General features: G+C 42.6%; 1 protein-coding gene and 1 long non-coding RNA gene across 2 annotated transcripts; one reads left to right on the top strand and one right to left on the bottom strand.

Annotated features, from left to right (window-relative positions):
• The first annotated feature begins 20696 nt into the window (after positions 1-20696).
• Positions 20697-35750, top strand: LOC149455495 (uncharacterized). Its single transcript, XR_016314041.1, has 5 exons — positions 20697-20756; positions 33113-33323; positions 33436-33497; positions 33781-33839; positions 35536-35750. It is a non-coding gene; the product is annotated as an uncharacterized LOC149455495 (long non-coding RNA).
• Positions 35751-82457: 46707 nt separating this feature from the next.
• Positions 82458-279166, bottom strand: ANKRD31 (ankyrin repeat domain 31). The gene is made up of 16 exons (XM_089686185.1): positions 279014-279166; positions 278207-278771; positions 242108-242239; positions 240038-240180; positions 237395-237548; positions 235851-235889; positions 212320-212437; positions 204900-205512; positions 193892-193973; positions 191609-191705; positions 182239-183205; positions 161925-162065; positions 145898-145994; positions 145585-145616; positions 142822-142891; positions 82458-82981 (listed from the first exon to the last, which is right to left on the bottom strand). Exons 1-16 carry the CDS (start codon positions 279164-279166, stop codon positions 82839-82841), a joined length of 3546 nt encoding a protein of 1181 aa, XP_089542311.1. The 3' UTR covers positions 82458-82838.
• Between the last annotated feature and the right edge of the window lie 9192 nt (positions 279167-288358).

Here is a 288358-nt window from a genome sequence, read left to right as displayed (position 1 = left end):
GGCTGTTCACATGCCCCGATCACAATGTTCTGCTTCGTGGCCACTGCATTTGTGCTGAGTTTGACACGCTGGAAGCAATAGAAGGTACTTTTTTTAATACATACTTGAAGGGCTGTGGATAAGGGGATACCACCAGTCCTCTTGTACAGGGCCCAGGCCAGCAGCGGGGCCCAGGCAGCTGGGTGAATCGGATGTGGGCAAGGAGGGTGATCGGCATGGTGGGAGTGCAATTACTGGAACCGATCCCCTGTGTATCTCTCTCTGCAGCAGCTGTAAGCTGGCTTCTCCTCTCCCTCCCATTGGCTTTCAGCTGCTGCAGAGAGAGCCATATAGGGGGTTGGTTCCAGTAATTGCCCCCCTGTCGCACTGTATTACCCTCCCTGTGTACCATACGTTTCCCCATGCTGCTCAGGCCCCTTGTGTGAAGGATGTGTGAACCCCCCCCCCCCACCCCACAGTACTGCCACCTATCCTCCCCTCCTTCCCAGGATGGAGAGTGGCGAAAGGGCTGGCAAATATATCACATTTTACCAGACCCTTTCTTTCCTGGATGAACACAATGAGTGCTCGGTATCGATCACTCGCTGTGTTCATTCATAACTGAAGCATAGTACACTGTGGTTTGTTTTTTAACGGGGGGGGGGCGGTCAGGTTTGCTGTGTGGGGCCCCATGGTTTCTAACAGCAGCCATGCCTACTTTTTATTTTTTACCTGAATTTATTTTCATTTTAACTGCCATATCTAGTGCTGAGAATTTTCAAGATAGTGAAGGTGAAATAATAGTCCTTTGAGTTCTAAAAGTTTAAGAATAACAGAATGGACACATTTGTCATCAAAATTTGGCTTGTAAACAGCAAACCAAAATCGGATGTGACAAAATCCTTGTTGCTTTCAGTTTCTTATATCACGGGGGTGATGTAAAAAAAAAAAACCTCTCTAGCAATACACACCAAACTGAGCATGTGCCTGTGACCACAGGTTCAGTCTGTATCAGGTGGAGATTTCAACAAGAGGAGGGGCAGAGAAGAAAGGATAAAACATAATTTTTACACAATGCAGAGGATTAACCCCTTAGGTTCCACAGTGAGTATAACAAGCATGATTTACTGCATATACAGAATGATTGTACAGTTGTGGGTTTAGGAACGCTTTAATATTTAACTGAAAAAGTCTTTTGAGCACAAATAACTTTCTAATAGTTATTTGGCAGTGTTGAAAGTACATTTAGATGCAACATACAACAGCTGGGAAACCTGCAGGAAAGTACTCATGGGGGAGTCAATGACAATTGTATAAATATTTACATCTTTTTAGTCTTTGAATTTTTGGAACTTGATAAATTAATATTTTTTCAGCTTTGGTATTCGGAAAAAGTATTGAGTGGTCTGTTTTTTTAATGTCATTACTACCTTACTGTTTCATTTACTGGAAATGACCTTTTATCAGTTCATAAAACTGGTAATTATAATACATTTTCTGTACTCAAACGCTAATTACCACTCAAATTAATAATAATTTAAAAATCCCTGGCTGCCACATTAAATAGTGTCAATTCTCCCTGGTACACACATGAAAATTAAAAATGATAAATGCAGCACTCTCATTAATTAACCACTTGCCTACTGGGCACTATTACCCCCTTCCTGCCCAGACCAATTTTCAGCTTTCAGCGCTCTCATACTTTGAATGACAATTGCGCGGTCATGCAACACTGTACCCAAACTAATTTTTTATAATTATTTTTGAGACAAATAGAGTTTTCTTTTGGTGGTATTTGATCACAACTGGGTTTTTTTTTTTTTTGTGAAACAAACTAAAAAAGACCAGAAATTTTGAAAAAATAAAGTTTTTCTTAGTTTCTGTTATAAAGTTTTGTAAATAAGTAATTTTTCTCCTTCACTGATGGGCACTGGTAGGCTGCACTGATGGGCACTGATGAGGCTGCACTGATAGGCGACACTCACGGGCACTGTTAGTCAGCACTGATGGGCACTTGGTAGGCGGCACTGATGGGTGGCACTGATTGGCACTGTTAGGCAGCACTGATGGGCATTGATATACGGCACTGATGGGCACTGATAGGTGGCACTGATGGGCACTGTTAGGTGGCATTGATGGGGAGCACTGATGGGCACTGATAAGCGGCACTGATGTACACTGTTAGGCAGCACTGATGGGCATTGATAGGTGGCACTGATGGGCATTGATAGGCGGCACTGATGGGCACTGATAGGCAGCACTGATGGGCACTGTTAGGTGGCACTGATGGGCGGCACTGATGGGCACTGATTAAACTGATGTGCACTGATTGTCAGCACAGTTGGGCACTATTGGCCTAACTGATGAGGCTACACTGATCACCAGGACACTGATGATCAATGCCCTGATGATCAGTGTAGATGTCCCCCTGTGAAATGCTGCTTACCGGCTCTCCTATCTTTACCCGCTGTCAGCATGAGGAGAGGACTGGCGATAACTGGTATTTGCTATTTACCCGGTGATCAGCTGTGATTGGACACAGCTGGTCACATGGTAAAGGTGGCTGTGATTGGCCTGATCCTTAGTCATGCGATCAGCTGTGTCCGAAGGACACAGCAAACACAGATCACGCACAGTGCGCCCCACAAGATGTGTGGTTCTGGGAGGACATCCATGGACACCCTCTGAGAACTAGCCGACCGCACTGTAGCCATCTTTTGGCTATAGCACGGTCGGGAACTAGTTAATTAAGCAAATTTCCAAACACCAAATTGTGACTTCCAGTATAATATACCATCCAGGATTAGGCAACCTTTTAAGTGTAATATGCTGAAAACTCTGTGTAAGAAATTGAAAGATTTGCAAGTTATACTTTATAAAATAAAAAAATGAATATTTAGTAAGTAAATTGTGGTGCTGTAAACTGGATTCTGCAATAACAACCCCCAATATTGACATGAGTGGGAGTAATAAAAAACCCCAGCATTGGTGTCAGTGACTACAACAGCACCCCCCAGAAATGGTGTTAATGTGTACAAAAATAACCCCTAACACTGGTGTCAGTGGGTGCAATAATCCCCATCAGCATTGATGTCAGTGACTATAATAATAAACCTCCTAACTTTAAACGTTCATAAGTAGGGACATCCCAGGTAAAGGCTACTGAAACCTGCGCGACGGACTGCATTAGAAAGTGGGTGTGGCTATATAGGGTTAAATATTGAGCATTGTTTAAAGCAGTACCGTTAAATAGATTCTTAGTCTACACACAGTGCACACTGTACACATTTGCCACGGTCCTTGTACTACTACTAGGCACTCTGGTTAGGAGAAGGTAACATATAGCACAGCGAAAAATACCCTGCAGTGTGTGGTCAGCTGGAGAAAGAAAAAATGCCATGCTGTTGGTGGTCAGTGGGAAGGAAAAACCTGGCATTGTAGGTCAGTGGGGAAAATGCCCTGTGTCATTGACCAGTGAGAGAAAACAGCCTAACATCATTGGTCAGTTGGAGAAAACTGTCATGCGTCAATGGTCAGTAGGAGAAAACAGCCCGGCGTTGTAGGTCGGTGGGTTAAAAATAAAATGTGTCATTGGTCGGTGGAAGAAGTGCTTCAATGTTAGGGGGAGGAAAAATTACACTGGCATTAGTGGGAGTAAAATGCAGAATGCATGTAATGTCCTTGTATTTTCCTTGCTTTACATAATAAAGATATACAGGATTAATTAAAAAGAATGAAAAGTGCAAGCGCCAAAGAGTGCAGGGGTCAGTAGTATCTAAGCTAGAGTGCAAGAGCCAGTTGTATGTAATGCAGAGTACATGGGTCAGTAGTATGTAGAGCAGTGCACAGGGGTGCGTAGTGTTAAAGCAGAACTCCAGCTTTTGGTACACTTTACTATGCTGGCCCAAATGAACAATGTCTCTCATTAACATGTGAGGCCACTGGATGTGTTGTATAAACTGTATGTAGCTGAGGCTACATACAGCATACAGCACTGTGTTCCGGTGAGAGCTGAGACCTTCCTTTCTCAGAGCCGGAACACAATAGAGTCAGTAATATATAGAGCACAGTACAGGGGTTAGTAGTATGTAGAGCACAGTACAAGGGTCAGTAGTATGTAGAACACAGTACAGGGGTCAGTAGTATGTACACCCTGTTCCAAATTATTATGCAAATGATATTTTTCTCATTTCCCTAAATAATTGATGTAAATAACAGTCAGCATAATTCTCATGTTATCAACTATTAAGAGTACAATTCAAATTTTATTGAACAAACCTCCTAATGGTAACAGTATTTTTTTTTAACCATAAAAAACTTACAATGCACTGTTCCAAATTATTCCGCACAGTAAGTTTCAAAACACTTTATAGGTTGTAAAGAACTGAAAATTGTCATTTGTTGTGTTTGCAGCATATTTACTGAAATCAAAAGCTATTTCAATCAAACTTTTAACGACATTTTAACTTTTTAAACATTTTAACAGGTCACGTTACATTTTAACATAGGGCCCCTTATTTGATAGCAGCTTCACAAGTCTTGCATCCATTGAACTTGTGAGTTTCTGGACAGTTTTTGCTTGAATTTGTTTGCAAGATGTCAGAATAGCCTCCCAGAGCTGCTGTTTGGATGTAAACTGCCTCCCACCCTCATGATCTTTTGCTTGAGGATGCTCCAAAGGTTCTCAATAAGATTGAGGTCAGGGGAGGATGGAGGCCACACCATGACTTTCTCTCCTTTTATCCCCATAACAGCCATTGATGCAGAGGTATTATTTGCAGCATGAGATGGTGCATTGTCATGCATGAAGATGATTTTATTACAGAAAGCATAGTTCTTCCTTCTGTACCAGGGAAGAAAGTGGTCGGTCATAAACTCCACATACTTTGCAGAGGTCATCTTTACACCTTCGGGGCTTCCTAAAGGGGCCGACCAGCTCTATTCCCATGATTCCAGCCCGAAATATGACTCCACCACTGCATTGCTGACGTCGCAGCCTTGTTGGAACAGGGTGGCCGTCCACCAACCATCCACTACTCTATCCATCTGGACCATCCAAGGTTGCACGGCACTCATCAGTGAACAGAACTGTTTGAAATTTAGTCTTCATGTATTTTTCTGCCCAATGCAGCCATTTTTGCTTGTGAGCATTTGCAAGACTCTGGAGGGCTCTACACCTTGATGTCCGTGGGACTCCAGAGGCACCAGCAGCTTCAAATATCTGTTTGCTGCTATGTAATGGTATTTTAACAGCTGCTCTCTTGATCCGATGCATGGATCTGGCAGAAATCTTCCTCAATGTGCCTTTATCTGCACGAACCCATCTGTGCTCTGAATCAGCCACAAATCTCTTAATAGTGCGATGATCACGCTTAAGTTTTCGTAAAATATCTAATGTTTTCATACCTCGTCCAAGGCATTGAACTATTTCACTCTTTTCGGCAGCAGAGAGATCCTTTTTTTTCCCCATATTGCTTGAAAATGGTGCTCTGCTTAATAATGTGGAACACCTTCCTTTAGTAGTTTTTCCTTAAATTGGGCTCACCGGCCAATCTAATTATTACAGGTGTCCGAGATTGTTTTCAGTGATCAAAAGAGCCCTGACACACAATGCCATCCATGAGTTAAACTGAAAAACAAAATATTTAATTTTTGTGACACTTAAATAGAATTTGCATAATAATTTGGAACACGGTGCAGAGCACAGTACAGAGGTTAGTAGTATGTAGAGCAAGATCCAAGAGGGTCCCCAAGGGTCACATGGTTGCAGCGTAGCCAACCATAACACCATTTCCCTTGGACTTCCTGTCCAGATTGTGGTACCACTTGGGTTGAGTGCCACCTACAATGGAGAAAACAGACTGCACCTGCCTACAGCCAAGAGGAGGAAGATTATGGCTGTGTAGTAATGTTCCGTCTCCTGCATCTTGCAGGACAAGCCACGGCGAACCAACAATGTGGGACAGTGTGCAAAATCCTGGGACTGTTCTGGGACACCTGGCAACTAGGCATCTTAATATGAAAAGTTTACAAGAACCTTAGTTTGATATCTTACTTTTTTCACTGCCCTCATAGCAGATGATAATCTAGTCTCTCACATTTGAATGGCTAGTCTGTAGGATACCCATGATATGTCCTGGTTAAATGACTCATTTAATGTGGTTTAAAATTTTAGCAAAAGTTCTAATAGATTAAATATAGTGTGACAGTGTGGTGATCTGTTACGACTGCATTCTCAACAAGGCAGGTTGAGGGGCTCCAGGGTGCTTGTTTAAGTTGGAGGAAACTGTATTTTCAGTTTCCTCGGTTCTTTGTAAAACTCTGTTTGGGACCTGGAGCCTGGAGATTTCACAGTGATCTTGGTGGAGGAAATCTCCAATCCTGGGACCAGGTTTTGAGAATGGCCAAGAGACTGATTGTACATATGTGTGTGGGTCTCTTCTAGCGTCAGGACCAGAGTTCTGGGCTCCACCATCCTGAGGAGTCCATGTTTGTGCAAGGGAGCAGCCACAAGCATGCATAGTGGCACGGTGTAGTCTGACAGAGCAGACAGAGGGCCTAAGCCTGTGGGCTAGAGAGGCAGGAATGCTGTGAAAGAGCTAACCAAAGTACAGCATTTGTATGTGAATGGTCAAGAGGACCGAGGCATAAAGCCTGAGCAGCGATGCTGCAAAAGAGAGCCAGGATGCTGAATCTTTTTCTTTTGCATTGATGGTGGATACCCCTGCATGGGAAACATACATTTTATGGACATTTTTTGTTTTCTTTAATAAAAGTGGGCCAACAAGCCTTTAAACAATAATTTCTGGCGTGGACTCTACTCACTGATAACCACTACCCTGAGCTAAATAACCACCAAATATTACAATAGATATGCATCCCTTAGTAGGTAATTAACAGTTGGGCTTCATACCAAATTGATGGGTAGGTGACAATATTAGGTAGTTCGGTATAAACCAAAGAAAATGCTGGACACAGACAATGTCTTCACAGGCAAAACTTTAATAAACCGACCAGTTTCAGCATATGGTCCCACCCCCAGGACTACCCCTCTGTAGCAATCGTGCACACAGAGATGGACGCGGTCATCCATTTTGCTCCAAACCCTCCATCTTGTATTTCTCTCTCCCTCTTCCCTCATCCCCCTCTCTCTCTGTTGAGTGACACGTGGTCCCTGGATGCTGAGTTCAAAAAGGCATCAAGGCCCAGCGGGGGAGTCTGCGAGTCTCTGCTTGGAAAAGGATCGTAAAACCATAAGCCAGTCCCTCGCTGAGCTTCAAAGACATGCCAGATAAGCCATGAACCAGACATCACATTCAACATCCACTTTCCCCTATGATTAGATATCTTGGAATATGAAAGACTTATATAAAAACCAGGCATATATTCAGACCGGTCACTTTAATACAAGTCGTCTGATATATTACACTCCCTAGCTGACACAAACAGGAGAGCAGAAAATGATATCTCCTTAACCATCCAGGCAGGTATGTCATATTTCATATCTAGATGTTCAGCAGATGATTCTGTATATTAATCTACCCGTGGATAGAATGGTACATGTACCTAGGTAAAGTTATTGACCATAGTATAATTTGTGAGGGATTTGGTCATAGCCTGAGATCCCCGCCTACAACACCCCTCCCCAAATGAGGCGACTGGTTCTCTGCTTTAAGGAGACACCCTCCTGAGTTCCTAGAAAAAGGCTGTTATGCTCGGAGCTAGCTTTGGGAGATAAGGCAGTTGAAGATTCTCCTTTTTAACATCGGGACTAACTTTGGGAGATAAGGCACCCTTTTGGCTCAGGAAACTTGATCTGCTTAAACCAGGACTTTTGGCAAGTACTTTATCCCTCTAAACTTCTTTCTGTTATCTCTTTGCTGTGTTATTGCTCTCTGTATATTTATATATATATATATATATATTGGCTACATCTTTTTCTCTAAATATTTTTATTGCACCCTTTTGACCTTTTAGTAATAAATCTTACTTTCTGAAAGTGTTGAACTGTTTCTAAAGCTCTTTAATGCAAACTAAGAACCCCTGTCTCTGAAGAGTGCTACTGTGTGTTTTAAACGACTGCATACATCTGTCTGCGGTGACATTGTGTATACAAACGATTATTCGAACATCATAGTGTTATTGCTGATATTGCCAAGTTTCCGCTTTCTCTGTACAAAAAGGAGGTGGTGGCAGTGTGAAGGGTTAATTGTGTAATTAACCTGACCCAGTAACAATCGCTCCCAGGCTGCAAATACACAGATTGTGGTCCATTAGCTGGAAAATCTTTGTGCAGAGTACAGCTGGGCGTGGCATTGTTACGCACGTGACAGCACGGTTTTAGATTGGCTAGTCCTTCGGTCACGAGTTTGTTGAGAACGGCTGGGGTTTGACGCCGTGATCGTCACACCCTCTAGAATGTTTCATCTGATGAGTTCAATCACAGAACATAACTCTTCATCCTCTATTATAGGGGAAACCCTTGGAAGAAATATCAGATCTCCTGGCTAGGTTGTATAGCTGTCCTGAAAATTATATTACTTCCAAAACTGTTGTATCTATTTAGAGTCCTCCCTAGACCTTTCCCAAGTCATGGCATGTTTGCCTTAATGCCTCTTCTTGAAGTATATTGAACACAACTTGAGACCAAGGGTCTCCAAAACCTAAAAATAGGTGTGACTTGGATGTATAAGTTATACACTATTATTGAGCTGCTTAAATTTGCCCCCTAACTGCTTATCATGCAGTTTCCAGCACACCACTATGGGTTATTCTGGAGGCCTATAGAGCAGACAACATGTTATGAACATCTCCATCACTCCATTACAAAACAATAACATCAACCCTGTTATGAGGTGGAGGATAGATTCAAGTATTTAGGAGAGTTGTTCTTTCTTTACTTTCCTCTTGTGTTTCTATGTGTTTTTTTCTTCTGCTGATTGTGATTTGGAGACTATCTTGCTTCAGGGTCTTCACCTCTATCTCTGCTCTTAGGTACCCCTTTTCTCCAATTAACCCTTTCCCTTTTCACTATTACTGTTCTTAACCACTTTTTTTCTTTCTCTCAATGCTGCATATTGTTTAACCAGACATGTTTACAGAGTTCAATTCTAATCTTATATTGTTACTGGAAGTCTGGGTGTGAAATATAAACAAAGGTGCTCCTCTTTGATTCACTTAAAGTGGTTCTAAAGGCAGAAGGTTTTTACCTTCGTGCATTCTATGAATGAAGGTAAAAAAATTTCTAAGTGCACCTCAACCAAAAGGTTTTTTACCTTCATGCATAGAATGCATGAAGGTAAAAACCTTCTGCCTTTAGAACCACTTTAAGTGAATCAAAGAGGAGCACTTTTGTTTATATATCTCAGCTCCCCTAATACTTACTTCACACCAATCTTGCTCCAGTGATGTGCATGAGAGCTGGGTGTCTCCCAGGTCTCACTGTCCTCATTGGCTCACACAGCAGCGGGAGCCTTTAATGCAAATTATAAATTCGAAATTTATAAATGCAAATTTAGCAGAGACTTATGAGTTCCAGTCTGTCCCCCAATGCATGTCACAGTTGGTCAGTGAGGTCACTTCCTTTCTTTAAACTACCAATCGTGATGCACAGGAAGTATTGGAATGGAGTTAGACTTTCTTTGCGTAAGCTGAGATTTGCACAAGAGAGCTTCCATGGTTCTGGGGTTCACTGAACACTCCAGCTACCATTTGAAAATATGTCTGCCACAAAGCTTTGCTGTTAGTTCCATTAGTGTATGTGCACAACAGGTTTACTTTAAAAGTATCCACTTAAAGACCAATCATTTTCTGAGACATTTTGTTTACAAGTTTAAATCCTGTATTTTTTGCTAGAAAATTACTTATCCAGTTCCCAACTGCGCTATAGCCGAAGGAAGACTACAGCGTGGTGGTCTAGTTCTGGGACAACGTCCATGGGTGAAATTCTAGAACACACCTCCCTGCGCACCCCCAGCGGCACGCACCTGGCACCGCCGGTGATCGCTGCGTCCTACGAACACATCTGATCATGTGATATGGTAAAGGTCAATCACGGCGGCCTTTTACCACATGATCAGCTGTGTCCAATGACATAGCAGATCACCGGGTAAATACAGTTGCCGGTTATTGCCTGCACTTTCCTCACACTGTCATAGAGTGAGGAAAGTACTGCTGATAACCAGCAATTGTCAGCAAAGGGATCGACACTGATCATCAGGGCACTGATGATCAGTGCCCAGCAGTGCCGTCCACCTGTGCCACCCACCTGTGCCCATCAGTGCCGCCCACCTGTGCCACCCACCTGTACCCAGCAGTGCCACCCACCTGTGCCCAGCAGTGCCACCCACCTTTTCCACCTACCTGTGCCCTGCAGTGTCACCCACCTGTGCCCATCAGTACCACTCATCAGTGCTGCCCATCAGTGCTACCCATCAGTGCTGCCCAGCAGTGCTACCCATCAGTGCCGCCCATCAGTGCTGCCATCAGTGCCACCTATCAGTGCAGCATCATCAGTGCCAGCTCATCAGTGCCGCCTATCAATGCCGCCTATCAGTGCCTCCTATCAGTGCCCATCAGTGCTACCTATCCGTGCCACCTCATCAGTGTCCATCAATGCTGTCTATCAGCGCAGCCTCATCAACGCACATCATTTATGGAGAAAAATTACCTGTTTGCAAAATTTTATAATAGAAACAAAGAAAAACTTTTTTTTTCAATTTTTTTGCTCTTTTTTGTTTATAGTGCAAAAAATAAAACACCCGGTGGTGATTAAATACCATCAAAAGAAAGCTCTATTTATGTGAAAAAAATCATAAAAATTTAATAAGGGTACAGTGTTGCATGACCTCGCAACTGTCATTCAAAGTGCAACAGTGCTGAAAGCTGAAAATTGGCCTGGGCAGGAAGGGGGTAGAAGTGCCCAGTAGGTAAGTGGTTAAAACCCCCAAACATTATATATTTATTTTAGCAAAGACTGTAGAGAATGAAATGGCAATCATTGCAATTTTTTATATGACATGGTATTTGTGCAGCATTTTTTTAAATGCAATGTTTTGGAAAAAATACACTTTAGTGAAGTAAAAAACCCCCCACAATATATACCCCAATTTGTGCTTGTGGAATGACAACAAACTACGGTACTTAAAAATCTACATAGGTGACACTTTAAAAATGTTTACATGTTACCTGTTTAGAGTTACAGAGTAGGTCTAGTGCTAGAATTATTGCTCTCACTCTAATGTTCATGGCGATACCTTACATGTGTGCTGCGAACACCGTTTACATGTATGCACGATTTGCGTATGAGTTCGCTTCTGCATGCAAGCACGGAGGGATGGGAGTGCTTTAAAAAAAAAATTCTTATTTATTTAATTTTTTTCTTTTACATCGTTCCTTTATTTATTTATTGGATCACTTTTTTTCCAATTACAAGGAATGTAAGCCCCCGCAACATCTCCAAGATACGCCCGTTCTTAACCTCGGAAGCTACTAATGCAGGCCGTAGACGGGTCAAAAATCGTCCGAATTAAAAAAAAAAAACAATGAAAAATCGGTAGTTCGATCAGCCGACGTTACCACCAACGTTAAAAAAAATCGTCCGATTTTCAACCCGTTTATGGCCGGCATTAACCCCATAACTTCTGTCCCTTGCAGAGACAGGGGAGCACACCATACAATGTGACAGCAATACAAATACGTTATTTGGATTACAATGTTTTTATTTGGATACAAATGGATACATTTGTTGCAACCGCAAGACTTTTTCATATAAAATATAATAGTGGACTTCTTTTTATTAAGTGTTCTTGCATGGCAAGACCACTTACTGTTATCTCACATATATATTCTTAATATTATAGCCAAATTTACCACCCTAACTCCTCCCACAGTTTTTACACTACATAGACAGTAATATACGGAAATGTGCGGATTGTTCCCGATTGGTGTGCTATTACTTTGTGGAATGTTTCGCCAAATGGTTCACGAATATCGACATTTTTGTTGTGAAATTGGTCCCATAGGAATGAATGGCGGAATGATAAAAACTAGAGTGGGAGCTGACAAAAGCTAGAGTGTGAGCTGAAAAATCAGGACATGATTTCTAAACTGCCATCATTCCCTCATTTTCAAGCTCACTTACACAAATCTTATATCAAAAGGTTCAGCTATCCCTGCTGCCACTAAAAATGTCCACGGTTAAGCCAAAGTCCTGATAGTTTTCCCAATATGACATTTGTTTGCAACTCACGCCGCCCATTGACATTCATTGAAACTCCACTCTAGCCACCTCAAATTTGAAGGGCAATTTCTAAACTGCAACTGTGCCTTCATTTTTAATATTTCAGAGACATACTATGCATCAAAATGTAGGTCTGGGTCTTGTGATTCTCACAATATAAAGCTCTTCGGTGTAGGATTTATAATTTTTAAACTACAACCGTTTGAAGATGGCAACTGCCAGTGAAGTGAGCAAGTTGGAGCAGTTTGTTTTTAACTGCTCTTCTCTGCCCTTGCTGTAGAGTGAGTTGCCGTAGGAACCCAGGTGTGTGAGCAGGCAGCAGAGTGACAAAAGCTAGAGTGTGAGCTGAAAAATCAGGACATGATTTCTAAACTGCCACCACTCCCTCATTTTCAAGCCCAACCAACACAAATCTTATATCAAAAACGTTCAGCTATCCCTCCTGCCACTAAAAATGTCCACGGCTAAGCCATAGTCCTGATAGTTGTCACAATATGACCATTTGTTTGCAACTCACGCCGCCCATTGACATTCATTGAAACTGCACTCTAAAGCTCTTCACTGTAGGATTTATAGTTTTTAAAACTACGACCATTTGAAGACGCCGGTAAAGTGAGCAATTTGGAGCATTTTTTTTTAACCGCTCTTATCTGCTCTATTTGAAATCTAATTTTGAATTTGTGACAGTTTGGCCAACTACTGGTTAAAGGTTTGGAAATAAGTTTTCTACAGTAGAGAGTATTTGAGGTGATAATGCTGCTAATGTTTTTATAAATGTATGTTTTAATGTAACTGTGAAGCACTTTGGACAACAACATTGCAATTAAATGTGCTATATAAATAATTAAAAGTTGAAATGCATTTCTCACTCTATCAAGCTTGCAATGTGCACTTTTTAAATTTGATCAATCAATTGGTTAGTGTAATGTTTACTATCTTTACTCACTCCAAACACTCCACACAGTTACTCTGCCCACTCCATAAAGTTACTCTGCCCAGTCCAACCTTTCACAGTTACTCCAGCCACTCCAACCACACAACAGTTACTCAAGCCACTCCACCCAGTTACTCCGCCCACTCCAGTTGTAGACTACTGGTGGAGGCAAGAACACTTCACACAATTTCCCCAGAAATTGTAGCTTTTCTAGTTATTATTATTATTATTGCTGCCACCAATGTCTTTCCAGCATGACCGATAAAAAGAAACGAGAAGATCCATGAAAAACGGTCAACGGCATTGCCCCACCAACGGCGTGAATATCGGCCGATTTATCGTGCGGACGAAAATTTGGCAGATAAACGACCCGTCTATGGCCTGCAATACTAGCCATTCCATATCTGCCACCCCTCTCTGCCAATCCCTCCACTAGCTTCCCATTGCCGAACAGATAAAATACAAAACATTAACAATAACATATAAAGCCATTTAGAACTCTGCCCCAAATTACATCACCAATCTTGTCTCCAAATATCACCCAAACCGTACTCTCCTCGTACGACCTCCTGCTCTTTAGCTCCCTTGTCTCCTCCTCCCATGCGCATCTCCAGGACTTCTCCAGAGCCTCCCCCATCCTCTGGAACTCTCTACCCAAATCTATCAGACTATCGCCTACTCTGCCCACTTTTAGGCGATCTCTGAAAACCTTCTCTTCAGGGAAACCTCCTACCAGTCCATCCCCCAGTTATTATACAAAAGGTTATTACCTTTTATACCACCAGCCCCTCCCTCTTAGATTGTAAGCTCCGAGGAGCAGGGCCCTCCTAACCCTCTTGTATTGAACTGTATTGTTGCTGTATTGTCTCCCTTTATATTGTAAAGCGCTGAGCAAACTGTTGCCGCTATACAAATCCTGTATAATAATAATAAACATCCCTTCTAATAGATATATGCATGACAGGTCCTCTTTAAGGAAAGATCTGGGGTCAAAAGACCTCAAATCTCTCCTTTACCTTTAAAAGCAAAAGATTCAAAACAAAAAAATGTAACTATTGCTTTAAAAAGGAAAAAAAAATAGTTTACATCCACCGCCTGCCGGATTTGACGTCATAACGTCACTCCAATCCTCCATCATGATAGAGACAATCAAAGACCATAGAGTCTCCATCTTCAGCCGACCGCACCATCTGATCATTTCTCGGGCGTGTTGGTTTTAATGTTAAGTCCGAGAAACACCAGTGAGCTGCAGGAGAGGGGAGACATCCCCTCCTGCTGCTACAGAAAGCATTCCAGTGTCTGAAGAGCCGCTAGGAACACTTTCAATAGAAAGCTGGCAGTCACCTGAAAAAAAAAAAAAACCGGGGTTATGGCTGATTTCTTGAGCCATAACCCTGGTAAACCACTTGAAAACCGCAATGTTTATATACGCATTGCGGTCTTCAAGTGAATATACAACATACCACATGTCTGTTAAATTGTAGTGTCATTACAGGTCCAGGAATAGCTTTGGGTGTGTCCAATATGTTGTTGTCACTATGTATGCAGCAACAGTTTAACGGAATATGTATTATATTGTACTGTCACTCTATGTCAGGAAAAGTTTAGTTGAAAAAATAACAAGAGTAACTGTAAAGAAATCTGTTATGCTTCTACCCCATGAGGTATGAGCAGGGCTTTTTTTCAGCCAGAACGCAGGGGAACACAGTTCCGGCACCTTTAGCACTGAATGTATGTGATGGTTAAGGGTGCTGGGGTGTGCTGGAGGATCTATTAATTCTGGCTGCTGGGAGATCTATTATTCATGGGGATCTATTTTTGCAGGGAGGTTTATTGTTGCTGCTGGGGGATATATTTTTGCAGGGAGGACTGTTGTTGCTGGAGGGGGATTTATTGTTGCTGAGGGGTTAATTGTTACTGGGATGGATCTACTGTTGAGGGAGAGGTCTATTGTTCCTGTTTTCTGGAGGGTCTATTGGTGCTGTTTGCAGGGAGATCTGTTGTTGCTGCTGGGGTCTATTGTTGCTGATGGGTATTTTAATTGCAAGTGATCCATTGTGGCTGTATCTATTGTCACTTAAGGGAGAGGTGGAGTAGAGGTGGGTAGAGGGTGGATCCAAGCAATGGTGCTTGGAGGTGGGTAAAAGGCAGAGATAAGGGATGACTGAGAAAGGATGAGTTCCAACATCTATTCTCTGAGAAAATAAGTCCTGGGTAGGAGGTAGTACAAGCTTAAACTATATGCAAACCCAATAACGTAAACTAAAGGCAAAACTTTTTTTGCCTACTGTGGCCCATAAGAAAGATTTCCCTTCACTTCCTGTCCCATAGTGACAAAAAGTGAGAGAAAAGTAACAGAATCCTTGGTTGTCACCAGAGTCACCAGAACTAGTGCCACATTGGCAAATTTCCCCTCTATTAGTGTTCTGGGAAGAACCCATAATTTGGGATTTTCTTTTACTTTCACTGTCAATGATGACAGTAAACATGACAAATAAAAACCTGACAGATGTTTTAATCTGTCTCTGCTCTGCTATCCAAAACTAAAAGTTTTGCCTTTAGTTATATTTTGACATATAAGCTTTAAAATTTTAATTTTGTTTGAAAAGTAATTTTCAATATTTGTATATCTTCAGCTTTCATTATAATATAATTTTGTCCAGAAGGTCCTTGTTCAGGTAGTTCCTGTTATACTGTGACAACGTTCCCGGACATATGTCACGTAGCCAGGGGCGGACTGTCAACTCATGGAGCCCCCGGGCAATAGGGGATCATGGGGCCCCTGTGTCCTTGCCCACGCTCAAAAAAGCCTATAAAAAAGGTACCAGGGGCATTTCATGGGGCCCCCTACTGACCCCGGGCCCCCGGGCAGTGCCCGAGTGCTCGAATGGTCAGTCCACCCCTGAACGTAGCCATTGCTGGAGTGCATGTAGACAGGAAGTGCCTGCTCTCTGATAGAGACCCCAGTGTTTACTCCACATTTTATGTGCCATTCATAGAATGTAGAGTGCATTGTGCATTCTTCATTGTTTCTAGAGAGCTTTCTATATAACCTTGCTATGAATACTCCTTGATTAGAAGAGAGGCAAGTCACTCAATTCTGAAAGGTCACGTGCCCAGTTTTTTTCCACATTCGAGTTATTTAAATGGGATTTAAGAATCCCAAAGCACGGGAATCATGGAACACATTTGTAGCACACACTGCTGAGCTTTATAAATGTGCAGCTTTTAATTCCTGTATGGCCACAATAAGGCCAAATGTTGCTTTATAATCAACACTAAATTACACTGATCTTCTTTAATCAGTATATGTACAGGAAAAGCTTAGCTGAAAAATAATGATAGTAATTTTAAACACAGCTGTTATACTTCTTTTCTGTGAGATATGAGGACATACTGTACATGCAATAGAGCAGTAATACTGGGGAAATAATGAATAAATGCAATGGACAATGGATGGAGCAATCTACTGGGGGCAGTTATGAATACATGCAATGGAGGTGCAGTCTACTGGGGGCAGTAATGAATGAATGTAATGATCAATAGATGGAGAAGTCTACTCTCTGGGGAAGTTATGAATGTATGCAATGGAACACTGACTACTGGGGCAATAATGAATGAATGCAATGGCGCAGTCTACTGGGGGCAATATGGATGAATGCAATGGAGCAGTCTACTGGGGGCAATATGGTTGAATGCAAAGGAGCAGTCTACTGGGGGCTATATGGATGAATGCAATGGCGCAGTCTACTGGGGGCAATATGGATGAATGCAATGGAGCAGTCTACTGGGAGCTATATGGATGAATGCAGTGGAGCAGTCTGTTCTCTGGGGAAGTTATGAATATATGCAATGGAACACTGACTACTGGGGCAATAACGAATGAATGCAATGGCGCAGTCTACTGGGGGCAATATGGATGAATGCAATGGAGCAGTCTACTGGGGGCAATATGGATGAATGCAATGGAGCAGTCTACTGGGGGCAATATGGATGAATGCATTGGAGCAGTCTACTGGGGCAATATGGATGAATGCAATGGAGCAGTCTCAGGCACAAAATTTTTTTGTTAAATACGGTATATTCCTCAACAACCACAATAGATATAAATCAACTTTGTGTATGCTAATTACCTTTGCAAACCCAATTATTACCTTGTAAAAGTAGCAGTGATATCATCATTGTGCTGTAAATAGCCTGTACAGAGAGCAGAGCTGTGGGACAGACCCAGCAGGCCCATTTTCCATAGGCTGTCTGCATCAAACTAAATGGGACAGATACAAAACCAGTCACCCAGCAAAATGAGAGAGTGTATGACACCCAATACTGATCATACTTCCTAATCTAATTACTGACCTATTTCTCTCCTTAATTTGTACTTAGAAAATTACCCAAATTTTTATTTAATAGATTGAATAAAAATATATATTCACTAATAGGTAAAGAACAGTCAAATAGATAGGCAGTGACAATACCAGGTGGTTACTTCTTATTTATTTCTCTAAGTCCAGAATATAACCAATCTTCACTTGATATTTTGATACACTGCCATAACTCTACCTTTTGCCATTAATAGATAAATGGAGTTCTAGTCTCTTTTTTGCAAATAGGTAACAGCAATCTACCAACCACCCCATAGACTTTGTGTTGTACCCTTTCCCATCAAAAGATAAGTAGAGCTAGAGCTTCCCTTTTTCCCCTTTGCTATTTGCATTAGCAAACTCCTAGCCCCTCCTTTCTTCTTTCTACTTCAGATACACAAGGTTTAAAGGTTGCCGACTATGAGCACTAAGCCTATTTGCCAATTATGTGATTCTAACATTTCCAAAATCCCAAATCTATTCACAATTTGTCAAGTAAAAAATAAAATGGCTTATTAAGTAAACAAGAAGAAGGCCACCATGGTGAGTAACTCTATGAGCAAAGTCTGGAAGTGGGCACCATGGATAACTCATTATTATCCAAATTAATTATTGCTAAATATAGAACAATTTTGCTGGCTTCCGTGTGTTTTTTTTTCCTGGTTGTGATTTGAGGGGCTACCACGCTCCATAGACACAGACAGTGTGGTTTGGCCCCACCCCTGGTCCCTCCTCACAGCATTTGATTGACAGCAGCAGACACCAATGGCCCCTGCTGTTGCCAAAGTCCCTGTAAAAAGAGGAAGAGAGGAGGAAAGATTGCAGACAAGCACAGTGCTGGATCCCTGACAGGCTTAGGTAAGTGTTTAGAGGATGGGGGGAATAGTTATTGGGGTGTTTTTTACCTTATTGCATTCCCTGCAAAACACCTGGTCTTTAGATCCACTTTAAATGATATGCAAACCCAAAGTGGTAGTAAACTCTTCTTTAATAATTTTACCTACAGGTAAGCTTATAATAAAGCATAGCTGTAGATAGAATGAATATCTCCTAACGTGAATGTGCTGTTCCTTCCGAGCACTCTGCCATGGCCCGGGACCTCATCGCAGCTTGGGCAGGCAGAGCTCACGAACCCAGAAGGAAGACTGGGTGCAGATGGACACCCCGGGGAGCCGTGACAGCGCTCTGCTGCAGGGCTTCGTTTCAAGGTAAGTCCTTCATAATGTGCTAGTATGCAATGCATGCTAGCACATTATCCCTTTACTTTGCAGGGTTTTTTTTTTTTTAAATGTGGTTTACTACCACTTTAAAGCTCAAATAAGCTTTAAAATGTTAATTTAGTTTTAAAAGTAATTTTCAATATTTTTATATCTACAGCTTTCATTATTATATAAACTGTCTTGAAGGTCCTTGTTCAGATGCTCCCTGAGATATGCTATGTAGCCATCATTGGAGTGCCTTTAGACAGAAAGTGCGAGCTCTCTCATATACAACTTCACATTTCACTATGTTTTCTGTGAAACACATATAGAATGTACAGGGCAGTGTGCCTCCTACATTTTTTCTGCATAACTGTGTGATTGAAAAAGAGGGCGGTCCCTCAATTTTGAGCCGTCAGATGAAATTTTTTTCCGAAATGAATCATTCAGATGGTGCTTCAGAGTACTGAAGTATGTGAAATATGAAATGTGTAGGTTTTTTTCCAGCGGAATGGACGCAGTAAAGCCAGGTTCACACTTGTGCACAAGTTTAAATGGGCTGCTGTGCCCACAAAAAAGGCGGGGAAAAAAGTCCCTGACCTTTCTAAAAACTGCATGGAACCACATGGTGCTGCATCGCCATGCAGCTTCATGCTCATGAAAACATGGCCTTTTTGCCGATGTGTGGGGATGCAGTTAAAGATGAATGGCACCCTCGCCTGTCTGCTAAACAGCAGAAAGTCCTGCCTGCAGGTCGGGAACATGCAAGATTATGCACAAGTTCTCGGCCCGCACACGTGAATCAAAGCTAAGGCCAGAACGCAGCTTTATAACCTGAAAACAAAAATTTCATTTATCTCCTTTAACCCCTTCACGCCTAAGGGTAAAACAAATCTTAAAGCCTAATCACAATTCGACAACTTGTACATCCAGGTGGATTATACCTTGTTTTTTTTCAGAACAAATTGAGCTTTCATATGGTGGTAAATGATAATGGATATCTCCACATTTGTTTTTATTATCTAGGGAAAACTGGCCCAAAATAGTAAAAAAAAACATTTTTTTAAATTTTGTTGTATTTTTCTTCCATAACCTTCCAACAAAGAACAACCCAAAATAAATTCTCCTGCTCCTCCTGATCGCAGCGATACCACATACTGTATGTGTATGTTAGTTGTTTGCATCCGTAGTATGGCCCAGAAACAATAGTGCACTGATACTAATTTAAAATTTTTTTAAGAACTGACCCTGACCCTTGACCTTTAACCCTGACCTTGACCCAAACACTAATCCTGGCAGAGACCTAGATCAAACCTTCATCTAGGTATTTTTATTTATTTATTTTTTTGTATTTATTTACAAACATTTTTTTTTTAGTTCTCTGAAAGGACAGAGAGAGATACAATGTATCTCTCTCCTCCATTCAGAGAGAGATAACAAGGAGGGCGGGCTTCACAGTGACTGATCACTGTGATAGCCAATCAGAGGCTTTCATAATGATCATGTGACCCAGAATCAGGAGTTCCGCATCGCGGTCATTAGAACAAAACCAGGGGCTCTCTCTGACACCTTAGTCTTTGAGGGTGCGCTCCCAGCACTAGTACAGGTATGCAAATTAGCGGCTCCACTGAAAAAAGCCCAGTGGGGCCGCTAATTTGAGTAAGCTCGGAGCCAAGGGGTTAAGAAGTATATGCTGTTATGTTTTCTTTCTGTAAGGCAGCCCTTTTCAACCAGGGTGCCTTCAGCAGGGGTGCGTTGGCAAAATTGCCCCAAAATTGTATATAATCCAGCGGGTGGATCAAGCTTGCCTTTTAGTTACACAACACCAAAGGTTTTCATTGTGCACCAATACAACCTTTTAGCTGCCAGTGTCCTCACAACCAATGATGTAATCAGCTGATAAGGAGGACATTGAACGCCTGCACAACATCCTTGTTTGCCCCTCTCTGTCAGTACTTATTGTGATCACATTAGCAGAGAGAGGGAGAGAAACTGAGGAAACAGAGAAACACTGGAATACTAATCAGTACCAGTGTGCAAAGGTATGTCTACTTTGGAAGAATAAATCACCCCCAATGCTGGGTGCCCTATGTGTGTGGATGTTGCTGTGTTATGTAAGACCCGGGGCTCTTTTTCAGCAGGGACGTGGGGGAATACAGTTCTGGCACCTCCAGTACTGAATATATATAATGACAAGGGGTGCTGGAAGGTCTATTGATGCTGGCTGCTGGGGGATATATTATCACTGGAGGGGATCTGTTTCTTCATGGTGGTCTATTTTTGCTGGGGAGGTCTATTGCTGCTGGTGGGGGATCTATTGTTGCTGGCTGCTGCTGGGAGATCTGTTGTTGCCGCTGGGATGTATTGTTGCTGGGGTGGTATTTTGTTGCTTGAGGGTGTCTGATGCTGTTGGCTGCAGGGGATCTATTTTACTTCTTTTCCTGTTAACATTAACAAATTTCATATAAATTACCTAGCACCACGAAATGATACTTGGCTGTGTAGTTTCTATAAGGAGCGGTACTGGGAGGTGGGTAGGGGGACTGTATTCGGAGGTGGGTAGAGGGGGCAGAGGCAAGAAGTGATTCAGAAAGGGGGAGTTCCTGCACCTATTCTCTGGGGAAAAAAACTCTGGTAAAACCATTAGTTTATTTTCTCACATTTTAAAATGGAGTGCATTGCATAATTTTAAACGGTGTCACAAATGAAAAACAAAAGGTTGAGAAACACTGCTGTAAGGCATGAGGAAGTTTACAATAACTTTTATGTAATAAATTCCAAAGTAGTTACAAAGGATATAGATGCACTTTGTCTGAACTAAATGCTTTTGCAGAGTCATTTATTACCTTGTAAATTCTTCTGACGGTGTTATTTGTATTACACTGTAGAGAACAGCATATACTGCTGTGATTTATAAATGTGAATTTTTTTATTCTCTAAAGTAGTGGTATAACCAGGGTAAGGCCATAACGCTGCTTTATAACTGTGCATTTAAATATCATTCATCAGTGTATATATACAGGAAAAGCACAACAAATATAACTGTAAGCTCCATGCACACTAGCATTTTTAAGCTTCTAGAAGCTGTTATTAGCATTTTTTCTGCTCCTAGAAGCTAAATAGTGTTATCCTATGTGTCAATGAACACTACTTTAGGCTATTAGCATTTTTTGAGCGTCAGTGTCCAAGAGCAGAAAAAAAATCGTTTTTGAAGAGTTTATTCGAGCATTTTTCGAACAGAAAAAATACTAAAAGCTCCTAATTGCAACTAAAATGCTCCTAACAGATTTTTTCCTCTCCGTGTACTGTAAAAACGCTAATAAAATGCTTACGCTCCTAAACACTTCTGAATGCTACTAAAATGCTACTAAAAATGCTATTACCAGAGTTTTTATAGCATTTTTGAGCTTAAAAAAACCCACTAATGTGCATGGAGCCTTTCTGTGAAATGTGAAGAAGTACAAGCACAAAAACTTTTGTTTAAACCTTTGTGGACCAAGGGACGTATTTGTCCCATGTTTTTAATTGCCTGTATCATCTGATTAGGAACTTAAAATACTTTTTTTTTTTGGTTTGAGTCAAACTATTATTTCTTATCAACAAATGGATCTAACTTTTTGGCAATTATTTCATGAAATGGCTTAGTTACAGCAACTGAAGTGTACGAACTTTAAAAATAAAAAATTGATTCTTTTTGCGTTCCGTAATCTTATGGTCCTCAAAGGGTTAAGTTTATTCCTCAATGGCCACAAAGGATATATATCCACTTTGTTTGCAACAAATGCCTTTGCAAACCCAGATATTACCTTGTAAATGTGTGTGTGTTGGGGGGGAGGGGGGGGGACTTTGCTGATCCATCAGACTCTGCAGAAAACTGCACAAGGAAACTGGAAATAAGACCAATGACCCTGCACAAGGAGAGAGAGCAACAGTGATTGGTCTTTAGTACAGCAAGCTTCTGCTCAAAAACAACATTTCAAATTGGATTACTGCACAGATCAAAGCACACTAAGATTCTAGTAAGAATACACATCTCTGTAATTTGTCTTTATTCGCTACTTGTTTGCTGTTTGAGCTTTGTAGAATAATTTAATTCCTTTGGTTCAAAGTCCTCCTCTGTCATAAAACTTAATAGCTCTTTTGCACTGTATGTGACCTGCAAAAACAAACAATATTTGCTTATCCTGATATCAGAGTGGAACTACAGGCACAGTAAAACATTATATACTGTATAGAATGCAGTCTGTCAATTATTTTTTTTCTGAGTCTCCCTATCTCCTGTTGATCCAGCCAGGAAGTGTGTTATTCTTCAATTTTATTAGCAAACAAAGTTATCCAGCAAAAGTGGCAGTTAGAGGGATGAGACAAAGATTTAACGCTGACAATAATGCTTATAATGGTCAGCTTTTATTCATTTAGTTAAAGTCTTTATTCTAAAAAGAAGAAAAAAAAAGACCTGTTTCTGTGACTGCTTAAAAAGAATTATCAGGAGTTCAGCTTACATTCATGTGTAAAGTCCATCTAAATCTACTAGTCCGTTTAACACTACCTACTAATTGATAATGTTGCTGTCCAATGGTGGCTGATATGTTGCTCCTCCGTAAATACACTGAAAGAGTGAGTGTAGCCAGCTTAAGGCAAGAAGTATGTCACTGGCCAGTCACCAGGCGAAAATTAAACAAATACAGAAAAAACGAATGTAGCCAAACCATCTAGAAACTGGTAAGCTGCAATATAAAACATTTTTTGTTTTGGGGTTTATATACACTTGAATCAGTTTCAAAACCTGTGGACCTTTGGCATTTGAAACCAATTTGGTCTGTCAGATTGGGGAATGTCTTTCCTAGTTTTCATAAATCTGTTTAGGGTTTGCTGAGCTACAGAAGTGGAAATTACAAAAAGAAGCTTCTTTAAAGTATATTTCTGGGAATCTAATTGTAGGCAGGTTGCCTACAGAAGTTGGGTAGCAGTGGCTGACCAAGACAGAGGAGGGTGTTAAATGGTTCTGCTCTGTTTCCTCGGCTTTTGGGATCCAGCCTTCCCACCCTATGATACATAAAAAAGTGGGGAAAGTTGGGTACCTGGGCATTTGGTCTCGGACCTGCCTGGTAAGGATGATGTGATACCATTTTACGGAGGGGGACTGCTGGGCACTGTAGTCTGCTCAAAGTCACCAGCTTATCAGAAAACGCCCACACTATGGACTCTCACCTGTACAAGGTATGCCTGGGCAGCCACAAATCAGAATAGTTAGTGAGGGACGCTTTTGTACTGAACTGTAATTTGCACTGAACTAGAACACAACAGAGATTTTCAGTAAAGTTCGTTAATTGTTTTTGGAGCCTGGTCTGAAGTTATATACAAAGGGCAGCTAAATGAATTTGTGTCAATTAACGCACACACAGGGTATGAAGCAAGTCTGTTACAAGGGATTAACTCAGAACCAAGAGTAAAAGAGAGCATAATTGCCATAGATAACCAAGGACTGGTGTAAAGTGTTCCAGCAGCCTGTTGTGAAGCGTAGTACCCAGGCAAGGTGACATGTCCACCAGTAGCAAGGGAGCCAATGATCCTCCCTTCCCAGAGGTCGATTTTTCATAGCAACCTGGATGGAATCAGCGTTATGGAGACCCACAGCCTACCTGCATGGTACAGAAGAGAACGTAAGAAGTAACAAATACTGTAGCTGCTGGCTTTTAATATAGGGACACTTACCTGTCCCAGTGGTCCAGCGATTTCTTCATCCGAGCCGATTCTTCCATTGGCTTCGGGTGCTGGCGCCACCATCTTTAGTAAGGGAGACCGGAAGTGAAGCCTTGTGGCTTCACAGCCAGTTTCCTATTTTGCATGCAAAAAGCGCACTGCACTTTGTGAATGGGCTGCAGTCTTGTGGAACCTGTGAAGTGTTAGGAGGGGGGCCGAACTTCCAGCTCAGTTCGCTATCTTACCTGGAAGTTTGAGTACGTACCTGTCAAAACCAGGTAACGGCTCCCCCCCCCTCCCAATAAAAAGTGCCAAATGTGGCAGAGGAGGGGGGGGGAGGTAGACAACCGGAACTTCCCCATTTGGGTGGAGTTCCATTTTAAGTAAGAGCATGCATGACATCTGCACTATGTGCTTGGCAGGACCCCATTCTGTCACTGGGAGTGAGGTGGCAGAGGTATGCTGGACACGAGGGGTGGGCATGGGCTCAACAGTATCCCTCCTAAATGCAACATATACAAAGAGGTGCGTAGTGACACGAGATGCAGCACTTCACAGAAGAACTCTGTACAACTCTTAAAGTTGATTTTACCTGAACATGGCCTCCTCCCAGTCCTGGGCATTAGTGAGTGCGTGCACACACAGAAAGGTACTTCATGTGCAAGGTGAGTGACCTCCCCCACTGGGATGCTCCCGCTCCACTCCACCCACATAATGACAGTTGTAGGCATCCATTATTGTACACAGTCATTTTTAATGGTTTCTAATAGCAGAGCTGGTCAGGTTTCTGATTAAATTGACAATGTTTGTGTATTGTTCTAAAGTTGGAGGAATGTTATTTTTCAACGTACCTGGTATCCCAAACCAGTCAACTAGTCAACCAGCCCACCCTGTTTGATTATTAAAACTGAAATGGGAGTTGTATTTAGACCATCTCTAACACTGAAAGCCATGACATGCCAATGAGGATATTTGTCACAACTGCTTCTAATTTTTTTGTCTCTAATTTTAATATAAATGGTCTTATGTATCCAGATGTTGACCGCCCACAGAACATATACTGCAGAAAGGCAGCTACAGGTACATCGCTTAGCACATGCACACTAGTCCTTACCACACTACACAGTGGTTTGCAGCTCCTGGTACCCGGCCGCTTTCATCAGCTGGGGAATCATGTGAATGTTATGCAATCACATGATCACAATGTCAGCAAAGCTGTTATGAATTAATTTGTTCAAAACAGCTGTGATTCCTATAATGATACTGTGATTGGCTCACAGCTATCACATGGTACCTGGGCCAATCACAGCACCCTAAATCATGTGATTAGCTGTAGGCAATCACATATAACTAGTAATCACAGCTGTCCTGAATATAACCCATTTATGACAGTGCAAAACAATGTAACAGCAAATCAAACAAAATCCCTGATCATGCTCAATATGGTGACACTGAACTACTTTGATGAAAAAATAGAAAAATGTTTAAAAAAAGGAAAAAAAAAGTTAAAGTTAAAACATTGAATAGAAAATTATTTTTTTTCCTTTTAACATATGGTCACCAGTCAGTGTCCCTGATCACCAAAAACTTACAACTTCAAAAAAATTGCCATCCCTCCTACTAAATAATTCAGACTGTCTACTTTCCAAACATGGGTCATTTGGGGGGTATTTGTACTTTCCTTATAGTGTTACTAAACCCAGGACCCTGCATTCCTTCTGTCTGGTCTCCCACAGTTCACAGAATGTGGAAATGCAATTATTTTAGTAACTATATAACTACTAAATACCTTTTCTCATCAGCAGTTAGAGCAGTCTTGTGACTTCTATGAGTGTTCAGCAGACCACTGGTTAAGGTTGTAGGAGGAGTTTTCTTTCTGCTCTAGGATGCAGAACCTCTGACCTCTGTCTGGACAGTGCTGATTGGTCCTGTGCTGATCACATGCGCTCTCCCTAGGAAAAATAAAAAACCTCTCTGCATATGCTGAGTTTGATGTGTATTGCTAGAGTTTCTCCACACCATATATCTTATCAGGAGATAGGAGAGGGGCCTTGGAAGAAGGGGAGGATCAGAGAAGACAGGATCAAACAGCATTTTTACACAATGCAGAGGATTAACCCCTTTGGTTCCACAATAAGTATAACAAGCATGCTTTACCACATATACAGACTGATTTTGCTGTTGTGGGTTTAGTAACACTTTAAGAGGGCCTCAAGAAATGACATTGGCCATCAGTACATCAGAACTGATCAATTTTCAAATGTACTGTATATACCAGTGGTCTCCAAACTGCAGCCCAGGGGCCAGATGTGGCCCTTTGCTCGCCTTTATCTGGCCCTTGGGGCACTTCTTCTCCCACAGATACAAGACACTATATCTTCCACTGACACCAACAATGGGGCAAAATTCCTGCTACTGACATCAACAATGAGGCACTATTTCACCTACTGAAAATATTTTTTTTTTTTTGAAATTTTCAGTCTTTTCTTTGCTATAGCAAAAAATTTAAAAATGATGGGACACTATTCTTTAAACTGACACCAACGATGGGACACTATTCCTCCCACTATTACCAAGCATAGGACACTATTCCTCCCAATGACACCAATAATGGGGCATTATTTTTTCCACTGACACCAATGATGGGGCACCATTGCTCCCACTTATACCAGTGATGGGGCACCATTGCTCCCAATTATGCCAGTGATAAGGCACTATTTCTCCCACTGACACCAATGATGGGACAGTATACCTCTCACTGACACCAATGATGGGACACAATTCCTCCCACTGACACCAACAATGGAGCACTATTCCTCCCACTGATACCAATGACGGGGTACTATTTCTCCCACTGCCACCAGTGATGCGGCACTGTTCCTCCCAACGATACCAATAATAAGGCACTATTCCTCCAACAACACCAATGATGAGGCACTATTGTTCCCACTGACACCAATGATGGGGCACTATTCCTCCCACTGAAACCAATGGTGAGGCACTATTGTTCCCACTGACACCAATGATGGAGCACTATTGCTTCCACTACTACCAAGCATAGGACATTATTCCTCCCACTGACACCAGTGATGGGGCACTATTCCTCCCACTGGCACCAATGGTAGGGCACCATTCCTCCCACTGACACCAGTGATGGGGCACTATTTCTCCCACTGACACCAATGATGATGGAGTGCTTTTCCTCCCCCTATACCAAAGAAGCCCTGTTTACTCCCACTGATACCAGGACAATTTCTACTTCCACTGGACAAAGTCCGGCCCCCATAAAATCTGAAGGACAGTAAACTGGCCCTTTGTTTAGAAAGTTTGGGGACCCCTGGTATATACCATAGTTTGTAGACACTATAATTTTCACACAAACCAATTAAAATACACTTATTGGGATTGTTTTTTTTTTTTTTACTACAGACATGTAGCAGAATACATTTTGGCCTAAATTTATGAAGAAATTAGATTTTTAATTGGATACGTTTTATAACAGAAAGCAGAAAATATAAAAATTTTTTAGAAATTTTCAGTCTTTTTTCTTTGCTATAGCAAATCAAAAAATCATCAAATCAAATACCACCAAAAGAAAGCTCTGTTTGTGTGAAAAAAAATTATAAGAATTTCATTTCAGTGTTGCATAACCCCACAACTGAAAGGTAAAGTAGCACAGTGCTGAAGAGCAAAAAAAATGACCTGGTCATAATGGGGATAAACCCTTTCGGAGTTCAAGTGGATATCATCATAATTTTTCCAATAATTTTAGTTGTGCCCCACCCTCATTCTGACTCTAAGCACCATGTAGTAACTGCTAATACTTTTGTTAGCCATAAATTCCTATTTTTATAGGCTATGTTGCTAATCTGTGTTACTGAAAGTCTTAACTTTTCCAACTTCATAATTAAGCCTCACTTTCTCAAGTTAAAGCGGAGTTCCACTCACACTGTCAAAAAATAAAAGTCAGCAGCTACAAAAACTGTAGCAGCTAACTTTTAAAAAACAGCCACTTATTTGTCTCTCGGTCCCGCGGTGTGTGTCCCGCAGCCTGTTTCACCGGCCGTCCTGTATTCCAGGAGGCCGGCATCTTCAGTGTGGGCACCCAGCTGTGACAGCTTGCAGCTTCACAGACGGGTACCCACTGCGCATGCGCGAGCAGCGCTGCGCTTCATGAATGATCCTGTAGTCTTCTGGGACCTGTCACATGTCCCAAAAGACTACAGGGAGGGAGGGAGGACACCTTCCGCTTCCGATCGCCTAGGCGATCAGACTGGAAGCGGGAGCGGGTACCTGTCAAATTCGGGTACCCGCTCCCCCCCCAATAGTGCCAATCCTTAATGGGGAGCGGTCCTTAAAGCGGAACTTCCCCTTTTGGGTGGACCTCCGCTTTAAGCCCATAGCATCAGCCAAGCAACCCCCCCGTGCAATGAGGACATCCCTATGGGCCATCAGTCTAGGGTGAGAGAATGAAAACAATAGTGTAGCAGGTGCCTTTGGGTAAAATGGCTACTTTTACTTTACTAAGGACAGCCTAAATGAGTATCAGAGTAATTGTCAGGGTTAACACAGAACTTGGAGCAAAGCAAACATCTTTGATATGTAAACAATATATTTATTTATATAAAGCAGACCCAAGCTGTGGGAAAAAATGTTTGGTACAACACAATAACCATATCAACCTTTGAGAACTACAAAAGATAAATGAAATATACAGAGCTTTTTGAGGCTGATTTATTAGTAGGTGTACATATTTAATGTTTTTTTAAAAATTAACTTCTATTTTTTTTTATAAGCTGTCCAAAGTGAACAGAGCTTCACTTGGGTAGATGAAAATTGTATGCGCTTCCTAAATCATCCAATTGTTTCTAGCACCTGCTGCAAAAATCACTGTTGAAAGTTGACAGTCATTTACAGAGCTGAGATTATACTGGCTTTAAACTATAGTCTCAGACTAATCGCCATAATTGCTGGAGCTCTGGCTTTTCAGCTGCAACTTCCACCTTGCTATTGGCATGTTGACAGCAGAGTAAGCAGAACTGTATGGATGTTGCTGGAGAAAGGTAGTTATTATGTTCACTCTCCAAAGGCAGTATATAGAGGACCCAAGGGGAGGGGGTTGTACTCATTTCTCCTTATTTCATAAGAAATGAAAGTGGGTAATGGATTGCCTGCAGACTGCTCCACTGACTGTTCCTGCTTTTCTGCTTCAGAATTTATATATGGACCAGGTTCCTTGCCCAAATGTTACAAGATTTATCTACCGTAATTGAGTGTATCATGTGGATACTCTAGGCAAATGGCTAAATACACATAAAATACATATATAAGAGCTAATTTACTTGCCAAAGCATTTGTAATTTTGTTCAGGATTTTCACAGTCCTTCAAGACAGAACAGTCAGGTTACTGAAGGATGAAACATATCAGGAGCCTCTTTCTTTCACAATTACCACCATTTGTGGTTACACGGATCCACTGTATTTATCCCATAGTGGGATCACTGGCATTGTTTAGATTCACAAATCATTTTCAGCATATACATGTGTTTACCTTTTTGATTTCCCTTTTCCTTTTTTTTTTTTTCCCTCATGTTTAACACAAGGAGTGGTTTCACTGATTCACTTTGATTTTTATCCCCTAGTGGGATCACTATTATTTCTTTCAACCTGCTTATCCAGGGCATGTAAAGTTTACATGCGTTTATGTCACTTTATTTATTCACTGGTGTTGCCGTTCAGGAGCTCATTCGGCATCACGGCATTCAATATATGTGTATAATTATTGTGTATGTATGTGTGGAATATTTTGTTTATGTACTCACTTAGTAGAGATGGTGTAGAGGTATATTTTGGGGTATATGTCATATTTTGATTTAATTGATTTATAAGGGGTTCTTGTTTACCCATTCACTGAATATCACGTATTGGGGTTCACATATAGGTTATTAGCACAGCACCACAATTTACAATATCAGGAGAGACTGTAGGATTTTATTATGAAGAGCCGTGAGGAAGGAAGAAAAAGAAGATATGTGACCGAACCCTTTAAATATATTAAAGGATAAGTTCACCTTTGGAACATATAACATATTCCACCCGTTTTTAGGGTGGAACATGTAACATGTACCCATAGCCGCAGCAGCGCCCACCGCCCCCCCTCCCTCTGACAGTACTATCTATCAGACTTGCTCCGCCCACATGGCCACATCACTCGTCCAGAGTTCTGTGATTGAGTGCCTACAAGTCCCGGCAGCCTTAGCGTCTGTGGGCTTATAATTTTCTGTGGAGTGCCGTGGTAGTTCATTGAAGCTTCCTGTCAGAATATCTGCTTGGTCATACATCCTGTTCAGCTAGCAGATATTCTGACAGGTCTGCAGGAGACCTGCATGGCATCAGCCATCTACTGATCACTGGTGCAATGTTTTGCAGGCTCCTTTGGACAAAAATAATAAATGCAAAAAAATGTGCATTTATTATTTTTGTCCAAAAGGTGAACTTATCCTTTAAGCCTGGGTTCACAATGATGTGGTACGGAATTTGCAGAGTTTTCTGTGCGAATTCCACACCGCATCACAATTGCACCCCATTCATGCGAACAACACTCTGAAATCTGTCCACAAAACGCGGTGCGATGTGTAGAATCACATCGCATGGGTGTGAATACCCATGCGATCCGATTCTAGTGCGGACCAAAAAAAGGGTCCTGCACCTCTTTGGTGCAGAATGTGGTGCAATTTAAGCCATACAAAATGTATGTCTCCAATCGCACCGCACACAAGTCGCATGTGATTTGCACAGGAATGGGGTGCGGTTACTGTGTGAATCACATGCAATATACCATACTGCATATGTGTGAACCCGGCCTAAGGGTCCAAATAAGGTTCAGAAGGGCAGTATTTTCAATATGAAGCTGAGATCAAGAACACAGGGACATGACCTCAAACTAGCACGAGGAAAAGAAAAAAATGACCTTACAAAGTTATATTTTATTTGGCCTTGTTCAAGCCTTTGTGTTTTATGTGCGCTTTAGATGTGGTGCGTTAAAAACATCCTTTGATGTGCTTTCATTAAAATGCATGCTATATAAAGTTCAATGGCAATGCACCAAAACAAGTCTAAAATGTACCTAAAGTGCACCGCACAGATGTAAACTGGGTCTAAAAGTGGTAGTAAACTTTTTTTTTATACTTTTACCTACAGGTAAGCTTATAATAAAGTTTACCTGTAGGTAAAATGAATATCTCTTAAACGTGCACCATTTAGGAGATATTATCTCTTTTTGAGAGTTGACGTCATCGTAGCTCAGCTATTCAGACGGCCAGAGTTCATTAACCCAGAAGGAAGACTGGGTGAAGATGGAAGCCTCTGCAGCGGTGACAGAGCACTGCTGGAGGGCTTCATTTTAAGGTAAGTCCTTCATAATGTGTTAGCATGCGATGCACACTAGCACATTATGACATTACCGTGCAGGGGATCTTTTTATTTTTAGCTGCAGTTTACTAACACTTTAAAGAGTAGTTTGGAACAGACTTCCAGCAGAGGAAGTAAGTCTCCAAACAGTTAGTGATTTGAAATATCATTTATAATACATAATTAAAGAAAAGGGGGGAGGCAGACTTGATGGACTACATTTGTTCTTTTTATACTGTCACTCTTCTATGTTTTTGTTTCTAGGTTCTTACTGCAGTTAAACAATACAATTTGAGTACTGTTCATTTTGCAAGGGAATTTTCCCCAGAGCTTAGTAACTGTGGTGACACTTCACTTTGTAAAGAATACCCAATCATGTGCAGGGCAAAATTTAAAAAAAAAACATAATTTTTGCATGCATATGATTGGATGAAAGAAGTCAGCAAAACTTCCCCTCCTTCACCAAATTCTGGGGAAAATTCCTTTGCATAGTGAACAGTCTATTTGCCTTTGGTAAATCAACTCCAATGTGATCGGACAATGAAGGCGCAGCAATAGATTGGTGAGGTTATCTTACCTTCTATTTCCATGTGTCAGCATGTTCCCTATCATCCCATACCACAGGCAGAAAAAAGGGTGTTAGGCATGGACCTACCAGTCACCATGAACTAAAGACTGGTTTACAATTCTGTGTTATTTGGCTACTGTGTTCTTTGACTGCTGTGTTCCACTCTCCTGCAGGTTGCATGCAACATTTGGACCATGCTACCCCATTAAAATAAAAAAAGTAACACTGCCAAAATATTGCCATTACAGCATTGATATTATATTGATGAATGCAATGGTCAATGGATGGAGCAGTCTCTGGGAGCTAAATCAATGCAACAGTCAATGGATGGAGCAGTCTATGGGCCAAATGAAAATACATGCAATGGAGCAGTACTACTGGGGAAATAATGAATGAATGCAATGGTCAATGGATGGAGCCATCTACTCTCTGGGGAAGTTATGAATATATGCAATAGAGCACTGACTACTGGAGTAATAATGAAAGAATGCAATGGTCAATGGATGGAGCACTCTACTCTCTGTGGAAGTTATGAATATATGCAATGGAGCACTGACTACTGGGGGCAATAATGAATGAATGCAATGGAGCAATCTACTGGGGGCAATATGGATGAATGCACTGGAGCAGTCTCTGGTGGCAATGACTGCTATAGAGCACCAACAGCTATGCTATCATGTTTGTTTTTTTTCTCCTTCTCTCTTTTTGTGCGATTAGGTTTTTCTGGAGTCTGAATTCACAATCACGCCATTGCTATTGACCTGCCCGTTTCACCACTGCCACCAATGCCTTGCGTGCTTGCTGCTGCCCTTCTTGAATTAAGTGAACTGTGCCAAACACAAGGTCAGCTGTCTGCCCACAAGCACAAGTACAGCCTACCTGCTGCAACTCCATTCCCTTTAGCTTCATTATACCGCTATATCATACAGTAAGCAAAAAAACAATTTGTTGCAGTGTGTTTAAGAAATTATCAGCTATAGTCTCATGTTTGTATTTTTCCTTCTCCCTTTTTGTGCCATTGGGTTCTCCTGGACTCACAGTCACCCCACTACTATTGACCAGCCACTGGCACTGCCTCTACCCTCCAGCTCCCTCTGATTAGGTATGTCAGTTTTGGAAACTAGTTTTTTTTGGGTGTCTACTTTGCTTATATGTGTTGGGGAACAGGGGCGGACTGACCATTCGAGCACCCGAGGGCCCGGGGTCAGTAGGGGGCCCCATGAAATGCCCCTGGTACCTTTTTTATAGGCTTTTTTGAATGTGGGCAAGGACACAGGGGCCCCATGATCCCCTATTGCCCGGGGGCCCCATGAGTTGTCAGTCCGCCCCTGTTGGGGAATGTAAATGAGGTCACAGTGGTCTGATTATTTTTTATTCTGCCATAGAAAACAGTCAACAATTTACTGAGAAGCCAGCTGTATGGCTCTACAGCCACCACCACCAGGTTAGACAACCTGATCATCTAAAAAATAAGTTTAATACTAATACACCACACACATCCTGTCTATGCAGCTTACTTTATAAGACAATGGGCAACACAAAAAAACATGATTTCTAATTGCAGCTAATGTGTTTTCATAACATTTTTCACTGAGGTCGAAAACATCAGCTTTCATTAACACCTATAACTTTCCTTCCTTTTGTCAGGGCTGGTTTGGCCTTAGCTTACCCACAGATGTGTGAAAAGATTTTTAAATGGCTGTTTGATTTCAGTTTTACACATTTAACAGCTGCTGTTGATAATACAAAACAGTTTACAGTGTATGTTTTAGATTACACTGTGTGCAGTGCAGTTCAACTTTACAACTGGAATCTATAGAAGGGGCACCTCCTCCTGCCAAAAGACTTAAGAAATGTAGGCATTGTTTCTTTTCAGGCTAACAGATCTTCTGTTCAAATACTGGTTATCAGCAGATGAATCAAAACAAAATGCAAAGTGTCTGTGGAGCAAAAAATTGTTCAGCATAGCACATGGTAGAGTTTGTGATGTCATGCTACAATTTACAAATACAATTTTATTGGTGTAGCTAGGCAACCCAAACATTGAGACCCAACCCAAAGATTCAGAAGTATTGGCCCATAAAAGAAATTTATTGTACAAAACATTTGCCACTATCTTTGTTAGATGATCTTACTGATAGCATGGCTGACTGGCTTCCAGACTCCAAATTACAAATTTTAAAATAGCAAAATCCCTCAGTTGTAAGTGTACCAAAGGGTACATGCTAATCAAATACGTCATTGCCAAGTGCAATAAAGGCATTGCGCCAAAAACTTGCCTGTTGTCACTCTTCATTACTGATGGATGAAATTACAGACATATCAACAATCAATAAATTAGCCTTGGTGGTCATTTATTTTGATGAAGATGGATGCTAATAAAACCCAGTATCAGTTCTACTGCCTTGTTGATCTCACTGTAGCTACTGCTGATGCTATTTTTGTGTAGATTAAACAATGTTTTCAGGAAGATGGTATCCCCTGAAAAATGTTATGGCACTTGGTACACTTGGTAAGAAACTCTGTACTATCCCACTTCAAAGCAGAGCAACCTTTCATTTTCCACATTCATTGTACCTGCCATATTGCTGCCTTGTGTGATGTAGATGCCTGTAAAGCTATACCCAAAACTGCTGAGTAACTTTGCAGATACATGCATAATCAGTTTGCATATAGCTGCAAACCTTTACAGTTGTATCACCAATTTCAGTGGTTTGTTGAGGCAGAATGTCTAAGGATCTTACAGCTTTGTTCTACTAGTAGCTTTCTATACTTGACTGTGTCAACGCTATTCTGAATCAATTTGATGCACTGTTAAAGCAGAACTTCACTCTCTCAATCAACATTGACTATTTTTCGTTCAATAATTTTATTGATGTTCACAATGTATACAAAAAGAAAAACAGCAAAGGACAGTGTACAAAAGAGTGTACAAAAAGTTGTGAAGATCGCTTACATCAGGATAGATGAAGTAAAATTATGATCATTCAAAGAATACAGATTGGGATGCTTTGGAGATGTGTAAAACAGCAGGCAACATTGACTATTTTTAATTCTTATGTTGCTAGCATTAGTAACTAGATAAGAAGGTACTGTATATTATATTTACTTGTTTTAAACTTTTTTTTACATTTCTTCAGTTACTTCCTGGTTTCCACCTTGCCACTGAATAGGAGTAATGTGACATGATCTTGTTGCACGACTGACGCATTTGCTCCAAAATGTGACCTTTAATGTTTAAACTGTGGTTATTAGACAGGAACTCCAACCCTTAGAGAGAAATCTCTGAGTAGATTCTTAGTTACTGTAGCTTTATCTGCCTTGTTTTTTTTTGTAGTCTTCAACCCAAACCAAACACATACAGTCATGGCCGAAATTGTTGGCACCCTTGATATTTTTCCTGAAAATCAAGTATTTCACACAAAAAAGGTATTGCATTAACACATGTTTTGCTATACACATGTTTATTCCCTTTGTATGTATTGGAACAAATATAAAACAGAGGCAGAAAAGCAAATATGACATAATGTCACACAAAACCCCAAAAATGGGCTGGACAAAAGTATTGGCACCCTTAACTTAATATTTGGTTGCACACCCTTTGGAAAACATAACTGAAATCAGTCGCTTCCTATAACCATCAATAAGCTTCTGACACCTCTCACCCGGAATTTTGGACCACTCTTCCTTTGCAAACAGCTCCAGGTCTCTCTTATTGGAAGGACACCTTTTCCCAACAGCAATTTTAAGATCTCTCCACAGGTGTTCAATGGGATTTAGATCTGGGCTCATTGCTGGCCACTTCAGAACTCTCCAGCGCTTCTTTGCCATCCATTTCTGAGTGCTTTTTGACGTATGTTTGGGGTCATTGTCCTGCTGGAAGACCCAGGATCTTGGACGCAAACCCAGCTTTCTGACACTGGGCCCTACAGTGCGACCCAAAATCCTTTGGTAATCCTCAGATTTCATGATGCCTTGCACACAGTCAAGGCACCCAGTGCCAGAGGCAGCAAAACAACCCCAAAACATCATTGAACCTCCACCATATTTTACCGTAGGTACTGTGTTTTGTTCTTTGTAGGCCTCATTCCGTTTTCGGTAAACAGTAGAATGATGTGCTTTACCGAAAAGCTCTATCTTGGTCTCATCTGTCCACAAGACGTTTTCCCAGAAGGCTTTTGGCTTACTCAAGTACATTTTGGCAAACTGTAGTCTTGCTTTTTTATGTCTCTGTGTCAGCAGTGGGGTCCTCCTGGGTCTCCTGCCATAGCGTTTCATTTCATTTAAATGTCGACGGATAGTTCGCGCTGACACTGATGCTCCCTGAGCCTGCAGGACAGCTTGAATGTCTTTGGAACATGTTTGGGGCTGCTTATCCACCATCCGGACTATTCTGCGTTGCAATCTTTCATCAATTTTCCTCATCCGTCCACGACCAGGGAGATTAGCTACAGTGCCATGGGTTGCAAACTTCTTGATAATGTTGCGCACTGTGGACAAAGGCAAATCTAGTTCTCTGGAGATGGACTTGTAACCTTGAGATTGTTGATATTTTGCCACAATTTTGGTTCTCAGGTCCTCAGACAGTTCTCGTCTCCTCTTTCTGTTGTCCATGCTTAGTGTGGCACAGACAGACACACAATGCAAAGGTTAAGTGAACGTCTCTCCTTTTTATCTGCTTTCAGGTGTGATTTCTATATTGCCCACACCTGTTACTTGCCCCAGGTGAGTTTACAGGAGCATCACATGCTTGTAACATTCTTATTTATCCGCAGTTGTGAAAGGGTGCCAATACTTTTGTCCAGCCCATTTTTGGAGGTTTGTGTGACATTATGTCGAATTTGCTTTCTTTCCTCCCTTTTTTTGTTTTGTCCCAATACACACAAAGGGAATAAACATGTGTATAGCAAAACATGTGTTAATGCAATACGTTTCGTGAGAAATACATGATTTCCTGGAGAAATATCAAGGGTGCCAACAATTTCGGCCATGACTGTATCTACCATTCAAAATAAAATATATATTTTTGTCTTAAAAATGATATACTGTATGTATTCTGTAAGCAGAGGACCTGTAAAATAAAAAGTTGGTAGTTGAATTTTTTTATGTTGTCCAATATTTGATAACCATAATTGTACATAGGCAGAGCATTGGAAATATTTCCAACTTATCAGTTTAGAGTTAACTGTTATTATGGCCCTCCAAGGAAGGATTCACTTGTAGGCAGTTGGTATCTGAAAGGTTGGCCATAACATCTCAGACAAATGAGGTGACTGCTCCATGTCTATTGCAATCCTTATCAATATCAGTCAAGGGGATGGGGGGGCCAAAGGGGCTACCTTGCCAAAGGCCCCATTCTGCCTTTTTATCCACTTTGCTTTTGTAATATTTTGTTTCTTTTTTTGAATAAAACTGTCCCAGTACCTATTGATGATCAGAATAATATCTCCAAATTTCTGTGTTTTTGTAACATTAGATTACATTTTGTTACATTTTGTTTTTGTTTTTTCTCTCATCTCCAACTTCTAACATTCTGCTAAAACATTGTAATAGTACTGCTCGGACCTTGAAGAAGGGGACATACCCCGAAAGCTTGTCCTCAAAATTGTATGTTAGTGCAAATAAAAAAAGTATCACGGAGAGTACACAATTGTTTCTGTCGCAAGTGCACTAATACGGCTACAATCACCTGTTACATTAGAGGGAAAGACATCAATAAAAGTTAAATTGTGGGAGCAATATCAATATAATGAATTCATATATTTCGAGGCCTTCATTAATTAACCAGTCTGTAAAACAAGACAAATTATCAAAAGGAAGTGCATAGTGGTTTTCTACAGATATATTTATGCTATTTAAACATGTGAATAATTTCCTGCAGATTGATATTTTTTGATGATGTTGGATGTCTTATTGGTCGGCAGATAATGTGTATATGCAAGCTATTGTTTCATGTTTTTGAGCCCCATTCATGTTTTATATATAGTAAATGTTAGTACATGCTTCACAAGGTCACTGCACTCTGAGTTCTCAGCTTTGTTTGCTACATCAGATCACTCTATCAGTCACAAGAGCAGTATGCTATGTCATGGGAAAGCAGAAGAATTTTGTCTGTTTAACTTGGAAACACAAGAACTTGGACTAATTGGATCGTGCCTGACAGTCATGTGATTTTTACAAACAGATTTTGTTTTAGATATTATTTTACTACATATTTCTTGGTACGCTTCTTCCTGGAACACCACTGTGTGGGTCTTTAGGCATCTCTGGGCCTAAACTCCATTGTCCAGTGGTAAATCCTGACCTGAAAAATAAAAAGGTAAGAACGAAAAACAAAATAAATAATAAGCAAAAGAAAGAGAAAACATAATGCTTGTATACTTGCCTATATCAGCCTTCAGCATTTGCTCTCTGGCCTGCGATCAGGTAGCATATCATAGCAAACAGGCAAACCTGCATGAAAATCCATGTAAATCCACTCTCAAGGGAGACAGCAACATAAATATTAGTGAAACCAACACTTGTGTTAAAGCAAGATGATAACAGTCCAGTGGCAGATAGGACTAGCAGTTCATTCATTCTTTCACAAATGTCTTTGAATGAATGATGTGGCTGTCTGGGCAGAGCCCCGCACAACCGCGCCAAATTAAACAATGACAGTTGCTGCAGGGGAGAAGAACCCCACATGCTGTCATAGAGGGCAGTGCTCTGGAGGTGAGATGGGTTTACTTAGCAACTTAGTTACTAAAGCTTAAGTTAGCTTGTAAATCTGTTTTACATTATTAATGGGAATTATTGCTGATTTCATGATTTATTGATATGCACATGAATCAGGGGAATTTTATGTAACAGAGCTCTGCATAGGTTGTATACAAGTTTATAAATCTTTTGGATTGTTATTCTACAGTCCAGAGGTGACGAATAACCAAACAGAGACATCCATGCATCCTTGAGTAAAGTAGTTTTCTGGACTGCATTGATAAACCTAATTACATTAATTAGTTAGTTACATTATCCAAGAAATGTGAGGCATGGGGAGAATTGCATAGACCACTTGTCAACTTAACCCCCTCCAGTTTACTCTTGTGGCAACTTTTAAGATACGCATCAGGGACCCCAATTTAGTGAAAAAAAATCAAATGCATACTGTGCTCTGTGTAGTATCCAAAAATGGGTTTCCTTGCAAGACTCATTTACAATACAGTTCTGGACTTGTAGATAGCCCTGCAGTATTTGATCAAACATCTTCTGCTTGTCTTGAGGAGTGGGTATAGAGAAGTAATGGATTAGGTGCATTTGCACCTTAATTTATTGAGAATGTGGGTATTTTGGAAATAGGAGCACATTTCACTCTTCCAATAGCCCATTAGTTAAGAGTACTAATAAAAGTGGGTCAGGGGTATGTATTGAGTACATAACTCTAGTGTACATACCTAGTAGAGGAACCTGAAGGGATGAGGACTGCCTCTCATGCACCTTTGGCTCATGGCCCTTGGTAAAGTGAACATGTGGTGCGAGGGCACAAAATGTCACAAGTGCCCTGTAGTCAGCAGCTGGTATGGGTACATAGACTGAACTTCAGCGGAGTCAGGCTGGTCAGTAGGCAGAAAGTCAGCAGAGACGGGCCAGGCACCAGGCAGACGATCAGCAGAGACTAACTGGGCATCCGGCAGGTGATCAGCGGAGACTGGTTGGGCAGCAGGTAGGTGATCAGCAAAGTCAGGCAAGCTGGGTTGTAAACTGATGATCGCATAATCAGATATAGAGTTGGAATTTAGGCCAGAGTTGGTAACAGGTCAGAAACAGAAGGAGCAGGCAAAAGTGTGGTCCAAGTGCAAGCCAGGATCAGTACAGGTGGATACCAGGAATAGACAAGGCAGGCTGGGTCAATAATTGGGATGTGGGAATTAAGGAGTTTCTCACTATGCTAATGTTTGCAGACATATAGGAATAGACATCAAATTTCTCTCTGGTTTCATTCCAGGCAACCGTTTCATTTCTGAATAGGGAATTGGTTCTAGGATGGGAAGAGAGTTTGGATATCCTAGTGTGGAGGACTGATATATTTACATGTTAAAGCGGACGTTTAACACTAACTATTCCTAAAAAATTTCCCCTCCCCCCTGTTGCTTCGTATTCTGCCTACCCTATGTAAAAAAAAATCTGCATACTTACCTTTGTTCAGTCCGCTCCGGTCCAGTCACATGATCCCATGGCTCTGAGTCCCCTGTTTCAGGTAGTGGCGGCTATAGAGAAAGGAAAGAGCGCTGACAAAGGCTGGGCTATAGAGCCTATGGGTGACATCACCGTTCCCAAAATTCCACAGGATCCTGTAACTGGACTGGAACAAACTTAGAAAAGGTAAGTATACAGATCTTTTTTACAGAGGGTAGGCAGGATAGTTAGCAGAAGGGGGGAGGGGAAATTCTTAAGAATAGTTAGTATTAGGCAGGAACTCCACATGAAAGATTGTTTGGGATTTTATTTATAGGGTTTACATATTCTTTAATCTCAGATTAGTGTACATGTTAATTGGTTAACTCTCCTGGACTATACATATAAGATAAATATTACATTTGAAAGTAACAATACATTAACATGTACCTGTATTAAATTGTGAACAATAAAATTACCAATTCATTTCCCAAGAAATTAAATTTGGTTCAATTTGTTCACATATATCAAAGTAAAAGCAAGATGAAAAGAAATTTGTTTCCCTTTGTACTTCTTTAGCTGATACTCAGAAATTAGCTGAAGAAGAGAAGAGTTACGTGAAGGCAGACTTGAAGATGGAGCTGTAGGTGCTTGTTAAAATACCTGGAGCTGATGCTGATGGCTTACAGCGTAAGCCTGGAACTATGATGACTCAATTGATGAAGTCAGAGCTGGCAGACATGGAATAGTACCAACATTTCAACGCAATCTTACAATAAATAGACAGGTAACATTTAGCAACAAAGTATATCGCCATCAATAAGCACAGGTGACAAGAGAAAACTGGCATCAACTACCAGGAAGGTAGTAGGGTAAACAACTAAAAATGGGTTTCTCAAAACTCCAACACCAATTTCAGTGTAGTAAACCCACAAGAGAGAATAAAGAAAAACAAATATTCACTCCAAAACATTAAATACATTAATTACCCTTAAAGCTGAGCTCCAGTAAAATATAAAAACATGCATTATGCAGATCTGTAGTCATTAATACATCATTAATGTATTTCTTAAATGCTAACAGGGTAAGCATCTTAATTTGGTCTGGTACAGGGGCAGACTGACCATTTGGAAACTCAGGCACTGCCCGAGGGCCCGGGGTCAGTAGGGGGCCCCATGAGATGCCCCTGGTACCTTTTTCATAGGCTTTTTTGAGTTTGTGCAAGGACACAGGGGCCCCATGATCCCCTATTGCCCGGGGGCCCCATGAGTTGTAGGTCTGCCCCTGGTCTGGTATCAACCTTTTTTAGTTCCTGTACAGCAGGGCTGGAGTGTCAGAAAAATCAGTACGAGGAGCCAATCAGTTAATGTGTCGACAAGAAATACACTGACAGGAGGTGAGAACAGAGTGACATAGAGATAAGCACATTACAGTGCTTCATCTGTTTTCAGTCTCCAATCAGTTTCGCCTGTTCAGGACGACCTGGGCTCTGAGAAAACAACTTGAATTGGCCATCAAGCAAAAGCATATCTAGTGACAGAAAGAAGTACTGCTTTCTGTAATCTTTAGATTGAAGGTAAGTTTTGCCGAAAAGTACATTTTGTTTTATTTGTCTTTTAATAAGCTAAATCCTCTTTGGTATTTTTGGGTGGAGCTCTGCTAATTGCATAAACCTTTTATAAAGCTACTTACTAAAAATCAACTAAGTAGATTATATAGACATTTTGGGTTATTATTCAAAAAGATTGATACTTGCTCATGTAGCACCCTCCTGGTCAGGTGCTAGGATTTGTACACTTAGAATAGTATAGCTGTGTTTCTCTGCTTACCAGAGAGGCTTTCAGGTAAATTCAGTGTGGTATTCTGCTTAATAGAATGCTGTACTTGTTTAGTCAGGTCAGCTCATGATGTTCTGGTGCTGTTGAGTTCTGCAGGCCTTCAGGAAGCTATGAGAGCCTTCCGAAACCAGGGAGGGAACTAGGAAAATGAGCAGCATGAATGTAGATACAGCCCTGGCCAATTGCGGTGGGGGGGCAGTCTCATTGCATTCTGGGAGTGATATTTATGTTCTGTGAGCACACAGTTGAGTGTCTTTCCCTGGAGTGGATTGCACCAAGCCAGGCGGGAGGCAGGCTGCCTTACCTGGCACTTGTTGCCATGCAGCCTCAGGTGGGTCAACCTGAGGTGAAGAACAAAAGACAGAGCGCACCAACCTTGCGCATTACCTCAATAAACAGTTTATTGATTTAGGAGATATACTCACAAACATTTTTCGAAGGGGGATCCCTTCTTTATCAGAGAATCCCCCTTCAAAACGCGTCAGTATCACTCTGAGAATCTCCCCTTCTGATGGGATGCGCACATGTCTCCTTATCGTGGGGTTCGATTTTGAACTTTACATGCTTGTTTTACTACTATGTTTGTGAGTATATCTCCTAAATCAATAAATCAAATAACTGTTTACTGAGGTAATGCGCAATGTTGGTGCGCTCTGTCTTTTGTTCTTCACTACAGTTTGTATCGAGCTTCCCCAGCTTTTTGTTTGAGCTGCACAGCTTTTGATCGGAACCTGGACGAATCTCCATACTCCATCGGCCTCCTACGGATCCGGGTCCCTGAGCGCAGGAGGTGTTGCATTTGAGGTCAACCTGCGGGCTTGAATTTGGAGAGAGTGATCCTGGTTCTACAGTACGCTGACTGAGGGGAGCTGTCTGCCAGAGATCTGTCTGGTATTACTGGAGAGAGAGTCTCTTGGAAGATTGGAAGGTAGCAACCATTCTGTGAGTACAGACACTGAGAGATCTTGGGGACTCTGAGTGCTTTGCTACCCCTCTGGTGCCTGTCTGTCAGTTGTCTGTCATAACTGGGTTGTATCTGAGGAACTCAGCCCTGTAAATACTACTACTGCAAAAAAGGGACTTTGCTCACTCCTAAACTACTTGTTGCTACACTTTAAAGAGAAATCTGCTATCTGCTTTCAGTCAGGACTTCAATAGTGCTCAACTAAGAGATTAGCTAGATATCCTCAGTGTGAATAGTTCTTATTTTGCAGTATCCTACTAAATCTCCTATCCCTATCCTCAGTTCTACAATAAAACTCCAAAAACAATTATCCTCTAGACTGGTCACTGAAGACAACACGCATAAGTCTGTGACTGTATTTGGCTGAAGAAATACACTGTGCCTTGCTGCGGGGCGAAGTAAGGGGAAACCGGGGTAGACATACAAGCAACCCTTGCGAGGGTAGCGCTGCACTCATACAAAATTATTACAGCTTTGTGTTACCACAGTACACAAACATAACTCCCAATTTGCTGAGATGGGAAAGAGGGATACAATGTAGCACAAAGTATGCAAAGGCCACATTGCTACTATGCCCCAGATTTCATGGATCATGAAGAATAATATGCAAAAAATGGTTGGGTAAACAGATTTCACCACTACTTTTAATACCAGCTTTTCATAATAACAAATGCAATGATTTAGATGCTGTGTGAAATTTTTATTTACATACTGTAGCTAAATTGTACTTTTTTAACAGAGGTCTATAGATCGGGCCAAAAAAGAGGGACAACTAGGGAGTACTGAGGGACAGAAGAACTAAAGAGAGACTGACTCTCCAAAGTAGGGACAGTTGGGAGCTATGCACAAATTAGAATCAGTAATGGTGTGATACTTACCAGTGACAGAACACACACAACTGATGTGGTAAGGGTAGTTACAAGTTTATGGTATCAACCCAAAAACTCTCACTTCTACTATGACACATGCATTCTGGGATAGACTTAGGATACTAGCACTGTGCAATGTAACAAAGATCTAATTGTCTCATTGTGCTTAACCTAGTCCTTTAAGTTGGAGTTCTGATGCATTGTGGATTTTGAGAAACTTATATAAAGAAGATTTCAGGTATTATCAGGGGTGTGGAAATTTTTTTAAAAACTACTTGTCCAGGGACAAAATCAGGGCCCCAATCTACTTGTCCCTCATGACAATCTACTTGTCCAGATAAAAAAAACAAACAAAAAAAACAAAACCGTATTTAAATTGGAGGTGATTTTAGCAATGTCTGGGGCGACAGGGCAGTGAAGGGGTTAACTGGGGGGGGGGCGATCAAGGGGTTAAACGGGATTACTGGTGTACTGGCGGGCAAACTGGCGCTATCTGGGAGGGGCACTAACTCTATCGGAAGTCGCCAGCGACACTGATACAGTGATCAGTAAAAATTGGTTCACTGATCAGTGACACTGGTGACAGGGCAGTGAAGGGGTTAACTGGAGGGGGGGGCGATCAAGGGGTTAAACGGGATTACTGGTGTACTGGCGGGCAATCTGGCGCTATCTGGGAGGGGCGCTAACTCTATCGGAAGTCGCCAGCGACACTGATACAGTGATCAGTAAAAATTGGTTCACTGATCAGTGACACTGGTGACAGGGCAGTGCAGGGGTTAACTGGGGGGGGCGATCAAGGGGTTAAACGGGAGTACTGGTGTACTGCCGGGCAAACTGGCGCTATCTGGGAGGGGCGCTAACTCTATCGGAAGTCGCCAGCGACACTGATACAGTGATCAGTAAAAATTGGTTCACTGATCAGTGACACTGGGTGGCAGGGCAGTGAAGGGTTTAACTGGAGGGGGGGGGCGATCAAGGGGTTAAACGGGATTACTGGTGTACTGGCGGGCAATCTGGCTCTATCTGGGAGGGGCGCTAACTCTATCGGAAGTCGCCAGCGACACTGATACAGTGATCAGTAAAAATTGGTTCACTGATCAGTGACACTGGTGACAGGGCAGTGCAGGGGTTAACTGGGGGGGGGGGCGATCAAGGGGTTAAACGGGATTACTGGTGTACGGCCAGGCAAACTGGCGCTATCTGGGAGGGGCACTAACTCTATCGGAAGTCGCCAGCGACACTGATACAGTGATCAGTAAAAATTGGTTCACTGATCAGTGACACTGGTGACAGGGCAGTGAAGGGTTTAACTGGAGGGGGGGGGGGGCGATCAAGGGGTTAAACGGGATTACTGGTGTACTGGCGGGCAATCTGGCTCTATCTGGGAGGGGCGCTAACTCTATCGGAAGTCGCCAGCGACACTGATACAGTGATCAGTAAAAATTGGTTCACTGATCAGTGACACTGGTGACAGGGCAGTGCAGGGGTTAACTGGGGGGGGGGGGGCGATCAGAGGGTTAAATGTGTCCTAGAGTGTTCTAACTGTAGTGTAGTGCTTGTGTACTCACTTTTTGGATGTCTTCTTCTCTGTCTGGAACGGAATGTGTCCAGGCAGAGAAGAATGACATCATATCCTGCCCTGTGTGTATGTCAACACAGGACAGGATAGGACAGGGACCGATCATGTGATTTCAGCCAGAAATCACTGGCTGAAATCTAATGATTGATCCCTCCTGGATCAAATCGTGTCACCCGCGGGTCGGCGGGAGCGCGCGCGCGCGCCCCCTGCCGGCGAAAGTGTCGGGAGCGCGGAACCTGTTTTTAAACGTGGTTTTGCGCTCCACTGCCGCCCTGCACACGTATATACACAGTGGCAGGGCGGCAAGCGGTTAAGAAACAGAAGATGCTATTACATAAATCCTCAAAGACCAAAAAATTGTGTAGTCCAAACCCTATAAGTCCAAAAATAAAAAAATTGTCAATCAAATTTTTCTTAAATAATGTCGTGTTTAAAGAAATCCTTCCGAAACTTGCTTCAGTAATAAACCTCAAAAAAAGAAAATATTGACATAGTGCATTATATTTTTTATAATCAAATAAATTATAGTGACCTCATTCAGGTGAATACCAAAATCACATTAATACCCAATAAATGTGTATATAGTGAAAAAACACTGTGAATCAAACAAAAAAATCACTGTGAATGTGAGTCACTCTTCAGTGCTCTTATTCAAAAAACACTGTGACACTTCTACGTGCAGTAAGGAATGCATACCCTTACCCACATTCCAAAAACAAAACGCTTTGTAATCCTTCTAAAAGATAGGTGGGAAACAATCCTCTTAGAGATCTCTACCCAAATTGTATTGCCTTCATACTGTCATCAGAATCCAAAAAGTCTTGAGACTCCATATATCACCATCATTTCACAAACTTGAAAACCGCTTAAAAGTACCCATTTGTAGTCTTACTGTCAACCAAGAAGTATCCAGGGGAAATTAGATGATCTTTCCCACATCCAAGATGGCCGCCGGTCAACTTCCGGTTATCGTGTGCGCGTTGAGGTCACTTCTCCTTGACGCGTTTCGTCATCGACTTAATCATAAGGGATTCAGACGTCAAGCAGGACAGTCCCATTTATAGCTCTCTCCCACAAAGCTCCATAACAGATGCCGCCATGTTGAAGAAGGGAATAATGCCCTCACTTCCTATTGCTGCTCACATCGTACCACAACGGAAGATTTACATGCCAAAACTACATACGGTACTACCGTAATTGCACAAATATAAAAACACATACATCTTGTCACTCTCTTAAACATAAATTAGATCTATGCATACATTATTACAAAAAGAATTATTTTAAAATAACTAACCTATATATATTCTATCTGTAATTATAAAAACATAATATACAGGGAGGAATTCATTCTTATAACAGGAATAATATTGCATACTACTTATTTCTTTTATAACCCTCCTCCACAAAACACCGCAGCACATGTTACCATGTTTGAGAAGGGAATAATGCACTCACTTGCTATTATTACTCCCATAGTGATGTAATACAAGATACTCATATCACTACTAAATATAATCATATCATAATTATACTCAATATATAAAACTACACTACATAAATAGCCTGCACATAAAATCTAATCTATACACACATAATCAAACTAGTTTAGATATCTATCCTATACTTATTTGAATTATATGATATTCAAGGAGGAATACATTATTATAACCGGGATTTAATAATTTCATAATTATATATTATTCATATATCCTATATATATTAAATATTAAGAAATATTTGTAGAGGAAATCTAATCTTTAATTTAAAATTATAATCAATTATTAAAATATACCCCATAAATAAAATATAATTTATAAAATATAATATACAATATATCTCATATTTATTCCCAATTATTTAATTACATTTTGATCATATACATTAATAATATTTTTTATATATATCATCTTGTTTCAATTAATCCCACATAAATTCTTAAAATATTAAATTAAATTAAAATAAAATAATTTAAAATTAGAATATAAATTTCAAATTTTACTTACCCCACCCCATAATCATAAATATAATTAAAAGTTACAAACAAAACAATTCAAGTCCAAATCTACATTTAAACCTCTTGGTTTTAGTGTTTGTAGCTCAAGTATCCAAAAAGTTTCATTCCTCGAAATAGCTTTAATTCTATCCCCTCCTCTCCAATGTGCATCTACCCTGTCAATACCACTAAATTTTAAACAACTCGGGTCACAATTGTGACAATCCCTAAAATGTCTAGAAAGACAGTGGTCCTTTTTTCCTTTTTTGATATTTGTGACATGTTCATTTAATCTTTTATATAGTGGTCTCTTAGTTCTACCCACATACTGGTGCTGACATGGGCATTCTAATAAATAAGTGACATAGGGGGTAGTACAGGTAATAAAATTCTTAATACTATAATTAACACCTGTGCTACATGATACAAAATTTGAAAACACCCTTGTCCTGGTGTTAGTAACTTTACACATAACACATTTTTTGCAGGGGTAAAAGCCAATAAAACCAAACATATGTTTTTTCTTATGTTTTGGAGGAGAAATTACATTCTTAACTAAAACATCCCTCACATTTTTGGTTTTCCTATAAATAAATGTGCGTTTTATCGGGATTTCGGGTCCTAAGACATAATCTTTTTTTAATAGAGGCCAATATTTATAAAAAATGGATTCCACTTCCTTATATTGGTTATTATATCCTGAAATGAATGTGTATTCTACCCTATTATTACAATTCTTCTTTTTAGATACAGGTTTGAGTTTCTTATTTCCCATATAATTCCTACTTACTTCAAACCTTGTTTTTTCCAGCACCATCTCTTTGAGACATCCAAGGTCTAAAAGACCCTGCATGTCTCCCCTCTGTTCCACTGGGGATTGCTCTTTCCCGGGCATTGCATTACAATCTCTCAATGGGGACCTGAAAGTGACATAAACTCACTCCCGGGTCAGCACAAGAAGGGGAGGGAAGTGGACTTGTCCGCTCTTCTCCCTCCCCTCTAGCCGACAGCGAGCCAGGCCTGCAGATGGGTAAGCGGAGCCCGGGAGACCTCACGCCGTGCGCACAGAGAGGCTAGCACTGTGTGGAAGCAATCGACGACAGCGCTACCGCCAATTGCTTCACCTGACAGGTGAGCCCTGCTGCTTGCCCGCAGGTAGAAAGAAACTACCTGCCCGGCACCCGGAACTACATGTCCCGGTCACCAGGCGATAGGAATCCAGCATCCCTGATCATGTTAATAAAAAAATAAACTATTTGAATGAGTAAATGTATACAGGTGCTGGCTATATCATTATGTCATTCAAGGATATTTACAGATGAGACTATGGGTAATCCTTTTTTCTCCTAGTACCCAGTACTGGGACTGCTTCATCACTTCGTGTTAGCAGAGCGGATTCAGTTTTTCTGACAGCAGAGCATCTTGGGACCTGTAGTCCTATAGCCAACGCATCCTGTATTCCTGAGTGCTGATTGAACTACAACTACCAGAAAGCTGGGGAACAAGAAGAAGGCTGGGAAATCAGATATATTTTACAGCAAGGAACTGGCTTGCTCTTTTGGTATGAGATTCAGAGCTAAACAGAGGGGGGCTTCCGTTCTCCTCCAGAGACAGAATACTGGCTTACTGCTGTGGGACTCTGCACACTAGTTCAGCACAACAGTGATGCCAATTGCCACACCGGGATCGCATCAGATTCTCTGTAGAGGGACTGTCACTGCCCGGTCTTCACAAAGACATCTCCGCTCGCTGCACTGACAGACCGTCAGACGGTAACTCTGTACTTCCCTGCAAACAGCCAAGAGTCTGTGCAACTCTAGTTCCTAGAAGACCGTGCTATGCTATCCATAGGATTGGTGAGCAGCTGGATGCCCAACCTCTTTCTGTCATCACTTTAGAAACACTGCATGCAGACCCCTTTACACCTCAATTACTAGGAGATTTTGCTTTGAGCAGTACCATGTCTTATCTGTTTAACTTCATTAACCACTGGGTGCAAGGCAGTTCTCTCGTTCTGGGAGGATGTCATATGACGCCCTCCCACTCTAACCACGCATGCGCGGCTCCGGGAGCGTGTGGCGATTGGTTGTGCCTGTGTTCCTCGGACACAGCTGATCACCGATCAACGGAAAGAGCTGAAGATGTTGGCTCGGTCATGTGATCAGCTGTGTCCAATCACAGCTGTTTGCATGTAAATAAGGAAATGCCGGTTATTGGCATTTCTCTCCTCACGAGCTGTCATGTTGACAGCTCGTGAAGAGAGGAGAGACGGTAATCAGCGTTCCTCAGAGGGGACATGTACACTGATCATCAGGGCACTGATGATCAGTGTGCCCTGATGATCAGTGTAGCCCCAGCAGTGCCACCTGTCAGTGTCCATCAATGCCACCTGCCAGTGCCCATCAGTGCCTCATCAATGCCACATATCAGCACCTACCAGTGCACATCAATGCCACATATCAGTGCCCAACTGAGCTGCCTTTCAGTGTCACCTGTCAGTGCCACCTATCAATGCCAGTCAGTGCCACCTATCAGTGCTTCCAGTCAGTGCTGCCTATCAGTGCCAGTTAGTGCCGCCTATCAGTGCCTGTCAGTGCTGCCTATCAGTGTCACCTAACAGTGCCAGTCAGTGCCACCTAACAGTGCCAGTCAGTACACCCTATCAGTGCCAGTCATTGCCGCCTATCAGTGCCATATATGAGTGCTGCCTTTCAGTGCCCGTCAGTGATGCCTGTCAATGCCCATCAGTGCCAACTACCAGTGCCTCCTCATCAGTTCCCATCAGTGCAGCCTATCAGTGCCCATTGGTGCAGCCTCATTAGCGCACATGAGTGAAGGAGAAAAATCACTTATTTACAAAATTTTATAACAACAAATAAGAAAAAAACTTTTTTTTTCAAAAAGTTCAGTTGTTTTTGCTTTGTTTAGCAAAAAGTAAAAAACCCAGAGGTGATTAAATACAGCCAAAAGAAAGCTCTATCTGTCTCAAAAAAATTGATAAAAATTTCATATGGGTACAGTGTTGCATGACCGTGCACATGTCATTCAAAGTGCGACAGCGCTGAAAGCTAAAAATTGGCCTGGGCAGGCAGGGGGTATAAGTGCCCTGTAGGCAAGTGGTTAAATTACCAGTATCCACTAATGCTTATGGACCCCCACTATTGCTAGCAGAAAGCAGTGGATACCACCATATCAGGAACTTTAAGCATTGCAGGGCTCAAGTTGCAATCTCTGGTAAAAAGATCTCTTTTCTTCTAAGGACATTATTATTCCGTTTTTGGTATTTATATTATTTATGCCAGAGTGAAAACAGACTATGCCAGACTTACGCCTTTTCTTCTCCCTCTTGCTACTGGTGTTGCTGTTGCTGGCAATTAAATAGTTGAAGCTTACTACTCATGACTGTATAACCTGTTAAACGTTGTCAATTTATTATTCCTATTACCAGTGTTCTGCTTGTATGCATTAACTGGGGTTGTGTATCCTAAATCCATTATTCCTGCAGCCTACCCTTTTGAACAAATGTAATTTAGAGGTATTACTAAAGAATTGTGTCTCTTGCATTTTTATTCTATACTGTTGAAATATGTCTGAACCCAGAGTGTCAGAGGTGACGGGAGGCTTGCAAGGTCAGGGCAACCACTGGGGACAAGCATTATCAAGCGGCCCCTGTGGGGGTAGGGCTACATAAATACCTGGGTTTTCCACTTGTGTTTGTAGTTTAGGAGCATTAGGTAACAGATAAGGGATTTTTTTCGATAGCATCAGTTTGAGATCATCTTCAGCTACTTAATGGATCATTAAGATTTATTGGACAGTGCACGTGACCTGTTTCAAGCGGGGCTTTGCAAATCCTATCTAATCCAAACAAATCACATCTTGAATAGGCCATAATGAAATCTGTAAGCTACTAATGCTACCTAGCATTATTCTAGCAGTAAACATGGATGTCAGAATGTTTACTCAGTTTAGTGTAATCCAATAGTAGGATGTGCTTCCTGAAACCTATATAACATCCTCTTTTTCTGTTTCCTGCAACTCTGATCTTTTTCAGACGTCCAAATGCAAGGTAAAACTATAATGCAAAGAAGCGGCCATATCTGAACATGGTCCAGAAACGTCTTCACTGAGCCAAAGCTCATTTAACCACTTGCTGCCTGCCCGCAATGTACTGCGGATGGGCGACAGCTACAAGCAAAGTGACATACGGGTACGTATCTCTGGCTGTACAAACATGGGTCCCCACCAGGAACTGCTGTGTCCATGGGACACAGCGGAATTAAGATCCCAGTGAATGGAACCCAGTGATCACAATGTTGGCAAAGTTGTTATGAATCAATCTGATTCATAACAGCTTTGCTTCTCTTCCTGGTGAGCTGTGATTGGCTCACAGCTCTCACATGATACATGGGGCTAATCACAGCACCCTGTACCATGTGACCAGCTCTAGCCAATCACAGATCACTATCATATTGCACCGTCATGAACTTAACTCATTCATGACAGTTCAAAGCAGGCTTTGCAGTGCAGAGCAATGATCTTCATTGCTCATGCAATGCAAAGTGTAAAAAAAAAAATCTTTGATCACCCCCCAAAGTAGTACAATGTTTCTATACTAACATTGCACTACTTTGATAAAAGTATATAATTTAAAAAAAATAATAAAAAATAAATAAAACAAAATAAAAAGTACTGTATTGAGAGTTTTTTAAAAAAACATTTTTTAAGGGTTTTTTTAACCACTTGCCGACCACCTGTCTGCCTGAGCAAAGCAACCTTACGTTGCTTTCTATTTTGGATTATGAACGTGCCTGCTCCCCCCGCTGCCCCCCTGTCAGTCCAGGAAAAGAAGAGAGAACACCGCACTGAGTAAAAGCACTACATTTTACACGCACACTTTAGATAGCACATTTAACCCTTTGAGCACCCCACTTAACCCTTTGATCACCCCGTCACCCAGCCAGTGCCATTGATACAGTGTCAGTATATAGAATTTTTCACTGTTCACTGTATTACTGCCTTTAGCGAGATCAGATAACGTCAGTGTCTGTAAGCTCCCCTCCCAGCCAGGATCAGCTAGCGTTAGATTGCCCGCACACTATCGCACTCACGCTATAGGTTGCTGATCACTGCCGTTATTGGTATAGTGTTTGTACGGATAAATATATTGATCACGAACAAAACTATACTAGTGCCTCCTTTGTATAGTGTCTCCAAAAACGCAGTGTTAGCAGGGTCAGCTCCGTTCACTGCCAGCACTAGCATTTATCCCCTCCACTGTTTTTCATGGAAGATTTGTACAATTGATGTTCCCCTCCCTCCTAGATTGTAAGCTCAAAAGAGCAGGGCCCTCAATCCCCTCATGTTTTGCATTGTATTGGTATTGTTCTGTCACATGTTCTGTCCCCCTTTGTAATGTACAGCGCTGAGCGAACTATTGGCGCTTTATAAATACTGTATAATAATAATAATAATAATTGATTGTGGACCAAAGCAATTTATATGCACAACAATACATCTATGCTCACCCAAATTCAGCTCTTAGCAGACAATTTGCATGGAAACCTGTCATGGCTTCTGAATTCAAACCTTTTTTGGGCCTAACCCTCAACATGGGCATTACAAAAAAGAATGAATTGCGGTCATATTGGTCCACAGACTTGATTCATCATATGCCCATGTTCTCTGCTGTTATATATATGCCCAACAAGAACCAGCGACATACTAGTACGTCACTGAACTTTGAGTGGTTATACCAGGATGATTCCTGCAGCTACAGGCATCATTCTAGTATCATCTTTTTCAGCTGGTGTTCAGCTTTCATGTTAAAGCAATCCTAGCAGCTCATTAGCTGCTGGACCATTTTTAGAAGCCGTGAAAATGGACGTCTCTAGAGTCTAATAAACCCCAGATTTCTCAGAAAAGAATACCTCTCATTGCCTATTACTATCACATGGGATATTTAAATTCCCTGTGATAACAATAAAAGTGATCAAAAAAAAGAAAGGGATAGTGTAAAAAAAAAAAAAATCTGAATTTTAAATAAAAAAAAAAAAATCACCCCCCACCCCCCTTCCCATGCTCATGCACAAAGGCAAATGCAAATGTCGGTCCCCTGTCGGTATGTGAACAGAGATTGCACCATGCGTGTGAGGTATCACCAAGAACGTCAGATTGAGGGCAGTAATTCTAGCACTAGACCTCCTTTGTAAATATAAAGTGGTGACCGGTAAAGGCTTTTAAAGCATCACCTATTGATATTACAAATTTAGATAGTTTGTTGCCGTTGCACGGGCATGTGCAATTTTAAAGCATGTCATGTTTGGTATCTATTTATTTATTTTAACATCATATTTTATATTTTATCAAACAATTGGGCAATATATTGTGTTTTTGTGCTTTAGGATTTAAATAAGTGTATTTTTTAAAGAAAATAGCATTTGAAAAATCATCAAAAGGGGTCATTTGGGGGGGTGTTTGTACTATCCTGGCATTTTAGGGCTTCCGAAACAGTGATAGGTAGTGAGGAAGTGATATGAGGAAATACTGTATGCCCTTTGAAAGCCTGAAAGTGGTCATTGGATTTTGGGGGCCTGTATGTGGATAGGCTGCCAAAAAGTCTCTCACATGTGGTATCCCCATACTCGGGAGAAGTAGTAGAATATGTTTTAGGGTGTCATTCCACACATATCCATGAGCAATATATCATGTAAGTCACAACTTTGTGTAAAAAAAAAAAAAAAATGATGTAATTTTTTAGAAATTTGTGGCAAAAAAAATCTTCCATGGACTCAACATGCTTGGGGCCTTCCAGCTTGTTATTAGTCCTCAATTCAAAAGCTTACATGTCTGATGGTATGGGAAAGCACTAGTGCGTATGGATTGGGCAACTTGCACATGTATAAAGGCACCATCAATGCTGAAAGATTTATCCAGGTCTTAGAGCAGCATTGTTCCCCTCCAGGTGACGTCTTTCATATTTCAGCAAAGTAATGCTAATCTGCATACTGCATCTATGACAACAGCATGGCTTTGGAGTAGAATAGTCCGGGTGTTTAACTAGTCTGCCTGCAGTCCAGACCTTTCACTAGTTGAAAATATTATGCGCTTCTTGAAACAAAAAATATGACATACCTTAGATTGTATGCCCCTTGAGGGTTAGGGACTGATCTGAATGTACAATATATATGTAAAGTGCTCCGTAAATTGACGGCGCTATATAAATACCTGAAATAAATAAATGACAAAGACCCAGGACTGTTGAGCAGTTAGAATCCTATATCCGACAAAAATGGGGCAACATTCCTCTCCAATAGCTCCAGCAACTGGTCGCCTCATTTCCCAGACCTTTATAGAGTGTTGTTAAAAGAAGAGGGGATTCTACACCATGGTAAACTTGGCCCTGTCCCAACTTTTTTGAGACATGTTTCTGCTGTCAATTTCAAAATTACCTTATTATTTTCTTAAAATGGAGTGTAGCATTACCCCTGAAGGGGCTGCTTGACACTTTGGGTTCCCTGTTCTAAACCTTGAGCCAAAGAACAACCTCAGCCCCTCTGACAAACCTGGTTGGATGAAAGGCATTACAAGCCCTTATAAGAACAAGAGTATAGGTGACTTTGAGTTGCCTGTGAATTAGTAGCAGGAAAAAGCCACAAGACGGGTAGTAGTAAGGTACGAGATAGAATAGATTTTGGTTTGAGCAAAAATGAGCATACAGAAGGTAGGTTCACACACAGTCTGCTAGACAGTATAATCACTTTACCAAGGTACGTTGTAACTTAGAATAGAGTTCTGTACCACTAGACTGGAATCAACTCATAAGTCAGCAAAGTTAGCAATAAGCAGTGCATATAAACATAAGAATACTGGTGCTAGGATCTGGTGCAATGTCCACTGAGAGCTACCTTTTTCAAATAAACATTTGGAAAAGGTCATTGTGTAGCAAATATAAAGGGGCAGTCTTTAGCCTGCTTGGTAGTGTTGGGGCCTAGCTGTACCATTGATACACAATAGACAGTCCCAGTCAAATCAGCAGGCAGCAATGAGGCTACTAGGCAACTGTGTGATCAGTTCCCAAAGGGCTCAGTCTCCGGATGTAGTCACATCAGCAGCTGCACACATCACAGGAGCCCTTGGCGGCAGCACCGGGGGGAAGAAGAGGAGAGCGGGGGGCAGGGAGGAACACAGTCTGTCCTTGCACAGTGTCTGTACTGCAGCTCCCTGCTACGGGTACATTTTTGCACTTTAAAGCAGAGCTCCAGTCATATTTTCATTTTCCCATGCAGGGGGGCAGTGCCCTCACTGCATAGGTTAACTGCTTGTTTTGTCTAGGGGCTCAGGAAAAAACTATACTATACCCCATTCTACAATCCTCCTGAAAACCTCACTTCCCCCATCCAGCAGTGGACTGTTCCTGCTGTCCTCACATGCAGAGCTGGTCTATGGGCATGATGACGTCAGGAACAGCCTATTCACAAGACCGCTAGTGTGTGGGGGAGCAGGAACAGCTGGAACTGGTCTTGCACTCAGAGGATTGGCAGCTTAGGTAAGTATATCTCCGCTTACTGATTCCCTAGACAAAAACAAGCATTTAACCCATGCAGTGCAGGCATTTTTGTCGATAATTTTTCTTTAAACATTTGATGTTTCAATTCATTGCATTCTGTTTTTATTTAGATTTTACTCAGGATCCCAACTGTTTTGCAATTTGGGTTTTACAAACAATAACACTGTCAAGTGTACCTACAACTGTTATTGTTTACTAAATACGTTTTATTTATACAATAATGGCCCTTAATTTAATTGACTCTGTCACCACAGTTATACTTTTATTCAAACATACTCAGCTGTCCTGCTCACTAAAGCTGACTGTACATTGCTTTGTTTTCTTCATTCAGTCAGCCGCCTGAACAAAAAAAAAAAAAATTGATTTCCCCATCCACACTAGAGTGAAAACCCTAATCCACACATTCAAGGTGGATATAGAAATCTTCCCCACTGTGTCATTGTATTCTGATAGCGGGACACCCCTGCAGTCAGAATACACTGATTGGCTGCATGCAGTGATCGAGCGGAAAGATACCAACAAGTCCTTTCATGAAAAGTCAAGGGATAGATCAATTTTTCATGAATGGGTACAGCCAAACATGGGTCGGGATTCAGATGATTCCTACTGAAATGGCCACATTTTGATCTATGTATGCCCAGCTTAAAGCCTAGTACACAGGATGAGAAAATTGGACAAAAAATACTACTTTCAGAGCGATCGTCCAATAATCTGATCGTTAGTACACAGCTTTCGAGAGCATGACAGTTCATGAAAAATTATACAAAGGGACAAGCACAAAACTTTTTCTCATACGATACCAGAACAAACGATTTCTGGTTAATCAATAGTATTCATCTGTAAAAAAAATTCTAGTGACCAAGACTGCACATGCTCAGAAACTAAAGAATACATTACAATACAATACATTACATCACATCAATTTTCATAACTTTAGTAGCCTATTCATTTCAATATGAGGCTAGCATGCAAGAAAAAGGACAATCATTTGTCTGATATTCTCATCCTGTGCACGTGGCTTAAGCTTACACCTTTTAAAGGCGTTATCTTTGAAATTAACTTGAAACTTTGCTTGCAAAGGTGTGATCACTGTTTCCAGTACTCCTCCCTTTGAATTTACACATTAGATCAATAAAGGGAACTATTACAGAGATAATGCTGTATAACCTGTTTATATATGTTTCACAATGTTCTACAACCAGCCACTGGCTCTTTGGTTGATGAAATTTTGCTGTTGACAGTATTACTATGGTTGAATGACCAGTTAAAGTAGAAATATGGCTAAAGGTCTTTTGGCCCTAGTTTTGTGGGTCACGGGTGCACTTAGCTTTGCACTGCTGTGACTCGTATTCACCCAACAGCAACCTAAAGTCCACTGTTGGCTGACAGCAGTCACCCAAACCAGACTATGCACTGCTGAAAGCCTGAGACAGTAGTTCTTGCCCCTCCACAACACAACACTAAAGTGAGCACTGGAGGAGAAGAGCAGAGTGACGGTGATTGACAGTCATCTGCTCTCTGCTCACTGAAGACCAAGAACTGGGTAATCAGCAGTCTTTCATTGCTCGGTTCTCAGTCTTAGAGGGGCAGGGGATAGATGCAGCATCAGATCAATGCTGCATCCATCTAGGTGAGTATGATTGTTTTTTTTTTATCCTGCACTTCTCTTTTAAGACCATTCTCGCTTGTAATTTCATGCAGCTGAATACTATTTTGTCATGCCATATCTTTTCCATAGGAACATAATGAGGTGGATATTGCCCATGAAACATCACGGCTAGGGTTTCCACCTCATCCCTTTAAAACTAAACACATATTAATTACACAGGTTCTAAGCCTAATTTATTGCAGATAAGACACTAAGTCCCCAGTCACACTAGACGTGAATTGGCATGCGATTTGCATGCCATGCGACTTGCAAATTGCATGCCAAATTGACGCCATTGTCCACAATTAGAGCGGTCATATTGGAGAGGTTTTGACTTGGTCGGAGCCACACTGATTTCTAAAGTACTACTTTTGGTGTGATTTCTGTGTCAGATGTCTTTCAAATCGCACCTGAAATCGGCATGTCACCCGACTTTGATATCAAAAAAGGTTTGTGACCGGGGTGTAAGTGAGTTTAATCACCACTGTAATCAGCTACAGAACCTGTGTCATTAATATGTGTTCGGTTTTAAAGGGATGAGGCGGCAACCCTAATCACGGCTCTGTACTTGTAATGAACTAATGTGTGTTAAGACACATTTACATGCCAGCTAATGTGATAATAAACTCTGGTATGAAAAAAAAAAAAATCAAGTACGTATTCTTAACTGAAAAAGTACATTCTATTGTTCTCAGCCTCCTCCAAATCTTCTAATTCCTTTTTATTGCTGCTGTGATCTAACTTCCTGTTAGAGGGTGGCTACATTTGTTCCCCATAGTCCCATTGTATGTAGGAACGTAGCCACCCTCTCCTGCTCAGTACTGAGATGGACTATGGGCTATGGGATTTGTAGTGTGCATAGAGAAGAAGAGCAAATAACTTCAACTAAGGTGTGCTGCTCATTCTAACTAATGCAGTGACGGAGAAAAAGAAGGTTCGGGAGCTCACAAAGGACATTACAAGAAGGCAGATAAACACAGGAGGAAACATTTTCATGAAAAATAGATTACATGGCCATTAAATAGTTGATGTGTATGGATTGTTTTTGAAGAATAGGTGGTATAATGGCCACAATGACCCTGGAAGCTTGCTCCTATTAGGGCACATTCAGATCAGCAGCGTTTGGTTGCATTGCCCAACTTAGTCCCAACAGAAAAAGAAAATAGTCTTATTTCCTATGGTTTCAGTTCAGTTCAATTCACTGTGTTGGTGTACGCAGAATAAAAAATAGAGTGCATTATGCTCACATTTAATGTGTGTGCAATATACTGTATATTGTATGCTATATTAACCCGGCCGAATGCAAATGTGCGGCCTCCCAGCGTCTGGCCTAGACACCGAGAGTCTGCACATTTGCGTTCTATTAAAAAAGGACATATGTGCCGAGAGCGTGCGCCCTGCGCGCTCCCAGCACACATGTCCGGTACTCATGGAAAGGTCCCGATCTCCTCTTTTGATCGGGACCTTTCCCGATCATGTGACCTCCTTGACGAAGCGTCACGGCGGTCACATGACCCTAAACCCCGCCCCACTTCCCGGCTTCTGAAACTCTTAAAGGGCCGGGAGGCGCCGGCGTGAAGGGGTTAAATTTATATACTGGATTTTATACAATATGCAGCATTGGTCTCCTTTCTTCTTTGTGCATGATACTTTTGAGATTGTGGACCTGATGACCATTTCTCTGGTAGTGTTCCTTACCTGATGCATGCTGAATACAGCTCTTGTCCTGCCCGCATACTGTTGTAATTGTGACATCATGCTTAATATGACTAGTCTATCATTTGAGAGTCGTATTTCTCTGTTAGCCCCGGTTCACACCAGTGCGCCTTTGACAGTACCAAATCGCATGACAAGTCGCACTCTACTGTCGGTAATGGAACCGTTCAAATTGATTTTGAAAATAATTCTTGCACTATTTTCAATGATTTCAGGTGCAATGGGCATTGACATCTGTGCATGAAGTTGCACAGATGTCAAGCAAGTTGCATATAAAATTGCACTGGGTCTGCTGCTTTGAAAACGCACTACTTCAAGTGAAGTAACACAATTTTAATGGTACATTTGATGAGAACTGGGGCTTAAGCCTCTGCTGTGTTTCTTTGGCGGTGGCGATTCTTGTGAAGTGGGAATCACACTATTTGTACTTTTGAATGTAAGTTTGAAGAGATTCACAATGAGTGGACTTTGATCATTAATATTTGTTGCACATTTCGGTTTCTTTATAATTTGATAAAACGAAGTTCCAGTTGAATTTAAAAAAATTAAAAGTCAGCAGCTACAAAAACTGTAGTTGCTGGCTTTTAAAATACAGACACTCACCTGTCCCTCGATCTAGCAGTGTCCTCACCATGGCTAGTTTCACTGGCCATCTTCTCTCCCCGGCGCTGGCATCTTCAGTGTGGGCATCCGGCTGTGACAGCTTGCAGCTTCACAGCCGGGTGCCCACTGCACATGAGCGAGCGAATGGTCCCGTAGTCTTCTGGGACCTTTCATGTATTCCAGAAGACTATGGGGAGGGAGGGGGGAAGACAACTTCTGATCGCCTTAGGCGTTCGCAGCGGAAGTGGGAGCAGGTACCTATCAAATTCAGGTACCTGCTCTCCCCCCCCCTACTCCCCAAAGGTGCCAATCCATAACGGGGAGCAGGGGACAAAGGCTCAAAGTGGAACTTCCCCTGTTGGGTGGAGCTCCACTATAAGTAATATACTGTACACAAATGACATATTTCTGCTATTGGTGATTAAGCGTGGCACATTTTGGAATGCTAGAATACTACACACCTCCATTGTGCAAAATATTGAATATTTAATTTTGTGCATTATTTATCTGGTGCAGATCATGCAATTCGTTGGCTCACGCCACACTTTGGGATTTTTTTTTACAGTTGGCAAACTAGTCACATCTTACTGTTCAAACCCTTCAACTTGAATAAGTTCCATAGATCAGTGTCCCATGTGGCAAATATTTGGCACACAATCAAGTTTATTTGGACTAGTGAGTGAGCTTTGTCACCCTCACTACCCGACAGGTAATATGTTACTGGCAGGATCACCAGGTGAAGATAAAGGAAACAAGCCTGAGAAAAAGGAGAACCAATTCAGCACGTCAAAGGGCTGGTAAGCTGCAACATATTGCATTTTTTGGTTTTGTTTTAGATATATGTAGCACTACCCCTTCAGGGGTCGCGGAGTAATTTTTGGGTTCCCTGTCTTGCCTGACCCTACTCTGGAAGCCAACCCCTGCTGACACCACTTTAAACCTCCAGTCAGAGGAACCATCTGGCTGCTACCACAAAGTAGGCTCACAGACAGTTTAGAGTGAATTGATATCTTGATTGTATTGAGATCAAATTTAATCACAGTAAAACAACAGACGTTTGTGCATGAAATAATAGCTATCACATGGAGTAATTTCAAGCAAAAGTCAAACACAGCAAAGTCTCAATTAGTTATGGACATCCTGCAATTCAGGATTTAGCCAGTAACCCCAGCCATGAGATGTCTTTCTCCTTTGAGCAGAAAAATACTACCAAGCAGAGTGGCTAGCTCACTTTGGGCGCTCAGAAGCCGGTGATAGGGTTAAATTCTGAGGCTAAGAGAAAAAACTCTTTAAGTAAGTAGGTCACTGTCCCTTTAAACTGCAGTATAAGATCTTCTGTGCACTCCATGGGGCCCGAGTTGGTGCACTTTAAGAATTCAAATCCCTCTGGAAGCAAAGCTTCCTTGTGGATAAAAGCTGCCCCTTTAAGTTGTACAGTTGTGACCAAAATTATTCAACCCCCAATGCTGTAAAGGGGTTTAGGGACTATAGTGTACATTTGGAATTGTATTCAGAATCAAATCCTACAAGGACGTTGTAACTACCCAAATGCAACTAAAATGACATCAATTGTTTATGTAATACAGTAGTAAATGGTTCTTATGTGGTTTCTTCATTGCCACAATTATTCAACCCCTTAAAGACTACCACTCTGAAGAACAGAGGTTCATACAGGTGCTTTCCATCAGGTATTGAAAACACCTGTGGATGTCACCGAGCAGCAATCAAGCATAATAAGCACCAATTAGGCAGCTTTAAAATGACTGTGATACTCAGCTCCTTCTAGACATTTACTGGTGTGGTTACAAACATGGTGAAGGCAAGAGAATGGTCCAGGAAGACAAGAGAAGAGGTGATTTCTCTTCACAGGAAGGGCAATGGCTATAAGAAGATTGCAAAGATGTTAAACATACCAAGAGACACCTTAGGAAGCATCATTCGCAAATTCAAGGCAAAGGGCACTGTTGAAACGCTACCTGGTCGTGGCAGAAAGAAGATGCTGACTTCGACTGCTGTGCGCTACCTGAAGCGTAGAGTGGAGAGAAGTCCCCGTGTGACTGCTGAGGAACTGAGAAAAGATTTGTCAGATGTGGGTACAGAAGTTTCAGCCCAGACAATAAGACGCACACTGCGTAATGAAGGCCTCCGTGCCAGAACTCCCAGGCGTACCCCCTTGCTGTCTCCAAAGAATAAGAAGAGTCGACTGCAGTATGCCAAAAGCCATGTGGACAAACCACAAAAGTTGTGGGATAGTGTTCTGTGGACTGATGAAACAAAATTAGAACTGTTTGGGCCCATGGATCAACGCTATGTTTGGAGGAGGAAGAACAAGGCCTATGATGAAAAGAACACCTTGCCTACTGTGAAGCATGGTGGAGGGTCAATCATGCTTTGGGGCTGTTTTGCTTCTGCAGGTACAGGGAAGCTTCAGCGTGTGCAAGGTACCATGAATTCTCTTCAGTACCAGGAGATATTGGATGGAAACGTGATGCAGTCCGTCACACACCTGAGGCTTGGGAGACGTTGGACCTTTCAACAGGACAATGATCCCAAGCATACCTCCAAGTCCACTAGAGCATGGTTGCAGAGGAAAGGCTGGAACATTTTGGAGTGGCCATCGCAGTCACCAGACTTAAATCCGATTGAGAACCTCTGGTGGGACTTAAAGAAAGCAGTTGCAGTGCGCAAGCCTAAGAATGTGACTGAACTGGAGGCCTTTGCCCATGAAGAATGGGCGAAGATACCCGTAGATCGCTGCAAGACACTTGTGTCAAGCTATGCTTCACGTTTAAAAGCTGTTATAACTGTAAAAGGATGCTGTACTAAGTACTAAGATTGAATGTCACTTGGGGGTTGAATAAAACTGATAATGCTGTGAGCACAGAAAAGACATTTGTGGTTATTTCATTATAACTGTTATGTTATATTTGTCTGACCTACAAGTGCCTCTTTAATGTAAATGTAAGCAAGATGACTGAATGATCAAAAGCAATGTCAAACTGGCCAAAACACTCAATTTCAGTGGGGGTTGAATAATTTTGGTCACAACTGTAGGTAGCCTGGACAGTACCCCTTTAACACACACGGTGAGATGTACATCTACACAGGGATTAAAGAATATGCAGAATTTCTTTTCGTAGGGATTACTTTCTCTTTCTCTTGTGATCCCAGTAGTTCTTTGGTGAATGTGGGCTGACTGCAGGGGAAGCAATGATGTGGCTTATATGTATAACTTGTGAACAGTGTCAGTTAAACTAGGCAGAAAGCAGCAGACTTAAATAATGTCATAGGCAAATAGAATGGCTTGAGAGCGGAACACTCTCACCCGATCCATGGCACTGGTCAGGTAGCTGATGGTCTCTCTGTAGATGGGAGCCCCCCAGTGTTCCTGCGGTTCCTCTTTCAGAGATCACTCTGGACTGCAGCACTCTGTACCACTGGCCTGCTCACAGGGCTGTCCGCCAGGTTTGTTAGTGGTGTCAGCGTTTAGCAATTCCTGCTTTCTCCTCCACTCTTGGGGGCCTGGCCAGGTGCGGCTGGACCGCCAGTGTCCCGCACAGCCTTCTCCCCACAACTGCTCTCCACCTCTCCCCATGCATTTCCTACTCTCTGGTTCCCGGGCTTCTGTATTTATATGCCCCAATTAGATAACTCTTCTGGGAAATGTAGTTAACCTATTGGCGCTGGCACCTCCTGGCCTTTTAAGAGGTTTGTGATGCTGGGACGTGGGGCAGGGTTTAGAGCCATGTGACCTCCGTGATTGGCTGTCACATGATCGGAGAGCTCCAGACAGCAAGTAGTGATCGGGACCTTTCCATGAGGTGGCGGTAAATGTGCTGGGAAAGCGCAGGGCATGCTCTCTCAGCACATCTGTTGGCTACACTGGGTACACAAATATACAACCACTCGGTGCTAAGGCCCAGCTGCTGAGAGGCCACATATCTGCATGCACTCGGCACCAAGGAGTTAAACAAGGAAGTCCTTCTATCAGCCTACAAGTCCAATAAAGTCTGTATGACTGAGCTGCAGAACACTGCCATCTTGTGCCCATTTAACATCCTGCAAAGTGTTACATACATACTAAGGGGGATTGTATAGAGTCACATGACAGGAGGTTAAAACCAACCAGAAACAGCATATAACAACCTTAACAACCTTAGACCCATCTCCTTGTTGCCCTTCACTTCCAAGCTCCTTGAGCGCCTGGTCTACAATCGCCTAAGCGCCCACCTCACTGATAACAACCTCCTTGACCCCCTACAGCCTGGCTTCCGCCCCCTGCACTCCACCGAAACCGCCCTACTTAAAATCACCAATGACCTGCTAACTGCCAAAGCCAATGGCCACTATTCTATCCTCCTGCTCCTCGACCTCTCCGCGGCCTTCGACACTGTTGACCACCCTCTCCTCCTCCTTGCCAAACTGCACTCCCTTGGCATCAAGGACGCTGCTCTCTCCTGGGTCGCCTCCTACCTTTCCCAATGCTCCTTCAGCGTCACCTACAACACTGCCACCTCCCCCTCCCTCCCCCTCTCTGTCGGGGTCCCCAAAGGCTCTGTCCTCGGGCCCCTCCTCTTCTCCATCTATACCTCCTACCTTGGCAAACTTATTCACTCCCACGGCTTCAATTACCACCTCTATGCTGACGACACCCAAATTTACCTCTCCACCCCCCTCCTCACCCCCTCACTCTGTGCCCGCATCGCCCACCTCCTAAACGACATATCAGACTGGATGTCGCTCCATTTCCTCAAACTTAACCTATCCAAAACCGAGCTCCTGGTGTTCCCCCCACCCCGTGCCCCCCCCCATCCTCTCCATCACTACTAACAACGCCACCATCTCTCCCACCCCACACGCCAAAGTCCTGGGTGTCACCCTGGACTCCCACCTCTCCTTCCTACCCCACATCCAACTGCTATCTAGATCTTGCAGACTCCACCTCCGCAACATCTCCAAGATACGCACATTCCTCACCCCAGACACCACCAAACAACTCGTACACTCCCTCATCATCTCACGCCTGGACTATTGCAACTCCCTTCTCACTGGCCTACCCAAACGAACGCTATCCCCACTCCAGTCGATCCTAAACTCAGCGGCCAGACTCATCCACCTCACCAAGCGCTCCACATCTGCCTCCCCCCTTTGCCAATCCCTTCATTGGCTCCCGATTGCCCAACGCATCAAGTTCAAGCTGCTAACCCTGACCTACAAGGCCATTCACAATGCCGCCCCGAACTACATAACTGACCTGATACCCAGATACTACCCTACCCGTGCCCTCCGCTCCTCACAGGACCTCCTGCTCTCTAGCTCCCTGGTCTCCTCCTCCCATGCCCGATTGCAGGACTTCTCCAGGACTTCCCCCATCCTCTGGAACTCCCTACCCCAATCCATCAGACTGTCACCTACCCTCCTCACCTTCAGGCGCACCCTAAAAACCCTCCTCTTCAGGGAAGCCTACCCCAACCTCACCTAACACCCGACCTCACCTAACAACTAACCTCCTGCGCTCCACCCACCACTCCATCCCTCAGCCATCTCCTCCTGTGCCACCTTCCCCTCCCTCCTAGATTGTAAGCTAGAAAGAGCAGGGCCCTCGAACCCCTCGTGTAGTGTATTGTTACTGTCTTGTCTCATGTTATGTCCCCCTTGCTACTGTACAGCGCTGAGCATACCCTTTGGCGCTATATAAATACTGTATAATAATAATATAGTGAAACCAGCTGCATAGATTATCTAAAACATATGTAGAGTTTCTAAATTTGGTACCATTGCAATGCTTCCTGGATTACACTAGTGGTGTAAGGAATAGCTCTACTGGTTTCCTTGAAAGCAACAGTACGTTCATATAGCACTTCTGTCTTCATTCATGAATTTCTGGCAATGCTATACTAGGTTAGAAGGTGTCAAAATTCATATTTTGCTACTGATCTAGGAACGTGCCAGCAAACTGCTGAAGCTAGTTCCACCTACTACACTTCTAATCAAGAATCGCTACTGTTTACTGCTAGGTCTCATTCACACAGGGCATACATAACTGTACGCCCATGAAGAGCCTTCTTTACCCACCAGGGATGTCCAGGTGTTCTGTGCATCCCCATGTAGGCAATCCAATTGCTGTCAATTGGGATGCAGTAGCTACACAAACACGATACCAATATGACATGAGTATGGGTGCGGGTGCACAGCTCCAAATGCATTCCTGCCCCAAAATTTGTGAAATGTTGCTACATAATAAATGTATATTTAAACTCAATAGCAAAAATGTTTTTATATATTTTAGCTTATTGATCCTAAGGTGTGGTTGCTGCATTTCTTTTCTTTTCCAGGCTTCTTTCACTTTTATTTACACCTAGTGATTCTGCCAGTAACAAACTTTCTATCCTAGGGTGACAATGCCCACTGCACTGTATACAGTATATGCAATATTGTCACCCTAGGACGTGACTAGGCACTCCTGTATCTAACATATACTCTGTCCTCTCCAGCTTGTAACTGCTGTTCTCATGAAATACTGAAGGAGATTTGGTGATGTCACTACTATGCAGCTCTCTGTTCTCTTTGCTTGAGAGTAAGCTGTAACTGAGGACCTGCGGTACAAGAACTTCTGTGTTTCAATAATCCTGTGGATCTGTGTTTTCTCCAACTGAATAGGCAATACCTTGCCTTTTTTGGGACAAGTCTTCCACAGTACAAACCCTCTTTTATTTGCCCTGATCTGTGACACTTCTGTTGAGAATTGGAAGTTATTATATGCAAATCGTGGCTTTATACAGTGCCTTGAAAAAGTATTCATACCCCTTGAAATGTTCCACATTTTGTCATGTTACAACCAAAAACGTAAATGTATTGGGATTTTATGTGATAGACCAACAAAAAGTGGCACATAATTGTGAAGTTGAAAGGAAAATGATAAATGGTTTTCAAAATTTTTTACAAATAAATATCTGAAAAGTGTGGCGTGCTTTTGTATTCAGCCCCCTTTACGCTGATACCCCTAAATAAAATATAGTGAACCCAGTTGCCTTTAGAAGTCACCTATTTAGTAAATAGAGTCCACCTGTGTGTAATTTAATCTCAATATAAACACAGCTGTTCTGTGAAGCCCTCAGAGGTTTGTTAGAGAACATTAGTGAACAAACAGCATCTTGAAGCCCACAGAACACCCCAACTGGTCAGGGATAAAGTTGTCAATAAGTTTAAAGCAGGGTAAGGTTATAGAGAAAAATATCCCAAGCTTTAAACATCTCACAGAGCACTGTTCAATCCATAATTTGAAAATGGAAAGAGTATGGCACAACTGCAAACCTGCCAAGACATGGCTGTCCACCTAAACTGACAGGCCAGGAAAGGAGAGCATTAATCAGAGAAGCAGCCAAGAGACCCATGAAGGAGCTGCAGAGATCCACAGCTCAGGTGGGAGAATCTGTCCACAGGACAACTATTAGTCATGCACTCCACAAATCTGGCCTTTATGGAAGAGTGGCAAGAAGAAAGCCATTGTTGAAAGAAAGCCATAAGAAGTTCAGTTTGTAATACGCCAGAAGCCATGTGGGGGACACAGCAAACATGTGGAAGAAGGTGCTCTGGTCAGATGAGACCAAAATTGAACTTTTTGGCCTAAAAGCAAAACGCTATGTGTGGTGGAAAACTAACACTGCACATCACCCTGAACACACTATCCCCACCGTGAAACATAGTGGTGGCAGCATCACGTTGTGGGGATGCTTTTCTTCAACAGGGACAGGGAAGCTGGTCAGAGTTGATGGGAAGATGGATGGAGCCAAATGCAGAGCAATCTTAGAAGAAAACCTGTTAGAATCTACAAAAGAATTGAGACTTGGGCGGAGGTTCACCTTCCAGCAGGACAATGACCCTAAACATACAGCCAGAGCTACAATGGAATGGTTTAGATCAAAGCATATTCATGTGTTAGGAAGGCCCAGTCAAAGTCCAAACCTCAATCCAATTGAGAATCTGTGGCAAGACTTGGAAATTGCTGTTCATAGATGCTCTCCATCCAATCCGACAAAGCTTGAGCTATTTTGCAAAGAAGAATGGGCAAAAAGTGCACTCTCTAGATGTGCAAAGCTGGTAGAGACATCCTCAAACAGACGTGCAGCTGTAATTGCAGGGAAAGGTGCTTCTACAAAGTATTGACTCAGGGGGGCTGAATACAAATGCATGCCACAAGTTTCAGAAATTTGTAAAAAATTTTGAATGCCATTTATCATTTTCCTTCCACTTCACAATTATGTTTCACTTTGTGTTGGTCTATCACATCAAATCCCAATAAAATACATTTACGTTTTTGGTTGTAACATGACAAAATGTGGAAAATTTCAAGGGGTATGAATACTTTTCCAAGGCACAGTAGCAAATTTACTAAGTAGCCTGGCTGCTCCTTCCACTCTAGTGTGGTATTGAAGTGCTTATGTCCATTCATAATCAAGAGGCTATTTGTAGTAGTGTAATATCAGTGATGGCTGGCTGAGTGACATCCAGTGATCTTGTTTTGCAATTTATGGGTTTTGAATGTCAGATTTGGACGATATGTTTAACAATTCTGTTCACTTCAGCAAAGTATTTTAGCTATTGCAAGTATGTACATTTAGGGGGTTGAACCTAATGCTGGGAGCTGAGATCTGTGCCTTGCTGTTTCCATCTGTGCGTACTGCCTGTGTATTCAGCAGTGAAGGCTGGCTCTGCCTAGCCAATCCCTTGCTTGATTGGCGTTGTATTCTGACTAAGAAGAGTCTTTATGTAAGTATATTTTGTGCAGATTTAAGCAGGGATTGGCTACATCAGAAAGACTGTTCAGCACCCTGTGCTGTTCACTCTGAATCCTGTCTCTCAATTTCTCACTCACGGGATTTGTGTGAGTAAGCTATTGAGTGACAGGATGGGCACAGGCAGCCACAGACAGCCCAGTTTGCTGTGCATCCGCTCCCAGCCACAGAGTCCAGGCTGGGCAGCAGGTGGAGGCAGAGCCTCCAACATTCAGCATTGATTACATGGAAAGGCTCAGGTGACAGCCCAGCTGAACCTAAAGTTGGCAGGTGGGACAGAAGATGCCAGATGCCAGCCAGACCAGTGCTTGCTCACCCTGAGCCCCGCTGCTAGTCCTAAGTTATCCGTGTGCAGACCACTTCCTTACTTGCACCTGACCTGAGCACTGCTGGCCTGCCACATCCCATAGATCAGGGGTCTCCAAACAAAGGGCCAGTTTATTGTGCTTCAGACTTTGTGGGGGCCAGACTGTGCCCAGTGGGAGTAGAAAATGCTGTGGCATCAATGGCAACAAACCATCATTGTATCAGTGGGAGGAATAGTGCCCCATCATTGGTGTCAGTGGTAGGAAAATGCCCCATCATTGGTATCAGTGGGAAGTATAGTGCCCCATTGATGGGGTCAGGGGTAGGAATAGTGCCCAACTGTTGATATCAGTGACAGGAATTATGCCCCAATGTTGGTGTCAGTGGGAGGAAGTGTTCCCCAAGTGCTGGATAAAGGCAAGCAAAGGGCCACATCTGGCCCCCGGGCCGCAGTTTGGAGACCACTGCCCTAGATCATTGGAATTACAGAGCTGGCACTGATAGGGTCCCTGGGCAGTGCCCAGGGGTGCCCACTCAGTAAGATTGTCCTGGCACTTGGTGTTGAAGATTATTTTCCTGCATTATCATGTGGTGGAGGAACTTTAAAAACTATACACCATTAGATGTTTTTTAAAGAAGCACATATTAATTTAATCAGTTTGGTGGATGAAATTTAAGGACTATACATCTTTGGACATTTGTTGTACATACATATATTTTTTTGTGTGCGCATGTTATGTTTACACTTTTTGTAGATTCTTTATACATGTTTTTTTATCCGTGCTGTATTTTTGTTTTATGTGTATCTTTTAGGTTTAATTTACAGTGGATATAAAAAGTCTACACACCCCTGTTAAATTGTCAGCTTTCTGTGATGGAAAAAAACAAAGATAAATAATTTCAAAACTTTTTCCACCTTTATTGTGACCTATAAACTGTACAACTCAATTGAAAAACAAACTGAAATCTTTAAGAGGTGGGAATAAACATAAAAAACTAAAATAATGTGGTTGCATAAGTGTGCACACTCTCTTATAACTGGAGATGTAGCTGTGTTCAGAATTAAGCAATCACATTCAAAATCATGTTAAATAGGAGTCACTACACATCTGCCATCATTTAAAGTGCCTCTGATTAACCCCAAATAAAGTTCAGCTGTTCTAGTAGGTCTTTCCTGACATTTTCTTAGTCGCATCCTACAGCAAAAGCCATGGTCCGCAGAGAGCTTCCAAAGCATCAAAGGGATCTGATTGTTAAAAGGTATCAGTCAGGAGAAGGGTACAAAAGAATTTCTAAGGCATTAGATATACCATGGAACACAGTGAATACAGTCATCATCAAGTGGAGAAAATATGGCGCAACAGTGACATTACCAAGAACTGGACATCCCTCAAAAATTGTTGAAAAGACAATAAGAAAACTGGTCTGGGATGCCTACAGCAACATTAATCGCTTCCTGTCTGCCCTATAACAGAAGTACTACTACAGGGAGGCACGGATGCACAAAAATCAAGTATATCACGCCATTCGTGGCCGCGGCTGACAATGACCGGGTGATTACTCGCGGCGCCTGGTGATTGCCGAGCATCTCCGATGGGGGGGAGAACTGTTTGTAAACAAAACAGTTCTCTCCCCTATCAGCTCCCTCACACAGCCATGCAAAGCAATGTGCTTACAGTGAAGCACACAGACACAGCCCCCTAGTAAAACACACACAGTTAACCCTTTGATCGCCCCACATGTTAACCCCTTCATGCCCAGTGCCATTAGTACAGTGTCAGTGCTGTTTATTAGCACTGATCACTGTATTGGTGTCACTGGGGATGTCAGTGACACCAAGTCAGTTCCCCCCAATGTCAGAATGCCCACCGCAGTTCTGCAATCCTGCTATAAGTCGCTGATGGCCGCCATTACTAGTAAAAATAAAAAATCACAGTATATATACTGCCATTTGTAAACGCTATAACTTTCACGTAAAACGATTCATTTACACGTATTGGGATTTTTTTTTAGCAAAGACATGTAGCAGAATACATTTTGGCCTAAATTTATGACTAACTTTGATAAATTTTTTTTACTGGACATGTTTATTAGCAAAAAGTAAAAAATATTGTTTTTTTCTAAAAATTGTCGGTATTTATTTTTTATAGCGCAAAAAATTAAAAATGCACAGGCGATCAAATACTATCAAAAGAAAGCTCTAGTCGTGGGGAAAAAAAAGACGTAAATTTCATTTGGGTGCAGCGTTGCATGACCACATAATTGTCAGTTAAAGTAATGCAGCACTGTAATGCAAAAAATGGCCTGGTCAAGAAGGGGGTTAAATCCTCTGGAGGGCAAGTGGTTAAAGGAGCTGCAGGAATATCTGGCAAGTACTGGATGTGTGGTACATGTGGCAACAATCTCCCATATTCTTCATATGTCTGGGCTATGGGGTAGAGTGCCAAGACGGAAGCCTTTTCCTACAAAGAAAAACATCCAAGCCCGGCTAAATTTTGCAGAAACACATCTGAAGTCTTCCAAAAGCATGTGGGAAAATATGTTATGGTTTCATGAAATTAAGGTTGAACTTTCTGGCCACAATTCCAAAAGATATGTTTGGCGCAAAAAACAACACTGCACATCACCAAAAGGACACCATACCCACAGTGAAGCATGGTGGTGGCAGCATCATGAATTGTTTTTCTTCAGCTGCAACTGGGGCCTTAGTCAAGGTAGAGAGAATTATAAACAATTCCAAATACCAGTCAACATTGCCACAAAACCTTCAGGTTTCTGCTAGAAAAGTGAACATGAAGAGGAACTTCATCTTTCAGCATGACAACGACTGAAAACATACATCCAAATCAACAAAGGAATGGCTTCACCAGAAGAAGATTAAAGTTTTGGAATGGCCCAGCCAGAGCCCAGACCTGGAAAATCTGTGGGGTGATCTGAAGAGGGCTTTGCACAGGAGATGCCCTCGCAATCTGACAGATTTGGAGTGTTTTTGCAAGAAAAAGTGGGCAAGATGTGCCATGCTGATAGACTCATACCTAAAAAGACTGAGTGCTGTAATAAAATCAAGGTGCTTCAACAAAGTATTAGATTAAGGGCAGGGGCGGACTGACAACTCATGGGGCCCCCGGGCAATAGGGGATCATGGGGCCCCTGTGTCCTTGCCCAAACTCAAAAAAGCCTATGAAAAAGGTACCAGGGGCATCTCATGGGGCCCCCTACTGACCCCGGGCCCTCAGGCAGTGCCTGAGTTTCCAAATGGTCAGTCCGCCCCTGAATAAGAGTGTGCACACTTATGCAACCATATTATTTCAGTTTTTACTTCCCTCCACCTAAAAGATTGAGTTGTACAAATTATAGGTTGCACTTTAGGTAGAAAAAGTCCTGAAATGATTTATCTTTTGCCTCATTTTTTTTACATCACAGAAACCTGACATTTTAACAGGGGTGTGTAGACTTTTTAGATCCACTGTGTGTATATATATATATATATATATATATATATATATATATATATATATAGTTGCTGTCTTACACAAAGCCCCAGATTACTGAAATTGTAAGTATAAATGCATTTGGCCAAGAAAATTATGTAAGCCTTTCACTGCCTAGGTATCTGATCTCTTTACTAGAGATGTGCATGATAGAAAAATTTGTTTAGTATTGGCTTTGTTTGTTAGGTTAATCATTTTGTTTTGGAAGTCATTTTATAGATTTGGATTTGTTTCGTATATTCATTACTTTCCAATTCGAAATTTGAATTCGACATTCGAATTTGACTTTTGAGATTCAAATTTCAGAGGACTGCTATATTTGTTCTATTTTAGTCTCTTTTTTATTTTCTTTTTTAGTCTACTCTATTCTGTTCTTTTCTATTCTATTCTGTTATTCTATTATATTCTGTTTTATTCTATTATTTTCTATTCTATTCTATTCCTTTTTATTAAGGCTATTCTGTTTTATTCTATTTATTTCTATTATATTTCTTTTTCTATTCTATTTTATTCTATTCTGTTTTATTCTATTTTCTATTTGTTTTATTCTATTCCCTTATGTTCTATTCTATTTTGTTCTAATCTATTCTATTTTATCTTATTTTATTCTCTTCAGCACCCAAAATAGGCATCATCAGTTTATTCCACTTTTGTACCTTACTGTATTTATTGCAATATGTTTCCATTTCAAATTCAAATTAATTTTCGAATTCAGATAATCGGTTTTATTATAATTTATTTGGGATTCTTTAAAATTCATTACTGTTGTGATTTGGAAGTTTGAATACATCCAAATCTCTGAATAACACAAATTTTGTCCGAATTTCAATTTTGTAACGAAACAAATCACACATGTCTACTCTTTACAAAAGATGAAATTTAAATTTATGGGACAGATCACTATTAGGCCCCCTGCACACTGGGCGTTTAGCCCCAGCACATGGAGTTCAAGCGTTTAGCTGCAGGCGGAGGGTACAGATGTCCTGTTCAGCCCTGCTTCCAGCCTGAACAGGGCCCTTCACCCAAGGGCACCCCAGCCTCTTTTCATAAACAACGACAGACATATGACATATCTACACCAGTCCTAGGCAATGTCATCCATCCATAATCCACAAGGTAGGAAGGCTGACATATTTCAGGGGACATGCCTGCTTCCTCAGAGCTAAACATTTGTCCAAAAGGATATGCATCATTGCACATTTTGCATTAAGAGAGGAAGATTTAAACACTCCTGTGTGCTTAAATACTAATTGTGAGATCTGATGGATGGCTATGAATTCCATAGTTTTCTGCCAAGGTATCAAATGTTCTTATCAGCAGAATATACTATCACACCTTGCTAGTTTACACACTGAATGTGAAAGGCGAGTGCTGTTCCTGCATGTCAAAGCCATTCTATTAAAATACTGCTCAGGAAACACATACAGTTGCAAGAAAAAGTATGTGAACCCCTTGGGATTACGAGGAGTTTTGCATGAATTGGGCATAAAATGTGCTCTGAACGTCATCTAAGTCACAACAATAGAAGAACACAGTCTGCTGAACATAATACTACACAAACATTAGATGTTGCCATGGTTTAATTGCACATAACATGTAAACATTCACAGTGCAGGGAGGAAAAAGTATGTGAGGCCCTAGCTTAATGACTTCTCCCAGAGCTAATTGGAGCCAGGAGTGAGCCAACCTTGACTCCAATCAGTGTGATGATATTGGATGTGTTGCTGACAGCTATCCTGCCCTTACAAAACACACACCTGTTTTGGGTTTACTGGTTTCAAGAAGCACTGTCTGATGTGAACCATGCCTCGCAGAAAAGAGCTCTCAGAAGACCTACGATCAAGAATTGTTGACTTGCATGAAGCTGGAAAGGGTTACAAATGTATCTCCAAAAGCCTTGATGTGCATGTGCCCACGGTAAGACAGACTGTCTACAAATGGAGAAAGTTTAGCACTGTTGCTACTCTCCCTAGGTGTGGTCGTCCTGTAAAAATGACTGCAAGAGCACAGCGCAGAATGCTGCATGAGGTAAAGAAGAATTCCAGAGTGTCAGCTAAAGACCTACAGAAATCTCTGGCACATGCTAACATTTTTGTTGACACATCTACAATAAGGAAAACATTAAACAAGAATGCAGTACATGGGAGGACACCACGGAGGAAGCCATTGCTGTCCAAAAACAATATTGCAGCACGTTTGAAGTTTGCAAAAGAGCACCTGGATGTTCCACAGCACTAATGGCAAAATATACTGTGGACAGATGAAACCAAGATTGAGTTGTTTGGGAAGAACACACAACACTATGTGTGGAGAAAAAAAGGCACAGCACACCAACATCAAAACCTCATCCCCACTGTAAAACATGGCGGAGGGAGCATCATGGTTTGGGGCTGCTTTGCTGCCTCAGGGCCTGGATGGATTGTTGTCATTGATGGGAAAATAAATTCCAGAGTTTATCAAGACATTTTGCAGGAAAACGTACGACCATCTGTCCGTCAACTGAAGCTCCGCAGAGGATGGGTGATGCAACAGGACAATGACCCAAAGCATACAAGTAATTCAACAAAACAATGGCTGCAACAGCACAGAATATGCCTTCTGGAGTGGCCCAGTCAGAGTCCTGACCTCAGTTTGGTTGAGGTTATTGCTGCCAAAGGAGGGTCAACCAGTTATTAAGTCCAAAGGTTCACATACTTTTTCCTCCCTGCACTGTGAATGTTTACATGTTATGTGCAATTAAACCATGGCAACATCTAATGTTTGTGTAGTATTATGTTCAGCAGACTGTGTTCTTCTATTGCTGTGACTTAGATGACGTTCAGAGCACATTTTATGCCCAATTCATGCAAAACTCCACGTAATCCCAAGGGGTTCACATACTTTTTCTTGCAACTGTATACCATGAAAAGAGTTTACTTCTCAGTGAGTTTCTTAATTTCTCCGTCAATCTCCTTTCCCTTTTACATCAGTGTAAGATTTTTTTGTAAACACCAGGATATACAACACACTCTAACCAGTTAAAATGTGTTAAATTGTATAGTGAAATTAATTGTAAAGGCCTAAAGAAGTAATCTAAGGAATTCTGAAAGTATGCATCTTAAATAAGTAAAGTTAACGACCAATGGGTATCACTCACCATTTACAAAAAAGTAGTAAATGCAAGCAACATTGCTCTTACAATGCGCATTTACTACTTATTTGCATTGAAGCTTGCAGAGCACCTGCAATCACTGTGTTGTGAGTGCAATGGACAGGCTCTTCCATGGTTTACCCTCTCAAGGTACAGGCTTAATGGAAGCATGGCTTGAACTACAAAGCAGGGAGAGGAAGATGGAATCTCTGACGTGCTCTGCATAGTCCCTCTACCACAGTAGCAGATGGGACTTTTAGTCAATGTTTGCAAACAATTCCGTACCTGAATGGAAATCTGTTCGGGTGAAGCCACAATGCCAACTACATCTCTGTACGGATGTGCGGTTACATGCATACAGTGGAGCATTTGTCAGCCTGTCATTGATTTGTACTAGCTGCTGCCTGCAACTCCATGAAAACTGCCGTGACTCCTGGTTGCAGAAATACACTACTTTTTGAAACTTTACGGCTGTGTGAATGAGGTACAGGGGTTGGACAAAGAAATGGAAACACTACATGATTTGCAAGTGTGAAAGTGACCACATGTTTAGCATTGAAAGTGGAAGTGGTGTAACATTCTTTTGCGTCCACTGTGTGATGAGACACCTAGCTAACAGGTGGGAAGCCTCACTGTCGTCATTCACTGCGTGCACTTCTAGTATTAGACAATCATGTCAGAGGTTACTGATCTTCAAAGAGGGCAAATTGTTGCTGCTCGCTTAGCTAGTGCCTCTGTGAGTAAAGTTAGCAATTTATTTGCTGTCTCACAAGGTACAGAATCAAAGGTGATGACAGCATATCCAGTTTCCAGGGAAACATTTTCTGATAAGCGTTAGCGTGGTAGACATGGTCAACTGACCGAAAGAGACAAAAGGACATTGCAGAGCTCAATCACAGTCTTCCAAAGCCTGTGTTCACAAAAACTGTGCGGAGGGAACTCCATAAGCAAAACATTCACAGGTGAGCTGTAATTGCCAAACCACTAGTGACTGATATTAATACTTAGAAGAGGAGACAGTGGTGCAACACCCATAAATCGTCGACTATCGATCAATGGAAGACTGTAATATGGGCCGATGAATCGAGCTGCACACTGTTCCCAATTACCAGATGTGTTTACATGTGGCAAACACTGTCCCAAGCTTATGACCAGCACTGAATTCTGCCAACAGTAAAACATGGTGGTGGCGCAATCATAGTTTGGGCAGCTATTTCTTGGTATTCTGCAGGCTCCATCATCACCTTAAAAAGGTAAGAGTCACTGCCAATGACTATGTACACCCCATGGTGCAGACATTGTTTTTCAAAGAAAGCACCATTTACTAAGACGATTATACTCCAATTCACACAGCCGATGTTGTCAAATTGTGGTTTGTTGAGTATGCAGATGAAGTCTTGCACCTTCCTTGGGTACTACAGTCACCAGACCTCAATATCATAGAGCCACTATGGTCAATTTTTGAGAACAAGGTATTTTCTACCTCCAGCATCTCTGCGAGGACTGGAACGATTTTGTATGAAGAGTGGTATCAGATTCCTATATCCACTGTCCAAGACTTGTATTTGTCAATTCCCAGGGGAATTCAGGCCGTCTTGGAAGGCGGTCCAACACCATATTAGGTAACGATTTTGTTCTTTTACCTGGTATTTCCATTATTTTGTCCAACCCCTGTACATTAACTCAACTCTAAGTGCAAAGCGTTGGCACTTGCTGTAACACACAATGCATTGAAGTAAAATGTACACCTGCATCTTGCTCTTAGCGAGATATTTCAGGTCCTGAATTGTATTACTCAGTATAATTTCTGGCATAGACCTTTCTACAAGGTCTAGACTTGGTTGGTGGTGACAGCCCTTTGACAACCTTGAGGAAGGTTCTCTGGCCTCGCCTGGTACTCGTTCGGGCCCTGGCAGACTCACCGGCTGGAGAAGGATTATGTTATGTCAAGTGTAAATTCTCCATTAGAATTTAATACAAAAATAGCAGCGCATGTGTCTAATATAAAACTAAAGTGCTAAAGAATCAACATAAATGTATAAATCAATCAATCAATAAATAATACAATCAAAAAACTATTTTTAGTTTTTTGATTGTATTATTTATTGATTTACACATTTATATTGATTCTTTAGCAATTTAGTTTTATATTGAACATATGTGCTGCTATTTTTGTAATAAATTATATTTGAGGGGATGTTATATTCATTCACCTTCTAAGCAGCAGGATTATTAGGAGTGGATTGGTATCACATTATTGAGAACATATTGAGTTGGATTCACGTATACACTGCTTTGAGGCAGCTAATGTTGTCATTGTTTTGTGGTGATTATATTTTATATTGTGTTTGTGCAGTGGTTTTGGGTATATGTGTATTCTCCGTTGTTTGCACAATTTTTTCAATAAAAATTTTGTGGAAAAAAAAATGTACGCCTGCATAATACATTGCTCAAAAAAATTAAAGGAACACTTTGAAAACACATTAGTTCTCAATGGGGAAAAATATGCTAGATATCTATAGCGATATGGACTGGGTAATGTGTTAGGAAGGTAAGGATGCCCCATTGTTTGATGGAAATGAAAAATATCAACCTACAGAGGACTGAATTCAAAGACACCCCGAAAATCAAAGTGAAAAAATTATGCAGCAGGCTAGTCTATTTTGCTGAAACTTCATTGCAGCAACTCAAAATGGTACTCAGTAGTTTGTATGGCCCCCCCATGTGCTTGTATGCATGCCTGACAATGTCAGGGCATGCTCCCAATGAGACGATGGATGGTGCCCTAGGGTATTTCCTCCCAGATCTGGACCAAGGCATCACTAAGCTCCTGGACAGTCTAAGGTGCAACCTGGCAGCATCACATGGACCGAAACATGATATCCCAGAGGTGTTTTATTGGATTTAGGTCAGACGAGCTCGGGGGTCATTCAATGGCATCAATTCCTTCATCCTCCAAGAACTGCCTGCATACTCTCGCCACATGAGGCCAGGCATTGTCGTGCACCAGGAGGAACCCAGGACCCACTGCACCAGCGTAGGGTCTGACAATGGGTCCAAGGATTTCATCACGATACCTTATGGTAGTCAGGGTGCCATTGTCTAACCTGTAGAGGTCTGTGCATCCCTCCATGGATATGCCTCCCCAGACCATCACTAACCCACCACCAAAACGGTCATGCTGAACGATGTTGCAGGCAGCATAATGTTCTCTTTGGCTTCTCCAGACCCTTTCACGTCTGTCACATGTGCTCAGGGTGAACCTGCTCTCATCTGTGAAAAGCACAGGGCACCACTTACAGACCTGCCAATTCTGGTGTTCACTGGCAAATGCCAATCAAGCTCTATGGTGCTGGACAGTGAGCACAGGACCCACTAGAGCACGTTGGGCCCTCAGACCACCCTCATGAAGTCTGTTTCTGATTGTTTGGTCAGAGACATTCACACCAGTGGCCTGCTGAAGGTAATTTTGTAGGGCTCTGGCAGTGCTCATCCTGTTTCTTCTTGCACAAACGAGCAGATGGCGGTCCTCCTGTTGGGTTAAGGACCTTCTACAGCACTGTCCAGCTCTCCTAGGGTAATTGCTTATCTCCCGGAATCTCCTCCATCCTCTTGAGACTGTCCTGGGAGACACAGCAAACCTTCTGGCAATGGCACATATTGGTGTGCAATCCTGGAGGAGTTGGACTGCCTGTGCAACCTCTGTAGGATCCAGGTATCGCCTCATGCTACCAGTAGTGACACTGATCCTAGCCAAATGAAAAACTAGTGAAAAACAGTCAGAAACGATAAGTAGGGAAAAAATGTCAGTGGCCTCCATCTGTAAAACCATTCCTGTTTTGGGGGCCATCTCATTGTTGCCCATCTAGTGCACCTGTTGTTAATTTTATAACACCAAATCAGCTGAAACTAATTAATAACCCAAGGAGTTTAATTGACTTGATGCTATACTCTGAATAAAAAGTATTCCTTTAATTCTTTTGAGCATTGTATAATCGTAAAACACACCCCTACATGGCACTACAAATCAAAAGTTATCACAAAGCATAGGTGTGAAGTCACACTCCACATTTTTAGCAATAAGTTCCTTATTTACAGATTTGCCATTTTAAAATTCCCTAATATGTGTTCTTTATTAAATATATTTAGTAGGAATCATGTAAGTTATGTTGTGTTTGTGTGCAATAAAGCTTTTAGTGCATTGTTATAGAAAACATTGTCTTGATTATCAATACTGCCACAACTATCCTGGGACCTATAACTCTCGGCTCACACTATTGCAGGCCGTGTGGCATGTGTTTGCTCTGGCACGGCAGCCCATTCCCACAGGAAAAAGGTGCAAGCATCTTTCTGGAAACACAGCCACATGCGGTTTCCCTGCGGTTCTCGCACCTGCAATCACGCTGTGGGCTGAGATGTATGGGGGTGCCATTCAGAATGAATGGCAGCCCTGAGCATCTCGCAAGAGCAGTGCGATTCAGCTGCAAGTGGTTGTGGATGCGGGAACAGGTGCAATTCCTGCACTCGCAACCAGCCTGCAGGATAGTGTGAACCAAGTGTAAAATCATTTGCACCATCTTTTTATTCTATCAGTCCTGTGCTTTCAGAAAATGGTTTGGGGGGGGTCTTTTACAAACTCTGAAAGATGTAAGTAAAAATGATTTTTAAAAAAGTGAAAAATTGCCCAGCAGCAGAAGGGTTAAACTCTAAACTTTCAAAGTGTCAAAAAGATAAAATGCAAAACTTCAGCACAGACACACCTAAGTAATATATTCCAGAACATTTGGATTACTTATGTAATTATAGCATTTATACGGTTTCATTGTGCTGTTATCTTGCATCCTGGATAATTATGGTGCATTCACTTTGCATACAAAAATCAATTACGTGCATACAGTAAACAAGGGCTAAAATTAAGGCCCTAATGGTGATTACCGTTGGGTGGGGAACCATCTTCATTTAGGCTACTAACCTGCATCTTAGAAAAGAAAACAGCTAAACACTATTGAAATACATATCTACTGTTTTTCTGGTATCACTGTTATTCTGTTCAGTATTTTGTACTAGCCAAGCAACAGCCCTAGTTCTTGGTTCAGTCTTGTACCTCTAGCTTGTTTATTGGACAATGAATTAGCATAATCACCTCTGTCCAATGAGCAGGGAGGTGACCCAGGAAGCTATAAAGTGCATTATTTTGGATAGATTGGAGAGGCAGAAGAACACCTGTTGGGTTTTTGTTTGCAGTCTGTGTCTCCATAAGGGAAATTTGCCCTCTTTATTTGTCCTGTTCGCTGTTATTCTCTAAAGAAAATCCCAAATTTTGGGTTTTCCCCAAAACAGTAATAGTAATCTTCCAATGGGGACAGTAGTTTTGGTAAACCTGCAGGGATTGCAGCTCATTTCCTGTGCTGGCTATGGACCAGGAGTGAAGATTATTCTTCAAGGGACATACTGGTAGATAGCAAAAAAATCCTAAGGACCCTTTTACACGGGCATTCCGTTCGTCCGTTTTGCATCCATCCGATGATGGATGAAAAACAGACATCAATGCAAAACGGACAAATGTAAGACAAAATGTAAGTTAAATCTGTTTATGTCCGCATCTGTCAACATCCCTTATTTGGAATGGATCAAAGCCCTATTTTTGTGCCGTTATAATGGCAGAATGGACAACAAAACAGATGTAAACAGACAAAAGATCCATTTCTGCATTGCTACCGGATGTAAAAAAAACTGATGTAAAACTGATAAAAACCGTTGTAAAAACTGATTTGCTTTTTCTTTGAAAAAAACGTGACTGAACAAATGAAAAAACAAACAAACAAACATCCGTGTGAAAGGACTCACCCTATATAACATAGAAAAAAAGGTTTTGCCTTTAGTTCTACTTTAAGGTAATCTTCACATATGAAATTTTAGTGCAGCTGCCTGTGAATCTGTTTATAAAATGCATATGTGAAGTCAGAGAATGGGCATATTTGTTGAACCTCACATGAAGTCCTTAACTATTGAAAAAACTGTTCATTACAGCAGTGGTGAACAGAACAGCATCTCCGAATGTAAAGCAAACTTCAGTACCAGAAGACCATGCCACATTTGACTCCTGTTACTAATAAAAAAGACAATTTAGCTACAGTGGTAGATGATCTTGCTTTAAGCTGTGACATATTGTACATATAGATAGGTTGAAACTTGGCATACACAACTTCAATTTTTGGATCCATCCTCATCATTTAAATGCTACAGCATACCCAGTTATTGTTGCTCATCATGTACCCCCCCCCCCACTTTTATGGCCTACCAAACTTCTGTGGGGCTGTCTCCTAATTGCAATTATCCTGCTGCTGAATATGATATCATTTCTGTTAAATGTACAAAGAGCAAATTCCAAGAAACAAATATAATTCTGTTTTGATTGTATTTATTATTTTTTCAGCGCTTAGTCAAATGACAAATTATAGTGCTATAGTTCACATGCTGTGGAAAAGTTTCCAAGTGACTTTAACAAAGAACTGTAGCCAAATGCATGTTTTAATTAATATCTAAAATTAGGAATCTCTGAACAGGACTTCTACTACCATGTCCTTAAGTGAACATTTTCCATAGTAAGACCAGAGCTGTATTTTGTTGCGACCCTATGCCATCATTGATACCAAAAACAAATGTGAAGGAGGCTGCAATATGTCACATGGAATCCAGACTTAACTAAAAAAAGATGTCCAACAAGATATTCAGAAGGAAAAGATGAAATAATATTCATTAAAATAATTTACATTGGTTTTTCCTCAGAGGTCCAGGTTATCACTTTTCAGAAATTCTTCCCAGATATGATCCATAACGTGGCTTGGGAAAAAATCACTTTTATCAAGAAGTAAAATGTCTTTCACCTTCAGTACAGTGTTCATTGGATTGTGTAGATCTGAAAGAGCTGCAAATTAAAATTATTATTTTTATTTAAAAGTATTACACTGTAAAGGAAAAACCTACCACACCAGTGAATGCGCAAGATTCAAATGTGCAAGCCGTGACAATATGCCATTCATGGTCGCAGAGAACATATCTTATCAGTAAATGGCCATGGACACGATTGTTCTTCCTGCTATTTATTGCTATAAAAGAACAGGTATAGTATTGTCAGCAAAGCAAATGCAAGAAAGAGGGATGTACACTATATTGCCAAAAGTATTGGGACACCCCTCCAAATCATTGGATTCAGGTGTTCCAATCACCTCCATGGCCACAGGTGTATTAAATCAAGCACCTAGGCATTCAGACTGCATCTACAAACATTTGTGAAAGAATGGGTCTCTCCCAGGAGCCCAGTGAATTCAAGCGTGGTACCGTGATAGGTTGCCACCTATGCAATAGGTCCATCCATGAAATTTCCTTGGTACTAAATATTCCATAGTCAACTGTTAGTGGTATTATAACAAAGTGAAAGCAACTGGGAAAAACAGCAACTCAGCCACGAAGTGGTAGACTGTATAAAACGACAGAGCAGGGTCAGCGCATGCTGCAGCGCACGATGGGCAGAGGTCGCCAACTGTCTGCAGAGTCAAAAGCTAAAGACCTCCAAACTTTGTGTGGCCTTCAGATTAGCACAACAGTGTGTAGAGAGCTTCACGGAATGGATTTCCATGACCGAGCAGCTGCATCCAAGCCTTACATCGTCAAGTGCAATGCAAAGCATTGGATGCAGTGGTATAAAGCACTGCGCCACTGGACTCTAGAGCAGTGGAAACGTATTCTCTGGAGTGACCAATCATGCTTCTCTGTCTAGCAATCCGATGGGCATGTCCGGGTTTGGTGGTTGCCAGGAGAATTGTACTTGCCTGACTGCATTGTTCCAAGTGTAAAGTTTGGTGGAGGAGGGATTATGGTGTGGGGTTGTTTTTCAGGGGCTGGGCTTGGCCCCTTAGTTCCAGTGAAGGAAACTATTAAGGCATCAGCATACCAAGACATTTTTGACAATTTCATACTCCCAACTTTGTGGGAACAGTTTGGGGATGGCCCCTTACTGTTCCAACATGACTGCGCACCAGTGCAAAAAGCAAGGTCCATAAAGACATAGATGAGCGAGTTTGGGGTGGAATAACTTGACTGGCTTGCACAGAGTCCTGACCTCAACCCGATAGAACACCTTTGGGATGAATTAGAGCAGAGAGCCAGGCTTTCTCATCCGACATCTGTGCCTGATCTCACAAATGCGCTTCTGGAAGAATGTCAAACATTCCCATAGACACACTCCTAAACCTTGTGGACAGCCTTCCCAGAAGAGTTGAAGCTGGTATAGCTGCATAGGGTGGGCCAACTCAGTATTGAATCCTATGGTGTATGACTCAGATGCCATTAAAGTTCATGTGTCTGTAAAGACAGGCGTCACAATGCTTTTGGCAATATAGTGTATGTCTCCTCAAACTATTTCCTACAAGTAAAATGGTGGTGAGGGAAGGGGTGTAATGGGGCAGCACTGTAAATCCTAGCCAAGGCAGGATCTGGACCAAAAACATCACCATCTTTACAACAGGGCAAGCATGCACAAACAACTACTACTACCTTACAAACTGTAAGAGAAACTGTTCAGTTTTAACCACTTGCCTACCGGGCACTTATACCCCCTTATTTACCAGGCCAATTTTAAGCTTTCAGCGCTGCCGCACTTTGATTGACAATTGCGCGGTCATGCAACATTGTACCCATATGAAATTTTAATCATTTTTTTCTCACAAATAGAGCTTTCTTTTGGTGGTATTTAATTGCCACTGGGCACTTTACTTTTTGTGCTATAAACAAAAAAAGTGCAAAAAAATTGAAAAAAAAAAAAAAGTTTCTTTGTTTCTATTATAAAATTTTTCAAACAGGTAATTTTTCTCCTTCACTGATGTGCGTTGATGAGGCAGCACTGATGGGCACTGATAGGTGGCACTGATGAGCACTGATAGGCAGCACTAAAGGGCACTAATAGGCAGTACTAATGAGGTGGCACGGATAGGCGGCACTGATAGGCAGCACTAATGAGGTGTCACGGATAGGCGGCACTAATATGTAGCACTGATAGGTGACACTGATGATGGGTACTGATAGACGGCAGTGACTGGCATCACTGCTGGGCACTGACTGGCGGCACTGACTGGCACAACCGCTGGGCACTGACTGGTGGCACTGACTGGCAGCACTGCTGGGCTGCACTGGTGGGTGGCACTGGTGGGCAGCACTGGTGGGTGGGCACAGGTGGGTGGCACTGGTGGGCACAGGTGGGTGGGCACAGGTGGGTGGCACTGCTGGGCACAGGTAGGTGGCACTTCTGGGCACAGGTGTGTGACTGCAGAGTGGCACAGGTGGGTGCACTGCTGGGCACAAGTGGACGGAGCTAGTGGGCACACTGCTGGGCACAGGTGGGCAGAACTTGTGGGTGGCACTGCTGGGCACCGATCATCAGTGCCTTGATGATCGGTGCTGATCCCTGCTCTGACAACTGCCGGTTCTCGGCAGTACTTTCCTCATGATCTGACAGCGTGAGGAAAGTGCAGCCGAGAACCGGCAATTGAATTTCCCGGTGATCAGCGTGTCATTGGACACGGCTGATCACGTGGTAAAAGGCTACTGTGATTGGCCTTTTACCACATCACGTAATCAGCTGAGTCCGTAGGACACAGCGATCACGGAGATCGCCGGGTGCGCGCCCCCTGGGGCGCGCAGGAGAGCGCGTTCTGGGAGGACGTCATATGACGTCCACCCAGAACTGGCCGCCCGCAGTGCAGCTGTCATTTGGCTATCTGCGGTCGGCAACTAGTTAAATACACAGAACATATGTCATCTTGGTCATGAAATGGCACGGTTACACATTTCTAGTTGAATAGAATGCATAAACTTGAGCCTTTAGAACCACTTTCAAGTAATTGCCAATTTTTTAATTAAAATACAAATATGTTATCTTTACCTGCTCTGTGCAATAGTATTGCATAGAACAGCCCAAACCTCCTTGACTAAAGGTCTGACTTCAGGGCTACCCCTGGCCACCTGTCATCCTTCTGCCATATGAGAGAGCATCTGTGGCCAGTAAAGGCACTCCCGTTAAAGTGGAACTAAACTTTATCTGAGTACCACAACCTGAAAACACTATTTACTTTATTTTTAATATTCAGAGTAAACTCACTTACTCATCCATGTTTCTGTGCCTAATTTTGTTGAGAAATCACTTTAAACCCCCCCCCCCCCCTAGTATTTCTAGCTGTGGCCATCTTGAATAAAGACAGATAATGATTCATGTAGCATTTACTTCCTGAAATTCATCTATCTTTAGCTCTGGCATGCAGGTGGGAGGGTGTGCTTAGCTTTGCAAGCCCCTCCCCGCTTCTCCAGTAGAAAGAAAAAAACCTCCATGAAGACTCCTGGGACGTATAACATCATTTTGGCCTGGGCTAAAGGCCACTTTACAAATTTAAGCCCGCGGCTCTGGGGGAACACATGGACCGCTTTGTGGAGTGGTCCCACGCCCGCTCCTCTTCTGTCCCCTGCCTGTCACAGGGGGACACAGCAGCTGCTGCAGCTAAGATGGCAGCTACTGCAATCATTCCCACTGCCACTGCCTCCGGACCCTGCCTCACTAGCGGGCATTACCCATGCAGTCATGGCATTCCTACTGCCTACTCTCACAACAGTGCTGTTCTTAAAGGGCTAGAACAGCCACACAAAGATCTTCACGCGCAGACTCAGTACATTATACAGATGGAAGATAGGATCTCCTCAGTTGAAGATGACTCATTGGCTGTTTCTGCTGCAGTAGCCTGACTCACCACAGTCCAAAGAGATCTTCAGAATAAGGTGTACCGTCTAGAAAACCGCTCATGGCGGAACAATTTGCACATCATAGGCCTGCTCGAGATGTATTCTCCCTCCATGCTGATCAACATATGTGCTACATCCATTCCGGAGCACCTAGGACTGCGACACCCCTGTACGGTTGAAAGAGCCCACCGTATTGGTCAGCTGTCCGATTCTCGCACTAAACCTAGGCTGGTGATTGTACGATATCTGAACTACACTGACAAACAGGCCATCCTTCAGAAGTTCCAGAACACGCATGCTTTATCTGTAGATGGGCACCAATTGCTCTTGTTCGCAGACTACTCGATGAAGGTAATGAGACACTGTAAGGCCTTCTCTGTGATCTGCTCCACTCTCTATCACAGGCAGCTTAAATTCACCCTGGCTTATCCCACTGTTTTTCACATCCAGCTGCTGGATGGAGAAAGGCTATCCTTCACCTCGCTTGTTGGAAGCGGAGCAATACCTCAACAATATCCCTGAAGCAGCCATGGATCAAAGTCCTTCTTTTGCACCATCATCCTCCTCCCCTCCAAGGGGAAATTCCAGAATTAACCGAGTCTCCAAAAAGCCACCACACAAATGGGTGTGCTTTGGTTGTGCCGAAGACCGCTACGTTACCCATTGACCTGTTTCACTGGATGATATGTAATGGTTTTCCTTGATTTTATGTGCCTTCTCAGGGACTGATGCAATTTGTCTTATAATGGCTAATGTTTGGTTCTTCTCTGTCTTGTTTCATGCCTCCCCAGTGGCGGTCTGCCCTACTCACCTGTCTCCTTGGATAGGCAAAGAGGGCCCTCAGGTTTTTTATTTTTTCCCCCTTCTGCCATTCCCCCTCTCTCCTCCACCCCCACGCCCCCCCCCCCCTCCGTATACGTTGTTGTCCAAGACAGTAGTGGAGTGTCGAGTGCGGGAGCTTTGCTAGATTGCTCTATGCGGAAAAAAAGTGAAGTTCCCGATTTACCTGGGGAGCTTCTCCCCATTTGTTAGAAAAGTTCTGCTTTTATTGTTTTGCATTGTGATCTTTCACTGTTGCATTTCCCTAGGTACTGAATATTGTTCTGTTCAACCTGGACTTGCTGAGGTGATGCCTGGCAAGGTTCTGCCTTATTGTAGGTCTTATCCAATGTTCATGCTATGACAGACATGGCTCCACCTGATGACAGGGATCACTTGAAGGTAAATATTAAGGGGCTACACTCACTGAACAAGCGCATGCAAGTACTACACCATTTAAAACGCTTTGGGGCAGATGTGGCTCTTTTCCAGGAGACACATCTCTCTTTCCCGTCTTTCAAGACTTTGGGTGGGTCAGGTGTATGGTTCTCCGGCTGTGGGCCGTAAGGCGGGGGTAGCTATACTGTTCCACAAAAATTTGTGTTACAATGTTCGCTCTATTAATTTTTGATTCTCAGGGTCACAGACTTACTGTCCATATTACTATCGCATTTCGTGACATTGCTATCTCCACTCTATACACTCCCAATTCTCCAGGACAAAACTTTTACCAGGGTTTGATTTCATGGGCCTTACAAATTCTGGAGCCCTGTCCTAGGTGGGGACTTCAATGCAGTTATGCACAGTGATATTGACTGAAACAGAGATCATCACACACAACGTTCTGGACAAATGCCTCAGGGTTCTCCCTCTACTGTGTTAGCACAATTTATCGATATGCTTAATCTGCATGACATATGACGTCTCCAATACTCAACAGATCGGGAACACCCCCATGACTCATCCCCTCATGACTCCTTTTCTTGCATTAAATATCTTTTTTGCTCACAGCCTCTCTTGTCCATGCTACATAGAATGACCATTTCCGATATGGCCATTTCCAACCATTATCCCATCCTATTACAGCTGTCTGGGTTGAAAACTCCAAAATCCCCTAGCTCTTGGCACTTCCCCGCTTCTTTAGCCAATAATGAAGACTTCAAGTATCATCTATTTGCGGCGTGGCAAGAAATTGGGGAAACAAACAGAGCACATTTAACCAATCCTAACCTATTCTGGGAAGCTGTTCCTTAGAGGGCACATAATCTCCTATATCACGCAATTTAAGAAAAGGTCCCAACTGCTTTACCAACAGGCAAGCGAATCTCTTTGTCAGGCACATATTGCGCTTTCCCTCAATCGCACGCACGAGAATAGGCTGAATTGGCAATCTGCCACATGAGCCTTTGATTATTGGGCTGTACACCAGGAAGCAGCCAAATCGGCCTTTTCCACCATATAATTTTATATAAATGGCAATAAGGCGAGAAAACTGTTGGCACGGCTTAGTACGGGCCCTCATACTCCCACTTATATCTCTGCGCTCCGGTCACCCATGGGCAATGTCTTAATGCTGTCATCTGATATTAATGACCTTCTGACATCCCATTACACTTCCTTGTATTCAGAGGACCCGATTAACTCTAGAGCTGCTGAGGACTTTCTAGCCTCTATAAATTCCCCAAACTTTCTGAATCCCAGCTAAGCGCCTTAAATGCTCCCATTACACGAGACAACATTTGTGCCACTATCAAACTCCTACCCTCAGCTAAAGCTCCTTGACCTGACGGTCTTAGTGCGAAATTCTATAAATTGACTTTGGAATTCATCCCAGACACTCTGTATCATGTCTATAAGGCAATGTGGGATGTTGGCCCATATCTTCCGACTGGCTCCCAGGCGCATATTAAGCTCATAGCAAACAAGGGGAAAGACCCACTGCTCCCAGGATCGTACCAACCTATCTCTTTAATCAATGTAGACACCAAAATATTTTCCAAATTTGTAGCATCCAGCTTGGCCCTACTGCTTTCTGACATACTACATTCGGCCCAATTCAGGTTCGTGCCGGGTTGCTTGGTAACACTCAACATTTGCAAAGTACTATTAGCCCTGGAACATGCTAAAACAAACCCACAGATGGATCTAGCACTTACATCTTTAGATGCTGAAAAAGTCTTCGACAACATAAGTTTTGCCTGGCTCTTCATGCTTATGAGGAGCCTTGGTTTATGGGCCCCATTTTGGACTTTTTACGACACATGTACTCCTCACCACAGCTAGATTAGTCACACCTGACTTTATTTCGTCGAGCATTCCCTTGACCAAAGGCACCAGGCAGGGCTGCCCACTCTACCCCCTCCTCTTTAACATCGCCCTTGACCCTTTGTCCAGACTGCTCAATTCAGCATCGGAGGTTAGTAGTGTCACGATTGGCGATCTTACTGTCCGCTCAGCTCTCTTTGCGGATGATATATTACAGTTCTCCTCAGATCCACCCAAAGACTTCCTACTACTTCAGGACCTGTTTGCAACCTTCCATAAATGCTCAGGCCTAAGCAATTTTGATAAGAGCGAAGTACTCCCTTTGAATGCTACCACATCAAAGCGTTGGATTCCTTCCTCTCTCTTCGGTATAGCTACTCAATCCATTACATATTTGGGCATCCGCATAGGCAGAGAACCATAGTCTCTTTATTACCTAAATTACCCTTCTTTAATCAACAAGATTGTACAGGAACTGGAAGTTTGGACGACTCTTCCCCTTTCACTCTTTGGGAGATGTCATCTTTACAAAATGGTTTCGTTTGCAAGATTGCTCTATCCTTTGCAAACACTCCCTCTTCTGTTAAAACATTCTGATGTTCAGAAGATTCATAGGACTCTACAGACCTTTCTGTGGCAGCGTAAAAAACCATGTATTGCACTACAAAAGCTTAGTCTCCCAAAGAGTAAGGGGGGTGCAAGCCTGACGAATATTAGATTTTGCAACCTGTCCTGCCTTCTTCGTCAGAGTCTTGATTGAATTACTGGGAAATCACGTTATTCAAACTACTCCCTAGAGGAGGCCCTGGTGCCACCGCTACACCTTCCAGCAATTCTGCATTCTAACCTCAAGTCCTTACCTCAATCTCTCCGATCGAATCTCCTGATTAGCAACACAGTATTGGCCTGGAGGGAAATGTGGAAACTGCTTGCTAAGGATATCCTCCCACCTGCCTATTCTTGGAAACCCTATGTTCCCTCCTGTGCGAGAACATACAGCTTTTACCCACTGGTCTCTTAGCAGACTTAATTAAAGTCATATCTATTTTTGATGATACCAAACATACATTCCAGCCCTTTTCAGTACTAGCAGCCAAATTCTCCCTACCAGGATCTCATATCTTTTACTACTATCAGCTGGTAACCTTCTTCCAAACATGCTATACTCCAAAATAGCATCCCTTCCAGTGCTCCTTTATAGAAACTCTACTGCGTCAGGATAAATATTCCATCTCAGCAATCTACTGTCATCTAATCTCACACCAGTCTGCAAAATACCATCTTACTCCTTTTAAGTCGTGGACTCCCATACTGTCTACTGATGAAACTCCAGACAAAATACCGTCGGGATACCGGAATATCTCTTCACTTGTCCTCTGCGAAACATGGCGGTAAACTCAATTCAAAATCATTCACAGAACTTACTATCCTTTCTCAGAGAATCCAGATGTCACTCCCCACCCTACGTGTCATTGGTGCGACCACACTCGACCTAGTTTGTATCATTGCCTTTGGGAATGTGCCCGAGTTTCCACCTTCAAGTTCTTCATTACATTATTCATCTGTACAACATCTCTCTCCCCAAAGACCCTGTGTTTTGTCTCTTCAATAATTAAGATCCCGCAATGTCAGCAAGTCTTAATGCTCGTCCTCAGTGGATCCATATATGTTTATTGGCAGCTCACAGAGCACTCATGCAAGCTTGGATACAACCCAACCCTCCACAGCTTAAGACGGTAATACAGGCACTAACTGCCCTATTTAGTATGGAGAAGCTGGACAACATTACTTGGAATTTTATGTCTACACGGTGCTTCATCTCTAGATGGCAGCACTTCATGGAATACTCCTTTACTCCTGCGGAACTAGCCACTCATGTGGAACCTTTTTAATATTCAGTTTGGTATCTCAAAGCTCAACTCACTAAGACGTTGGGTATTGCTGCTGTCCAACTCCTCTTGTAGCCCCATCCCACAGCTCTCTACTCCCCAGTCACGAGATGGAACCCATGCTCCTCCTTATGATTCCTAGAGCAGACAGCACTCTTTCTCCATTGTCTTTTTGATAGAGATGTTATTGTTCAGGCCTTCATGACCAAGCTTCCGTTCCTAGGGAATTGCTAAATTTTTGGAATTCGGATTATGTTGTACTGATTTGTTGTGACATTGATGTATATTTGGATACTGCCTTTTGTTTCCATTACAGAAGTTGTACTGACTTCTGTGCTCACCACTCTTATGAAAAAATGGTTTACAGAGTTGTATGTCAAGATATTTTTGTACCAAGTGTATAAAATTCAATAATATTGTTTTAAAAAAAAGAGAAGAAATTTAAAAAAACAAAAATGTTAAAACAAAAAACTATACTGCACATCCCTATCTATTTATTAATGTAAAAGGTAATATGAATGCTCTTTAATGAAAACAAAGAAACATCCTGATTGAAAGAAAGAAAATGATCTTGTTTCACGGTTCCTATTTATTTGTATACGGTACCAAACTTATAAGACTCAATTGATTAAGGTAACATTAAATTTTAACATATGAGAAGCCTGTAAATGCCCAACCTACTGGAGGAATACTGATCTTTTATTTTATAAGGAAGAAATAAATATAATTTTATAATTTTGTAGGGGTTAAAGCTACAAGACAGATTATCTATCTACTCTGGATTTTCTGTAATTTACGGTGGAAATTTACAGGGACAGTTCCTATTTTCATATAGGGTAGTGTTCTAGTTGTGATCTGCTTTTCTTTAGCTGGAGATAGACTACTTAGCCAGTGTTTAGCAAGCCAAAAGAAGTAAGATTATTGTGCATTTATTGCAGTGTGCAACAAGATGACCAGTAAACATTTCTTGTGTTCTAATGCAGCAAGGGTTCCTATACCCTTATGCAGAAACTGGACAACAACTTCCAACAACTCTGAACAATGGGGCTGTCCCAGGTTTGAAAAAGGCACAGTATTTTATTCAGGGCACTGGGGAATAGGGGGGTGTATAATATAGCAAAGACTAACAAATATATGTTATGTGCAGCATATAAAGGTGGGTTATTTTGCCTAAATATTTAAGAAAACTCTAAACCTAACCATACAGTGTACAAATTAGTGGCAGACAATTTATGCCTGATATCCCTTGATTGAATGTGATATACCGGCCTCCTGGATCTATACCCCGCTTCCTGGATGACTTCTCCTCCTGGCTACCCTTCTTCCTCTCCTCTGAGCTACCCACCATCATCCTTGGGGATTTCAACATTCCTGTCAACCTCGACAACCCAGACACAGCCCGTCTCCTCCACCTAACCTCCTCCTTTGCACTTGCACAGTGCATACAATCCACCACCCACTCTGACGGAAATATCCTGGACCTTGTCTTCTCCAACCGCTGCGCTCCCCACAACCTCACTAACACCCCCTTCCCTCTCTCTGACCACAACCTGATCACCTTCTCTATCTCCTCATCCTCCAACGCCTACCCCTCCAAATGTCACACTACTACCAGCCGTAACCTCCGCAACCTTAACCCTGCCTCCCTCCACTCTGCAGCTGACCAACTCCACGACCGCATCCTCCCCCTGTCCTGCCCCGACTTGGCTTTGACCGCCTACAACAATGCGCTCTCAACAGCCCTTGACTCACTAGCGCCTTTAACCACACGCAACATCAGACCCCGACCGCTCCAGCCCTGGCAGACTGATCACACCAAAACCCTCAAACGACAAAGTCGTGCCCTGGAGCGACTATGGCGCAAAACCAAATCCCAACAAGCCTTCACCCGCTATAAATCTGCCTTCCGCACCTACACCTCCTCCCTCCATGCTGCCAAACAGGCCTACTTCTTGACCGTCATCAAGGCCCTCTCCTCCAATCCTCGCCGACTCTTCTCTGCCTTCAACTCTCTACTCTCTCCACCCCCACCTCCACCCAGCACCTCACTCACTGCCCTTGAGATTGCCAATCACTTCAAAAACAAGATTGACACAATTCGCAAGGACATTGCCGCAACTCACACGCCCTCTCAACCCGTCCCCTCTCACACAGCTACCCCCTTATCCCCCCTCCCCCTCGACATAACCCGCAGGGACTTCGTCGCTGCTCAAACTCTCTCCAACCCCCTTCACCCTCACTCAGCTACCCCCTCATCACCCCTCTCCCACGGCCTCACCACTGCTCTGACCTCCTCTTCCACCCCACCCTACATTCCTCATACTGCAGCTCCCCCCACACTCCGCACCTTTGACCTTACTACCATCGAGGAAGTCTCCAAGATCCTCTCTGATGCCCGCCTCACCACCTGCCCCCTCGACCCTATCCCCTCACAACTCCTACGACCTTCCTCCTCCTCCATCCTACGCTCCCTCACCCACATCTTCAATCTCTCCCTCTCCTCAGGCACTTTCCCCTCCCCTCTGAAACATGCACACATCACCCCCATACTTAAAAAGCCCTCCCTGGACCCCAATGACCCGAACAACCTCAGACCCATCTCCCTGCTCCCATTTACATCTAAACTCCTCGAGCGCCTAGTCTACACCCGCCTATGCTCTCACCTCAACGACAACAACCTCCTCGATCCCCTACAGTCCGGCTTCCGTCCCCTACACTCCACCGAAACTGCCTTACTCAAACTCTCCAACGACCTGCTAACCGCCAAAGCTAATGGCCACTATTCAGTGCTCCTACTCCTTGACCTCTCTGCGGCCTTCGACACAGTCGACCACCCCCTCCTCCTCAAAAAACTACACTCCCTCGGCCTCAGAGATTCTGCTTTCTCCTGGCTCTCATCCTACCTGTCACAACGCTCCTTCAGCGTTACCTATAATGCTACCACCTCCCCCTCACTCCCCCTCTCTGTTGGGGTCCCTCAAGGCTCTGTCCTCGGGCCCCTTCTCTTCTCCATCTATACCTCCTCCCTTGGCCAACTCATACACTCTCACGGCTTCAACTACCACCTCTATGCCGACGACACACAAATCTATCTCTCAACCCCCCACCTCACCCCCTTGGTCTCAGCCCGAATCACACACCTTCTGAGCGACATACCAGACTGGATGTCGCTCCACTTCCTTAAATTGAACCTCTCCAAAACCGAGTTTCTTGTCTTCCCCCCAGCCCGGACACCACCCCCCATTGATTTCTCCGTCACATCCAACAACGCTACCATCAAACCCGCCCTGCAGGCCAGAGTACTGGGTGTCATTCTGGACTCCAACCTATCCTTCCAGCCCCAAGTCCAATCTTTAACAAACTCGTGCAGACTCCACCTCCGCAACATCGCCAAAATCCGCACGTTCCTAACCCCAGAAACCACTAAACAGCTCATCCACTCCCTCATCATATCACGACTCGACTACTGCAACTCCCTCCTCACTGGCCTGCCTCGCCGCTGGCTATCCCCGCTTCAGTCCATCCTGAATACGGCTGCCAGACTCATTCACCTTTCCAACCGCTCTGTCTCCGCCACCCCCCTCTGCCAATCCCTCCACTGGCTTCCGATTGCGCAACGGATCAAATTCAAAATCCTAACGCTGACGTACAAAGCTGTCCACCATACTGCCCCGAACTACATCACTGACCTAATATCCAAGTACCGCCCAGCACGCACACTCCGCTCCTCACAAGACCTCCTTCTCTCTAGTTCCCTGGTCTCCTCCTCCCATACCCACCTCCAGGACTTCTCCAGGGTGTCACCCATCCTCTGGAACTCCCTGCCCCAACCCATCAGATTATCACCTACTCTCCTCTCCTTTAGGCGCACCCTGAAAACCCATCTCTTCAGGGAAGCCTACCCCACCCCCTGCTAACTTGCCGACCTCCTCCACTCTTCCTACCACTCCATCCCCCACAGCTATCTCCTCCTGTGCCACCACCCCCTCCCTCCTAGATTGTAAGCTCGAAAGAGCAGGGCCCTCGATCCCCTCATGTTTTGCAATGTATTGATATTGTTCTGTCACATGTTCTGTCCCCCTTTGTAATGTACAGCGCTGAGCGAACTATTGGCGCTTTATAAATACTGTATAATAATAATAATAATAATAATTGAAGAATAATCCATCCAATTAGATGCAGCCACTGTAGAGCTCTGTTGGTGTCAAAATACAATAGCCACATTAGAGGATTTGTCAACCCCCCTAAAAAAAAACTATCAGTGTATGGCCAGCTTTATGCCACTTCCCATTCTTTGGTATCAAAAGGTCTTAATTCTTCCCATACTGCTAATTAAGTATTCTCCATCTAGTGTCCAGTATTCAGACCTTACCTCATTTCCTGTTAGTGGAGAGAGAAAGCTACCACCCAAGAAGCTCAGCTCTTGGGACACGTAGTCTCGCCATCATCTGACATTAGATTATTAAGCATCTCCTGAACTAAATATCCCAACTGACTGAACCGCAGAGAGACTCATGGAAAAGCCTTTATATGTTTTCAATATTTGCGGACTCACTCTCTTGGCCCAGGACTTCTTACAGAACAGTAGGCTGTCATTCTGCACACAGTGATGGTACGCTGCTGTGGCCTAGCTGGTTGCAGCCACATTCCAGATGGCAGATCCTCATTGCTGGGGCTCAGTCTATGGGGCTGAGTGTAAAAGTCATTCTTCAGCCTGAGACCAGCACACCACACTCTGAAGCTGATCGCTGACTTCACCTTGTGGCTGGCCAGTCATCTGCTCCTCATCTCAGTGAGTCTTTAGCACTTATACAGCATATCCTGTTCCCATGGAGGCTGCCTTCAGGTCAGGATTGGTGAGTGGGCAGATGCCCATATCTTTCTCTACTGTCACTCCACTGGTTAGAGACACTGTGGGCACTTTAACCGCTAGCCTACAGGGCACTTATACCCCCTTCCTGCCCAGGCCAATTTCCAGCTTTCAGCGCTGTCGTACTTTGAATGAAAAATGCACGGTCATGCAACACTGTACCCATATGAAATTTTTATCATTTTTTTGTGACAGATAGAGCTTTATTTTGGTGGTATTTAATCACCTCTGGGTTTTTTTTTTTCTTAAACAAACCAAAAACCACAGAAAATTTTGAAAAAAAAACGTTTTTTCTTAGTTTTTGTTATAAAATTTTGTAAATAAGTGATTTTTCTCCTTCACTGATATGCGCTAATGAGGCTGCAGTGGTGGGCACTGATAGGCTGCATTGATGGACACTGATAGGTGGCACTGATGAGGCACTGGTAGGTGGCACTGATGGGCATTGACAGGCATCACTGATGGGCACTGAAAGGCAGCACTGATATATGGCACTGATAGGCAGCACTGACTGGCACTGATAGGCAGCACTGATTGGCAGCACTGATAGGTGGCATTGATTGGCAGCACTGATAGGTGGCACTGATTTGCATTGATAGGTGGCACTGACTGGCACTGATGGATGACACTGAAAGGCAGCTCAGATGGGCACTGATATGTGGCATTGATGTGCACTGGTAGGCACAGATATGTGGCACTGATGGGCACTGGCACGAGACACTGATGAACACTGACACAAGGCATTGATAGACACTGACAGGTGGTGCTGCTGGGGCTACACTGATCATCAGGGCACACTGATCATCAGTGCCCTGATGTTCAGTGTACATGTCCCCTCCACGGAAAGTCGATTACCGGCTCTCCTCTCCTCACAAGCTGTCAGCGTGACAGCTCGAGAGGAGAGAAATGCCGATAACCGGCATTTCCCTGTTTACATGTGATCAGCTGTGATTGGACACAGCTGATCATATGACCGAGCCGACATCTTCGGCTCTTTCTGTGATCGGTGATCCTCTGTGTCTGAGGGACACAGCGCACAGCCGATCGCCGCGCACTCCCTGAGCCGCGCATGCGATCAGCATAGGTCCCAGAATGAGAGAACCACCTTATTACTATATGACGGGCGGGAGGTGGTTAAAGGAACCCTGCTCAGCTATTAACCTATTGGATACTAAAATATACTATTACTCACAGGCCACAATGTGCTAGTGAAGATACTACCTTGCACCTAAAACCTGAATTGTCTTTATATTATTAGTTTTTTTTCACTGGTATAAAGCAGGAGTATTGCTCAGTGGCCAAGTTGTCCAGAGGGAGTTGACCTGTTTCTAAGTCTCTCCCCTTTAAACCAGTGTTGCATTTGACTGCTCTATTTAGGAGCACTGGTTCATTTATAAGTCTATATATCTTTCCATCTACATTCAGATATACATTCAGATTTATAACCACATAATTGTACAGTTATTATTAGTTTGGTGCTACTTAACCAGTTGGTGTCACACTGAAGTGATTCTTTAAGGCTGATCTGTGAATTATTCATCTGCCACTTTGAATCCTTTATTCAACTTCTTTAAATACAGTATTTGCTATGGTAAAACTGAATTGTGTCCTTTTAATCAGTTAAAGGAGTGCCATTGTCTGCACTTAATAGGTCTGGACCTAGAGTGTCAGAAGGGCTGAGAGGCTTGCAGAGTCAAGGCAACAACAGGGGACACTTGGGAAACTTAAATGGACCTTAGTGAAGGAGCCACCTGAGGGCCTAAGAAGAGGGAAGAGCTCCAAAGGTCAAAAGAGATTGAAGCCTAAGAAGGGATGTAGAAAGAAGCACCCTGAGAGTTCCTCTGACTCACTACAGATGTCCAAATGTGAGCCACCAGAGTGGAGGGGAAGGGCATGGAAAGTCAATGTACCACCTCCCGCCAAAGGAGCAGTCAGGTCCTCTCAGCAAATACTAGGCAGAACAAAGACTCAAACAAATAAGTCCAGGATAAGGTAGGTGCCTAAGAAGCTTGTAGGGTCATCTCCTATAGTTTCAGTTCAGGTGGAGGTTGTTTACACCAAAGCCTTGCTGGACACTGAGGCACAAGTGACATTGCTGTATACACTTTTATAACAAATATTTGAAACATATTCCTCTATGCAAACTGGAAGAACTGGAGATTTGGGGAATTGACTCTCAGAAATTCCCATATGAAGGATATATCCTAAGAAAGATAACATTTGGCCCTTCAGTGTCGGGAAAGACGGAGACATTCGATGCATTAGCAATAGTATGTCCCCAGCCACCAGGAATAAGGCAAAACTCCTTATTACTCAGGACAAATACTCATATAGTGAGATAATTACTCACCCCATTGGTGAAAAAAGAAGGCCCCATGTTAAAGGGAATACATCCTCGACTACACCAAGCCTTCCAGTGTGTAGTTTGAGAACAAGGAGTCCTCAAGGAAGGGGTAGGAAGATTGTGGAGGCTGGACACCAGGAAAGGGTGTTGCAAGCAGGAGAAATAGCTCGCATGAAGGCCACAGTTAAGTTGGCTTGGTCTCAGCCAATTCTCAAGGAGAGAAAACAGAAGTTGAGCTGATTCAGGAGGTAGTGCCCACCAGGGCTTTGTCCCAAAGCGAGGGAAATACTACCAATGTCCCCATCACATTGAAACCTCAGATGGAGATTAGGTGAGTAAGTTTGGCTACTCCAGTGACTCTAGCTGCTTTGGGGGGGCAAGATTCAGACTGCCAGCCAGGGAATGAACTTGGGCCCCAACACTTCACCTTACTGCCAAAGTGAGAGAGGAGAGCCAGCGATCATCTGTCAAGGTGGGAGAAGATGTTCTCCAAGAGCTTTGATGTGGGATGCACCAAGAATACTCAACATAGGATCCAACTGCAAGAAAATAAGCCCTTTAGGGACAGGGTGAGCCGTTTGAAAGACCTTAGAGAAAAGCTTGCTGAATTGAAGAGATCAGAAATCATCCAGGAGTCCGGAAGCCCTTACACTTCCCCTATAATAGAAGTTGGAAAGAAGAATGGGTCCCAATAGTATAATATCCCCAATAGTATAATGTCCGCAGAGGATGTGTATTGACTACAGGACCTTGAACTGAAGAACCATACTTGACCAATACATGACTCCTTGTATTGAGGATGCACTTCATTGCTTACCCGGGGCAAGGTGGTTCAGTGTCCTGGAGTCGAGGAGTGAATACTACCGAATCCCAATACATCCTGAAGATCGGGAATATACAGCGTTCATTTACCTGCTGGGTTTCTTCACATGCAACAGAATGCCCCAACGGTTATCGGGAGCTCCTGACACTTTTCAGAGTTTCATGGGATGCACAGTTAGAGACATGAATTTAATAGAGGTCCTGGTGTACCTTGATGACATTACAGTCTTGGGGAAAACCTTGGAAGAGCATGAGGGGAAACTCTAGGTTTTCCAGAGGCTGCATGAAGGGCTGAAATTGTTATTAGAGAAATGTTAATTCTGTAAACCTTTATCACCTATCTGGGTCATGTGGTCTTAGCCGAAGAGATTGCCACAGATCCCAAGAAACTAGAGGCAGTAACCTCGTGACCCAGGCCAAGAATAGTCACTGAGTTGAGATTCCTGGGGTTTTGCTCATTGTACTGAAGATTTGTAGTAAACTTTGCAAATATTGCTCAACCACTCAATGAGTTACTTCAGAGGGATCCTAGTGAGGGTGGAGAAAATAAGGTAAAGCCAAAAGGAGAGAGGAGTCAGGAAATCACAAGAATCCATTCAAAATTAATTAATGAGGAAGAAAAACCTCACGGAGGCTCCCGTACTGACCTATGCTGATCCTGCTAAACCCTACAAGCTCCATGTGGATCCCAGTCGAGAGAGACTGGGAGGGGTTTTATATCAGAGACAGGATGGGAAGTTGCATCCTGTAGCTTATGTAAGCAGAAGTCTCACCCCACCTGAAAAGAATTATCCAGTTCCCAATTTGGAGTTCTTGGCCTTGAAAAGGACCTACCTCCTAACCACAGCCAAGCTGGATGATACCAGACATCGGTGGTTAGCCGCCTTATCTGGATTTCACTTCAATCTGAAATATTAACCGGGGGTAAGAAACCAAGATTGCAATGCTTTATCTAGGAGACCGGGAAAATAAAGAAAAAAGACCAGAGGGTAAAGGACCCAGAGGTCAAAAAGAGGGGCCAAATGAGGACAAACTGCAGCATTGAAAACCAAATAATAAACAAAAATAATTTAATTTGCAGTAAAAAAGTACAAATATCACAAAGACATATATGGCATGATAAGCCAAAATATACAAAAAATTACCTCACCACCACCCAGGGGGAAAGGAAGTCAAAAGCAGAATGGCAAGATCAACCTGGACAATACTAGACATGCAAAAAGTCCCATAAAGATGTGATGAATAGTAGACCTGTGATGAATAGTATAGTCTCAAAATTTGAACAAAACAGTGAAGATGACAAGCAGGTGATGATATAGATAGCTGAAGAAGGTATGGTGAGTACCAAGGATAGGATTCATGTATAAATCACATAACCATATAAACATACACGAGAAGTGCATCATTTTTTGTGGACTTTTACTGAACTGGGTTTTCACCTGACAACCCCTCGTGTTTCAAGTATCCAAGGCATCTATATATTATGCATATTATGGGCTCCACCAAGCTATTATGCCATCTGTATGATACATGTCTACATGATAATCATTGACTGTCTAAATGACCTTTGGGAAATTGGGCATATTATGTCATATGTTGCCATTTCCCTTCCATCATCAAACCACTCTTGCAATATTGAGGAGATGTATTCTACATAATTTTGCACCACAAGCCTAACCGCATATTTTTGATGAGAGATCTATAATACTTTCACACTTTACCTGATACCTGAGGAATAACCTTCAGCTCTTTACCCTGATACTAGGGATTATATCAATTATTTTTGATGGTTGCATCAAGGATCATGTTTATCAATATTGATTATTATGCACTTCTCATGTATGTTTATATGGTTATGTGATTTATACATGAATCCTATCCTTGGTACTCACCAAACCTTCTTGAGCTATCTATATCATCACCTGCTTGTCATCTTCACTGTCTTGTTCAAATTTTGAGACTATACTATTCATCACAGGTCTACTATTCATCACATCTTTATGGGACTTTTTGCATGTCTAGTGTTGTCCAGGTTGATCTTGCCATTCTGCTTTTGACTTCCTTTCCCCCTGGGTGGCGGTGAGGTAATTTTTTGTGTACTTTTTTGTATATTTTGGCTTATCATGCCATATATGTCTTTGTGATATTTGTACTTTTTTTACTGCAAATTAAATTATTTTTGTTTATTATTTGGTTTTCAAGGCTACAGTTTGTCCTCATTTGGACCCCCTTTTGGCCTCTGGGTCCCTTACCCTCTGGTCTTTTTTCTTTATTTTCCCATTTATGATTAGGGTCCTGAGGATACCACATATATATATCTATGTGAGTCAGCATTATTCATAATTGGGTCACTATCTTTATTCGGTAATTTCTGACCCTGAGCTTTGGGAATCCTGGTGTGACTCAGCTAAACCCCAAATTGCTGCCAGGCAGTTCGGTCTCTGACTCAGCAAAACACCAAATTGCTGGCAGGTAGTTCAATTACAAATTCCAAGGTGATTTGTAAAGAGTTGGACCGACTGCAACAGGAGAGGTCCATCAGCCGGTCTGGAAGAAACATGGCAGTTTTCACTCCCAGAGAAGCATAGACAAATAGTGTTGATGGCCCTTTACAATGAGCACAGACATTTGGGTCTCCGAGCAGCCAACAGTTTCCTGCAATCAGCTCCACCTGGCCACACCTGTTGGGAGGGTATTTAGGTTCCACCTCTGCTATTACTCCTTGCGTCAGTGTTTTGATTGCCTTGCTTGCTGCCAGAGCCATCTTGCTCTTGAACGATCTTTGCATTCTGTTCTCTTGTTGCTACTCACCTTGTTCTTGTACCCAGTCCTGATTCCCCCTGTGACAGAACGCCGTGCTCGACCCCTGTCCTTCTCACCATCTTGTGACCGAAAGACCAGCCGATCTCGCACCGCGCTGTCACATGCTTAACAAGGCCACTCTCAGATGCGCCCTGCACAAAGATTTTCCAGCTCGCGGGACCACAATCTATGTACCAGCAGCCTAAGAGCGATTGTTACTGGATTAGGTTAATTACGCAATTAACCCTTCACACTGCCACCACCACTTTTTTACAGAGGAGGAAATTCACAAATCCTAGCAATCACACTATGATTTTAGCATAAGCGTAACACATACTGTCATCACAGACAACTATGTTCAGAGAATTATTACATACAGTAGCACTCTTCAAGACACAGGGATTCTTTAGTTTGCATTAAAAGCTTTAGAAACAGTTTCAACACTTTTCAAAATAGGATTTATTACTAAAAAGGTCAAAATGGTGCAATTAAAATATTTACAGAAAAAGATGTTAGAAAGACATAAAGAGAACAAAAAAGCAACAGAGAAATAAAAGAAAGGAATTAAGAACGCAGAATATTTGCAATGTCCTTGGTTTAACAGAGTCCAATTGTCCGAGCAAAAAGGTTGCCTTCACTCTCAAGTCCATTAGATGTTTTTTGATTGATGTTAAACAAGAGCTCTCCTCTCCAGGCCTGTCAGTCTTGTTCTATGATATTAAAGGGGTGTCACCTGAGAACAAATAACCAATCATCCAGTTTGGGGATGGGTGCTAGGCGGCCCCCAAGTTAATGACCAAGTCCCAACTGCAGTTTTATACTACTATTAATAACTTCCAGTATGTGCAGGTGGTATTCTAGCAGCTGGCAGATTAATATTCAGAATTATATTTCCAACCCAGGGATACCAAACACAGCGCACCCTTGTCACCCAGGAGGGAAGAGACTTTCTTCTCTCTCCTATGTACTAATATAGTCATGTATGGCCTTGTTTGACTCGCATAAAATTACACTGTTCAACAAATTTTTATTTTTTGCCAGTTTTGGAAACAAAAGGATCCATTTCTTAATGAATTTCACATTCTGAGTTCAAATATAACAATGAAATTTGTCAATTGGCTTTAGTTTTTCTGTAAACGGAAAGTTTTCTACTATAGGCGTAATGACTACATAATGCAGAATAATTATATAGATAGATGTCTTTCCACAAATATAAAGCAAGTGATATTGACTACATAACAAAGCCTAAATGGCATAATATATTGCATAGGATTACCAAGAAAAATTATAGCCATAAGCTAAGTTGAATCATTTTAATACTTAGGATTCTCACTAGTTTTGTCTTCAGTTTGTGTCGGTTTTGCTTCTCTTGGCTTTTCTCTTGTATTCGAGGAAAGGGCTATCTCTTACAACTGCACGTGACTACACGCTTCAGGTTCTTCCTCACTTGACTCAACCACGAAGGATTCTGGTGCTTTAGGAATTGGTAGCCCCTCTCCATGAGGAACTGGACGTATTGCCGATGGAATATTTGGATAGTGCACAGATAACTTTTTCTTCTTATTTAGCCCTTTTACAATTGGAGGCACCATACAAAAGTAACAATTACTAACATGATCTGTTGGCTCTCTCCAAATCATTGGCACAGCGAAAGGCATAGATGCCTTTTTTCCATTCAACCATTGCTCCAGTGCCGTCCCACAAGAATTGCAGCATATATGTGGTGCCCAGCTCTTGTCCTGGTCTCCTATCTTGCAGCCAAAATACAAGTTGTAGGCTTTCTTAATCATTCCTGTTATCCTCCTTTTTTGTGAGATAAAAGTTATTTCACCGCAGATATAGCAGAAATTATCTGCTTTATTCACACAAGTTCGAGGCATTACTGAGTAGCCTATATAAGCATAAAACGAAATGTAAAGACGCTGTCGAACTACAATCAGCTACAGATACTGCAGCTTTTATGCAGTGAAGTGATGCAATTAAAGGCTAATATTGCATCATCTCAGTATACATGCAATTTTCTATTGGTCACCAGTATCAATTGCGCAATATGCAGCTGAAGTTGCATCATAATTTTGAATGGCTTACGTCATTAGATGGGTGAATATATCATGGAAACTAGAGACAATCAACATTTTTTAGGGTCATTTTCGTTTTCAGCACCCCAAAATTATGTAAGATTAGCTAATTTTATGCCCAAAACTTTTTACCTGTTGAACAGTGTTATCTATCCAAATATATACCTAATATTAATGTGCCCAGTTCCTGCTGAACCTTATGAACTGTATGTGAAATGGTTACATGTGGAATGGATGTTTTATGGCATGCTCTGCATCCTAGAGCCCTAATGGCCTAACAGGTCATGGCTGACTGAGTTACTGTTTTACGATCGGGCAGAGGAAAGTGGTTTACAAAGATGACCTCCTGCACCAGACTAATTAGAGGTGTACAGATCTGGAGCTTCATCTATCTGTGTTTTATTTAAGATAAGAAGACCTTTTGAAGTCCGTTCAACTTACAGCTGCAAATTCCATTTCAAGAGGGAGGAGGAAAGGAGAGACAAAATGGCTGAGGCCTAACAAGATGTCACGTAGAGCGTCCATGTCTCTATTGTGCACAATCATCACACCCCCTTCTTGCATTCCCCCAATTACCCTTGCTTCCCATATTGTATATATTTATACATATTGTATATAGTTAGTTTTCTAGTTTTCTAGGCTTCTGTTTATGTTGTTTATGTTTGCTATTTGCTGCTTACTTTTTGCTTACTGATAATAAATGTATGTCCTTATACACTGTTTGGTTCCACAGATCCGGTCATCTCAGCTGCTGACTCTTGAGATACCACAGATGCCTCTAAGCAAATGGCTCCCAGTTCCCAGGTGTAGCTGATCTGGTCGTTAGAGTTAAGATGTACAGGTTATTTGTCAAGTGCAATTTGCAGTAGAAAATGAAGATTTCTGTCCCTCATTTTGGCGGGACCTCGCTGGTTATGAAGCATTCTGGCAGCACAGACTTTAGTTGATGAGGGCAGATTCTCACTTGATTCAGGTCTGTTCTGAATTATTATTTCTGCTTACCTCTCAGGGCCATGATGTTTTCACTCTTCCTTTTACCATGCTTCAGTTTGAATTTTTGGGATGGCTACTGAAACATTGCACATGTTCCTTTCTCCAGTAGTATTCAGTTCATTCATAGCAGGTTCTGTTAGATTCTGTTGCTGCTGTGCACTCTTTAATTGAGCAAGAGAAATGCAAACTGACTTAAGCTCAGCCTCTGCTCCAAGCTTGATCAGAGATCCTATTCTCAGTGTTAGATAATCCAAAGCCAGATCTGCCTCTAAACATAAAGAATCTCTTCCTTTGTTACCCTCAGCAACTACAGCTGCTTCTGAGTGTTTCCTGCCTCTTGTAGATCAGTACTCTTATCAGTAACCAAACTTCCCCTGCATGTAATCCATGGAAGGTTACATCTATAGCACCGTTACCCATAGCAACTTCTCAGACCTCTTCCTCTACTTTTGTTACCCTTTCTGCTAAACCTCCAAGTACTGTTACTACTTTTCTATCAGCAGTACACTCTGGTCAACACCATGCAATTGTTTTCAGGACTCCAGTATCAACTCCAAAATAGATATTCCATGCTCCAGATTCCATGCTGCCTGATGATGAGGTTTATTCCTCCTTCATGTTACCTGCTGATGGGGTCCATTCTTCCATGTTGCCTGCTGGTGGGGCCATTCCTCCTCCATGTTGCCTGCTGATGGGGTTCAGCCTGCCCCTATGCCTGCTGACAGGGTTCAGCCTGCCCCTATGCCTGGTGACAGGGTTCAGCCTACCCCTATACCTGCTGACGGGGTTCAGCCTGCCCCTATGTCTGCTGAAGGGGTTCAGTCTACCCCTATGCCTGCTGACGGGGTTCAGTCTGCCCCTATGCCTGCTGACAGGGTTCAGCATGCCCCTATGCCTGCTGATGGGTTTCAGGTTGCTTCTGGTGACCTACTGTCCTCTGCCAAGCCTGCTGCTGGTGACCTGCTGTCCTCTGCCAAGCCTACCGCTGGTGACCTGCTGTCCTCCACCAAGCCTGCCGCTGGTGACCTGCTGTCCTCCACCAAGCCTGCCGCTGGTGACCTGCTGTCCTCCGCCAAGCCTGCCGCTGGTAACCTGCTATCCTCTGCCTAGCCTGCCGCTGGTGACCTGCTGTCCTCCGCCAAGCCTGCCACTGGTGACCTGCTGTCCCCTGCAAGCCTGGTGCTGGTGACCTGCTGTCCTCTGCCAAGTCTACCGCTGGTAACCTGCTGTCTTCTGCTGAGTCTGCTGCTGGTGACCTGCCTTCCTCTGCTAAGCCTGCCTCTGGTGACCTGCTGCTTGTCAGGCCCGCCTCTGATTTGCAGTCCACTGCCAAACCCTTCTCTGATGACTTGCTGTTTGCTGCCAAGCCTTCCTCAGGCGATCCCCTGTCTTCTGCTATACATGATTATGTTGATTTCCGGGCTGCTATGCAGCCGGACTATGTCAATTCCCAGGCTGCTGCCCAATCAGACATTACCGATTCCCTACCTGCTGTCCAGCCTAACTGTGGAGATTCCTTACCTGCTGCCCAGCTGCACTCTGACTGTGTTAAGGCCCCAGCTGCTGATGCAACTGGAACTTCTGGGTTTCCATTGTCATGTGGCTTGCATGGGTTACCTGGCTGGCCTAAGATTCCTATTGTTGCCTGTTCTAAGTTCTTTTTGCAGGCGTTTGCTCCTGTTGTGCCTAAGCCAGGAGGTCCAGATACCCACTTTGAATGTGAGAGCTCTACCCGCTATTAAAGTCCCAGTAGTAGAGGTCTTCAGGGGAAGGGCTGAGTTCCATTTGAGCTTTGTCCTGTCCTAGGCAATATCTCTGCAATCCCAGATGCATTTGGGGTCCCGGGTCAGGTAACCTATGCCCTGGGTAGACCTAAGTGGCAGTTAAGATGCATGTCAGTCTCTAGCTACTTAAATGGGGAAGGCCCAGTTGTGATGGGACAACCTGGCATCAGGGTATCAGTTTGGATCAAGGACTCTGGTGTTGAGCCTTCAAGCTGCCTTTGGAGGGCCAGCGTTGGGACTTATGCTGCATTAAAGAATTGTAAGCTCCAAGTGTTGCGCCTCTTCTGGGATCTGACCAGCAGGGAGCCCAGCCAGTTTTCAGATGCCTGTAGCGGGGTACTCAGTCAGCCCCCAGTCATCTTCTGAAACCTGGTAGTGGGGTGCCCAGTCAGCTTCATGACCCCAGCGGTAGGATATGCTGGAGCATCCAGAGGCCGCTTCTTAAAGCGGGGGAACTGTTAGGACCGAATTCACCTGCTGATGGCACTGTGGTTCTCTGATCTGATAGCTGCAGTTCCAGTGACCACCAGTAGGTGTCTCCCAGCAGCCAGTAGGTTCCTGCCATCAGCTCCACCTGGCCACACCTGCTGGGAGGGTATTTAATTTCCACCTCTGCTATTATTCACTGCGTCAGTGATTTGATTACCTTGCTTGCTGCCAGAGCCCTCTTGCTTTGAGCTATCTTTGTATCATGTTCCCTTACTGCTGCTCACCTTGTTCTTGTACCCAGTCCTGATTCCCATTTTACCCTTGCTTCCCATATTGTGTATATATGTGTACATATTGTATATAGTCCATTTGCTAGGTTTCTGTTACTTAGGCATTTTTGGTTGTGGGTCACTCGTTGTTTGTTTGCTATTTGCTGGTGTGTGAATATCTTTTTGCTTACTGATAATAAATGTACTTCATTATACATTGTTTGGTCCCAGTTGCTTTATGTAGCTACACAAATCTGGTCATCTCAGCTGCTGAATCCTGACAGCACTATGGCCTGCCACAAAGAATACACATACAAAATACAAAGAAAATGCATTCGAAAGTTATGCGAGTTGGTGGGTTTCCAGAAATCCCGAACATCGCCTTATAACCCACAGGGAGACCCTCAAATGGAGCGGTTTAATTGCACTTTGTTAAACATGCTGGGAAATTTGTCCTCACAAAAGAAATAACACTGGGGAAATCACAATGCAGCTGTTGTGCATGCTTACAACATCATGGTGAATGATGCCACTGGGTATTCCCCCTACAGATTTGGGAGGGAAGCTCAAATGCCTTATGATCCAGTTTTTGGAACTTCTATTGACTACACATTTTTAACTTCCACTAAATGGTACGATGATCGGTTGTGCAAGATTCTAAAGGTAGCTTAAGAAATGGGAAGAAAAGTTTCTACCATTTGAGAGCAAGAGTTACAAAAAGAACTTTGACCTCAAAGTAAAGATACAGGATCTCCAGTCAGGGGATTGTGTACTTCTGAGTAACCTGTGAGTACCTGGGAAGCACACGTTATCTGAAGGTTGGTGATCTCAACCATACATCATCACAGGGTCACGTGGCTTCATCAGGGGGAAAACAAAACAATTGTTTTCCCCCTGATGAAGCCACGTGACCCTGTGGCGTAACGCATAGGGGAGGGGCTCTGACGTCACGACGCCGCGGTGGACGAGCGGCATTTACAAACACAGGATCTGGGCACAGCTCTGTTGGATACAGCTCTGTGGGAGACAGCACAATGTGAGTGGCAACTTATTCATAATAAAAGATTTAACCTCACAAAGGATAAGGCACTATTGTGGCTCTTTCTTACATGGTATCCCAATTTACTGGGAGGAGGAAATACTACTGATAACCATCCCTACTATCCATTGAGGCTCAGTGTGGAAGTAGGAAAAAGGGAGACCTCTGGTGGCAGGAAAAAGGCAATATAGATCCATGGCATGGATGGATATATATACATAATATGAAGATTACTACCTAGTCCTGAGAGGACAAAAAGCGCTGTTAGCCACTGTGTTTGGCTAAAGAAGGAGGTGAGCGCACATCTATCTATAGAGCACGGGGAGTGTGGCACAGCACTGAATTTGTCACTGAATAAATTTAAAGTATAAAGAGGACTATTTTTTAGTATTGAATCAGCATTTATTTTTTTCAGCACTATATGTTGCACTGATTGAAGCACATAAAGTTTTTTTCATAGCACTATTTATATGATCACTTGTATATATGGAGCACGGCACCTGTATATGTATCTGAAGATATATATACACATTCTGTTATATAACACCACATTCCAGCTCATCTGCCTGTGAGTATCCCAATCCTCTCCCCTGTGATCCCTTCAACTCTGCAGCCCATGATTTACCCAGCTCTGCTACCTGTGATCACTCCATTTCTGTAGTCCATGACCATGCCAGCCCTGCAGCCCATGATCATCCCAGTTCAGCTGCCAGTGACCACTCCAGCTCTCCAACCTGTGATCACCCCAGCTCTGCAGCCCGTGAGCACCCAAATTCTGCATCCCGTGAGTGCCCTAATTTTGTATCCCGTGATCACCCCAAATCTGCAGCCCGTGACCACTCTAATGTTGCAGCCCATGATCACCCCAATTCAGCAGCCCGTGATCACCCCAATTCTGCAGCCCGTGACCATTTCAATTCTATATTCAATGATTTACTAGAAAGACCTCCTGACTCTCCAATAGAAGTGGAGCGTCTCCACAGAGCTCTGAGACCCAGGCAAAGAGATAAAGACCCGCCCAGAGTCACAATCTGTTGTTTAGTGAACTTTCGCTTAAAAGAAGAAATCCTTAGACGAGCTAGAAACCACAACCGTATCTCCTTTCAGGGCACAGAGGTCAAAATCTTCCAAGATCTTTCCAATATCACTCTCCAGCATAGAAGAGAACTCTACCCACTACTAGATCTGCTACGATCCAGAGCTATCACATATTGATGGAAATTTCCGTTTTGCCTCTCCACAACAGCTCATGACCGCACTGTCAACTTAAAAGTACCGGAAGACCTGGAACACTTTTGCAATGCCTTGGAATTACCACTTGACCTACCAGATTGGTATAGCAACTTTCACCTTCTCCCCATGAGGCGAGCCACCTCAATAGAAGACTTTAAAGAAGCGGGATGCTCAGATCACTGACACTGCTGGCTCTCCCTTTACTCCTCACCACCACCAAAAGGAGGTAGAGCCCCCAGGAATGGTAGCCCCGCAGCTTCACCAGCCCATCAAAGAGCCCGCCATTCTTCCTAAACCCAAAGCCTCTAATCCTGCTGACTAGCGGAAGCGAGACCATCCTCCAAACTTCCATGATCCTGTTTCCACCCCCCAAGGGGTTTTTTCTCTTCACTTTTTTTTCTCCATGTTATTTTGACCTCACTTGCTAAGATCTTGGAATAACTCTTAGTTTTGCTGGTACCTTGACTATCCCAGTCTATCGCTTTAAGCAGAAGCAAATATACTCCTGACCTCTTACAGATAGGCCCACTTAAGGATACCTACCATTGGAGGGACTCAACTCTGTAAACTGGCTTTGATATCATCCTACCAACACTTCCACTTGGGCTACGAACTTCCCCTGACATAACTTCTATGCTCAATGACCACCCTTCCTCGTCTATTGAAGATTGGTTTCGACTAGAGCTTTTTGTGCCTACTAAGAAATACCATCAGTTATTACTGGGGACCAATACTGCAGGACTATCAAAGATACCCATGATCCCAGAAAATAGATCAGTCTTCCTGGAATGCCACTCTCAGCACATCCAACCATCCTGCGACACGCTTGACCCTCTATTGGCTGTTCAACTCTCACCGAATCGCACAATCACTATCGATGCTGATCATCCTGTTGATTCACAGAGACTGACACAACACCCAGAATCTCGCTTATGCCATGTTTCGTGAGTAAGAGAACTGTGGAACTCCCTGACATTCATTTTAGTATTACCAATACTCTTCACATTAACGTGACTGCATCTTACTTTTACTCCGCTATGTCCTTACCTCATCTATTCAACTTGTGCATCATTTCACTGAATGCTCATAACCTCTTCCATCTCCTGATTCACTTCAACTCATCAACACCTTTTCCCCACTGCTATGCCCTTTGCCTCCATTTCTCCCTCATCCCCCACCACCTCTCCCCTCTAGTCCCCTCCCCTTCTTATCTTTAACACCCCTTTTTTCTCTTTTTTTTTCTCTCTCTTTCCTGTCTTCCTCTGATTACTTTCTCTTCATTTACAACTGAATTGTATTCTTATGCATGTTGATGGTTCCAATTATTATTTATTATGTTAGTTGACTAGCTCTTGTCACCTGCAATGTACCTATTCATATGCTCATATTGAATGTATTCATGTGCATTAAGATGTTTTTTTACAGGTTACACTACAAACGACATTTAAGAGCATGATGTAAATCCCTCCTCAGCCTCTACTCCTAAACAGGCTTCCTCATAGATTGCAATTCCGTTAAACACCCCGCCTTTTTAACGCAATCCCCCAGCTATTTATTCTCCTACCAACTCGACTCCATACATCATTAATTCTTAAATCGTAACAACCACTGGTTCTCTATTAATCCCCCTCTTTTTACGCCGCCTATATATGCTACCTAGACCACATTGAGGCTCGGGCCCTCACCCTATCACAGGTCGTTTTCTACCACCCTCGCACACGGCACATGCTGGTAGTTCCTTCCAACCTTCATTGGAATCTCCTATATTTTTGGTGGGATAGCTGGTCTAACCCCACTTTCGGTACTTAACTCCCTTCTGCTATCTTTTCTTCTTACTCCTCTGATCTCCTTCTTTTTTTTATCCTTCTGGCTCCCCCTCCTTTGCTTTCCCCTCTTCTCGGTTCTAAGCTTATTTGTGCTCTCTCACCCTCTTCCTGGGGCGCAGGGTGTGCATATCGCTCCCCCCCCCCGATGGTCACTACACCTCTCAACAACGGAACTTGAACTCCCTGACTGTAAAATGGTTCCCCACAAAACTGCTCACATCACCCCTTCCATCAAACTTATTACCATGAATGCTAAAGGTCTCAATACTCCTGAGAAATGCTCACAACTCCTGGCTAGTATGTGTAGCATGAAAGCGAATCTCGTTCTCCAAGAAACCCATTTTCGCTCTAATGCGATACCCAAATTAGAAAATAGATACTTTCCGCAGGTTTACCACGTGACTACTCCGATCTCTAAATCTAAAGGAGTCTCGATCCTTCTCTCTAAGAATCTGCCGCTGACATTTACCAACATTCTTGCAGATGACCAAGGGTGATATCTCTTCCTGAAAGGTATAGTACGAAACAAACCAATCACTATAGCAAATATCTACAGCCCCAATACTGGTCACGTTTCCGTCTTTTGTTCAATCTCCCCTTTTCTCTTTCTTCTTTCCAGAGCGGGATCTTGATTCTCAGAGGAGACTTCAATGTGCCTTTAGAACCCCTTCTAGTCACCTCCACGATCACATCCTACCTGCCTTATAAGGCTCTACGCCAAATTAAGCTTAGCCTTCAAGACCTTCTCTTACATGATGCGTGGCGTATCTTACACCCTAATGAGAAAGGCTTTACTTTCTTTTTGACTCCCTACAACAGACACTCCTGCCCGGATTATTTTTTCATCACAGAGCAAGACCTACCTCTCTTTTCATCGGTCCGCATAGAACCGATGGTGCTTTCCGACCATAACCCAGTCTCGATTGTCCTCAATCTCCCTGACGGTTCCTCAGTTACTCCTATCTGGAGTTTAGACTCTCATCTCCTAACGGATACTGTCTGGGTAACTGAATTACGCAAATGCCTTTCTGAATACTTCTTAGAAAACAATACTTCAGAAGTCTCACCCCTGACACAATGGGAAGCACATAAATGTGTCAGAGGAAAACTCATTGCAATGGCCTCAGCTACTAAGCAAGATAAACAAGCACGCCTAAAGGATTTATTCACTATACGTAATCACTTGGAAACCAAACACAAACGTACACTAGCTCGCAATGTTCTTCAGGAACTCTCTTGACACCCATGCTCTTTTCCTTGAGGAAATTGGTCGAGGCCTCCGCCAAAGATATACTTTGTCACAAAAACTATTTTACGAACACGGAAACAAAAATGGGCACCTTCTGGCCCAAGCGCTAGGCTCTAAAAAGGCAAAGGCAACGGTCCATCAACTCAGATCCCATAAAGGCAATCTGCTGGAAAACAATGACAATATTGCTCGAGAATTCAAATTGTTCTATTCCGCCCTATACGATCTCCACTCCAAGGAAACTCCCCTTCTCTCTCCATCATCCAGGTCGACCCTTTTGAAAGAGTTCCTAGACAAACACTGCCCCACCTCCATCACTTCGTCTATTGCTGAAAAACTTGACCGCCCAATATCAACCAAAGAATGGGATCTTGTGCTTCAACAACTTAAGCCTGGTAAAAGTCCACGCCCTGACGGCCTTACAACCACCTACTACAAGACATTCTCAAACGTTCTCTCTTCCCCTTTTTTGAGTGCCTTTAACTCTATCTCACCTTCAGCACCCCTTTCTATGGAAATGTTGACTGCACACATAACCGTTATACCCAAACCAGGAAAAGATACTACGCAAACTGCTCATTATCATCCAATCTAGCTAATAAACATAGACATCAAGATTTTTGCCAAAATATTAGCTTCCAGTTTACTTCCCCTCCTCCCATCTCTTGTCACAAATGATCAAGTCGGCTTTGTCCCCGAATGCGAAGCCAGAGACAACACTATCAAAGCTATCAATATACACCACCTTTTGACTACCTCCAACCAACAAGGCTTCTTTCTTTCCTTAGATGCGGAAAAAGCATTTGACAGGGCCGCATGGGCTTTTATAGAACAAGTATTACAGACGATGGGGCTTGGTTCACGTTTGCTGACCTTTATAATGTCTCTATACGCCTCTTCTTTGGAAAGAGTTAGAGTAAATGCCACACTGTCAAGACACTTTCCCCATCCGTAATGGTACCAGACAGGAATACCCACTCTCCCCTATCTTTTGTCCTGACACTGGAACCTTTTCTTCACTGTCTCAGACACAACCCTGATATCAAATGTCTTAGCTCTGCAGGTAAGGAGTATAAATTAGCAGCATTTGCTAATGACATTCTGCTTTTTTATCAGCCCCCCACACTACTCTTCCAGTCCTCCTAGCAGAATTTTGTCACTTTCAATCCTTGTCCAAGCTCAATATCAACTTTTCGAAGTCTTATGCCCTCAATGTGACCCTCTCTTCTACAGATGTAATCTGCTGTCAGCAAAACTTTCCCTTTTTATGGAAACAGGACGCCATCACTTATTTAGGCATTCAGCTCCCTAAGAACCTACGAAACCTCTATAGTAAGAATTATCTACCCATCCTGCGAGAGTTAACGAATAACTTCAAACGATGGAACAAACCTATCTTTTCCTGGTTCCTGGTCTTCTATGGTGTGGGGGGGGAGGGGGTGTGATGCTTCAGCGTCCAGCGTAGAGGGCGAGAGACACATGCTACCCCCCTCTGTCATCCTTCCTCGATAACTTGTTACGTTTTTTTAGCACTCATCTTTCCCCCCCGCCTTCCCTACCCCTCCCTCCTCTCTCTCTCTCCCCCCCCCCCATTTTTTTTTCTCTCTCTCTTTTTCCTTTCCTTTGCTGGGATGGTGCATCCGGCATGTTAAACTTAACAATTTCATACCTGACCTAGAATCACATTATCAATTTACGTACCTCAGTGTAATTTCTCCACATCCACCGTTCTCAAAATTTTTCTCTAATGTAAATGATTTATTTGCAAATTATGGTGGAAAATAAGTATTTGGTCAATATCAAAAGTTCATCTCAATACTTTGTTATATATCCTTTGTTGGCAATGACAGAGGTCAAACGTTTCCTGTAAGTCTTCACAAGGTTGGCACACACTGTTGCTGGTATGTTGGCCCATTCCTCCATGCAGATCTCCTCTAGAGCAGTGATGTTTTGGGGCTGTCGCTGGGCAACACGGACTTTCAACTCCCTCCAAAGGTTTTCTATGGGGTTGAGATCTGGAGATTGGTTAGGCCACTCCAAGACCTTGAAATGCTTCTTACGAAGCCACTCCTTCGTTGCCCGGGCGGTATGTTTGGGATCATTGTCATGTTGGAAGACCCAGCCACGTTTCATCTTCAATGCCCTTGCTGATGGAAGGAGGTTTGCACTCAATCTCACGATACATGGCCCCATTCATTCTGTCCTGTACATGGATCAGTCGTCCTGGTCCTTTTTGTGGAGAAACAGCCCCAAAGCATGATGTTGCTACCCCCATGCTTCACAGTAGGTATGGTGTTCTTTGGATGCAACTCCGCATTCTCTCTCCTCCAAACACGACGAGTTGTGTTTCTACCAAACAGTTCTAGTTTGGTTTCATCTGACCATATGGCATTCTCCCAATCCTCTTCTGGATCATCCAAATACTCTCTAGCAAACTTCAGAGGGGCCCAGACATGTACTGGCTTAAGCAGGGGGACACGTCTGGCACTGCAGGATCTGAGTCCCTGGTGGCGTAGTGTGTTACTGATGGTAGCCTTTGTTACGTTGGTCCCAGCTCTCTGCAGGTCATTCACTAGGTCCCCCCGTGTGGTCCTGGGATTTTTGCTCACCGTTCTTGTGATCATTTTGACCCCACGGGGTGAGATCTTGCGTGGAGCCCCAGATCGAGGGAGATTATCAGTGGTCTTGTATGTCTTCCATTTTCTAATTATTGCTCCCACAGTTGATTTGTTCACACCAAGCTGCTTGCCTATTGCAGATTCAGTCTTCCCAGCCTGGTGCAGGTCTACAATTTTGTTTCTGTGTCCTTCGACAGCTCTTTGGTTTTCACCATAGTGGAGTTTGGAGTGTGACTGTTTGAGGTTGTGGACAGGTGTCTTTTATACTGATAACAAGTTCAAACAGGTGCCATTGATACAGGTAATGAGTGCAGGACAGAGGAGCCTCTTAAAGAAGAAAGTACAGGTCTGTGAGAGCCAGAAATCCTTTTTTGCCCCATTGTATCCCATAGTTTGTGAACTCTATAACTTTCCGACAGACTAAATAATAAATACTGATTTGCGTTATTTTCAGCAAAGAAATGTAGCAGAATACATCTTGGCCTAAATTTATGAAAAACAATTATTTATTTGCAAATTTTTATAACCTAAAGAAAAACTTGGGTTTTTTTTCAAAATTTTCGGTCTTTTTTTGTTAATTTAGCAGCAAATAAAAACCCCAGTGTTGATTAAATACCACCAAAAGAAAACTCTAGTTGTGTGAACAAAATGAAAAAAATTTACTGTATGACCACACAATTGTCATTCAAAGTGTGACAGTGCTGAAACCTGAAAATTGCCCTGGGCAGGAAGGGGGTAAAAGTGGTTAAAATATTTTTTTCCAGCAAGAACTTATCTATGTGGTCTTTTATTAAACTCTCCAGTATCTTCCCAACTACAATAGCTTTGAAATGACATTGCTCAATTCTTTAAGGACCCGTGGGTGTATGCCATCATGCCCTACTTCCATTCTTCAGATGGAGACTGACCTTAACTCCCCCTCTGACACTGCTAGGTGGGCCACTGGTACCTCTATGGCCTGTTCAACTGATAGATTCATTTCATTTGATGATTTAAGTAAACTTTATAGATAGATCTTGCTGTTTGAATAACTTCCCTTTCAATCACAACACAGTTTTACAAATATCTTACAAAGATATTGATACAACATAGTTTGTTTAATGATTACTGAGTACACAGCCTAAGCAGAGACTCTGTTGAATCTTTAGGAACTAAACAATTCCAGGTGGGGGAGGATGTAGCCAAGCGCTGACTATGCCATTATGAAAACAAGGGGACATTGCCAATTGGAACTGCTAATTACGTATTCTCCCTCTAGTGTCCAGTATTATTAAGCATCTCCTGAACTACATATCCCAACTGACTGAACTGCAGAGAGGCTTATGGCAGAGCCTATATATTTGCTTGCAAACTGGTGAGCTCACTCTTACAGAGCACTTGGGATGCCATTCTGCACACAGTGACAGCACACTCTTGCAGCCTAGCTGGTTGCAGCCACATTCCAGATGGCAGATCCGCATCCTTGGGGCACATTCTGTGGGGCAGAGTGTAAAAACCATTCATAAGCTTGAGACCAGCACAGCAGACTCTGACACTGACTTTGCCACGTATGAGTGGACAAGTGCCCGCTCCTCATCTCAGTGAAACTTCAGTGCTTATACTGTATAGCATATCCTATTCCCGCAGAGAATGCCTTTAAGCCAGGATTGGTGAGTGGGTGAATGCCCATATCCTTCTATACTGCCATTCCGCTGTTTAGAGACATTGCACGTGGACACAATAATCTGGGCACTTTAAAGGAATTGCTATCATTATTGCCTCAGCTATTGCCCTATTGAATGCTACAAACCTTTAAAGATTCACTATTACTCAAGGCTCCCAACGTGCTAGCAAATATACCACCTTGCATCTAAAACCTGAACTGCCTTTATATTATTAGTAACACTTGTGATTTTGCTTAAAGTGTTACTAAACCCAGGACCCTGCATCCACTATATCTGATCTATCACAGTACACAGAACATGGAAGTGAAATTATTTTAGTAAATATAAACTGCTAAATACCTTTTCTCATCAGCAGTTAGAGCAGTCTTGTAGCTACTATCAATGTCCAGCCCAGCACTAGCGAAAGCTTGTAGAAGGAGTTTTCTTTCTGCTCTAGGAGGATGGAAATCCCCTGACCTCTGTTTGGACAGGGCTGATTGGCCCTGTACTGATCACATGACTCTCCCAAGAATAAAAAACCCTCTCTAGCAATATACACCAAACTGAGCATATGCATGTCTACGGTTCAGTCTGAAGATAAGTGGTGCTCGCTTTAAAAAGGGGAGGAACTGAGAAGAAAGGATCAAACAGCCTTTTACACAATACAGAGAATTAACCCCTTAGGTTCCACAATGAGTATAACAAGCATGCTTTACTGCATCTACAGACTGATTTTACTTTTGTTTGTTTAAAAACACTTTAACGGGAACCCCATCTTTTCACTGGTATAGAGCTGGAGTATTGCCCAGTGCTCCAGAGGGAGTTGACTTGTTTCTAAGTCTCTCCCCCTTAAACTAGTGTTGCATTTGACTGCTCTATTTAAGTGCATTGCTTCACTTATACAGTATGTCTACATATCTTTCCATCTATAGTCAGGTATACATTCAAATTCATAATCACATAATTGCATATCTATTATTAGTTTGGTGTTACTTAACCAGTTGGTGTCACACCTAATTATTCAACTGCCACCCTGAATCATTTATTCTACTTCTTTTCAATACAGTATTTGTTGTGGTAAAATTGAATTGTGTCTGTACTGAATATGTCCGAACCTAGAGTGTCAGAAGGGTTGAGAGGCTTGCAAGGTCAGGACAAACATTTTGGGGACAAGCATCAACCAGCAGCACCCACAGGGGTAGAGCTACAGCAGCACAATGGCAAATAGGCTATGCAGTATCCTATACATAAAGGAGATAAACTTTTCAAAGGACATGGTTTATTCATAGGGGCTTGTTCAATGTTTATCCATTTTGTACAAAAACTACATCAGTATTAGTATTCAGTAGAAATACAGTATATTCTTCTACCAGTAGATGGCAGTGTTTATAAGTTTTCTAGCTGCATCTATGATAAACTCTATGTCTTATCTCTGAATAAAGTTCCTGTTTCCTGTTAGGAGAGAAGCAGTAGATAAACACATGTGGGCTCTGCACTGTCTGTTCTGTAGGGCTATATAGAGAAACTCTAACAGGGCTTCTGTGAAATGTGACATGACAACATGGTGCAAAATGAAAATATCAAAAGTACATTAGGGAGTTAATTCAACTATAGAAAGACTGGGGGAGTGCCATAATCATTAGGACTATTATTACTTTTACATTTAAAACGGCTGACAGATTTATGATTCTATTGCTTCAAATCATCTTAGGACTTCTACATCGCAATGTAGATTGTCTCTTTGGTTAATAAGCTTACTTTGTCACTCTTATTAATACCTTATAATCCAGTCCTCGTCATCTACTTTTAACTCTACTTTCTCCACCTCCACCCAGTAACTCACTCAATGCTTACGAGATTGCCAATCATTTCAAAAAAAAGATTGATGCAATTCATAGGGGCATCTCCACGACACAGACCTCGATCCCACTTAGCTTACCTTATACTAAACCTCCCTCAACACTTTCCTCTTTTGACCTTGCTACTACTGAAGAGGTCACTAAAGTTTTCTCAGAAGCCCGTCTCACCACCTGCCCCCTGGATCCTGTCCCGTCACTACTACTATGGTCACCCTCTTCTACTATCCTATGCTCCCTCGCTCACATCTTCAATCTCTTCCTCTCTACTGAAGCCTTCCCCTTCCCTCTAAAGCATGCACTGATCACTCCCACACTTAAAAAGCCCTAACTGGACCCCACCAATCTAAACAACTTAGGACCCATCTACCCGCTCCTGTTTACCTCTTAGAATGCTTAATCTACAATTGTCTGAGCTCCCACCTCACTGACAACAACCTTCTTGACCTTCTTGGTTGCACATTGGCACCATGCATTTCGGCGGGCAAGAAACCGCACAGTGTTTTTCAGTGCATGGGGGTGCCATTAAGAGTTAATGGTACCACTGTGCATCTTCTTAAACGCAGCTTGTTTTTTCTGTGACTGCATGAAGGTGCGGGAACATGTGCAATTTACATGCAGTCCTGCACCCGCACACATGTGAACTTGGCATTATGGGCAACTGCACCACATACCGTTCCTCTGAAGATAAGATTAATCAAATGGCATATTACATTAATGAATTGTCTATTGGATTATGTAAACACAATCCAAGAAGCAATACCAATATATATTAGATTATACAGTATAATTCTAAACAATGTAGACTAGAATCTAGTCTGATCATTGTACTGCATATGGAAAAAATAAAAAATAATAATTAAAGCTTCAAAAGAAGACAAGAGACACAAAGCCATAAATGATCTGTGCAAATCAAGGCAAAACTTTTTTTTATAGTTTTGGATAGTGGAGAGGGATTAGAACACCTCAGTTTTTATTGCTGCCTGTTTCCCCATTAGGGACAGCCACCCTCTCTATTTGTCCAGTTTACTGTTATCATCAAGAGTTAAAGTAAAAGAAAATCCCAAATTTTGTGTAGACACCAGAACAGTAATAGAGGGGAAATCTTTCAATGGAGACACCAATTCTGGTGACCCTGGCGCCACCTTGGAATTCCTCCACTTTGAAGGGATTTCCTCTCACTTACTGTTTTGGCTTGTAAGCAGGTGCTTGTGGGGTGTCCTTGTATGTATTTTTGCTGTTGTATTCATTGCACTGCGTAGTTATACAGTTACAGGCTGCCCAAGATGGGAAGGGGTTAACTGTGTCTTGACTCTTTCCCGGGATTTCTGGGTCCTGCTGTAAGGCCCATGTATGGGGAGGGTTTAGAGCTCTCTCTCTTCCATATGGGATTTAAAAAGGAAGATCTGCTGCAACATATAATCCTACTGGAGCATGCAGCTCCCTTCTGTGTCACCCTGCTGGGAAACTCCCTGGACTAGGAATCTACCATTACTGGACTTTTGCTGAATGGACTTTGCTTCTCTGAAAGGTATGAACATGGGCTGGCTGCACTTGTTATTAGGGCTAGATGCTATTTCATGTGTTCTGTGCTGTTGAGCTGTGTTACACGATAAAAAAGAAATATTCCCAGCTCCCAGAAAATTTCCAAGCTCCAAGAAAATTTCCCAGCTCTATTTTGTGACATGTGTCGCCCTTCCATGTGCTCCTTGCTGTGAAAGCCAGTTATAGATTGGGGCAGTGGCCATTTTTTGTACAGTTGAACTGTATTGCTGAACCTTTATTAAAGCTGTTAACTGTTTTAAAGCAAAGTGTCAAAGTGTATGTTAAGGATGCGACCAAGGGATATGCAAGGCCTTGCTGCTCTCAAAAGACTGGGGTAGTCCAGATATCAACTGCAAAGAGACAAACAGAGAGCACACTAGCCTAGTGCATTATCCCAAGGAGAGTTTAATAAAATTATGGTAAAAACATACTTACAAACAATGTGTAAAAAAACATATTAGGATACAGCATTGTGGTGCAGTGGTAAATGAAACCCAGAGAACCCTCAGACGCCAAATGGACGCTGTCCAGGATCCTGAAAATGACTTACGCATTTCAAGGAAAATCCTCTTCCTTGGAGCCAAATGAGCAGGATCCCTCCATCAACTTAAATACTCTACTGACCATAACATGAGAGCCAGAGACTCCTCTCCCATAGCATGGGGCAGGCAATTTACTAAGATCATAAAACCATACCCTAAAAAGATCACACACAGAGCCATTACACTGGGTATTAGATGTGTTCATACATATAAACAAAAAGTTGTAAGTGTGTGGCTGTGCAGTAGCTCACTATAGAACCAGAAATAAAAATCAAGTTACGGAGGCTAGAGAAATCTATTCATAACACTGTGCCCAGGCAGTTCCATTACTTTTGTTCTGTATGTGTATGTACTCACAGTAGGCTGTGTTACTATACCTCTATAGACTTGCTCCTGTCCCCAAAGGTATGTTCGATCTGATAGTATCTGGTGTGCAGACAAGCAGTTTAATAAATAAAAGCATAAGAAAAAAACGTTGAATACCACAGGCGTGACCATCACAGGCAGCATGGCGTGAACACAGCAGGAGCGCCACCAAACCTGATGCCTCCCTTTGGAAACAAAGGGACCTTCACAAAGCCTGACAGGTGCCATAAAGAACAAGTGTATACACGGGTGGATCACAAGAGGATGAAAGACATTAACTGGCAAAGTGTCAAATTACAGGAGCAATTCCAAAGGCCAAATTAAATTCTAGAAATGCATATATGTACAGTTGTGCTCAAAAGTTTACATACCCTGGCAGAAATTGTGAAATGTTGGCATTGATATTGAAAATATGACTGATCATGACAAAAAATGCTCTTTTATTGAAGGATGATGATCATATGAAGCCATTTATTATCAAATAGTTGTTTGGCTCCTTTTTAAATCATAATGATAACAGAAATCACCCAAATGGCCATGATCAAAAGTTTACATACCCTGGAATGTTTGGCCTTGGTACAGACACACAAGGTGACACATATGGGTTAAAATGCCAATTAGAGGTTAATGTCCCACATCTGTGGCTTTTTAAATTGCAATTAGTGTCAGTGTATAAATAGTCATTGAGTTTGTTAGCTCTTACGTGGAAGCACTGACTAGGCTAGATATGGAGCCATGGGGATCAGAAAAGAACAGTCAAAAGTCCTGTGTAACAAAGTAATGGAACTTTATAAGATGGAAAAGGACATAAAAAGATGTCCAAAGCCTTGAATATGCCAATCAGTACTGTTAAATCACCTATTAAGAAGTGGAAAGTTTGGGGATCTCTTGATACCAAGCCAAGATCAGGTAGACCAAGAAAGATTGCAGCCATAACTGACAGAAGAATTGTCCGGGATTCAAAGAAAAACCCACAGGCAACCTCAAAAGAAATACAGGCTGCTCTGGAAAAAGACAGTGTGGTTGTTTTGAAGAAGCACAATAAGATGACATTTGAACAAAAATGAGCTGCATGGTCGAGGTGCCAGAAAGAAGCTTTTACTGCATCAATGACACAAAAAGGCCTGGTTAGGCATGTCAAGGTGTTGTCAGGCATATTGTAACCAGGATTTTTTGTAGCATTGGTGCAGTACAAGCTTCTTTCTGGCACCTCAACCAAACAGCTCATTTTTGTTCAAGTGTAACCGTATTGTACTCCTTAAGAACAACCACACCATCTTTTTCCAGAGCAGCCTGTATTTCTTTTGAGGTTGCCTGTGGGTTTTTCTTTGAATTCCGGACAATTCTTCTGTCAGTTATGGCTGCAATTTTTCTTGGTCTACCTGACCTTGGCTTGGTATCAAGAGATCCCCAAACTTTCCACTTCTTAATAGGTGATTTAACAGTACTGATTGACATATTCAAGGCTTTGGACATCTTTTTATGTCCTTTTCCATCTTATAAAGTTCCAGTATTTTGTTACACAGGACTTTTGACTGTTCTTTTCTGATCCCCATGGCTCCATATCTAGCCTAGTCAGTGCTTCCACGTAAGAGCTAACAAACTCATTGGCTATTTATACACTAACACTAATTGCAATTTAAAAAGCCACAGATGTGGAACATTAACCACTAATTGGCATTTTAATCCGTGTGTGTCACCTTGTGTGTCTGTACCAAGGCCAAACATTCCAGGGTATGTAAACTTTTGATCATGGCCATTTGGGTGACTTCTGTTATCATTATTAGTTAAAAAGGAGCCAAACAGCTATTTGATATTAAATGGCTTCATATGATCATCATCCTTCAATAAAAGAGCATTTTTTGGCATGATCAGTCATATTTTCAATATCAATGCCAACATTTCACAATTTCTGCCAGGGTATGTAAACTTTTGAGCACAACTGTATGTAATAAACATGATGGTTGGATTTATTATTGCTGGGTGAACTTGGATGGTACAGTTAGAGGGTCACTAGGGTCTCATGGTATAAATATTTTAAAAACAGTAATATCCTAAAAAATAAAGGATGGTAGTTTTAATAAAATCCTATATGAATATATAGGATGTGATGGAGTATAACATCAGTTATAGCATAGTACAAACTGGGTATTACCTCAAACCTAAACATAACAGATATGCAAACAATACATAAAATATGCTACAAAAAAGGTGTATAAAAATGATATTACACAGAATATATAAAAAATTTGATCCTTGTATGTGTCAAGGATCCTGATTGGGGGATCCCTGGATGACAAAGATGGTATCAAAAAGTATACATTTTAAGAAAGACAGATGTAATTACATAACGCTGGTATACTATCATTGGTATTCTAGATAACAAGCAGAGATGGCGAATATCACCTTACAGATGAAAATTGAATGCCAATTAAATGATGGATAATGATAATAGTAAAAGCAGAAGGAAGGGGGGGATGGGACACTAGCTGGGTGTTAAAAGGAACCCCTAAGGATTGGAGGACGATCATAAGATGTTTGTCACAGATCTTGCAGGCCACATTTCTATACCAAATTATGAATTTCTGGATCTATATTAAGCCCAATGGGGGCTAAGTTCCACAAGGTTAAGATCCAGAAGGCCCCTCTCATGCATATAGCAAAATGGATAAAAAACTGGGATGCCTAATTGGAAAAAATTCTGTAAATCTGAAAAGTAGAGCCCCTTAAAATAGGGTAACTCCAAATGCCCACGCTTCCGGGATCCTGGCCTGGCCATCCAGAGAGCCGCTCCGCCGACCTACCTGCTTGCTTCGGATGTGTATCTCGATACACATCATACTTGTGCATTTGCGGTCAAGCAGCTTCTTATCCAAGCCACTCCGCTGTCTGCTCTGCATAATCGGACACATCGATCTTCACTGGGCTGCATGCACAAGCTGCTGCTGATATTACACAGCCTGGCCCTTCAGCTGCATGCTTTGCAATTCTGGACTGGAGTACACATTTATAGATGACATTGATGGGGCAATGTCTGGATGCCGATTTTCTGGATGGAATCTCTTTATGCCATGAATATACATCATGATATCACCATTATTATACAGCAGCTATGGTCACTCCATGACTACACAACAATACCTGGGATGTGGTGAGAGTATCCTATACTATTATCTGTACAGTTATGCAACTCTATTACTACAGTTATATATGCTATATGATAACAGCATCACCTGTTATTGATGACTGTTGTGTGCTATCACATGGCTATATTACCCCATAGACTGCTATATGTGTGATTTTTCATCTGTATAGATGTGATCACTATCTGTCATCATCAAGTGTCTTATATATCATGATTGGTAAAGACTTTGGAATCATTCTATCCGCACTGCTGCCATACTGATGTCATTCATCTGTATATGAATTGCACCATAGGTGCCAGATATATGATTCTCTTTGTTGTATCCAGTATGTCTACTATCAGCAACCATTCCATTGTCCGCTGTGTGACCTGCCCGGACATATGGGACTTACTGTATGCATCAATTCCAGCACGAGTGGCCTCTCTGTTGAATTCTGATCCTCATTTAGGTATTATGCTATTGCAATCTGATCATCTTTTGATGTGCTTTATTCCATATATTGAAGCATCAACTCCCTGCCTCTCTATACAATCAACATAGCATCCATGATGATGCAGGACTTTCCTCTTTATGACGCTATTGCTATAATTGGAGAAGTAGGCAGGTGGGAGTGAATCTTGCCCCTAATGGGGATCCATCTCTAGATTATTGAGGACACTTTATGTTTCTATCCATGGTCTTTTTAAACCATACTGTTGCCTGGATGCTTACTCATGATATATTATTGTGCTACTTATATTTTTGAATTCTTTTTCCATATGTCACTTATCACCATCTCCATTCAGGTCGACTCTACTTGTCTCTTTACTCTCCAGGTGCATGCCAGGGGTGCCAGGATCTTGGAGTGTGGGCTATCTTCTTCTATTTTTTCTAGTTTTATTGTCTGGGTGCGGTGAAGGTGTCAGACATTTTCTATTTACCTTGTCCTATTTTTATATATTTTTGTAATAAAATAGTTTTTTTCAACCGCGGTTGTCCTCATTGGAAACCCTTTTCCAGTGGATCTCTTTCCCTGGATTTCCTTTTTTATTTTGTTCTCTCTCATGCATAGCCTCTGGTGTCTTCTCCCTGGGTCCAGGTCATCCTCTATGACCTCAATGGCAAAGACCCTGAGGTCTGATGGGTCTCCATTGTGGGCCTCCTTGAAGTGGCAAGGGATGGAGTATTTTTCTCTTCCAGTGGAAATGCCACCCTTATGTTTGCCAATCCTAACTCTGAGGGGCAGGATGTCCATCCTACATAGAGGCGACCACATGGACAAATGATCCCATAGACAATGTAGGTGGTTCCACAATTAATAAATTGATTGCATGCATTCTGCTGTCAGCCCCTACAAAGTCCCGTTTGTGATGCCACATGACTGGGCACGTGCCGCAGCTCCTAATACCGCACTTGAAGCTCCCCTTCTGGTCAAACAAAGATGTCCATGGGCTATGGGAAATCTCCTTAGTACCGCCACTCTTCTTGACCCTGCTGGGGGCAATGAACTCCTCAGAACACGTGGCTTTCTGTAAATGAATTGGGATTTGTCTGGGAATATACTACCCAGGACAAGGTCTTGTTTTAAAATCTTCTAATTCTTTAGGACTCTTCATTGTAACTCAAATGCCTTATTATATTGGGAGCTAAAATTGATCTGTGGTGTGTTATGTGAATGGGACACCTTCTCTATGGGATGAGATGTGGTGGGAATGTCATAAAAGGCTATATATTTAGCATAAGCTCCTTCTATATGTTCCTCCTAACCTTTTTCTTTGAATTTCATTTTCAGGACTTGGCCTTGTGCTTCATAATCTTCCTTACGGGTACAGGTCCGTCTAACCCTACAAAACTGGCCATACAGTACATTGCAGATCCAGGTGGGGTGGTGGTGACTGCTGGCATGTAAATAGGAATTACCCGCGCTAGGTTTGAAATATGGTTTACAGTAGAGGTTACCCATCATGTCCGCTCTGTTTTAAATCAAGGAAAATGAGGCACTCATCATCCATGACATGAGTGAATATGCCAAATGGATTTTATGTACAATGATCCAAAAACCCACTCAGTTCTGTCTGTGTCATCCCAAATGATCAATATATCTGGCATATTGTCAGGGCCGGAGCGGGGGAATGGACAGGCAGGCCTTATGGTAAGGTCATGCACCGACTGGCGACAGCCACCACCCACAGACCGGAATCCATCAGGGTGCGGAGTCTAAGCCCCAGGCTGCCTTTCACCAGGGCCCCTGATGGTGGGGATGGACTTGATGCAGCCTGAGACCAGGTCGCGACCCCCGAGTAACCCCAGCTGTGGTAACGGCTGCTGCCAATGGCGTATAGCTGGTGGGAGCCAGATGGGAAGACGTATAGCGTGGTCGGACAGGCCGGGTCGATAACAGCAGAGCAGACAGTACAAGACAGTAGGCAAGAATACTCAGGTCACGGGCCAGGTTCAGCAACGGGAGGTCAGGTAATAGGATAAGGCAGAGAAATGTCTTGACAAAGCCGGGTTGGTTTCCAGTAGAGCAACGAGAGCTGAACAAGAGCTTGCGGCAATGAAACATACAGGACACGAATGCAAAGAGCAGCTGCAGACAGCAGGCTTAAATGTGATCAGCCACACCCTCCTGGAGGAGGAGCCGCAGAGGCCTGAAAGCATAAAGGCTCCCACCTTGCTTTGCAGAAACCTAATATAGATGCCAGCACATGGAGCAGCACAAGCTCTGAGGAAAGGTAGGACCTTGACAGTACCTCCTCCTCAAGGACCCCTCCCCCTCTGCGGCTCAACATAAGGCTTCTGAGGAAAGCGGGTGTGAAAAGCGTGAAGGAGGGCAGGAGCATGAACATCCGCGGAAGGAACCCAGAAACGCTCCTCGGGACCATAACCACGCCAATGGACCAGGAACTGCATATGACCGCGGACCAACCCAGAGTCCAGAATGGGGCTCACCTCATACTCCTCATGACCGTCAACCCGGATAGGACGAGGCCGAGGCGGAGAGGCAGTAAAGCGATTACAAACCAGAGGCTTCAACAGGGATATGTGTAAGACATTGGAAATACGCATCCCAGGAGGAAGAGCAAGGGCATAGGCAGCCGGGTTCACCCTGCGGAGGATGCGGAAAAGACCAACAAAACTGGGAGCCAGTTTCGGTGCGGGCACCAGAAGATTGAAGTTACGAGTAGATAACCACACCCGATCTCCGACCTGGTATGAAGGAGCGGGCAACCATCTACGATCAGCCTGGAGCTTTTGGCGCTGTGCTGAGTCCTTCAAGGACCTCTGGATCTGCCCCGACGAGGAACGCAGGGAAGCAAGATGGTTATCCACAGCCGGAATGTCCTGTGGCGAGAACAATTCAGGCAATACCGCAGGTTGGAATCCATAGTTGGCCATGAAGGGAGACATCCTGGAAGAGGAGTTGACAGCCGAGTTCCTGGCAAACTCCGCCCATGGCAGGAGATCGGCCCAATTGTCCTGATGGTCTGAGATATAGCAGCAAAGGAATTGTTCCAGGGCCTGGTTGGAACGCTCCGCAGCCCCATTGAACTGCGGGTGGTAGGCCGAAGAGAAGGAGAGCTTGATACCCAACTGGGAGCAGAAGGCCTGCCAGAACCTGGACACAAACTGACTCCCACGGTCTGAGACAATCACCTTAGGCAACCCATGTAAGCGAAAGATCTCCCTGGAAAAAACCGTGGCCAGTTCCTGAGCAGTTGGCAACTTCTTGAGCGGAACACAATGGCACATCTTGGAAAAACGATCAATGACCATGAGAATAACTGTATGGCCTCTGGACGCAGGGGGATCCACAATAAAGTCCATGCCCAGGTGCGACCAGGGACGCTCCCCATTGGGAATGGGTTGCAGAAGACCCAGTGGAAGATGCCAAGGAGATTTGTTCTGGGCACAGACAGAACATGCCGCTACATATGAGGCAATGTCGGAACGGAGAGATGGCCACCAGAATAAAAGAGAAATGACCCAGGACAACTGGTGCCTCCCCGGATGACCGGCAGTCTTGGAATTGTGGTAGGTGCGCAGCAGGCGGGTGCGCAATCCCTCTGGTACGAAACATCTACCCTCCGGTCTCTCAGGAGGAGCATCAGTTTGAGCCGCCAAAATCTGCTCCCCAAGGGAAGACGTCAGGCTGGTACGAATGGCAGCCAGGATCTGATCCGGAGGTATGACCGAGGTCGGCTCAGAGTCCTCCCTGGACAGCTCAGAGTATTGCCGCGACAATGCATCAGCCCTGACATTCTTGGAGCCAGGCAAATAGGAGACCACATAGTTAAAACGCGAAAAGAACAAGGCCGATCTGGCCTGACGGGGCGTCAATCTCTTAGCCTCCGAGAGAAACGTCAGGTTCTTGTGGTCAGTGAGAATGAGGACCGGGACCACAGAACCCTCGAGCAGGTGCCTCCATTCCTTGAGAGCCTGAATAATGGCCAACAACTCCCTGTCTCCAATCTGGTAGTTGCATTCTGCTGAGGAAAGCTTCCTGGAGTAGAACCCACAGGGAAGTAGGGGTCCGTCGGTTGACCGACGCTGAGACAGGAGGGCACCTACTCCCGCCTCAGATGCATCAACCTCGAGGACAAAGGGCAGCCCAGGATTGGGATGAGACAGTATTGGAGCCGAAGCGAAGGTGGATTTCAAAGCCTCGAAAGCTAAGATGGCCTCAGGTGACCACTCGTGGGGGTTACTGCCCTTCTTGGTCAGATCTGAAAGAGGCTTGGCCAGCGTGGAGAAGTTCCTGATAAACTTCCGATAATAGTTGGCGAAACCCAAAAAGCGCTGAATGGGCCGAAGACCATTGGGACGAGGCCACTGCAGAACCGCCGAAACCTTCTGAGGGTCCAAGAAAATCCCACTGCAGAAATGATGTAGCCCAAAAAGGCAACCTGGGATCGGTGGAATTCACACTTCTCGAGCTTACAGAAAAGCTCGTTCTCACGTAACCATTGCAGCACCCACTTGACGTCCTGGATATGCGACTCCATGGAGACAGAGTAAACCAGGATGTCATCCAAGTAAACCACCACACACTGCTGCAACAAGTCATGAAAGACATCATTGATGAACTCCTGAAAGACCGCGGGCGCGTTACACAACCCGAATGGCATCACCAGGGATTCATAGTGGCCGGTTCTAGTGTTAAACGCGGTCTTCCACTCATCCCCCTCCTTGATCTGTACAAGGTTGTACGCCGCCCTGAGGTCGAGTTTAGTAAAGACCGTTGCTCCCTTGAGGCGGTAGAACAACTCGGTAATCAACGGGATTGGGTAGGCATTCTTAATCGTGATTCGATTGAGACCCCTATAATCAATGCAAGGCCTCAATTCATCATCCTTTTTTACGAAGAAAAAGCCAGCTCCTGCTGGGGAAGTGGACTTGCGAATGTGCCCCTGGGAAAGCACATCCGCAACGTACTCCTCCATGGCCTGATTGTCCGCAACCGAAAGAGGATACACGCTGCCACCAGGAGGAGTGTCACCGGGTTGCAAGGCTATGGCGCAATCGTATGGACGATGGGGAGGCAGAGCACTAGTGCGCACCTTGTCAAACATGTCCAGGTACTCCCCATAGTCAGTGGGCAACACAGAGTCTGAGGAGGCACACAACACCTTAACCAGCCCACGGATGCAACCGGCCCCACACTGTGGAGTCCATGAGAGAATCTCGGCCATTCGCCAATTAAAGATCGGATTGTGCTTCTGAAGCAAATCCACGGAATAGTGCGGAGAAGAAATTACCTGGAAACAGGCCAACTCCCTGTGAATAGCCCCAATAGCTACTTCAACCGGCAGGGTCTCATGGGTAACCTGCGGCGGTTGCAGGGGCCTGCCATCTATCGCCTCGAGAACCAAAGGGGCAACTCGAGCCTGCAGGGGAATGGAGTACTGGGCAGCAAACGAGCTGTCCATAAACAACCCGCCAGCACCAGAGTCTACCAACGCCTGAGTTGTCACCGAGCCCTCCGCCCAAGAGAGGACAACAGTGATTAGAGGTTTATCTTTGCGGGACACCGGGGACGAGGAAACTCCACCCAAGATCTGCCCCCGACAGGATCTCAGGTGCGAGCGTTTCCCGGACGGACCGGACAGGACTGCCGAAAATGCCCACCAAGACCACAGTACAGGCAGCGGCCCTCTCGGCGCCAAGAGGCCCGCTCCCCCTCGGAAAGGCGAGCAAACCCCAGCTGCATGTGCTCACCGCCAGACAAGCCATCCCCAGGAGGCGTGGGAGGAGAGGGAGGCACGGGTGGGACAGAAAACGTAGGCGCCAATCGGTTAGGAGGCCTCCGCAGACGCTCCTTAAATGAAGGTCTCTCTCTGAGCCTGGTGTCAATCAGGATTAGGAAGGAAATGAGTGCCTCTAGCTCCACAGGCAGTTCTTTGGCTGCAATCTCATCCTTCAATGCATTTGAGAGACCATGAGAGAAAGCAGCCGCCAGAGCCTCATTGTTCCAGCCTACCTCTGCCGCCAGGGTACGAAATTCTATGGCGTACTCGGCAACGGTCCGTGAACCCTGATGCATGGACATGAGCAGCTTGACAGCCGAGGCGGAGCGAGCAGGCACATCGAATACCGTACGGAAGGAGACAACGAAACCGGCAAACTCGTGAATCACCGGGTCTTTCCTCTCCCATAAGGGATTTGCCCAGGCCAAGGCTTTGTCAGAGAGCAGCGAGATTAGGAAGCCCACCTTTGACCTCTCAGTAGGAAAAGCGTGGGGTATTAACTCATGCCCACTTGGTTAAGGAAACCACGACACTGACTCGGCTCACCCCCAAAGTGCTGTGAAAGAGGGGCAGAGCCAGTCATACCTCTGGGCACCGCGGGTGCAGCAACAGATGCGGAGGTAGGCGCAACCACAGGAGCAACAGGGGGAGTGCCCACCGGAGTGACGACCGGCCTAATAGCCCCAGGAGTAAGGTGCGCTGTGCGTGCAAGCAGAGTCTGCAACACCTGAGCGAACTGATCCAACAAGAGATCCTGTTGATCAAGTCTGGCGACTAACATAGGAAGTGAAGGCGTACCTGCACCATCAGGATTCATGGCATTCGTGTAGTGTCAGGGCCGGAGCGGGGAAATGGACAGGCAGGCCTTATGGTAAGGTCATGCACCGACTGGCGACAGCCACCACCCACAGACCGGAATCCCTCAGGGCGCGGAGTCTAAGCCCCAGGCTGCCTTTCACCAGGGCCCCTGATGGTGGGGATGGACTTGATGCAGCCTGAGACCAGGTCGCGACCCCCGAGTAACCCCAGCTGCGGTAACGGCTGCCACCAATGGCGTATAGCTGGTGGGGGCCAGATGGGAAGACGTATAGCGTGGTCAGACAGGCCGGGTCGATAACAGCAGAGCAGACAGTACAAGACGGTAGGCAAGAATACTCAGGTCACGGGCCGGGTTCAGCAATGGGAGGTCAGATAATAGGATAAAACGGTTGATATACGAGCGCTAGGGTAGCATAAAGTAAATATAAAATCAGCCGCCAGCATATAAAGGAAATACCTGAATCCTCTAATGTATAGTACAATAATTGAAAAGAATGCAGCGCTTCATATTGAAGGAAAAAATTACATAAAATAAAAAAATGAATAAAAGTCTTAAAATGTGCAACGTGGCAATCGTGGTTCCTTAAATGGTTATTAAAATAACGTGACTTCCGTGGTTCATGAGAAGTGAGTATATAATGTACTAACCAGATAGCACATGTTTATGTGCGTTGGAGTAAATAAGACCTACTCCAGAGGTACTCTGGAAACCGGAACTCTGCAAACAGGTGAGGTCGTCAGGTGGGGTTGAGTCACCAGATGTCATCCAACCAGCGCAGATATCCTCATTCCAGTGTAATGTGTAATCATCACATAGGGTACATCATGCAGTATGGATTTCGGCCACCAGGGGGATCATGCACATGGGTGTACGTCTCCTACCATGGATCACCTTAATGGGGGGTGGGGGGATCACAGTTTCCAAAAAATGAACCCAGAGAAAAAGGAAACTCCAATAGTGTAGTATTTATTATAACAGCAGGAGTTACAATTGCAAGCAGATAAAAAATTGTGGAAAAAACAACTAGCACTTACATCCAGAGGTAATAAGGTAGCATATAGGTCATAAATCCTTGTACAGGGGGGTCTCCCAGACGCGTTTCGAGTACAAACTCATTTTCAAAGGGAGAGAGCCCTGTGTGTATTGGTCATTTATTTATAGTGCAGGTAAATAGGCGCGCATGCGCACTTTCACCGCGGGCTCCCTGCGCATGCACACACTGAATTCGCGGTGGCCATTTTGCCGGTTATAGCGACTAGAGCGCGATTACGAGTCGCGCATGCACAGTTGGGTCTTAAGTCGGCCATTTTACTGTGGATCTCGAGCTCACAGTAGGAAAGCTATGATACATGCAGTGGGCTCTGTGTCATGTGCGCGATCGATGCTGATATGCATATTTAGGTCATAAATACAGATCTTAAAGATCCTTCACTAGCCCCAGGGTGTTAAGTGGGGGAATGAAGAGATACTCTAGAGCAGCGGTTCTCAACCTGGGGGTCGTGACCCCTTTGGGGGTCTAACGACCATTTCACAGGGGTCGCCTAAGACCATCGGAAAACACATATTTCCGATGGTCTTAGGAACCGAGACACTGCTCCTGTCTCAGGCGATCTGTGGGCGGGATGATATGCTGCCCCTGTAACCTGGCCACACCTCCGGGATAACTCAACAGCTCCGCCTCCTCGCCGCTGATGGCCACCGGAACTGTAGCTCAGGAGAGGCACACAGGCGGCCAATCACCGGCGAGGAGGTGAAACTTGGAGAGGAGGAGCCGAGCGGCAGCGCGCAGAGATCGAAGAAGATCGAGGGAGCTGCAGGAGCGAGTGAAGAGAGAGGCCAGAGAAGGAAGACAGCTGACAGGTAAGTGCAAATTTTGCTGCTGCAGCCAGGTATGCTGCCTGTAGATGGGAGAGGGAGAGAGCGAGCCCAGGCTGGAGCAGGAGTCAGCAAGGTAAGTATCATTGGTGTCAGTGGAAGGGATAGTGCCCCATCATTTGTGTCACTAATACCAACGATGGGGCACTATTCCTTCCCCCACTGACACCAACGATGGGGCACTATTCCTCCCCCCACTGACACCAACGATGGGGCACTATTCCTCCCCCCACTGACACCAACGATGGGGCACTATTCCTCCCACTGACACCAATGATGGGGCACTATTCCTCCCACTGACACCAATGATGGGGCACTATTCCTCCCACTGATACCAATGATGGAGCACTATTCCTCCCACTGACACCAATGATGGGGCACTATTCCTCCCACTGACACCAATGATGAGGCACTATTCCTCCCAATGACACACACAATGGGGCAATATTCCTCCCACTGACACCCACAATGGGGCACTATTCCTCCCACTGACACCCACAATGGGGCACTATTCCTCCCACTGGCACCCACAATGGGGCACTATTCCTCCCACTGACACCCACAATGGGGCACTATTCCTCCCACTGACACCAATGATGGGGCACTATTCCTCCCACTGACACCAATGATGGGGCACTATTCCGCCCACTGATACCAATGATGGGGCACTATTCCGCCCACTGACACCAACGATGGGGCACTATTCCTCCCAATGACACCCACGATGGGGCACTATTCCTCCCACTGACACCCACGATGGGTCACTATTCCTCCCACTGACACCCACGATGGGGCACTATTCCTCCCACTGTCACCCACGATGGGGCACTATTCCTCCCACTGACACCCACGATGGGGCACTATTCCTCCCACTGACACCCACGATGGGGCACTATTCCTCCCACTGACGCCAATGATTGGGCACTATTCCTCCCACTGACGCCAATGATTGGGCACTATTCCTCCCACTGACGCCAATGATTGGGCACTATTCCTCTCACTGACGCCAATGATTGGGCACTATTCATCCCACTGACATCAGTGATGGGGCGCTAGTCCTCCCACTGAAAATTTACAGTTATGAAGTAGCAACGAAAATAATTTTATGGTTGGGGTCACCACAACATGAGAAACTGTATTAAGGGGTCGCGACATTAGAAAGGTTGAGAACCACTGCTCTAGAGTATGAATGATAGGTAGTGAATAGAGGTGAGCCATGATGACACTGCCATCTAGTGGGCATTAACAAGATGGTATGTAGTTAGCGTTAAATTATAGAGATATTCTCTATTGCATGTATATGGATGTAAGCGATATAAAAAGATGTCAGAGAAAGGGACATACAAATAATAAATAGTCCACATGAACAATATATAAACTCCCATCTGATAATAGGGTTAAAACAATTAATATATAAAAGATGCATATCTATTGTAGCAAATGAGCATAAAAGGGAATGATTGATTAAAAATATAATACATAGTATACAATAAAAAACAGGTATCAATAAGATTAAGAAACAAATAATCAAGATGATAAAATAAAATAAAAAAGGGGCACACCATATATGTTAATAAAACGGATAAAAATCACTAGTAGGACATAATAATATAATATAACGCATAATATAATATAACGCAGGCATTTGAGTATAGGATTACGGGAATAAAGATGGGGAGCATATTAATTAGCTAGTATCGATGAAGCAATTAATATCTAGATCGATATTAAGACCATGGGGTGAGAGTGTGTGAAGCAAATAAACCCATTTAGTTTCAAGCATGGAGACGGCTCTTTTCCGGTGTGTGCCTCTCCAATGTTTTTTAGCAACGTCGATCCCTGTGAATTTTAAACACCGGGGATCATTATGATGATGTTGTTTAAAATGCATCGATAGGGAATGTTCTTTGAACCCTTTCTTAATATTTTTCAAATGTTCCCGTAATCTATCTCTCAATCTGCGAGTGGTTCTACCTACATATTGTCTCCCGCAAGAACACTCGAGGAGATAGACAACATGCGTTGTATTACAGGTGATGGTAGTTGAGATATCAAAGGATTCACCTGTAACATTAGATCTAAAAGATTTTACTGGATTTTTATGTATGCCGTTATGAACGCATAGCATGCATTTGTTGCAAGGGTAGAAGCCTTTACGATCGAAAAAGAAAGATGGTTGCTTGGGAGGGTTAACAATATTAGGTGCTAGTTTATTTCTGAGGGCTAATGCTTTCCGATAGGTAAACTCAGGGAAGTCTGGTAATGAGTTCCCTAGAACCGGATCGTTTTTAAGGATGGCCCAGTTCTTCTTCATAATCTTTGCAATGTCCTTGTATTGTGTCGTGAAATTCGTGATGAAAGGACAAAACCTTTCTTTTGTAACTTTGGGTTTGTTAATAAGAAGGTCTTTCCTATTCATACTACTGACTTCCTTAATGGCAGTATCTAGTCCAGAGGCATCATACCCTTTTTCCTGAAATCTGGCCTTCAGAATGTTAGATTGTCTGATGAAATCGTCACGATTGGCGCAGTTTCTATGTAACCATAAAAACTGTCCCTTAGGTATGTTATCAAGCCATTTAGGAAAATGACAACTGTCTTTTGGTATGAAGCTATTTCTGTCTGTGGGTTTGAAATAGCTCTTTGTGGAAATAGAATTCCCATCATTAAAAAGGGCGAGATCTAAAAAGTTGATAGATAAGAAATCATATTGAAAGGTTAGTTTAATATTAAGTGAATTATGATTAAGAGTAGTAAAAAAGTTATTAAGTGTGAAATCATCTCCTTCCCATAATAATAAAATGTTGTCTATATATCTCCTGTAAAATATAAGTTGGGGCCAGTCTTGTGAGTATATTAGATCTTCTTCCCATCTTGCCATGAACAGGTTGGCTAGACTAGGGGCATACTTTGCTCCCATAGCAACTCCAATGATTTGTAGGAAGTACTTATTGTCAAACCAGAAATAGTTATGGTTCATGGCAAAGTTGAGCAAATCCAAAATGAAAAGTTTTTGTTTTTGGGAAATATCATCAGTGGTATCTAGATAGAATTCGACAGCGGCCTGTCCATCAGTATGTTTGATGTTGTTATATAATGCCGATACGTTAGCTGTTACCAGGTATGTAGGATTACTAAGGGTGATATTACTAATGTCCATTAGGACTTGTTTGGTGTCCTTCAGGAAAGATGGTGTTTTATTCACTAAAGGCTGAAGGAAGTGATCAATGTATTCTCCCACACGGGAGCAAAGGGAATTAATCCCGCTAATTATTGGACGTCCCGGTGGATTGACTGGGTCTTTGTGTATTTTTGGTAAGCAATACAAAATTGGGAGTTTAGGAGCTATAGGGCAAAGGTAGTCTCTTTCTTTTTTATTTAAGATGCCATCCTCAAACCCCTTTTTTAGAAGTGCTTTCAACATTCGTTTATAGGGGATAAGAGGATTGTTATGTAATTCCCTATAAGTATCTGTATCATTTAAGATAAGTTGTACTTGGGTCATATAGTCACTCCTATTCATAACGACTACACCACCACCTTTGTCTGCTGGGCGGACAACTAATTCCTTTTCATCTAATAGTTGTTTGGTTAATGTGTCTATCCGTTTATAAGTATAGTGTCTATTATCAGGCTTTCTTATTTTCAACTTAAGATCTTTGAGAACCATATTTTTGAAAATGGTTATATGTGAGTGTGCAGGTGGATTAAAGAGAGAGGCGTTTTTGAGATTAGAGTGGTTTGTAGAGACTGAGGTTCTGTTAACAATGTCTCTAGTAATTGGGTTATTGAGGAAATGTCTTTTTAAAGACAATTTTCTTGTGAACCTGTGAATGTCTATAAAGATAATAGGATAAGGCAGAGAAATGTCTTGACAAAGCCGGGTTGGTTTCCAGTAGAGCAACGAGAGCTGAACAAGAGCTTGCGGCAATGAAACATACAGGACACGAATGCAAAGAGCAGCTGCAGACAGCAGGCTTAAATGTGATCAGCCACACCCTCCTGGAGGAGGAGCCACAGAGGCCTGCAAGCATAAAGGCTCCCACCTTGCTTTGCAGAAACCTAAGATAGATGCCAGCACATGGAGCAGCACAAGCTCTGAGAAAAGGTAGGACCTTGACACATACAACCAGGTTTGCCCCAAATGGGTTATTTTTCCAAATTAAATGGTTTTCCCAAAAACCCATGAACAGGTTGGCATAACTTGGGGCGAACCTGGCTCGCATAGCCGTGCCCCAGATCTGTGATCTGCCTGTAATATTCACCCATAAAACCAAAATTAGGCGCCAGGGTGATTTGTGTACAATTATGAAAAAATGTTATCTGCATTGAAATCAGACTACCATCCTCCATGAGGTAATGCGCAATGGCTGACTCCAAACTCATGATCTATGGAGCTGTATAATGAAGCGTCATCCAAGGAAACCCATCTGTAGCCTGGTTGCCAGGAGTAGGTGGATAGTATCTCCAGCATATGGCCTGAATCTTTAAAAAAAGGATGGGAGGTTCACTAGAATCTCTTGTAGGAAGTAATCTATGTAGCTCCCAAGATTACTTGTCAGGCTGTCGATCCCAGCAATGATCAGCCAACCTGGGGGATTTTCCATATTTTTATGTATCTTAGGGATGTGGTAGAAGTGAGGTGTAACTGGGTGTTTCTTGGACAAGAACAGGTGTTCATTTTCGTTAAGTATTTTTTATTGTTGAACCTGGTCCAGTAATTCATTTTTGTATAAAATTGTAGGATCACTCTTAAGTTTAAGATAAGTGTCAGTGTCCCCTAAGAGCCTAGTGGCTTCCATCACATAGACTTCCCTATCTTGTATCATCAATCCTCTTTTGTCAGCCTGTCATATAATCACTTCTTAAGACCCTCCATAGGTCCATACAATGGATCCATGGACCAACTGTATTTCCTGGAGCCATTAGGGCCATTTTGGGCACACACTTAAATAAATTCATTAAGGACAACTTCATAGAATGTGGAAATTCATTTTTTTCATCATTGAGCTATAGGGAATTTTAAGGGGGGCTTAAACCCTGAATGGACCACCACATTATCTACTGCTGACATGAGGCCACATCAGTTGCACCATTACCTCACAGTCCATCTAGGTACAGCTGTAAGTGTTTCTAGTTTTGAATCGTCCAGATTTCTCATAGGAGGAGACTCAGCTCCTGAGCACTCATCTACAGAGTTGGTCTCCCCCCTTCAAAGTGAAGTAGCTTTTCACTGTAAGGTTTCTAATAAACCTATTGAAATATATAAAAAGCTCAAAGAGATTTGGAGGATTACAGTATATAGCACAATTGAGGCCTTTCCTCTAAAGATCAAGTTCAGTATCAAAGAATATTGTATGTGATAGGTTCTAGATTTTTATGGTGGAGTGACAGGCTGAAGATTCCTGCCTCTTTTTGTGTCTCCCTCCTCTTCATCCCCTCCTAGTTTGTTTTGTCTTTTTCTTATATTTGAGGGGGGGGAGCCGGGGAATTGTTCCTCAATTGCTTTGGTGTTACTGCAGGGCTTACTGGTCCTGCAGCATTTTTCACTTAAAAAAAAAGGGCGAAGGTCAACTTCTTCCTCCACAGGAATGATATAAGACACTGTGATTTCAAAGGAATTAGTGTCCCCCTCTAAAGGATGTTCTCCAATGACTAGGTTTTTGACTCTATCCTTGGACAAGTTGGAAATTCCTCTTGTGTGGCCCCACTCTGTTTTGACGTTTTGGGAGGATCTTTCTTCCCTTTTGATCTTGTCTGGTCTAGGGGTCTAGTGGCTACTGATAGTCCGGCCCATCACGTTTATTACATGTATATATACATTTCTGACATTTAATTTGACCTTTGGAATTGCTCCTGTAAATTGACACTTCACCACTTCATGTCTTTCATCTTATTGTGATCCACCTGTGTATACACTTGTTCTTTATGGCACCTGTTAGACTTGCTGGAGGTCCCTTTGTTTCCAGTGGGAGGTGCCCTGTTTGGCAGCACTCCTGCTGTGCAGTAGACTCAGTTGTCACCATGACTATGGGACTGGAAGTGACGTAGATCACTACCGGACATTATGGCTGGAACACATTTTCAATATGGACTTCCATGTGTGGCAGTAATGTCATTCCAAGCCACTCGGCCTGTGGTGTTCAAACTTTTTTACTTTGCTTTTATTTTTTAAACTGCTTTTCTGTACACCAGATACTATCAGGCCAAACGCACACCTATGGGGGACAGGAGCAAGTATATAGAGGTATAGTAACACAGCCTACTGTGAGTATATACACATACATAGTAATGGAACTTCCTGGGCACAGTGTAATGAATACATTTCTCTAGCCTCTCTAACTTGATTTTCATTTCTGGCTCTATAGTGAGCTATTGCACAGCCACACACGTGTAACTTTTTGTTTATATGTATGAACGCATGCAATACCCAGCACAATGGTTCTGTGTGTGATCTATTTAGGGCAGCAATGGGCAAACTACGGCCCGCGGGCCGTATACGGCCCGGTGGACCTTTTAATCCGGCCCGCGGGTGTGGCTGTCAGGATGTGTGTAGGCGGGGCAGCGTGACGAACGTGAGGGGAGGGGAGCTATGCTCCTCTCACAGTCCGCCCTGAAGACCGGAACGGAGCGGGAACACGGCAAGAGGAACGCGCGGAGCAAAGGTAAGTGAATTGACACAGGGGGGACTTGGCTTACTACTTGGGGGGGAATAGTACTGTGGGGGATGAAATACTATATGAGGGATGAATTAATATGGGGGATGAATTAATATGGGGAATGAATTACTATAGGGGGGATGAATTACTATAGGGGGGATGAATTACTATATGGGGGATGAATTACTATGGGGGATGAATTACTATATGGGGGATGAATTACTATATGGGGGATGAATTACTATGGGGGATTAATTACTATGCTTACTATGGGGGAATATTACTATACTTACTATGGATGACACATACACATCATTCATCTACTCTTGGTCCAGCCCCCGGGTCCAATATATGAACCCATTGCGGCCCTCAAGTCAAAAAGTTTGCCCACCCCTGATTTAGGGTATTGTTTTATGATCTTGGTGAATTGCCCAGCCCTTGCTATGGGGAGGAGTCTCTGGCTCTTATGTTATGATCAACATGGTTTAAGTTGATGGACCGATCCTGTTCATTTGACTCTGGAGAAAAGGGTTTCCCTCAAAACGCATAAGCCATTTCTTGGATCTTGGATGGCGTCCCTTTGGCGTTTGAGGGTTCTCTCTGTCTCATTTACCACTGCACCGCAAGGCTGTAAAACCTGATATGCAGTTTTTTACACATTGTTTGTGAGTATGTTTTTACCATAATTTTATTAAACTTTCCTTGGGATAATGCACTAAGCTAGTGTGCTGTTTGTCTCTTTGCAGTTAACCTCCCTAGCAGTATTCCTAAGTGTAGCTCGGGGTAAAGTTTCAGTACCAAAAGCGGTAACCCCGAGCTACACTCGGGCTTACCATGCAGCGTTGCATAGGGAGTCCCTGCAGCACTTACCTTGTCCTTCGCTCCCACGATGCCTCCCCTGCAGTGTCCCCGGCCATCTCCTCCGGCCGATGCCGGCATCCTGCTTCCGTGTTCCGGTCCCTGTGACGTCCGGATGTATGGGCGCCGGAACCGGCGGCAAATTTGAAATGTTTTAAAAAATGTCATTTTTTAAAAAATGATTATTACATAGTAAAACATTGCTGTTTCAAAACATTTCACATACATTTTGTCCCTACTGCTTTGTCCTGTCCCCTGCCTGCATTTTGACTGTTCTTTCTGCCTGGAAACTTAGAAAAGTTCATGGCGTCCAAAAAGCGTCCCTTTGGGGTTTATTTACTAAACCTGGTTCACTCAGAATCTCGTGCACTTCTGCATAGGAACCAATCAGCTTCTAGGTTTTATTGCTAAAGCTTCATTGAACAAGCTGAAGTTGGAAGATGATTGGCTCCCATGCACAGCTGCACCAGATTCTGAGTGAACCAGCTTTAGTAAATAAACCCCTTTATGTCAAAAGCGGTGTTAGACCGGCTAGAGAACAGCGATAGTAAATCAGAACCACTTGCAGAATTGAGTGATAATTATTCGTGGGGAAATTCGTCATCAGACACTGAAAACAATTCTGCGACTTTGCTCAGTGATGTGCGAACTTGGCGCTATATTTCAAATTTCAGTGTTTTTGCTTTGATTATATTATTTAATTAAATTTATTATTATGTTTTATGATTATTTGTTAAATTATAATTTATGATTTTGTGCTTCAAGTTTTATCATATCCGGCATGTTTACTAGACTCTTGTAAGGACAGATTTCAGTGAGTTATTCCTAAATTACAGGCCTACAATAACAAGAAATACATATTTCCATGCAAAAAAATGGTACCGCTTTCAGCACCAAAAATCTGAAATAATCATACCGCCAGGGAGGTTAACCGTCTTAAGCCTGGTAGGAAGTTATTCAAGGGGTGCAAAGTGGTACATGGCCTGTAAAGCACACATGGGTTATGAAGAAAGGCCACTACAAAGGGTTAGGAGAGTTGGCATTGAAGAGCAGTTGCTATGGGTAACCATGAACTGGTGGGAAGTGTATAGCAGCTGGTCATGAAGCATGATACCTGGCAAAGGTGAAAGGTCCTGCAGTTTCAAGAGGAGCGGTGATCTGGCTTCATCCCTAGTGGTCGGTTCCTGTTGGAATACAATGTTCATGTATTCTGTGCAACAACTACATTAGCAAGTATATAGCAGTGTTTTAAAGGGTTGTTGCTGCATCTTTGGTTCTGTAAACTATGTCTTTTCTTTATAATAAAGTTTATGTTTTCTTTTTGTAGAGAAGCAGCAGATAAACACATGTGGACTGTGCACTGTCTGTTCTGCAGGGCTATATACAGGATCTCTAATAGTTCCCCCAAAGTATCTGGGACCAAACCCATGGTACGGAGACGCCATATATCATGGTACGGGAGAGAGAAGGAGTTAGTTGTGAGTGTAGTGGATTGTGATAGACAGTCCACATTCTATTAGATGATCAGTAAAATGACAATTTTATAGTCTTGCTACTTTCTGCTTCTTGCTTTTTAAATTCCTTACTCTCTTAAGTAAACAATCAGATATAGGTTGACAGAACAATGACGATAATTAAGATGGCGCCTTCATCCGGAGTCTCACCCTTGGTGACTCATTAGGAGAAAAGTATCTTTTAATGTAAACAACCCCCATAAAAGGGAATGAGTCTTTTTGGGGACAATGATTGGAAGATATCAACACGGATGGAAGAACATGAAGAAACCCAGTGGACTTTTCACCCAATCAATGTATATGCTTTGCCTGCATCATAAGCCCTATAAATGATACTGTTAGTTCCTCAATAAAACAGAATTTTAGGAAGTTGACAAACTGCAACAGTGCCAGTGTCTTTCTTCCACGTGCACGTAATTCTATATTAATTTGGCTCACTGGTAGATCACGGTAAATGGTCTGTAAGTGGCCGAGTCCAAAACAGTGAGCATGCATGAGGTTTGCAGTAAGTGCTCTGTGGGATCCTATTCTGTCACTGGGAGTGAGGTGGCAGAGGTATGCTGGACTGGTGGAGGAGGGCATGGGTGCAGCAGTGTCCCTCCTAAATGCAACACAGTGTGAGGCAGGTGTGTAGTGATACGAGACAGTACGTTTACAGAGGGACTCTGTACATTTGACTGCTGCACACAGTGTACGGCTCATTTCTAAGCTGGGGTACTGCTATAATGTTTGAATTTCACATGAACACGGCCCCACCTGGTTCCGACATTTATGTGTGCGCACAAGAGAAAGGTACTCCACATGTGCAGGGGGAGTAGGCCCCTGCTCCCAGGCTATGAATAGGAGGTGAAGGGAAATCTCCTCTATGGGGCACAGATGACAAAAAAATCCTCCCTTACTCTATCCAAAATGAAAAAAAAATGTTTTGTCTTTGGTTACACTTTAATATCCCAGGACCTCTCCCATCAAAAATGAAAAAAAAAAAGAGTTTTGCCTTTGGTTATACATTAATATCTTCCCCTATTTGTCCCTTTCAGAACCCAGCAATCTGAACAATCCTGCATAACTTGGTGCTGTGAGTAGCAATGCAAAAGCCACTAATGAAAAAGAATCTACTAAGGTTAACAGCTCAGATGGATTCCTATAATGTTCTAGAATGATTTAGGAATATTTTTCCATGATACGGAAAAGAAAGTATATCCTTTATTTTTCCCACTTGGTTTTAACCTGCACTGTGTAGCCAACCTAAAACGCTAGATGTAAGGAAAATAAGGTAAGTGATATGACACCTGCTCCAGGACAGTCTACACATAGTCAGCCCAGCAGAACTCAGGTGCAGATCTAGCCTCTAAAAAACATCCAAATAAGGGGAAAAAAATGAGAAAATAAATCTGATGTGCTTTTTGCTGCATTTAGTGCTTTGTTAAATAGCATGTGCTACCTGCATTCCTACTGGAAAGATCTAACTTTACTATTTGTCCTGGCAATGATGGAAAGAAGGGGGAATATTAAATTGTACAGTTGTCAGTGAATAGGGAAATGATGAGGGAATGTCTATTGATTGGACAACTTACTCTGGTGACAACATACCATTTCTCTGCATTTTGTGGAGATTTTCTTTTACTTCCAGTTTAATCTGTGGGAAATCTTACTGAAGAGATACAACAGATAACAATACAAACAGAGGTTCTAATTTTCTCACAATCCGCTCCAATTTTTTTTTTCATGACGTTGCATTTAAAGAGGTTCTTCAGTCTCTTTGGAAGAAATAAAGTCAGTAGTTACAAATACTGTAGCTGCTGACTTTTAATAAACAGACACTTACCTATCCAGGGATCCAGTGCTGTCCTGACTTGGGCCAGTTTGGTTCCCCGGCTCGGCCACGTTTACTCTTTACTGTGGGAATATGGCTGTGACTCTTTGTGGCTTTGCGGCTGGCTTCCCACTGCGCATGAGGGAGCTGTGCTGTTTGAATGGTCCCGCAGCCTCTTGACGTGCAATGTATCCCAGGAAGTTGCAAAGTGGGGACGGGCAAATTTCTGCTGGGATCGCCTAGGCAATTCCAGCAGAAGTGGGTACCTGTCAAAACTAGGTAAAAGGCCAACAAAAAAAGAAAAAAGATGTGTTAAAAGTAATAGAGAAGAAAGGTAGGAGGACATAAAGTGGAACTTCTCTCTTATGGTGAAACTGAACTCCAGACACAAAAACTCTAATTTAAATATATTCGTCAATAGCCACAAACGATATGAATCTATTTTGTGTACACCAAATGTCTTTTGCACATTCAGATACGTTATCTCTGTGCTGCACGTTGCCTGTGCAGAGAACAGAGCTATTGGTAGGACCCAGCAGGTTCAACCTACTACGAGAGGGAGCAGATACAAGACCAGCCACCCTGCACAAAGAGAAAGAGCAGCAGTGACCAGTATTTATCAAATGAAGCTTCTACACAAAGGAAATGTTTCACACTGAGTTACTGCACAGATCTGGTAGAAATACATAGCACAACAAGGTTCAAGTACGAATACACAGACATGCCTCTTGTATGTATTATTATTTACTATACAGGATTTCTAAGCTATCTAGACAATATTTGCTAATCTTGAAGGTCAGCTTTAACTGTTCCAAAAACCTAAAATATCAAACCAGTGCAATATGCCTTTATTTACTACTTACATGCTGTTTGAGTTTGTAGACGTGGATGATTTAATTCCTTTGGTTCAAGGTCGCCCTGTGTCATAAAACTTAATAGTTTTTTTCCACAATATGTGACCTGCAAAAACAAACAGTAATAAAAAATGTGTGAAATGTTCCTAACTTGACAGATATTTATTTTTAATAAGGGCTTTCACTGACATTGTACAAAATAATATAACTATTTATGGAAAGCTTCTTTCACACAGGCAGTCCAGTCAGGTCCACCTGTGGCAAACCCAATCGGACCCTCAATTCTCTTCTATGGGCAGTCATATGTAAACGGACTTGAGTCATTTACACCCAGCTACCTCCAATCCGATCTGGCAAAAACAAATGGAAGGGGGATATGTTCCCCTCCATCTGGCTGGATTGGATCGTAAGGCAGCCAGGTGTAAACGAGCAGCTGGTCCATTTACATCCAACTGCCTATAGAGGAGAGTGGGCTGTGTCCGTGTGCACTCTGTATAAGTGGAGTAGACTCAGACCTGTCATGCACCAGCCCTGCTCAGCTCAGTAGAGAATCAATGGAAGGATCCGCTGCTGAGCAAAACCAGATCTGGTCCATGTGAAAGGAGCCTTATATGAGTGCTTCTTAGCAAAAGCCTGCTTTAGGTAAAAGTCAGCTTAGTAATTTAATAACTGTACCAAACTGTCTCAGATGATGCAGGTATGGCTAAGCTAACCTAGAAGCAGGAGAGGCACCTGCCTCAAGTGTCATGATGGAAAGTGTGCAGCTGTGGTGGAAGCCTCTCCTGCGTCTGCTCCTCAGCTGTCTTCTGCACTCTGTAAGGCCGAGAAAGATCAGGTCTCCCAGTGCAATCAACAGGGCTCCACGATCCCTGTGACAGCCGTTCCTGCACTTTATCCAAAGTTCTTGATAAAAAGACTACAGGGGACAGCAGAACCATGTTAATTAGAGTATGGGAGAGATCTCCCTGTGTACTCTGGAGCTCTAAGGTGTCAATGTCACAGTGCTACTCTCAATTAATTTATTATTATACAGGATTTAACGGGAGACAATACAGCAACAATACAGTTTAATATAAGAGGGGCAGGAGGGCCCTGCTCCTTGGAGCTTACAATCTAGGAGATTTATAATTTACAAATAAAAGCCATAGTTGTACCCATTATTCATAAATTAATGTTCCTATTTAATGTAAACCTATTAAAAATAAATAAAAACTTTAACCCTAATTACTATTAACCCATTCATCACCTTCTTCCTTTAGCTTTTTTTTATGGCTCATACATAAACTTGAAAACATTGTGGTCACTTGTTTTGGTTTTGTGTCAGAAACATATGTTAAGTGACTTTATAAAAGGGTACAAATCACAGAATAAAATTTAACTTTGGATAAGTTATAAGATACATTAGTTGCCAAAAAAACTGACTTTGGTTATCATTATGTTATTCTGGTTCTTTATCTACATCATCACACCATCATGCTGCATTGATGTGCCTTAAAAAGAGGACAGGTTGCGTTTTTGTGCTGCAGGTTTGGAGGCACTTTAAAGCATAGCAATGCACTGTAGTGCATAAGAGTCGAATACAAGGTGAAGAAAAACACTGTCCTGGCATAAGAAACAGGGCATAGTCAATGACTGCTTTATTGTTGCACACTGGCTGTGGCAGTTCTTGAAGTGAGTGTCTTCACCTAGGGTTTTGGCACCTACTGGGAGTGAGCTGTTGGAGCCAACAAACATTTGTTTGATGTACACCAGAAAGGAAGCTGTTAAAGGATAAGTTCACCTTTTCTAACATGTTACACTCATATTGAGGGTGAAACATGTAACATGTTAGCGCTTCAGCTTCCCCCTCACCCCCGAGTCCCTTCTGTGACAGCAGACTGCGGATCATCTCCGCGTGTCTGCTGTCACAATTCAAAAAAAGAAGCGTCCATGCGGGGCTCTACCCACCCAGCCACATCATTCATTCACAGAATTCTGTGAATGAAAAACTACAAGTCCCGAGGTATGAGCACACAGATATACAAACATTACTGCTGGAGTCCTGCATGACACCTGCGATCTGCTGATCACGGGTGCAATGCTTTCCTGGTAAACAAATAATAAATGCTAATTTTTTTTTACCTGAAGAAAGATGTGCATTTATTTTGTTTTTTTTACAAAGGTGAACTTTTTCTGTAATGTGTAACTAAAATCAAAACTTTTTTTTAGTTTAGTTAGAATGAAGAGGGATTAGAACACCTGTCGGTTTTTATTGCTGTCTGTGCCCCCACTCCAGAATTAGAACTAATTATAGTTGTGGACATCTGACTGATCTTTGTTGAGCATTATTGAAGTCTTTGCTAGAAGCAGGTAGACTGCTCCTTTGCAATAATCACAAGTAGTTTAGGAGTGAGCAAAATCCCTTTAGCAGTAGTAGCAGTAGCTGGGCAAAGCTCCTTGGAGAGGTAGCAAAGCACACAGAGTCCCCAAGATCTCTCAGTATCTGTACTCAGAATACCCAAGGACAGAATGATAGCCTCCTTCCAATTTTCCAAGCGACACCCTCCAGTGGTACCAGACAGAACTTTGGCAGACGGCTCCCCTCAGTCAGTGTACTGAAGAACCAGGGTCTCTCTTTCTTACTTCAGGCCCTCAGGTCACCCACCTAAGACCACAGAGCAGCAGGTGCCAGGTGAGGCAAGCCTAGCTTGGTGCAATCCTCTCCAGAAAAGACCCTGAGCCCATGTGCTCACAGAACATAAATAGTAGCTTCCAGAATGCAATGGGGCAACCCTCCTCTGTAATGGCCAGAGCTGTATCTATATTCATGCTGTTCATTTGCCTAGCTCCTGTCTATGTTCTGGAAGGCTCTACTAAATTCCAGAAGGCAGGTGGAGCTCAAGACAAACTCAACCAGCACCAGAGCATCATGAGCAGTCCTGACTAATCAATTGCAGCATTTAAGTAAATTCAGTCTGGCATCCTGCTTAACAAACAGCTTCTCTGTTAAGCAGAGGAGCACATCTATACTTATCCTAAATGTACAACATCCTAGCACCTATCTAGGAGGATGCTACATTTTCTTTTTTCTATTGTGAAAAAAGTAACTAATAAATGTTTAGTAACTAATAAATGTTTTGGTTTCAATATTTGTATTGTTAAATAGTGTGGAAAAGTTGAAAGAAAATGTTATATCCTGAATCCTCAAACAGGGTAGTAAATTCTAAAATAAGAAACATCAAAACCATAGCCAAGTGTGGCTATTGCTTAACCCCTGTCTGCAACTTCAGCCCATTACCTGGGTTTTAAAGCGGGGGAATGCGGGACTAAGACAGAATTTCCGATCACGTAACAACTGTGATGTCACAGTGTTCACATGATTACATGTCCCACTGGTCTCCAATCATTACTAGAGACTGGGAGCTGTCTGTTAGCAGGGCAAGAGCAAAGAAGAGATTGCTGTTTTTCAGAGAGGATTCAACCATAAAAAGTAACATTTCCAGCTATGGATCTCTGTAGATAAAGTCTTGATTTTTCAAAAGCTCCACTAAACATAAACCATATCATCACATCCCAGTACAAAAGCCGGTAACTCTGATGAGAAAACACCCACCCATTACACGTCTGCCATTGGACTTCAAATTTTTATTGATCTGATATCAATAAACTGAAGTCTAATGGGTTGTTATGCACAAATTGTTGCGTAGCTAACAAAATGGCCCTGATTTACTATTGTGCCTAGGCGCATTTCCGTGGGCGAACGTCTACTTTTTACTAGCGACTGTCTACTTTTACCTCGCTAAGAGATTTACTAAAGAGAAGCGTCAACAAGTAGACGCCAAATCGAATTTACTAACGAGACACAGACCAGGAATCAGGCTCAAAAAGCAGACTTGCTAAGAGGCACGTCTAACACCATGAAAAATCACTGCAGAAACATGTTCACATTGAAATTTGCTTTGCCAAATATCAGGACTTCATTTTAAACAATATCTGCCATTTCCCAAAAAATTTAAAATGTGTTAAAAAGTTTTTTTTTAAGCAAGTCGACACAGTCAAGAACTAGACGTTTGTGCAGCGTATTTGGCCGATATAAATGCGCATGTGCAGAACACATTTAAGACGTCCTCGGTGGGCGCTTGCTTTTTAGCCACTGTTCAATAGTAAATCTCTGAGTGGAGTCTTCTGACAGACGGCACTTGGTCGCGTCTACTGTGTTTAACAAACAGCACTAGGCATATCTTTATGTATTCTAATTTGATTTCCTTAGTTCTATTGATTCTATTTTTGTTTCTTATCCTTTATAATTATTTCTGTAATGATTTTACTTATTTCGAAGGTCTAGATAATATTTATTTTGACAGCTGAATGTAAAAAAAAGGTCTGCAATTGTAAAAAAAAAAAAAACAGCATGGGGTTCCCCCTCTCATCCATACCAAGCCCTTCAGGTCTGGTATGGATATTAAGGGGTAACTCCACGCCGAAATTAAAAAAAAAAAAACAGAGTGGAGTCCCCCCCAAAATCCATACCAGACCCTTATCCGAGCATGCAGCCCGGCAGGTCAGGAAAGGGGGGGGGACGAGCGAGTGCCCCCCCCTCCTGAACCATACCAGGCCACGCGCCCTCAACATGTTGGGAGTGCTTTGGGGCAGGGGGCTCCCCAAAAGCACCTTGTCCCCATGTTGATGGGGACAAGGGCCTCTTCCTCACAACCCTGGCCGGTGGTTGTGGGGGTCTGCGGGAGGGGGGCTTATCAGAATCTGGAAGCCCCCTTTAACAAGGGGGCCCCCAGATCCCGCCCCCCCCTACGTGAATGAGTATACGGTACATGGTATCACTACTCATTCACAAAAAAAGCAAAAGTGTAGTGTAAAAAAAAAACACAGTACAGGATCTTTGACAAGTCCTTTAATAAAACAATGTCTCCCGAAGTAGATCCAACATCAATCACGGTGACCCGAAAAAAGAAAAACAAAAAACCGTTCCGCACTCGACAAGGCTTACTAGCCTTATGCAGCCAGTCTCGCTGACATTTCTTATATAGGTAAGGGGCGGGGCCAGCCGGGGACATCATCCGAGTGACCCCGCCCCATGTGACATGTGGTATGGATTTTAGGGGGAACCCCATGCTGTTTGTTTTTTAATTTAGGAGTGGAGTTACCCCTTAATATCCATGCCAAACCCGAAAGGGCTTGGTATGGATGGGAGGGGGGACCCCACGCTGTTTTTTAAATTATTTATTTAATTGACAGAAATTATTTAAAATTGAGCTGTCAGTGGTGAACCCCGCTGACAGCTGAAACATTACTTCTGTCCCTGCAGAGAGCTGCGCTATTATATTTGACATTAAAAAGTATAGATGTTGCAACATTTTATCTATTTGTATCCATTTCGGATATAGATGTTTTTATTCGGATACAAATAGATACAATGTTGCAACCTCTATACTTTTTAATGTCAAATATAATAGCGCAGCTCTCTGCAGGGACAGAAGTAATTACTTCGCTATTATATTTGCCAGCCGTAGACGGGGCGAAAATCGGCCGATTTTTTAAAAAAAAAAAAACAGCCAGTTTTTGCCCCGTCTATGGCCTGCATTTTTCTTTTTCTTCTTTTTCTTATTCTTCTTTTTCATTTTCTTCTTCTTCTTTTTCTTCTTTTTCTTGCAGGTCACGGCTCATGCGCAGATTTTTTATCGGTAAAAAGATCAGCCGATTTGCCGATCATTGCCGCGAAAATCAGCCTATCTGCAAAATCGGCCAATTTTTATCCAAATTTATGCAGGCCATAGATGGGGAGAAAACCGGATGGTTTTTTAACAAAAAAACAAAAAATTGGTCGTTCAATAGGCCGACGTTACCACCAACAGTAAAAAAAATCGGCCTATTTTCTTCCCGTCTACGGCCGGCATAACATTACTTTTGTCCCTGCAGAGAGCTGCGCTATTATATTTGACATTTAAAAGTATAGAGGTTGCAACATTGTATCTATTTGTATCCATTTCGGATACAGATGTTTTTTCGGATACAAATAGATACATTGTTGCAACTGCAATACTTTTTAATGTCAAATATTATAGCGGACTGGAATTCTTCTTCTTTCTCTTGCTCTTCTTTCTCTTCTTCTCTTCTTCTTTCCCTTCTTCTTCTTCTTCTTTCTCTTCTTCTTCCTCTTCTTTCTCTTCTTCTTCTTCTTCTTTCTCTTCTTTCTCTTCTTTCTCTTCTTCTTCTTCTTCTTCCTCTTTCTCTTCTTCTTTCTCTTCTTCTTCTTCCCCTTATTTTTTTTTCTTCTTCTTTTTATTTTTTTTCTTCTTCTTTTTCTTGCAGGTCATGGCTCATGCGCAGATTTTTTTATTGGTAAAAAGATCGGCCGATTTGCCCATCATTGTCGTAAAAATCGGCCGATCGGCAAAATCTGCCGATTTTTTTCCAACTTTACCGATCCAAAAAATCTGACAAAATCCAGAAAAATGGACGACCAATTAACCCATTAACGGTGTGAAAATCAGCCGATTTTAGACCCATCTATGGCCTGCATTACCGATAAAAAAAAGTGCCACAATCCCAAAAAACGGCCAACCACTTAACCCACTAACGGCCCAAAAATCTGCCGATTTTTTTTTCGGCTGAAAAATCGGCTGATTATAGACCCATCTAAAGCAGACCATAGATGGGTCTAAAATCGGCCGATTTTTCAGCCGAAAAAAAAAAATCGGCCGATTTTCGGGCTAATTGGGTTAATTGGTCGGCCGTTTTTCGGGATTTTGGCACATTTTTTTTATCAGTTAATTTGGAAAAAAATCGATTTTGCCGATCATTGCCGCGAAAATTGGCCAATCAGCAAAATCGGCCGATTTTTTTCCAAATTTACTGACAAACAATATGTGCCAAAATCCCGAAAAGCGGCCGACCAATTATCCCACTAACGGAAGAGGCCCTTGTCCCCATCAACATGGGGACAAGGTGCTTTGGGGGGGGAGCCCCCCCTGCCCCAAAGCACCACCCATGTTGAGGGCATGTGGCCTGGTATGGTTCGGGGGGGTGCTCGCTCATCCCCCCCCCCTTTCCTGACCTGCTCGGATAAGGGTCTGGTATGGATTTTGGAAGCAACCCCACGCTGTTTTTTATTTAATTTCGGCGTGGAGTTACCCCTTAATATCCATGCCAGACCCGAAGGGCTTGGTGTGGATGGGAGGGGGGACCCCACGCCTTTTTTTTTTTTTACATTTTGGTGTGGAGTTACCCCTTAAGATACATACCAGACCCGAAGGGCTTGATGTGGATGGGAGGGGGGACCCCATGCCGTTTTTTATTTATTATGGTGCTGGTTTTTAAATGTAATTTTTTTCTTCACTATAGCTCAGAAATTCAGCTGTCACTTCCCTCAGCTAAAAGAGAAAGTTTTCTTGGAATTTATATCCCTAAAGGAAACAATGTTTACTTTAAGTTTATTAAAAGATACAAAGTTTTCTGTAACTTTGGGGAAAGTGACTTCTAAGCTTGTGAACTATAGTGAAGAAAAAAAAAAGGCTGGCATTTGCATTTGAAAATCAGCGCCAACATATACTTTGTATTGCGAAAAAAAATTATTAACAATTGTGTAAATCGAGGCATTATTTTCAATGGATTTTCATTTGTAAACCAAAAATTACGTTAACTGAGGCGCTGGTAAACCGAGGTACGCCTGTATTGGTATTGCAATCCTTTGTATTGGGATACATAGAACCAACATACATCTGAATTGGCAACATAGCACAACATTTGTGTCACATTGGAGATATCTGGCTAGTTACACTGACCTTGCCTAGGGACTTAGAGTGGATTCACACCACAGAAATACAGGTGGGATTAGTGTTCAACAGCTCTGTGGATTAGTGGTTAGCACTGCTGCTTCACAATGCTAGGGTTGTCGGTTTGAATCCCAACCACGGCAATGAATTTGCATGATCTCCGTGTGACTACCCTAACATAGATGTGCTGGTGGCAGCATCTTTGCTTTCTGTCTAAATGATCCCTAGAATGTGAATTAGAATGAGGCCTTGTCTGTTCAAGCACCTTACGTGAATGTCAAACGATAGGATGAGATAAGGGCCTGGACTAATGATTGATTGGATAATGCTGGTTTGCACTCCACCCCCTTTTGGGAAGGTTTGTCAAACCATGAGAAGAGTGAGCGAGAGAGAGAGAGAAAAGGATTAAAAAAAAAATTAATAAAATAATGGCATGGAGTCCCCCCCCTCCAAATCCATAACAGACCCTTATCCGAGCATGCAGATACCGCATGCCTTCAAAGATTTATTTCCCTTCTTGAATTGCCTGCTTGGTTCACACTAGATGTGATTTAAAATTGTGCTTTTTGTTGGCAATATTACCGTATTTTCTGTAGATTTACCAATGAGTTATTGCGTTTTCAATTGTGTTTTGCATTGCGGTTTCTATTGTAGTCTATATGTGCAATCGCTACAAAATGCTGAAAAGGTTAGACAAGAACTACTTTTGAAATTGTGCTGCAGCAAATCGCTTACATTAAGACACTCACATCCACATTCATTAGATCGGATATCAGGTACAATTTCAATTCCCAAATCGCACCTGAAATTGTGCACCCTGGATGCAACTTGGCATGCGATTTGCATGACATGCTACTTGCAAATCGTATGCCAAGTCGCACCCTATTGTCTGCTATTATAGCAGTCACATGGGTGCATTTCCGACACTGATTTCTAAAGTAGTACATGTCACGACCCGCGGTCGCCACCACCACCAACAGGGCGACAATCGCACAGCCGCGACTAACAGTAATACGTCACGCCCACGGCGTCAGACCCCAGGCCTTCTCACCAAACTCGTGACCGAAGGGCCGGCCGATCCAAAACCGCGGTGTGACGCGCGTAACAAGGCCCCACCCAGCTGCACCCTACACAGCGATTGCCCAGCTAATGGACTACAATCGGTGCCTGCAGCCTGAATGCGCTTGTTACTGGGTCGGGTTAGTTACGCAACTAACCCTCTACTGCCACCACCACTTTTGTCGGAGACTGGGAAACTCCCGTTACCAAATATACATTATAATGATTGAAATATTGATCTATATAGCACGGCCCGCGGACCTGCTATACAGAGATATGACAAACCGTAGCGTCTCTTCAAAAGCAGGGATTCGTGAATTGCAAGTAAGCGCTTAGAAACAGTTTAACACTTTCAGAAAGAAAGATTTATTTCTAACAGGGTCAAACAGATGCAAATAAATAGTTACAAAGATGTCACAAAAATATATATATATGTATATAAAGACACAGCAAACATAGAATAGCGAGGAAATTACAGGGTAAGTTACTTGCCTTGCCTGGTTTTAGCAAATTCAAGATGCAGAGCAGAAAGGTTCTTTGATCTCCTCTGTTACGATGTTACCTCGGATATCTCTGTGTGTGTGTTGAAAAACTTTCACTCTCTCTCTAGGATTGTCAGCCTGTCTTTTTTAAAAGTCCCTCACAAAGGGGGGGGGCTCTGACTACACCTTTTGGGAGTGGTCATTGGGAGATTTTAAACTGAAACTGCCAGGTCATGTCCCATGATATGAAACATATGTTTGACCTGAGGAATGTTCAGTTCTGGGTCAGGTTGATAAGGTGTGAGGCTTACATAGCTTTGGGTGACCAAAGTGACACCTCCGCAGACGGGCTGGCTCCACTTCTCATGTCTTAGCCTGGTTGTTCCACATCATCTGCCAGGAGATAAAGTCTGCCTCACAGGAATGCAAGGGGGGGGGGGGGGATGTGAGGAATGATTCAAGGAATACCTCAAATACAACAAGGTAAAGGAGAACTCTGCTTCCAGCTGGATGAGCTAGTTTGCTACAGTACATGTACTACTTTTGTGGCAATTTGCATAGATATTTGTGTCAGATGTCTTGCAAATCGCAAGGAAATCAGCATCTTCACTGTACGTCGCACAATTTCGGCTTTGATGTGACCGGGGTGTAAGGCCTTTTTATGTTTGATTTCCTGAGTGTTTTTCCAATTCATGGGAAATGCCGCATACTAGCAAAAGTGAATTGACATTTTCAGTATTGCATGCAAGATGTGGTCATGTGACTGCCTTAACTCATGCGATAATCTGGAGTGAATTGTGCCCATAGGGCCAAGAAATATTGCCAATAGGGTTCCCTTTTACATCCCTGTTCAATGTTCTGTTGTATGCTGCACAGGTACACTTCACTGTGGCTTTCTTTCTGACTCTGATTTGTGGGGCCTGTATACCAAGGGTTAACGTAAGTGGGAAGAAAATTAATCAGGTGCAAACACTTTCTCTGACCAAATGAATGACAGTGGTGGGTGTGGCCTACCTTATATAAAGAGATGCAGTAGTGGGTGAATTTTTAGCCTTGTACAGGCCACATTATTTTCTGCAAGTCCTTGTCTGTGGTGGTTTGGGGGAGGAAGAGATATTGTGGTGAATTGCCCCAGGCCATACTTACGCTGTGTCTGGATGTGGGCTGTAAACGTTTTGCATGTTCTTCCTTCTAAGGTGTGTTTGTGTTTTATTGTAAAATTATTGTGTGTTTATTATCTTTGCATTGTAATCCTAACACATGTCCATTGCTCTGCTCTTCCAAGTTTGCTTTATTTAGAATGAAATGCAGTTTTCAGACAAACATGATGAGAAATGTATGTGTGGGGGATTTGGGGAGGTGGGAGGTTTTATTTTGACACATACGTATTTTTATATTGATATTTTGATCTGCAGCTTGTTTTGTGGATAAGCCTAAGTGATTCATATTAATCGTTTGTTTCCTGCTTTAACCTGTGAAAGCACAGTTCATTAGAAGTATAATCTTTTAGATTGTAAGCTCTTATGAGCAGGACTGTTCTATTTTAGCAACAACAATCCTGCTTTTTCTTTTTTTTTTTTTTTATTATTATTTTCACAAAGATATTGAATGTACCTACTTGTTGTTGCTGTCCAAATAAATGTGGAATGTGTATTTGATCAATAAACATTTGGACTATGTACTTTTTGGGGGGATTATTTCATGGTCTATTTGAATGTAGCACAGTGGCTAAATGGTTAGCACTTCCACCTGGCAGTACTAGGGTTGTTGGTTTGAATCCCAACCATGGCACCTCCTGCCTGGAAGTTGCATTTTCTGCCTGTGTGTTTCCTCCGGGTACTCCGGTTTCCTCCCACTCTAAAGACATGCTAGTAGGTTAATTGGATCATGTCAAAATTGGCCCTAGTATATGTATGAATGTAAGTTAGGGACCTTAGATAGTACGCTCCTTGAGGGTTAGGGGTTGATGTGAATTTACCACATATATGTAAAGCGCTGCGTAAATTGACAGCGCTATATGCAAGTATGTCCAAATTAACAAACCAAAAGCCCCCTATTGCACCACAAGACCATGTTAAGTACCAATGAATAGGTCATATTCAATGTGCAGCTAGCTATTCTTTTTCTACAATCCTCTTAACAGTAATAAATTGGGCCCCCAATTTATGTTGACTTTGGGCCTTTACTGGCAAATATATATTTGCCAATGTCATATACACAGTATAGTTGCAAGCATACATTCACCAATGCCAAATCCACAATAGAACTGCAAACATATATTTGCGAATGTCATATACACAATGGAGCCACATGTAAAATTGCTATGGTGCACAAATAAACGCTGAGACGGCTTTTGGAGGAGGCACTAGAGCACCTGTCATACCAGAAATATGCCATGATGTTTGCGGAAGGACGTTTGCACACACCCGGAAGTGGTAGTGGGGAGTGTTAGTGGATGGGAGTGTAGTTAGGAGAGTTTAGTGGTAATTTGCAAGTCTATCTTTGAGCTTTGTGAATTGTTCTTTTGTGGAATTCCAGACCACATCTGGACATGGTGAGATTGCTGTTCTCCACCAAGGAGCTGATCCTCATTTGCCGGGGAAACATTACTAATAATTGTTGTATTTTCAGTTGAAAACATGTCCAATTCCTAGATCCATTGAGGTACATAGCAGAGGTTCAAGGTTCTTCCTAACTATACAGGTGGCACAGACACAAGCATACACCCAGGGCCACTGTTAGATATCACAGGGCCCCGTACAGCATACCTGACAGCCCCCCACCGCCACAGAAAAAATCCAAATTATATTTATGGTAAAAATACACTTAAAACATTATTAATGGACATAATCCCAACCATATTCCTGTGAAATCTAAATGATAAAACTGTACTGAGTTCATAAATAAAGCTGTGTGTGTAATTGAGGTGTTGGGGCTCATTCACATGGGTGCTGTGGCCTGTAGAGTGGGATTCAGTGGTTTGTTTTTGTGGCTATCGCCGTTTGCAGGCAACCTATGTTACACTATGGAAATGCTGCAGGTCATAATTTGACAAGCATATGGGTGCAGGTGTACAGCCCTGAACACAGACAGTGAGCATTCAGGGCCACTTCCCCACGCCTTCACACCTGTCAGATTAAAACCTGTGCTCATACAGCTGCTGTGTCCCCATAGTGTAACAGGTGGCTCTAGCCACATGAACAACCCCCTCATTCATGCTGTACAGGCCAGAGGACCTGTGTTAATGGGGCATTTTTTACTTTTTTTTTTCCTCAGCTCATTAATTTCAGTGGGCTGCCTGATGTGGGAACATGTAAAAATACTGCAGGCATATTATTTTAAAAGTGTGTTGCACCTAACCGCACAGTAGTGTGGCGCCATGCGTTTTGGTGGCTGTGAATGGGTCTGTTTTTAATAGACGTGTGTAGGTGCAATGACGTTTTCATCATGGTACCTGCGCACATCTGCAAAGGGCATTGCATTTCTTTGCTGTGCTGGAAAATGTGTGTTCTTGCATGCGTTTCTGCACCACCAATGGTGTGAACAAGTCCTAAGGGCCAGTTTACACTATAGAAACAGTCTAGATGTGTATCTGATGCGTTTTTGCATGCCCTTTTGGCATGCATGTTTAGTGTGTTTCAGTACATTTTGGATGCGTTTTGGACAAGTTGCATTGCATTTTTGTATCTCTTCCAGTTAGTTTTTTCTACTTTCTTTTTATTCAATTTAATTAGGGACGTGTGCGTTTTAGTACATTCAAGGGCGTTTCAACGCGTTCCAGTACAGTTCTGTGCATAAACAATGCAACGTGGTCAACTTTGTTTACAGCACCTGCAATGCACTGAAAATACAAGTGCTGATGTGAATTATGACATTGACAACCATATAACCTTCTTTGTAATGCCGAAAAAGCAAATGAAACACATGTAGTGTGAACTGGCCCTAAAGATTATTAGAAGTAAGGGAACGGGACTGACCAGGAATTGTGAATTCAATCAGACTAGTGGTGAGATACAATCAGCAATCGTATAATAATGTGAGATCTGAGCTGTAGATGATAGAAAATGAGACACATTCACTTGATCAGTAAATAAATAGTTGAAAAGAGTGGGGCGGTGATCCATAGATTTGCATATGAGACAGGTGATGATGGGGTGGGGGAGGGGGTCAAGTTGTATAAGGAGACAGGTTTAAAAGAAGATAAAAAAAGTTACAATGAAATATACACAGCATGAAACTTGCACATTTCCAACTTTTCAGAAGAACAGGACGCAGGTAAGAGTCACCCCCTTTCCACTTTCTAGTCATTAGGCAAAATCTTAATTGATTGATCAATATTCCTGTCACTGACACAACCCAGAAAATGATCTCCATTTTTTTAACATTCATAAATGTCAAGAAGCTTATAATCTAAGGGCAGAAACTCAGCCATCTACTAGGCCTAATTAACCTAACAGAATGTCTTTAGAATGTGGCAGAAACACATCCATACAGGGAAACCATGCAAACTGGGATGCAGCCATGACTGGGATTAGAACCCATGACCCAAGTGCTGTAAGTTCTGAGTTGTAACCACTAAGCCACTGTGTGAGACAGAATTTGAGCTCCAATGTAGAATAGTTACATTGTTTAAAAATGATAAAGCGAGCGCTGGTCAAATTATATAGACAACTAAAATGGTATTACACAAGATAAATATAAATATAGGTATAGATATGAAGGTAGCAGCTAGCACTCAGGGTATTGGCAACAGTCCCAGAATAGAAATATGTTAAAGTAATAGTGCAGCGCTATAAATGCATGTTATCAATCATAAACGCATGTAAAATCCAAAAAGTGCAATAATTTATTTCAGGTACTTTTATAGCGCTGTCAATTTACGCAGTGCTTTACACATATATTGTACATTCACATCAGTCCCTAACCCTCAAGGGGTGTACAATCTAAGGTCCCTAACTCACATTCATACTTACACATACTAGGGACAATTTGGAGAGGAATCAATTCACCTACCAGCATGTCTTTGGAGTGTGGGAGGAAACTGGAGTACTCAGAGGAAACCCAAGCAAGCACAGAGAGAACATACAAACTCCATGCAGGAGATGTGGTGCCATAGTCAGGAATTGAACCCATAATCCATTTACTGCAAGGCAGATGTGCTAACCATTAAGCCACTGTGCCGCCCATTAATAATGATGTAAACTGGTAAATGGTGCTAAAAAAAAGTTCATATAATCATTCCTGAATAATGGAATGTCCTTCGTGTTTACCTTTCACAAGTTCATACACTACTGTCTGTCTTGGATAAACCGCATGTGCCATTCATAGGCACTCTCTGAGTTGGTACTCTCACAGGAAGGACATTCCATTATTCAGGAATGATTATCTGAACTTATTTTAGCACCATTTACCATTTTACATCATTATTGCAATTATTTGCACTTTTTGGATTTTACATGCGTTCATTGTTGATCACATGTATTTATAGCACTGCACTATGACTTTAACATAGAATAGTTACATGTTTAAAGAGAAGGAAGCTATATCATTATATTGGGAACTTAGAATTAGACATTCCAAATTATTTGAGATATAAGTGTGAAAATGTTTAACATTTGAAAATAGAATGTATGACATTCATTAGTAAATGCATTAGTTGTCTGATCATTTTGGAGAAACAGCAAAAAAAAAATTAAAAAAAATTATAATATAGGTGTACTTTTTATTTTACATTCTAAGTATTCTCATATGCAAACAGAAAAACGCCAAATGGGACAAAGCCCGCGCTTGTGCGCCACCTAGCGAACATATACGGCATTGCACTTAAAAATGTGCCAGACGCGATTCCACATTTACTAATAGGAAAGTAGATGCTTTTCAATGAGATTGCTAGACGCCTCTCAGAAGACTGACAGGTCTTAATTGATTTAATTGAGTCTGCCTGAATGTTCAGAGTCTGCTGGTAGACTCAATTCTTAGTAAATCAGGGTCAATATGTCAAGATATGTGGTATATGTAGGTCCTTCCTCTACTGTTTGTCATGATTTCCCTAAAATACAATACAAAACAAATATTTTCAAAATGATCTAATGTGGTAATACCCAAATTGTTGTATGTTCATAGTAGGCCACAATATCTATTATTAAAATTTTTCCTTTACTTGTAAAGTATCAACATATTAGTGCTTTTATAGAATACATAGAACAATTCTATTCCAAAGTCTTTAGCAGAGGTAAGTGTATGTCACCATTCCTAAATAAAGTTTCAACATTAATACGGGCATTGGTTGTGTACTACTTATTTACTGTCCAATTTGGTAAGACCCTGATTAATCTGCTCATATAATATAAGTGTGCAAGAAAGCTGGAACCCATGCAAATTCAATGAGATACCCAAACTGATTCTCTCTCTCACTCTCTCTCTTGAGAGAGAATCAGATGTATGCAAATTTTGGGTATTCAGACAGACATGGGTGCTGTGCATGCCTGAATACAATCACCGGCTTAGCATTCACAGGGAGGTAGACTGATTTCTTTTGATGGGTTATGGGGTTGAACGAGAGAAATCTACACATACTGCATATATGGCTAATTTTAGAGTTCTGCACTTGTTGAAGCACTAACCTAGTGTCAATTTTACAGTATGTCTGGATTTGTATTAAAACATGCTTAATACATTCCAATTACTACAATAAAATGTTTACTGATAACAATTTTTTATACCTACCTTATTTGCCACATATTTCCAACTCACTGAAATGTCATTTCCTAGAAGAGCCTTTATCCATGAAGCCACATTTCGGTGGATTTCCCCAGAATGATCTCTAATATTCCCACTCGGCATAAGGGTGGCTTTGTGGCTGTAATCCTACAGCAAATGAGTACCAATGAAAGCAACAGAATAGATATGAAGTCTATACACTTACACAGCCATACACAATAATCTCCACAACATTTTATCAGTTAGCAATGCATTAAAGTAAAACATCACATATGTACGTATTTTCATTTTAAGTGCATTCTAAATACAGTAATGTGTGGGTATAACACTTACAAGTATTTATTCTTTTTTCTGAAAAAGTCTTATTTACCTTTCTCTCTGGAAAACTGGCACTCTATTTGTTAATCCAGAGCCAACGTCTACCTCCTGGATTGTGATGCTGACTTGGAGATGACACAGCCATGTGAATCCCGATGCTTGTGCAATTAAATCTTTATAAAATTTTATACTGTTGCTGTATATTGTGATATTTCAAGATTTTATTTATCAGGATTTAGATTAGTCAGCCATGGTCTGACAAAGAAAAGTCAAAGTCAGTGAGAACTGAGTTCTAGAGAGGGCTGCCAACCATTTATTTGTTGGGTCCTTACAGATAGGTGCATTTTCTACTGCAAAAGCAAGTACCTTGTTAGGCTGGATCCACAGTGGGTATTGACAGCCAATAAGCGTTTGATGGAAGCAACAGCTTTTCAGAGTGTTTCCAATCTCCGTAGAGAAAGATTTGAAAAAGCAAAGGGAAAATCTTAGTGTCCATAGGAGCGTTAAAGGACCCAAGACTGGAAAAAGCACTGGTAAAAGCAACCAGCAGATCCTTTAGCTTCAGAGTGGTGCACAGTGCATCAATAAGACCCAAAACTGTTTCCTTTCATTTGTGAGTAATAGCAGGCAAGTTCATCAGACAGGGACTGAAAAGGACAGAGTCTCCAGGTCCCATAGCTCAAAAGCCACCAAAGTCATGGGAAAATTAGATATAAAATCTATAGAAGAAGGCATGGGAACATGGTAGTGGCCACTGTGGTAAGAGTCAGCAAATAACTGGGTGATTTGGCTCATAATGTTTTGCATGACTGTAGTAAAAACCTCTACCATAAGAGAAGAGAATCCGGTTTTACCTGATGAAGCTAAAAAGCTCCAATAATGGAATAGACATGATTCCAGGATGCAGACATCAGCACCATCAGTAGACACACTGCCAGCAGACCTAGCATTGTTGCTAGAGTGTAAGCTGGGGGCACCTGATACATCGGAACTGCTCCTCCAAGTCTGGTGGCATTGCAGTAAGACAACGTAAGGCTCAGAGTAAGTGGAAAGGCCATAGGTACTGACAAAAGGTGACCAAAGCAACTCTAGGTGGGCAGCAGGAATGAATTCAAGATTGAAGTTCCATGCGTTACATTGCAGGCAGGAGTGGCAGTGGGGGGATGCTTCCTAGAGAAGGACCTAACTAAATAAGGTAGCTTCTGGTGCTCAGCCCAACCGGCCTACTCACAAGTGAGTCTTCAAAATCAGGATAAGCATTGAGGCAATGCTGGTGGAACCCAGTCCCTGAAGGTCAGATCCAGGCTATCCCCAAACTGTCCAGTCAAGGTACTGCAAAAAACTAGGTTCAGGACAGCTGAAGTGGACACCTGCAATCAGCGATGTAGAGAAGAATCTTGATTTAAAAGTACTGTAGAACTAAAAAGGCAATTTTTTTTCCATTTTGGATAGAGCAAGGGAAGGCTATATCCCCATTTTTTTTTCTTCTTGCTTTTTGTGTCCCGTTGGGAAGATTTTCCTTCACTTTGTGTCCCATAGCCAAATAGGAAATGAGAAGAAATCTCTCCAAAGTGGGGACATCCTTGGTTATTACCAGTGCCCCCAGTGGAAGATTTTCCCTCTGTTACTGTTCTGGGGAACAACCCAAAATTTTGAATTTTATTTTATTTTCACGTTTGATGGTAACAATAAACATAACAAATAGAGAGGACGAAACTCCCTAATGGGGATAGAGACAACAATAAAAACCTGACTGGTGTTCTAATACCTCTCCACTCCAAAACCAAAAAAAAATGTTTTACCTTTAGTTGTACTTTAAGAAAAATAATCAAAGAGTAGAAAAACAATAGCAACAATAGCTTAAAGGCTAAGTTCACCTTTTTTTCCTAAAAGCCTTGTCTTACTCATTGCTGAATTGCTTAGAAAGCTTAATCACTTGCTGGTATATAGATTTAGAACAGTAAAGCCAGTCATACATGGGTCAAATTCCGAAAGAATTTTCTTTAGAAATTCTTTTGCACCATTAGTGGGCAACAGAAACGGCCGATTTTCAAGCAACCATGAAATTTGAATGATTGGGCATGTTGGAAATTTTTTGAAAAACAAACTAATTTCTAATAAACGATGGGAGAATCGGGTAAGGAATGTAATTGAAAAAGAAATGAGCATGACCTGTGACCCAGAAAGAAAAGAAAATTCTTGGCCACGAAAATTATTTTCTGTTGCAATATGAAGTGAAATTGAAGACTTGGTCAAATTTCGAAATCAATGGTGCCATCGGATTACAAAATGCACAAAATTTCCGATTTTCTAAAGAAAAATTGTTCGGAATTCGACCCATGTATGACCTGCATTAGACTCAGGAAGGATTTCATCAGCTGACCTCATTAGCACACCCCTGTGCCTGCCTTCCCCCCTTTCAGCAGATCACTATCACACACTTCCATAGGTGCATGGTTTTCCAATGCAATTAATCAGTGATCACCGTTCTGCAGTAACGCACCATGCTCCGCTCCAAAAAAGTTCCAGAACTTCTCTGGGAAGATTGTTGTGTGTAGGGCACCCCAATCAAGTGAATGGGCTGCTCTATTCATGACGAGTGAAAATGCTCCAAAACAAACGCATGTGAGAAAGTGAGTTTTTGCTACATGGAGATGTGAACAGAGCCCAACAACTGAGTGTGTCTGTCCACTACCTCCTATGTACATGTATAAAGGTGGACATACACTATGCAATCCTTTTGTACAATTTCCTTCAGAATTACCAGAACTATGGAATAGGAGGACCCACCTGAACAATCCACTCAATCTGTATCAAATCAGACAGGTCCTTGTACTACATAGCTGATGGGAGATCTAAAAGAGATGTAAAGAAAGTGGGTGGAAGGTGGAAGTATTGTAATGAGGAAGGTGTGGTACAGAGTGGTGAAAACGCCCATTGCCCTATGACACCCTCTTCTGTGATGCAACAAGGAAGTGAAGACTTCTGGGAGATGGCCTACAAGAGCTGAATGCTGAAAGATGATCTATACAAAGTGCTGGAATCTGAAAATCATTTCAAAAATTCAAATATATTGACAAGATTTTAAACCTCCTGTGGATAAGGTAAGTGAGAGAAAAGCACATTGGGATGGCTGGACCAGATATGGCTTTGGAAAACGCCTCTATTTATTATGAAAGCTGAAATTCTGTCCAAAAAGGTAAACTTATTCTTTAATCTTTAATGCAGAAGAGCTGGAGAAAAGATGTCCATCCTCTTAGAAAACTAGCAAAAAACTGAGGCATACTGGTAGTGGAGTTATGCAGGGTTGTTTTTTTTTGTATGTCAAAAAGTGCCCAAGTGTAGGGGGCAATAAGTAGAAGGCTTTCTGTGTCTCTCAAAGAACAAGAAAGAAGTTACATTTTTGATTATGCATTTCCGCATAGGGGGCGCACAAGAGCCACGCACGTGCCCTACCCTTGCCGCCATTCATGCACTGACACAATTGTCAGTATTGTTGCTGACCGTGTCCATCCCTTTATGACTACAGTGTACCCATCTTCTGCTGACTACTTCCTGCAGGATAATGTACCAAGTCACAAAGCTCAAATCATCTCAAACTGGTTTCTTGAACATAACAATGAGTTAAATCCAATAGATAAACTTTGGGATGTGGTGGAATGGGAGATTCGTAACATGGATGTGTAGTCGATAAATCTGCAGCAACTGCGTGATGCTATCATGTCAGTTTGAACAAAAACCTCTGAGGAATGTTTCCAGCACCTTGTTGAATCTATGCCACAAAGAATTAAGGCAGTCCTGAAGGCAAAAGGGAGTCTAACCCAGTACTAGCAAGGTGTACCTAATAAAGTGGGTGAGTGTATATTGTGAGAAAAACACAGAGAGAAGTTAGATATTCTTAAGAAAGCAATTTCCTCCAGAAGGGTCTCCTTTAAGAAGGCAACAAGAAAAAAGAAGAGTGAAAGAAGAAGAAAAGAGAGATCATACAGCCAATGTCATCTAAGTGGTTGTAAAGGCAGAAGGTTCCTTCCCCCCTATACTCACCTGAGCCCGATCCTGATCCAACGATGTGCACAAGAGCCAAGACTCTCTCACATCTCATTGGCACAGACACAGCAGTACTGCTCACGAGGGAGTGGGGGGTGGGGCAGAGCCACACTCTGTTAGTCTCATGGACACATAGGTGGCTCGGGAGCGAGCATGCACAAGTGCCCCCAGAGCAAGCAGCTAGCTTTGGGGGCACTCAGCGAGGGGGAGGAGTCTGGTACTCCAGCAGGGGACCCAAGAAGAGGAGGATCGGGGTTGCTCTCTGCAAAACTATTACACAGAGCAGGTAAGTATGACTTTTTTTTTTTTAATTAAAAAGGAAGCTTTGGAATTACTTTAGCATTATCTTTAGCGTAAAGAAGAACAAGGAGTCCTGGAAGTAAGAGTTTGGCCCCCACAGAGCCCTGCTCTCAACACCATGGAGTCTGTCGCAGATTACATGAAAAGACATAAGGATTTGAAGCAGCCACTGTGGTTAGTTCTCTAAGATGTATGGAACAACCTACTTGCTGAGCTCCTTCAAACACTGTGTGAGTGTACCTAGAAGAACTGATCATGACATTTTTATGTGTTTTCATGTAAACCCACACAGACGATATATATATATATATACAGTTGCAAGAAAGTATGTGAACCCCTTGGGATTAGGTGGAGTTTTGCATGAATTGGGCATAAAATGTGCTCTGAACATCATCTAAGTCACAACAATAGAAGAACACAGTCTGCTGAACATAATACTACACAAACATTAGATGTTGCCATGGTTTAATTGCACATAACATGTAAACATTCACAGTGCAGGGAGGAAAACGTATGTGAGGCCCTAGCTTAATGACTTCTCCCAGAGCTAATTGGAGCCAGGAGTGAGCCAACCTTGACTCCAATCAGTGTGATGATATTGCATGTGTTGCTGACAGCTGTCCTGCCCTTAAAAAACACACACCTCTTTTGGGTTTACTGGTTTCAAGAAGCACTGTCTGATGTGAACCATGCCTCGCAGAAAAGAGCTCTCAGAAGACCTACGATCAAGAATTGTTGACTTGCATGAAGCTGGAAAGGGTTACAAAAGTATCTCCAAAAGCCTTGATGTTTATGTGTCCACGGTAAGACAGACTGTCTACAAATGGAGAAAATTTAGCACTGTTGCTACTCTCCCTAGTCATGGTCGTCCTGTAAAAATGACTGCAAGAGCACAGCGCAGAATGCTGCATGAGGTAAAGAAGAATCCCAGAGCGTCAGCTAAAGACCTACAGAAATCTCTGGCACATGCTAACATTTTTGTTGACACATCTACAATAAGGAAAACATTAAACAACAATGGAGTACATGGGAGGACACCACGGAGGAAGCCATTGCTGTCCAAAAAGAATATTGCAGCACGTTTGAAGTTTGCAAAAGAGCACCTGGATGTTCCACAGCACTACTGGCAAAATTTACTGTGGACAGATGAAACCAAGATTGAGTTGTTTGGGAAGAACACACAACACTATGTGTGGAGAAAAAAAGGCACAGCACACCAACATCAAAACCTCATCCCCACTGTAAAACATGGCGGAGGGAGCATCATGGTTTGGGGCTGCTTTGCTGCCTCAGGGCCTGGAGGGATTGTTGTCATTGATGGGGAAATGGATTCCAGAGTTTATCAAGACATTTTGCAGGAAAACGTACAACCATCTGTCCGTCAACTGAAGCTCCGCAGAGGATGGGTGATGCAACAGGACAATGACCCAAAGCATACAAGTAATTCAACAAAACAATGGCTGCAACAGCACAGAATACGCCTTCTGGAGTGGCCCAGTCAGAGTCCTGACCTCAACCTGATTGAAATGCTGTGGCATGACCTTAAGAGAGCGATTCACACCAGACATCCCAAGAATATTGCTACACTGAAACAGTTTTGTGAAGAGGAGTAGTCCAAAATTACTCCAGATCGTTGTGCAGGTCTGATCTGCAACTACAGGAAACGTTTGGTTGAGGTTATTGCTGCCAAAGGAGGGTCAACCAGTTATTAAGTCTAAAGGTTCACATACTTTTTCTTCCCTGCACTGTGAATGTTTACATGTTATGTGCAATTAAACCATGGCAACATCTAATGTTTGTGTAGTATTATGTTCAGCAGACTGTGTTCTTCTATGGTTGTGACTTAGATGACCTTCAGAGCACATTTTATGCCCAATTCATGCAAAACTCCATGTAATCCCAAGGGGTTCACATACTTTTTCTTGCAACTATATATATACATGTATGTGTATATCTATATATATATATATATATATATATATACAGCTGTGTTCAAAATAATAGCAGTCAGACATCACTAACCTGATCAATCACTGTTTTTGTTAGAAATGATATTTCTACATGGCAGATAATTTACTAGCAGGTGTAGTAGAGTAATAGAAATCCGACAGACCCAACAGTCATGACATGCATGCTGCTGATTCTGTGTAATTGAATCACTAATTGAAAGGGGCATGTTCAAAATATTAGCAGTGTGGAGTTCTATTAGTGAGGTCATTCATTCTTTGAAAACCAGGTGGCAATTATTGCCCTTATTTAAGGAAGGAAGGCAGCAAATGTTGTACATGCTAGTTACAGTGCATTTCTCTATGAAATTCTGAGGAAAATGGGTCGTTCCAGACATTGTTCAGAAGAACAGCGTACCTTGATTGAAAAGTTGATTGGAGAGGGGACAACATATAAAGAAGTGCAGAAAATGATAGGCTGCTCAGCTAAAATGATCGCAAATGCTTTAAAATGGCAACCAAAACCTGAAAGACGTGGAAGAAAGCGAAAAACTACCATTCGAATGGTTAGAAGAATAGCCAAAATGGCAAGGACTCAGCCAACAATCAGCTCCAGGAAGGAGCTCAAAGAAGGTCTAAAGTTACCTGTGAGTACTGTTACAATTAGAAGATGCCTATGTGAAGCCAAGCTATCTGTAAGAAGCCCCCGCAAAGTCCCACTGTTGAAAAAAAGACATGTGCTGAAGAGGTTACAATTTGCCAAAGAGCCCATTGACTGGCCTAAAGAAAAATGGTGCAACATTTTGTGGACTGATGAAAGTAAGATTGTTCTTTTTGGGTCTAGTGGCCAGAGACAGTTTGTGAGGCGATTCCTAGACACTGAATTCAAGCCACAGTACACTGTGAAGACAGTGAAGCATGGTTGCGCAAGCATCATGATATGGGGATGTTTCTCATACTACAGTGTTGGACCTATTTATCGCATACCAAGGATCATGGATCAGTTTGAATACATCAGAATACTTGAAGAGGTCATGCTGCCTTATGCTGAAGAGGAAATGCCGTTGAAATGGGTGTTCCAACAAGACAATGACCCTAAACACACCAGTAAACGTGCAACATCTTGGTTCCAGACCAACAAGATTGACATTATGGAGTGTCCAGCCCAATCCCCGGATCTTAATCCAATAGAAAACTTGTGGATTGACATAAAAAAGGCAGTTTCTGAGGCAAAACCAAGAAATAGAGAAGAACCGTGGAATGTAGTCCAATCATCCTGGGCTGGAATACCTGTTCACAGGTGTCAGAAGTTGGTTGACTCCATGCAACAAAGATGTACAGCAGTTCTCAAAAACAGTGCTTATACAACTAAATATTAAGTGATTCAAAGGAAAGCAAAATCTTCAAACATTTTTCAGTTTATATAGTGAATGTTTGAGTTTGTAAAGAAGAATACAAACACTGCTATTTTTTTGAACAGTCTAATATTCACTTTTCTTCAATTCTTTTAGAGGAACAACACAAATTTGATATATTTATCTTCATGTTTTGATTTGGAATAGAATGTGTAGTGTTCCCAATGCATTTGTGTGTATGGAAATAAAAGCTATTGGAAGGATTTTGAGCTTTATTCACTTTTTCCAACACACTGCTTGTCAGGAATGGACTAGCCAGCAATGGTGGGACTCACCTGCCTTTTGATCTGCAGTACCAGGGCTGGCCAGCGGGTGCTCCCAGCAATCAGAGACTCAACTTTGCAGCCAGCTAACACCTGGAACTGATTATGCTGGGGTATTTAAGGGATGGCCAGACTTGCAGACTCTGCCTTGGTGTTGTGTTTCTCTTGGGCCCTGTATCCTGTTCCTGCTCTCTGTTCCTGTCTGATTCTCTGATGACCCTGCTCTGATCCCTGGCTTGTCTGACCATCCCTCTGCCTGACCCTCTGTACTACGCTGCCTGCTACCTGTTCTGATCCCTGGCTTGTGACCCTGACCATCCCTCTGCCTGACCCTCTGTACTACGCTGCTAGCTACCTGCTGAACCTGGCCTGTGACCCCGACCAATCTCCGCTTGCTCCCCCTGTACCTACCTGCCCAATTGATATTGACCCGGCCTGCCTGACGACGCTTGCTTGTATGTACTGTTATCTGTGGGTGGTTGGTTTGGTTTGTTTGCACTGTATTATGTTTAGTATTGCACTGCGTTTATGTTTGTATTGTTAGTGTTAATAAATTATATTGTTTATCACATATCTGAAGTCTGCGTTTCCCTGCGTCAGTCACACACCTCTGGTCACACCTGGGAGCCCTGACACTGCTATTATTTTGAACACAACTGTGTGTATATATATATATATATATATAGACACAGGCACAATTTTAGACTTTTTCAGGTATTTACCAACACATATTCAAGCTATAGTTATATAATGGATATGGACTGATCGTGCACACTCTCAGGTTTAATTTGAGGGTATGTAATCCAAATTGGAGTAAGGGTTTAGGAATTACAGCTCCTAAGAGTAGCCATCCCCCCTTTTTCAAGGGACCAAAAGTAATTGGACAATTGAATCAAAAGATGTTTCATGGCCAGGTGTGGGCTACTCCTTCGTTATTTCTTCATTAATTAAGCAGATAAAAGGTCTGGAATTGATTCTAAGTGTGGTATTTGCACTTGGAATCTATTACTGTGAACCCACATCATGTGTTCAAAGGAGCTGTCCATGCAAGTGAAACAGGCCATTGTAAGGCTTCAAAAACTAAAGAAATCCATTAGAGAGATATCAGCAACATTAGGAGTGGCCAAATCAACAGTTTGGTACATTCTGAGGAAAGAAGAACGCACTGGTAAGCTCAGCAACATAAAAAGGCATTGACATCCACAGAAGACAACAGCGGTTAATGATCACAGGATCCTTTCTATGATAAAGAAAAACTCATTGAAAACCTCTGACAATGATACGTCCTGGAGTGTTCTTCACTTGTCTAAAATCTACAATCAAGAGAAGACTTCACGAGAGCAAATACAGAGGGTTCACCACAAGATGCAAATCATTTATAAGCCTGAAGAATAGAAATTCCAGATTAGACCTTGCCAAAAAACATCTAAAGCCAGACCAGTTCTGGAAAAGCATTCTTTGGACGGATGAAACTCAGATTAATCTTTACCAGAATGTTGGGAAGAAAAAAGTGTGGAGAAGGCTTGGAACAGCTCATGATCCAAAGCACACAACGTCATCTGTAAAACATGCTGGAGCCAGTGTGATGGCATGGGCATGCATGGCTTCCAGTGGCACTGGGTCATTGGTATTTATTGATGATGTGACAGAATACAGAAGCAGCCAGATGAAGTCTGCACTGTTTAGAGATATACTGTCAGTCCAGATTCAGCTAAATGCAGCAAAGTTGATTGGACGGCGCTTCACAGTACAGCTGGATAATGATCCAATACACACTGCAGAAGCAACCCAGGAGCTTTTGAAGAAAAAGAAGTGGAATATTATTCAATGGCAGAGTCAATCACCTGATCTAAACCCAACTGAGCATGCATTTCACTTGCTGAAGGCAAAACTAAAGGCAGAAAGACCCACAAACAAAGAACAAACGAAGACAGCTGCAGTTAGAGCCTGGCAAAGCATCAGAAAGGAGGAAACCTAGTCTTTTGTAATGTCCATGGGTTCCAGACTTCAGGCAGTCATTACCAGTAAAGGATTATCAACAAAATATTAAAAATTAACATTTATTTATGATTATATTCATTTGTCCAATTACATTTGAGCCCCTGAAAATGGAGGGACTGTGTATAAAAATGGTTGCAGCTGCTAAAATTTGTACTTGATATTTATATTCAACCCCTTGAATTAAAGCTGAAAGTCTGCACTTCAAATTAATTTGAATTGTTTCCTTTTAATTTATTCTGGTGGCATACAGAGCCAAAATTATGAAAATCGTGTCCAAATATATATGGACCTAACTGTATACACATACACACTATACTACCAAAAGTATTGGCACACCCCTCCAAATAATTGGATTTGGGTGTGCCAATCATCTCCATGGCCACAAAATCAAGCACCTAGGCATGCATGAAGGAAAGGGTCGCTCTCAGGGGCTCAGTGAATTCAAGCTTGGTACCATAATAGGTTGCCACCTGTGCAAGTCCCTACGTGAAGTTTCCTTTCTACTAAATATTCCACGGTCAACTGTTAGTGGTATTATAACAAAATGAAAGCAAGTGGGAACAACGGCAGCTCAGCCACGAAGTGGTAGGCCACATAAAAAAATTACAGAACGGGTTCAGCGCATACAATGCACAGAAGTCACCAAGCATCTGGAAAGTCAATTACTAAGGACCTCCAAACTTTGTGTGGCCTTCAGAATTATCACATCAGTGCACAGAGAGCTTCATGGAATGGGTTTCCATGGCCGAGTAGCTGCATCGAAGCCTTACATCTCCAAATGTAATGCAAAGCATCAAATGCAGTGATGTAAAGAACGCCACTATTGGACTCTAGAGCAGTGGAGACATGTTCTCTTGAGTGACGAATTACGCTTCTCTGTCTGGCAATCCAATGGACGTGTCTGGGTTTGGTGTTTGCCAGGAGAACAGTACTTGCCTGACTGCACTGTGCCAAGTGTAAAGTTTGGTGGAGGGGGAGATTATGGTGTGGGGTTGTTTTTCAGGGGTTGGGCTTTGCCCCTTAATTCCAGTGAAGAGAGATGTTAAGGCGTCAGCATACAAAGACATTATGGGCAATTTCATGCTCCCAACTTTGTGGGAACAGTTTGGGGATGGCCCCTTCCTGTTCCAACATGACTACACACTAGTGCACAAAGCAAGGTCCATAAAGACATGGATGAGCGAGTTTGGGGTGGAGGAACTTGACTGGCTGGCACAGAGTCTTGATCTCAACCCGATAGAACACCTTTGGGATGAATTAGAGCGGAGACTGCGAGCCAGGCCTTCTCATCCGACATCAGTGCCTGACTACACAAATGTGCTTCTGAAAGAGTGGTCAAACATTCCCATAGACACAATCCTAAACCTTGTGGACAGCCTTCCCAGAAGAGTTGAAGTTGTTATAGCTGCAAAGGGTGGGCCAACTCAACGTTGAACCCTATGTACTAAGACTGGGATCCCAATACTTTTGGCAATATAGTGTATATATAAGACTGTGTGTGTATATGTGGGGGTGGAGGAGGGCTCAAATTTTTGGGGGAGGGAAATTTTATGTGCTTGGGTGTAAGTTAAAATTTTACAATTAAAAAGTTTTTTTTGTCCCCATCACATAGGGGACAAAAAGCTCCTTATGTGATGATTCTTTTGTGACAGGTTCTCATCAGGGGCGGACTGACCATTTGGAAACTCGGGCACTGCCCGAGGGCCCAGGGTCAGTAGGGGGCCCCATGAGATGCCCCTGGTGCCTTTTTCATAGGCTTTTTTGAATTCGGGCAAGGACACAGGGGCCCCATAATCCCTTATTGCCCAGGGGCCCCATGAGTTGTCAATCCGCCCCTGGTTCTCATTAATGAGACATTCGGGGTCCAAAAGATCCCTCAATGTCTCCCCTGTGCTCCATGGAATGTAGTGCAGTGCAGATCGCTCTGCTATACATTCTTTCCTGGCCACACTGGCCAGGGACACTGACAGAGGGACTCAGAAGTGACGTTTTACACGTCGCTTCTTGTTTAAAAAGAAGAATAGGAGGAGAGCAGATGTGTGTCCACTCAGCTCCCTCCCCCCTACACAGCAGGACCTGCTATTCTGGTCCTGGGCCTGCAGATGGGCAAACGGAGCCCAAGACACATGGTGGGAGGGCACGTTACCTGGGGTGTGGAAGTAATTGGGTGGCAGCGCAGGAGTCAGCTTCTTGGATTTACACACAATCCTGGTGGCTGCAGTCACCAGGAGTGTGTGTAAAACCCTCCTGCTGTTAGGTCCATACAATGTATGGACCTGTCAGCGAAAGGGTTAAACCATGCGGACTAGTTTACACTTGTGGTTAGGGGGCGGTAAAAACAGGCAGTTGGAGCTGCCCTGCCCCTTTAAGCTGTACAGGGGTATACATATGCTGCGTTGCTTTGTGGGGGCAAATATGATCCTTGCCACCTGCCAAAAACAACCCATTCAAGTGAATGGGGACACACTGCCACCATGTGCAATCCTCATTGTTGCAGAGGTTGTGCTGTTGAAACAGGCTGTCAAATGCACATCTGAAAAGCGATTCACATTGGACCACTCTTCATAGAGCTAACAAAAGTGGAAACAAACCCCATCTGTCCTGAAAAATGTAGATTACATTAGGGAAGACAACAAACTCTGAAAGGTATGAGTCCCAGAGGACACTGTGCTCCATTCACAAAGCAGTATCTACTCCTTTAAGAAATGCAGTAAATTACCGCTTAGCATTTCTTTAAAAAAAATTTAAATACACTAAAAACGCTACTAAAAACGCTACTAAAATACTACCTGTGCTATTTTAAGAAGTAATGGGGTATTAAAGTAATGAAAACTTGCGATTAATTTAACGCCGGTAAAAGTCAGTGTCCTTAACAGCCAGTAACTGTCATGGCTGTTATAGAGTGGGTGGCTGGCACATCACTAACAACCATGACTCATCTCATTCCCCACTGACAACAGAATGTAAACAAAAGAATTGCTGGTATTTATAAAAATAAAATAAAAAAACAGCATGGGCTCCCCCCAATCATTACCAGGCCCTTCGGGTCTGGTATGGATTGTAAGGGTAACCCCATGCCAAAATTAAAAAAATGCATTGATTCCCCCCAAAATCTGAGCCTTATCTGAGCATGCAGCCCAGAAGGTCAGGAACCATACCAGGCCACATGCCCTCAACATGTAGGGGTGCTTTGAGGCAGAGGAGCTCCCCCCCAAAGTACCTTCCCCACAATCCTGGGCGGTGGTTGTGGGGGTCTACGGGCGGGGGACTTACGGAGATCCCAGCCCCCCCATGTGAAGGAATATGGAGCACACTGCACCACTACTCATTCACCATCGACCTGGCATGCCCCCTGTTGATAACATCATAGGGGCGGGGTTACCCAGTGGTTTTTGAATAAAGAACTTGTCAAAAACTGGCTGTGTGTTTTTAATCACTTTTAACACTTTTTTGGTGAATGAGTAGGGTACAGTGTACTCCATATTCATTCACATAGGGGAAAGCTTGGATCTGGGGGCCCCAATTTTAAAGGGGGCTTCAAGATTCCAATAAGCCCCCTGGCCATAGACCCCCACAACCACCACCTTGTAGGAAAGAGACCCTTGTCTTTACCCCCCCTCCCATGTTGAGGGCATGTAGCTTGCCATAGTTTTGGAGGGGGGTCGAGCAAGATTTCCTGACCTGCCGGGCTGCATGCTTGGATACTTTATAAATGCTGGAAATTCTTTTGTTTACATCCTGCTGTCAGCAGTTGAGTCATAGTTGTTAGGGAAGCGGCAGCCACCAGTTCTTTAACAACCATGACAGTTACTGGTTGATAGGGTGCCAGCGGCTGCCAGCTCCTTAACCACTTGACCTCCAGAGGATTTACCCCCCTTAATGACCAGGCCTCTTTTTGCTACTCGATGCTGCACTAATTCGACTGATAATTGCGCGGTCATGCAATGCTGCACCCAAATGAAATTTACGTCCTTTTTTTCACACAAATAGAGCTTTCTTTCGGTGGTATTTGATCACCTGTGCGCTTTTTATTTTTCACACTATAAACAAAAAAAGGCCAAAAATTTTGAAGAAAAACAATATTTATTACTTTCAGCTATAAAAAATATATAGTAAACTCAAAGTTGGTTATAAATTTAGGCCAAAATGTATTCTGCTACATGTCTTTGGTAACAAAAATCCCAATAAGTGTACATTGATTGCTTTGTATGAAAGTTATAGCGTCTACAAACTATGGTATAGATACTGCGCTAGTTTAACGGACAATTGCGCGGTCATGCAATAAGGTACATAAATGAAATTTACATCCTTTTTTTCCCACAAATTGAGCTTTCTTTCTGTGGTATTTGATCACCTGTGAAGTTTTTATTTTTTGCGCTATAAAAAAAAAGGCTGACAATTTTGAGGAAAAAAAACAATATTTTGGACTTTTTGCTATAAAACATGTCCAGTAAAAAAAAATTTTAAAGTCAAATTTAGTCATAAATTTCTGCCAAAATGCATTCTGCGACATGTCTTTGCTAAAAAAAAAACCCAATATGTGTAAATTAATTGGGTTACGTGAAAGTTATAGCGTTTACAAATGGCGGGAAAGATAGTGGGATTTTTAGTTTTTTTTTTACTAATAATGGCGGCGATCATCGACTTATGGCGGCGATCAGTGACTTATGGCGGCGATCAGCGACTTATGGCGGGACTGCGATGGACATTCTGACATTGGGGGGTACTGACTTGGGGTCACTGACATCCCCAGTGACACCAATACAGTGATCAGTGCAAAAAAAAAAAACACTGACCCTGTACTAATGGCACTGGGGAGGAAGGGGTTAAGTTTATTTTTCAGGGAAAGGGTTAACTGTGTGAGGGGAGTGTTTTACTAGGGGGCGGGGTGTGTACTGCACGGGACACCGCTGATCGGGAGAGAGAAACTCTTATGTCCCGATCAGCTTGTCCTGGAGCTGTCAGGGAACTGACAGAAAGCACAGCTACTGCAGCTGTGCTCTGTCAGCGATTGCCGCCGATCGCCGGGACATAGCCGGTAACGACCAGCTGTGACCCGGCGACTGACATCCGCGGCTGTGATCGGCGGGACAGGTAGGGCGGCGGTGCGCCTTGCGCGCGCCCCCTACCTGTTTACAAAACACACGTTTTAAAACGTGGTTTTGTCCAGCAATGCCGCCCTGCCGCCGTATTTATACAGTGGCTGGGCAGCATGTGGTTAATGACCGGGTAAAATCATACACATTCCCTATCGCATAACTAGACCACTGCTTAAACTCTATTCACAAAAGTAAATAAAGGCATGCGGTAATTAACCAATACACGCCCGGCCAATAGCCAAAAGGCGGCCGGAAAAATGTATTGGATTATCGGGTTGGACGCCAAATGGCATGTGATTAGCTGTGGCCAAATCACATCAAAGCACAAAAAAAAAAAAACCCTGAATGAATCGATGTCATTCAGGCAAATGCTTGCTTATAGCAAAGTAATTCTTTGCTATAAGCAAATTGTGTAAAAAAATAAATAAATAAAATACTGATCACTTCCCCAAAGTAGTACAATGTTACTATGGTAACATTGTACTACTTTGGACTTAGTGAAATATGAAAAAAAAAATCTTAAAAAAAGAAAAAAGTAATAAAAAATTTAAAATAATAAAAATATATATATATATATATATATATATTTTTTTTTTTTTTTTCATACTGTCACCAGTCATTGTCCCTGATCAACGCCATGCCAGTTATATGAAGACGCTGTACTGCACTGGTGACAGTATGTAAAAAAAAAAATAGTGAAAATAATTTTTTGCATTTTTTCATTTTCCAAAGAATTATGACAAAAAAAATACAACTTCAAAAAACTCGCCATGCCTCTTATGAAGTACGTCGGACTGTCTACTCTGCAAAAAGGGGTCATTTGGGGGATATCTGTACTGTTCTGACATTCTTGGACCTCAAGAAATTAGATTGGCCGTCAGTACTTCAGGATTGATCAATATTCAGATCTATACCATAGTTTGTGAACTCTGTAACTTTCCTACAAACTAAAAAATACATCCTAATTTGGGTTATTTTCACCAAAGACATGTAGCAGAATATATATTGGCCTAAATTTATGAAGAACAATTATTTATTTGCAAATTTTTATAACAGAAACAAAGAAATACGTGTTTTTTTTTTTTTTTTAATTTTCGGTCTTTCTTTGATAATTTAGCAAAAAATAAAATCCACGGCGGTGATTAACCTCCCTGGCGGTATTCCCGAGTGTAGCTCGGGGTAACATTTCAGTACCAAAAGCGGTAACCCCGAGCTACACTCGGGAATACCATGCGGCACTGCTCCGGCATGTGTTCTTCACTTACCTTACCCTGCGCTCCCACGATGTGTCCCCTGCAGCGTCCCCGGCCATCTCCTCCGGCCGATGCCGGCATCTGGCTTCTGTGTCCTGTCCCTGTGACGTCGGGACGTACGGGCGCCGCCGCCGCCGCCGGCGGCGGGAAATTTAAAAATTTTAAAAAATGTCATTTTTTTTTTTTTTCATTTTACACAGTAAAACATTGCTGTTTCAACCTATTTCACATACATATTGTCCCTAGTGCTTTGTCCTGCGCCCTGCCTGCATTTTGTCTGTTCTTTCTGCCTGGAAACTGAGAAATGTCCATGGCGTCCAAAAAGTGTCCCTTTAGGTCAAAAGCGGTTTAGATCAGCTAGAGAACAGCGATAGTAAATCAGAACCACTTACAGAATTGAGTGATAATGATTCGTGGGGGAAATTCGTCATCAGAAACTGAAAACGATTTTGCGACTGAGCTCAGCAATGTGCGAACTTGGCGCTATATTTCACATTTCAGTGTTTTTGGTTTGATTATATTATTGAATTAAATTTTTTATTATTTTTATATTATTTTTATGATTATTTATTAAATTATAATTTATGATTTTGTGTTTCAAATTTTATCATACCCGGGATGTTTACTAGACTCTTGTTCGGACAGATTTCAGTGAGTTTTTCCTAAAAATTATAGCCTACAATAAAAAAAATACATATTTCCATGCAAAAAAATGGTACCACTTTCAGCACCAAAATTCTGAAATAATCATACCGCCAGGGAGGTTAAATACCACCAAAAGAAAGCTCTAGTTGTGTGAAGAAAATGATAAAATTTTAGTTTGGGTACAATGTTGTATGACCGCGCAATTGTCATTCAAAGTGTGAGAGAGCTGAAACCTGGAAAATGGCCTGGGCAGGAAGGTGTAAAATTGCCCGGTATTCAAATGGTTAATGCTGTTGTATGCGGTATTTACCAAGCGTTTTACGGCAAATACCTCAAAACGGCATAGTGAATTGAATTACAGGATCGCCTGCAATATTTAGGAAAATATGTCCGGACACCTAAATACTGCATGCAATTGCTTTAATGAATAGAGCCCCCTGTCACGGCGAAAATGCACAGGTTATAGAAACATGCAGTAGCACACAAAGCACAGTGTGATGTTTAGCAGTGCCATTCATTTTAAAGGGAAGCTGTTTTTAGTTATTACTGTAAAGTCATTCTGAAGTGACATTTACGGTACTTTCTGCTCTTTTCTTTCCTTCTGCTACTGTCATAAACAGTCAGAGAAGTTGCGCTGATGTGTGCATGTGAGGAAAGTGAAAAAGTGAGGTCCACCTAATTTTTCTCAGAAAAACAAAAAAGAAAAATATGGAGAAATGTCCAAAGTATTTGTAAAATACTATTAAGATGAGGTTTATGAAAGTTGTAAAGCATTAAAAAAACACAACACGTGTGTTTTATAAATAGCACAAATAAAAGTTTTTCAAATCTGTGGAAAAAAATAGTGGTGTACCAAAATTGTAAATTCTGGACTGAAATCAAAACAGAAACTTCAAGATGCACTTGGCCGGAAACTGAAACTGAAAGTTTTTGTTAGAAAAAATATTGTGTGTGTGTGTGTATATGTGTATATATGTATATATATATATTATAGTTGACATTTTAATATGAATATAAATTTAAAAAATACAATCCTCTAAAGAAAAATAACTTATTGACAGTAACACACAAAAGTTGGACAGAAAATAAAATGAAAATATATATAAAATTAAAAAACTTAAATAGAGGTGTTTCTGCATTGAAGTCAAAAGGGGGCGTTTTTGCATTGAAGTTAATGAGACGCGATTTTGCATTTAAGTCAATAGGGGGCATTTATGCATTGCCGTCAAAGGGATGTGGGATGCGATTTTGCTTTGAAGTCAATTATCACTATGAGCATCTTATTTTTTTTTTATCAGCAAAATGCCAATCACCCTATTTTCGGACGATAATTTTCAGCAGCTGATATATTGGTGCATCACTAGAAAAAAAGTTTTGATTTCTCAATTTTATAAATGTTCTTGAATGTGTACACCTGCAAGTTTATAGTCAAACCTACTACCTGTACTGGCTCAATGATCAATGGGTTTGATTGCTTGATATTTAAACATCTGCAGAGGTAATATCTATAAACAATTTGCTTTTTCTGTAAAAACTATGAACCCCATTAAAAGGGCCTGTTCACATGAAAGCATTGTATTTCAGTGATTGGGGGTATATGGCAGGTAGCTTCACATACTGGCACTTTAGAACTCTCAGGGATGCCAGTAGTGACATTTCCTTGCCATAGTTTCTTCCTCTGTTATGCAACAGAAATGCAACAATAAGAATGGGACCTAAGTAGAGAATTTGGATACAGTGATCTTGCCAAGAAGAACCATTAGGTGAACTGGATCTCTAATGCAGCAACCTAAGGTTTCCTTTTAAGTAGACCTGAATCTAAAAAGTCTTGCATTGTGTAGAGGTAGGGCTTTGCTTTCTCATGTCAGAGCCTGCAACAATAAGCACAGCGAGAAGCAAAGAAATATAATCACTAAATCTCATTTCAGACCTCACACTAGCAGTCAGAGGCAGCAGTGCCTTAGATCTCACAATGTAGATATAAAGCTATGTGGTGGTAGGCACAGGAGTGCCTAGGCACACTCACATACCTGGAAGTGCAATTCTATTTTTCATGAGCAATTGCAGATAAAAGGTACATTTTTCATGGCCTTGTTTAGGCACCGTTAAAGGAAATTTGCACTTATCCATTCACCCCTTTCCCCTGACCTAACCTTACTTATTCTCCCCAATCACAGATGCATACTTATCTCAAAGTGACAGCCACAGCCTCTGAAGTTTGTTTATAATCTGTTCCACAAGTCTCACTGTCCTGGCCACACCTGCAGAAGCCTATGAAGCTGTGATGTGCAAAGGGGAAGGGGCAAAAAAGATAAGTGCACTTTCTTTTAAAGTGCACTTATCCTTAACATTTCTAGATGTTCCCTATAATATAGCAAAGCTTCACTTCTTTTAAAATCTGTAAAAAAAAAAATCAAATACTCAGCTATATTTGTTCATAAAGTTAGACATACAACTATTACTACCTTTCTACACAGACTGAAAATCACTATTAGGCCTTGTTCACATAGGCATATCTATGCGTTTCCCCATGCAAAGGGCTGTCTTTGCCCACACAGGATGCAGTGATGTTCCATGCATCATTTCTATAGGACCGCAGCAGCTGCATGAACACAGTTGCTGGGCCCAATCTAACAACCATGCAGGTGCATCTATGCATCCTAAGTGAGCAAATACAGCCCTTTGCATGGGTGTTTGCATAGTATACCTGTGTGAATGAGGCCAGACAGTGTGCCTTCGGGGGGGGGGGGACACTTACACCAGTGCAGCTGTCAAATCAGGACCAGCAGCTATGTCCATGCAGCCACTGCATCCAAATGAACATGAATGTGACTGCCTGCATGCGGATGCACAGAATACCTGTGTATCCCATGTAGTCAGATGGCCCTTCACATTGGTGTATGCATAGATATGCCTGTGTGAACAAGGCCTTAGACTCTTTAAAGACAGGAAAGCATTTGTGTTTGGCTAGAAAAAAAAAGTTATGTCACACAAGCATGGTTACTGAATGATGTGTTTTCTACACTGAAATACCTGTAAATGGAATGAAAGAGCATCTTTTCCTGGCTTTAATTTTCCCATACTGATTAGTTTTTTCATTGAAACCATTCTGGTCCTTCTCTTGACGTCTACACTGATCTTCCGTTTCATTTCTGCTTGGATATTAACTGTATGATTGTCCATGTGGTAATCCAGGCTGGTGCTTATCTGCCCTGAAACATTCCATTGGGGCCTTCCATTCTCTGAGACATCACCAAATGCAACAGGAACGGCCCTGTCTGCCTGCCGATTATGCTCTTCCAAGTTAGGACTTTCTAAAGGCTGATAGGTATCAGAATTCTGTTGCCTCTCATCAATTGCCTGGTAGTTATATTTAGGAACAGTCACGTTACTGTCTGTAAGGTTTATTGTGCTGTTAAAAAATATAGAATTGGGGGACCTGCTTCTTGGTTTTTCAGTTTCTAACTGATCATCCACTGTGCTCAAGTTTGCAGAAGTAAATCTGGAATATGGATCTAAGTCTAATAAAGCATTTTCAGTTCCCAGTGGAATGTCTTCAAATGTCAAATTGGAGTAGTGCTGTCCTGTCCTTTCACTTGCCAGAACACCGACAGGGATATCTCTGGTTCCATTTATCTCTGAACTTGAAATTAATCTTTGAAATGTGATTTGGAATTGGTTGCTTCGAGCGTCTGGCACTCCACACACTGCTGGCATCTTTGTTGCCATGGTGCTTCCATTAGCACAGCTGGCACTGTGCCCCTCATTATGTGTAAGTAACCCAGATATTGGATTCCTTCCAGGAGATTTAGCACAGTAATGCGAAGATGAGTCCTGGCCATTGTTATTAGAATGTGATCTCTTCATCTGTTGATATGCTATTATTTTCAAACCAACGTTTTTTTGATCATGGACTAATTGCAGTAAAGACTTCTGTCTACATGCTAGCTGAGCTAATTTTTCTCTTAATATTCCTTGTTTAAATGAATCCACTGATGCCCTTATGGAATAAAAATGCAGTAGAATGAACATAAAGGTAGAAAACAAAGGATTTCTTTAAAAAAAAGTATTAAACGCAAACTCTTTATACTCCCAGAGTCATAAGGATTCACACACCTAGAACTTATTTCAGCTGAATGATACACCAGATTCTTTTATTACTTTGAAACTCTGATAGTCAGAGTTCCCCAGTGTAATTTTTGTGTCTGTATTCCCTGTAGAGTCTCACTGCTCTGGTGCTCTGTTCCTGATTTAAAGGGAATCTATACTCTATTTTAGGTATACAAGTGAATGAGATCACCTAAACATTCCTATCAAAAGACAATTCGTTTAACCACTTCCTGCCCACAATATGTAGATTTATGTTATCCCACAGAACATCCCATGCTGAGGGTATATTAATCTAACTCTCCCTTTTTAACAATCAGTTGACATTGCACACGACTGCTACCTGTCAGACCAAGCTGCAGTGACATCTTCAGTTCAGTTAATGATGAATGAGAGAATGGTTCCCCATCACGCAATCACTGTGGACAGTGCAAAATCTGGTGCAGCTCTGCATAGAAACAAATCAGTTTCCATGTTTTATTGCCAAAGCCTAACTGAACAAGCTGAAGTTAGAATCTGGTGCAGCTGTGAATGGTAGCCAATCTGCTTCTGAGTGTACCATTTTAGTAAATCTACCCCTGTATCAGCTATGGCATTGTGATCACATAAAGGCTGGAAGTTTCATTCATAATTTCATTCATAAAACAGGCCTCCTGCCAGAAGTTGGTACTGCAGCCTGACGATGTCAATGTTTTAATACTGTAATTTACAGATATATATATGCCTTATTTTAATAATGTAATTATACCTAAATTAATAAATATAAAAAGGCACAATTTAACATTTTTAAATATGTGTTCGTTATTAATTCCACACGGTTTTATTTTTTAGCCTTAGTAGGAATTTTGTACGTTATGTTTTGTTTGTGTGTGTTAGTAATCATTTTAGTGTATTTTTTATTGAAAGTATTGGTTTGATTTGTGCAGCCATCAAAGGATCTACAAAATCAGTAACACTTTCTTTTTTATTCAACTGGTCCTGCGCTTTCAGAAAATGTATGGTTTGGGGGGATAGGGAAGTCTTTTACAAACTTTGAAAGCTGTAAATGAACACCTGAGGTTAAAGGTGGGGTGCATGGCCTGGTAGCAAATAGCTTCAATCACGTGAAATTTATTGAAGACTTTGGTCTCTATATATTGTTTAGAAAAAGCACGTGTACATGGGTGCAGCCCAGGGGTGGACTGACAACTCATGGGGCCCCCAGGCAGTAGGGGATCATGGGGCCCCTATGTCCTTGCCCACACTCAAAAAAAGCCTATAAAAAGGTACCAGGGGCATTTCATGGGGCCACCTACTGATCTCGGGCAGTGTCCGAGTGTTTGAATGGTCAGTCCGCCCCTGGTGCAGCCACATCTGTTTATCATACAGGTGAAACTCGAAAAATTAGAATATCATGCAAAAGTTCATTTATTTCAGTAATGCAACTTAAAAGGTGAAACTAATATATGAGAGAGACTCATTAAATGCAAAGCAAGATAGTTCAAGCCGTGATTTGTCATAATTGTTATGATTATGGCTTACAGCTCATGAAAACCCCAAATCCACAATCTCAGAAAATTAGAATATTACATGCAATCAATAAAACAAGGATTGTACATAGAACAATATCGAACCTCTGAAAAGTATAAGCATGCATATGTGCTCCGTACTTGGTTTGGGCCCCTTTTGCAGCAATTACTGCCTCAATGCGGCGTGGCATGGAAGCTATCAGCCTGTGGCACTGCTGAGGTGGTATGGAAGACCAGGATGCTTCAATAGCGGCCTTCAGCTCTTCTGCATTGTTCGGTCTCATGTCTCTCATCTTTCTCTTGGCAATGCCCCATAGATTCTCTATGGGGTTTAGGTCACACGAGTTTGCTGGCCAATCAAGCACTGTAATCCCACGGTCATTGAACCAGGATTTGGTGCTTTTGGCAGCGTGGGCAGGTGCCAAGTCCTGCTGGAAAATGAAGTCAGCATCCCCATAAAGCTCGTCTGCAGAAGGAAGCATGAAGTGCTCCAAAATCTCCTGGTAGACAGCTGCGTTGACCCTGGACTTAATGAAGCACAGTGGACCAACACCAGCAGATGACATGGCTCCCAAAATCAACACAGACTGAGGAAACTTCACACTGCAGTGTGTGCCTCTCCATTCTTCCTCCATACTCTGGGTCCTTGGTTTCCAAATGAGATGAAAAAAGTTGCTGTCATCAGAAATGAGGACTTTGGACCGTTGAGCAACAGACCAGGTCTGTTTTTCTTTAGCCCAGGTAATGACGCTTCTGACGTTGTTTGTTGTTCAGGAGCGGCTGGACAAGAGGAATATGAAATTTGAAGCCCATGTCCAGGATCCGTCTGTGTGTGGTGGCTCTTGATGCACCGACTCCAGCCTCAGTCCACTCCTTGTGAAAGTCCCCAACACTTTTGAATGGCCTTTTCCTGACAATCCTCTCCAGGCTGTGGTCATCCCTGCTGCTTGTGCACCTTTTTCTTCCACACTTTTCCCTTCCACATAACTTTCTATTGATGTGCTTTGATACAGCACTTTGGGAGCATCCAACTTTTTTGCAATTACCTTTTGAGGCTTTCCCTCCTTGTGGAGGGTGTCAATGATGGTTTTCTGCACAAATGTCAGGTCAGCAGTCTTTCCCATGATTGTGATTTCTACTGAACCAGACTGAGAGACCATTTAAAGGCTCAGGAACCCTTTGCAGGTGTTATGGCTTAATTAGCTGATTAGAGTGGGACACTTTGAGCCTAGAATATTGCACCTTTTCACAATATTCTAATTTTCTGAGATTGTGGATTTGGGGTTTTCATGAGCTGTAAGCCATAATCATCACAATTATGACAAATCATGGCTTGAACTATCTTGCTTTGCATGTAATGAGTCTATCTCATATATTAGTTTCACCTTTTAAGTTGCATTACTGAAATAAATGAACTTTTGCACGATATTCTAATTTTTCAAGTTTCATCTATATGTGCTGAGTATGTTTCCTGCTTAGTGCTGCACAGTGACTTTGGGGGGATTTACTCACTGAGAATCTGGTACAGCTGTGCATAGTAGCCAATCAGCTTCTAACTTCAGCTTGTTCAAATAAGCTTTGGCAATAAACCCTGGTGTTGCACTAGATTTTGCACTCACCAGTTTTAGTATATAACCTCGTGTTTTTCTTTTTTTCTCTCATTCACTGCAAGCCTAGCCTGGAATAAATAGATTTTATGAGGATAATGAATAAAGAGAGTGCTAAAAGAAAAGTCTATTCTTGCTCATAATAGTCAGCTTTGAAATGGTATTGCTGCAGTCAGGATTGGAAAATGAAAGAGGGATTATTATTGGTAGATATAAGCAAAAAGAAATGTTCTTACTAACAAATGCTTCAAGAACAAGCAAATAAAACATGGCAAGTATATATAACAATACTTTCAGATTAATGCTCAGTTATTCATAATGAAAGGTGAACTATGGCTGAATGGAAAATGTTGGTTAGACGTGTCAATCTAATCCCTATATTTAAAAGCAATTGTTTTAATCACTATTATTTTGATCATTTTTAACCAGTTTCATTACAAAGAATCAAAGACGAGAATACTCAGATATGTTAGAAAATTTTGGTCGTTTTTCAAATGATGCTGTATGCGACAAATTATTAATTATGTACAGTATATGGGATTTAGATTGCTATCACTTCTAGACATTTTAACATACAATTGTTTGAAATTATTTTGAGACAAACTGTATTCTAAACAATTGAGAATCAAAACAAAAATGTGCTTAATTTTAAATTAAACAAAACAAAATTCAATCATTTAAATAATATGTGCTCTCTCCTCCGTATATGCTATCATCCACATATTTCAATTTGTAATCAATTCCTTTCTGTCCCTTAAAGCGGTTAGTTTATCTTCCTTTTCCCATGACTAAGCTAAGGTTACTAAACTCTGCCTCTTATGACTGAAAGAACACATATAAGTCCCAGAACAGACAAGCCTTTGTCATATATTCTACCCCATATCTAGTATGTTTTCAAGGGGTCAGGAAATATTTGCTTTATGAGATTATTCACCTTGGCCAATAAACTATTTCTATGTATAAAGAGACTATCTTCCTGACTCAGGGATAGTAGTACTTTTTCATATGGCAGCTTTAGTGCAAGCAGGTGGAAAACCAAGGCTCTGATCAAACTATAGTTTGTCTGTTGTTCCATACAGAAAAGGCTGGCTTTTGATAGTATATGAAAATATTGAAGCTCTTGACCCAGACTTAGACTCTTGTTTCACTTTGAACCAAAGCTGCTAAATATAGAGGCATATTGCTTGTCTTTGATGTCTAATTATAAAATGTATGGAAGCAGGCCCAGACTGGGACAAAAAATAGGCCCGGGCACTTTGGACTGAGCAGCCCAAAGCCCGGGGACCCTTTCCTTTGAGCCCGGTGGCAGAACGCCAGAGCCCGGTCACAAGAGCGACCTTTGTGACTCTGGTAATTGTGCCACTAGTGTCAGTAGGTTTTAATTTTTATTTTATTTTTTACAATTTTATTATTATTTTACATTTTTTGTAGGCAAGAAAGAAGGAAGGAAGGAGGGAAAGAGAGAAAGAAAAAGGAGAAAAAGAAAGTGAGAGTGAAGAAAGAAAAAAGCGAAATGAGAAAGAAAGAAAGAGGCGTATAGAAAGAAGGAAGGAGGCAAAGAAGGAAGAAGGCAAAGATGGAAAGAGGGAAAGAAGGAAAGAAAGAGAAAAGAAAGAGGGAAAGAAGGAAGGAAGGAGGTAAACAGGAGACAGAGAGAGAAAAAGATATATAGAAGGAGGGAAAGGAAGAAGGAAGGAGGGAAAGGAAGGAGGGAAAGAAAGAAAGAAGGAGGTAAAGAAATAATGGAGGGAAACAGGGAGAGGCACAGAGAGAGAGAGAGAGAGAGAGAGAAAGAAAGAGACATATAGAAGGATGGAAAGAAAGAAAGAGAAAGAAGGAGGGAAAGAAAGCAAAAAAGAGAGAAAGAAAGGAGAGAAACAGGAGACAGAGAAAGAGTGAGAGAAAGAGAGAGATGTATAGAAGGAAAGAGGGAAAGAAAAAAGGAAGGAAGGAAGGAAAAAGGAGAGAGAGAGAGAGAGAGAGAGAGAGAGAGAGAAATAAAGGAAATAGGGAAAGGAGGAAAGAGGGGAATAAAGAGAGAAAGAAGGAAGGAGGGAAACAGGAGACAGAAAGAGAGAGAAAGATTTATAGAAAGAAAGAACGAAGAAGAGAAAGAAGGAAGGTGGGAAAGAAAGAAGGAAGGAGGGAAAAAGGAGACAGAGAGAGAAAGTAAAATGAGATGTATAGAAGGAGGATACGAAAGAAAGGAAGGAGAGAAACAGGAGACAGAGAGAAAGAGAGATGTATAGAAAGAGGCAAGGAGGGAAAGAGGCAAAGAGGGAAAGAAAGGGAAAGAAAGAGGGAAAGAAAAAAAGTAAGAGGGAAAGAAAGAGGGAAACAGGAGACAGAGAGAGAAAGAAAAAGAGATGTATACAGGGAGGGAAAGATGGAAAGAAGGAAGGAAGGAGGGAAATGGGGAGAGACACAGAGAGAGAAAGAGACATATGAAAGGAGGCAAAGAGGGAAAGAAGGGAAAGAAAGCAAGAAGGAGAGAAACAGACAAAGAGAGAGAAAGAGAGACGTATAGAAAGGAAGAAGAGAGAAGGAAAGAGGGAAAGATGTTAGAAGGGAAAGAAGTAGGGAAAGAAAGAAGGAGGGAAAAAGGAGACAGAGAGAGAGAAAGAGACGTATAGAAAGAGGGAAGGAGGTAAATAGAGACGGAGGGAAAGATGGAAGGAGGGAAAGATGGAAGGAGGGAAAGAAGGAAGGAGGGAAAGAAGGAAAGAGGGAAAGAAGGAAAGAGGGAAAGAAGGAAAGAGGGAAAGAAGGAAGGAGGGAAACAGGAGACACAGAGAGAGAGAAAGCCATATAGAAGGGGGGAAAGAAAGAAAGAAGGAGGGAATGAAAGCAAGAAAGAGAGAAAGAAATCAGAGAAACAGGAGACAGAGAGAGAGAGAGAGAGAGAGAGAGAGAAAGAGGGACGTATAGAACAAAGGAGAGACAAGGAAAGAGGGAAAGAAGAAGAAGAGAAAGAAGGAAGGTGGGAAGTGGGAAAAGGGAGAGAGAGAGAAAGACATATAGAAAGAAGGAAAGAGAAATAGGGAAAGAAGAAGGGAAAGAAGGAAGGTGGGAAAAAGCAGAGAGAGAGAGGGAGAGAGAAAAAGATGTATAGAAGGAGGATAAGTAGGGAAGGAAGGAGTGAAACAGGAGACAGAGTGAGAGAAAGAAAGAGAGACATATAGAAAGAGGGAAGGAGGTAAAGAAAGAAGGAGGGAAGGAAGGAGAGAAACAGGAGACAGGGAGAGAGAAATAAAAAAGATGTATAGAAGGAGGGAAAGAAAGAAGGAAGGAAGGAGGGAAATAGAGAGAGAGAGAGAGAGAGAAGGGGGGGGGGGGTAAAGAAAAACATACAGAAGGAGGAAAAGAAAGAAACAGGGAAAGAAGGAGGGAAAGAAAGCAAGCAAAAAAGAAAGGAGAGCAACAGGAGACAGAGAGATAGAGAAAGAGAGATGTATAGAAAGAATGAAAGATGGAAAGAGGAAAAGAAGTTAGAAGGGAAAGAAAGAAGGAAGGAGGGAAAAAGGAGACGGAGAGAGAAAGAAAGACGTATATAAAGAGAGAAGGAGGGAAAGAAGGAAGGAGGGAAAGAAGGAAGGAGGGAAAGAAGGAAGGAGGGAAAGAAGGAAGGAGGGAAAGAAGGCAGGAAGGAAAGAGGGAAAGAAGGAAAGAGAGAGAAAGAAACAGGGAAAGAAAGAAGGAAGGAGGGAAACAGGAGACAGAGAGAGAGAGAAAGAGACATAAAGAAAGAGAAAGAAGGAGGGAGAGAAAGAAAGGAGAGAAACAAGAGACAGAGAGAGAAAGAAAGAAGTATATAAAGAGAGAAGGAGGGAAAGAAAGGAAGGAGGGAAAGAAAGGAAGGAGGGAAAGAAAGGAAGGAGGGAAAGAAAGGAAGGAGGGAAAGAAGGAAGAGGGAAAGAAAGAAACAGGGTAAGAAAGAAATAGGGAAAGAAAGAAGGAAGGAGGGAAACAGGAGACACAGAGAGAGAGAGAAAGAAAGAGACAAAAAGAAAGAGAAAGGAGGGAGAGAAAGAAAGGAGAGAAACAAGAGACAGAGAGAAAGAGAGACGTATAGAAAGAAGGAAGGAGAGAAAGAGGGAAAGAAGGAAGGAAGGAAAAAGGAGACAGAGAGAGAGAAAGACATATAGAAATAGAGAAGGAGGGAAAGAAAGAAAGAGAAAGAGAGAAAGGAGAAGAGAAGCAGGAGACAGACAGAGAAAAAAAGAGAACTATAAAAAAGAAAGAAAGAGAAAAAAAATTAGAGAAACATTAGAAAGAAAGAAAGAAATAAAGGAGAGAGAGAGAAAAAGAAAGGAGGGAAACAGGAGACAGGGAGAGAGAGAAAGGGAGAACTATAAAAAAGAGAGAGAGAGAAAAATGAGAGAAAGAGGAGAGAGAAAGAAGAGAATCAGGAGACAGAGAGAGAGGAAGAAGGAAAGAAAGAGACATAAAGAAAGGAGAGAGAAAAAAAGAAAGAAACAGGAGACAGCGAGAGAAAGAAAGAGAGAACTATAAAAAAGAAAGAGAGAGAAAAAAATTAGAAATGGGAGACAGAGAGAGAAAGAAAGAGAAAAGAAATAGGAGACAGAGAGGGAGAAAGAAGAAGGGGTGAGAGAAGTCATGCTGACAGATCCCCGCAGCGCTGGATGAGATAAGGGGGGGGGCGCTGGAGGAGATGGAGGGGGCTGCTGGAGGAGATGAGGAGGGGGCTGCTGGAGGAGATGAGGAGGGGGTCCACTGGAGGAGATGGGGGGGGGGCGCTGGAGAAGATGAGCGGACGGGCCGCTGGAGGAGATGAGGGGGCGGGCCACTAGAGGAAATGAGAGAGGGGGGCCACTGGAGGAGATGAGAGAGGGGGCCGCTGGAGGAGATGAGGGAGGGGGCCGCTGAAGGAGATGAGGGGCGGCAGCCATGGGGGGAGCATACAGGAGCCAACCGCATGCAGGAGATGGGTAGGAGAGGTGGCTGGGCTGCACATAGAGGAACCGAGAACTGCACGGTCCTCGATGTGCAGCCCGGCCGCCTCTCCTATCTAGGCAGCCCCGGCTCACCGGGCGAATGCCCGGTGTGCCCTATGGCCAGTCTGGGCCTGTATGGAAGACTCTCCAGTAATTGTGGATGATAGTCTTGTTAAGCACATATGTAAGATAATTAATAGTTCCATATTACTTTCTACTAAGTTACCTGTACTTTTTTGCAAGTGCATCTCTTTCATTTTTCTGTTGCATAGCTCTGTCATTTAGCACCCCTTCAATCTGATGCATTTCTTCAGCATATTTATCTACATACACACAACCTTCAATTAGCATGCTATTTGTACATGCTTTATTTTTTTTATTAAAACATACAAAGTACAGTAATCAAAAATAATCAGAATTCCTTTTTTTTTTTTTTTTACTGATCTATCTTCAGTGTAGTGAAATCTCACTATTACACATGGATACTACAGATTACACTATAGATGACAATTCTTTGACAGATTTCAATTTGGTACTAAGTACAAATCTTATGATGATCATACCAAATGATTTTATAATATATTTTCAATCATAGATCAAGGTAACCTTCCACTAACAGTTTTCAAGGTTTGATAGAGCTCTTTCTGAGGGAGCTTATCAATTGAAAGCTAATAGATATTGGTGAGTGTATGGCCAAAAATAGGCCACTAAAGAAATGACCATTTATCTGAACAGTATGTGTATACATCCTCAGAAAATGGACACTAGGGTAAAAAACAAAAGTACATAAAGGAGCATATTTATGCAGCAGTTAAGTTGGCATTCACCAAACAGGGCCCGTTAAAACCAGAATGCCATGCAGAAAACCCACATTCCGTGTGCATTTCCTGCATTGCATTCAAAGCACACTGGGTGTGCAATCTGCTTTGACTGATCATGTATTTTTAACAACATCCCAAATGCAGTACATTTGCCTGCACCAGATTGCATGGTAGCACAGTTTCATGCGATCCAGCATGCACTACTTTTGGTGTGACCCAGTGTGATTACAGCTCATCCAAAGAGTGGGCTGAAAAAACTCACCACACCAGGGGCGGACTGACAACTCATGGGGCCCCCGGGCAATAGGGGATCATGGGGCCCCTGTGTTCTTGCACAAACTCAAAAAAGCCTATGAAAAAGGTACCAGGGGCATCTTATGGGGCCCTATACTGACCCTGGGCCCTCGGACAGGGCCCAAGTTTCCAAATGGTCAGTCCGCCCCTGCACCACACTGAATCGCGCAGTAATGAAAATCATGTTCCTCTGTGATTCAAGTTACTGCAGGTGAGCTTTCCTGGTGCATGTGTCTTAATAAGCATAACATCTCTCTCTCAATCAACATTGACTATTTTTAATCCTTATGCTCCTTGCATCAGTAAATAGATAGTAATGTATCATATTTATTTGTTTTATAATTTTTAACATTTCTACAGTTACTTCATGGTTTCCAGGCCTAGGCACATAGTGTAATACATCTCAGGAATCTTTATGAGGGGAGGAAGGGTTTTACCAGCCAAGCATACCCTCCTGCCTACATGCCTGAGCTAAGGAGATAAATGCTACATGAATCATCTGCTCTTAATCAAGATGGCTGCGAGGAGAAATGCTAGGGGGTTGTTTTTCAAAGCGATTTCTCAGCAAAATAAAGCATGGAGACATGGGGGATGGGGGAGTTTGCTTTGGATACTAAACAATAATTAAATAGCATTTTGGCTTGTGGTGCTCCTATGCAGTGTAATTCCACTTTAAATTAGAGTAATTGATTTACTTTGCAAAAAAGTTTGGTGGAAGACACCTTCACTGCTTTATAAATATGCCCCAAGGTATATGTGTAGCCAACATTTTTGTTTAGTTATGGATACAGCAGGGAAGATTTGTATTGCTGTCTCTGGGAAAAAAAGAGTGATTGAAAATCCAAAATGGTTGTCATCGGAACAGATTTTAAGGGAAAATCCTTCAAAGGGGAGCCTTTTTGAGTGAAAGCTTTCCTCAGATATACCGGTATAGCAGAAACAGGACACAAGAAGCTTAAAAAAAGATTACAAAAGTTGTAATCCCCCCTACTCTATTCAAAGCTATAAAGAAAAAGCTGACTACAGGTACACATTATTATTATTTTAGCAAAAAGGATTGGGGATAATTTACTCAAGGCAGCTAGGCTGTTCACTTTGCAAGGGATTTTTCTTCACTTTGCAATTTTCCTTTAGCTTATGAGGTGAAGTTCTGCCGACTTCCATCATCCAATCGTTTGCAAGCAAAAATATTTTTTTTATATTACTTTGCACATGATTGGGTATTATTTGCGAAGTAAATATTCACCAAGTTCACTACGCTAAAGGAAATATCTCTAGATATCTCTAGAAAGTAAACAGCCTAGTTTCCTTTAGTAAAGGAATCCCATAACGTTTCCTAAGCAAATCACTATTTTGTATAGCCCCACACAGAAGTTAAAAGTCAAAACTGATACCTGCATCTTCAGGAGTATGAAGTTCTGCCCCCAATAGTGTTTTTAGCTTTCTTTCAGTCTCTTGCAAAATAGTCATATTTTCCTGTGCAAAACATTCAGTATAAGGCCAGCCAATCGAAACTGTACTAGCAGTAATCATACATCCTCCACATATCAAATTTGTGCTGTTGTGACAAGAAATTTCACAAGCTCCTTGCAGCCATACAGATGTACTGTATGCTGTTCTAGAACTGGTCCAATATGATAGCTGGGACTGTCATAGTGAAACTACAGTGTTCTGCACATGTTGTACATCGAATGACATTTCACACACACATGCTGGAATGTGAGTTTATGTACTCCATAAGTGCATGGTTGTATTCGGGAAAGTGTTGATCTCCACAGGTTACAAATCACAGTTGTATAAGTTAATAAATGAGCCATAATGGACAACACACAAATTTACAAGCAGAAAATATCCCACATTTACAAAGGGTTCTCATATATTCCTCTAATTCAAGGGTTGCCACACTGTAAATTGCAATCTACCCAGCTTTGCCTTGCTAGGTTATCTCTTAAAATATAAGAGTGCACTGCACCTCCTGATCTTTATTTTTATGTTTTAACCACTTGCCTACCGGGCACTTATACCCCCTTCCTGCCCAGGCCAATTTTCAGCTTCTAGCGCTGTCGCACTTTGATTAGCAATTGCGCGGTCATGCAACACTGTACCCATATGACATTTTTATCATTTTTTTCACACAAATAGAGCTTTCTTTTGGTTTGTATTTATTTGCCACTGGGTGTTTTTATTCTTTGCGCTATAAACAAAAAAAAACAAAACATTTGGGGAAAAAAAAAGGTTTTCTTTGTTTCTATTATAAAATTTAGCAAACAGGTAATTTTTCTCAAAGTAATAGAGTAAAATAATTTGTTATGTATCAAAATGTTCTTGCCGCTAGGCGTGACCTTCCGGAAGTGATTGTTGCAGCTGTCACTAAGGGAAGCGATCGGGCCGCTGGAGGAAGAGCAGGTCGTGCGGCCGGACAATTTTGATACATAACAAATTATTTAGCGCTGCACCTTATTTTACTCTATTACTTTGAAGGTTTTATATGGTACTTTGCGGTGCATAGCTGCTGATTTTATCTTTTAGCGCTCACTTATCTTGCTGTTTTATTAGATAATTTTTCTCCTTCACTGATGTGCGTTGATGAGGCTGCACTGATGGGCAGCACTGATGGGCACTGATGAGGTGGCACTGATAGGCAGCACTGATAGGAGGCACTGATAGGCGGCATTGAGGTGGAACTGCTGAGCTGGCACTGGTGATGCTGTACTGATAGGCGGCACTGATAGGCGGCACTTATGGGCAGCACTGATGGGCACTGGGTGGCACTGACTGATAGCACTGCTGGGCAGCACTGATGGGTGGCACTGCTGGACAGCACTGATGGGTGGCACTGCTGGACACTGGTGGGTGGCACTGCTGGACACACATGGGTGGCACTGATGGGTAAACGTGGGCGACACTAATGGGCACAGGTGGGCGGCACTGCTCGGCACTGATCATCAGTGTCCTGATGATCAGTGCCAATCACTTCTCTGACAATTGCCAGTTATTGGCAGTACTTTCCTCACACTGCAACAGTGTGAAGAAGGTGCATCCGATAACCGGCAACTGTATTTACCCGGTGATCTGCTGTGACATTGGACACAGTTGATTGCATGGTAAAAGGCCACTGTGATTGGCCTTTTACCATATCATGTGATCAGCTGTGTCTGTAGGACACAGCGATCACCGGCAGCGCTGGGTGCGCGCTGCTGGGGGTGCACAGGTGGCGTGTTCTGAAATGACATCCATGGACGTTCTCCCAAAGCTAGACAACCGCGCTTTAGCCATCTTTCGGCTATAGCGCGCTAGGGAAGAGGTTAGCAAAGAATTGGTGATCTTTGACCAGTGGTGTAGCATGGGTTGTCAGCGCCCGGCGCAAGGCAAGTAATTTGCACCCTCTAACTCCTAGACTTTTAGCACTCCTAGAGTCCCTTCCACTAGGGTCAAAGTTTGGGGGGAGTGGAGGGGTCAGAGAGGGAGGGGTCAATGTCTAGGCTGCTCACCTTCCAGAGTCATCTCATTCCCAGTTTTCCCTTCAGCACCTGCACTGCCTGGTCATGGGTGGCCATCCAGAGGGGGGTGGGGTAGAGGTAGGTAGGTTTGGGGGGATAGGTGGGGTAGATGTAGGTGGGGGGGGCAGGGTAGGTACCTAGGCTCCTTACCTTCCAGGGTCACCTCCTTTGCCACTTACTTCAGCACATGCACCGCCTTGTCATGGGTGGCTGTCGGGAGGGGTGGTAGAGGGAAATAGGTAGGTAGGTGGATGGTAGAGGTAGAGAGGTGGGTGGGGGAGAGAGGTATGTGGGAGTAGAGGTAGGTAGGTTGGGGGGTAGAGAGAGGTAGGTAGGTGGGTGTGGGCTGCGAGGAGGAAGGTAGGTGGGGGGGTAGAGGTAGGTAGGTAGGGGGATAGGTGCCTAGGTTCCTCACCTTCTAGGGTCACCTCCTTCCCCACCTTCTTCAGCACCTGCATCACCTGGTCATAGGTGGTACTCCTTAGGACTCCCAGAGCGGGAGGCTCGAGTCCACACCACCATAACCACCATGTCACTGAGAGCCTCACAGGGGACACTTCCTGCTAGGGGATCTGCTCCGCCTCTGTCAGCTCTGCTCCTGCCCTGACCCACCCCTCCTACTTCCCCACAGCCCTGCATCTCCCCTAACCCCCCCCCTTCACAGTCCCGCCCCTCCCCTAACCCCCCCCCCTTCACAGTCCCGCCCCTCCCCTAACCCCCCCCCTTCACAGTCCCGCCCCTCCCCTAACCCCCCCCTTCACAGTCCCGCCCCTCCCCTAACCCCCCCCCTTCACAGTCCCGCCCCTCTACTCTTTTAACCCACCCTCACAGCTCCCCCCCTTTCCCCGCCTCATACACACACGTGACACCTGCTGGCCATCCAGCAATGACAGGACAGGCGTCTGTTCCGTGACACCTGCAGCTGTGCTCATCTTAAAACAGAGATGATTGCTTGGGCTGCATCGGACCCAGCAAACTTGAGGCATCGGGACTAATTTATGCATTCCTCCAAATGTTGCGTCTAAAGTGACTGTACCGGCTGCCACCCCATGCTACGCCACCGTCTTTGACCACTTCCAGTTGCTTTCCCCTGACCTAAAGCATTCCAGCTTTTTATATATTGGAATAATTTTGAAACATCCATAACCATTTTCAAGCTGGCGCACATTGTTAAGGCTATTTCGCCAACTGATTGGATTATTGTGAATGCATTATAATATTATTAATTTGCATTTGGCCCTTTATAAAATGTTATGTAATGTCTGTAAGAATCCCCAATGCCTGAGCCTGGTTATGGGAAGAATCGATTCACCTGAAACTGTATTAAACCCAAAACCAAAAATGTAATATATTGCAGGTTACCAGTTATTAGATGTGTTGGCTGCATCAGTTTTCTTTGGCTTTTTTTCCCCGGTTTTCACCTGGTTATCTGGCCAGTAACACACCTCTTGTATTAATGAGACACCACTCTGGATGAATGAGCACAGGAGGCACAGCAGACCGAAACATTGTTAGTTTGAGAGGAGGGGAGTGTTAAATGTATTATTAGATTTAGATACATTAACAAATCAAAGCCAAACTCTACCTAATATTTTATAATCAGTTCTAGCAAATATTTCTCTTTTTCCTTATGGGATAAAGGTTTTACATGAATAAATAAAAGTCAATCATTTAAAGTACCCCTGCGATTGGTAAATGGTTTCTCTCATCCATGTAAACTGATACATTCTGCAGGAGAGCTTGAGCTTTTGGAAAACAACAGATTTTCTGGCTGGATCACCAGATGAAAATAAAAGAAAGGAAGCCCAAAAAAGAAAACGAATGCAGCCACCACATCTAAGAATTGGAAAGCTTCAATATAATAAATGTTTGCTTTTGGGTTTAATACCACTTTAAATGAATTTTCCCAGGCAATTGTTACTGATTTCTTAATCCTCTACCCTCCTTCATAGGCACAGACACATTTGCCCAATGTCAAGTTGCATTTTTGTCATAAATGTACCCCCTGTCTGTCAGCAGTAATTGTGATCTGAGCGGCGCATGTGCGCATGAGGTTGAAGATCTGAAACCCGAAAGGAAGACCGGGTGAAGATAGAAGCGCCAGGGGAGCCGTGACACCACAGCACTGGAGGGATCTGTAAGTAAGTCTGTCATAATGCAGTGCATACTAATACATTCAAACCTGCAAGGGGAACTTTTTTCCCTGAGACTTTACTATCGCTTTTAAGAGTCCAGATGTACTTTTCTGAAGATTTTCTTTAACTAAATAGCACATTGTAGCCTAAAATACAGTACAGAGTAGATGAGAAAAAAACAAACATTTGGAGTGTGGGTTACTTTGGTGTGTAATAGTAATTGTAGAACTACAGTTGCAAGGACTTGAACCACATACCACATCTGACACAACTATTCTAAGACATTTCAAGCAAAATGTTACCACTTGATTTGAAAAAATAGCTCTTGAGGGGTGTACAATTCAAGATGGGGACCTCACAGTCCCATTTATCAACAGAGAATGGACACATGTTGGATATTTCACTGTATGTAGAAATGATTAAGGCTGGCCATGCATTATACAATTCTCTTGTACAATTTTCCTTTAGATTTACCAAAACCATATAATATGAGGTCAAACCTAAACACTTTCAATTTGTATGAAACCAGGCAGGCCCTTGCACTATATAGTTGATGGTAAATCTAAAGGAAATTGAATAAGAAAACTGTATGATGTATGGCCATGGGTTAGGTATCAAGCGCAATAACACACAGCAACAAATCAGACTTGACCACACATCAGTTTTGCACACAGTTAAGAACAATGTAAAAGGTTTATTTACTAAAGTTAACCACTTGCCTACCGGGCACTTGTACCCCCTTCCTGCCCAGGCCAATTTTCAGCTTTCAGCGCTGTCACACTTTGAATGACAATTGCGCGGTCATGCAACACTGTACCCATATGACATTTTTATAATTTTTTTTCCACACAACTAAAGATTTCTTTTGGTGGTATTTAATTGCTACTGGGTGTTTTATTGTTTGCGCTATAAAAAAAAAGTGCAAAAAGTTTGAAAAAAAAGTTTTTTTTGTTTCTATTATTTTGCAAACAGGTAACTTTTCTCCTTCACTGATGTGCATTGATAAGGCTGCACTGATAGGCAGCACTGATGAGCACTGATAGGTGACACTGATGGACACTGATAGGCAGCACTAATGAGGTGGCACGGATAGGCAGCACTATGGGCACTGATAGGCAGAACTGATGGGCACTGATAGGCGGCACTGATGAGGTGGCACGGATAGGCAGCACTGATAGACGGCACTGATGAGCTGGCACTCATGATGCTGCACTGATATGCAACAATGATGGGCACTGATGGGCACTGATAGGCGGCACTGGCACTGATGAAGTGGCACTGATGATGCTGCACTGATATTCAACAATAATGGGCACTGATAGGTGGCACTGACTGATGGCACTGACTAGCGGCACTGCTGAGCACTGACTTGCAGCACTGCTGGGCACTGCTGGGCAGCACTGTTTGGCAGCACTGATGGGGGGCATAGGTGGGCGGTACTGCTGGGCACAGGTGGGCAGCACTGCTGGGCACTTATCATCAGTGCCCTGATGATCGGTGCTGATCCGTTCTCTGAAAATTGCCAGTTATCAGCAGTACTTTCCACACGCTGTCACAGCACAGCTGTGCAGCCGATAACCAGCAACTGCATTTACCGGTGATCTGCTGTGTCATTGGACATGGCTGATCATGTAGTAAAAGGCCACTGTGATTGGCCATTTACTACATCACTGATCAGCTGTGTCTGTAGGACACAGCGATCATGGAGATCGCTGGGTGCGTGCCCCCAGGGGGGTGTGTGTGCAGGAGGGCATATTCTGGGAGGACATCATATGATGCCCTCCCAGAACTGGACAACTGCACTGTAGCTGTCATTCGGCTATATCACGGTTGGCAAGTGGTTAAAGAGTGCAAAGTCAGGTTCACTTCTGCATAGAAACCAATCAGCTTCCAGGTTTCATTGCCAAAGCGTAATTTAACAAGTTGAGGTTAGAGGCTGATTGGGGTTTATTAACTAAAGCTGGAGAGTGGAAAAACAGGTTCACTTCTGCATAGAAACCACAGTGACAACTGAGTGACTACTATGAGTTAAATAAGCATTGTCACAAAATCCTTCCAAAAATCACCTAGTTTTTTAAAATTTACAAAGTCACCATATTAAGAAAACAATAGCTCTATTCTCATTCTGTAGGGGTCCCTCAAGGTTCTGTCCTTGGACCCCTTCTCTTCTCCATCTACACCTCCTCCCTTGGTCACTTGATAAACTCCCATGGCTTTAAGTACCATCTCTTTGCTGATGACACACAAATCTCTCTTTCTACTCCTCACCTCTTCAGTCTCCTCTCGCATTACTAACCTACTAAGTGACATTTCGGCATGGATGTCACTCCACTCCCTCAAACTCAGTCTTTCTAAAACAGCGCTCATACTATTGCCTCCAGCCCGTGCCCCCTCCCCTGACTTCTCCATCAAGATCAATAATACAACCATCAGTCCCTTCCCTCATGCCAGGGTACTAGGTGTAATCTTAGACTCCCATCACTGTCCAAATCTTGTAGACTTCACCTTCACAACATCTCCAAGATACACTCGTTCTTAATCTCTGAAACTGCTAAGCAACTTATTCACTCCCTTGTTATCTCTCACGTTGACTATTGTAGCTCCCTCCTACCTAATCGCAGGCTATCCCCTCTTCAGTCTATCATGAATGCTGCTGCCAGACTCATCCACCTTACTAACCGTTCTGTATCTGCCATCCCTCTCTGCCAATCCCTCCACTAGCTTCCCATTGCCCAACGAATAAAATTCAAAACATTAACAATAACATATAAAGCCATTTGTAACTCTGCCCCAAATTACATCACCAATCTTGTCTCCAAATATCACCCAAACCGTCCTCTTCGCTTCTTGCACGACTCCTGCTCTCTAGCTCCCTTGTCTCCTCCTCCCATGCTCATCTTCAGGACTTCTCCAGAGCCTCCCTCATCCTCTGGAACGCTCTAGCCCAATCTATCTGACTGTCGCCTATGCTGCCCACTTTTAGGCAATCTCTGAAAACCTCTCTCTTCAGGGAAGCCTATACCGCCTTCAGCGAATAACGGAATCTTCTATTCCTCATATCAGTCCATCCCCCCCAGTTACTACATTTTGTACCACTAGCCCCTCCTTCTTAGATTGTAAGCTCCAAGTAGCAGGGCCCTCCTAACCCCCTTTTATTGAACTGTATTGTTGCTGTATTGTCTCCCTTTATAATTTAAAGCACTGAGCAAACTGTTGTCGCTATATATATCCTGTATTATAATAATCTATTTTTACCATGTTCCAATCTACTTAATCTAATCAAAATGGTCTCTAGAAAAACAAAGGGATACCTGCTGTCGAAAAGAGGGATTTTTTAAGGCACAAAATTTCAGTCATTTGAAAGTGGTGATTGTGATCTAGCACAGAATATGTCCCTCATATCTTATATGCAATATCGATATCAACTAAGAAAGACTACCTGAGAGCAGAGTTAATAAATGGCTGAGTCAGGTGCAGATGATGAAGGCTAGGTTCACACTACTGCAACTGTGATTTGTTTTGATTTTCAGTAAAACTGTATAGTGCTACTTGAGTTTTACCCATTTTTTACATGATTTTGAGGCGTTTTTGATGTGATTATGATAATGCCTCTGCGTCTTTATTTTTGGCCAATGATAAGCATATCTTCTATGACAGGGGAAAAAAAGCACTGAAATTGCATCAAAAATATGTTAAATCACATGTAGATGCATGTTGGTGCATTTCCATTTAAGTCTATGGGGCCAAAATCAAGCTGGAATCACACCAAAGTGATTTAGGACCCTTTTAAAAAATGTATGCTGTGCTGCATTGATGTGAACGGGCACCATACAGAATAATGTGATTTCCACTGTCATGTGATTCTGTGTGACTCAAGTCACATCTGAAATGGCACTAGTGTGAACCAGGCCTTATTTTTTTTTCTTCCATAAAGTTTATTTAGAAACTCAGAGCATACAAATTGTACAGATGGATACAATGTGCCAATGAGAAATACAGTAGGAAACAATTAACAGGTAGCAGACAATAAGAGATGCTACCATACACAATCTGAAAAATGATCTCATGTCACACGAATTGTAAATAAAGGTCAAATAAAAACAAAAAGGACTTGACATCACAGCAACAATAAAGGCACATCCTACCCCTAGCCCTAATTCAGCATACAAATTTCACAAGACTGGCAGGATCGTTTGTTTGCATCCTCACTTATCATGCATCAAAGAGTAGTAAGATAAGGGAGCCGGGGGTAGGGGTTGGGAATATAGGTAACTGGTGTGAGAGAGGGGGTGTGAGGATATACACGATACGGCACTGAACAGTCGGTAAGGTAGAGATAGCCCAAAAAAGGCTGTCAATGTGTGGGAAGATGTCTTTGTGAACTGAAATGAAAAAACCATGTGTGCTTATGAGATGCGGAATTGGAATTAGGGCACATATGGGTAGGGAAGTGAGCGGAAATATAAGAAAAGAGAAGGAAAGCAAAATACTGAAAATAAATAAGAGGAGATAAGTGGTATAGGGAACAAAGAAAAGAAGGAGTCAAAGAAGATGAAAAAGGAAAGGGGATGTAAGACCAATAAAGAAAGGAAGTGAGGGGACAGAGAAAGAGAAAAAAAAAAAAGGGAGGGGGGGGGGGATCAGAAGGGGAGGAATCAGGGGGGGGGTGAGTGGATAGGCATATTACTTGCACTAAAGCTCCAGGGACATGAGTGATGTGCTCAGCCCTGGCGGTCAAATAAACATGAGTCAATCCAATGAATGTCAGGACACAGGGCGTAACTCGCTTCGACCGGTGTAGCAAGTAGGAAAGAAAGTTATTATCAACAGCCTTGAAAAGGACAATGCGTCGGTACGATGTAGGAAACAATATGGGATTACAGATTCAGTTAAGTCAAGTAGAAAGGACCATGAGGGAGTGGTATTCAGGGGTCGTTCGGAAGTGAGTCCAGCAAGACCAGGTGTGGGAAAATTTAGTTGGGTTGTCCTGGGAGTAAGCAATCAGCTCTTCCATCTCCGCGATTCTTCCCAAACGTGTAAGCCAATCTCGTATTGAAAAAAAAAATTATAGATCCCAAAAAAAAACGGTAGACAAAGTTTAGCCACGTTGAGCATATGCATTGCTAGTGATTTGAAGTATAAACGTTTGGGAAGCGGGGTGTGATGGAGGAGAAATTGGGCCGGGGAGAACTCAATAGATAAGGTAGACACTGACGAGGTTATACGGTGTACCTCCTGCCAGAAGGGCTGAACAATAGGGCAAGACCACCAAATATGAAGAAGGGACCCTACGGGTGCTCCACATCTCCAACAATTGCTGGGCCCAGATGGATTAAAATGATGAATTCTGGAAGGGGTGATATACCAGCGTGTCGCCAATTTGTATCCGTTTTCTTGTGTTGATACATTTAGTGAGCACTTATGAAAATAACAAAAAATTTGGTCCCAATCGGAGGAGGAAAAATCAATATCTAAGTCTCTTCTCCAAGCTCGGCAGGCAGGGAGTGAGTCAGGAGTCCCTTCACCAATAAGGAGGAGATATGTTAATGAAATTAGGTGCCTCCGTAGTTCAGCCTTAGAGCAGATTAATTCAAAGGAGGTGAGAGGGCGGGTTCATTTGTGTGACGATACGCAGGAGAGAGAAGGAAATGCCTAATTTGAAGGTAAGCCCAAAAGGGGAAGGTATGGTCTCTCATAGTGCTCGCCAGAGAAGAGTAAGATTTCAGCTGACTTTTGTGAAAAAAATGTTCTGCTGTCACCTGACTGTGTGGCCAATGTTCTGATAAAAAGGTCTTGTGCATGCCTGGAGGAAAGTTCAGGTTGAGGCGAAGAGAGCTTAGTGGGTTAGGGGAGTCCGAGATGGAGGCTGACTTACAGGCTAAACGGAAGGTTTTAAGGGTAGGTCCAATCAAAGGATGTAGGAGGAGGTCCTGAGGAGTGTGTTTAGTCGGGAGCCACGGGATCGATGCTAAAGGGGAAGAGGAGCAGGAATGTTCTAGTTGCACCCACGCTTTGGTGGTGGAGTGAATATTCCAGTCTATGATTCTGGAAAGATGGCAGGCCCAGTGATAGTTGTAGATCTGGTAGTCCAATCCCTCCTTTGGATTTGGGGAGCACTAGTTGGGAGAAGGATATGCGCGGGCGCTTGTGATTCCAGAGAAAAAGTGAACACAGTCTTCTACACGAGACGAAAAAGGCGGGCGGTAAATGGATAGGTAAGGTTTGAAAAAGATAGAGGAGGCGTGGGAGAATGTTCATTTTTAGTATAGAAGCCCTCCCAAACCATGAAAAGCAGGGACGGTGCCACTTAGGTAGGTCTTCTCAGATGGATCTAAGGGCTGGAATAAAGTTTTTGGCGTAAAGATCCGGAAGGTTACGCATAAGCCGAATTCCCAAATAGTTGAGGGAGTCCCTTTCCCATCGAAACAGGAACTGTGACTGGCAAAATGCTACTAAGTCCGAAGGAAGAGTAATGTTTAGGGCATATGACCTGGAATGGTTGATTTTAAGATTTGAAATAAATTGAAAGAGTGAGAAATCTTTCAGCAGATTAGGCAAGGTGATCCAAGGTTCCGCCAGAAACAGTAAACTGTCGTCCGCATAAGCAGCAAGTTTGTACTCCTTATCTGCAGCGGTAAAACCCCTGATATTTGGGTTCAAGCGGAGTTTGCGTAGCAGTGGCTCTAATGAAATTACAAAGAGGGGCGGGGAGAGGGGGCAGCCTTGAAAGTCCCGAGAGAGAAGTGATGGGATAAATGCCCGTTCACCGGAACCTGTGCTGTTGGACCAGAGTATAGTGCTATGATGAAATTGAGCATATTGTCCCTTAGTCCGATCGCCTGCAGGGATGCCTTCAAGTAATCCCAGGCCACTCTATCAAAGGCCTTCTCGGTGTCTAAGGAGAGAAAGAACCCGGGACTCTGTGAGTCGTGGAGCTGATGGAGAAGATTAAGGGCTTTGATGGTGTTGTCCCTCACTTCCCTGCCCGGGATGAAACCCACGTGGTCAAGGTCAATCAAAGAGGGTAGTAAGGGAAGGAGACGATTGGCTAAAATATTTGCATATATTTTGATGTCTACATTCAAAAGAGAGATGGGCCTGTAATTTGTAACCAAGGTCACGTCTTTACCTTCTTTGGGAATGACAGTGATATGGGCTTCCAAAAGGCGATGGTGTTGCCTAGGGGTTGAAGAGAAGGTGTTGAAGGTGGAGAGGAAGGGCCCACTCAGAATGTCTAAAAACTCCTTGTGATATGCTACCGAAAGGCCATCAGGGCCCGGACTTTTACCGAGTTTCATTTGCTTGATGGCTCGGGAGAGCTCATCTGCCGTGATGTGTTGTTCCAGTTCCTGAGCAGTGTCTTCGGATAATGCAGAAGGGCTATAGAGATGAAGAAAATCAGAAATTAGAGTGGCTCTGGGTTTGTCGGCATCAGATGGGCGACGTTCCGGGGGGAGATTGTATAATGTTTTATAATATTGCTCAAAGTGGGAAGCTATGTCCGCGTTGGAAGTTAAGCTCGACTTTTTCGCCTGGAAGGATCTGGTTAAGAATCTCCCGCTTTTGTTTGAAACAATTTAATACTGTCCGTGATACTTTTTTTATTTGCACTAACATATAATTTTGAGGACAATCTTTCGGGGAGTGTCCTCTTCTTTTGTTTGCAAACCCATAAAAAAGTTTTTGAGACAAGATGAATCTGCGTTTAGCTGCCTTACCTAATTTGTTTAGAAGCTGTGTGCGGGTGTTCGTAAGATCAGACAGAGTCGAGGCAGCCTGATTGTGTTTGTGAGCCTTTTCCAGGAATTTATTGCGGTCTAAGAGTTGTAAACGTGCTTGTCTCTCTCTTTTACATTTTGTGGCCATAGCTATTAGGACCCCGCGGATGACACATTTATGTGCCTCCCATTGTGTTAAAGAAGAGGTATCTGGGGTTTGGTTATTCAAAAAGTATTCCGCCAATTGGGAACGGACCTCCGCTTTGTTTGCTAAGTCAGAAAGAAGGGAATCGTCCAGTCGCCATATTTTAGAGCGTGAATGTTTTTCAGGGAAGCGTAACGTCATGGTGATAGGGTGATGATCAGATAGAATCATCAGTTCAATGGAGGAGTCATGGAGGAGTGGGAGGTCTACTTGCGAGATAAAAAGGTAATCAATTCTGGAATATTTGCTGTGTGGAGGGGAGAAAAATGTGTAGTCTTTGACGTTCGGGTGGAGGACGCACCAAGAATCATGAAGTTGTAGATCTTGGAGTTGAGTGCGAATCTGTCTTAAGGATTTATATGGCAGAAAAGAATTTCCCGAGGAGGAGTCCAACAATGGGCATAGGGGGACGTTAAGATCTCCCCCCAGGATCAAGACGCCTGTCAGGAACCATCGCGACGCATGGGTCTACACATGCGTAGGTGTCTGCCGAGACGTATAGGTGGCAGGGCACTAGGACCCAGGCGTACCTGTCGTCTGGACAGTACTAGACAGGCACTAGGACCCAGGCTACGCCTGTCAGGTGCAGGGCGGCCTATTTAAGCTAGCCCTGCACAGACGCTTGTTGCCGAATGGTCTTTGTATCCTGTTACCTGTGTGTGAGTACTTCTGATCTGGATTGTTTTGACCTTGTTGCCTTCTCCCGTCCTGACCCCTTGGCTTGCCTGACTCTGCTCCCGGATGTTCCCGTTTAGATCTGACCTCCTGGTATTGACCCTGCGTGTGACCCGACTATCCTTTGCCTACCGTTTTGTACCTTACCGATCCTCTAGTTATCGTCCCGGCCTGCATGACTCTGATTTAGCTCATCCATCCATCCACCCCGCAGGGATCACTAGGCTCCCTTACATCAGACACCTAGCTCCCTGGAGCCCCTGTCAGACTCCTCTACCCCTGTTGGAGATACCTGGTAGTTGCGACCTGGTACCGGAGCGCTCCAAGTCCATCCCCACCATCAGGGGCCCTGGTGAACAAGTGCTCCGGTGCTTAGACTCCGCACGCTGGGGAGGCTCTACCGGGGGACTGATAGAGGTGCTGTCAGGCGGTCCCTTACAGTACCATTCGGCCATGTCTGAGTCTGGAGGGTCGCCTTCTCCATGGGATGAGATGTGCCAACATTTGTCCGGACTGACCCAGGCAGTAACTAACCTGCAGGACAAGTGTAGTCGGTTAGAAAATCAATTTGACACCCTAACGTTATCTGGAGTGTCCCCTCAGAGTCAGGCCTCAGCTATTGACACTAGGGCGGTTTCTGAATCTCCCAGTGGGGCTGCGGCTGCAGCTCCACCAGCCGAACCCCGCGTTCCCATGCCTGAACGTTTTCAGGGAGATCGAGCACGTTTTAGAACGTTCAAAAACGCATGTTACTTGTTTTTTGAACTGCAACCACGTGCGTTTACCACAGAGTCGGTCAAGGTGGGATTTGTAATTTCTCTTCTACAGGATGAGCCCCAGGACTGGGCCCTTAGACTAAGGGAAACGCAGGACCCTCAGTTACAGACCTTAGACGCATTTTTTAAGGCCATGTCAGTTCTGTACGATGACCCCCAGTGGGCGGTTTCGGCTGAAACCACCCTTTATGCCCTACGACAGGGTCGTCGAGCTGCGGAGGAATACGCCTCCGAGTTCAGGCGATGGATAGGGGACACACACTGGAATGACGCCGCCCTACGTCACCAATTTAGGGTCGGACTCTCGGAGGGCCTAAAAGATGAGTTAGCTCGGGTTGGCCTCCCCGGGTCTCTAAAGGAGTTGATCGACCTGGCGATTCAGATTGATCGCAGGTTAAGGGAACGCCGGTCTGAGAGGACAGGTCAAGGCCAGGGTCAAGGAGTTACCTGGATACCCCCCAAAGGCACAGGTCATTCCGTCCCTGCTCCTGTTCCACCAGTTGTCTCCACTGATGTGCCAGAACCGATGCAGCTGGGTTTGGCGCGGCAGACCCTTACTCCAGAAGAACGCCAGAGACGGCGGGCCAAGAACCTGTGTTTCTATTGCGGGGGAGCTGGACATGCAGTGCGAAACTGTCCAGTGAAGACATGTAAGTCTCGATCTTCGGTTCCTGTTTCCTTGAGTAATATAAGTCAGTCCAATTACTTAGCGGTACCCCTTTTGTTTCAGCTGCCAGAGAAAACCGTGGTAACCACTGCAATCATTGATTCGGGGGCCTGCAGTTGCTTCCTGGACCTTGACTTTGCCCGCCAGCAGGAGATACCATTACAGGCCAGGAAATGGGGGCTCAATTTGTTCTTGGCTGATGGTTCCCAAATAAAATCAGGTTTAGTGGACCAAGAGACCCCTCCCATACTCACCACCGTAATGGGCTCCCATCGGGAATTACTACACTTTGACGCCATTGCGTCACCCCTTTTTCCAGTGATCCTGGGGCTTCCGTGGCTGCAGGCCCACAACCCCCAGATCGACTGGAAAACCGGGTCCCTTAGTTTTTCTTCAGACTATTGTCAGAAGAACTGCCAGGCCTCTGGGCCCCGGGCCCCCCAGATCCTCTTATGTGCAGAAGAGGACGCTAACCTAAGACAGATTGTACCAACCGTATATCATGAATATTTAGACGTGTTCAGTAGACGAGGGGCTGATACACTACCACCACATCGACCATATGATTGTCCCATTGACTTATTGCCAGGTTCTGAGATTCCTTTTGGCCGTATCTTCCCGCTATCGGAAAAGGAATTAGGGGTACTGAAGGACTATATTGAGGAGAACCTCCAGAAAAAGTTTATTCGCCCTTCCACATCTCCGGCAGGGGCGGGTATCTTCTTTGTGGAGAAGAAAGATAAAACCTTGAGACCCTGTATTGACTATAGGGAATTAAATCGGGTGACCATCAAGAACCGCTACCCTCTACCTCTGGTCCCAGAGTTATTCCAGAGTCTGGGGACAGCGGTCTGCTTTACGAAGCTGGATCTGCGTGGGGCATACAATCTGGTCCGCATCCGGGAGGGGGATGAGTGGAAAACAGCTTTCCGTACTCGATTTGGGCACTTCGAGTACCTGGTCATGCCGTTTGGACTTTGCAATGCCCCAGCCACGTTCCAACACTTCATAAATGACGTGTTGCGTGATTTCTTGGACATTTTCGTTATCGTCTACCTAGACGATATTCTGATCTTTTCTCCATCTCTAGATGTCCACAGAAACCATGTAATCAAGGTTCTGGAACGGCTGCGCCTGCACGGCCTATATGCCAAGGCAGAAAAATGCAGCTTTGAGCAGCAAAGCATTGCGTTTTTAGGAATGATTATCTCCACTGCGGGGATCGCAATGGATCCCCAAAAGATCTTGGCTATTCTTGATTGGCCAATTCCAGCCGATAAGAAAGGCGTCCAAAGGTTCATTGGATTTGCCAATTTTTACCGTAAATTCATCAGGAATTTTTCAGGTCTGGTTTCCCCCATAACGCAGTTAACCAAGTCAGGAAATCGCTTCAAGTGGACACCAGGAGCTCAAGAAGCATTTGAGACTCTGAAGCGACTGTTCACCACCGCTCCCATTTTGGGCCACCCGGATACGGCTCTGCCTTTTGTGCTAGAGGTAGACGCATCCGAAAACGCGGTTGGATCCATCCTCTCCCAAAGAAAGGGTCCCAAGGAACTTCTACACCCAGTGGCGTTCTTTTCCAGAAAACTAACCCCGGCAGAACGCAATTATGACATCGGGGACCGGGAACTATTGGCCATCAAGACGGCATTGGCAGAATGGAGATATTTACTGGAAGGAGCTGCTCACCCAATCCTGATCTTCACAGACCACAAGAACCTTGAGTACTTGAAAACAGCTAAACGCCTAAGACCACGCCAAGCCAGGTGGGCCCTGTTTTTCTCGCGGTTCACCTTTCACATTACATATAGGCCCGGTTCAAAGAATACAAAGCCTGACGCCCTGTCTCGCATGTTTGAGGACCCTGAGGAGGAACTCAAACCGGATACCATCCTGTCTGCTGGTAATTTTTTGGCTCTGCAAACGGAACTAAGGGCTAGGTTGCAGGACGCATCTGAAACTTGTTCCACAATGCCAGACATGCCACTCTCCCGCCAGGAAGGGTTAATACGGAAAGAAGGACTGATTGTGGTTCCAAAGGAGGTGCAGACACAGGTGTTAGGGCACTGCCATGATCACCCCATGGCAGGGCACTTCGGAACGGCAAAGACTCTGGAGTTACTCAAACGCACCTTTTGGTGGCCTAAGATGAACCAGGATTGCAAAAGATACGTGGAATCTTGCGAGATCTGCCAGAGGAATAAACCGACCAGAAACAAGGCCTGGGGGCTGCTACGCCCACTACCCATTCCTACACGATGCTGGCAAAAAATTGCCATGGATTTTATAGTGGAGCTACCCCCATCCCAGGGTCATACGGCAATTTTTGTTATCGTGGACAGATTGTCAAAAATGGCCCACTTCATACCGCTAAGGGGGACCCCTTCAGCAGAAGAAACGGCCAGGATCTTCATCAAAGAAGTAGTTAGACTACATGGGGTTCCTGAAGATGTGGTATCCGACCGTGGGGTGCAATTCACCTCAAGATTCTGGAGAGCCCTGTGCAAAGCTCTGGACATTAAGCTTTCGCTTTCCTCCGCCTTCCATCCTCAGACGAACGGGCAGACAGAGAGAACCAATCAGACGCTGGAACAATACCTGAGGTGTTATACATCTTTTGTACAGGACAACTGGCTGACACTCTTACCCATGGCGGAATTCGCATTCAATAACGCGAATCACTCGGCTACAGGGCAGTCTCCGTTTTTTTCAAATTACGGGTTCCATCCCACGTTCATGCCTGACCTGTTGGCAGAGAGTACGGTGCCAGCCACTCAAAGCATGTTGGAGTTCTTCTCGGACAACAACAAACGGCTACAAGAAGCTATGACTAAAGCCCAGGAGGACAACAAGGAGGCATTCGATAAGAAACGAAGGGGAGACTTAATTTTGCAGCCCGGAGACAAGGTCTGGTTGGCAACAACTAACCTGAAACTACAGTGTCCATCCAAGAAATTAGGACCAAAATTCTTAGGTCCCTTCCCGGTGAAACGCATGATTAATGAGGTTGCTTATGAGCTGATCCTTCCTGAAACATTTAAGATCCATCCTGTGTTTCACGTCTCCTTGTTGAAACCAGTAGCCACGGACCCATTTCCAGATCGAGAAGCCAGACCCCCAGAGGCTATTACAGTAGGGGATCAGGAAGAGTTTGAGGTGGAAGCAATCCTGAACTGTCGTAGAAGGGGGGGCCAGACCCAAGTCCTGATAAAGTGGAAAGGTTATGGTCCTGAGGAAAATTCTTGGGAACCTGTTCAAAATGTTCATGCTCCTAGACTTATGCGGGAATTCGTGCGTGGTCACCCGCAGTGGAGAGATCAATTGGGCACCCGGAGGGTACCCATAGGGGGGGGGCAATGTCAGGAACCATCGCGACGCATGGGTCTACACATGCGTAGGTGTCTGCCGAGACGTATAGGTGGCAGGGCACTAGGACCCAGGCGTACCTGTCGTCTGGACAGTACTAGACAGGCACTAGGACCCAGGCTACGCCTGTCAGGTGCAGGGCGGCCTATTTAAGCTAGCCCTGCACAGACGCTTGTTGCCGAATGGTCTTTGTATCCTGTTACCTGTGTGTGAGTACTTCTGATCTGGATTGTTTTGACCTTGTTGCCTTCTCCCGTCCTGACCCCTTGGCTTGCCTGACTCTGCTCCCGGATGTTCCCGTTTAGATCTGACCTCCTGGTATTGACCCTGCGTGTGACCCGACTATCCTTTGCCTACCGTTTTGTACCTTACCGATCCTCTAGTTATCGTCCCGGCCTGCATGACTCTGATTTAGCTCATCCATCCATCCACCCCGCAGGGATCACTAGGCTCCCTTACATCAGACTCCTAGCTCCCTGGAGCCCCTGTCAGACTCCTCTACCCCTGTTGGAGATACCTGGTAGTTGCGACCTGGTACCAGAGCGCTCCAAGTCCATCCCCACCATCAGGGGCCCTGGTGAACAAGTGCTCCGGTGCTTAGACTCCGCACGCTGGGGAGGCTCTACCGGGGGACTGATAGAGGTGCTGTCAGGCGGTCCCTTACAACGCCCATCTGGAAGGAGGAGAGAGAAGAGGTGATCGAGCGGAAAAAAGAAACCTGTCTGATGTTGGGCGCATAAAGATTTGCCAAAGTGATGGGTCTGTTGGCGAAATTACTTTCTAGGAACAGGTATCTGCCTTCCGGATCCGAGAGTGACTCCGTAATAGTCAAGGGGAGATGTATTGCGATCAAAATGGCCTTTAGATTTAGCATGAGGGTTGGGGGCATGATATGCTGTTGGAAAACGGGAGTCAAAAAGTTTGGGTATAGCATCTTGACGGAAGTGTGTTTCCTGAAGGAAGACGATATCCGCTGTTTGTTTATATAAATAAGAAAACAGGAGGGAGCGTTTTACAGGGGTATTCAGACCCTTCACGTTAATAAATAGAACTTTCAGCGATAGGTGTCCTGACAGGGAGTTGGAGGAAGTCATGTCCAGGGAAGTGTAAGAAGCCCGAAGGGATGGGATACGAGGTATAGGGTGATAGGGATAAGATAAAAAAAAAAAGGGGGGGGGGGGTAGGAGGGGGGGGGAGGGTAAAGAAGTGGAAGAGGGGAAAGGAGGGTAAGAACAGGAAAGCGGAGATAACCGGCAGTGTGAGTAGGCCAGCTACGGGAAAAAATGAAGGAAAAAGGGTAAAGAGGAAAAAGAAAGTAAAGGAAAGGAAAAGGGAAAGAAACAGAAAAAGAAGAGGGAATAAAGGCAGCCGGAAAAAATCAGTGAGAGCTCTCCAAGCTCGCTGTGTGGGGAATGCGGTGGACTTAAATCCAAAATGGTAGAGTCCGCCGGGCAATAGACCTTAAAGAGTGCAGGGAGTGGAGAGGAAGGGTGAGCACAGGGTTTTTGTAAAAATGGACAGGGACACAGCCACCGTCACCCGACAGGGCAGGTGGGTTGAATTGCAGCAAGGAGTTGGGGGTAAAAATAGGATAGGTTGCATGCATGAAGAGGGAAGGAAAACACACCATGGTATCTAGTGAGTCTAGCATTGTGGAAGGGTAAGTGTGTAAGAGGCGCAGTTGAGTGGAATATGGATGAAGCGTGACCCAGGGATTCTAAACTGGGGTTGTGATATTGTAGGTATGCTGTGGCAGAACCAGTATAAGTGTCTATTTTGAAAAAAAGAAACTGTGAGGGCTAGGTGAGTAACCTGCTTACTCCGTAGAGGAAAAACAGACAATATCACAGTCAGCCCAAGGCAAAAAAATGCATCGTCAAGGAAGCAACAAAACATGACAACCAACATGTGGAAAAAAACAAAGTAAGACTCCGGTATAATGAAACACAGTACACCATTTCTTTGTTACCTTATGTTACCTCTCTTCTGTTCTTTCTTTTCTTATCCCGATTTCCCCTCTCTTCTCCTACTATCCCCCACCCTCCCCCACCCCAAGGCATTCTGGGAATCAAGCAGCACCTAGTGTCGGTAATGAAAGTGGTGTGGAGGCCCATCTAGGGGGAGGAGATGGGGCGAGGAGGGAACCTGGCAGGAACCCTACACAGTAGCATCAAACGCAGCATCCCGTAAACATGGAGTGGGTGGGTGAGGGTGTAGGGTAAGAGGAGAGAGATCAAACCCCGCAGGAAACCACATCTGGAAAACTTATCGAGGTGATGCTCGACCCCAGGTATGCATTAACATGAAAATGGTATTAAAATACAATCAATGCTCCCAAATTACCCCCACCTCCCCTCCCAGTCTGCACCCGCCACCCCACACGACCCCTGGATGAGGTGTAAAGGATAACTGATAGTAGGAGCTTCTCATTATGTTCTCTTAAGTCGATCAGCAAGGATTAGAATTAGGTGAGTTGAAAATGGTGTGTGGGGGAGGGTATGGAATCTACCCTTAGTAACTTCAAGACTAGAGATGAGCGAATCGAACTTGGCGAAGTGGAATTCGTTTCGAATATTTGGAAAAATTCAATTCGCATCGAATCCGAATTTTAGCAAACTTCGGATGCACGAATCGAATTTTCCACGATCAGCCGGCAAAAAGTGTCACTGCAGAGAGCTCCGCTATTTCTGACAGTTCTCTGACAGTTCCTTCACATTTACAGCGGTTGAAACATTGTATCTATTTGTTTCCATTTAGGATACAGATGTTTTTATTCGGAAATAAATAGATACAATGTTTCAACCGCTGTAAATGTGAAGGAACTGTCAGAGAACTGTCAGAAATAGCGGAGCTCTCTGCAGATACACTTTTTGCTGTACTGGAATTCTTCTTCTTTTCATTCTTCTTCTTCTTCTTCTTCTTCTTTTCATTCTTCTTCTTCTTCTTTTCATTCTTCTTCTTCTTCTTTTCATTCTTCTTCTTCTTCTTTTCATTCTTCTTCTTCTTTTCATTCTTCTTTTCATTCTTCTTCTTCTTCTTCTTTTCAAATCTTCTTTTCATTCTTCTTCTTCTTCTTCTTTTCATTCTTCTTCTTTTCATTCTTCTTTTCATTCTTCTTCTTCTTCTTTTCATTCTTCTTTTCATTCTTCTTCTTCTTCTTTTCATTCTTCTTCTTCTTCTTTTCCTTCTTCTTCTTCTTCTTTTCATTCTTCTTTTCATTCTTCTTCTTTTCATTCTTCTTCTTTTCATTCTTCTTTTCATTCTTCTTTTCATTCTTCTTCTTTTCATTCTTCTTTTCATTCTTCTTTTCATTCTTCTTCTTCTTTTCATTCTTCTTCTTCTTCTTCTTTTCATTCTTCTTCTTCTTCTTCTTTTCATCTTTTCATTCTTCTTCTTTTCATTCTTCTTTTCATTCTTCTTCTTCTTCTTCTTTTCATTCTTCTTTTCATTCTTCTTCTTCTTCTTTTCCTTCTTCTTCTTCTTTTCCTTCTTCTTCTTCTTTTCATTCTTCTTCTTCTTTTCATTCTTCTTCCTCTTCTTTTCATTCTTCTTCCTCTTCTTTTCATTCTTCCTCTTCTTTTCATTCTTCTTCCTCTTCTTTTCATTCTTCTTCCTCTTCTTTTCATTCTTCTTTTCATTCTTCTTTTCATTCTTCTTTTCATTCTTCTTCTTTTCATTCTTCTTTTCATTCTTCTTCTTTTCATTCTTCTTCTTCTTCTTCTTCTTCTTCTTTTCATTCTTCTTCTCATTCTTCTTCTTTTCATTCTTCTTTTCATTCTTCTTTTCATTCTTCTTCTTCTTTTCATTCTTCTTCTTTTCATTCTTCTTTTCATTCTTCTTCTTCTTCTTTTCATTCTTCTTCTTCTTTTCATTCTTCTTCCTCTTCTTTTCATTCTTCTTCCTCTTCTTTTCATTCTTCCTCTTCTTTTCATTCTTCTTCCTCTTCTTTTCATTCTTCTTCCTCTTCTTTTCATTCTTCTTTTCATTCTTCTTTTCATTCTTCTTTTCATTCTTCTTTTCATTCTTCTTCTTTTCATTCTTCTTCTTTTCATTCTTCTTCTTTTCATTCTTCTTTTCATTCTTCTTCTTCTTCTTCTTCTTCTTCTTTTCATTCTTCTTCTCATTCTTCTTCTTTTCATTCTTCTTTTCATTCTTCTTTTCATTCTTCTTCTTCTTTTCATTCTTCTTCTTTTCATTCTTCTTTTCATTCTTCTTCTTCTTCGTCGTGCCCCGTGACTGCCCAAATGAGTGAAGTGTGCGGTGATTCTAAGATCGACGGCACTCATCTGCATGTCATACTGACTGACAGTATTATTTCTCTTCCCCAGCAGACTCCAAGGGCATTTAAATTAAAGGTACAGTGTTCTGCACTAATATAAAGGCTCTCTGAAGCCTAGAAACCCTTTTAATAAGTTAAATTCGCAGCGAATAAATTCGCATCGAATCGAATTTCTCCCGCAAATTCGGCGAATCAGCCGAATCGAATTTTTGAATAATTCGCTCATCTCTATTCAAGACCACCAAAAGTCTCATGGAAAGGCTCATGATCAGATAGGTGTAGGGTACAGTAGATCTAGAGTCCATCAATCACCAGAGACTCTAGGTAACGGAAGATCCAGCAGATGTAGTATGAGAGGGGCTAAGCGGTATCTTGGCTACCTTCCCCCTAGCCTTGATCTGAGGTAACACTGATGATGCAGTGAGAAGGCAAGCGGGAGAGGGGAGGCGTGTGGAAATATTTCATGTCCAGCAGTCCACATAGAAAAATGAATCGGGGAGTACAAGACCTTCTTGGCCCCAATAGCATATGAGGTGTTGCATGCGGGGGCACTAGGAGATCCAGGCCAGAGTAGGTGGAGTGGTTATCCCAAGATAAAGGGTTGAAAGCCTCTAATGGTAGGGCCAAAAGAGACCCAGGGTGCTACAGGCATAGTCCGAGGGCTAGGTGGAAAGATCCTAAGGAAGTAGTACGCTGGGAAAGCACTTTGGGTGAGAGGAAATCGGGAAAGAAATTAGAGAAAGGCCTTTAAGCATCCTGGCGGGGTCTGCGGTGTGCAGGAGATGCCGTCGGGCTGTTGTTAGTGGTTGAGCCTCTAGCTGGAAGTCTCGGAGGAGTTGAGGGAACAGAATGGCGGCGACAGAGATGGGGGCCTTGCCAGTCCATTTCACTTGGTACCAGTCCAGAATCTGAAGCTCTTGGGAGACGAACCGATCTGTGCCAATCTGGAAGGTCAACCAAAGCAATATACAGGGAAGAACAGAAGTTGGGGAGATCTTCTGGAACTCGCAGGTAAGCTGTGCGCCCATGTGTTTGAGCGGAAAGGCAAAATGGGAATCGCTACCTGTATGGTATGTTATGAGAGCGGAGTGTGTCCAGTAGGGGGCGAAGTTCCCGCCTTTGTTGCAGGGTCATGGAGGAGAGGTCCTGGAACAGATGTATTTCATTACCCTGATATAAAAGGCGTCATCTTTCTCTGGCCCTTCTGAGAATGTCTTCCTTAATTGGAAAGCTGACTAAACAACATACCACATCTCTTGGGGGGTCAGAGTCTCTGCCCCTGGACCGAAGCGATCTGTGTGCACGTTCCAATTCGATAGGTGCAGCAGGTGGGCGACCAAGCAGGTCATTGAAGATCACCACTACTGTTTTAGGGATGTCGCTCGGTTCTACAGATTCTGGCAGACCACGTAATCTGATGTTATGTCTGCGGCCACGATTATCTAAATCTTCAATCTGTCTGTAGAAATCGCGGATATGTGATGCTGTCAACTGCTGTATCTCCGCTATGGCTTCTGCATTTTTTCTGCAGGTAAATTCCACCCCCTCCAACCTTGTACCTAATGAATGTAGGTCTTCCCTTAGGTCACTGAGGGCTGTAGTAAAAGTAGCTTTAATGCCTGCAGCCACTGCCTGAAGATCTCTTAAAGATAGTGTATGGGAGTCCGAGGAGAGATCATGCTGCGGGACAGTGTCCTTGCCAGCCCCAGTGTCAGTAATCTGTGAACTCTGAGCACATGCTGCTGCCGTGGAAGGAGGAGGGGAGGGGAGGGAGAGGGGGATGCTGTGTGAGGCCTGTCCCTCTGCTGGGAGCGGAACAGCTCCTGTATGTGCCTGGATTGCTGGGGGTTGTGTGCCCGCGGGGAGCGGGAACGGGAGCCGGGAGCATTCTGGTCCGCTCTCCCCATGGTCATGTGACCCTGTCTCACCCGCTCCTCTTGTCTGAACGAGACAAGGTCTCTGGCCGGCGGGGGCTCCCGTACTCCGCAGCCATGCTGGATCACGGCAGACCACGCCCCCCCCCCCCAGGCCTTATATAACATTTCTGCAAAATAGGTATAGAGCAGTGGTCTCCAAACTGCGGCCTGGGGGCAGGATGTGGCCCTTTGCTTGCTTTTGTCTGGCCCTTGAGGCACTATTCCAACCACTGACTGCAATGATGGGGCACTATTCCTCTCACTAACACCAACAATGGGGCATCATCCTTCCCACTGACACCAATGATGGGGCACTATTCCGCCCACTGGCACCAACAGTGGGGCATCGTCCTTCTCTCTGACACCAACGATGGGCCACTATTCCTCCCACTAACACCAACAATGGGGCACTATTCCTCCCACTAACACCAACAATGGGGCACTATTCCTCACACTGACACCAATGATGGGGCACTATTACTCTTCCGACTGACCACATGCGCTGTCTAATTTTGTAAATCCTACTGACCATCAAGTTTCTGGGGCATTTTCTACTCCCACTGGCCACAGTCCGGCCCTCCTAAAGTTAACTGGCCCTTTCTTTACAAAGTTTGAAGACCCCTAGTACAGGGAAACATGTCCTTCCCATTGTGACAATGCTTGGGTCTAGCAGCCAGTCACTGGACCTCAGCACTGTTATTATTATTATTATTATACAGGATTTATATAGCGCCAACAGTTTGCTCATCGCTTTACAATATAATGGGAGACAATACAGCAACAATACAGTTCAATACAAGAGGGATAGGAGGGCCCTGGTCCTTGGAGCTTACAATCTAGGAGACTGTTAAATTCCCAAGGGAGTGATGTCCCTCAGGTCACCGACACTGCTGATTTCAGCACTGGCTGTAGTGGAGGGTAAGACAATGCTAGCCATAGTAAGGGAGCACAGGCAAGGTGAGTATAAGTGGTCTCTTTGCAGAGATACTGTCACTTTGCCATGCATGGACAAGGAAACAGCATCTCTTTTATGGTCGATTCACACTATAGAAACGCCATCTGCGCTCCGGATGCGTTTCTGTTTCTATGTTTTTGACGCATTTTTGATGTGTTTTTGACATGTTCCAGTGCGATATTTATGCATTCCAGCTAATTTTTCCCCTTTCTTTTTATTCAATTTAAATAGGGACATGTGCATTTTGGTGCTTTCCAGTTCATTCTAGTGCGTTTTTGATGCTTTTTACCATGTTCCAGTAGAGTTCTGTGTAGATAAAATGCAGCATGTTCTACTTTTTTCTCTGTAACCAGAACGCAAGCACTGATGTGAACTATGACACTAAAAACCATATAACCTACTTTCTGTGCATTTTGGATGCAGAAAAAAAGCAAGTGAAATGCATGTAGTGTGAACTGGCCCTAAGGTACACTGTTTCTGAGACAAGAAGGATTGCCTCTTCGAAATGTCAGCCTTTAACCCTTTTTAACTTCTGTGTGACTTACGTCCCTATTCACACCTGTGCTGCAACGCAACGTGACTGGAAAGCCGATTATTCAGTGCGATTTCATTGCAGCTTCCCGACATCCTGCGCGACTTCATTTAACAGCTTTCATTGCAAGTCACAATGAAGTTGCACATAAATAGGGCAGGAACCTTTTTCAGAGTCGCTGCAATTTGCGTTGCACCAATTTGAACTGTTCCTTTGCCGCAAATGGGGTGCGACTTGTGAGAACCAGGACTTAAGGATATAAGGTCCCCTTTTAAAAAAATAAATAAATTCACATCTTTTTGCAGTTAAAAAAATGTGCATTTATAATTTTTTTATTAGCAGCCTGTAAAGCATTGTAGCATTGCAGATCGTAATTGCAATGCAAGGCTCCTGCAGATTGTCAGTGTAAGCTGTCTGCTCGTACCTTGTATGGGCAGGCAGTTACACAATGACGGGAAACATCAAGGAACTACCTTGAGTGCTCACCAGCACTCTGGTAGTTCATTGAAAACTACAAGCCATCAGCCACAAAGAACTTGCAAAGTTTTTTTTTTTTAAAGATTTTCTTTTTTTTTAAATTGAGACAGGGGTGAACTTAATTAACATAATTCTCATCAATATTGAGTGCAAGTAAGACCTGGTTTATCTAGTTTTGGAGAACATGCCAGGGCAGTAACTTGATGGGAAATGAACCCCAGACTGTAAGGCAACACTGATAGCCTTAAAGCAACCTTGCAGCCATTATTCTTTTTTCTGTGAAAAATATTTTAATCCAATGCAAAAATCCTAACAACTTTAAGCCAAAGGTTACCAACTTTAAGCTTTTGTTCTTTATTATAGTAAATCTCTCATCCTAGAAATGTGGTAGCTGGCACTGCTGACTTTTCTTAAGAGCTGCTAGTTCATAGAAATATGGTAGCTGGCACTGCTGACCTTTCTTAGGAGCTGCTAGATCCCTGGCTATCTTCCTCATCCTATGACTTCACCACTTAAAGTGCTGACTTTTGAATAGGTATGTAGCCAATAAGAAGTCCTGCTCTGCATATGTTCCAGCTCACTAATTCTAGTAGTAAAGCCACAGCATGAGCATGACTTATTGTGACAGGTTCACCTTAAAAGAAAAAAAAGGTCCTACAGTAGCATAAAAAAGGCTTGTCTCTCCATCATGATCAATAGAAACCAGATTAAAGATCTACAATGACTGCTGTGCTGAACACCAATAGGAAATAACAGCTAATAAATGGAAAGGCAGTAAGAAGCTGCCCCCAGTGGATGGCAATAAAAGCAACATCTTTTGCGTAATTAAGAGTAGGAGACAATTTTTTATCGTTTTATCTACAAATTATTTCATAATAATGCAATTTATTCCCATTAAGAATACCATTTTGCAGTTTCAAATCAACTTTTTGCTTTTAAAAGGTAAAAATTACATACAAATGTGCAACTGAAATTATAATGCTCAACCTTGGCACAGGAGAGGCTGAGCCCAGTTTTGCTGCTAATCCTCTGGTATCATTGAATGAATTGCATTTACCTGTTCACTTGACAGTGAGGGATAAGACAATCCCCTTCACATAGTACCACTCTACCCAGGGTCATTAAACCAGTTTTGGATGCACTCATGAGTGGAAGAAACCTAATTTTGATCCATTAACAAAACAGTCTTGAAAATAAAATCTCACAAATAAATCTGCAAGTGGTTCTGAAAAAAAATATTAAAAGTTCAGCTTACCACACTGCTTTTTTTCCTTCTGTTTGGGCCTAGCACAGGAACAGAATTTACAGTAATGTCTTGTGCAACTTCTGATCCTGGAAGATAAATCCATTCATTTTCACAAAAACTTGACTTGACAGACATGGAATTGACCTGGTAGCCATCTGTCCATCTGAAGCAGTGTATCAAGTTCTAAAAGATATCAGCTGCAAAAGAGTTATGACTGCAGCCAGGGGCGTATTTGCCGCAAGGCATACAAGGCGTTTGCCTAGGGCGGCACATTTTAGTGGGGTGGCGTGGTGCCGCCGCCCCCCCCCCCTTCCCATGGAAGGGACACTTAGTAAAGGGGTGGGCTGCTGTGTCTTACCTGGGTCTGCAACTCTGCGTCCCAGTCCCACATCGATCCGGTCCACGAGGCACTGCTGGAGAAGGGGTAGAGAGGTTGTCTGGTCAGCGGGACCGGTGTCTTCATTTCCCTGGATCGCGATGTGTGGGCGGGATGACATGCCGCCCCTGTCATCTGGCCACACCCCCGGGATCACGCAACAGCTTATGGCAGCTTGTCCCTCCCTCTGCAAGCTCCACCTCCTCACCGGTGATTGGCCGCCGGAACTGTAGCGCAGGAAAGGGACACAGGCGGGCAATCACCGATGAGGAGGTGGAGCTTGGAGAGGAGGAGCCGAGCAGCAGCACGAAGATCAAAAATTGTGTGTGGGAGCGGCCGGAGCGAGTGAAGGAGGAGGAGAGTGGCCGGAGAAGGAAGACAGCTGACAGGAAAGTGTCTGTGCCATGCAGATGGTGCTGTTGCAGCCAGGTATGCTGGCTGTGGATGGGAGAGGGAGGGAGCGAGCCCAGGCTGGAGCAGGGGTCAGCAAGGTAAGTATACAGTCAGGTCCATAAATATTGGGACATCGACACAATTCTAACATTTTTGGCTCTATACACCACCACAATGGATTTGAAATGAAACGAACAAGATATGCTTTAACTGCAGACTGTCAGCTTTAATTTGAGGGTATTTACATCCAAATCAGGTGAATGGTGTAGGAATTACAACAGTTTGCATATGTGCCTCCCACTTGTTAAGGGACCAAAAGTAATGGGACAGAATAATAATCATAAATCAAACTTTCACTTTTTAATACTTGGTTGCAAATCCTTTGCAGTCAATTACAGCCTGAAGTCTGGAATGCATAGACATCACCAAACGTTGGGTTTCATCCCTGGTGATGCTCTGCCATGCCTCTACTGCAACTGTCTTCAGTTCCTGCTTGTTCTTGGGGCATTTTCCCTTCAGTTTTGTCTTCAGCAAGTGAAATGCAAGCTCAATCGGATTCAGGTCAGGTGATTGACTTGGTCATTGCATAACATTCCACTTCTTTCCCTTAAAAAACTCTTCGGTTGCTTTTGCAGTATGCTTTGGGTCATTGTCCATCTGCACTGTGAAGCGGCGTCCAATGAGTTCTGAAGCATTTGGCTGAATATGAGCAGATAATATTGCCCGAAACACTTCAGAATTCATCCTGCTGCTTTTGTCAGCAGTCACATCATCAATAAATACAAGAGAACCAGTTCCATTGGCAGCCATGCATGCCCACGCCATGACACTACCACCACCATGCTTCACTAATGAGGTGGTATGCTTAGGATCACGAGCAGTTCCTTTCCTTCTCCATACTCTTCTCTCCCCATCACTCTGGTACAAGTTGATCTTGGTCTCATCTGTCCATAGGATGTTGTTCCAGAACTGTGAAGGCTTTTTTAGATGTCGTTTGGCAAACTCTAATCTGTCCTTCCTGTTTTTGATCTTACATCTTGTGGTGAACCCTCTGTATTCACTCTGGTGAAGTCTTCTTTTGATTGTTGACTTTGACACACATACACCTACCTCCTGGAGAGTGTTCTTGATCTGGCCAACTGTTGTGAAGGGTGTTTTCTTCACCAGGGAAAGAATTCTTCGGTCATCCACCACAGTTGTTTTCCGTGGCCTTCCGGGTCTTTTGGTGTTGCTGAGCTCACCGGTGCGTTCCTTCTTTTTAAGAATGTTCCAAACAGTTGTTTTGGCCACGCCTAATGTTTTTGCTATCTCTCTGATGGGTTTGTTTTGTTTTTTTCAGCCTAATGATGGCTTGCTTCACTGATAGTGACAGCTCTTTGGATCTCATCTTGAGAGTTGACAGCAACAGATTCCAAATGCAAATAGCACACTTGAAATGAACTCTGGACCTTTTATCTGCTCATTGTAATTGGGATAATGAGGGAATAACACACACCTGGCCATGGAACAGCTGAGAAGCCAATTGTCCCATTACTTTTGGTCCCTTAACAAGTGGGAGGCACATATGCAAACTGTTGTAATTCCTACACGTTCACCTGATTTGGATGTAAATACCCTCAAATTAAAGCTGACAGTCTGCAGTTAAAGCACATCTTGTTCGTTTCATTTCAAATCCATTGTGGTGGTATATAGAGCCAAAAATGTTAGAATTGTGTCGATGTCCCAATATTTATGGACCTGACTGTAACTGGTGTCAGTGGGAGGAATAGTGCCCCATCATTGGTGTCACTGATACCAATGATGGGGCACTATTCCTCCCACTGACACAAATGATGGGGCACTATTTCCCCCCCACTGACACCAACAATGGGGCACTATTCCCCCCCACTGACAGCAATGATTGGGCACTAACCCCCCAACTGACACCAACGATGTGGCACTATTTCCCCTCCCCCCCACACTGACATCAATGATGGGGCACTATTCCTCCCACTGACACCAATGATGGGGCACTATTCCTCCCACTGACACCAATGACGGGGCACTATTCCTCCCACTGACACCAATGATGGGGCACTATTCCTCCCACTGATACCAATGACGAGGCACTTTTCCTCCCACTGATACCAATGATGGGACACTATTCCTCCCACTGATACTAATGATGGGGCACTATTCCTCCTACTGACACCAATGATGGGGTACTATTACTTCCACACTGACACCAATGAAGAGGCACTTTTCCTCCCACTGACACCAATGATAAGGCACTATTCCTCCCACTGATACCAATGATAGGGCACTATTCCTCCCACACTGACACTGATGATGGGGCACCATCGTTGGTGTCAGTGGGAGGAATAGTGCCCCATCATTGGTGTCAGTGGGAGGAATAGTGCCCCATCATTAGTGCCAGTGTGGGAGGAATAGTGCCCCATCATTGGTGTCTGTGTGGAAGTAACAGTACCCCATTGTTGTTGTCAGTGGGAGGAATAGTGCCTCATCATTGGTGTCAGTGACAGGAATAGTGCCCCACCGTTGTCAGTGGGAGGAATAGCGCCCCGTCATTGGTGTCAGTGGGAGGAATAGCACCCCATCATTGTCAGTGGGTGGAGCTCTAATAGGAAGAGGTGGAACCTAAATAGGAAGGGGTGAAGTTTACAGATGAAGGGGTGGGTCTTAAACAGGAAAGGGTGGGACAAATTTAGATCGGGGGGTGCCCGATTTTAGTCTTGCCTAGGGCAGCACAAAACCAAAATACACCACTGACTGCAGCTAACAAAGACATTCACAACTAGTAATAATAAAACTGTTTAGAACCTGATGAACGTTTAATTTTAAATAGGAGTATAAGTTTTGAGCTGAGCTAAAGACTTTGAACGAAGTGTTTGTTGGTCCATACAAGTAAAACCAATACTCTTGGAAAAAAAAAGCATATTATAAACGTGTACACTGATTACTAAAGCTGAAAAAAGTGACGATATAAGAACTGCAAACAAAAGAAACCAGCTGGTTTAGCTTGAACTGGAGCAAATTCTTGCTCTTTCATTTGTATGGACATTGTGTGATTTACTGTGCAGTGTATATGTGTGTGTGATTGATTGTGCATTGTATGTTTGTCATGTGAGTATTATGTGTGTAGGCATGAGTTGATGATTGTTCAATGTCCTGCCTGGGCTTGAATTCTCACACTTACAGACTGCAGAAGTTGTGGCTGTGTCATTGTCCATTTGCTCACTGTCTACTCTGTTCTCTCTGTCCCATTCGCTTTGATCTCTTCTGTCAAATATCTCAGAATTTTACTGCATATTTCACCACTTCAAGTCCAGACACTTTCACCCCCTTCCACTCCAGGCCAATTTTCAGCTTTTAGTGCTGTAACACTTTGAGTGACAATTACTCAGTCATGCAACGCTGTACCCATATGAATTTTTTTTAAGAGATATAGAGCTTTGTTGAAATAACAAACAAACATTTTTTGCTTAGTTTTTGTTATAAAATTTTGCAAATAAATAACCTTTCTTCATCTGTTGAGGTCATCTGTTCAGACCCTAAAAGTCTGGATGCTGGTATGAGGTATGGCGGTGATCAAGACGCTGATATGGGGTATGGCAGTGATCAGGTCATTGGTATGAGGTATGTCCGTGATCAAGGCGCTGGTATGGGGTATGTCGGTGATCAGGGCACTGGTATGGGGTATGATGGTGATCAGGATGCTGGTATAGGATATGGTGGTGATCAGGACACTGGTATGGGGTATGGGAGTAATCAGGACACTGCTATGGTGTATGGTGGAGATCAGGGTGCTGGTATGGCATATAGCAGTGATCAGGGTGCTGGTATGGCATATAGCAGTGATCAGGGTGCTGGTATGGCATATAGCAGTGATCAGGGTGCTGGTATGGCAATAGGGCGGTGATCAGGGTGCTAGTATGGCATATGGTAATGATCATGGTGCTGGTATGGGGTATGGCAGTGATCAGGATGTTGGTATGGCAATGATCAAGACGTTGGTATGGTGTATGGCTGTATTTGTGTGAGCACTGGGACATGTGACAGGTGCTGGCTGCATTTTGTATTAGGACATTAGGACAGTGATCAGGGAAACTGGGACAAAGTTCAGGGACTCTGGGGTGGCTGGAATTGCAGTCTGAGTGTACGAACAACCTGATAGGCTGCTGTACACTCACAGGCTGCAGCATTGGTTCTCTCTGCTCTCACAGAGAGAACCGATGCTGCAGTAAGTGAAAGTAAGTGAGAGCTTACTTTGTTTCTATTGTTTACTACGTATGTGGTTGCTGTGATTAGACACAGAAATCACATGGTAAAATACCATGTGATTACCCGGACACAGCGACAATGTGATCCACTGTGTTCAGGTGACACTAGGATCGCCAGGATCCCAGTTGCACTCCTCTTCCAGAAATTGCTAGATTGTTTTGTGCTTGGAAGCCAGAACTCTAGCTATCCTGGATTTTAAAAAAAGCCTGAGCTGGGGGAAAGATGGTGGTTCCCTAATGTTAACTGGGCTGACAGAATGATTCTGTAACTTCAGAGCAAATGAGTCACTGACTCATAAAAAGTATAGTTAGTGAAGTCAGAAATTCTTGTCTGGATAAGTGACCGAAGTGCTGAGGTTATTGGATCATGATGAGAACAGACACATAGCATGTTCTGTCTTTCCAATCTAAGCATTGAAAGTGTGATCTCTGTAATTTAGCTGTGATGAGATAGTGATAACTCCAATCTTAGCTGAATAACACAGGCAGTGACTCGATTGGATGACACCTTATAGATCTTGTGAAGTTTATTCCATAAACTGAGAGAATCTTACAACAATGAACATCTGATAGGTCAAAAGATCATAATCTGATCTGCTTCCATAAGACATGAGGCTAGAAGCTGAAATGCCTTACTGGGAAAAGGGGTGGGCTATCTATACAGCATGAACTAAACCAGAGGAAAGGGAGGAGCAGAGACAAAATACAAAGAACACTTAAAGGCATATGACAGTCATGTGAAACATGACACTCCTCGTCGAAATCTATGATTTCTATTATAACATACTTTAGTCCAATATAAGAAATGAAGATTCTTTCCAGGAACATCTGCAAAACAAGAGGGAAGGAAAGAACAAAGGAAAACAATGCAAACATTTAGCATAATACTTGCAGATGCTGGTCTCGAAAGTCCAGGCTGAGACATGCACTATTCCTTCTTACCTCCCTTTTAAATCAAATTGATGACTTGTCTTCCTCTTTGGGCAAAAGAAATACTAGTTCCTTTATAGGCCTGAAGTAAAGGTGTGCAGAACCTTCTTTCATGGTGGATGTAGCCAAGATGTGTCCAGAAATGCAGTAGTAGGTACTTCACAACTGCCGCAGTCAGCAGGTTTAAGGCTAGTGGGAACATAGTGCCACTGTTCAGGCGTAGAGAACTTCCTTATGTGTTCCACTCTGTTGCCGACATACACGTAGAACTGTCTTGTGAAATTGTGTATATATCCTAGCACTATTTTGCTGTCTGTATAAAAGTCAAAGGAGTCTATTTCAACATCTGTTTCAAGTTCTATAAGCTCAGCAATTTCCACAGCTAACACAGCTGCACAAAGTTCAAGCCTTGGAATAGTATGTGCAGGTTTGGGTGTGAGTTTGGTCTTGCCCATGATAAATCCTACACCCACTTCACCGCTGGGATCCGTAGCTCAAAGATAAGCCACTTCAGCAATGGCTTCGTTGGATGCATCGGAGAAGACATGAATCTCTCTTTTGGTGGCATTCTTTAAGAATGCTTGGGTGTAAGAGCGTGGTATCTGGAGTTGTTCTAATGCTTTTAGAGTCTGTTTCCAGGATTCCCACCTTTGTTGTTTCTCCTTGCATAAGGGGGTATCCCAGTCTGAGCTTTCAGAAGTAAGTTGTCTCAGCAGTATCTTACCCTGAGCAGTATCTTACCCTGAATGATGAAAGGTGCAATGAAACCTAAGGGATCATATATGCTGTTCACTGTAGACAAAACTCCTCACTTTGTGAAGGGCTTGTCAGAGGCTGATGCTTGAAATGTGAATGTGCCTTGTTTAACATTTCAAAGCAATCCAAGACTGCGTTGTGTAACAGAAAGGTCAGATCCTAGTTGGAATTTCTTCCCACTGACAGCGTGGTCATCAGAAGGAGATGATTTTGTGAAGTCTGAGGTTTGCAGTGGCAAGCATGTTCTGGGTTCCAGTAAGAAGGTCAATAGCTTCTTCTTCATTGGGCAGAGATTTGAGTCCGTCGTCTACATAGAAATTCCTTTCGACGAACTGTCTTGCATCAGATCGAAATTCTTTCTTACCCTCTTGAGCCGTTTTCCTCAGTCCATAAATTGCTAATGCAGGAGAAGCACTGTTACCGAAAATATGTACCTTCATTCGGTAGTCTATGACTTCATTGTTGACATCATTATTGCTGTACCATTGGAACCTGAGGAAGTTTCTGTAGTCTTCACGGACGATGAAACAGTGGAACATCTGCTGAATGTCAGCCATAACAGCAACTGGCTCTTGTCTGAAGCGAAGTAAAACTCCTATAAGATTGTTGTTCAGATTAGGCCCAGTGAGAAGATTGTCATTGAGGGAGACGCCTTCCTGACGAGCACTTGAGTCAAAGACCACCCTAATCTGATCAGGCTTGCGAGAATGGTAAACACCAAAGCAGGGTAAGTACCAACATTCTTCTCCTTCAGTAAGAGGAGGTGCAGGCTCAGCATGATCTCTCTCAAACACCTTCTGCAAAAAGTCCACAAAGTGCTTTTTCATCTCAGGCTTCTGGTTCAAACTGCGATTTAAAGAAACAAACCGTGATTCTGCGTGTACCCTGTTTGGTAGTCTCTTTCTTGGGGTACAAAATTATAGAGGTGCTACCCAACTGTTGCAATCATCTTGGTAGGACTCTTTACTCATGGTTTTCAAGAATTCTTTGTCTGCTATGGTAGCTGCCAACTCATTATCTTTAGTGTTTACCTCAAACACTGTGTTGCCGATGTTATCATCCCAGAGATTAATAGCTTTCTTACTGTCTTGTATGATGGGCTGTTGTGCACCTTTTTCAAGCAGTCTTTCTTTCATTATATATTTATGTGGTCGTTGTGCAGAACAAATTGTTTGTCCATTTCACAGGACATGTGTTTTAAAGGAAGAGACTGAGAAGGACCTCCTGTCCTTGTCTAAGCAGACATTGCCTATGATGACCCATCCTAGATCCAGACGCTGAGCATATGGTGCATTGTGTGGACCGTTGATTTGATGATGAACTTTGTGCACCCTTAGGATGTCTCGACCGAGTAACAGCAGGATATCGTCACTTTCATCGAGGGCTGGTATTTGGTTGGCTATGTGAGAATGGTGAAAAGCAGCTTCAGGAGTAGGGATGTCCTCTTTGGTGTTTGGAATCTGGTTGCACTCAGTGATAGTGGGCAAAGATATTTCCACATTCTCATTCAGAGGAGCAACTACAAGATCACTGGCTCTCGTACCTAAGACTTCTGTAGTGGCGGAACAAGTGCTTAGGGTATAAGGCAGAGCGTCTCCAGTTATGTTCAACAGTTCAAAAAACTGTGTTCTTGCAAGAGATCTGTTACTCTGATCATCCAGAATAGTATACAGTCTTATGACCTTTTCAGGCTGACCTTTGGGGTATACACAGACCAAGCATATCTTTGCACAGGATTTGTCACAGAATCCTCCACAGACCTCTGTACATGTAGAGAACACTGGGGTGGTAGGTGCTGCTTGATTTGGGCTCTCCATGTCTTGCTTTGCCTCAGGAAGATTGTTTGTGAGCGTAGTAGAGTTGTGCGAATATTGAGCTTGCACATGGTCATCGCTGTCACACTCTATACATTTGATGATCGCTTTACATTCATTTGCAAAGTGTTCTGTGGAGGCACAGTATTTGTAGCAAACCCCAAATTTCTTCAAAAGTTCCTTACATTCTTGGAGGGTTTTCATTCTGAAGCCGATACATTTCTTAAGTGGATGTGGCTTGTTATGTATTGGACATTGCCGATTTGGGTCCTCAGTTTTCTTGTTTTGATTGGTCTTTTCAAGAACTGTAAGAGGCACAGGTAGAACATTAGTCCTTTTCACTAATGCTGGACCTCTATGGTCTCTGTGTGACATACGTGTGTTCGTAGGTCTTGGAGAGAGTGTACTGAGAAGGTTACAGTCCCCATATGAGAAACTTGGGTCATTCTTAGTGTCTGCAATTCTTTTGATGAACTCGCAGAAGTAGGAAAAAGGAGGAAAGGCAACTCTAATGTTCTTCCTTACTTTGATCCAAGAGCTGCCCATTTTTCTTGAATTCCATATGATAGCTTGAGAACAATAGATTTGATGCCGTGAGAGGTGTCTAGGTAACTGAGACCAGGTAAGTTGATGTCAGCTTTAGCAAGTTGAAGCTCTAATAGAACATCGCTGAGTTCTTGAAACTCTAGATTGTCACTAGCAGAAATCCTTGGGAAGCTTTGCAACCTTTTGAATAAAGCATCTTCATTGGCCTCTGGGCTGCCAAAGGTATGTTCAAGTCTGCCCCAAGCAGCATTAAGGCCTGCAGCAGGGTTGTCAGTATGACCTACGTTGAGCATCTTAATGCGCTCAGTGGACTGGGGACCTAGCCATCTGATGAGTAGATCTAATTCCTCTGTGGCATTGATGTTTAGGTCACTCTTTGTGGCCTTAAAAGTGGATTTCCAGCCTCTGTAATTTTCAGGCTTATCATCAAACTTGATGAGGCCTGTCTTAACAAGCTCTCTTTGGAGCATGTATTTAGCAAACTGTGACATGTCCGTGTTTTCAGATTTTGGGTGCATGACTGCAGGTGGAACAGAGTTGGTTGTGAAGGTTGTTGAACTTACGTGGAGTGACTTGGGAACATATGTTGCTGCTAAGGCATTCAATGCTGGAACTGGCTTAAAGTCCATTGGCATATTGGTTTGTAGAGTAGTGCGTTTGCTAGGAAGTACTCTGTTGGTGCCAAAGTTAGGTGGATGGTCTATTAAATACATACCAGTACCTTCAGCTAACTGAGAAGCTGCAGTCTAATGTATTGGAGGATATAAGGGCAAATCGTCTTGAGGTACAGTAGGTGCAGAGAAGAGACTTTGATTGAGTACCTTGGCTGCTGTGACAGGGAGTTAACGTTCTGGAGAGGTGTGTGAAGAATCTGAGACATAAGATACAACTGTGTGTCTGGAACTGTTGTCTCTTTCATTTTCAGTAGCGGCTTGTTCTAAGACCCTTAACCTTGCCATGGCTGTGGCATGCTCACATAGTTTTTCCAAAACTTCAATTTCTGCCTTTTGGCGTGTGGCTTCAGCTTTTTTCTCTGCTTTCTGATGTGCAGCCTCAGCCTCCATTTCTGCAGCTTGAACCTTCATTTCTGCTTTCTTATGTGTGGCCTGAGCCTCAATTTCTGTGGCCTGAGCCTCCATTTCTGTTTTCTTATATGCGGCCTGAGCCTCCATTTCTGCGGCTTGAGCCTCCATTTCTGCTTTCTTATGTGTGGCCTGAGCCTCCATTTCTGTGGCTTGAGCCTCCATTTCTGCTTTCTTATGTGCGGCCTGAGCCTCCATTTCTGCAGCTTGAGCCTCCATTTCTGCTTTCTTATATGCGGCCTGATCCTCTATTTCTGCTTTCTTTTGGGCGAAAGTAGCCTGAATTTTAGAAGCTTCAGCATCAGCATGGACTTTTATTAGTTGTTGACTGAGTGTAGAAGACATTGATTGTATGGATTTGGAAGATCTTGAGGAGCATCTAGTAGATGCAGAGCGATAAGATCTGGATTCATGGAGCTCTGTTATTCTCACTTTTGCCTTTGTCTTTGTTCGCACCACTAAATTGTCTCTTTCAAGATTGAGCTCCTCAAAACCCATTAATTCTTCCAATGACCTTTTGAGTGTTGTACCGCTTTAAGAGAGCAATATATTTAACACAGTCTTTGATAATTCTCATAAGCAACATTCAATTGCTGGATAGCGCCCTCTAGTTGTTTTGGCTCATGAGATTGTTGGGAGAGAGCAGACATAATTTAACAGTATTAGACCATAAGTCATTAATATTAGACAGCAGTTCTTCCTTGTCAGCATTAAGATTCTCTTGCACCTTCCAGGTTGGCTTTGTTAAACGTTTTTCTCTTTTGTCTAAGTTCTGCTCTGGATGAAGCTCTGATTGTGGTTGTGTACTAGTTTCCCCAGACTGTATATTACTTTCCTGAAACATCATGTTAGCAAGGAGAGGGGCTGATAGAAACTTTACAGAGAAATGTATCGAGTTTTCTGTGGGTGAGCTTAGGTTTCCTATGCAATGGTTGCAGAAAAGTTTTCTTTCACTTTCTATAAGATTTCACAGACAAGAGATGTGCTAATGCATATATATGCAGTTGTAAAACATTCACATCAATAATTTGTCCTAACACTGATAAGTGTTATGCTGAGATATACTTGTAGACATGTACAGGCTTGGGTAGAGATGGCTGCACTGTCTGTAGCTGCTATATCCAGTGTCCATATAACATCTCACTGTGTATCCAAAGCTAGCAAGGATCCTATGGAGACATTTCACTGATCTTTTGACTGTTCTGTCTCTCCAATCTAAGCATTGATCACACTGATCTCTGTAACTTACAGTTGTGATGAGATAGCGATAACTCCAATCTTAGTTGAATAACACAGGCAGTGACTCGATCTGATGACACCTTGTAGATCTTGTGAAGTTTATTCCATAAATTGAGAGAATCTTACAACAATGAACATCTGATGGGTCAAAAGATCATAATGTGATCTGCTTCCATAAGACATGAGGCTAGAAGCTGAAATGCCTTACTGGGGAAAGGGGTGGGCTATCTATACAGCATGAACTAAACCAGAGGAAAGGGAGGAGCAAAGACAAAATACAAAGAACACTTAAAGGCATATGACAGTCATGTGAAACATGACATAGCAAGTTAGCTCTGAAATATAAAGATTATATTAGTGCAATACAGTCCCAGCAGCTGGAAAACTAAGCCCCCCTGGCATATGAAAATATATAAAACAGGACATGTGTTTTATCAAGCACATGGCATTATTAAAATAATGTGAGCACATATATAATCATTTTTGAATTTTTAGGGACGGACTATGCTATATTTTTATATTCCCTCACAATTCACAGTATTGTGGGAACATTTTGATGAACTTTTAAGGACAATTGACATTTTCTAAGCACTGGTTGGTGAATGCGTATGACTATATTTTTTATTTTTGTTTTATTTGGTCAATCAATTTGGATACTAAGCATGTCCTGAGGGGGAAATGGAGTTGGAGAAAAACAAACCACACAACACATTTGAATGATGGTTCACGACAAACATTATTTGAACCATATGTAATAAGGGTCGGTTTTTGTGGTGAGAGCATAAAATATCTTTATGGAATGCACTGGATATTGGGATCTTTAAGAAAAGTATATATTTATGAAATGACAGCTTGCAAATTCCCAGCACAGGTTTTTTTACCCGAACCTTAGTTTCTCTCCTGTAACTATGTAAGTTGCTCCTGGTGCTGTACTGATCCCAGTTTCCTGTTATTTCTGCCTGTTCCTCTGCTCTCTGATGACTTTCTTCATACAGTCAACTTGACTATCGTGACCTCCAAATTTCCACTAATAGCTGCTTACATAGCATGTTTTATAATGGATTTTGCCTAATTACTGCTTACTTGTGTAGCACTACCCCTGTAGGAGCTGCTGAGTTTTATGTCCCCCTATAGTCCTGCACAGCCAGGCAATGCACATTTTCCACACAGACCTGCATACAGAGGAGGCAGTAACCAGTCTTGAGCTTGTTTTTTTTTTTAATTTTTTTAGGGGAATAGAACTTGGATGGGTTAAGGGATGTATGGGATGACCAAAGGGAACAGCAACTGAGGACAATCTTCCTGGAACTATGTAAAAGTCTTTAGACACCAAAAATTCTCTTCTGGAGAGCTAGGCAGCATCTTCTGGTGTACCACCCCAGATGAATCCTCTCCTCATCCAGCTATACTGGGTGAATCCCTGGGCAGGGGATCCAGTTCCTGTCACTTTAAATTTCAAGACAGTCCTGGGTAGCAAGCTAATCCAGTTTCCCATTAGAGTGCTAATTCCCCTTTCTAGCCCAGGGGGTGTAGGTTTATTCAATCAGTCCTTTGTTTGTGAGCTGATGGGTCAGTGACTGCTCTCAGGCCTTCTGCTGAGCCTGCTCCTTCCCTGCTGCACAGATGGTCCTCGCTCTGGGGGCCGACGAGGTCCTGAGCTTTCCTCTTTTCCAGCTCTTCTGCCTGTAAGTGAGCCTCTTCCCATCTGGGCACCCTCCCATGCTCCTGCTCTCCAGCTTCTCACTTCATCTCCCACCAAAAATCTCCTGCTGCTGAGCAGGCTCTCCCACATTTAAAGGCCACCCTGGCCCCATGCTAAGCCTCCTGCTTGGGGATTGGCCAGGATCCCCTATGTGTGCAGGCCAGCCCCTCCTCACCCCCACCCACTGCTTCTAGAATCTTCTCCAAGATCTCTAGAGCAGAGAGAAGTATCAAGGAACTGACCCGCAGAGCACCTCAGCTCTGACCGAAATTTGACCTCCCTCTGACTATCACCACAGGCTGCTACTCAGCCTCTGACTAACAACTGAACACTAGCTCCCCCTAGCTATCTAGTAGGGTGCCTCACTTGTTTTCCAGTCTATCTTTGCTTTGGGACAATTGTTACTTTACTACTCTTGTTTGTCTTTGCACTATATGTTCATACCCTTGTAAACTTATATCTAGGGAATGGTTTACTCATTGCTTATCATTTTAGCCCTCTTTATCCTCAGTCTCCTTGCCTACAAACGTATTCAATTTCCAGTCTGTCAATTTCATGTTATCCTGTTTCAGTTATGTATGTATCTCTCATATGACTAGTTTGCCCCCAGAATAGCTCTCAGTGTTCACCATACTTTTAAACTGAGGTGTTCCCGGTTGACCAGGTATTGGAGAGGGTTTATCATGTCATAAGGCCAAGGACAATATGATAATATGTGTAGATTTAACTTGGATTAAAGAAAAATGACAAAGATATTTAATTAACTTTGATTTATTACTACATTTTTCCTCTCTTCCATATAGATTATTGTAATAAATTGAGGGATTAGTAGATTAGCCACTGAGGCAGGGTGGATTAGCTATTACAATAATTCTGCTTTCTTCGTTTACACTTGTTGACAGATGTTGATTTTTGGTGTGGCTGATTTTCACTTGTTCACTTTCAAAGCGATTCTTCTTTTCTTTGCAAAGAATACCCAATTATGTGCAAGTAAAATTTAAAAAACAGCACAAGCTAAGTGAATTTTCTCTTTGTAGAGTGAAGTTTAGTAAATGAGTAGAGCTGACTTCAATTATCCAATCACGTTCAAGCAAAAATGCTGAGGGCTCAATTCGCTAAAGAATATGTCATGAGATAATTGAATCAGGTGAGACATTAATTTCCTCCAGTTATCTCATGAGATGCTGAAAATGTCAATTCACTATCACCTTGTTATTTACCTCACAAACAAAAAACATGGAGGTAAAACACTCATAAAACTGCGTTAAAGTCAAATCACTAAGCCCTGGTTCACACTGATGCGGTGCGGCGCATCACATGTGATTTGCACAGGAACCGCACCACATTCTTGTGCAAATCACTTGTGATGTATGTGCAGTGCGATTTAAGCCATACATTTTGTATGGCTCAAATTGCATCGCATCCACATCAAAAAGGTGCAGAACCCTGTTTTTCCCTCACCTGATTCGCACTGCATGGGTGTTCACACCCATGCAATGCAAATTCTGGTAATCACACTGCATACTGTGTTTTGCGATCTGTTTCGGGGTGTCGTTAATTTAGCATTGACATCCATACCAGATTGCATGGATGCCATGAATTGCATGAACAGCACGAATTGCATGGTGCGGGAAGTGCACAGGATTCACTGCGGTTCCCGTATCCCATCAGTGTGAAACAGGGCTAAAGGAAATAAATAAGTGTATGCGGTAAATAAGTAGTGGTCCAGGCATGAGATATTTAAGGAATATAAAATTATAATTGCCAATTGGGAGTAGTCTGTACCTTTTTGGATCAGATCTCGCAAAAGTAATGCATAGAAACCTGAATATGGAAAAACACAGAATCATTGGGGCTGATTTACTTAAAGTATAACTAAAGGCAAAACTTTTTTTTTTAGTTTTGGATAGAGTGGAGATGGATTAGAACCCCTGGCAGGTTTGTATTGCTGTCTGTCCCCGTTAGGGAGATTAACTCTCTCTATTTGTCCAGTTTACCATTGTCATTGAGAGTGAAAGAAAATCCAGAATTTTGGGTTGTCCCTAGAAAAGTAATAGAGGGGAAATCATTTAATGGGGACACTGGTTGTAGTGACCTGGGAGTCCCCAAGGGATTCATTTAATTTGCAGGGATTTCCTCTCACTTCCTTTAGTATTTGCTCAACTCCTATGTACCAGTCTAAAGCTTGTATAGGGGCAAAGAGGTTTTGATCTGTGTTGCCAACCAGCCATTAAAAACCGGGCATTTTTTTACTGCCCATAAATGCCCGTAACAGGTAAAGCATGCCAGTGAAAAATGGCTGTGACAGCTCGGCTTGGAACTGCACATGTGCAGTTCTGGAACTGCAGAAGCCCCAAGCCGAGTGTGTGTTCTGAGCAGCGCTGGTGAGGGATGGGTCTTCTGGACTCTGGCGGAGGCTGTGTGCAACAGTGCAAGGTGGCAACTCAGGCAATGTCATGAATGATCAACATTGGTGCATTTCCTGCCGCCACCACCAGCCACAGTGCAGCCGCTATAAAAAGCCAGGAGCCTTGTGGCTAGAGCAGGGTAGAGCCTCATATGAAAGCAGGCAGGAGGGTGCAGGCCACCTTCACTTCACTAAAGAGAAGTGTTGGAGCTGTTGTATGAACTGGGAGGACAACAGTCTGTTTGTTGGTCATGGCAGGCTAGCTGAGGGTCTCTCTTGGCTCTTGGTGTGGGAGCAAAGCGATCTCTGTCTCTCACTGTCTCTCTCTGTGGGGGCAAAGCGGTCTCTCTCTCTCTCTCTCTCTCTCTCACTCTCTATGTGGTGCAAAGTGGTCTCTCTCTGCAAATGCAAAGTGGCAGAAATATGTCTTTTACCTTAATATCTTCCTTAAATCATATTGATAATTGCATATTGTCTTGTTTGTCGCTTAAATACTGAAATTTGCACTTAAAACTGTAATTTAAAACTGTAATTTTTGTAACTTTTGGAAATGGCAAAAATAAAAAAAAGTATTTAACATATCGATCAAGGGGGAAAATGGGATATCCCTTTTAAATCACGCAAGTAGATTTGGCAGAGTATATTTTGTTAGTTTTTGGGGTTTTTTTTCACACATTTCCACTGCCTGCTTAATGGGTTCCAATAACATGCTGCCCCTTATGAAAATAACTGGATATAGTTTGTAGTGGTGTTCTTCCTCTACATGGCAAGTTGACTTATAATTGACTTGGTAGTCCTGTTGACTTTCATACATTTATACAATTCTAAGTAGCAGAACTGGTTACTAACAAAGTACAATGTGTGATGGTAATTACCTTTTTATACATAAAGTGAAAAAAGGCAAATTAAATGGGTTTCTTACCAGCAATGCAGTTTTGATTTTTGATTTTTACATTCTGGCAATGTGATTTTAGGAGATTTGCCATCTTTTCATCACAGCATTTGTCAAAAGCGGTTTCATGGTTATCATCTCTAACATATGGATCAGCACCAAAGTCCAACAAGAGCTTAGCTGTCTAATAAAATTAACACAAATATTAATATTGTCATTTGTTTGCAAAAAATTTACATTATTATTAACTAGATATCTCTTCATGTAATAACAGGGATGCCTCAACACCATTTTCCTTGAAACTCCTAAATTTGGTCATTTGAAATTATAGATTTCACATTTGGTGTCACCTGTTGTAGAAATCTGGTATTGAGACATAACTAACATTTCCCTTAGGAACACTTTAATCTGCTACATAATGTCCAGTCTGTCAAATAATGTATACTGCAACAAGACTGGGCTCCTTTGGTGAAGTGGTAAACTTTCCATGTTTAAAAGATGCAGGGCCATCATAAAATGGTTGTGGGGTAATTTTGTCCTTTAAAGTAGTTTTCCACCAAAAGCTAGTACATGAGGAATTCACTGTTGTCATTTTACTACACCTGACGTTTGTATTTACATATGTAGGTGTATTGCATAGCATACAGCTGGTGACATGTCCTCTTTAAGAAGAAATCAGCAGTCTATTACTGCTGTCACCTATGGGCCCAATGAAGCTGATCAAGTACAGAATGTGCATGTTCCAGTGGTTGTGGAAGTGATCACTTTCACCAGAAAGCCGACCGTTGGCTTGACAAGTAAATACCCACTCCCGATGACACAGTGTACATGTAGATACACACTGTGTGCATATTACAGTGTAAAGAATCACCCCCTTTAAAATAATCACATTTTGCAGCTTTGCAGCCTGAAATGAAGACAGGCACAGTTTTTGTTTTATCCAGCTGTATTTACTAAGTGCAACCAAGTGCAACTTATAACATCCAAGTGAAAAATATAACACCAACAACATTTCAGAAAGAAATTAAAAAAAATTCAAAACAGAATCACTGAGCTGGTAAAAAGGATCACCCCCTTGTGTCAGTATTTTGTTGAACTACTTTTTTTTTTCTCAAATTCAGTTAAATTTGATGACCATTTGTGGACTGCAGTCTTCAAGTCATATTCAATGGGGTTTGCGTCTGGGCTCTGGCTAGGCCATGCAAGGACATTTACCTTTTTCTCCTTCAACCACTGTGCGGTCATTTTTTACCATATGCTTTGGGTCATTGTCACATTTGAAGGTAAACCTTCTTCCCCTTGACAATATTCTGGCAAAGGAAATTAACACCTCCATGCTTTACTGTAGGAATGGTGTTATTTGGATGGTGAACTGTATTGGATTTCCCACAGACATATTGTTTGGTGTTGAGGCCAAATCATTAAATATTAGCCTCATCTGACCGTAACACCTTTTTCCACGTGGCCTCAGAATCTTCAAGGCGCGTTTTGGCAAAGATCAGTGGTGACTGCATGTGGCCTTTCTTGAGCAGTGGCTTTTTTCTTGCAACCCTCCCATACAAGCCACATTTGTGGAGAATTTGTGATATTGTTGTCACATGTACACAATGACAACTCTTTGTCATAAATTTCTGTAACTGCTTCAGAGTTGCTGTACGCCTCTTGGTAGCCTCTCTGACCAGTTTCCTCCTGGCACTTTCAACCAGTTCGGAGTGACGTCTTGATCCAGGGAGGGTCTGTGTTGTACCAAATACCTTCTACTTTTTAATAATAGACTTCACGGTGATTCTAGGCATTGATAAAGCCTTTGAATTTTTTTTGTATCCATCTCCTGACTTGTGCCTCTCCACAACTTTATCAATGAGATCCTTTGACAGTGTCTTGCGACCCATAGTTGATTGTTTGCTTCAGTTGCACTGCCGGGACTGAAATGCTCCAGGAAAGCCTTTCATGCTGAGATAGCCAAAATAACCACAGCTGATCACAGTTGAAAGTCACATGGCTTTGTGTGCCATTGAGAGGGTGATTACCTACACCTGTTTACAAGTCATTTTTAGGAGGGTGTGATCTTTTTTCCAACTCAGTGATTCTGTTTTTTATAACATATTGGTGTTCTATCTTTCTTTTGGATGTTATAAGTTGCACTGAGTAAATACAGGTAAATAAAGCAAACATTGTCTGTCTTCATTTCAGTCTGCAAAGCCACAAAATGTGATTATTTTAAAGGGGGGTGATTGTTTCCTATACTCATTGTATGTAAAAACCCCTGACGCCGATGTAAATCTTACAATAGTGCCATTGAAAGTGTTAAGGGCCTGTGCCAATGGGTTTTTGTTTGCTTTGAGCAGATTTTACACTACAATAAAAGTCTATAGGAATGCAAAACCCACTTGAAGCAGGTCAAGTGCAGCCAGAAGGAGGTCAATTACGTATCAATTGCACCTGTCAATTGATTATAAAAGATTTCAGAAGGGTCTCAAACTGATGCCATTGACACAAGCGTTAAAAATAAATCAGGGGCTGTGAGGAAACTGATGTCAAACGGATGCCAATGACACAAGCTCTACAAATAAATCAGGGGTGGTGTGAGGAAAAAGTCATGGGTACAGTACAATTGATATTTTCATGTATTCATTAAAAACTTTGTTATATTGTAAACCTAGTAAAAAGAACCTTTAAATGATTTCCATAGACTGCATCATGTATGGGCAGAATCCCATCAGCTCCTCTACTGTTGACATTAGCACCTACTTCCAGCAAAGCCAAGACGATTTCAGAGAAGCCCTTGCAAGAAGCCTCATGTAAGGCTGTCCAACCTATGAGAAAGCCAAAAATCATTTAAAAATACATGCAGTATTATACATACATAACATCTGTTCAAAGAATATGATTGTTGAAAGTTTTAATGTTTTGTAGTTCTTTTACGCTTTCTTTGATTTTAATGGAAGGCAGACAGCAAAAAAAAAGCTCACAGGGGTTTAAATCCTTCCACAAAATTTTTGTCTAAAAAATATATTTTTAATTCTCTTTCAGCAACAGATTGTCACCAAAAATGGCTCAACACCATTTATTACAAAGTAACATGAAAATATTTTCCCTCTCCTACTTACATCAATGTTCTCTATACCAGCTTGCCTTCTTCTCTTACTTAGAGAATTACATGTTTTTAATTAGTTCACCACTCTATTACAAAAAAGAAAACAGCAACTTTTAACAAACTAATAACCTCAAAACTTCAATTCCAATTCCAAGCGATTGCTTCAGATTTTCTGAATCTTTTGATGGTATTATGTACTTAGATGATATATGTGAAGTCTTTTCAATTTTACATTGCGAAACATTATTCTGAAATTGTTCGGCAGACTTCTCTTTGGTAATAGCAACAAGTTAGGAGTGAGCATAGTCTCTTTAACAGTAGTAGCAAGGAAGAGCTCCTCAGGTACAAGCCAGTTACAGCAGACTGTGGCAGTCCAAAAGTAACAGAAATTGAGCAAAGTCCTGTGCAGTAGCAACAATTGGACAAGCTCTTCAGAACACTAGCCAGTGTTCCCTTTTCTCAGACCCATGCTGACTATAAGCATCACAGGGGTAGCAAAGCACACAAAGTCCTCAAGATCTCTCAGTGTCTGTACTCACAATGCCCAAGGACAGAATGGTAACCTCCTTACAATGTTCCAAATGACACCCTCCAGTGATACCAGACAGATCTTTGGCAGGCAGCTCCCCTCAGTCAGCGTACTGTAGAACCAGGGTCTCTCTCTCTCACTTCAGGCCCTCTGGTCAAGCACCTGAGGCCACATGGCAGCAGGTGTCAGGTGAGGCAAGCCTGCCTCCAGCCTGGCTTGATGCAATCTTTCCAGGAAAGACCCCAAGCCTATGTGCTCACAGAACATAAATACCACTTCAGCATGCAATGGTGCCACCTTCCCCTGTAATTGGCCAGGGCTGTATCCATAATCATGCTGTTCATTTGCCTAATTCCAGCCTATGTTCCGGAAGGCTATCATAGCTTCCAGAAGGCAGGGGGGGCTCAAGACAAACTCAAACAGCACCAAAGCATCATGTACAGATCTGACTAATCAATTGCAGCAATCTGTTAAGCAGAATGCCAAACTGAATTTACCTAACAGCTTCTCTGTTAAGCAGATAAACACAGCTGTACTTTTCCTATCTGTACAAAATTCTAGCACCTATCTTTTTAGGCATTGGAGTTGTATACGTTTTTAAACAATTAGATGCGGTTTTTGACTCTGTTGTCGTAAACTGAAACACTTTAGCCGATTCCCCCAATGTCTCAGTAGCCAGTTACAAATCTGTGTGATGATCAGTTCCAGGTCCATAGCTGGCCATACACTATGCAAATTTCATAGGATTCCTGATAAACACTGAGTGGGTTTCTGAACCCCTCCTGCCCTGCATCCTTCAATTGAAAATTCAAAGCAGCCAGGTGGAAAAATGCTGGCTAAACAGCTCCGGCATTCAGATGCAGCCCCTATTCGGGTATTCTGACAGCCTCTGTTGCCTGCTAGGAAAAACAATAGCCACAGCAGGAGATTATTCCATCTGCACTGTATAGCATGGACAGAGGAATCTGTTTGATTGCTTTCATCCAGCAAGCAGGTTGTGTATTGTTATCCAGCATTATTTGTAACATACTCTTAGGCTAACAATTCATATAGTGATTAATATTTAACTAATATTATTTGCTCCGGGATTCATCCAATAAAGAAATTCTCATCAGACCTGCATAGTCATTCTGATTTATGTTGATTCCAGCTTCAATGAGTGCAGTGACTAGAGCCAAATTTCTTCTCCTAGCTGCTCTATGGAGTTGGGTCTCACCCACAAAGTTCCTTTTGTGTATACTCCTTGAGGCTTTAAAGGAGAAATTTTATTTAGTGAATATCAGATAAATAAAACAATAAGAGGCAAACAATTATACCTGAACATTTTTATAGTAAACCCAGTTACTAAAATCTCATATACCCTAACATGGTAATGTCAGTTGAAAAGGGATTTTTCAATCTTCCTAAATCTGCAGCTTTATGTATGCATACACAGTAATTGTTTATCCTGCCATAAAGGTCTATGTTCAGGCACCTCCTGTATTCGGGTGACTATGCTCTGTCCTGATCTCTCGTCACACTTGCTTCCGACAGAGAACACAAGTGGCCATTTCAACATACTGTAAATTACACGGGCATGATTCACAGTTGTCACCATCAGGAAACTTGTCTTGAGAAATGCCATGCATAAACTGCATATATGTAGACAGGAATTGGTTGCAAATAGGCCGCAGAAAATCATTAAGGTAAAGAAATACATTAAAGTAGAAAAAACCTTCTGCCTTTAGAACCACTTTAACACTCTGCTATCCAGAAAGTTAGTTATTATACTTGCTAACTTCCCAAGCCTTTGTTCCTAAATGAAAGTCCATATGGAGCTGTCTGAACAGAGCAGGCAGAGATGAACTATTCTGATTCCCTCAGCCTCCGGAGTCCGCTGCAGTGTCGTTCAGCGGTTTAGATGCGTTTCCAATGTGAATTGTTAACCACTTGAGCTCCTGAGGATTTACCCCCCTTAATGACCAGGCCTCTTTTTGCTACTTGGCGCTGCACTAATTCAACTGATAATTGCGTGGTCATGCAATGCTGCACCCAAACGAAATTTACGTCCTTTTTTTCACACAAATAGAGCTTTCTTTCAGTGGTATTTGATCATCTGTGCGCTTTTTATTTTTCACACTATAAACAAAAAAAGGCCAAAAATTTTGAAGAAAAACAATATTTTTTATTTTCAGCTATAAAAAATATATAGTAAACTCAAAGTTGGTTATAAATTTAGGCCAAAATGTATTCTGCTACATGTTTTTGGTAAAAAAAATCCCAATAAGTGTATATTGATTGCTTTTTGTGGAAGTTATAGCGTTTACAAACTATGGTATAAATACTGCAATTTACGCCATTTTTCTGCTATACAGCGCTGCGCTAGTTTAAAGGACAATTGCGCGGTCATGCAATATGGTACATAAATGAAATTTACATCTTTTTTTTCCCCACAAATTGAGCTTTCTTTCGGTGGTATTTGATTGCCTGTGTGGTTTTTATTTTTTGCGCTATAAAAAAAAAGGCTGACAATTTTGAGGAAAAAAAACAATATTTTGGACTTTTTGCTATAAAACAGTAAAAAAAAAAAAATGCAAAAATCAAATTTAGTCATAAATTTCTGCCAAAATGTATTCTGCGACATGTCTTTGCTAAAAAAAAACCCAATACGTGTAAAATAATTGGTTTATGTGAAAGTTATAGCGTTTACAAATGGCAGGAAAGATACTGGGATTTTTAGGGGTTTTTTTATACTGATAATGGCGGCGATCAGCGAATTATGGCGGCGATCAGGGACTTATGGCAGCGACTTATGGCGGGACTGCGGGACTGCGGTGGACATTTTGACATTGGGGGGTACTGACTTGGGGTCACTGACATCCCCAAAAACACTAATACAGTGATCAGTGCAAAAAAAACAAAAACTGACACTGTACTAATGGCAATGGGGAGGAAGGGGTTAACTTTATTTAGCAGGGAAGGGTTATAGGAGTGAGGGGAGTGTTTTACTAGGGGGCAGGGGTGTGTACTGGGCGGGACAAGGCTGATCGAGAAAGAAAAACTGTTCTTTCTCGATCAGCTCATCCTTGAGCTGTCAGGGAAGTGACAGACAGCACAGCTACTGCAGCTGTGCTCTCTGTCAATGTTTGCCGCCGATCGCCGGGACATAGCCGCTAAGGAGCAGCTGTGACCCGGCGACTGACATCTGCAGCAGAGAACCGCGGGACAAATAGGGCGGCGGCGCGCCTCGCGCGCGCCCCCTATTTGTTTACAAAACACACGTCTTAAAACGTGGTTTTGCCTGTGAGTGCCGTCCTGCCGCCGTATATGTACAGTGGCTGGGCGGCATGCGGTTAAAGTGCATGACATTGGTAATCGCACCTGTACTGGGCTGAAAATTGTACTAGACTCTTTTTTTTAAATCGCCCTGAGGCTGGCCTGCACATGTGTGAACCGGCTCCATAAAAAAGATTTTGGTTCACATTTCACACAAATTGGATGCGGTTCAAAATATATCCAATTCAGATATATGTGCATCGGGTCTCAGTTGTGCATGTAAATTAGAGCTTGTGCTACTGTTACTGTAAGCAAAAGACTAATGCTGGGTACACATGGGAAGGTTTTTTTTGTTTAATCCAGCAGGCTGAACGAAAAAAAAAAAACTTTTAGACCGATGTTAGTGCAGTGATCTCTCCAATGACCCATTGTGTTCTGACAGTAATCAGTGCTCGCAGCCATCGGCTGCAAGCGCTGATCGGATGCTGTTTTTTTTAGCATGCTTGCGCTACAGAAGCCAATCGTGAGATTGGCCTCTGTCAGACTGGGAGCTGTACACATTGGTCAAAAGTTGTCTGGTTCCTACCGAACCGACCATTTGTGGACGATTTTTGGTCCATGTGTACGCACCTTAGCAGAGCAATTAGAAATGTGTGGGTAAATGTGTACACCAGCAGGGTATTATTCTTATGCAATAAAATACATATATATTATACATTACCTTTAAGTATTATTTGGGAAGCAACACATATTTATGGACATTAGTATGGATATTACCCGCTTGCCGATCGCCCTTCCGCAATATATTGTGGACGGGCAGCAGCTTCAGGCAAAGCTCTGGCTGTAGCAACACGGGGTGCCATGGAATGAAGAACCCAGTGAACAGGACTCGGTTGTCATGTAATCGCTATGCAATCACATGATCACAATGTTAGCAAAGCTGTTATGAATCAATCTGATTTATAACATCTCTGCTTCTTTTCCTGGTGAGCTGTGATTGTCCCACAGCCCTCACATGGTACATGGGGTCAATCAAAGCACCCTGTACCATGTAGCCATAGCCAATCACAGATCACTATTATTTTGAACTGTCATGACCTTAACCCATTCGTAACAGTTCAAAGTAAGCTTTGCATTGCAGGAGCAATAATCTTCATTGCTCCTGCAAAGCAAAGTGTTTAAAAAAAAGAAAAATCCCTGATTTAACCCCCCCCCCCAGAGTAGTACAATGTTACTATTTTAATATATTGTACAACTCTGATAAAAGTATTTAAATAAAGATTTTACAAAATGTTAACAAAATAACAAAATACTGTATTGAGAATTAAAAAAACATTTTTAAGGGTTTTTTAACCACTTGCTGACTGCCTACCCGCAATGTTAGGGCGAGAGGCAGCTCTGGGCAAAGTGACATACCCTTATGTAGCTTTCTGTTTGGAGCATGCACCTGCGCACCCCTGCTGCACCCCCGTCAGACCAGGGAGAGAAGAGAGAACACCACACTAAAAGCACTACATTTTACACACACACACACACATTAGATTAGCACATTTAACCCTTTGATCACCCCGTCACCCAGCCAGTGCCATTAGTACTGTGTTAGTATAAAGAATTGTTCACTGATCGCAGTATTACTGCCACTAGCGACATTAGATAGCATCTGTTAGTGCCCCTCCCAGCCAGGGTCAACTAGCATTAGATTGCCCACACACTATTGCACTCACGCTATAGGCCGCTGATCGCCACCACTACTAGTATAGTGTTTGTACGGATCAATATACTGATCACAAACAGATCTATACTAGTGCCTCGTTTGTATAGTGTCCCCAAAAATGCAGTGTTAGCAGGATCAGCACCGTTCGCTGCCAGCACAAACGTTTAGCTGCTCCTCTGTTTTTCCTGAAAGATTTGTATCAATTGATTGTGGGCCAAAGTAATTTATATGCACAACAATACATCACCACCCACCCAAATTCAGCTCTTGCCAGACAATTCGCTTTATTTGGCCTACCCTCAACATGGACATTACAAAAATGAATTAATTGCTATCATATTGGTCCACAGACCCGATTTATCATCTGCCCATGTTCTTTTCTGTTGCATATATACCCTGTTCCTAATTATTATGCAAATTCTATATAAGTGTCATAAAGATTAAATATTTTGTTTTTCAGTTTAACTCATGGATGGCATTGTGTGTCAGGGCTCTTTTGATCACTGAAAACAATCTTGGACACTTGTGATAATTAGATTGGCAGGTGAGCCCAATTTAAGGAAAAACTACTAAAGGAGGGTGTTCCACATTATTAAGCAGAGCACCATTTTCAAGCATTATGGGGAAGAAAAAGGATCTCTCTGCTGCCGAAAAGAGTTCAATAGACGAGGTATGAAAACATTAGATATTTCACGAAAACGTAAGCGTGATCATCGCACTATTAAGAGATTTGTGGCTGATTCGGAGCACAGACGGGTTCGTGCAGATAAAGACACATTGAGGAAGATTTCTGCCAAATCCATGCATCGGATCAAGAGAGCAGCTGCTAAAATACCATTGCATTTGAGTAGTTATACCAGGATGATGCCTGCAGCTACAGACATCACCCTGGTATCGTTTTTTTCAGCTGGTGGCCGGCTTTCATGTAAAAGCAATTTTAGCAGCTAATCAACTGCTGGATTATTTTTACAAGCAGCAGGAGGGGATGTTCGCCCCCCCCTCCCGCCGCCGTCCACAGTTTTCTTGGGCTTTCCGGTCCCACAGGGGAATCCGAGAATGTAGCTGGCAGTTCCGCTGGGTGACCATAGAGCTGATCGGAGACCAGAATAGCTCCAATCATCTCTATGGTCTAAAAAACTGGGAGTTACAAGCATTTGATAATTTCCGTTTTGCTGGATATTAACAGCACCATTTTTTAATTGGAAAAGCATCTGATCACACAGATTTTGGTGTGATCAGATGCTTTAAAGGCAGAGGAGAGATCTAGAGTCTAATAGACCCCAGATTTTTCAGAAAAGAGTACCTGTCATTGCCTATTCCTATTACAGGGGATATTTACATCCCTGTAATAACAATAAAAGTGATTCCCCCCTCCCTTTCCATGCTCGCACGCAAAGACAAACTCAAGCATTGGTCCCATGTCAGTATGTAAACAGAGATTGCACCATGCATGTGAGGTATCACCGCAAATGTCAGATTGAGGGAAGTAAATCTAGCACTAGGCCTCCTGTATAAATATAAAGTGGTAACCTGTAAAAGCTTTTAAAATGTTGCCTATCAATATTAAAAATTTACATAGTTTGTCGCTGTTGCACGGGCGTGCGCATGTTTAAAGCATGTCATGTTTCATATCCATTTACTTGGTGTAACATCATCTTTTATATTTTATCAAACAATTGGACAATATATTGTGGTTTTGTGCTTTAAGAGTCAAAAGTGTATATTTTCAAAAAAATTTGCATTTTAAAAATCGCTGTGTTCTGTGTGACACTTACAACTCCCACCATTTTATTCTCTACGGCAATTGAATTAAAAAAAATATATAATGTTTGGAGCTTCAAAAAAATTTTTAGCAAAAAATATTTTTTCATGTAAACAAAAAGTGTCAGAAAAGGCTTGTTCTCCAAGTGGTTAAAAGAGTGGGTGATGTGTGGCATAAGCTTCTAATGTTGGTCCTGAAATGCCAAGATAGTAGAAGCAGCCCAGATATAATACCACTAAAAAAAAGCTTTATTTGTGTGAAAAAAAGGACATCAATTTCATTTGGGTACAGCGTTGCACTACCATGCAATTACCAGTTGAAATAGCAAAAAATGGCCTGGTCAGGAAGGGGGGTATATCCTCCGAAGGTCAAGTGGCTAATAATCAATAAACTGGAAGGTGCATGTTCCATGTGCTGCTGTGAATTCTTTTAAACATGACCTTACTCATCATTGGCTTTAGGTGAAATTACAATCAAAAGAATAACAAAGGAATTAGCAGCAGGCTTCTATAGGTAATATTTAGTATGTGTTATAGATAATGTTAAAGTGAACCTATCACAAAAAAAAAAAACATTTCACACGAATCTAAGCAAAGGTGGCTGCAGCTATGGAGTGGACAGAAGCAGCAGAATGATTCAAGTTCCGATAAGCTGTGAAGTCACACTTTGTACTGTAAGTAGCCTGAGTAGCTCAACACAAACCAGTGAAAGTGATATGTTGTTGATCAGCTGGCTGTGACATCCTTAGAACTACAATGCTAGGTGCTGGATGCACCTCCTACACCCCCCTAGGTATGCCACTGTGTTCTTTATACACTGCTCAAAATAATTAACGGAACACCTTGAAAACACATCAGATCTCAATGGGGGAAAATATCATGCTGGATATCTATACTGATATGGACTGGGTAATGTGTTAGGAACGTAAGGATGCCCCATCGTTTGATGGAAATAAAAATGATCAATGTACGGAGGACTGAATTCAAAGACACTACGAAAATCAAAGTGAAAAAAATGATGTAGCAGGCTAGTCCATTTTGCTGAAATTTCATTGCAGCAACTCAAAATGGTACTCAGTAGTTTGTATGGCCTCCATGTGCTTGTATGCATGCCTGACAACGTCGGGGCATGCTCCTAATGAGATGATGGATGGTATCCTGTGGTATTTCCTCCCAGATCTGGACCGGGCCATCACTGAGCTCCTGGACAGTCTGAGGTGCAATCTGGCAGCATCACATGGATTGAAACATGATATCCCAGAGGTGTTCTATTAGATTTAGGTCAGGCGAGCGTGGGGGCCATTCAATGGTATCAATTCCTTCATCCTCCAGGAACTGTCTGCAAACTCTTGCCACATGAAGCCGGGCATTGTTGTGCACCAGGAGGAACCCAGGACCCACTGCACGAGTGTAGGGTCTGACAATGGGTCCAAGGATTTAATTGCAATACCTAAAGTGCGTCCCTCCATGGATATGCCTCCCCAGACCATCACTGACCCACCACAAAAACGGTCATGCTGAACGATGTTACAGGCAGCATAATGTTATCCACAGCTTCTCCAGACCCTTTTACACCGGTCACATGTGCTCAGGGTGAACCTGCTCCCATCTGTGAAAAGCACAGGGCACAAGTGGCGGACCTGCCAATTCTGATGTTCAGTGGCAAATGCCTATCGAGCTCTATGGTGCCGGGCAGTGAGCACAGGGCCCACCAGAGGACGTCGGGCCCTCAGGCCACCCTCATGAAATCGGTTTGATTGTTTGGTCAGAGACATTCACACCAGTGGCCTGTTGGAGGTCATTTTGTAGAGCTTTGCAGTTCTAACCATTCCTTTGTTGGGGGTCATCTCATTGTTGCCCATCTAGTGCACTTGTTAATTTCATTAACACCAAAGCAGCTGAAACTGATTAGCAACCCCCTCTGCTACTTAACTGACCAGAACAATATTCCAGAAGTTTAAATGACTTGATGCTATACTGTGATTAACTGCTTAAGGACCACCCTATAGCATATATACTGCTACAGGGCGGCACCTGTGCGCAGAATCATGTATATATACACGTGATTCGTGCTCCCACGGTTTTCGCGGACCGGGGGATGCACACCCAGCCGGCCCGTGGGTGCCATGATTTGATCTCCGTGGGATCAATCATCTGATTTAGGCCAGTGATGACCGGTCCAAGTTGGATGATCGATCCCTGTCCTATCCTGTCCTGTGTTGACAGATGCACAGGTACAGGAAGTGATGACATCTTCTCACTCTGGGCACATTCCGTCCCAGAGAGAGAAGAATCAACAGAACTGTGAGTAAAAGCACTACATAAATTCACTTAGAACACTCTAGGACACATTTAAACTCTTGTTTGCCCCCCCAGTTAACCCCTTCACTGCCCTGTTACCAATGTCATTCGTACAGTGTACAGATTGTGTGCTGATCACTGTAGTGCAGCTGCAGGCATCATCTTGGTATTGTTTTTTTCAGCCGGTGATGGGCTTTCATTTAAAAGCAATCCTAGTGGCTAATTACCTGCAGGATTGCTTTTACAAGCAGCGGGAGAAGATGCCCCCTCCCCCGCTGCCTTCCACGGCCTTCTTGGGCAGTCCCTTGCCATCAGGGGAACCTGAGAATGCAGCTGGTGTTTCTGGCAACTGACCATAAAGCTGATTGGAGACCGTAATGATGCCAATCATCTCTAAGAAATCAGAAGCTACAAGCATTTCATCACTTCGGTTTCACAGGATATAAACAGTGCTATCTGTAAATTGGGAAAGCATCTGATCATACCGATCTAGGTGAGATTAGATATTTCCTCTACCCTTACATTATCTAGAGTCTGATAGACCCTAGATTTCTCAAAAAAGAATATATGACAATGCCCATTGAAGTTATAGGGAATATTTGCATTCCCTTTGATAGCATTAAAAGTAAAAAAAAAAAAAAATGAAAGGGACAGTGTAAAATAATTAAAAAACTATGTGAGGTATTGCCACGAACATCAGATCAAGGGCAGTAATTCTAGCACTAGACCTCTTCTGTAAATCTAAAATGGTAGCTTGTAAAGGCTTTTAAAGCGTTGCCTATGGATATTAAAAATGTATGCAGTTTGTCACCATTGCACGGGGCATGCACAGTTTTAAAGCATATCATATTTGGTATCTATATACTCAGCATAGCATCATATTTTATAAGTTACCAAATAATTGGCCAATACATTGTGTTTTTGTGCATTATAAGTAAAAAAGTGTATTTTTTTCAAAATATTTGCATTTGAAAAATCGATACACGAGTACTATGTGACATAAAAAATTGCAGCACCCACCATTTTACTCACTAGGGTGTCTGCTTTAAAAATATATAATATTTGGGGGTTCAAAGTAATTTCATAGCAAAAATACTGATTTTCTTCAAGAGCTAGTGATGTGTGGCATAAACTTCTAATGCTGGGCATAAAATGCTCCACCCCCCAAAATGACCCCTTTTTGGAATCTAGACACCCCAAACTATTTGCTGAGAGGCATGTTGAGTCAATAGAAGAATTTATTTTTTTATCACAAGTTTTTGGAAAAGGACAAAAAAAAATATTTTTTTTTTACACAAAGTTGTCATTTAAATTATTTATTGCTCACACATACCATGGATATATGTGGAATTACTCCCCAAAATACATTTTGCTACTTCTCCTGAGTATGGGGATACCACATGTGAGAGACTTTTTGGCAGTCTAGCCAAGTACAGGACCCCAAAATCCAAAATAGCACCTTCGGGCTTTAAAGAGCTTTATTTCCTCATTACACTTCCTATCTATCACAGTTTCAGAGGCCCTGACATACCAAGATGGCACAAACTCCCCCCAAATGACCCCTTTTTGGAAAGTAGACACCGCAAAGAATTTGATAAGAAGCATTGTGAGTATTTTGCAGATCTCCTTGGGGTGGCTACTTTCCAAAAAGGGGTCATTTGGGGGAGTTTGGAGCTATCCTGGCATTTCAGAGCCTCCGAAACTGTGATAGGTGGTGAGGAAGTGAAATGAGGAAGTTACGCACCTTCAGGCTTTCAAAGTGGTCATTGGATTTCAGGCTCCTGTATGTGGCTAGGCTCCCAAATGTATCCCCATACTCGGTAGATGTAGCAGAATGTATTTTGGGGTGTAATTCTACATATACCCATGGCTTTTGTGAGCAATATATCATTTAAGTGACAACTTTGTGTAAAAAAAGAAAAAAAAAAAATGTCATATTCCAAAAACTTGTGGAAAAAAAATACATCTTCCATGGACTCAATATGCCTCTCAGCAGATAGCTTAGGGTGTCTACTTTCCGAAAAGGGGTCATTTGGGGGTGTTTGAAACACCTCAAGAAATAGGATAGGTAGTCAGAAAGTAAAAGCTATGTAAATTCCATTATCTATACCATAGTTTGTATGTGCTATAACTTTCACACAAAGCAATCAATATACACTTATTGGGATTTTTTTTTACCAAAAACATGTAGCAGAATATTTTTCGGTCTTTCTTGTTTAGAGCGAAAAAAATAACAAGCACGCAGGTGATCAAATACCACCGAAAGAAATCTCTATTTGTGTGAAAAAAAGGACATAAATCTAATTTTTGTACAGCATTGCATGACCACGCAATTGTCAGTCAAACTAGCGCAGTGCTGTATAGCAAAAAATGGCATAAATTGCAGTATCTATATCAGCCTTTCTGAACCGGGGTGCCTTGAGGTTTCTTCAGGGGTGCCCTGGCAAAATGTCTAGAAATTGCCCAAAACTTGTATACAAGCCAGCGGGCGGAACAAGCCTACCTTTTAGTTATGCAAAGCCACAGGTTTTCATTGTGCACCATTATGACCTTCTAGCCACCAGCATCCTGACAACCAATGACATCGTCAGTTGATAAAGAGGATGTCAGCTGCCTGCACAGCATCCTAGTTTTACCCTCCTCTGCCCCTCTCCATCAACTCTGGGGTCACATTAGCTCGGTGACGGAGAAAAACTGAGGGAGAAGAGAAACACTGGAATACTAGTCTGTACCAGTGTGCAAAAGTGTATTTGCTTTGGAAGAATAAATCAACTCTAATGTTGGATGTCCTACATGTGTGGATGTTGCTGTGTTATATAAAACTATTAGAATAGTTTTTCCCATTTTAGAATGGGGTGCCCTTTTAAAATTATGGACAGCCATGAGGCACCCCATTTTAGAATGGGCTGCCTCAAGACTGTGCATAATTTTAAAGGGTGCCTCAGGACTGTCCATAATTTTAACGGGTGCCTTGACTGAAAAAAGGCTGAGAAACACTGATCTATAATATAGTTTGTAGACGCTATAACTTTCACACAACGCAATCAATATACACTTATTGGGATTCTTTTTTACCAAAAACATGGAGCCGAATACATTTTGGCCTAAATTTATGACTAACTTTGAGTTTACTATATATTTTTTATAGCCGAAAGTAAAAAATATAGTATTTTTTCAAAATTTTCGGTCTTTTTTTGTTTATAAAAAATAAAAAGAACACAGATGATCAAATACCACTGAAAGAAAGCTCTATTTGTGTGAAAAATAGAATGTAAATTTTGTTTGGGTACAGCATTGCAAACCGCGCAATTACCAGTTGAAATAGTGCAGCGCCGAATAGCAAAAAAAGGCCTGGTCATGAAGGGAGGTAAATCCTCAGGATGGCAAGTGATTAAAAAGTGTTCCTTTATTTATTTTTTTTTAGCAATATATAAGAAAAGTGAGAACTAATAACTGAGCACAGTTTTGAATGGAAAAATATAATCCTATAAAGGATATTTGAAATAGGAAAAACAGAATTAAACCCAAAAAGTTACCGTATTTTTCGCACCATAAGACGCACTTTTTTCCCCCCAAAAAGGGGGGGAAAATGTCAGTGCGTCTTATGGAGCGAAATATGGAGCTGCCGGTCTGGTATTTCCACTGCCGCCGTGTCAGAATACCAGGCCGGCCGCTCAGCTCTACAGCGGGACCTTATAGAGATGACTGCTGACCTTTGGGGAGGGGGGGGAGCGGGTACCTGAATTTGACAGATACCCGCTCCCACTTCCGTGGAGTTGTTCTTTCATCTTACCCGTTCCTCTATCCAGCGGCGCGGTCTTCCCGGCTTCTGTAGTGTGGGCATGACAGCCGGGTGCCAAGTGCGCATGCGCAGGAAGCGGTGCTTTTTGTGAATGGTAAGGCGGCACCTGGGACACATGACAGATCCCAGAAGCCGCCGGACCAATCACAAAGCGCAAGTGCTTCGCGCTCATGCGCACTGGGCACCCGGCTGTCATGCCGAGCGCCATTACAGAAGCCGGGAAGACAGCGCGCGGCTGGATAGAGGAACAGGTAAGATGAAAGAACAACTCCGCGGAAGTGGGAGTGGGTATCTGTCAAATTCAGGTACCCGCTCCCCCCCCTCCCCAAAGGTCAGCAGTCATCCCCTGTACTATCCAGTCTCTGGTCATCCCTGTGCTGTCCGCAGTCTCTGGTCATCCCTGTACTGTGTCCGCAGTCTCTGGTCATCTCCTGTACTGTGTCCGCAGTCTCTGGTCATCTCCTGTACTGTGGCCGCAGTCTCTGGTCATCTCCTGTACTGTGTCCGCAGTCTCTGGTCATCTCCTGTACTATGTCTGCAGTCCATTAGTTCAGAATTTTTTTTTCCTGTTTTCTGCCTCTAAAACCTAGGTGCGTCTTATGGTCAGGTGCGTCTTATGGAGCGAAAAATACGGTAACCGTACAATAAAATTATAGAAGTGGCATTGGCACTGCATTAAGGTACAGTGCTGAACAATTGAATGGTAAGGGTGACATCAACTTTCAGATGTCTTAACTGCTCCTTTTAAGTGGGTATATTCATATTTCAGAGCTTCACAGTCTTACCTTTTGTATCCAATTGTGTGCAGTGATGCTGAGATGAAAAACACACCTTAGATGACATATCTTGCAGTTCAGTACACCCAACACACAGACTGTATTCTGAGTTTTGGCGCCTGCAAAAGTTCCACAAATTCAGATACGGTATTTCAAGCATCTATTGTTACAAACACACCCCACAGCGACCAGTATCATGGTTACCGACTTTACTTTTTCTGATTTTTTTTAAAAAGCACCTAAATGCTAGACATTAAATAATTTCATAGCAATGCTATATTTCAAAGGGTATTACAAAACTAACTGTAAGTTATAAAATAATAGTTTTTAAAGCAGAACTAAACTCTCTCAATCAACAATTATTTTAAAGTATTTTTGATTTATTTTTAGTAATTAGATTGAAAGGAACATTATATTTACTTGTTTTAAACTTTTTTTTGTTACATTTCTTTAGTTGGTTTCTGGTTTCTGGCCTAGGCCACGTTATGTCATACATCCCATGAGTCTTCTCTGGGCATTTTTTTTTGCTTTCATCTGGAGCAGGGGAGGAGGGGATTTGTCAGCTAAGCACACCCTCCTGCCTGCATGCCTAAACTAAGAGCAGATGGATTCCAGGAAGTAACTGTTAAATGAATCATCTTCCCTTACTCAAGATGGCCACAGTAGGAAATGCTAGATATCCTTCACAGTGATTTCTCAACAAAATAAAGCATCGAGACATGGATGGATGGGGAAGTTTGCGCTGAGTATTAAAGAGGAATTAAATAATGTTTTCAGTATATGTTGGTCAGATTTATTTATGCTTTAATAAAAAGGATAAGTGTACTTTTGGTACTTTTCCTCATTCTGCGCAGTCTGCTAAAACCACAGTGTTCCACTTATTGTTTGATGCATCATACATAATGAAGTAGCCTAAGCAGCTATGAAATGCACTTAAAAGGTAAAATGCGTTTGTAAGCTATGCAAAGTGCTTACATAATAAAGTTCCTTTTTATATAAGAAATCATTGTGTCATCTCAGATTTCGCAATTCACACAACACACATTGATTGGGGTTTTTCCCATGGAACTAAAGTCCTCTACTAAACTAAAGCTGGCCATACACAGATCGAAATGTGTCTGGTTCAGCAGGGACTGGCTGAATTTCAATCCATGTAAGGCCACGGTGGTTGAACAGAAGTAGATCTATCAATCTGCTTTAGTAAAACAGCCGCTCTATCAGCGCTGCATGCATTAAGTTACATCGCTGATCTCTGTATTCTGATGGCAGGTACAGCAGACCATAGACAGTTCAAATTCAAACCATGTATGGGCAAGCTGAATGTACCCAAGTTGATAGATCGATCATCGAGACCTCCTTCTCTCTAGTTCCCTGGTCTCCTCCTCCCATGCCCGCCTCCAAGACTTCTCCAGGGCATCACCCATCCTCTGGAACTCCCTACCCCAATCCATCAGACTATCACCTACTCTCCTCTCCTTTAGGCGCATCCTGAAAACCCACCTCTTCAGGGAAGCCTACCCCGCCCTCTGCTAATTGCCGATCTCCTCCACTCTTTCTACCACTCCATCCCCTACAGCTTTTCCTCCTGTATCACTATCCCCTCCCTCCTAGATTGTAAGCTCCAAGGAGCAGGGCCCTCTAACCCCTCGTGTATCGCACTGTATTGTTATTGTACTGTCTCATGTATTGTCTCCCATTGTAATGTACAGCGCTGAGCGAACTGTTGGCGCTATATAAATACTGTATTATAATAATATTAATAATAATCTTGGGTAAAAGCAGCCTGGCGAATTTTACATGCAATTATTGCTAGTGGCTATTACAGCCACAATGGCTCTGTGGGAGGGATTCCCCTATCAACAATTGCTGTGTTGATGGGGGAAATCAAGCTATTTTCTTTCCTGCAACCCAGTTACATTCCTGGAATGCCAGGATTGCTAACTGTCACATTTGCTTTTGTCCTCCTCCAAACTGTCATATCACATAGGCTCCAACTGTCCCTCATTTCAAGGGACTGTCCCTCATTTGGAACAAAGTCCCTCTGCCCCTCATTCCTCCTCATTTGTCCCTCATTTTGGTCTGATCTATATAGTTTTATGTAAAATGCACTATTTATATATCAAAAAGTATTTTACAGTGCTAAACCTTTCATCCAATTTCTAAATTGCTGCATTTGGATATTTCCAAAGCCAATAGAAAGGAATAGTAGTGGTAAAAAAATTACTTATGGGTTTAACCAACAATTTTTTGTGTGAGTAATTCTTCTTTAAGGGGGGCGTGTCCTATGACTACATACTGTTGCCAATAGATGCCCCTCATTTCCATTTCAGAAAGTTGGGAGGTATGAAACCATCATGCGGCTGGTGTCATAACTGATCACATGTGCAGCACCATGGCAGTTGCAGATCAAACAGAAGCAACTTCATTGGTTGTATAATATAGGGGGGGGGGGGGGGGGGGGTTAATTCCGCTTTAAGGCTGTCAGCAAATTGGCCTCTACAAATTCGGCAGTACCTAAAAATATAGAGCAACTGAGCATGTGCAGATCAGGGTCAGACAGTGTATTACTTGATTTTAAACAGTATAGGCACTTATTTTGAATGTTTTGTATAGCTATACCTGCAAAAGGGGCCAGATTGAAGCTGCCAGCTAGAGCTGCATCTACAAGTATTTCCTTACCCCATTTCCTGCAAACATGGTGCTAAACACCTACTTGGGTCTCACTGATGGAAACACAACAAAACTCATGTCAATGCAACTGTTTAATGCATGTTGCAATGCATTTTGCATTGCACATCAATGCACACCATAAAGCACATAAATGTGCATTCACATGTACCATGACCACATGTCATCCTGCATTTTAAAGCTTTTCCATTGATTGTAATGAAAAATGCATCAGTAAAATTGCAAAGGTGTGAAATTAGCCTAATTGAAATCTGCACTATAGTTAGTGATAAATTCAAATTACTTGGTGCACAAAGCAATTTCATTGCTGGCAATTAGTCTGTAGCTAATCTTTTCTTGCCATTTAATATTATTATAACAAACACTGTATTTTCTGCACTAGAAAACAAAATAGGCACTATGAGATAGCTAGAAAGTGATTCTTTATTTTAGATGTCACAGGTTATCAAACAGAGACTTGCACCTGCTAGTACACTGCTCAAAAAAATTAAAGGAACACTTTGAAAACGCATCAGATTTCAACGGGGAAAAATCTCATGATGGATATCTATACTGATATGGACTAGGTAATTAGGAACGTAAGACTGCCCCATCATTTTCCAGAAATTAAAATTATCAACCTACAGAGGACTGAATTCAAAGACACCCCGTAAAAAATTATGCAGCCAGCTAGTCCTTTTTGCTTAAATTTCACTGCAGCAACTCAGAATGGTACTCACTAGTTTGTATGGCCCCCATGTGCTTGTATGCATGCCTGGCAATGTCAGGGCATGCTCCTAATGAGATGGCGGATGGTGTCCTGGGTTATTTCCTCTCAGATCTGGACCAGGACATCACTGAGCTCCTGGACAGTCTGAGGTGCAACCTGACAGCATCACATGGACAGAAACCTGATATCCCAGAGGTGTTCTATTGGATTTAGGTCAGGAGAGCATAGGGGTCATTCAATGGCATCAATTCCTTCATCCTCCAGGAACTGCCTGCATATCGCCACATGAAGCCAGGTATTGTCATGCACCAGGAGGAACACAGAACCCACTGCACCAGCATAGGGTCTGACAATGGGTCCAAGGATTTCATCCTTTCATACTTAATTGCAGTCAGAGTGCCATTGTCTATCCTGTAGAGGTCTGTTCGTCCCTCCATGGATATGCCTTCCCAGACCATCACTGACCCAAAACAGTCATGCTGAATGATGTTACAGGCAGCATAACTTCTCCACGGCTTCTCCAGACCCTTTCATGTCTGTCACATGTGCTCAGGGTGAACCTGCTCTCATCTGTGAAAAGCACAGGGCACCAGTGGTAGACCTGCCAATTCCGGTATTCAATGGCAAATGCCAATCAAGCTCCATGGTGCCAGGCAGCGAGGGCTGACTAGAGGACATTGGGTCCCCAGGCCACCCTCATGAAGTCGGTTTTTGATTGTTTGGTCAGAGACATTCACACCAGTGGCCTGCTGGAGGTCATTTTGTAGAGCTCTGGCAGTGCTTATCCTGTTCCTCCTTGCACAAAGGAGCAGTTACCTGTCCTGCTCATGGGTTAAGGACCTTCTACAGCCCTGTCCAGCTATCCTCTCCTAGAGTAACTGCCTGTCTCCTGGAATCTCCTCCATGCTCTTCAGACTGTGCTGGGAGACACAGCAAACCTTCTGGCAATAGCACGTATTGATGTGCCATGCTGGAGGAGCTGGACTGCCTGTGCAACCTCTGTAGGGTCCAGGTATCGCCTCATGCTACCAGTAGTGACACTGACCCTAACCAAATGCAAAACTAGTGAAAAACAGAAAAGATGAGTAGAGGAAAAAATGTCAGTGGCATTCACCTATAAAACCATTCCTGTGTTGGGGGTCATCTCATTGTTGCCCATCTAGTGCACCTGTTGTTAATTTCATTAACACCAAAGCAGCTGAAGCTGATTAACAACCCCCTCAGCTACTTAACTGACCAGATCAATATCCCAGGAGTTTAAATGACTTGATGCTATACTCTGATTAAAAAGTGTTCCTTTAATTTTTTTTGAGCAGTGTATTTCCCGACCCCATTTCCTGAAAATGTGACACTAAACACCTACTTGAGTCTCACTGATCTCTTGAAAACCTTGTTCGTTGTCTTATTTTCTGTGGTCTTTGTTACCTAAAAGGAAAATCCATCTAATTATAATGCTCATCTTTGACAGACAATGCTGTTAAGGGGTTAAAATATGTTACTACAAACACCAGCTACATGCAATTTTAAACTTTAGTTTATTAAACAAGCCCTAATGTGCATCTATTTCTTCCCTAGTTGGAAATATCTGAAAAATAGATTAGAAGTGATGCTCTTAATATAAACAAGAAAAGAAGAAGAATGAGCTATATTTTAAAATTGCCATTTATGATGTGTAGACAAACCAGAGAAGGATTAGAACAAGAAAGTAGAAGCAAGAAGAATTATCATCAGTTTCCCACAGAATGCATAAGCAAATTGTACCTTTGGTGTTGCAGAAGGCTGCTGTTCATTCTCAGCCTTCATGCTGAAAGCTATGAAAATAAAAGTAACGTTATTTGTTTACTTAAAGGTTGGTAATGAAAAAGCACAAATTCAATAAAGTGTTTAAAATGTAATATTTTAAATTTTATAATACATGTAACATTTTTTTTAAATAAATGTAACCATGATAGCAATCAATAAAAGTTACATTGTGGAAATTACTATCTCCTTCTCACCCTGCACAAAGATTTTCCAGCTCATGGGACAACAATCTAAGCACCAACAGACTAAGAGCGATCATCACTGAGGCAAGTTAAAGTGGAACTGCACTGCATCTGAGCACCACAAACCAAACATTCTATTTAATTCATAGTTAATATTTAAAGTAAACTCACCTATCCATCCATGTCTCCATGCTTTAGTTTCAAAATCATTTTGAAAAACACTGCCTAGTATTTCTGGCAGTGGCCAACTTGAGTAAGGCCAGATGATTCATGTAGCATTTACTTCCTAGAATCCATCTGCCCTTAGCTCAGGCTATGGCTGTGCTGAGAACCATCCCTCCCTTCCTGAAGACTACTGGGATGTATGACATCATTTGCCTAGGCACAGAAACCAGGAAGTAACTGAAAACTTTTAAAAAATATATAAAACGAATATGATATACTTTCCTATCCATTTACTAATGCTAGCAGCCTAAGGATTAAAAATAGTCCATGTTGATTGAGAGAGTGAAGTTCCACTTTAACTGAGCAGCTAACAGACACATGTTTCAATGGTAACACACCATTCACAGCAACCACTGTTACAATTCTGACCTTGAAAAATGTCTGAGCCTAGGCAGGAATGTAACAGAGTTTTACCCAGCAGTGGCAAAGATTTATTTTTATTTAGAGCATTAAGATATTTAACTTAATTTTTATATATCTTTTTAATTAAAAAGAAAAATGGTGAAGGAAATATTTTCAGTAAACATAATAGAGAACAGACACAAGCAAGAGTAAAACAAAATAGTTTTAAACATGAAAAAATATATAAAGTATTATTAAAATGTTTTTGTGTATATACGTCTTTAGCATTATGACCTATAGCATCTATCATGCATATGTTAGTACATTGTAAATGCACGCACAGTGCATTACAAGCAAATAAATGTCATGTGACCAATGTATATAAAGTTAAAACAAGGTACTGGTACTTGGAAATACTTTTTCAATCTGTTCTAAATACAGTTGATTAGAATGCTATATTAACTAATCGTATGTGAAATGGTGGTTGTGGGTTTAATGACACATTATGGAGTATCTACTTGGTGTTTGGTTTAGTTCAGAGTTTGGATCACTTGCAGAGTGAGTCCAATCTGATATGGCAGACACGACAAAGTCACTGGCCCTTAGAAATCTGACTCGCCAATATTCTTGGTAGTTTCATCGAACAAAAGCTTTCTTGTGGTACTGGCCATTATGATATCCATTCCCTTGCTTTTAATTTTGTACCAAACATGTTTGTTAACTTATTTTGGTTTGTATTTTTTTTTTAATTGTACCTTTTGTGCAGAAATAAAGAATTAGAAAAAAAAAGGTCTGAGGGGTGCTGGAGTATTTTATTATGCCCAGTGGATACACCCTTAACCCTGGTTCACACCACTGCGACTTCAGGTGCGACATGCGTGTTACAATAGGTGCAATTTCAAGTAGTGCAATTTGAAAAATCGTTCTTGCCTTACTTTTTCACCACTTCAGTGCGATATAACTCTCATAGACTATAAGATAAATGGCACTGAAATCGCACCTGTGTCTATATCAGCGCTACTTTGAAGTCAGGTTTTAAATGGGACCAAATTGCACCACTTTGAAGTCACATTCGGTGTCAACTAGAGCTTAATGTCAACTATCTGGGCACATCATTATTTCTGTATAACAATGCTTCACAATCTGACAATCAGCATATTATTTTTAGGTGAACAAAAAAGGGTGCCCTAACCTAGAACCCTTAATTGGAATCAGGAGAAGCTTCCTTTAAAGTGTAAACAACACTATATAAAACATAAATAATAAAAGGTGCTACTCAGACCAGTAAATGTACTGTAAATTACTGATAGTACAAAAAGATGTGCAAATAATTGTGCAAATGATAATTAGAGAAATTCTGAAATCATAATCTCATATATCAAAAAAGTCTATACACAACAAAAAAGTGTCCAGAAAGTGAATAGTCCATGCAATAGTTCCACACAATTTCTGTATACCGTGTTCCCAAAACCAGTGATGAATTTACTGTATATTCCAATGATCCAGTTTTCCACCATGTGCAGTAAGATTACTAATTTACCAGATTTTTACCATCAAAAATGAATATTTCACAATTGCCAGGAAGGGGAGAAGCAGATAATACAACAATCTTCTCATAAATACTCTCTTGGGAATGGGATGTGACAACACATACACTCAAAGAAAAAAAAAGGTTGCTACTATGGTGCAGCAAGTTTATTAGTTTATTAAAATCTAAAAGGACGAAAAAAATGACTGCACTCACATGAAATTGAGCCAGTGGCACTCACATATAGCATGGGATTGAATCGAGAACTGCGTACTGCGCTCACACAATCTGAGCCAGCGTGCGTTCCACGGAACGTATCGAACCCACCAGAAGTGATGTGCAAACGGCACCGAAGGTGACAACAGCGGCCAGGCCTCAATGCATTTTGTGGAATCACATCATCAGGAATTGTCATAGCAGAGTGTATTAGATTTCCACCATAACTTACATATATGAATAATCACAAGATGCATCTACATTAATTTCTAATCAGAATAAATCTAATATTAATACAAATGTAAAAAGTATGATGCATATTGAAAAAGACCTATGATGAATATTGAATAAAATCTCCTTTGAAATACTAAACACAGTCCTAAATTAAATAAAAACTAGAGTAGCTGGGCCTAAACATCATGTGAAAAACATAATTATGGAAGTATCATAATGAGAAGTTAAAAATCATGATGGCTCAAACTACTTGTGCCATCTAGTGGTGACAAAAAATTCCTGTACATTAAAATTACATTTCAATGTGACTGCCATCTTGTTGACAAAAAATATATTGGCAGATAAATCGTATATTAACAAATTAAATATATGATTTAATTTTAAAAATTAGATAAAAAAACAATTTAGGTCTATATCTATATTGAGATCAGATAGAACAAGGGTATTGTGTTCATAGATCCATCTATCAATTTGACAGAAACCTAAAGTGTTGTGTATGGACTTTTTTTATATATATAATGAGATTTATAATTTCAAAATTTCTCTAACTACCATTTTAAAAGGGCTAATAGTTAATTAACTTTTGCTTTGTGCCTACTAACTGGTTTATTTTACATACAAGATGTTCCCTTGGGATTGAAATGCTGTTATCTATACACACACTTCTTTTCTGGGAAATTGCATAAGGTGCTACTCTCTTGCATTTTTGTTATGACTAGCCATAGAGTAGTTTACTGAAATATTTTTTCTGTATTCTGATTGGTGCTTTATGGAAACCGCCTGACATATGCACTGTTATCATTTATTACTTAAGACCTGATCAATAATCAAGAAGTTGAATTCTGCCTCACACATCTAGGTATTTGTGTCGCATTGTTCCCAAAGTACTTTGAACTGTATATTTGTTCTATGGAGGAGAGGGCCCTAAATTGATAATCCTAACACATTTGCACAATTATTTGCACATCTTTTTGAATTATCAGTAATTTGCAGTACGTTTATTGGTGTGAGTAGCACCTTTTAATATTTATGTTTTATATAGCATATTATTTATGTAACACTAGGCAATGTTACTGAGTTGCAGAATTTAATTTGTCCACAAAATGTTGGCGCCAATTAGTTAGGCTAATTGTGACTGAATACAATTGCTGGGAGCAGTCTGGGAGATGTAGTCTTGAAGAAGGATCCCAACTACAGCCATTCTGTGGTTGCAACTACAAGGCCCATAAGCGCCTGGAAGCAGGAGGGACCAGGTAAAAGTAAAAGCCTGGGAAGGAGCCAAGTAGTTGGCGGAAGCATGCCAACCAGAAAAGTGTGAGAGAGCTGTTCTGTGCTAGACCTGCTGTGGCAAGCTAGATGTTGCTGAGTCGGGCTGTGTGAAGTCGTGCAACGTCAGGGAAAGACAAAGAGCAGACTACTGTGCTGGACATCAGGACAAGAAGACGGATCTAAGCACGGGTACCTACAACCCAGAATCCAAGTTCAGGTGGCTATCGCATCAACTACAGTCTGCTGAGTTTCTGCTTAAGGAAGCCCCCCATCATACAGACCACTTGTTGCCAGAGGACTGCCACCAAAGAATTTGATGAGAGGGTCTCTGACTTGCACCATAGCTAATAACTACCTGTTAACCCTTTCTTCAGTCTCAACTTGAAAGAGAGCTGTTTCTTTCTGTTAACACTTTGCCACCAAAGACCTAATACTCTTGCTTCCGCATCCATTGGTAAGCTTCAGCAATCAATGCCACTGACAGAGATTAAAACTATCGATCTCCCGGAACTTGATTTGCTTTTCATCCGATCCCTCTCCCCCCCAAACTGCTTTTTGAACTGGCCTTACTTTCTGTTTGGTTGCACTAAGGAGTCCACGCACTAACTTTACATTAAACGTTCAACCCCCCCCCCCCTTCGTTTTAGTCATCATCAATCTTGTGCACCAATGTCTGAAGGGCCCTAACTTTGCCGGCAGAAGCTCACCCCACAGACTGCTCACATTACTACACTCCTGAGGGCAGAAGTGGGTTGCTGTTATTGAGATAAAATTCAAGGCCTGAGCCTAGCCCCTTTGAGAGCCCTCAAGTGACTTGACCTGTTCGAGTAATCCTCTTGGTCACTTGAGGCGTAACCTCTCATTCGGAGAGCTACTATTTACTTTCTTTTACTATTTAGCTCCTAGTACTGTGGTAAAAGCAGAGTCTGGTCCTACAGGCACTTTGTTGGATTACATTGTACCTGTTTTATTGTGTTTATGTTCATTGATATTGATGAAAAAATCTGCTTTGTTATACTCACCTAGGGCTGAGTATAACAGAGCAGACAATCAAAAATTTCCAACAGCTCCTGTGGGGATAGCACTACATTTTGTAGAATGAAATTATTATTTGTTAGATACCAAATGTGGCACAGATCTTATGCATATTTCTCTTAGGAGGTCTGATGTGTCTTATAAGCCTTCTGGACCTTGTAAATTTGGCATGATTGGTATCATCTTATCCATCACTGCTATCATTTTGATAAAGGTGACTCCATTACAGTAGGAGCTGTGGAATGTATGAAAGTTCATTTTTAGCTCAAAAATCTCAGACTCATAAACGTGTATTGCTTAGCTGCATATCAGATTATTTATGATAGGGTCTTTACAACAAGGCTTCATTAAAAGTCCTTTTACAGACTCTAGCTAGTGGAGGCTTTTAATTCCTCTACTTTTTGTCCAGTGTTTCTTAAGATAGACTGTGGTTTGAACAAACGTGCCACCTTTTCTGAATAACTAGAACAGACATGAAATTTAAATCTGTTTTTGTTATTAACTTGCGATTTCTGGGGATAATAGGGTGATACAGTGTTTAGTGCTATTCCCATTTTCTTCATACAGTTTGGAGTTAGTCAGACCTCACTATAGTTTAATCAAAACAGAAGTCATACCTAGGTTTTGACACTTCTGGATTTGTCTGCCCTTCCCCAAGATGGTGCCAGATTTGATAAAAGCATAGCTAGCCAGAGAGCAGGTGTGACACTGTATTGCAGGGGTGTCAAACTGGCAGCCCTCCAGCTGTTCCAAAACTACAAGTCCCATCATGCCTCTGTCTTTGGGAGTCATGCTTGTAACTGTCAGCTTTGCAATGCCTCATGGGATTTGTAGTTTGTCAACAGCTGGAGGGTGGACGGTTTGACACCCCTGCTGTACTGGGACTTTTTATGAAAACTGTTGTACATTTTTGGTCCTGTTTGTGGGCCTGATATCACTTTCTCTGAACATTTCTGCTTTGGGATGCTGAGCAGTCATCTTGAACACTCTATTTTTATTACTTGGGTACTTTGTAGAGGTATTAGGCCTTTATTTATCAACACAAGATTCACAAAAAAATAAAAATTGCAATGATGATAACTGGTCATCTTGTGATTTTGGTTTGCATGAGTGTATGATTCTTCACACACCTGGCAAACACATTCCCCTAACGTATCTAATTAAACAGGCCTTGCAGTATAATGCAAGGTCTACTCAAATTTCCCAGGCATCTACCACTTTACAATTCACCTAGTAGGTGTAAAATGTATCTGTAAAAAAAAAAGTAAAGTTTCTACTTGCTTTACTTTGCTTCAAGGTCTGCTTTAAGCACACACTTATGTGCATGATACATAAATTGCCATCGCATTGATCATCAAAATAATCAATAAGTTGTCGCTCTCAGAGTAGATAAGGCAACACAGGTATTGATCACTATAACATGCATTTACAAGCAGCATAGCATACATTTGTGCATGCACGCTTGCCATGTGAAAAGCATGCATGATGCACTAGCACATTGTGATAACCCCACAGATCATGCTATAGTCTGGTTTACATCCAGTGTTATTTAGTCAATTCCATTTATGGTATATCAGTATTCTTATGCATACAAATGCAAAACAGCTAACATACATCACATAGCCCCAAAAACATTAGAAAATTCTCATTTTTATTTTGGGTACAGCTTCACTTAGCTTGAATATTTTTGGAAACTTGAGCGTGTGTTGCCTAGAAAACCAGTTTGTTCAGTGGAATAAGTTATCATTAGTGAAATTCATTATAAATGTGCACAAACAATAAATACTGTGAGTATGTTTTGCAGACATATCAATATGACAGCATACATACGTTTTCTTTAGCAAATGACGCAGACGGAGCAGTTTCTGTTTTTTAGAATAACATTATTAAAGCTTGTATATCGGAGGTGCTGCCTCGTCTCTAAGACTGGCAGATTCAGACTATACCCGATACAACAGCAGCTCAAAATATGTAGGAAACTCGTAAGAGTTCCCAGTTGACAAGGTTGTGGTTTTATAGCACGTTAAAGATATTACCTTTTCCATGGACTCTCTGACTTCTCCTTACAGCAGTCCCACAGTCAGCAGAACAGTCCCCTGCAGTGGCTGTATTAGTGTTAATTAGCGCCAAGAGATGTGAGCCTGAAGTGTCATTCTGATCATTTATAGTAAGCATGCAGTTCTCTCTGCCAGAAAAAGTGGAACAAAATATTCCATATGTATATTTTATATGTGAAAAGCACATTAACTTAATTAACATTCAATATCCATCCTGAGTCTCTGGGGATATTATAGCTGAATTATTTGCAGGAGGAAAATAATTCCTAAATTCTTGTTACATTAGTTAATGTGAAAAGGTTATTCACAAAACATTTTCTCCACATACCAGATTGTGTGACACCTTTGGTGTTTAGAATGCTGGATCAAATGTTATCACACTGGCAAGGCGAATGCAGCACCTTCAGTTAAAACATATGCAGGTCTTCGCTCACACTAGTCACCTAGATTTGGCATGATTTTAAACTCTAAAAGACTAGGTTCACACTTTTGCATTTTCATATATTTTTTAATGTGTTTTCATGTGCTCCTACTGAACTCTATAGGGCCAAAAATATTACACCAAAAGAAGCACCTGTACCTTTTTCCAAATTTTGTGGAAGCATGTTGCATAAGTGTGAACTAGCACTATAGACAACAATGGGATTCCTCTTGTTCTGGATTGTTGCATGGCAAATTGCAGAGGTGTGAATTGGGGGCTAAAAGCTAGAGTGTATGGGCTTTTGATTGATCTGGTTTTTCCCCCCTCATACAGGTCTAAATGATTGCAAAAGCAGCTGAAGCAGGTCAAATGAACACCTGAAATTAATTCTGAATGATTTCAGAAGCATATAAGCCCCGGTTCACACCAAATGCGACACTGAAAATGGGCTACTTAACGTGAATATTTCAAAGCCGCGGACCCGGTGCAAATTTATATGTGGCTTGCCTGATATCCGTGCGGCTTCCTGCACAAAATGTCAATTCAAGTTGCACCTGAAATCGCCTAAAATAGTGCAGGAACTATTTTGTAACTCCGACAGATTTGAACAGCTCCATTGCTGACAATAGTGTGTGACTTGTCATTTGGATTTGGATTTCTGTCAAATCGCATTAGCCAGGGCTAAAACTGATGTCAAAAGCATGCAGCATTTGCTGATTGAAACCTTTTGAGGCCCTAATAGTTTACTTGCCAAAGCCATAAACTGACTTTAAGCCTATGTACTTAAAAATCTAATACAAGTACAGTGATATTTAGTAGCTAGCTAGGCAAAGTAAAATATCAGAGAGCCTGCCTCCTGCACACAGCAACACATTAAAAAAATTTTTTAAATTATATATGTATAACAATATTACACAGTCTTCTTAGTCTACCTTTAGGCTCCATGCACACTGCCTTAAAAAAAAACGCTGCTCCTACAGGAGTTTAACATTTTGCCTGTAGAAGTAGAACTAATGTTACCCTATGTGTCCATGCACACTAGGTAGTCTAGATGCATTTTTTAAAGCTCAGAGTTCAGAGGCAGAATATAAAACCCTACTTTTTTGCATTTTTTGAGAGCGTTTTTCTGGCAGAAAAAAAAAACCCTAAATGCTCCTAAACTATAGTACAAAAAAACACTAAAAATTTGCATTTTTTTTCTGCCAAGAGCACTGGAGTTATTTTAAGCCAATGTGCATGCAGCCTTAGGTCTGGCTCACACCTATGCAATTTTTAGTGCTTTATGTGTTTTGCAGATATTTACTACAGTCCATTTAACATGGTTTCCTATGGGACATGTTGACATCTATGTGTTTTCAGCCACTCCATTTTTGGATAGGGTCAGGAACTTTTTTTCCCGCAGCAGATTGCAACACGCATCGGTGTTAACCAAGCCTGACTCCGGACTTATCCTGGACTTACAGATTAGTTACTGTATCTGTAATGTTTGTTTTGGGATGTTTTGGGATGTTTGTTGACATGACACATTAGAAACTGTATTAACCAGTCATTGCAGGAAAGGCAGCTCTTTGCAAAAGCACATCTTTGCACACTGCCTGGATTCAGGAAACTTAGAAGTATATTTTGGAATTGTTTAAGAAAGTTGGTTGATTTACTCTTTTATTAGAAGTAATCTCTGCTCCTGTATCCTGCTATATATACCAGGATCTTACCTTTCTACTTACATGAGGAAGTAGCTGTTGTGTTACATCTATTTTTGGGATCAGTGACTAAAGTACTTTATTGGAAAGTTTTTTCCTACCTTGAACCAGGACATGACAAGTTTTCATCAATTAGCTGATCTGGATTACTAAAATTCCTGGAAAAGGTAAGTTTGTGTCTCAAACCTCCAGTCACATCAAAAGGTTCACATTTTCCAGTTTCCTGCAAAGCAGCCAGAAACGCCACTTTTTGTGTTACCTGTGTTATCAAATATAAATATACAAAGTACCAATGTACATTCATTGGAGCTATTTTGCACAAGAGCTGCAAAACATAAAATAGACTAAACAAATAGTGGCTCAGGTGTCAACATTATTATTATTATTATACAGTATTTATAAAGCGCCAACAGTTCGCTCAGCGCTGTACATTACAATGGGAGACAGAACATGCAACATGTGACAGTACAATAACAATACAATGCGATACACGAGGGGTTCGAGGGCCCTGCTCCTTGGAGCTTACAATCTAGGAGGGAAGGGATAGTGGTACAGGAGGAAATAGCTGTGGGGGATGGAGTGGTAGGAAGAGTGGAGGAGTGTCCATTCACACACAGAGCCACGGCTTGGCCGTACCCTTCCCTCTCCTCCTGATTGGCTCACTGGCTGTGATTGACAGCAGCTGGAGCTAATGGCTGCTGCTGCTGCCTCAGCCAATCAGGAGTGAGAGTCCCTAGAGAACCAAAGCTCTTGTGGACATCGCTGAATCAGGAGGGGTAAGTGTTAGAGTGGGCTGGGGTGGATGCTACACACAGAAGGTTTTTTACCTTCATGCATAGAATGCATGGAAGTAAAAAACCTTGAGCCTTTGGAAGGTTCAGGTCAGGACAGCAGAATCCAGGCCTCAGCATTCAGGCCCTAAGTATGCCCTCTTGAGGCCGCAGAACAGTGGTGGCCTGGGAGGGCAACGTGCCTTCTCCCAGGCTTTGAAAAATCCTATACTAGAAAGACCCAGAACTCCGTGTGCTCACTGAATAAATAAATACAGATACTCTGCATGCCATCAGAGTCAGTCTCTCTGGGATAGGCTGGGGCTGTATTAATATTCACACTGCCATCTGCATAGCTCCACACCTATTTTCCAGAAACTTCAAAGCTTCCTGAATACAGAGAGAGTTATTAGACCAGACTGGCAGCAACTGAGCACACACAGCAGACCTAACTAAAAAGGATCACAGCTCACCAAGTACAGTGAGCTAATTATTCTTTTACCTACCAAATAATTACAGTCACACTGACTACAATGTGGTACTAAATTTATCAAAATACCAAACTAAAGCTAATTATATAAACCTAGTACTCACCTAGGAGGGTGCTACATCCACCCTGCCAAAAACAGGCACCCTCACTAGCCTGAGTCAATGGCTCCTACAAAACGTTTTACACAAAAATGGGCAAAGTATCCCAATAAATTGGAGGGGAAAAGGAGGTTAACAAATGAGCAGTCATGTTGGCATATGTGCAAATAAATTAGCAGTATAAAATATAGATACAGTATAAACATTTCTGTACGTACCATATTTACAGGTATGTACATAAGGTTGCTGATAGGGTCCTACCAAATTCATGAAAGAGTAACATCCTTACACCCCCCCCCCCTCCCAAAATGAATTGGTGGTGGGACTAATGAATGAACAAATAAATACATTTCCTAACTAGGAATTACTGTAACTATACACAAATAATAATGGCTTTGGTGGGTTAGAACTGTAGGCACTTCAGCAATCTTCCAGAGCAGAGCAACACAATTTGCAAATATACAACCTATTGATCAGACTGAGGTGTTGAGATGCCACCCCTTTGAGGATGACCCTTCAAAGATCCAAGAACAGTATGTACACTATCAAGCCCCTACCAGGTATAAATAACATATGCAATGTTACTGAGGAGTATAAAATCATATATACACTTGACTTTATCTTGCCATAGAGAGTCATCCAGAGCCCTGGAAAACAAAACACAAACAAACACATCCTAGCTGATATAAGCGATCTAGACATCTATACTTAGATATGACAGCAAAATCCCTAGCCAGGGATACTTGGCAACACATAGCAACAGCAAAAGAGTCCTCTGAAGATGGTTGGGTTCAGGTTCTGCTAATCAAAGTCCATAAACCCAATGGAAGATGTGGTGTTCAGCTCAACTGACATTTGCAGTAACGCCACCCCTGCTGTGTCAGGAGCACCAACTCCCTTAAGTCCCTTAAGACTTGGCAAGGGATCCTTCCCCTGCTGGGTAGAAGTGACTGGAAACATAAATCTTCGCAAAGTCTTCTTTTGTTGAAAATCTTTACAAAGTCTTCAGCATGAAATCCCCAAACATGAGCAAAACACACCCTCCCCCTCCTTTTCTTGCAATAAGAACTTAGAAAAAAGGGTTGTGTCCTCTTAAGTTGTAATCCAAAGGAACTTGTCTAGGAAGTATTTCCTCCATAGAGCTGGTGAACTAGTAATAAGTCGCTGCTCCTTTGCCACAACAGCCACTTGCCTTCAGCAATTCCTCCAGACAGAAGTTGAAGCATCCTTCTCTTTAATTTGCAAGGATAGTAGGGAAGTGGAAATGAGAAGTAGGGGGATTGCCTACTTTCAGCAACAAACAGTAGGCCTGGAGTTTCTCTTCTCTTCTGAGAGCAAACTAAGGTAGTGCAGGTGGGTCCCCGGATATTTTTTCCCCAGCAATAAAAATTGGGGTTGCGGATCTCGACCATGTTTCCATCCAGACCCCAGATTTTTATACACCACTCCCTGCGATCAGCCACAATACCCTTGTCCATATGGATGGACCTCCCCAGAATCCAGTTCCTCTTAATGTCCAGAAACTGCTTCCACAGTTGGGGATTTGCTTGATTCTGGAAAGGATTGGGTATAAACAAAATCCCTGACTTCATTCTCACACCAGGAGACCCTCTTTGCTTCAGTTTCCTTCACGACTTCCCACGGGACATAGGGAAGTCATACCCATACTCTAGAGCCACCCGCCATTGGACCATCTGTTGGAAGTGGGAGATTCTCGCCAGTTCAATCCAGTCTCCTTTCCCTAGTAGAATGAAGGAGTTTTTAGGCCTTTTAATGAGGTGGCTGTAGACATCATTTTGTACCCCAGCTAGGGCAATGATACATGGTGGAGATAGATCAAGTCTCTTCTCTGCATAGGCCTCACCAAACCCAAAATTTTTGGAACACTGTCTTAGCTGAGCAGCATGCTCAATCTCGTCCTTGTCTGGGCCAGAATCCTGGGAACTCTCTCCCTCTCCCTCTCCAGCTTCACAGTCCCAGTCAGTCTCTGCCACTGACTCTCAGTCTTTTATCCCCTTCTCTACGACCTCATAGAAATGTCGGAACCTCGGTGACCCCACATCAATGACAACTGGCTCCTCCTCACCTGAGGAACTTGCAGACTCCAGCCCCTGGGTCCTATGGATCTCCGAGATTCGCATTACAGCCATTTTGTTAATCACTGTGAATGCTGCTCTGGTGATAGGCTTCTGTCCATCCTTGGCAGACTGGATGCCTTAAATGGTGGAGATGCGGGTCTCTCTGGTTAGCAGAACTTGGTCTGGGTACACATCAATGGTCCCAGCCCCAGATGTAACTCCATCACACTGCTGTCTCGCTCAAGAGCTGTAGTAGTAGTCGGCATTTCCATACAGTAGTTATTCTCCCGGTTGACAAACGGGACATTAGGCTGGCGATCACCGGGGATTAACTTCAGCAGCATTTCTCTAGTGACCAAACCAACCCCAGGCACGCAGCTTCAATGTGACACACTGGCATCTGCCACATACCAGCCCGATGTACTCCGTGTCTCCTCTGCTGCACAGTGCCAGACCTCCTTGGGGTACCAACCAGGGGCAGACTGACAACTCATGGGGCCCCCGGGAAATAGGGGATCATGGGGCCCCTGTGTCCTTGCCCAAACACAAAAAAGCCTATGAAAAAGGTACCAGGGGCATCTCATGGGGCCCCCTACTGACCCCGAGCCCTCGGGCAAAGCCCGAGTTTCCAAATGGTCAGTCCGCCCCTGGTACCAACTGTACTCCGGTGTCATTCAGCATCCTGCTCTGCAGCTCTGTCAGCCAGTCTGGATGTTTGCCACCTCTCTTAGAAACTCCGGGACTCAGAATCGCACCTGCATATACCATCTTTCTACTCACTCCTCATGGCTCTCCATCAGCTACACCCAGAAATGGCACTGTAGCTCTGCCACATTTTCTGGATTGGTCAACTCTCGCTCCTCCAGATAGGCTGACTCATAAGCAATCACCATTCCTGTTGGGCAGACTTTTCCAGCAAACCTCTTCCTGTGCTCTGAGTTAACCTCTTCCCCACCAAAACTTTACTCCAGCATTATCCAGCTGTGCTGAAATGTTGACATTATCAGTCGGTGCTGTAATGCCTATAGGAACACACTTTCCCTTGTCTCCCAACAGGCTTTACCAGCACTCACAGTCCAGCACCCCGTGTTAACTCATTCACCGCCACCAAAAATGCTTCTGCATTGGCAACAGTCTTTAGTGTAGCACATACATTTTCCCTTGTAGCACACACAGGCAGTAAGACCTCACTGGCGCACCTGCTCCCCGAGTTCTTTTTAATTTAGTGAGGTGGCGGTTAGTGTTTTTAGCTCACTTTTGTACATTATTTGCTTACACATATTTATCAATAAAGCCATTGTTGCCATTGTTGAATAAGCTGCATGGTCCTATTTGAAACTTCCTTTCAAGGTGTATGTCTTTATCCTTGCTTTCTGTGCCCAGAGTTAACCCTTTCAGCATCACTCCTTGGAAATGCCTCTGCACTGCCAACAGTCTTTAGTGTAGCACAGACATTTTCTCCATAACGACTGCCATCCCGCAATCCACACAGCAACATTGACAGTCTTTTCCTCAGGCCGTTGCCAGTAGAAACCGCTGTGGTATTCCAGGGGAGCATCAAAGACCAATCCTGTAGGAGCCACAGGAATACTGTTCAGGTCCTCCCCAAATACTGTTCCCAGCAGCCAGGCACAGAGGTTTATTCACATGTTTCTTCAATAACCACTCTAGGGGTGTTTTTATCTTTTGGAGAATTCTGAAAATAGGAACAATGGAAATTGAGGACTTAATCTATGTTGGAGTCCTTGCTTGAATTGGTGCTTGAACCGGTGTTCCCTTTGGTACTAGAAAGTCAGCTGTGGGTCTAGTAGAGGGGGTTTAAATACCTCACAGTCTCTAAGATCCCTTTGTACTCACAAGGCTCAAGAGCAGCTGGATATCTTCCTCCGTGATACTGGACCAGATCTTCAGTAGATAGCCCCCTCAGTCTGCACAGAAAAACTTCTGCTGTCTCAGCATTCAGGCCTCAGGATGCCCACCTGAGGCCGAACAGCAGTGGTGAATAATTACAGCTAGCCAGCATGCCATCAGAGCCAGTCTCTCTGAGATAGGCTGGGGTTGTATTAATATCTGCATAGCTCCACACCTATTATGCAGAAACTTCCAAAGCTTCCTGGATACAGAGGGAGCTATTAGACCAGACTGGCATAGGCTGAGCACACAGAGCATACCTAACTAAAGAATCACAGCTCACAGAGTACAGTGAGCTGACTATGCTTTTACCTACCAAATAATTAGTCAAACAGACTACAGTGTGACACTAAATTTACCTCTCAAAAAAACAAACTAAAGCTATCTAACCCTAGCACCTACCTAGGAGGGTGCTACATGTGTATTTATTATTTTTTTCCTGTAACACCCTGCAGAAATACTGGGTCCATGTTAAATGGACATAAGATGGCAATGTTCTAAAGCTCAATCAGACAGACTCTACCAAAGAATAGCATTGTGGGACTTGTACACTGCTAGCAGGACTTTGCTGTTTGTTGTGGATCTGACAAACTAAATTTCCCAGAGGAGCTAACTGATGGGCGGGGGCAGATAAATACTGAAGCCTGGGAACCAGAAAGGAGAGGTGAGAGCTGGAGAGGAAAGTTGTATGGAACACCAGAGGTCCAGGTTGGTCCAGAACCACAGAGGGAGTGAAAGAGTGAGAAAGAGTTTGGAGACCACTGACCGCTGGCAAGCTGGATGGACAGCCTGGTGAGCAGGCAAACTGGAGTGCTGTCATCTGGAGCGATCGGTATTGGAGGAATTTGGAGAACACGGGGCTCTCATCTGCAGAGAGACTGTCCGATACCTGACCGAAGCCGCAGATTGAGTGAGAGAGCTCTATACTGCAAATTTTCTAAGGTACCCAGGACATTGCTAAACCCAGTCACACTATACTCAACTTAATATTCCACGCTCTACAAGTTATACATGTTGTGGCCTAGATCGTTTGGCCCATTTTGCATGCTGCCTACTATTCACTACACACGCTCAACATACTAAATCGCAAGAGCCTACTGCAATATCTGAACCCTGCGGGTCAAGCTGCTTTGATGCCGCAGATCCAGTTTGCACAACTCAACAGGGATCCTGGAAAATAGTCAGTGGCCCTTAAGGGGGTGGTGCTACATTCTCAAAGGTGAACTTAGCTTTAAAACAAAACACAATAAGAGCACAGATAGTACATCCAAGAACATTAAGACAGAGCACACACAGAACACACACAATACTCAGAGCACACACAGCTAAAGCAGAGAAAAAAAAAAAACCAGAAAAGGCACACAGAAAAAGTGCAGACAGAGGACACATATCCTGGAATTCATAAAAAGTGGCACAGACACCCTTTAGAAGTAGGTTTCACCTCTGTATGACAAATATTGGTGTGAGTGACAGATTTATGTACATGTTGAAAACATATACAAGACCTGGTTGCAAAAGTGTCCCAGAGTTGGCATAAATTACCCAAATATGACATTGGTCTTATTTATACCCAGTATTTTTAACTTTGATATGGTGTGGTATTTCTTAATGAATTTGTCACAGTCATGGTGACATGTTAGAAAATTTGTGAACATTTGTCCCAAGTTGATGAGGAAGTTGGTAATGGGCCTTGATGTTTTTAGAAGTGATAACCTGGCCTCTGTCCAGACTTCCTGTGCCTCTCGCTCTCCTATGTAAAGTAGGACAGAAGGGAGGGGGGGAATGTGAAGTAAGGCTGCTTAAGATAATAATGGGGGGATAGAATGGGAGGGGCTGAAAACAATCATCAGAGAGCTAAGGACAATTATAAGGGGGGCTGAGGACAATTATGGGAGAGTGAAGGACAATTATAAGGGGGGATGAGGACTTTTTTAAGGGGTCTAAGAACTGTAATGTAAGGAGACCTGAGGACAGTAATGTGAGTGGGGGGGCTGTGGACAGTAATGTGTGTGGGGGGGGGCTAGGGACATTAATGTGGGGGTCTGAGGACAGTAATGTGAGGGGGGGGGGCTGAGGACAGTAATGTGAGGGGGGAGGCTGAGGACAGTAATGGAGGGCTGATGACAGTAATGTGAGCGGGTGGACTGAGGACAGTAATGTGAGGGGGTGCTGAGGACAGTAATGGGGGACTGAAGAAAGTAATGTGAGGGGGGAGCTGAGGACAGTAATGAGCTGCTGAGCACATTAATAGGCGGCTGAGGATAAATATGTGGTAGCTGAGGACATATATGGGGGAGCTGAGGACAATTCTGGGTGGACTTAGGACAGTAAGGGGGGGGCTGAAGACAATTATAGCGGGGTTGAGGACAGTAATGGGGGAAGCCAAGGACACTAATGGGGGACAGAGGACAATTATGGAGGAGTGAGAACAATTATGGGGGGTGAGGATGAGGACAGTAATGTAAAGCGGGATTTTGATGTGAAAGGGAGGGAACTGTGAGGTAAAGACAGAACTTTGCAAGCACGCATCACAGGTTTGGCAGCCCATTCATTTTAAAGTGCTGCTGTACCCTAAAGAAAGACAGGGGAGATGCTTCTTTTAAAATCGCACTGCACCAAGCTGCTTGGTGTGTGTGAAAATGTGCTATAGGTGGCACATTTGATAAAGTACAGCACATTTCTCTGCGGGTTGGAAAAATGTTCAATTTCACAACCGTTCTCCACAGGAGAGAGGAGATCAGGGTTGTGATGTGAAGGATCTGAGTTATGGCACAAACATGCGATCTGGACCTCTGTTGGAAGAATCTTTTACTGACTGGACCTCCATGAATTTAAATTCAGTAATTCAGTAAATTCAGTATAGAGGGATATGCTTTGTTCATATTTCATGTCTGAGGTTTACAACCACTTTAAAGTCAAAATGCCCCTAGACCATATGGCTTACTGTCGGAATTTTAGAAACTCTTATAGAGTATCTAAACCCACAGGACAATTTTATATTGCAGTTTACCAATCATTAGATGAAGTGACTGCATGCATTTTCTTTTTTCCAGATTTATGTTCCTTTATTTTCACCTGGTAATTTTGAAATAACACATTTCCTATTCTAGGCTAGACTACAAACATGTTATTATTATACAGTATTTATGTTTGTCACTGTTTCTCTATTACATGGTGGATGGAAGAGAACAACAGTTCAGTTCAGCTCATGGGAAATGACAAGGACACTGATTTTTTAGCAACATCAGTGGGTATTTTATGTGCTTGCTGAAAATGTTCCTAAAAGATGAAAACTAATGCAGCCACTGCATCTAAGGACTGGTAGGCTGCAATCTATTAATGTTTTGTTCTTGAGTTAAGTTATTATTTAAAGGCAGAGGTGACAACAAACTTCAGCAACCTTCAGCTTAATTTTTTGTCCAGGCTGAATTAATCCTTAGTCTGATTTTAGGCAATATAGCCCAAAGTAAATGACTACTACAGTGAGAAAATTGTATTCTGGTAACTGCAAGGGATTACTACCTCTAATGAAAGTACACAGGCCCAATGCAATGACAGGTTGACATACTGTATATTGTTTCTAAAAGTTCCAGTATACACCAATGTGTTGCATTGGTGTGCATTTTGTAAAAATGGAACACGCAACAATGAAATGCGCTGGATCGACTTACAAAAAAAAAAATCACAGTTCACATTCAACACATGTCAATATGAGCTAAATGCAATGAACATGGAACAAAAATAAAGCCATATATATTCATGGATCTTTTGGAAGTAGCATAGCATTTAGTAAGAGCTGAGAAATGTATATTTTACCTGTTGAGTCTTCTGAAAATAATTTTTGCATTCACCTTCTTTGTCATCATTATCATCCTTACCATCCTGCGCAGATGCAAGGCTTGATATCAGTGTGTCATCATCACTAGACATGTTATTTAGCTCTGCCTGTTCTTCATGAAGAGGATGATCTCCTTCTATGCTGTGTTGTACCTGGTCTATTTCAGGGCTTTGCATAGAGTTAATTGCATTTACAAGCACTGAACCCAGTCCACTGCTGTCCTCTGCAGTCTCTTCAATGAATGACAGGTAAACCAGGTCACCTGTTTCTCCTGCAATTTCTGTCAAGCTTCCAGATGCACTTAGTGGCCTCAGCAGGTCATCAACTCTAGGATCTGAAGAAATACATTTTGGCAGATCTTTATGTATTTGAGAATCTTCCCAATGCTTAAGTAAAGACTGTGTTTCATCTCTTACAACCTTTACTTTATAATTTTTACTTATCTTTTTCAGATTAGAGAGGTGCAACTTTCCCTCTTCTACATCATCTATTGGTTCTATTTCTGGATAAGAGCCTTGGTCAAGTATAACACCTGTCAGTAAATTATTCTCAGAAGATTCCTCCTTGCTGCTGCCTGCCTACATCAAACATAAAAACAGCAACAATTGAATACATGTGCTAACAACCGAGGCCAAATACATTATGTGCAGTTATACATCACACCACATATGACATTATGCCAAACCTCATCATACTATATATGCGTGATAAGGTTGAAGTCAAGGCACCAGAACAGAGACATACTCATCTAGTCTTGGATGCCACGCAGGCCAGAGTGTTTAACAGGGGAAACTTCTGACTGTCCAGTTTCATACTTTACTGTATATCCAGATATACAATAATGAGTCGGTTCCAGCATCAATTTCTGAAGGTTTAGGATCCACGCAAACCTCTGTAAGGTCCACACAGTCAGGGACATGTAGTCTGAAAAAATCCTCACCAACTGTTCTCTCAGCAGGAGGTCATCCAACATCTCACAATAACAATATTGCGAAAGTGCAGCAGGGTTGATACTGGGGTGAATACCAGAGGTACAGATAAGAGTCCACCCCAACTTGTAGTACGGGGCAACTGAACAAAATGTAATAATCACTGACGCATTTAAAAGATGAGCATATATAGATACGAATCTTTTTATGTCCACAGAGTCCAGAAAGTCTGCTTGATGAAGGGAGGCGATGACCGATTTAATGGATTCCATTTGGAATTTCTGGACCTGAATAAATACATTAATAGAAATCGGGACAATGATATCTGAGGGCTCGAAGGTGATCTGCTAATCTGAGCAGTGACACACATCATAGGTTGGAGGTGATAAAGAGAGAAGGGACAGGGAGCAAGACTCCAGTGTACACCCCTTGGATACCACCTCCAGCACCCAAGCATCTGAGCTGCAAGCTGTTCAAGCATCTGCATAGGTCAGTAGAAAGTGGGGCACTCCTTCACGCAGAGAAAGGCTTGTCTGAAGATTTGGCAGATTTTGAGTGTCAGACCTTGCATGTGGACTGGAAGCCAATCCTAGGGAGTCATACTGAGGAGCTCAAGGGAGTGGAGGTATAAAAGACATTTCTTATCATTCAGAAAAGGAAAAAGACTCAGTTTTTGTTCATTAGACTTTCTCCACTGAGGATGTTAAGTGCTCTTACCACCATTAGAATCCTTGATATTCTCAAAACCAGGTCACGATGTACCTCAAAAGCCATGCAGAGCAAACACTTTTTACAAAACACACTTTTCCTAAACTGCTCAAAGGATATGTACCAACATAAGACACATGATAGAAAGGGCTTCCAGCATACATTCAGAGCTGAAATTCAATGCTACAGCCATCTGCTGCATGCGTTCAATACAGAAGGGACCAACTGAAACAGTGGTTTAATCTCGTTTGAGGAATTGTGTAAGTTCATAGCCAGAATCAGGTAAATGGCAAAACCCCAAGGCTTCCAAACACTTATCAATTGGGTGCTTAAGAAAGGCAAGTCTCCTACCAACCTTGTTAAGATGCCTTGTTATCTGACCCTAAGATTTGTAACATTTTAATGTATCCAATAACACAGCAAATTCTGCCCAACCTAATCAAAATTGTGCCCTTGGTAACATATTTGATAAGTGTGTCAAAAGCAGCTCCAAGGAGACTTTCCTCACAAATAATCAGGCATTTGCATGCCGATTCTGCAGCCCAACACTTCAACCTTTTAAGTTATTCATGTACACTGAAAGGAGACTCATATCAAAAATGAGACAGGAGACTTCTAACTACCCATCCACACAGTAGTTTAAAGATGCAAGCACACGCTCCAGACACACTATGAATGTGGAATCAGCTTGCATATTAACAAGATCTCTTCTCATGGTCTTAGCCCAGTCAGATAGAGTTTGGCAGAAGCTGAAAGAGTAAACAAAGTTTTAGAAAATATAAATTTTTTAAATTGCTTGTTGATAGGGTCCTTAAACAAAAGTGCATCCTTCACAGGTATCATCAAGGCTTTGTTAAGATGGGATACTGCTGCATCTGCAACAGCATCAGTCCACTTCGTAACAAAGTATGGGTGCAAGGTTGAAAACTGTTTAGGAGGAGTGAACATCCTGTCAAGGTAATTCCAGTCTCAGAAATGGACGACAGAACAACAGGTGCAATGAAAAGATCTTAGTGGTCTCAAGGACCCTAATGCAGGCCATAGATGGGTCGAAATTCGGCCGATTTTTCGGCCGAAAATAAAATCGGCCGATTTTCGGATCGTTAGTGGGCTATTTGTTCGGCCGTTTTTCGGTATTTTGGCAGATTTTTTTTATCGGTAAAGTTGGAAAAAAATCGGCCGATTTTGCCTATCGGCCGATTTTCACGGCAATGATGGGCAAATCGGCCGATTTTTTTACCGATAAAAAATCTGCGCATGAGCAGTGACCTGCAAGAGGAAGACAAAAAGAAGAAAAAGAAGAAGAGGAAGAAGAAGAGGATGAAGAAGAAGAGGATGATGATGATGAAGAAGAAGAAGAGGATGATGATGATGAAGAAGAAGAAGAAGAGGATGATGATGATGAAGAAGATGATGATGATGAAGAAGAAGAGGATGATGATGATGAAGAAGAGGATGATGATGAAGAAGAAGAGGATGATGATGATGAAGAAGAAGATGATGAAGAAGAAGAAGAAGAGGATTATGATGAAGAAGAAGAAGAAGAGGATGATGATGATGAAGAAGAAGAGGATGAAGAAGAAGAAGAAGAGGATGATGATGATGAAGAAGAAGAGGGTGATGATGATGATGATGAAGAAGAAGAGGATGATGAAGAAGAAGAAGATGAGGATGATGATGACGATGAAGAAGAAGATGATGAAGAAGAAGAAGAGGATGATGATGAAGAAGAAGAGGATGATGATGAAGAAGAAGATGAGGATGATGAAGAAGAAGAAGATGAGGATGAAGAAGAAGAAGAGGATGATGATGAAGAAGAAGAAGAAGAGGATGATGATGAAGAAGAAGAGGATGAAGAAGAAGAAGAAGAAGAGGATGAAGAAAAGGAGGATGATGAAGAAGATGAAGAAGAGGAGGATGATGAAGAAGAAGAAGATGAGGAGGATGATGAAGAAGAAGAAGAGGATGATGATGATGATGATGATGAAGAAGAAGATGACAACATTGTATCTATTTGTTTCCAAATAAAAACATCTGTATCCTAAATGGATACAAATAGATACAATGTTGCAATCGTTGTAAATGTCAAGGAACTGTCAAAGAAATAGCAGAGCTCTCTGCAGGGACACTTTTTGCTGGCTGTAGACGGGATGAAAATCGGCCGATTTTTTTTTACCATTGCTGGTAACGTCGGCCGCTTGAACGACCGATTTTTCATTTTTTAAAAGAAAAATCGGCCGTTTTTCTCCCCGTCTATGGCCTGCATAAAGGAGCCTGAATTGGGAACAGTAGTGATACAAGCTGCAGGCTGATCCTCAAGTTTTAAAGTCATAGAAACCATGCCAATAAGAGTCAAGACTGTCTTTTAAAGTTTAGGAGTAATGGCAGCGGCCTGCAACTGCTTTGGTGTAGTAGAAATAGCATCTAAAGTGCTTGTGGGCCACTAATAATATTAATTAAAAATAAAATAAAAATAAATGAAATTATAAAAAATGGTGTGATTTTAATTTTATGTATTATTGTGGTTCGCTGACACATACACATATTCATGTGTTATTAATTGGTCTAAAAATTAAATACCGTATTTTCCGGCGTATAAGACGACTGGGCGTATAAGACGACCCCCTACTTTTCCTGTTAAAATGTAGTGTTTGGGCTATACTCGCCATATAAGACTACCCCTCTTCCAATGCACACCAGTGGGAAGAATCGTGCCCCATCATTGGTGTCAGTGGGAGGAATCGTGCCCCATCATTGGTGTCAGTGGGAAGAATCGTGCCCCATCATTGGTGTCAGTGGGAGGAATAGTGTCCCATCATTGGTGTTAGTGGGAGGAATAGTGCCCCATCATTGGTGTCAGTGGGAGGAATAGTGCCCCGTCATTGATATCAGTGGGAGGAATAGTGCCCCATCATTGGTATTAGTGGGAGGAATAGTGCCCCATCATTGGTATCAGTGGGAGGAATAGTGCCCCATCATTGGTATCAGTGGGAGGAATAGTGCCCCATCATTGGTATCAGTGGGAGGAATAGTGCCCCATCATTGGTGTCAGAGCGACGAATCGTGCCCCATCATTGGTGTCAGTGGGAGGAATAGCACCCCATCATTGGTGTCAGTGGGAGGAATAGCACCCCATCATTGGTGTCAGTGGGAGGAATCATGCCCCATCATTGGTGTCAGTGGCAGGAATAGTGCCCCATCAGTGGCAGGAATAGTGCCCCATCATTAGTATCAGTGGGGGGAATAGTGCCCCATCTTTGGTGTCAGTGGGAGGAATAGTGTCCCAACATTGGTGTCAGTGGGAGGAATAGTGTCCCAACATTGGTGTCAGTGGGAGGAATAGTGTCCCATCATTGGTGTCAGTGGGAGGAATAGTGTCCCATCATTGGTATCAGTGGGAGGAATAGTGTCCCAACATTGGTATCAGTGGGAGGAATAGTGTCCCATCATTGGTATCAGTGGGAGGAATAGTGTCCCATCATTGGTATCAGTGGGAGGAATAGTGTCCCAACATTGGTATCAGTGGGAGGAATAGTGTCCCATCATTGGTGTCAGTGGGAGGAATAGTGTCCCATCATTGGTATCAGTGGGAGGAATAGTGTCCCAACATTGGTGTCAGTGGGAGGAATAGTGTCCCATCATTGGTATCAGTGGGAGGAATAGTGTCCCATCATTGGGGTCAGTGGGGGGTGGAATAGTGCCCCATCATTGGGGTCAGTGGGAGGAATAGTGTCCCATCATTGGTGTCAGTGGGGGGTGGAATAGTGCCCCATTGTTGTTGTCAGTGGGGGGGGGGAGGAATAGTGCCCCATCGTTGGTGTCAGTGGGGTGGAAGGAATAGTGCCCCATCATTGGTGTCAGTGGGGGGTGGAATAGTGCCCCATTGTTGTTGTCAGTAGGGGGGGGGGAATAGTGCCCCATCGTTGGTGTCAGTGGGGGGGAGGAATAGTGCCCCATCCTTGGTGTCAGTGGGAGGAATAATGCCCCATCATTAGTATCAGTGACACCATTGATGGGGCACTATTCCTCCCACTGACACCAATTACACTTGCTGACCGATGTTCTAGTATGGTGCTGCTGCAGCCAGCATATGTGGTTGCAGCAGCACCTCTGGACAGCACACTTACCGGCCGCTCCTTCACTCGATTTTCGCGGGGCCGCTCGGCTCCGCCTCCTCGCCGGTGATTGGCTGCCTGTGTGCCTTTCCTGAGCTACAGTTCTGGCGGCCAATCACCGGTGAGGAGGCGGAGCCGATAGCCGCGGCCAAACCGAATGAAGGAGCAGCCGCGCTTACTGGACCGGATCGTCGTGGGACCACAGCCAGGTAAGAGACAGCAGCCCCTGCCCACCCCTGTACTTAGTGTCCCTTCCGTTGGAAAAGTGTCAGCATGCCGTATACCGGCGTATAAGACGACCCCCGATTTTAGAGAAGATTTTCAAGGGGTAAAAAGTCATCTTATACGCCGGAAAATACGGTACAACTGTGTCGCGCCCCAAATGTGAAATATAAATCACCTACAAGTGCTAATTTTCTAATAAAATGAATCCCCTTAATGTTGTGCTAAATCCAAATACATGATCAATAATCAACATTAAATGTATTCAAATTAATTAAAATATGTGATAAATTAATAATTTAGCACAACATTAAGGGGATTCATTTTATTAGAAAATTAGCACTTGTAGGTGATTTATATTTCACATTTGGGGCGCGACACAGTTGCTTTGGTGTAGTACTATCCAATAAGGACTTAAAGCAGAACTTCACCCAAAAAGGGAAGTTCCATGTTTCTGCTTCCTCCCTCCTTCCTCTGCCACCTTTGGACCGTTTCTTTTTTTTTGGGGGGGGGGGAGCGGTTACCTGATTTTGACAGATATCTGCTCCCACTTCTGGTCGGATCATCGCGGCGGATCCACCAGAAGTTCTCCTCCCCCCTCCCTTCCTGCAACCTTTTGGGACACAGCACAGGTCCCAAAAGGATACGGGACCATTCACAAAGTGCAGCACGGCTTGCCCATTTGCAGTGGGCAGCCAACTGCAAAGTTGCAAGGAGTCACAGGCAGCTGTTCACAGTCCCGAAGACCAGGTGGGGACAGCACTGGATCCCTGGACAGGTAATTGTCCTTTTATTAAAAGTCAGCAGCTACAGTATTTGTAGCTCCGTACTTTTATTTTTGTTCTTCCTAGTGTGAAGAATTGCTAAGATTCAGCATCAAAAAGGATGTCAGTGCACATCAATGCAAGCTAAATGTAGAGATCTTTTGAAAGTCTCTGCATAAAACAGTGCATTTATCATCACCTAACAAGAGTTTTCAGTTGAAAAAGCAGATGTAGGCTGCCTTCTCCACAATCCCTGCTGCATACTCTTCCTCATAACACTTTGGAGATGATTTATCAAAATTGACCCAAAGTTGTTTTTTTTCACCTTACCTGTAAGATATGTGCCCATTTTTTTCTAGTTTAATATTCAAATATACAGTATGTAGAAAGTGTTGGTGCTGAAAAACCTATATTTTACCTTTTTTAACTTTTGAAAAGACCTTTTACATTCTTCCCTTGTCTGTTCATCAATACCATCCTGTACAGATGCAAAACTTCATATCATTCATATCATTGTGTCATCTTCACCAGACACATTATTCTCCATAGGAAAATTTCCTTCTATATTGTGCTGTACCTGGTCTATTTCAGGGTAATGCATAGAGTTAATTGCATTTACTGACTCTGAACTCTGTCCATTCCTGCCATCTGCAGTCTCTTCTATGAATGACCGATACACCAGGTCACCTATTTCTTCCCTTGCCATTTTTGGGACATTTCTATGTGCAGTTAGTGGCCTCGGCAACTGATCATGACTAGGATCCGAAGAAATACATTTTAACACATCTTTATGTAATGGAGAATCTTCACAATGCTTGAGTAAAGCCCGTATTTCTTTATTTACAAGCTTTAGTTCATAATTTTCACTGATCTTTTTCAGATTAGAGAGTTGTAACTTTCCTTCTACATCTTTTATTAATTCTGTTTCTGGATAAGAACCTTGCTCAACTGTAACACCTGCCAGTAAACTATTCTCAGGAGATTCCACCTTGCTGCTATCTGCCTGTGTCAAAACATAAATAATGTAAAATATGTGCTAACATTTAAAGCCCAGTGCATTATATTCAACTATACACCATACCTCACATACAAGTATGCCACACCACATCATATATGCACACTAAAGTTGAAGTCAAAGCACCAGAATAAAAAGACATGCTCAACTCTTTGCATTACTGCTGCCTCCTAGCAGCCCTTCAAACTCCTTCACCTTTCCAAGGTTGAGTTCCTTGCCCACAACTTCTTTTTTTTACTGCAGTTCACTGCTACAGACATCACACACACACTCAGACACACACACAACAGTTTCCTATGTCTGTCAGTGAGTCAAGGTGAGTTTTCTGTACTTGCACTCCAGGATTACAGACATGTCACTGGGTCTCATTCATCTTCATTTATACTAATCTCCTGTTAGTCAGTGATCCACACCTGTCAATGATATGTCCATCTCCTGTTCCACCGCAAGTTGTCTGTGAGAGATCACACACTGTCAGCTATGCGGGAACACTCAGAAGGGCGATCAAATTGAAATTTTCAGTTTTAATGTAAAAGCAAAGCTCCTTAGGTAGTATCAACACCTCTAGGTGTTACTCTATAGATATATAACAGTTTCTTATGTCTGTCTATCTTCACCATCAGAAAGATCCGTTCATCACTTCATCTATAACCGAAAATAGGATTTTTGTACTTGCCCATTGAGGGACATAGGAAGCCATTAAACTTCAGGTTATACTTCTGCCTACAGAAGGATTTCATGCACAGATCTATTAGAGTATACCTTGAAAGGAAGGGATGGAATCTGATCCTTGAGACCTTAAAGAAGCTTCACCCAAAAGGGGAAGTTCCACTATAAGTGCTGGTCCTCCGCTCCCTGTGAGGAAATGGCACCTTTGGGGAGTGGGTACCCGATTTTGACTGGCATTCACTCCCACTTCCAATGTGATTGCCTAGGCAATTAGAAGCGGAAGTTGTCCCTTCCCCCCTCCCTCCTCAAAGTCTTCTGGGAAACGTGACAGGTCCCAGAAGACTACAGGACCATTCACAAGGCACAGTGCTACTCACGCATGTGAAGCCACAAGCTGTCAGTCGGGTGCCCACACTTAGGATGCCAGCACCAGGGAGCGAGGACGGCCAGTGAAAGTGGCTGTGGTGAGCACACCGCTGGATCGTGGGACAGGTGCTATTTTTAAAAGTCAGCAGCTACAGTTTTGTAGCTGCTGACTTATTTTTTGTAGGTTTGCCTGGAGCTCTGCTTTAATCTTGAATGGTGGTTTGCCTGAACAAGAACACGAAGCAGCGTGTGCACCCTTCCACAGTCCATTCAGGATGACAAAAAATGCACTATCATTATGAAAAAGAAGTGGCTGAGAGACAGACTGACACAGATTGAACTACATCAGAACAATAGAGAGAAATGTATTTTGCGAAACTGAAGCTGGACAGAAAGTTGGATGAACAATTCTCTGGTTGAGTTCAAAGGAAGAAACTACCTTTGGTAAGAATAAAGTCCTGGACCTCAAGACCAAGTTGTCCCTATGCGAAAGTGACTTACAATCAGATAGAATTTCTGCAGTTGATGGCTACAAAGCCACTAGGCCACTAGAATCAGAAAACGAATCTGCTGTAATGGGTACAGAAGCACACTTGTGGCCTCTATAATTAGATAACTGGGTGATTTGTGCCATAAAGTATTACATGACAAGTAGTAAAAACCGTAAATGATGCTACCACACTTGTTGGAACTAAAGAGTGCTCCAAGGAAAAAATAGATTCAAAAGACCAAAGGGCAATATGACTCCAGGCTACAGACATTGGCACTGTTAGTAGGCTACTTGTACGCAGCACCCGAGCTGTTAGCAAAAAGTGAGCTGGGTGCACCTGGAACAGCGGGACTGTCCTCTCCATGTTTAGAGCTAGACATAATGCTACCATGCAGTGATAAAACAATGTATAGGCTGAGAGAAGGAGGCAAGGTCCCAGGTTCCTGAATCCAAGGCAGCTGGTAGCAAGTGAGGGTCAGATGGCCAGAGTTGATCAAAGTAACTGTAGACTAGAGGTTCCACAAGGCTCTTGCATGCAGGTGCAGCAACAGGGTGACACTTCCTTGATAATATATGGCATAAAAGAGAGCATGGTGTCAGTGCAACCTTAATTCACAGTGCTTGATGTCAGTGCTCAATCCCATAACATTAACCCTTCTGCAGCAAAACCTGCAGGAATGAGGAATAAAGGCACCAAGCAAAATATGTAAATAAGGTTGCTTCCAGGGCTAAGCCAGACTGTCCTACTAACTGTTTAATAAGAGACAAGGAGAGAGCTGATATAATACCAGCAGCTCTGGCTCCAGAAAGTTTGAAAAACGCCCTAAGCACACCCAAGAATGTCTTTTCCATGCTATTCCTGCAGCATCCAGGTCTGGATACAATAC

The sequence above is a fragment of the Staurois parvus genome, unplaced genomic scaffold (assembly GCF_062004578.1).
Source record: "Staurois parvus isolate SC_StPar_1 unplaced genomic scaffold, SC_StPar_1.0 ptg000392l, whole genome shotgun sequence".
Classification (NCBI taxonomy): Eukaryota; Metazoa; Chordata; class Amphibia; order Anura; family Ranidae; genus Staurois; species Staurois parvus.
This window is presented reverse-complemented; position numbering and strand designations above follow the sequence as displayed.

What these genes read in the sequence shown, in the direction of transcription:
- ANKRD31 (XM_089686185.1), bottom strand. Translation starts at nt 279,166, where the DNA reads ATGTTGGATGACCTCCTGCTGAGAGAACAGTTGGTGAGGATTTTTTCA. An exon ending in AAATCAGAATGACTATGCAG is followed by an intron (nt 240,181 to 242,107) that starts GTCTGATGAGAA and finishes GCTTTCTCATAG; the next exon opens with GTTGGACAGCCTTACATGAG. An exon ending in TCTATGGAAATCATTTAAAG is followed by an intron (nt 237,549 to 240,037) that starts GTTCTTTTTACT and finishes TAATTTTATTAG; the next exon opens with ACAGCTAAGCTCTTGTTGGA.